Source organism: Epinephelus fuscoguttatus, linkage group LG1 (assembly GCF_011397635.1).
Source record: "Epinephelus fuscoguttatus linkage group LG1, E.fuscoguttatus.final_Chr_v1".
Classification (NCBI taxonomy): Eukaryota; Metazoa; Chordata; class Actinopteri; order Perciformes; family Serranidae; genus Epinephelus; species Epinephelus fuscoguttatus.
In genome coordinates this window covers 12,915,125-13,158,917 of record NC_064752.1, presented here as the reverse complement: position 1 = coordinate 13,158,917, position 243,793 = coordinate 12,915,125, and the positions used below count along the sequence as shown (strand labels likewise).

The 243,793-nt window shown below is 41.8% G+C and overlaps 2 protein-coding genes and 1 long non-coding RNA gene across 3 annotated transcripts; 1 reads left to right on the top strand and 2 right to left on the bottom strand.

The window, feature by feature from the left end:
* The first annotated feature begins 672 nt into the window (after positions 1–672).
* Positions 673–201,197, top strand: LOC125888076 (uncharacterized). The gene is made up of 4 exons (XR_007449279.1): positions 673–738; positions 2,236–2,384; positions 65,296–65,412; positions 201,106–201,197. It is a non-coding gene; the product is annotated as an uncharacterized LOC125888076 (long non-coding RNA).
* si:ch211-286o17.1 (hematopoietic progenitor cell antigen CD34) lies at positions 10,392–34,518 on the bottom strand. Its single transcript, XM_049574172.1, has 8 exons — positions 34,329–34,518; positions 21,630–21,731; positions 20,891–21,153; positions 19,660–19,752; positions 16,797–16,917; positions 15,778–15,830; positions 14,631–14,780; positions 10,392–11,372 (listed from the first exon to the last, which is right to left on the bottom strand). The coding sequence occupies exons 1-8, from the start codon at positions 34,420–34,422 to the stop codon at positions 11,184–11,186; spliced, it is 1,065 nt and encodes a 354-aa protein (XP_049430129.1). The 5' UTR covers positions 34,423–34,518; the 3' UTR covers positions 10,392–11,183.
* Positions 54,045–192,662, bottom strand: LOC125901797 (plexin-A2-like). The gene is made up of 32 exons (XM_049598119.1): positions 192,313–192,662; positions 173,496–174,840; positions 170,020–170,202; positions 143,471–143,605; positions 126,447–126,547; positions 121,703–121,826; positions 118,494–118,647; positions 117,906–118,002; positions 113,775–113,889; positions 111,166–111,366; positions 110,395–110,491; positions 106,833–107,032; positions 101,014–101,165; positions 99,782–99,899; positions 98,304–98,440; positions 97,598–97,765; positions 94,421–94,514; positions 87,604–87,843; positions 85,058–85,201; positions 84,317–84,551; positions 81,876–82,018; positions 78,982–79,250; positions 75,161–75,227; positions 74,633–74,779; positions 72,001–72,160; positions 70,013–70,116; positions 65,303–65,399; positions 64,514–64,713; positions 61,708–61,877; positions 61,070–61,282; positions 59,630–59,780; positions 54,045–56,002 (listed from the first exon to the last, which is right to left on the bottom strand). The coding sequence occupies exons 2-32, from the start codon at positions 174,717–174,719 to the stop codon at positions 55,907–55,909; spliced, it is 5,736 nt and encodes a 1,911-aa protein (XP_049454076.1). The 5' UTR covers positions 174,720–174,840; positions 192,313–192,662; the 3' UTR covers positions 54,045–55,906.
* Positions 201,198–243,793: the final 42,596 nt, after the last annotated feature.

Here is a 243,793-nt window from a genome sequence, read left to right as displayed (position 1 = left end):
ACAAAATCATAGACATACATTTTTAAGGAGAAGGAAAAGTGAGGAGTAAATAAAAAGGCAGAGTGTGATCCGTGATTAAATGAACTATATGTAGCTGTGTTGGTTCTCTCTCAAGCTGTGACATGCACTGACATATCTTGCTGCATCTGTGGCGCTGACACTGTTTTCTCCAAGTAGATGTTGCATTTTAATCTGGACAGAATGAACTGAAATCTTGAAGTTAATATTTAATTTTTGTAAAGAACTTTGTTCTGATGTCTTCATGTTTGCTGCACTGTAGCAGGAAATGTTGCACTGTCTGACCTGCCCCACCTGTCTGACCTGCCTCACCTGTCTCATCTGTCTCACGTGTCTCACCTGTCTCATCTGTCTCACATGTCTCACCTGCCCCACCTGCCCCACCTGTCTCACCTGTCTCACCTGTCTCTGTGGACAGAGCTGACACAGCATGACTTCTGTAGGCAGCCATATCTGCCTGTGTTGGCCCTGTCTCTATGGCCAGGCTGTGATCACTGAGTCTGTATATAGTGTGTATCTTTCTCAGTTTGTGATCGGTCACAACGGTCAGATAGCTTACCATTGTGTACTGTCTGTTTAGGGTTAAATTGTATTGAAGTTTGTTTTGGGTTCTTGTGGTAGATGTCTAATAGTTAATGCAGTTTTCTTTTTCTACAGCGATGATTTGGTTGGGCCGGATTGTGTGAGGGTTGTCCCGTGGACTTGTGGAGCCTTGTGGAGGTGAGCCTCCTGTTTTAGTGAAACAACAGAGTGATAATAGAGCAGTTAGAAAACAGACAATATTTTCTCTTTTATTTTACAAACCTTGCTGAATCCTGTCCCATCCCACAGACCTCATTTATGATCAGCAAGTAGCCTGTAGAATAATGAAAGGGCAGAAATCAGGGTTCCCAAGGTCATGGAAAACCTGGAAAAGCTATGGAAGTTTAATATATTCAGTGTCATACTTGCGTTTCGCCATGTTGTGGAGCTAGTTTACTGTATCTGTTAAGGAGCTGTCCACTGTTCACTCACTCTACAGCAGGAAGCGACACTTCAAAATAAAAGCTCTGTGCTGTAAATTCACTGTATTTAAAATAAAGTGTGTGTTTTTTTTTTTTTTACAATCTTGACACATTTGGGAGTCACTCCATTCAGAATGGACCTGCGATCCACTTTTGGGCCGGAAGCCACTGCGTTAGATACCCATCAACCCATGGCAGACTTTAAAAATGGCCAAATTAATCAATAAAAACATTGGAAAGTGGTATAAATTAATTATTTACACTTCAAAAGAGAGATTACAATTTCATTTCAACCTAGATGTTCTCACTTAAATTGGGGCAGTATGTATTAAAAATGACTGAATAGCAGATTTGGTGGGCTTAATATGGATGTTTACCCTACTTCTTCCGCCACTGCTTATATATCAGGCTGTGTGGCTTATTTTGGAAAGCAGAGGGGAGAGTCTCTGCAAAAAAATACACTGCTACTAGTGTTGCACGGTATACCGGTACTAAAATAGTACCGCAGTACTAGAGTATTCCAAACGGTACTATACTACATTTGGAAAATACCGGTACTTTGAAATTGATTCAATTCATTAATTTAGTTAATTTATTTTACTCATTTATGCACACAAATGCCTTTCTTGTTCCTATTGGAGCAAGTGGTGTGTATGACAACACCTGTATCAACATTCGCAGCAGGCGCATGTGAAAAAAGACAAGAGAAAGTCTGCCTTGCAAAGGGAGACAACACAAGACAACACCAACTTGGTAGAACATTTGAGTTACCAAACCGTGACGTCCGTACCGAGGTACTTACCGAACCATGATTTTTTGGTACCATTACACCCCTACTATTTATTGTTCTAAAGGTTTGTATCCAAAAGGACTTTTCCTTAGGAAAAGTACCGAAGAGTATCGAAAAGTATCAAAATTCATATTGGTATTGGTATCGAAACAAAGATTTTGGTATCGTGACAACACTAACTGCTACACACTTCTAATGGGTCATAAGTGACGATTGAGAGGGATTACTCATGTATGTGTCTATACATTGCTTTTAGAACAATGTATATCTTTAGGCAAGATATGTATGCCGAATAATTAAAAATGAATTGCACAAGTATAGTAAAGCATAGAGATAAACTGCAGCCCTGACTGTGTGATAAATAAGAGATATGTTGATGTCAAAACACTGACATCTCACACACTGTAATATTTGTTGTTGTAGGAATAATCTTCAGCGATGGAGTGATACGGCCTTGTTCAGAGTCACCGCCGAGCTGCTATCAGCAAACGCCACGCTGACCTTTGCACCCACTCAGCTTCAGCTTTACAGCAGCTGTACAGACAGTGGCAGCCTCCAACCCAGTGGGCTTGGTATGTGAACCGTTACAGCAGGCATGTATAGGCCCTCAGAGTGTAACAACAAGGGTTGAAAAAGGTCACCCTAGCTAGAATGACAGCAGTGGTTAATTTGTTGTGTCTACATCAGCTGCACACACACAAACAGGGGCAGGCTCTTCACACACACATACTCCCTCTCCAGAGTATCCACACCCACAAGGACAGGTGACCTTGTGACTGTGTGTTGTGTGACTGAATCTTCACGGCCATCAGGAGCTCACAGGTCATTGCCTTTCTGTCTCAAAACACGAGCTGTTGCCATTACTGAGAGAAATGGCAACAGCAGTGTTGTTTTGTTGTTAAGATACCGTTTTAAAACCAACTCTGTTATATTTTAATTTAACGGAGATCCAGATATTACCTGAAAATGCTGAAATGTTAAACTTGTTTGGTATAGTATACCAAAGTAAATAATTAGGTGTCATATCAGTCAGTCAGTGAAGCAGTCAGCAGATGTTTCCAATCTTTAACTTACTCATTATGTCTGAAAGTAAAAACACAAGTTGGCTTTCATGAATATTTAAATTGGTACAGTTGAGTTTGTCTTTGGAAAGATCAGGTAACGACCCAGAATTAAGCTATTTACCCTTTGAAACCTGAACAGAGTGGCTCGATTTCTTTTAAAGAAGAAGAAGGTAGTTAGCAACGAAAGATGAAATTACCCCAAAAAATTGCAAGAAATTAGTAAAAAAAAAAAAAAAAAAAAAAAAAAGACAAAATTAAAAACAAGAAAATTAGTAAAGAAAGAAAGTTAAAAACAAGAAAATGCTTACAAATCATAATAATTCTGTAACATAATTTTAATAATTAGATAGTTCCCCCCATCCCCCCTTTCAGAATAATTTTCTAAATCTCTGTTATTTTTTTTATTTTTTATTTTTTTGCATTTTTTAGAAGATTTCTTACCAAGTTGCTCATTGACTTTTTCCCCATGTTTTTGAAAGAAATCCCACCAGTTTGTCATCACACCAGTTTCAGGGCTCAAAGGTTGAAATACTTGCAAAAGGTGTCTGAAAGCATACTAGACAAGTGATGTCACTCCAGGTTTCAAAGGGATAACAGGCGGCTCCATTGTTTTGGGGTGTTTTGTTGTTGGTTTTTTTTAGGTTTTTATATCATTCTGTAGCTTTCCAGAAACGGACCTGATGTATTCAAATCTGAAAGTTCGGGTTTTCTTCGAAGTATGTATGTTTTAGCATCAACGAGGCAGGTTTCTGCACAGTGTCATTGCAACATAGCCTATAAACCCACATACTCCTATGGACACTTCATCAGTTTGGTTCTGAAAGTCACACCATAACAAAGAACCTAAATGATCGACTCGGCAGTAGACCAACAACTCTCAGTTTGCTGTGAAGTTAAATGACTGTTTCTGTCATTGGAGCCTGGTGGATTTGAAGAAAGCATAGATAACAGCTTCAGTTCCCCTTTGAAAGTGCTGTGTGATGACAAAGTAAAGTGGTGAAATAATCCTAATATAGTGTGCACTTAAACTGATGATGATTTACATGGTCTTTTTAAGAGCCTAAATACATTTTGTTGCTGCCCCCATCCACAACTGCCAGATTCCTTTGACAGAAATGGTAATTTTACTTTGCAGAACACAGAGTTACTGGTTAGTTTGTGTTATTATGCGACTTTTGTAACTGAACTAGCGTGCTGCCACAGCAGTGGGCTAACCTGCTTAGCCTCTGTGCCCCTGTGCTCCTGTCTGCTTCTCCACATTGGGAGCGTGCAGACCGCCATCCACAGTAGATAATACACTGACTGTGGATTGATTAATGTGTTTAATTAATGTGTCACAAAATACAGTGTTATATTGAATCTGAGTGCGTCCTCACCTGGTTGATAAAGGTTTAATGGCACCATGTTTTCAGCGCTGTAACCTACGTCACCCCTTTCTGATAACATTTGAGTTTCCATTTGAAAAGCAAAGAAAGAACGTACATGAACCTGCCCTTTAATTATATGTAATAAATAATTCACATATGAAACATGCATAACATGGGGTTACAGCTAAATTAAAATCACGTCACAGCAATTTCAGCTCTTTATGTGTTTCTCAGACATGAACATATGTGAAAAAGAGTTCAATCATTAATTAATGTACAAATCATTTTTCTAACACCTTAGAGAAATAATTAGTATATAATTGGTATCCTGTTTTTATCCCACATTTACATTATACAACGTTTTTCTAAACAAGAGGCAAATACTAGCACAAGAACACTCTCTATTGTCTATCATGCAAATCAAGACATACTGTAATTGTCACTGCAGACAAAGTTGAGTTTGTCTGCACAGTCCCAGCTTTCCAAGTGCTTTCCCTTCAGTGACAGGGCCCCACAGCGGTGAGTCCAGGTGGGGCATTGTGGCATCTCCCCGTGGCTCCAGGCCTGGTACACTACACTGTCCCCGTTCACCCACAACCAGTTGCCAGCCAGGTAGCGCAGGCCGGTCCACACGTGGTCTGTCTGGGCTTCCCTGCTCGTCTTAATGGTTTCAGCCAGAGCAGACTCAGAGGACAGGCTGACTAGGTCAGTGTGCTGGTCGCGACACAGCTCCATTGCCTCCTCCCACGTCTTGTTTTCCTTCACCAAAACCAGACCACTGTCATAACAGTAGAAGGGGAGTTTCTCCGTACAGTTCATTTTGCGCCAGCCATTTCTGTGTTGCATCACACATTTGCGGTCTTCAGTTCTGTTCTCTTTTGCTTTTGACCAGTTGAAGTACGATACATTTTCGCCTCCTGACCACTTCCACACATCATCGACATCTTTGTAGAGACCGATCCAGCCTCTAATATACTCGCCTTGTTCCCTCATTGTGAAAAAGAACTCATTCTCTTCTTGGTTACTAATTGAAGACAGCTCATCGTGATGCTTTCTGCAGTAGTCTCTGGCCTCTGACCACGTAGCTTTCATGCGGACATATGTAATCCACCCACAGAGGGCCACTTTGAAGAGCCATGTGAGAATAACAGACCTGAGAATGCTATTCTTCATGTTGAGTTGATGTTGAGATTCCTTCTATGGAATCATCTCATCCTGTGAGGGGTATTTACTACACTTGAAGGAGCAGCAAGCACCCAATCACAGTGCATCAAAGGATGTTATGAAAATCCCCAGGAAGGATTACACAGGTGGACTGATACAAAATGAGGACATTCAAATGTTCACAAATGAAGCGTCACAGGAAGTATTGATTGTCCTAAACTAATATGCAAACATTCAGACATTCATGCCATTCACAAACATCTGCCCGACCCATTTAGAAAAAGATAATGTTAAAGACACCACATATTATTTCTAAAATGTTGTACTTCTCTGCCAGTCTGGATTTTGTATTTGGATATACTGTATGTACTGTCAAGTAATGCACAGATCCAGTTGACTGGACTGGTGTTGATATCCACCTTATTAAGCTGGCATGGGCAGTTTTATTTTGGCGTCTTTGGGCAAAAATCCCATAATAATCTCTCAGGATATTGTAGTAGTAACTAGTCTGAAAGAACACTAGACCAGTGCATCCCAACTGGTCCACCTCGGGGTCCAGATTTCTATTTCGTCATTAGTTCAAGGTCCACCAAGTGTAATACATCCAGCGCCATACCTGGGTTTGGGATGTCGTCAAGCTAGTTTGCTGTCTGTTAGTCACTCACTCTACAGCAGGAAACAGCACTTCAAAATAAAAGCTTTGTGTCGGAAATTCACTGTACTTACTTGACACGTTTACAAGTCACTTGTGGTCCATTCAAAATGGACCCACAGCCCACTCTTTGACCGCAACCCACCAGTTGGGAACCACTGCACCAGACTACTGCATCTAACCTCTTGGGTCTGTTTTCAGGCTTTAGGAAATCTAATCCATGATGGGAGACTTTGTCTAATCACAGATAATTTCAGAGAGACAGCATTCCTATTAGGGCTGTCAACGAATATTCTAAATTCGAATTTAAATTCAAATTTGAAAAAAAAATGGACCTTCGAATGTGAAAATTGATATTCGATTGTGGAGAGGAAAAAAACACCACTGCAGCTGTCCTCTTTGCCAGCGGGCGTTGGCCTGGGCCGCTGCACTGAACGCACTGCTTGACACATTTGCTCGCGGCTCGCGCAGAAAATAGACCAGATGCCGAAACAATCGCTGCAGGGCGCGAGCAGGCCATGGTGTGGATGACACAATCGATTAACATGGGCGCCGAAAGGAAACTGGCTTCGCTTCGAGGCGCTTCGAGGCTATTCACAGCGCTTCCGCGGGCAGTGTGGCCCTGCCGTGACGGGTCAGAGAGGGGGGGCGAGCGAGAGGTCCGTAGTCGTTTATAACGTAAAGTTATAGATAATTGTTTTATGTGTTTCAATGTGTAGGTATGTAAATGTTTTCAAAGACGTTTATGTTGAAATAAAAATACCTACAAGTCGTTATGTTTCCTTGTATTAATACATATACAAGTATGTTTCCTTGTATTAGTTTGCCCTCTTGTGGACATAATGCGAAAAAAATAATAATAATTCGAATGGTTCGAACCTATGAGTTATTTTTAGAAGGAATATTCGAACATCATTTTTGAGCAGTTTTGACAGCCCTAGTTCCTATTGGCTACAAATGCAGATGTGCATGCACGCCCCTTCAGGTGGCGAAAGCCTGATTTAATGGTGGAGAGTCCTGCAGAGAAAGTTGCTCGTCCAGCATTTGCTACACTGCAAAGCAACCCCACAAAGACAGATAGACTTAAATGAAGGCCTTGAGCTAACCGTAGCTAGCGGTGGGGAGTGAGGCAGAGGACATACTATGATCCAAACTTATTCAAGTTCATGTTTATGTAGCTACCTAGAAGCTCGAATCATAGTATGTCCTCCACCTCACCCCCCTCCGCAAGAGACTACCTCACTGGGAGAAGAGCAGGCAGCATCCCTGGAGACGACTAGTGGAAACTTGAACTCAGCTAGTGCTGGAGGGCTGGACAGCTCCGACTTTGTACACAGGTTAGACCCGCCGCTGCCACTGGCCTTTAGCCGCCTGTGACTGCTGAATTCAAGCTGCTGACTGAAAGTCCGTCCATGGAGTTGCTGCACACCCGTCCCCCAGCAAAGCAGCCCACAGTGGCGGGGAGTGAGGTGGAGGGATTGTGGGGTGTGGTAGGGTGTGTCATTTGTGGTCTGATAAACAAAGAGGCAGCTCTACAATGAAATTAGAATAAATCAATATGTGAAAAGCTGGGTTACTGTATGAAGCATGTGCATATGTTCGTGCTCGTGTGGTGGGAGGGGCTTAGGACATAGAGGGTAGATCTGCAGGTGCAGGGTATATTTTAAAATTCTGCTTTAGCCCTAGCTTTAAATGTATCTGTGTTGTTCAGACATGACCAATTAACATTAAATACTGTATTTGTTTAGATTATCTCGGACAATATAAGCAAAATTCTGCACATACTTAAAAAGAAATTCGTACGAACATTGAGCTTTTAAAATTGTGTTTTGCCAAGAGTGTCACCTCTAATGTTACTCGCATGCAACTCAGGAATCATCATTCAAAGTTCATTGCTAATGGTTTGTTTTGAATGTCAAATTTGCTTTTTCATGATGAACATGCAAACTACATGCTTTAGTTTTGCCAGCTATTATCTGCTCTGTCTTTGGCAAAGTTTGCATTTCATTCGAAACTTCGACTGAAAACCTTGAATAACCTGATCTTGAAGTCATAGAAGAGTTTTTCCTTCTACAGGTGTTAAATTCTTTTAGTCCTTTTAAAGTATCTAAGCTGTTAACATCATAAAACAGTCATTCATACTCTTAATAATTTTGAGAGTAAGTTCAAGTGTGTGTTTTAAAACAAGCTCATATTTAATTAGTTTTTGTCTTTGGTCGAGATTAAATCAAGAATAGTTGCTCGCAATAAATTCTTATTTAGTTGATTAGATTTTCAAGGATCAAGAGCCTCCTGCTTTGCATGATAGTTGTGTGAAGTGATCGGGTTAAAGCAGCCGGAGGCTTTTACTCTTTCACTGGTCATTTAGGCTAATGACTACACATCTATGTAGGTGGGTTACCTTGAAGAGACCACAGATCTTGGATATTCAGTACGACTGTATACTCTGTGCTGTATATTCCTGAGTGCATCTCTGTATTTTATAATGTGAAAGAAGTATCTCACTGGATTTTTGATGTGTGTGTGTGTTTAAATTTTCCTGTTCATAAATCAAGTAAGCACCACAGAAGTAAGCCGAAGACAACCCACAAAGATATTGTCAACAATCACAGTTTATGAATCAGGCACAGGTACTACTAACAGAGAAAGCAGGCTTATTTACACATGCAGTACATCGTGAAAGCAGCCAGTTGTTCAAAAGACAAGCTTAAAAGTGTGTACCACTGATGTTAAAAAAAAAAGTTTCATATCAACAAGGAGATGAAGGCGTTCTTGGGAATGCTGAACCTGCTTTATGTTGTGAAGGATTTTCACGGCAGTGATTTTTGTTTACAAGCTCAGCAACTTGAAAACTCCCGGTCTGTTTGGTGTTTTTTGTCTTTTTTTCTGTTTCTCTGAATCTAAAAAACTCTGCTGCTCTTCACCACTCCAAAAGACAGTGGTGAGAGTAGTAAAAGTTTGCATCTGTCAAAAAAAAAATACAAAAATTGTACACTAACATCATCATGAAAATCACCACTAATACAGAAAGAGAAATGTACCTTGCAACCTATCCCAATTAATCTTTGACTAAAGGTCAGTGGTTGTCAAGGTTTAGGTGTTCATTATGCTTATCAGTATAAAGCATTGAGACAAATACCAACAGTTTTCAGCGGACATTTCCATGTTATGAACACCTTATAGGGCTCGGTATCAGTACTCAACACATTGAAGGTATCGACTGAAATAACCCAGTACCAAGTAGTATCAAAACTTCTCCAGTCAAACCTGCATTTGCTCCTTTTTGTACCCAGATGTAGAAATAAAGACTGTGGTTTTACTTGCAGCCAGTCACTACAAGCACTTTAATGCGACATGTGACTGGCCCACTGCCACAGCAAGTACAACCCATACAGTCTGTGGTGTGGTGAAAGGGACCACGTTGTATTTGACAGAGTTGGCAGTTCAGCGTGCCGAGATGCCACCAAAACATTCAAAAGTATGGTTGTACCACATGCCTTTGGGTATCTGGTGGTATTTTATTCAATTGAATGTCTCCATTCATATGATGGGTATCAAATCAAGTACACTCTAAAAAATAATCCACTGGTTCAACTTTTATTAACTATTTGCATGCATCTTTTTAAGGAGTTCCAACTGTGGCTGTATACAGTGAATCCTATGAGTCTTTTGTAATCTGAAAAAACTTTAGTAAAACCAATGTGATTTGCTTTGACCATTAAGTTGAACCAACTTAATATTATCCAAAAGTTAGGGTGATATTTAGTGGTCAAATTACTCTATTTAGGATATTCTAACTTGTTTATTTTTATTCCATCCTACATAAAAAAATGTTTTTACTTATGACCAACTTCTTAAAATAAGTTGTCAACTGACTTTATTCATGCTGGAAAACTTCTTTGTTTTTAAGCTTTATCCACTGACCCCATGAATAATTTTTTAGAGTGTAGGAAGAAGGTATCAAATTAGGTCCTACATTGGTATCGGCATCACTTTAAGAGTCCTGGTGTTGGTAGTGGTGGTACAGCCCTAATAGCTTGCCTGGTAGCATTATTTCATTCCTCAGTGAAACCAAAGATTTGCTGCTTGCCATCTTATCTATTAATTTGGTTTTTGTTGCTAACACTATGTCAACTGGTCTTTGGTTTCTATGAAGAATGGTAACAATGGTAACAAGCAATAATTAAGCAAAATGGCAGTTTTTTAATTACTGTTTGACCATCTGTGAGGAAAATATAGCCAACTTTCAGTAAATACAAAACAAAAATAAAAACTTTCATTCATTTCTTTCTTTCCCATCTAACACTTCATAGGTCTTAACAAGGTTACGGCAAAAAAAAAAAAAAAAAACAACTATGAAAACAAACATTTCCTGATGAATATCGAAAATCATCAGGAAAATCAAAACATGGCAGTTTTTTAATTACTGTTTGACCATCTGTGAGGAAAATATAGCCAACTTTCAGTAAATTCAAAACCAATGGATCTCTTTCATTCACGTCTTTCTTTCCCATGTTACACTTTATAGGTCTTAACAAGGTTAAGGCAAAAAAAAAAAAATGCTACGAAAACAAACATTTCCTGAATCAAATAGAAAAAACAAGCAGTGAGCATCAGTCCTTTTTAAAACAGTATAAAAGCTGGTCTCCTTTCAACTGCCTGGCTTCATTGGTTTCATTGCACCACAATGGTGGATTGAAATGATAGAGCATTCGCTGCGTCTTTGTCGTGAATCAACAGCGCATATTTGGCATTATTTGGGGGTTCTACAATGATTGTTACAACTAGACCCAAGTCAGGGCGGCTAACAAATCCCAGCCGGTGCCCTGCTGAGCAGTCTCAGTCCCAAACACAGCATATGTAGGCTCCTCTTGACACCAGCGAAGGCCAGTGATCCCAAACTTTTCACATTACAGGCATTGTCATTTCATCATCATAATCATGAGCTTCATCATCGTCGTCATCATCACGAGAGGTGCAGCAGAGGAAGAAGAGGGGGGGTATTTGGTGGATTCATGTAGAATTTGTCTCAGTGTGTGGACAGTCTCTGAGGCAGCAGAGGGGCTTGTGGGTAGTGTGTCCCAGTGGGTGATGGGCAGAACAGGAGGTCAGGGGTGTCAGGATTCACATCTCCGTGTCAGCCACTGGGGTCTGGGTGGCAGAGTGTCCGTTAGTGGTGGGGGCAGGGTTGGTCCCGTTTTCTGGTGGAGACTCACCGTTGACCGTCGGCTTGTCGAGGGGCTCCTGGGGTAGAGGGGCCACAGACACCAGGGTGTTGGCCTGGTTCTCCTCATCCACCTGGAAAGATTCAGCCTGAGAAAGACACACCAACATCAGAACTCATACAGGTTTAAGACACACATCTAACACCAACAAGTTTCATTCTGCCGTTGGAATATGACATGCAAACAAGCAAGAGAGTGCGCGGTTGAAAACTGATTTGTTTTTGTGGGCGTTGTTCAAAAATAAATTCTTTTTTAATGAGGTTTATGGGTTTCAGCTGTGTGTGCACTCAGAAGGGTTTCGGTAATTGTTTTCCTGTTGGGAGGTTGACAGTATGCATGCATGCTTGTTGTTTTACTTTGCCTCCAGCTGAAAATATGAACCCTTTGTAGGTGCCTTTGTTTGAGTTTGGTGAGGTGCTTTGGCTGTCGGCAAGAACCTTGAGGATAATATTTGATGAATGTGACAAACACTTATTCGGTAAATAAGACACCAAACAAAAGACAATTCAGCAATCTGTTCCATCCAAACCATCATATGGGTGTGTCCCCATGTGTAAACGTTTTAAGAAGTGATGTCATAAGCTTGAGAAAGAAAACCCCCCCAACTAAAACCATCTGTAGCCCCCTGGCAGGGGATTGACGTAGAAAAAGCAGAAAGCCCTCAATACTGCTTTGAGTTAAGAGACATGTGAATCAAGCATGTCCTCCCCAGAGTGTTGAGTTAACCGGAGGATAACCATACATTTGACCTCAAATCCATATGTTCTTCTTTTCAAATAAACAGTCACCTTGTACAATTTCCTCAGCGAACTGGATCTTGTGGGGCCAAATTCTCTCAGCTTAGTTCAGTAAAGGTGGTTGCTTCATTGTCAGCCCATGATGCTTTTCTTTTGTTGCACTGTAAGCACTGATGTGGGGCAATACAGGGTAGACGGATAATGTTGGTCGAGGTGGAATCTTCTTTTAAAGCTAGCCAGAGACTTTGTGTAATAGCTGATCTCATGATTGCATTTAAATGTGACTTAAGCAAGATGATAATTATACCTCTGGTGTGAAATACAGCTTTAATGATTACCGATGTGCAAACAGCTGCAGACTTTTGGCTCAGTGGGCATTAACAGCAGTGATGTGGAGAGGAGGACCACATTAAGAGGTAATCCTAAATGCTAATATCGTAGGCAACTGGACTTGTTTGCGTTTCTTGAAGACGTTTCGCGTCTCATCCAAGAAGTTTCTTCAGTTCTAAATGACTGGTACGAAGTTGCAGGCTATAAACCCTGTGTGGGTGGGAACCCTTGCAGAGTCGTAGGGGTCACATGAGCTCTTAGTTTCAGAGTCGTCTTCAAAAAACACAAGCAAGTACAGTTGCCTACGATATTAGCACTTCCGATTACCATGACCTGGGTGATTGAGAATCTTCACCGACACATTAAGAGGTAGTTTAACTAGATTTTGCAGAAGCTTGCGAGTAGTTCAGTTTCATTCATATTTGCATAAAGATTTAAATTGTTGAATTACTTTTATTTGACATTTTTGTGTGGTTTACTACTGAAACTTCAATTTTGGGTTCTAAAAGGAAAGGTTTTTTTTATTGTTTCACCATTGCTTCTCTTCTATAACAGAGCCCTCTTTGACCACAATTGCTTTTAATTAACAAATGCTCTGAGAAGTTGTTGCATGCTATTTTAGAAATTACCTCACAAAACGATTCATTCTGGTTGGTGCAAGACCCCCATCTGAACTCTAGTTTCCGAGGGCAGGTGTCTGAGTCAGTACATTTACATGAATAGTTAAGTCGAGGCACCGTTTTAGCTTGACTAGTGCATTTAATTTGGCTACTGTCCTTGTCTCAGTGTACAAGCACGGGAGGGGAATTGGTTTACTGACCGAAGTATGTCCAACTCTGCTACAACAGGTGCCGATATGCCCCCTTTCAGCTTGTTAGTATCGGACCTTTTCTGGTTGACCTATCATGTCACAGACCAAACAATCTACAAACAAGTTAGCTACGGTTAGCTAGCAGCAAACTGGTACCGTGGTGCACAACTTTACAGCTCTGTACATTTCATCTGTCCAAAAATGCACAGCTCTGGATGTAGATTTAGCCATGTTGTTACTGGCTTCTTCTTCTGTTAGGCATTTAATGCTTTTGTCTTCCGGGTCAAAGCCCGGGGCGGAAACTATGGAGCATGCTCAGAGCACCTCGGCCAGTTTGGGTCCGAATGACTCTATACATGCAGGAGTAATTCAACTCCCAATTGCATTATCTGGGTGTGTTAGTCCGATTTTGAGAAATTCAATTTAATACGATTTCAGTTGGACTAATAGTTTTAGTTGTACAAACACAATAAATCGATTTTCTCTGATGTCATGAAAACATACCGACTGATAATCATTGTCCACAAAACCAAAGCTGACATTCCTGCACTTTCCCATGAATAGAGGCTTTTTTTTAATTTCTTGTTTGTGTATGACCTGTGAACAAGTGGGCAGTCTTTGCAGTAAACTCGACTGAGAGGCCTTTTTTGTTGACATGTGACTTTTTTTTTTTTTAACTCTCTCTTGCTTTAACTACAGAATAGGTCGATTTCCAATGAGTTCCAAAACGACATATATTACAGTCCTAACAGTTACCATTTTAAACATGTTCTTAACGTTAGAAAACGATTACAGTTATGCTATAAAATGTCTTGTTGGTTATAGGTTTAGGAAAAAACATCATGGTTTGGCATTACACAAGTACTTTTGTTGCCAGCATTATGTGTCGTATGTCATATGACAGACATCACATACTTCAACTGCTAGTAGGCTACACTTACGAGCATACTTCGCCATGAAGTTATTAAAAGAAGTCAGTGTTGACTTCGGGCTATGAACACTGGCCTCCTGAGTGAAAATCCTGTGCTTGTTTGACCCATCCACCACCCCTGCCACCCATCCTAAAGGGACTTTTGTTCACTTTATGCAACATTACGCTGACTTTGTCACTTTGTATATTAGGTCACTTCACATCCTGCTCTGCTCCATAATAATTACTACAGCCAGTAGAGGGCTACGCCTTACAATAAATGTGAATATGGATTGTAATAAGCTGCTTGCACAGTTGACCTATATTGCTATTTTGTATTATATTTTGTTATAATTTTGTTATGTGTCCAATGTCAATTTGACACGTTTTTACAAAGTAGTTTGAACTTATTTTTCTAAGTAGCTTAAGTTGACCAAACTAGAAACTTCTCCTGAGAGTAGCTTTGCTGTAGTTCAACGTCTTCTAGTGTGAAGTAATTGGTAGCTTGCAAATCTATGCTTTTAAAGCAGCTTAACACACCTCCTCTAATCTACTCACCAGTCTGACTCCTTTGGAGTTCTTGCGGTGGGTCTTGAGGTAATAACCAGCTACCAGCAGTGCAGCCAGCAACAGGCCAGTCAGCAGCAAGGAAACCAGTACCAACTTAGAGTTCTTCCCCCAGCGAGGAACAGCCTCCTTCACATCAGTCTGATAAAAGAGAACAAAATAATGTGAGTCAAGTGTTCATATTGTGTGTCTATACCAAGTCAGAATTATATTGCCTCCAGCAAATCAAACAAATCATCAAACAGTACAGACTGAACCTGACGTGCATGAAAACAGGAGATAAAGCGCACATGTTAAATAGAGTACATTGTGTGTAATTGTTATCCTGGTGGATGGAGATCTTCATTATTGTCGTCTTGTCTGTTGTGACTGAAATTTAGAAAAGACACAACCCCTCCCAAAGCCTTTGTTTATGGAGATGTACCTACAGAATTTGTAGTATTTCCTCTGGCTTCAAGGCAGTGTCAAAACAAAAAGATGCCAGTGAGCAGACAGCATAATGAAGAGTGACTGTTTGGCTGAAACACTGTTAAATTACTAAGACGATTATTCGGTATATGATGGAGTAGAGAGGGCAATGTAGTGTATGTTGAATGCAAAGAGACAGAGGGGTGTGACAGGCACACCCATAACCCCAGATTGCTCCCTGGGTAGTAGAAAAAATCTTTTGCAGCTGACAAGCAGATTGTTTGTGGGCTTTTTGTTTGTCACACAAACTGACAGCCTGGCAGCTTGAAGCCTTTGGAAAAGTCTACACACTCAGGCAGTGTTTTTCTTCTCCCCAGTGTATTCTGCCGTCTAGTTTCATTATGAGTCAACCACACAATTTATGGTGGCTGAGTCTAGTGGATGTAACTTTATGCTGTCGGTTGTGTATTTCACAGGCTCTTAATGGTGAATGGTGTGATGTTGGCTGGACATGTGACATTGAGTGTCCATGCCTGGGTAAGGCTATTGAACAGATAAAAACATAATGCATTTGAAGGAGAAACACTGTCACACACTAAATCATGACTCTGCAGTTCCCGACTAAACTGAATAATTTATGATCTATATAATGATATAGCACTGCCTCTACCATTAGAGGGAATATATGTTTGTAGAGTAGTTCTATAATTCAGTATATGTGGCACTGTACCTTATCTTTGATGTTGTCGTTGTTGAACTTGTTGGCCATGCCTGCAACATCATCTGCAAATTAGGAAAAAAAAGAAGTTACAGTCAGTGTTTTTCCTGTTACATTTTTTAATACATTTTTTGTTGCCTAGGGGGTTGCTGGTTCGAACCCTTGGTGGGGGTTCTGTGCGGGGTTTGCATGTTATTCCTGTGTCAGCGTGGGTTTTCTCCAGGGACTCCGGCTTCCTCCCACAATCCAAAGACATGCAGGTTAATTGGTGACTCTAAATTGTCTGTAGGTGTGAATGGTTGTCTGTCTCTATGTGATAGTCTGGTGACCTGTCCAGGGTGTACCCTGCCTCTCGCCCAGTGTCAGCTGGGATAGACTCCAGCCTCTTAGCGACCCCTAACAGGATAAGCAGTTATGGAAATGAACAGATGTTTTTATTCACAGAGAAGTGCTACTTAATAAATAGTACCCTATATCATTGGTTCCCAACCTGAGGGTCCTGGCCCCCACTAGGGATGGGCAAAGCTTAATGGGGGTTGCGAGGCCTTCTTGGTTTTAAGGGTTATAAGAAAACTTTTTTTAAATTATATACATTAGGCCTATATCTCAGCATGTCATTCATTACTTTTGTGAAAACCAAATGAAATTATTATTTTTAAAGTTCGGATTGTTATTCAAGATGTAGCTTAAAGTGCTTCATGTGCTTCAATGTTGAGTCTCATTCCCAGGTCATCAAATACAGACACTAGAAGTTGTCAGTTGGAGCAAATGACCAACTCAGAGCGTTGATATTTGACAACCTGGGAATGAGACTCAACAGTCAGCTGTCTTTCTCCAGAGTAAAGGTCATAAGACGCGCCACCTCCATGTCAGCTAATGGGAAATGGGTGGACTCAACGCACAGGATATTTTGCCCTCATCTTTGTTAAGTGGGAAGAATAAGTGACCTGACGTCTGTGTAGTCGATGTAGACAGCAATGTGCTTCGGCCGTGTTTTTTATCATGTTGATTACCACAAGAACATTACTGACCTTCAACATATTTTCCAGATACGACAATTTCATCCGAGTTGTCCTCCTGATAGATATCCAGCTTACAGTCTTCACCACACAGCTCCTGCAGAACACTTTCAATCTTCACTTTGGTGTCTTTCTGCAAGGAGACCAAAATGAAAGCTAATTAGAATTGAAACGTTTTTCGTTTTAACGTGAACAGTTTAATTGAACAAATTCCAAACTGCACAATGTGACATTCAACACTAATCCGAAATGATTAGCTCTCTACAAAATCACAACGCCTTCCTTAAGTATTGCCTTGAATCTTCCACCCCACCTCTAATCCCTTCACCCTCTCTCTCTTCATCTTTCTTTTTCTTTAATCCAATAAGGACCATCACAGCCCGGTGCACAACCTTTTCCCTGATGTCATCTGATCCAAACATCAGAACCTGCCACACTGTAGGAGCCCTTGATCCCACTTTAGGAGTGCACAGATGGATAGATGTGTAGCTATGAGCAGGACAAAGTGACCTCTATCTGGAAATATTTGTCTTAAGAAGCTCTTTATTTGATCTCTGTGTTTTTTTATGCATTATGAAATTTAGTCTCAACATTTTCTCTGCTGTGGCACCAAAATTGCAGACATTGCAACACTAGATGAGCTTCTTGATTACAGGGCTGGATGTGAGATATCACCAGACCTGCCTTGTTTGCAACTCCTTTATCCTTTCACACAGTCTCTCAGACCAGGAATACCTTTGCTGAACTAAATCCAGTTCTTACACAATAATGTATTTAAGAAATATTTAAATTGTTCACAAGCAAAATAGGATCACAGGTTGCATCAGCTGAGATTAAACAATTTTAAAATGGCAATGCAATGAATGTGAATGGAAGAGAGTTCACTTGAGACCTCAGTTTAGTCCTAAAGTTGAAATACTGGATTGAGCCAAAATAAGCAAGGCCAGCGTCAACTTTATTTATACAGCACCTTTCATACAATTATGCAGCACAAAGTGCTTCACAGAGCAAAAATAAAACAGCATAGACACCAAAAATGACAACACTAAACCAAAAAAAAGTTTAACCAAATAGAAACAGAAGAATAGAAAAGACCAAAGATACGCCTTAAAAATTAATGCAACAAATGATGAGACACCTTAAGTGAAAGCAAAACTAAAGAGATATGTCTTTTAACCTCCAGAGACTCTGTGTCCTCATATGAGGACATTGCAATTTGGGTTTACTTGGCCTTATACTTCATCTTCTTGACTTAGACCTGTTGTCCTCGTTCATGGACACTTTTTGTGCCATCTAGTGGTAGTAAGAGCACAATACATTAATCCATGTAAAAACAAGATGGCAGCCATCTCTGCCAAGTCGGTCTGAAGGTCTGAAGTCACATTTGCAACAGTAACAGACACTGTTAACTAGTAAGTACTTGTTTGAAGATGTTTGGACTTTATTGCTGTCTCATTTGAGGACACTGGGACTTAATTATCATTCCACAGTGTTTGTTTTTTTATATATATCAGGTCCTGCTGATCCCAAATAGCTAGGAGAAATTAACAATGCATACCAAAAAAAGTTTGGGTATCAAGAGGTGAAAATGTCCACAGAGATGGAGTCTCTCAGACAGCTATAATATGGCAAAACAAACCCAGAATTACTAGAAAATATTGCTGGATTTTCAGAGTGGTTGATGTCTTTGTCTGAGCACACAGGGAGCCCTCTGTTGTATGTTTTGCTGCCAACAGCAGTTTATACATTGTTTAAATGTTAAATAATACATTTGTTGCTGAGGCTATATGAGAGCCATAGCTAGGTGAAATCACATCTTGTGGGTTCAGACCTCCACACGGGCGCTGCCGCACTGTGATTCCTGTAGACCTCAAAGCTGTTATCCTGAGACCCTGAAGAATTTGTGTTTCTAAACACAAACACACCCACGCTGCTGCTTCAGGCCTCTATACATTACACATTCTACAGCAGCGGGGGGCCCACACATCGTGCTACCCTCCCTCTGCCCTCACAGCATGCCCTGGCTTACAGGCAACAGAAATCTCATGGACTTTCCATGAGATGAAGACTTTAAAAAGGATGGGCACAGTTTTTCTCTACCATCGCTGATTTATGGGCATCGCACATGTAACAGTCACTGCCTCTTAAATCAGGAAGAATTCCCTGCTGAGCTGATGTTTAGCAAGCTGATAGCCAACTGGGAACAGCATCAAAAACCAAGCCAGAGACTATTTGGTTTTCTGGTGCAGTTTGCTGATTTGTGTGTGAATATGCACGTGCATGAATACTTTGCATCCCTTCAACTTCATGTGACCCATTCTAGGATTGTTTGCTGCTCTGCTGTATCATCAATACCACTGAAATGTTATCTTTAAAGGGGAACTGCACCACTTTCCAAAAAAAAGTCCTAAGGTTGTCCAATATTATTGGTGAACATGAGCAACACTCTCCTGAATCCAAAAGCTAGAGGGCTAAAACTAAAATTTGTGATGTCATAGGGTATAAAGTCTTACAGATGACACTGAGAGCACCCAGAAGAATGTTGGGTATTAAATAAAACCCAAACATTCTGTGGGTCCACAAAATCAGTCTCCCATCTATTGTTTACGGAGCAGCCCCAGACTTTACACTTTAAGATATCACAAGTTTGAGACGGTCTTCTCTGTTTTAGCTTTGACAGAGGAGCTCATGTTCACAATTATCGATCCAACTTTCCTTGGCCATGGAAACAGCATACTAGAATTCATAGTTGGTGTTTTGCCTTAAGCAAAAAGTTTATTTTTCTTTCTGTTTCGCCACACAAACAGAATATTTATTTTACAGCACATATAAGTAGATACATAAACAGACAGACGGAGGTGTTTTCTGAACTTACACAGCTGGAGGAGGCCTTGAGTTTCAGACTGACTGCGTTTTTGTCCTGGACCGCCTCTTTGCTGACACACACAACATCATCCTGAGGCACGGGCTGCAGAGAGAAACCAAAACTCCTTAATTATCCCATGACTCACCGATCTGCTTATGACATGCCGAGTTGTAAAGAATTATTCGGCTTGTGGCCTTTAACATGTTGCAGTACACAACAGGTGGGTGGACACACAACTAAAAGCCCCTGATTTGCTCCCTCTGTTATAAGTCTATTTGTTTATTTTATCTTTTGATTCCAATCAAAGAGAAATCCGAATGTGTACCTACTAGAGTTGTTCCAAAACCGGTATCTAAAATGTCTCTGATGCTACCTAAAATGCTGGTCAGCAAGTAGTCTAAGCACCGGTGCCCACCCTACCTACTGAATGTAGGTATCAGCCAAAAAGCATATCAGGAGGGGGAAAACATGAAACTGGTACATCTCTAGTACCTACAGCACAGCATGTAACAAACTTGTTTGACCATTGCAGAAAAACTAAAGAAAATTTAAGAGTCACTCTGGCTATGTGACTGAGATTGGTCTCTCATATCATATACTACAAATGTGTATCCAATGAGCTGGAAGCACAACATCTGTAAACAAGACTAAACAGATGTGACCCACTGAAATGAAAATACGTCCTTATTTTCTTATACAAAAACTACTACACCACTCTTCCTTCTCAGCTTAGAGAAGAACCATTTGCAAATAATGTGATGCCTCATTGTCATTTAAACCATTTGCAAATTTGATCCATGGGAAAAAAAAGGTGTCCCCAACATGACGAAATAAGACTAGTCCATCCATTCACTTTCATAACCACTTATCCTGTTGGGGGTCACGGGGGCTGGAGCCTATCCCAGCTGACATTGGGTGAGAGGCAGGGTACACCCTGGACAGGTCACCAGACTATCACAGGGCTGACACATAGAGACAGACAATCATTCACACTCACATTCACACCTACGGACAATTTAGAGTCACCAATTAACCTGCATGTCTTTGGACTGTGAGAGGAAGCTGGAGTACACATAGAAAACCCATGGAATCTGCATGTAAAATAACTGACTGTAAAGAGGATGGTTGACTTTCTGTTATCAGTTACTGTCAGATATCAGTGTGACCCCACAGATACGACCAGACAGCATATTCAACTTTATGATGGACTGAGGGATCTGAGAGAACTTCTTTATCTTACCTGCGGTTTGTTGACGGGGCCGTCACCTCTGGCAGGCATAGGCGCTTGGGTCTCTGGTTCCACAACTTTGGGTGCGTCAGTATGGACCTCAACTGTGAACTCAGTGTTCTCATCTGCGGTGTCCTCTGGAGCTGCGGGGTTGCTGTCGTTGTTGTCTACTGCCTGTTCTGTAGCTGTTGCTGTTGTCGGTGCTGCTGTCGTCTGTTCGGTCATTACTACAGGGCCCATGGTGGGGAAAACCAGGATTTGAGGATCCTCTGACTCTGCAGAAACAATTCAACTTAAACTGTTAATTTGTTGGATATAACAGGACACATGGGCTTTCACTCACATTGTAGGTCAGAGGTTGTTATGCGGTTGAATCTGAAAAGTGATGCAACCCAGGGCTCTAATCACACTTTAAATGCTGATATATTCTGGACCAAATGTTAATGAGATCGAATCAATCAGGCTTATGCAGTTCATTAGTGCTGCTTATTTAAGATGTGAAGAATTTCTTCCTCATCTTCCTCTCTGTAATCAATGTACTGTTGCTCTGGCTTTCTTTTTGCTTTTGTCCCCACAGTATAATTCAATCTTTCAAATGTTGATTTATTTAAATTTTTGGTGTTGTTGTTTTGGGTGCTTGTTTTTCCCCATCAGTGAGCCCTTTATTTGCCCTGATACATCTGTATATCTGTAGAGTAAACCTACAAAACGTTTCTTTAAATGAATGGCAGTGCCAGTCAGTGTTTCTTACCAGGAGCTTCAGTCGCCCTTGGAGACATGTCTCCTCGTACGCCTGTTTCCACAAATGGCACCGTCACTGCGACAATTTCCTCTTCCTGTGCCATGACTCCTGCTGTGAAATCAGAACAGTTGGCCTTAACGTCACTTTGTTTTAAAAACACAATGAATGTTCTCATTGTCTCATTGTAGATGCAGTTGCATATCGTTAAATCAGTGACAAACACAATGAAGTTCATACTACATAATTAACATGAACTGTCAGACGAAGAGTTCTGTTAATTTAATTCACTTCTGTGATTGTCACAAAATTAAACCGTTTTTATCTCATACTTTTGGAGATATATCGAAAATCTAAATTTAACTCCATTAAACCCCATTGAGCTCAAGCATTCGAAATGTAGGGACAACAGATGTAAATTAGCTGTTAGCTAACTCTGGTGCAATTACTTTTAATTGTGCGCTGTCCCTGTAAAAAAATAAACAATAAATAAAATTTAAAAAAGAATCTCCTCTTACAACGTGTTACCGAGACACTCCAAGCTCAAACAGATAATGTTACCACTTTTAAAAATTTAAACGTCCGGTGTTTGAGACTGTTCAGGAGGTTTGTACCAGGAGCCGAATAACCTGCAGAGGTCTTCTCTTCTCTTCTCAGAACAAAACAAACATACCCAGTGATTTAAGGCCCTGTTTAGACGACAACCATTTCTCTAAAAACAGAAAAGTCTGTCCTTTGCATTTTAAAAAACTTCCACGTTTATATGATGACGTTATTGAAACGATCCCCGTTCACACGGAGCAGCAAAATCTACTGGAAACGCTGTAGTATGCACGCCAGGCCAATGGGTGGCAGTGTAAATTTGCAAAGCAACACCACGGCATGACGCCATGCTTCTGCACTGAAGCGCCTTTCTCTACAACGCGGTGATTACAAACCAAAACAAAGAAGACGCAATGGCGAAAGCAGGCACAGATAACTTTGTCTGGATGGACGACAAAGTCCATCCAGACGATAGCGATCGGCCAAAATGCAACTAAAGTTTACTGTTTTCAGTTGAAATCGTTGTCGTATAAACGGGGGCTAAACCAGTAAAACCACTCAATGAAGCAGTTTCACATGGAAAAATTCTGCGTTTTTTTTTTACACTTCCGTCACAGAGGGCCTGTGAATTATGGTGGCTGACGCGGACATCTTAATCACCCCATCTGGAGCCAGTGTTGTCCATTCTGGGCTACTGCAGAAACGTGGTGGTGCAACATGGCGATCTCTGTGGACAAGGACCTGCTCCCTATGTAGAATTCAGTTCTTATTATCAGGTGATTATACACTAAAGAAAACATACGGATGATATGATATTCCATTTCTGGCAATATATCCTGCTAAATCCTACACACTGAACCTTTTTAATATGAGTGAGTGTGCAGTTTCTCCTGCTTTAATATAACATCAGTTTTCGGACTGTAAAAGTGAAGGGGTCCAATGATGCCTTCTGAAATTATGCCCTGGGTGTGAGTAATTTGCACACAGCAAGCTCACATGAACCAAAGTGGACAATCTGTGATCAAATTATCACAGGTGCATACCAGTCTCAGCCTCAAAATTAAGTCTAATGGTGAGCTCTACTTTCTCCGGATGGAGCGTTCACTTAAGCTACTTAAGTCCAGCTACTCAGAAGAATCTGAGCTATTATCCCACATCAGTTCATTATAGTTCGGCCGTCATGATGTGATTAAGTTGTAATGTGAGGTATAGCTCATGGCTCAGATGGTCTATAGTTCTCACCAGTGTGCCCGAACATCAAGTATCATCTGAGTGCATGAGCTCATGCAGTGTGTGAGAGCTCACAGTGAGAGTTCTTTGTGTCCCCAGAGGCCTCTACAGTGATGGAAGATTAGGTAAAAGATCTCTCTGCAGCAGATAACTGATGTGCTCAGATCCATGGATCACGTCATGAAGTCATTTACTTTGAAATGCAATCTTCTTCTCTCTGAGGTTTCTCTACAGATCGTGTGGTCACAGTGACTCACTTCAGGTTCGGCTCGAATGGGACATACAAAATACGTTGCTGAAGTGTATTAATGTGAGCCGGATGATTTTCCATCTACCCTGTTAAACAGTTGAATGCCCTGATTAAATGTGCTGCTGGAAGGTGCCAGGTAATGATGCCACTGAAAACATCACTTTTTCCAAATGTTTGAATTATGTAACAGGCCATTATACCATTTTCCAGATTCAGGGATCTGTATGACTTTGGGGCGAGAGCTCTTGATAAATTGCAACCCTGAATCAGAGTCTTGATAGGATATTTCTACTCAGGTTCTTTCAGGTGTAAATGACTTCACCTGCAAAGTTGTAATAACCTGGATAACTTTCAGGGAACATTTTTATTCTCTGGGCAAATTAGTAAAGTATGCTGCCACACCCTGCAGACACAGAGCTAATGAGCTGAGGCCGTTACTGCGCAGGTCAGATTGCAAGGGTAGGATCCAAGAGTCAAACCAGAATACTCAGCATGCATTCCTCTTCCCCAGATTTCCCTCCCGCTGTCTAACAACAACAGCATTACCTCATTTCTAAAAACATTCTCATAATGCCTTACCTCTGCTGCAGATCTCATTACTTCTCACTCTCTCACTGTATCATTCCTTGCTTGTCGCCACATTGACTTTGTGATTGATTTCAGATTTGTTGTTCAGGTGTGCTGCCCCCTGTTGAGCTAAATGTCACTAACATACGTGCCTCTGTTTACACTGAAATTCAATTTAATTGATTAGTTTGTTTACACTTTGCGTTCATATACGTGACTGTAAAACATTAGCTTAAATTATGTTGTTTTACCATACACTGTAAATTACAGGTTTACTCAATAATTTTTTGATATGTGGATAGTTTGAAATGTAGAAAAGAATAACATGTGTTTCAAGGTTCAGTGTGATTTAGGGGGATATATTGGCAGAAATAGAATATAATATAAATATGTTTTCTTTAGTTTATAATCGGCTGAAAATAAGATTCGTGTATACCTTAGAATGAGCCATTAATATCTACCAGGGGAGCAGGTCCTCATTTAAGGAGATTGCCATGTTGCAATGCCATGTTTCTACAGTAGCCTGGAATGGACAAACCAAACACTGGCTCTAGATAGGGTGATTTACATTTTTGCTTCAGCCACTTAAGTTCAGAGCCCCTCCATGATGAGAGTGTTGGAAAAGAACTGATGTTTCTTAATGTAAAACTGCTTTATTCAGGCTTTTTATCCGTTTAAATCACCTGGTCACATTCTCACTCCGACCTCCGCACATATCAATATTTTGGTCATGGACTTTCCATGTCCACATACGATGTGCAAGGTACCCTGGGTGTGTTGGTTGTGGATGTTCTGGGATGTTCAGTATTCACTTCCATTTTCACAGGAAATTTACCATTTACATACAGTCTCTTTCAAAATATCATTACGTCGGTACAACGCTGCAAATTGACGTTTTTTTTTTTCCTTCAACAACAAACACATGGTTGGGTTTAGGAAAATAGAACAGGGTTTGGCTTTAGAATCTTACGAGATGCAAACACCACTCTCTCGGGTGAAAGTCGTGTTTGTTGGACCCATCCACCACCCCTCGCGCCCACCCTACACAGAGTTTCGCTGCCTTAACTTTCGTCCTTGCCCCGCCTTATTTCCCCCTGACAATGCCGAGTGCTGTTAAATTATAACGGCAACTGGCGACGTATCATGCCGACGTTAAAGGACGCCTTTTTTGTTGGTTTCTGATGCTGCAAGTCACTGCCCAAGCCCTGGATTTCGACACTCCCTGAACATCTGTATTTTACATTTGCAGAGAAAAAAGGTTAGCACACGGTTAGCAGGTGCTGGGCTAGCTAGGAGAAACACCTTCGTGCACCACCTCAAAATACCATTCGTCTCCGTCCAAGCAGTGCTGTAACATTGCTCCATATTAGTCTGCACCGAGTTTGAAAGACAGACTGAATAAGTAACAGATATAAAGAAGTACCAACGTAACATTTTCACGAGCCTCTATGCACTTCATACTGTTTACTAACCTTGTTTTCTGGTGCATAGTGACATCGAATGTGACACAGCAGGGAAAAGAACGAACTGAGAGGCACACTTGTCGACTGCAGAGCACTGTACACAGCTCTGTTTTTTTGGCAATGGGAAAGGAGTCTGTTGTCTATTTTTAGCTGGTATTTCCACATTGAAAAAATGTGTATACACAACTTTTGGTGGAAAAGGGTATTATTCTGTTTTTTCACATTCTTTTGCTGTCCTAGTACAACATGAGTTGTTTTTCCACCTCTATCACACCCTATTGTTTCCTCATGGTTGTCTCTGGTCAATACTTGAGATTTTCACACATAGGATTCACACAGTGGTGGCACTGTGACAAATGTCTGCTGACTTCCTCAGATAAATCACTGTGACAGACAGGTGCCACGAGTACAGAGTAAACACTGTGTGTGCCGGCCTGAGCTAGCAGGTGGGGCAATCATCTCCAAGGAGGTCTTTAATTTTGGCATGCTTAGTGCCAGCAACTGTCCACTGCAGCTGTCCGTCATACTGTGCCTAAACGTCTACACTTTGTAACTGGTTCAGATGAATTAGAAAACACATCAGTCGCTGACCTCCAGGCAGTTTTGTACTTTCTTTAGCTGTGTCAACCCTAAAATAAAGGGCTCAAGTTTCACAATGGAGCCAGGATGTTGCCTCTCACTATCCCCCCCCCCCCGTCTCTAGTTTACCATTAGGAGCATTAGCATGGGTGTGGAGCAGCGACAGGTCAAGGACTCCCTAACCTTGTTAAGTCTGTCTGTTAGGCTCCTGCTCTTCAGCCTGTGGCCTACAGCTGCCATCCCTCAGCCGCCTCTGTGTGGTCCGTCTGTTTATTTTACCGGAAAGGATGAGGTTCAAAATGGGTGAGATGTTTGGTCATAAATCAGGTTTTCTCATACAAACGTGACACACAGAAGTGTGAGTGCGCGGAGGCTGAAATGTGTTGTTTCAGCTCTGTGATGACTTTCTGTCAGCAGGTGATTTGTAGCGGACCGGAGGGTAAAACTGTGTCAGTGTTGTTGTAAAATGAAAAAGTCTAAAGAATGATGGTGTGGCTGATGGGTATGTTTAGTTTTCTGTTACAGTTTGGGGTTTGGGGCGTTCTCCGAAGGGATATTGGGGAGATATTGTGGTGAGTGACTGGGAATTAATTCACATTTCTCTTTTTAAAATGGAGAAAACCACACTGGCTTTATTTTAACACAATCCCCCTGCTCATAGCCTGCAGCATATGTTTGAGTTTTGAGGGATTAGGGAGGATTTTACATCCATACGGTAAAAAGCAAATGTGTTTTACTAGGCTTGTGCTAATGATGTCATGGCACCTAAAGCACACTTGTAAAACTTGGCTGCTACATTCTCATAGGGCAAAACATAAGCTTCAGACACAATAACACTCGGCCTGTTTTTTTTTTTTTATCTGAAGCTGCCAATAAACTGAATCCAGCTCTGACCAGTCATCACTTGTTACACGCAAACAAACATCCCTGACAGACCAGATGGAATGAAACCTCCGTGTATAATTGCTACTCATGACCAACATTTACAGAAACAGTATAGCGTGATCTGGGTCACTGCCTTTTATTGTTTTGTTTTTATTGTGGATCTAAAAGCTTCAAGTCTGGTTATTATTCATTTCAAGCAAACTGTTACGCAACATTCATGATCATTTGCTGCTTTTCAAATATTCTACAGTGTATAAAGAGAAGCTGCAAGTAGCTCGATGAAACTGTAGCCTTGACCTGCACCTTTGTGCTGTAATTGATACAGCCGCGTCCCGGGTGTTGGCTGCAGCTGTACTTCCTGCATGAGGTCCGCACACTTCCTGACAGTGTGACCTCTGAGCCCATCACCACCTCACCGCCCTCTGCCCTCCACTCGCACACTCAACAGGAGCCAGATAATTATTCACTGATGTAACTGAACCATCCCACTCATACATACTGTACATGAGAGACGCTTGCAGCCCCCTGAGCCTCACATCACCGCTGATACCTTCACAGACTTGTCTTTCATTACGTCTTTTTGCGTAATGCTAGAAAGCGGGCCAAGATATCAGTCATCAGTCGTGTGTCTCGCTATCATTGCACAAACACGACAAACCTAATCAGCCCTGACTCCATATGTTCTACAGCCCAGGCCTTGACTTCATTCCTCCCTTGAAGATTTTCCCACCAGATTGCTCTGAGTGACAGCTGCGGTCTTGAAACGCTTCCCCCCCATCTCTTGGGACTGCAGATGGAGGAATGTAGCAAGCTCTGGAAGAAGACAAGGCTGCAGCTCAACGCCCCCCCCCCCCCACCAATCCTCCCTGTCTGCTCGCCCTCTCCCAGTCACGCACGCTAATCCCAGGCATCCAATCCATTGAGGTGAGATGTTCACCTCAGCCCTCACACCTCCTACAACATATAGTGTAATGTAAAGCAGCATGCCAAGAGCCATATGGTAACAGCTCTTTACAGTGGCCCTAGAAAGCTATGCCTGCTCTGGGTCTCTTAAGCCTGCTTCATGGTGTATGTAATGGCTAAACATGCACAAGTTCCACATGAATGCAAATGTCTTCTCCACACAACCTTACATTTATGCCTCTTGTGCCTCCCTGATGACTCCGAGCATGAAAACTCCCATATAGTACTTGACCAGATTTGTTCTAGTTCCACTAATGGACAGATTGAGTTGAGTTTCACTGTTTGAAATTTAAGATTTTGTTCAACTTTGCACGCCTACTTCTGAAAGCAGCCAATACACCCATTCATCTGCATCTACTGTGCAGTACTTCTTTCACTGTACACCCTCTATTGTGTGTCCTGTGTATGAAACATGAACCAGCTGTTGGGTGTTTTAATGGGTAGACACTGCCATGACTTTGGCTTCCAGTCCCAGTCTGGCTTCCAGAGAAGTCCTGAGCTACATGTTCATGAGGGACAGACCCCAAACACATGGCCTTACACCCCTGGGCCCCTGGGCTCTCCCTGCTTCTGTTGGGGAAAATCCTGTGCAGGGTAATGGGGCATGGTGAGGTGATAATGGTCCGCACATGCTGATGGACCACCGTGTCAAAAGCCTCGTTTTCACCAAGCAGTCTGGTTCAGTTCAATTTGGTAAACATGAGAATGGTTATCTTTGAGTTTGCTTTGTACGAGTTTTGAATTGTACCAATAGAACAGCTCCATTACATCCCGTTTTTGTTACCCATTTGTCGAGTTATCCAGCACATTGATCAGATACTAAAAGGTGGAGCTAGAAACAATCAGCACTCTTGCTCAACAAGGACTCGGTGCACAAACCTGCTATTTTTAAGTATTCCATTGACTGCGACAGAGACTCGAAACACTCCACTCTGTTCTTTTTTGATTGGAAAATTTTGTCGTGAAACCCCTGTTCTGTGGACGATCAGCGAGGTGCAGGTGTTCTCTGCATCTCTGGTGAAAAGGAAATACAGAAAGTGCTGAACGAAGCAGTGACGCAGCAGTTAACATCCGGTAACAACCCCACCTACATTTAAGAGTACTGTCTAGTTTAGGTACATATCCATATTGGTTACGGCTCTGAGGGGCTGTGTCCCTGAGGCCAGTGTATTTTTTTAAATTCTTTGCAACGGAAGCACAACACTACAAATGAGTAGTTTAAAAATGTTCAGCTTTGGGTAAAATGCTTCTCTCATCACTGTCATCCAATCACAGTGGAGGAGGGGCATGACAAAAACCACAAAGACCAACTGTTACATCCTACATGCACAGGTTACGGACGAGACATATGTTAATATATACTTATGTTTCCTAGATCGGCAGGTCCGTCTTCTCTACATGCGTCAGTCTTTGCTTCATCCAGAGCAGGTAGTCTAGCTCGTGCTGACATTTTACCTCTACGCATATTCCTTATCATAGCAACTAGACACAACCATAGTGTCGCTGCTGAAAAAACGCCGCACCTCCAAAGTGCTCTCAAGCTCTCCCAGCCGAGCATTTCCTGGGGAGCACCTGGCATTTCAGCTGTAAGAGAACCGCTTTGGTGGACACAGGGCCTAAGGGTACGATACTAAAGGTGTTTGGAAACACAGTTATTGTCCCATTAATGGAGGCTCTACTTGCACTCTTGCCGCCACATGCAGCATACAATAGTTACCACAGGATATAATCTTTAAAAATATAGACAATCCAGCTCTAAATGAAGCCATATAATTTATCTCAAATCTTTCTATCCTCAAGTGAAGCTTGCATCAACCTGTGCCAAGAGCCGTTTTCTGCTTTTGAAGCTGAATGTAACTGTTGTGACTGAGTGTGTGAGAGTCTGTCAAGCCCAGACAGCTTCTATAAACACTGTGAAGACATTATGCCTCCTCCTTTCTCCCACAGTTATATGTCCTGGAGATATTCCTTATGCATCTGTCTACAGGATACTGTTTGTTTAAATTGCTGTACGTCTTGTGTAGTGTAGATGAGTGGGGTCTGTGGGAAAGGTCTACATGTACAACCCACTATATGAGGCTCTAACATCCATACTCTGCTTCTATACAGCGTAACACACGACGAATTATGTCAGTGTTTCTGAGCAATGTAATACTGAAGAAAAATTGCAAAAACACTTAATTGAGCTATCATCAAATGTAATTTTCCTTCCTCTGCTGCCTCCGGACGTGCCTCAAATTTGTCAGAGTACCTCTTTAGAGTTTCTCTGACATCACTCTGGCATCTATTGGATAGAAATTTGATCCAAGAGCGCACACCCCCTCCACACCAGCCCTCCCACACTCACCCCAAGATGGATTTTCAAAGAAGTGTAGGTGGAGACAAAACACTGACTGTAATTGCTCTGTAATACCTTTTCATTAGAAGACTGTCAGCCTGTTCTCCCATAATTATGCCTTTTTTTGTGTGATCAAATAAGAAGGGGCAGACAAAATACTAAAGTTGGGTTCGGCTTCTTTCAGTTGTATCTCCAAAAGATAATTGGAAGTTTATATTGTGAAATTATGCAAAAATAAACATGCTATGATATCTTTTCCTCATCTCGTTTAGCCCCATAAGTCGTTCCCTGTTTTTGGGTTTTTCTAGTTAATGAAAGCATCATTCAGTCAGAGTGTTTTCATAATTTCATATCGTAAGTCATATCTTAAACAGTCTGAATTTGAGAGTTAAGAGCGTGCTGAGGAATGTGACATTGGAGCCTCGTCCTTCAGGGTTAAACATGCTCTGCAACTCTACCCTCTTTGAAACAACAGACTGCTGACCCCACTATCTTGCCCCCCCCCCCCCCCACACACACACACACACACACACGCACTGCGCTCCCCTCCCCTGTCATTCCTGTCACAGCGATTAATAGCAGAACCCGGCTCATTCTCCTCCGTTGGCAGAAACGCAACTGGATCTCATGGTTTCAATCAGGCCCGTGGAAGCAGCACTTACTTCACCCGACGCTGCCCAGCTGCAGCGCTCGCCCAGCCCAACCCCGAGGCCACTGCAGCCCCTTATCAAGACCACGACGCCTGTTTCAGAGGAACCACAATCAGGAAACATGACATCTGCTTTCAATTGAGTGCATTATATCACCCCCCCTCTGAACACACGCACACACGCACACTCAATCGCCCACTCAATCGCCCACTACAGTTTCACTGCCTGGTGCATTACCTTGAATGAGCCTGTCTGGTTTGAGTGTACGCAGGTAGACTGTTAGGAGATCCTGTTGCAGAGGGAGGCAGATCTGGGCGTCACTAGCTCAGAGGCTCAACATTGATTTTGTCCAGAAAGAATTTGAGGCACACTATATCTTTCAAAGAAATCTACCCGTGTAATTACTTGCACACACATCCAGGGATGGTAGTGAAAAACAACCATAATAGGCCATTAAGATGCCGAGCTAGACTTGATGTGCAAACACACTGCTCTCTGCTTTTGAACATCAGTTGCTTTCACTTTGAGTTGTTACAGTACGTGTTGCCATCTGATCTTCAGGCTTTGACTTCCCTTCCATGTATCAGATTTATAGATCAGGGCACATGCCGTTTGACAAAGCAGCTTGTTTGGCTATACCATGTCAACGCTTATTGTGTTTGAATCGAGTAAACAGAGCCTAAAAGTACAGAGGCTGGAACAAGTTCAAAGACAGAGCCGTCGAGAGCTGAGTGGAAAAGCAGCCTTTCTCCTATTAAGAGCGGATGAAAAACCCTATCCCATGTGAATGAGGATCTTGTGTACCAGCGTGTGTGTGTGTGTGCCCAGATGTCTACTTGCCACCGCTGGCTCACTTGACACTGCGATTTGACTTGGCTCACTCTGTGCCACTCTCTTCATGAGAGGAATGAACACTCTGTTGTTGACATTCTTTGGTGCATCCGTTACTTCAATGGGCACTGCGCAAACAATGATTTACATAATTACATGCTCTGAGGTTGGCAGCGAGAGGGTTTAGCTGGAGAACCTCCCCAAAACCACTTCACAGCGCAGGCACAGCTTAAGCTATGTCACGAAAATTGTTCATAAGTGTAGTTTTCATGTATTTGAACTGCAGTCTTCCACGCACGAGACATTCCAGTCATATCACTGCCAGTTAAGTCAATCAAAGCATCATTCAGTCCCTCTGCGTTGCTGCGTCTGACCATCTCCCTGCTTTACCAGAAGACGTCTGCTAAACATCCTCACCAGGGGTTTTCCCTCGGTGTTTCTGATCATCTCCTGTTCAGCCTCTGCTACCACGACCCCCCTCCATGTTGTCTGGGCAACCGTTACATTCACTAACATCTGTGAATCCGCTCTGACCTCATCACAGTAAAGTTGTACAGTAAGCCCATCTTTCGTCTGCTTACATAACTGCCCTGCTCCCATCTCTCAGGTTGACAAGACAATTCTGCAAGAGGGATCTTTTTCCAAGTCATGAGACAGGTGCTTCATCCTGCAGCTGAAATATTGTTAAACTGCAGTGGTCTTCTTTGTCTTTGTTTCCCATGTGTGTTACATCTGATATCTGCTCCATCGCCATTTATCTGTTTTGACAGAAACATTTGGCCCAACTGCGGTTTATCACATGTTTTGAGTTGCTTTGTTTTAGCAACTTGTGATTTTGGGGAAGATAAACGTCACAGTGCACGTCAAGAGATGATTATTTTTTCTTCTCAAAAGCAGAGTAAAAAAGTTTCACTGCGTCTGGTTCTGAATCTATAGGTTGAAATCATGTCAAGGCAGTTTAATTTTCCAAAGCAGATGCAGCGGCCTCTCGTTGCTGATGATCTCATTCCCATAAGCTTTATCCCATGAACAAGACAGAAGGTTTGAATTAAGCAATTCAGCGCGGGGTTCATTTCCAGCCACAACAGAGAGCGCTGCAGATGATAGTATGGCTATGGTTCATTCTCAGCCCCATTTCTTGGTGACATCTCAGTCTTGCTCAGTGTTTGTTTTGATTTAAACTTGGCTCGGCCGCTATTGAAGAATGAAGCTAGTCATGTATCTGAAAGGTTTCACAGATAGTTCTCCTCTCCACATGATCTATCTCAATTATCTGCTTGCCACTGCAGACAATTAATGGGGTAAAACTGGAGTCATACGCAGTCACACATCCGGATTGATCTGCATCTTAATAGTTAAGCAAGCATGCAAGCAGAATTTTTACACTTGGAAAACAGACTTTCATTGTCTTGTTTGCTCTTTGTCTTGTGTGGGTCTCGATTTCCTCTCATCAGTTTTGAATTGTGCATGAACTAAATTGGAATTTGAAATAAGCTTGCATTGGGGGAACAGTGGTTTGAAAAGTTAATCATACGGGATTGTGATCAAAACACAACCTGAATTTGTTTTGGCCGCACCCCATCAATTGACTAAGAATGTTTTTTTGAATCCAGACAATAGATTAAGCTCTTAATCTTAATTCTTAAAATGTTTCACACTGTGTCTAGAGCTCTGCCATGTGAGCCACATGTCGTCTCACGTTTAACAGCATCGGTCCTGCCTGATGCCTCAATAAAGCCCCTACTATATCAGCCACACAGCCACATTTGAAATGCACATTAACAACCAAACTCCACACCCTCCTCTCTTGCACGCACGCTTCAACTGGCCTCACATTACGAAGCTAAATATAAATACACACATTTCTCGAAGTCCTTGAAGATCGTGGGAATCGGGTCAGTGAAATAGCAAACATACCACCAGAGGAAGGTTTACAAATATTTAGAACTGCATAGTAAAAGGCAAGAAAGAAAGTAATGAGATGATGTTGGAAGTTCTATTTTAGCAGCAAATTCATAAATTCAGATTAAACATCTTAACGTCACATCATCATTTTAACCTTTGCTGTGCCTCCACGTAGTTAAAACCCTTCTCTCTAAAATGATCCCTTTGTTTGCCAAGGTATTCTCCAAACAATATTTTTCTGTCTGCATCCTGGAGGAGAAAACATCTTCATCAAACCCTCTTTAAAACACAGGAAGTCTCAAAGATTTCAGTGCAGAGATAGTGTGTTAGCATTCCAGAGAATAAAAAGGTTGTAGGGTTAAAACCTGGATTCAACTCAAAGACCATTCAAACAAACACTCCCTCCACCCCAACCCCACCCCTCCTGGCCCTCCCTCCCTGTGCATGGCCATACGATCTCTGAGAAGTTGACCCTCTTTGCATTAAGCATTTCTTTGTACTACTCACCATTTAAGACTGAGGCGACGAGGAGCAAAGCCAACATTCTGCAGGGCCCGTTAGTTCTCTGCGCAGATGATGCTGCCATTCTCGTCCTGAGCATGCACACGTTTGACGGGCGTGAGTGAAAATCCAGGGAGAGAAACGGAGAAAAAGGGTGAAGCTGGTTGAGCCAGAGCAGTTAAGGGTTTCCTCTTACCCAGAGCGGGACAGGGTGGATAAAGCACCACTTGTGTTCTGTCAGTTTTTATACAGCCCCCCCTCCTCCCTTACTGAGGCCCAGCCCTACACCCTGTCTTCCACTGGCTACTTTAACCCTTCCTCTGTGCCCCCACCCCTCTAAACGGGGCAAGGCAGATGGAGGGAAGGAGGAGAATGGGGTCTTGTTGGGATGTTGTGTATTTAAAAAAAAAAAATGTGTGTGTAGCATTCTTCAAATGCCAATCACTATTTACATCTACATTATATAGGCACCTTCAGTGGTTGAATCCACTACTAGTAGGCTGCAGTGTGTGTGATGTGTGTTGTTGCACTGCAGAATAAGTTTTGGTGGTCAATGCTCATTATTTCGTCCTCTGCTTGCTTGAGCTGTGAACCCTGTCTGGACGGCAGCGGTAATCCACTCCACAATGAAAGGTGAGAGCTGACAATAGGGTGACACTCCGGTCCTTAATAGGCTTATGGAGATAGACCGTGGAGCAGAACATCATACTCGAAACAAAAAGTGCGATCCACTGTTATGCAAATGGTATTAATCCATTTCAGTGGCACCGAGCCCCCACCACTCAGCAAGGCCATCAATCAACGACGGCCGTCCCACTGGTGAAGACACCACAGGATCCGTTTAAGTATTTCACACTTCCACAGAGTCCTGAAAGCACCCAGCCCCCCGCCCCTGCAATTTGGAGATCTTTGCTTTACTTTTGTTAGCTCTGCTGCTAGCTGTTCTCATGCTCTCTGTAAATCACACATCTGGAACCACTGGCGAAGGTATGCTAAGTGACTTGTTGAAAAAAAAAAAAAAAAGCCCCACCCTCCAAGACAAAGAAAAAAGTCGCAACAACACAGAGTCGAGAGAAGTAAACTGGGCCACCACAGCTACATCTTACACACTTAAGAAACGCTCTTGTAATTTGATACCAGTCCCAGTGCCCAGGGTCCCCCCTTGTCCCTGTTTTGGCCCCATCCTCCCCCCACCATCACCCCATTTCCTCCCTGTTATCCCCCCTCCTTCCCTCTTGCCAGACCCCTATCAAACATTCAGCTCAAACAGCAGGGCGTTGAGGTGGGCAATTGGCCCCTCACTGTGACTCAAGATGAGCTTTGCTGAAAACCCGAAGAGAATAATCAGTGGTGTGCCCATTACAGCAGCCACAGCTGGACAGCAGCAGTCATGTCACCCCAGTAAAACATTCATTAGACTGTTAGTTTGTTAAGTATTTCTGCTACTGGAGTCCTCGTGAATCACTGTTTCCTGTCAGATGGCAGTAAGGCAGAATAGAGCGGCAATTTTTTTTCCTTTGTATATTCTTCCACGTACTCCGCTCTTGCAAGGAGCTCAGTACCCTGATTTTTACCTGTAATTTGTGACTGAAAGGAATACTTCACATCTGAAAATGACCATTTGTATATCAATGACTGACCCTGTGATAAACTGAATTTGTAAAGGAAAACTTGTGGGGGTTTTTTTGGCATGCCTCCAGGTGAATGACGAATCCAAATGCTGAGAAAATTCTGGATACACTGAAGTAAAAGGGGTCTGCATTTAACAACAGCAAAACTATATCAAAACATCTGTTTACAAACTCTCCCACAACTCATGCTGTATAATCCAAGTCTCATTTATTCAGTCACATGCTCAGTGTTTCTCAAACATGCAATTTCGCTGAAACTATTTGAAACAGGACAAAAAGTGAAACACATCTATGGTCTCTTCACAGCCAAACTCCATTGACAAAAACCGTACTTTTACCCGACTGAACATAGGAGCTGCTGGTCTTCCGCTGTTACCTTCGGTTAGTTATTTTGTGTTATTGTGTGACTTTGGTGTTTTAAAGGATTAGTTTGGATTTACCAAAGTTACACAATAACACAAATAAACTAACCTATCGAGGAGGCGGTAGACCAGCAGCTCTTGTGTTCAGTGAGGTAAAAATCAGTGTTTTTGTCAATGGAGTTTGGCTTTGAAGAGACCATAGTTACGTTTCACTTTCAGTTCAGTTTTAGGGTGCTTTCACACCTGCCCTGTTTGGTTTGGTTCAATCAAACTCAAGTTCATTTGCCCCCTAATTGCAGTTCGTTTGGGCAGGTGTGAACACAGCAATCACACTCGGGTGTGCACCAAAACAACCAGACCAAGACCTTCTTGAAGAGGTGGTCTCGGTCCGGTTACAAAGAACTCTGGTGCAGTTCGTTTGTGGTGAGAACATGTTCTGACCTCGATCCGAACCAGCTGCAGTCACATGACACATTGTTTGGGTTAAACATGAGCATGTTACAGTCCTGGAGGATTATTAATGTGCACCTCCTCCTGTACTGCCTTAATATGCACATTCAGCACATCCAATGCATCAGAACATTGTTTTCTAGTTGGAGCCGCGCCTCGTTTTCAAACTGTATGGTTTGACTAAAATGAACAATGACAGTAATATAGTCCACGATGAGCAGTGCTAAAATCAACCTGCGTAGTTGTCCCTCCATTGTGACATTAGAAAGTGTCACATTTATCTTGCAAGTGTACTCTTCTTCAACGTTTTGTTTACTTCCTGGATTTTTCCCGCAAATATTTTATCTGGTCCGCTTGTAAATGCTGCCGTGAGAACACGAACCAACTCTAGGCAATTATGCAGCTTTGTAACAAAACGAGTCCCTGATTCGGACCAAAGCAAGACAACTCTAGGTCTGAAAGCACCCTAAATATTAAGGTTAGGTGAACATGCATGTGTTTGGGAAGCATTTGACTGGATAAATGAGATGCATGAGTTGTGTGAGAGTTTGTAAATGGACGTTTTGATATAGTTTTGTTATTGTTAAAAACGGACCCCTATGACTTCAATTCAATCAAGAATTTCATTTTAGTGACAGCTCAAGAACACCATGAGAGACTTTCTCCAAATTCAGCACAAACATCCACTTGGACTCAACGATGATGACGTAATTTTGGTGGTCCAAGGCCAAGGTCGCTGTGACCTTGCGTCTGTCTTATTCTTATAAAAGCAAGAAGGCCTTGAGGGAATTTCCTCAAATTTGGCACAAACGTCCACTTATGCTCAAGAATAAACTGATTACAATTTGGTGGTCGATGGTTAAGGTCAGTGTGACTCCACAAAAGATGTCTTTGGCCATAACTCAATAACTCATAACTTCAATTCAATCAAGAATTTCTCAGAGTTTAGATTTTTCTTTGACCGGTGTCATGTGAGAAAATCAGTTTTCTTCTCAAATTCAGTGTAACACATGGTGAGTAATTGATGTACAAATGGTCATTTTTAGATGTGAAGTATTCCTGTGTATATATAGGAAATGGGTGTTTTCATTCTTGCCTTTTGTGTCATTGTGAATTAAAGATAATAATATCTCTGTGTGAAAGTACAGTCAGAGATCTTTTACCATTCACCATCAGATACCCAACAGAAGACAATGGAGGTGAGGAAATCTGTCTTCCGTTGTGACAGTGTTTGGTTTAAAGTGTCACAGAGAAGCTTGTCATGGTCACAGAGCAGGAAACAAACACAGACAGCAAGTGCGCTCCTCCTACAACCTTACAGAAAGCAAATCTGGTAAACATTTCTACCGCTGGCGTCCTGTGATTTAAAGCCTATAGGCCTGGCTTCATATGGCTTTATTTGTTTATAGTATATTGTCTGTTCTGCACATCTGTTGCAGCTTATAGAGTTTAAAAACACAGCCTCCATTTTCCTTTTAACTGCCGCACTGTTTCTTCAGTAACAGTACGTTGCAATCATCGTATATCTGCTGGTGTTGTAGATTATTCCTGACAGCAGTGTGTATTTTGGTTTAGCTTACAAGTGTGTCTTAACCAGATTTGAGGGTTTGCGCTCTTCGGTCCCATGCGTTGTGTGTATACACCTCGGAGGAGTGTGTGTGTAATGTCTTGTGAAATGTATGATGGAGTGTCTCAGGAGAATATAGGCAACCGGATTCAATATCAAAAGAGAAGCATTGTGCTTTTGTGCTGGTACTTTCTCACGAGGAGTCCCCTTTAGATTTACCCTATACTTTAAAGACCGCAAAAATGCTGAGCCATTGCCAAACATTTTGTGAACATGTATTTTTTTTTTTTTTACTCGCATGCATGCTTTCTTTTTATTTTCTCTTTTCTTTTTTTTTTTTTTGTTACAGTCAAAGCATGTGAATTTACACATGCACATCTGTTTCTGATCTATAACAGAAAACAAAGCATATTGTCCGTCATTAGTTTTGGAGGCAAACTGCTGAAAGAGACATTGATGTTACAACCTGTTTTCTGAAAACATGGGACATGAAAGCCGTAGTTGTTAACTTTTACCAAAAACACCTTTTTATGCCACGGTGCAGGCGACAGCCATGGTGGATGGCATTATGTTTTCAAGTTGTCTGTCTGTCCAATTCTCATGAACGCGATATCTCAAGAACCCTGAGAGAAATTCTCTAAATTTTGCAAAAATGTCTCCTTTGACTCAGCGCCGAACTGATTCAATTTTGGTGGTCTAAGGCCATGGTCACTGTTACCTTGCATCCATCTCATTCTCATGAAAGCGATATCTCAAGAAGGCCTTAAGGGAATTTCCTCAAATTTGGCACAAACATCTACTTATACTCACGATTAAACTGATTAGATGTTGGTGGTCATAGGTCGAAGGTCAAGGTTGTTTTGACCTCATCTTTTTCATTTTAGTGAACGTGATAGCTCAAGAACACCATGAGAGACTTTCTCCGAATTTGGCACAAACATCCACTTGGACACAACAACGTAATTTTGGTGGTCCAAGGCCAAGGTCGCTGTGACTTTACGTCTGTCTTATTCTTATAAAAGCAAGAAGGCCTTGAGGGAATTTCCTCAAATTTGGCACAAGCATCCACTTATGCTCAAGAATAAACTGTTTACAATTTGGTGGTCAACGGTTAAGGTCAGTATGACCCCACAAAACATGTCTTTGTCCATAACTCAAGAATTGATGTGCTATTTATGACAGAATTTCACACAAATGTCTAATAGGATAAAATTATGACATTTTACATCCAAAACGTAAAAGGTCAACTTCATTGTGACAGCATTGTGTTCTGAAAAAGTACTTTTCTGGCCATTACTCAACGTCATATCTCAGGAACAGAAGGGGAGACATTTGGTTAGATACTGAATTGGTGACACTAATCTTGGGTGCCCACCTTGAAACTGTGGTGATTGTGTGGATCTTCTGTGCTGCTGGGGTGAAGCTGTGCGTGAGGCATCTATGAAGTCACAGACATAGATGTAAACTGTAACTGCAACTTGACTGGTTCAGGGAGACATTCCTCTAAGAGGAGGTCATTCTAGTATTCATAGTTAATGAAACTGTCAGTATATCCTGACAAGAGAAAATGAGACAGATAATGTGAAAAAATCATGCTCCTCTGCCTCCTCATAGTGCTTCTGTTGGCATTTGCAAGAAGCCACCATGTCAATCGCTGCTTGTGAACTGTGGTTAAACTGTCAACCAAGGCAGCGCTGATCAATATAAAAAAAGATTTTGATACTGCATTGCCTATTTCTTGACTTAAAGGCTTTCAGAATCATATTTCAGTGTACTGTTTAGCTGTAAAATGAGAAAGTTTGTGACCCTGCTCGCAAGTTGAAAACAGCCGAGCTGAAACGAAGCGCTGCCACCAGCCGAAGTTAAGGTTCTCATTCAAGGTGGATTTATACTTGTGCATCAGCTCTATGGAAAACCTACCTCATAGCCTACACATGTGGCCAAGATTAGTTGATTCAAAACACACATTAAACACACATTAAACATGGCTTAATACAGACAGTTTCAAACACAAGTACACAAACCAGCTTCACTATAACTCACAACATTCATAGGCAAACACTTGGCTTTATCTGGACACATTTTCCCCACAAATACAACATGCTAATGTTATTAGCAAAAGCCTATGGCATTTTAAATTGTATGAATTAGCTTAGTGGCTACCGGACATTTCCTCTACTCATATGAAGCCAGGGACAACAGCAACATTTAAAGGGCCAGTGTGTAATATTTGGCATGTTTTTTTGTCAAATCTGAATCTGAATCTGAATATTCTACCCATTAAGATGTTTATATAAGTGTATAATCGCTATAAAATAAAATTCATTTGGTTTTCGTAGCCTTATAATTATGCTTTTATATATATATATGTATGTATAGCAAGGGCCTTGCTTTAGAGAGGTCGCCATCTTGCGCCGCCATGTATGTAAGGCAGCTCGAACGGACAATCCAGCCAGCCAGAGAACGCATTTTGCGTGTATAAATGAACCAACGAAGACAGTGGAAGGAAGGAAGAAGGAGGAGGAAACAGCAGAGAGTGTTAGTAGTTCATTGATAGAGAGTAGTGAAAAGTTTTTTAGTTATAAAGTTTGCGAATGGACCACACTTAACATGCAACAGGAGAGAATGAACCTGAATCGTCATCTGCGAGGAAAAGAAGACGCAGCTTCACTCCTTGTGATGCACTCTCTGCGGCGCTTTTCCTCCTGATGATATATCTCCCCAGCGATGGTAGCAGTAGCACCGAATCCCATTCTGTGCAGCAAAATGGGAGCGGAGGATTCAGCCTCTCTTCTCGCCCGCTCAGCATCCAAGTTCCTCATCTGTATGCTCCGGCTCAAACAGGTATGGTTCTGGGTCTGTGTCCGCTACAAGAAACTCTTCAAAATCGCGTTCAAAGTCGTCCATTGCAGCTACTATAGTCCAGAGATATTGCTAGGCTAAATAAACAGCTGAGCTCTGCTTACAGGCTACGCTGTCAGTCAGTGTGAGGGCTGGAGATTGGTGGAGCAGAGAGGGGAGGGGGTCCCCGCTAGGTATTGTAAACGAGTATGTGTGTATGAAGTGTGTGTGTTACGCTAGAAGAGTCAGAGTTTGGGATGGAGTCTTTTACCCCCTGGAGTGTTACTGGAGTTTTTGGAGTGCTTAAACAAACTGGCCTTTTTCCCGAACGCTCCTCTGGTCTCCTGCTCATGAGTGATTCATTACAATATCGTAACATGGTTTAGATTTCTAAATAAACATTTGCCTCGTCGCTAGATAGACCTACTCCTGAAAAACTCGTGCGCAAGGCTTTTTGTCCCTACGAGGCCACCATCATTTACCCGACGGGAGGGGTGAGCGAGTGAGCCCTGCAATCTAGAATTTGACCACTGATGTCACTGTTTTCAATGGTTTTCAACCCATTTTACACACTGGCCCTTTAACAAAGGTACATAATGTGGCTCCATTACAACTCACAAGGTTCACTGACTAAACAACTGTCTTATACTAAACATTTTCCAAACAAATACAACATGCTAACTTTATTAGCACAAGCCTATGGCATTTTACATTGTATAAATTAGTCTAGCGAGTAGTGGAGATTCCCTCTACTCATATGAAGCCAGGATAAATCACACACACGACTTAAAATACTATTTTAGTGGAGGCTTTACTGTCTTCACAATTTATTGTTTCTTATCTGTGAAATTAAAGTAAATAAAAGCTTTGTTTCCGCTGAGGGAAATGGTTTCAGCTTACAGAAACAGACAGGACGTCTGCGTCACCACGATGTGTACCATTCTGGGGAAGTGCACTTGAAGCTACGGCGTAAGCTCTATGTCGACACAGAGCCTATGCTGTAGGTACGGTAATGTCAAATAGACAGTGGATTCTTGCAAATGCCATTAGGAGCGCAAGGAGGAGACACAGGAATATGATTTTTTCCCCACAGATTATCTGTCACGTGTACTTCTTTCAGGTTGTACTGACAGTTTCAGAAAACTTCTCCAGGGCATCAGTTAGACTCTATCTTATTTGCTGGTAAATTAGTTTGGTTTCTTAAAAACACAAATTTTAAAAACCTTAATATTTCACTTCTATGATGTGTTTTAGGCAGAAGGTCACAGATGTTTTATCCAAGAAGTCTTATTTTTTGGTAATGGAAGTTTAAGCTGCTAATTGGACACCCCTAGGATCACTGAGGCTTGGCTGACAAATCAGTAGGCTACTTTAAATGGCAGATCCACCTTACTAACTAGAGAGCTAATTAACAGAATATGTCATGGATTATATCCTCAGAAGACTTCTGTTCTTAGTTTCTAGAATTTACAAGATTTTAAAGCTTAAAAATTTAAAGCCTTAGTGATAAGTTCAGTATCTCATGGGAGACAGACTTTAGTTTACGGCTTTGTTTAAAACCTAAATCTTCCAAATGTTTTGCAGTACCAACAGTGTGTGTATTTATTCTGTCTGAGAGGAAGAGTTTACCAGCAATGGATTATTTGTGCGCCCAAGGCAGAGCGTTGAACAGGAAGTTGTAAAACAGCAACTCTCCTAATGTGACGATCTTTTGTGTGGAGAGAATTTCTTTGCCACACGTTCATAATTACCAGTGTAACTTCAGAGATTCATGGTTTTGTTTTGACTCAAGAAAAAGCAGTTGGCATGCCCTGCTAAATTAAGGGTGAGGACTTTTTTTTGAAGTCTTTATTGAAAGGGTGTTCCTAATTCAATTTTGGTTAATATGTTTGTGCACATGCAGACACACAATTGCAGAAACACACATACACACTGTTTTATGGCGCTTTGAAAATGGGTGCCATAAATCCCACAAAGCACACCGATTGGCTACATAGGAGGGGAGCCTGTCTTGAAGTGATTTCATGAGAGAGGAGCTGAGAAGGAGGGAAAGTGAGGGGAGGTTTGGGAGGAGGAGGAGGAGTAGTGGGAGGGGATTTAATTTCAAACTGCAGCAAATGTTGACCGTTACCTCTCGGGGCTGAGCAGCGCAGGTCTCTGCCCTCGAGTGAGCGGGAAGGAGACAAAAGAAATTCGGAGGAAAGGAAGTGCTGTGTTGATGAAGTCACTTCTTCCCAAAACAAAGTGTGCGTCAAGGGCGTCCCCTGTGTGGGATCCCCTCACAGTCTCAGGGTACAGTCTGGGTTCGGGGTATGTCTGTGTCATGACCTGCAGGACCACCACGACGCTCTGCAGATGTTCCATACTCACCACATTCACACACACACCCTCGGGCGGCAGAGCTGAAACAGACACTCTCTGTCCCTAGCACATGCTTACCCTTTGCCCTCTTCCTGCATCACATTTTCACAGCCTCTCACATGATCTTTCTCTCTTCGTCCAAGTTTGTGCTGGAAACAGTGAATGAAAGAAAGCTCATTCTGTCTCAGTCGGCCTGTTTCCAAGTCCAGCGTGCGATAATAACTTTGGCCAGAAGATGGCACCACTAGACTGGTGTGCTGTCCAGATCAACCCACTGGACATTAGCGTCATCAGTGCATCGGTAAACCCCTCAGTTATTGCTTCATACTGTCGATTTCTGTGGAACTGAAAGCCCTCCCACCTGCATGTATTAAAAGAATCCAGCTGTTGCTGTTAGTCGGTGAGCAATGAAGGCAGTTATGACCAAAAGTCTGCAAGTGACTGTGTCATTTCTAGTGGACAAAAGAGAAATTACCACAGCAAATTGGGGAAATAAAATGCCGTCATGGATTACCTCATCCCATAAATCCTCATACAAGTTGTTGCTGATAGAGGCTGAGCTGTGGTCATTTGAGATTTATCTCTATACAGTCATCAGGGGATTTTTTTGTGTCCTGGTTTGGACAGCTGTCTCTTGTCCTTGGCAAGAACAAACATATCAGTGCCTGTTTGATTGTGTGCACTCTGATAATGCACTGTGCATTTAATTAAAGCAGCAGGAGACTGATGCTCGCAGACCTCAGTAGCTTGGAGGCTGAGTTCCAGGGATCCTTCAGGGAATTTGAGGCTTGTAGTGGGTGTGTACATTATAGAGGGGGGAAACAAAAGTATGACACATTGGTATCTGTATCCACTGATGGTGGCTGCTTGTGTTCTCCCCAGCTGAAAGGAACGACAATCCCTAAAGAAAAGCAACTGTATAATGTGTATAAAAAGATGTGCCGTTATCTCGCAGTCCTGCACAATAATACACTCTGCAGCCTCAAACATTACCACTGATCACTATGTACTGTATATATCAGGACCTCCAGGATTGTGCTGCCTTTTATGGGGGATTGTTGTGGCCAAAAATGCCTGATCTCACAGCAGCTTGTCAAAAAAAGTGATGCATATGCAGTGTTTATAGGCACTTTTTTTGCAATGAAAATTGAAAAAAATAGTTGCATTTCTTTGTATTAAAATTCATTAACAATCAAAGTCTTCTCATTCCAGTTAGAGTAAGACCACACTGTCCTGAGTTTGTGATTTATACAACACTTGCGTCACCCCAGACCATACATATTTAATCTAACTCACCTTGATTCTCTAAGCACGTGCAGCAGATCTGGATGCAACATCCTCTGTCATGGTGATTTATCATGTCTGTTGTCAGCACATTTCAGCCATTCTCCGAGTGTGTTTTTGTGGTAGAAAAGTGTTTCTCAATCAGTGTCATTTGCGTTCTACCACAACGCTGCACACAGTGGAAAACAGCTTACCACTGTGTGGATGGAGAAGGAATTGCCTTGCAGTCATTAGCAGTTATTTTTGCCGGTAAATGTGAGACATTTGTGTTGTATGGTTTGGTGCTGTTGTGCGGGGCACTGCTATGATTGGTGAAACTCGGGGAAACTAAAATAATTGGTCAAATTTGCGAGAAAGTTGCGGTAATTGGACAAAATCTTAACCTTAAATGCTATATCCTAGGCAACTGGGCTTGCTTGAGTTTCTTGAAGACGTTTCGCCTCAAGGCTTTCTCAGTTCTAGAGCCTCTTGGATGAGAGGTGAAACGTCCTCAAGAAACTCAAGCAAGTCCAGTTGCCTACGATATGGCACTTAAGATTACCATGACCTGGATGACTGAGAACCTTCACTGACATTGGACAAAGTTCGCACAGAAGTCACAGGGATTGGTTTAATATAAGCTTTAATCAGGTTATATTTAATGTGGGATTATTTCACTGCCTTTAAGGGCTGCAATGAATGATTATTTTTATCATCCATGAATCTGATGATTATTTTTTCAATGAATCATTACAGTCAGATTGCTTCTTTCATTTAACCAGCAGTCTAAAACCCACAGACATTCAATAGACGAGCATAAATACACAAAAGGAGCTATGAAATCCCAACATCTGAGAGGATGAAACCAGTGAATACTTGGCATTTTTGCTTAAAAAATAACAAATAATAATGTCTTTGATTAATTGTTGTAACATATTCCACTGACAATATTACGTTGTAGCTAAAAGTGGTGAATTTTGGAAATGTAAGACAACAATAGTTGACTGTTGTTTTTCTATCAACAGCTTGATTAAGCACCTGTTACAGCAAGAGTGTATTGTACCAGTTGTCCTGTTAATGTGTCCACTAGAGGCTGACATTTTTTTGGGAATCCTGTGAAATTCCGACGGGATTCCCACGCGATGGGACTATTCATCACATGACTGGGACAGGACAGGACAAAAGTCAACGGGGACTGGTGGGACAGGAATCATAATAATAATAGGTCCATTTTTTTATTTAAATACGCAGGTTTAAATAATCAGGATCAGAATCAGAAATATTTTATTGATCCCTGAGGGGAAATTGTGATTCGTTACAGTCGCTCTGATGTGAAGAATAGAGAATTATAAGAAGTAAGAATAAAGTATGAAATGGAAGTATATAGATATAAAGCAATAAAATAAAATAGAAAAATGAAATAGAATAGAACTAAAAATGTAGATTAAATAAAAAATAAAAAATAGAATGTGCATTATGCTACAGTGTTTGACACTAGTATTTATGATATGAAAATATTAAAAATAAAATAATTTTTTTTTTTTTTTTATGGGAATGGGTTCCCATCATGTAGTTTTCTGACTTTTTTTTTTTACTTGGTCATGGGATTGGGAGGAGACGGGACTTTTCCGTAGGATGGGACAGCAGTGTAAACCCACTCCTTTGTCACCCTCTAGTGTCCACCGCTGTGTCTGTATACATAGTTGTATTATTACCTCCGCCATGGAGGTTATGTTTTGGTTCAGGTTTTTGGTTTGTTTGTCTGATTGTCAGCAGGATTATGGAAAAACAATTGGCCCAATTTTAGAAGAGTGTAGCATGGGCCAAGGGAGAACCCATTAAATTCTGGAGTGGATCCAACTGAGAGGACGGATACACGAATTATTTTTCACTTTGGCTAACATTGTGAGATGGGGTATTTGGCGCTAGCAGAAGTGTGTGCTCTCTGAGTGACCTTCTTGTTTGATGCATGTAATGATATGATAACACAGCTAGTGCCACTCACCACTCTGGACTAAAGGACGTTGAAGCAGCCTTGTCCATTGACTATTAACAAAACTCTGCAGGATTGTTCAAGGTGCATAGAAAAGCCAAGGCCTTTTTTCCATTCAGCATTCATTCCACAGTTAGAGCCACAGTGTGAATTATTCTTCAAGATCTGCAGTCTGTGCAGAATGTCCATTTTCCCCCGAATCAAATATTCCGGGCAGCAGGAGAAGCCGAGGATCTGTTCTACCAGTGATTGCACAGAAATTGAGTGTTGCACTGTTATTTCACTGTACGTCACAATATGGTGTCATCAATCACAGGCCAAAACATGATTGAGATATTATGACAACTGTCAGGGGTTGATAGAAGAATAATGGCTTTCTAATGGCTGTAGTCGCTCCATAAACCTGTTTGCTTCCATCCAACCACACAGTCTATCAAGAAGATATCCTGCGGCTCTCTCAGCTGTCAGTAGAAGAGGTTTGAGTCCTAATGATCCTCCTCCTTGTGTGTGTGTGTGTGTGTGTGTGTGTGTGTGTGTGTGTGTGTGTGTGTGTGTGTGTGTGTGTGAGGAGTAAGTGAGTGGGAATCGCTGGCTGCTGAGTGTAGGCATTCTGACAAGCAAAGAGAGAGGAGAGGAAAGACGAGGGGTTAGAGCCTGGCAGGTGTACAGAGGACCCTTCGATATGCTGATGACACCCCCACCTGGATCTGACAGGTATAGGTTGGGAGGCCTGGATGTTCATGCAGCCGTCTTCCTCCTCCCTCTTCTGCCTCTGTTTGCCCAGAGCCCCGAGGGTTAAACATGAATAATAAATTCTGGCTCCTTATGGCAAGTGCTCAGGAGCCCCTATATGCTGCTCACATGCCATACCAAATACTGTCACAGTAAGACAGCAGTGCAAACTATTCTTCATTCCGAGAGGCTGTTCATCACATGGTGTTTTGTTTTGTTTTTTCTCTTATAGAATTCAAAGAGAAGCTAATTTTCTCCAGGATATTTCTTTGTTGTTCTGCAAGCTCAACTCCCTTTTTGATATCAAAAGTGCTTCTCTCGTCAGACAAGGTGTGTTTAAATGGTGCCGTGTGCTGCATTTGTAAACATCAGATTTCCTTTCTATGGTTGCAATAAAAACCCTGTCTCCAGAAATTACGTTTGTATAATAACATATATCACTGGATTGCTTTCATGATTACGTTATGGTGACAACACAATTACTGACTGGATTCTGTTCAGAGACAACATTACTTTGAGTTAATGAAACACTACATTCATGTGGATTTGCAGGGACGTGGTCAGTGGGAGGTGGAGATACAAAGTGCAGGACTGCGACACCAGAACCTCAGGTTCATGTCCAGACTTCTGGCTTAATTTTAGGCAACAAAAGCACTTTGGTAAAGGTCAGGGAAAGATGATGATTTCAGTTACATGTTAATAATAATGCTGTAGCCACTTGAATGGATAGTGTAGGGCAAGATTGCCTGTTTCGGCAAAAACAAAGGAAATGCATTCTCACTGAACTTTTTGCTGATTCGTTCAGTATCACCATTTTTGTGACTTGCGAGGTACCTTAATAGCAATACTTCGAGTGAGTACACTCCTATCTCTATCTGTTTAACCAACCTAATTTCTGTATCTGTATCTGTACTTGGAATCAGCAGAGTGTAAGCTGTAAGTGGGTGAGAACCAACCAGAAATTGTTACTTTAAGCCTGAAATTGATATGGGTTGGTCAGTTGCTGTACTTATTAATTATGAGAAGACATATTAACAGACTGATTTTCTGCTAATGTTGGGCCGTTTTGCTTGCAAGCTGTGAGCGTTGATACACACAGAGCCAGATTGGCGAGTTGATCCGAGGTGCCCAATTTTCCGCCTGGTAGGGTAGTCATATTGGCAGAATCCTTTTAGTTTAGAAAGACCGAGGTGCCCTTCCGCAACGGGCGGGGCTGGCAGGAAACAGCTGATAGCAGGAATTATCGAGCAGCTAGTAGCAAGAGGGAAACGCAAACCTGACAGACACTGTAAAGATGAGCAACTGGGGAGACAAGGAACTGTGCGCCCTTCTTGTCCTCGCAAACGAAGAGGCCATTAACCGTCAGATGACGGGGACGGTGAAGAACGGGCCGAGTTATGAGAGAATCGCCAAAGGACTGACCAGCCACGGCTTCCCTCCCACGTCACTGTTTACATCACACACTGAGCTACACGTTTTGTTACTTGCTCATGCCCCCCATGGCGCATTCTGTATAAACAAAAGTAGGTAGGCGGCATTTTGCCGCACTCCCCGGTTTTATTTTTATACTGCCAATGCTGAAAGAAGACTGATTGGGCTTTCCCAAATTTGCACAATTCCTATCTAGAAAGGGCTAGAAATTGAGCAAAGCAAACCCAATGAGGATTTGCCTTCGTCACGAGTGGAGACATTAGCACATTTTACTCGGCTGATGCTTGTATTTGTAAAACGTACATTATATGTGCCAGATGCTCGTTTCAGCTGAGTGCTCAGCTCAACCCTAGTTCATTCAGAAGTACCCTCGTCATAGATTTAACCATACATTGCAACAAATGGAAATGCAGTTATACTTGGTACTGATGGCTCCACTCTGAAGATGGATCACGCAAGCAATACAGGGAGTGCAATGCAGAAAACCCCCAGGGTGTACAAGAGTGGGCCCAATGCAAGATATGAAATACCCTTTTAACCCTTTTAACCTTTAAGACATGTTAGGACTCTGAATTAGGAAGGTGGAGGCTGGGGTGGAGGAGGCAAAGCTTTGCTGGCAGCAGCAGTGTGTGGCAGCAGTAGTGCAGCAGGTATCAGTGAGTAGGAGGCCATATTTAAATGAACTGCTTTATTGTGAGAACGGCTGTGATTGGTGTGTGACTGATTAGAAGCAATGATCCAATCAGCTGTCTGTCAGCTGGTTACAGCTGAGGTGTATGACCTCCATGTCCTGCAGGAACTAACGCAAAGCTTCCTTTTTATAGAGAACCTAGTTCGTTGAGGACTGCGTTTCCCACAAAATCTTATTGGCTGTTTCAAATTGAGGAGACAGGGCTGTGCAAAAAATAGTCGATGTCACTGTCAAAATTGTCTTTGACAAGATAAAAAGCCACATTTCCCGCAAACCCTGTTATTTCTGACATATGGTCAAGAAACACATTTTCTTTTTCTGTGCCACTATTTATAGATTTTTAATTTTTAAATTTTTATTATTATTTTCTCATTTTTTAGGAAGATAAATAACCTGTAAGTAATGGTTCCATTGGTGCTTCTTTTGCTGCCTCACACTATGAAAAGCTTTAGCTGTTTATTTTGGAAATACAACGGCCTCTTCCCTGTGCAGCACTAAAACAATCCAATACACGTAAACCCAACCTGGCAGCATACTACTGAATTTCTGCCTAATGCAAACTGTGTGTAATTTTCTCAGAAAATTGCTGATTAATTTATTATTTACAGCAATAAAACTTATATACTGTTGTGTGGTTAATTCATGTTAAGATATTACATTTTAGCACCTTTTCAACAACATAAGGATCAAATGTAATGCACTTTTGTCAAACTCCAGATAAAATGTTGTAATTCTAGCTTCTGTATTGTGATATATTTCTGAGCAAAACAAGACAGGCAGGTGGGACTTATCACTGGGAGGAATCCAATTTGATTGTGGGAAAGTGGGCATGTCATAACAGTCATAACAGTGAGGCTGTGACAGTGCAACACCAGCGAGGTAATAGCATCCATCAGGGAGCAAGAGACAAAGCACACTGTAGGCTGTGCTCCATGTAAGGTTAGTTGCTGAAACAGTCTACTGTTAAGATCCAGGCTCACCAAACTGACCTCACAGAAGTAGCGGTGACGAAGGCTCCATGCTGCATTGCCTGACATCATCATGTCCCTCAGACTGTCCTGATGCTAGTTAGCCAGTTAGCTGATTAACAACACAATCCAATGTGGAAAGAACAGAGAGCCAGTGAACAATAACACAAACCATTAGGAAACATTTCTGCTAATGAGCTCAATGGCTGAAGAAAAATAATCTGACCTTATATAACAAGTTTGTTTTGGTCTCACTCCCTCTTGACTTCAGCTCTTTGTTTACTTTCCTCACTTCTGTTTCTTTTGTCGTGCACTGAGCTGAACTGCCAATCAGTGATTTCATTCACCAGTGGGCTCTGGTGTTGCCGTTGCCGATTCAGAATGCTGAATTGGGCTAATAAAACTGACAAGGGGGCAACGACTGGGGCGTCAGATGCTCACCGAAGGCCCAACATTGACTGACGGCTGACCAGTGGTTTGTTGTTAAAATGCCTCGTGCACAATCCTGAGCTGTCAGAAACCACTTTCCTCAAAGTGAATCAGTTCTTGCCAGTGTTCCTGTACCCACGGTATTTTGGGTAAACAAAGACACACTGATGTAGCATGCTGTTGCTCGTTAGCTAAAAGCGCTAAAAGTTGCAGATTGATTGATGGGTGGATGATATTGTTAGTTGAAATTGGTTGGTACTAGCTTACATAAGCAGAGATTGTATTTTATTTTACAGTTACGCCAGGGCCACACTGCCAACGAAGTGCTGCGAAGCGCAGCGCAGCGAAATTCTCGCGCGAGCCCGTTCACATCAGACGCGCATTTCTCCACGCCAGTTAACAAGCGCTTCTGCTCCCAGCTGTTGTCTCAGTCACATTTGGGGCTGTTTTTCCATTATGGGTATCTCTCTCTGTTTGCGTGCGTGTGCCCCAACCCCCACCCCCTATAGCCGTCTCTCTCTCTCTCTCTCTCTCTCTCTCTCTCTCTCTCTGTCTGTGTGTTAGTGGTTGTGTGTGTGTGTGTGTGTGTTCATCTCTCTCGCGCTCTGTTTAGATACCACTGACTAATATGTATAGCCTATATTCCTGCCTGGCTTGACACATTCGCTCGCGGCTCGCGCAGAAAATAGACCAGACGCCGAAACAACCGCTGCAGCTCTGTGGCCGGTGTGGATGACACAATCGGTTAACATGGGCGCCGAAAGGAAACTGGTTTCGCTTCGAGGCTATTTGCAGCGCTTCGGCGTCCGGTGTGGCCCTGGCGTTAGAAAACATGATTTGATTTTGATATAAGAATACATAGAAATTGTTTTGTTTTTTTCTGATTTAAAAGGGTCAAACAAGCATTTTTCATTTCATCTTGCCTTAAAGGGCTTACTAAAATGTTTCATAATATAGGCTACTAATGTAGTATTAAATTTGCTCTTAGTGTATGGGGATACTGTTATGTTAAATAATTAAGTCACACAAAGCAGGAGCACAGCTTGTGTGTGGATGGATAATGTCATTTGTGAATGTGTCCAACAATTATGTTAATTTCTAAGTACAAAGCTGAATGATAGACGTACCCCTGGGACTCTCTGATCTCTGACATCACCGTCTTGCCTTTAGAGCCCTTTCATGAAAACCCAATAATAGTTTGACTGCTGAATTATTCTCGTGCTCCACTAACACAATCAGAATCGATTATCCAGTTATGTGTGGCTGAGTCCAGATTGGCTTGGAAGTGATGTAATCTTTAACAGCAGCAGACATTTAATCTGAAAAACACAAACGTAGAAGCTCAGTGTTCATGAACTGTGGCTCATATATGTGTCTTTGGACAATCAGCTGTCTTGTTTTATGTATTGCAGTATTATCAGTCAAAGTGTGTGCTTCATTTTAGGATTTAACACCTATAAATATGGAGAAATTATGTTTTAAGCATAATTTTTCAAAATTTAGCATCACCACAAAAGAAACCAGGCGAAAATCATTTTCATCAGCTGCGCATTTAATGTATAACAACAGTACAAAGTGAATCTTTTGCTTGCAAAATAGGAGTGTTTCTTTATATACAGTATTTATACAATAATATATAGTTTAAAAAACATTACAGTTCAAACGTCTGACAGTTTATTGCACAACACATTTATAAATTATCGTCATCAAACCACACATGAAACAGATGAGTTCTCTGTCATATTTCAACACTTAACAGGAAATGTATTTATTATTTATATTATCTTATCTTGCTCTTCTAGCTTAGCATGAATAAAGGTCCTGTGGGGAGTACATTAACCCCACTGATACTGACATGGCAAAATGAGTAGCGCTCCAGAATGACACTGATAGACAGTGGCGGCGGAGCGAGGAAACAGCCTCAAGCACAGAAAGAATCTCATCTTTCAGCATTGCAATGGGTGAGATGCAAACAAAACAAAAACCCTGAATCGACGCGATGCCTCAGACTGAATTTTTCATCATGATAATTGTTTGAAAGTTTAGATATGGCACTCTATAAATACAGCAGCAAGGAGACAACAAGCAGTCAGGATAAATGTACACATGGACGCAAAATTAAAATTTGTGAATCGTACGCTGCAAGATGAGAACAGTCAGGATGTAAAGCAAAGATAGCGCTTTGTAGTAACAGACAGACATTTAACTATGGAAGCAAAAATGAGGGAAAAATAAAATGAATTTTAACAGCCACTTTATACTTAAAAATGATTAAAAGTAAAAGTATTAAAATCTGAAAACCACTGAATTCATAGCAGTAAAATATTTTACTTTAAAAACCATTTATTTGTTCCGAATTCACCTTTTTGAAATTAAAATTTCTTGATTTGCAATTTCAAAAACTAAATTTGAATTTTTTTTTGTTCATTTAATCATTAATTTTCCATAACCGCTTATCCTGTTGGGTGTCACAGGGGGGCTGAACTCCATATAGAAGGGCTCCCCCACCCTGGGTTCGAACCAGGAACCCTCTTGCTGTGAGGCGACAATGCACCACCATGCCACCAACATTTTTGTTCACAAATTTCAATCCAAATGAGGTAAATGGTAAATAATAGGTACAGTCTACTGAAGTCTTCATTCATTGTCATTCTTAAAAAAGAAATCATTATTTTTGCAAGTTAGACAGTGGGCGGGAGCCTTTTCTACAAATTCAGATCTTGAAATTCAAGTTGAAAAAATTCAAATAGCAACATCCGGGCTACTCAGGACAAGACAGTCAATCAAGCCTGAATGTTTTGACCAATCAAATTTGACTGATAGGCTATTTGAATTTTTTCCGACTTGAATTTGTAGATGTGAATTTGACCAAAAAATCTGAGCAACCTGAATGAATTATTCTTTAATTCTTGGATCTGAATTTGTGAACAAAAATAACAAAAATAGCTTTTGAAACTACAAATTAAGGAACTTCATATTTTAATTTTACAGAGTTGCATTTAGAACAAATAAATTCAGATAGCTGCATGGTTTTCAAAGTAAAACATTTTAATGCTGTGAATTTATTTTAATGTAGTGGTGTTTAAATGTTAATATTCAGTATTCAGTGGCTGTTAAAATACAAACACGTATGTCTCTTATTTGCTTCCATATTTAATGAATGAACTTTACAAGGACCAACTGCTGGTCCCAAACACATGTATCATTAATCATATATCCACTCTGTGGACAAAATATTAGGAACACTGACTTTCTACTTGAGCCACAGATTCTCTCACAGCACCCACAGCTCAGACGTCTCCAGGGTGAGAAATCCTTCCAGCTCGTTTCCTGCGTTTAATTTCCAGGTTACGTTGAAAGTGGATTTATCGGGAAAATCAATGAGGCATCAGAGCCTTCATCTAACTTAATCCAAGCAGATTACTTCACAGGAGCAGCAGGTGTTCTTAATATCTCGTACACTCGGTGCATTTCAAGTATCACGCTGAATGTAAACAATGACTGATGAGACGGGGGTGAGGGTGGGGGAGGCGGCGGCGTTGGCCGGGGGTTTGGCTAATCTGATCCTCGATCAGACTTATAGCATCATTAATCATGCTTTCTGTTACAGTTCAATTTGGTCTCCACTTATCTTTGAATGGCTGAATTGGTGGTCTATAGATCATCACTGTACAAAATTCCCTATCTCAAATGGGATCTTTTCCGTACAATGGCATGTATGATTAATAGCTTCTACAGGAGCATTTAACATGAATGAAACATGAGACTAATTATATTTGGCACAAAAAGCCAGGGATTGTTTCTGGAAATATTTCCACATATATTTCAATCTTGAAGGTGATGCCTTCGCAGTGTTTTATTATTCAAGAGCCGGACCTGCACCTTGCCGATTCCAAATTCTGTGTCTGCTGTTCAATCCCCGGCAGAATTGTAATTCATTAAACAAAAAATACTTCAAGATAGGAAGCTTCAAGTGGGGGGATGAAAAGTAATGATGCCAGAGTCTTTAGTGTTCTCTTTTTTAAGCCTTTAAAAGGCAATAGGAAAAAGGCTTAACACCACAAAAGTACACGTCTCCGCTCCGAATGGCGATGTCACTCCAAGCCCGTGATATGTAGTGCGAATAAGCGTCCTTCATCTTTGACATATAAAAAGTACTTTGAGTCTTGTCTCACCACATGTGCCGTCCCATTAAATTGTCTCCTGTCTTTGTTGAGCAACTCCAGTGACTTTTCAAGTTGAGTCATTCTTAATAAGTGCTGTTCTCTTCAGAGCTCCAGCCATGCCACACACACACACACACACACACACACTTACATACATGCACGCACACTCACACACACACACACACACACACACACACACACACACACATTTAGTATAAGCACCCACTACAAAGACAAACCATTACCCAGCGGAGAAGAATTGGCTGCAAATTCAGCAACCGTGATGGCCCAAATCCTCTCTGTGTCTCTCTCGCTATAGGAGCGTTTTAGAAGTTGGGTGTTTGCCTGTTGGAGTTTCTTCTGAAAAAAACGATGACATTGGATTCAAAAGTCGTTGCTTTGGGACGATCTGTGTGCTGCGCTGTGTGTATGTACATTTGGATGTGTGTATTTATGCATGTGTGTGAATCTCTTTGTGTATGTATTATCAGTTTGTTTATACAGTAGGTCCATTAAGTCTGCAGCGTCTCTGTGTACATCTGTGTGTGTGTGTGATTGTATATGTGCATACATAATGTGTGTGTTCACGTGCACATCTGAGTGCCACACGTGTTGCAGATGGGTTTTTAAGTCCTCTGATGTAGCATGTTTCAGTGTGTGTGGTGTATGTTTGTATATGTATGTAGGGGTGTGTGTGTCTCAGCTCTCCATAGACATGGCTGAGATGATCTGCTCCACTTTATAAGCCAACTTCTGCTTCTGGGCCTGTTCATCCTGCTCCAGCGCCTCGATGATCTGAAACACACAGAAACACACACACAGGGGCACAAACTGTGAGGCCGAGGGCTTAAGGCTGGTCAGCTATAGGGAATCATACATACTGTATAAGCACATACATGTTATGAATTAAATACACCAGCAGTTTTTACTAGTTATTCGACTTTGATTATGTAATATATTGTATTTGTTTGCTACAGTTATTTTCACAATTCAATTTTCGATCATCACTGATTTGATTAATAAGAATTCAATTTATATGTATAAACATGAGAAAAAACATCTGTTATGTAACTCAGTTATAAATAAAACTTATCAAGCAAAACATTTGCAGATTCCAGCCTCGCAGATGCAACAATTTGCTGCTTTTCTCAGGTTTCTATCTTTGTAAATAAGATATCTACACGTGTTGATGCGATCTCGGGCTCTGGGAAATCAGGATTTTCAGACCAAAATCATAAATTGATTCACTGAAAATCAAACACGTAAGTCACTGATGAAAATTAGAATTGAAGGTCATTTAAAGGTATGCTATGCAGGATTGCAGCATGCAGCACTACTGAGAATAAAAGTAAAAGTCAACCCCAGATTCACTCTCCTTTGTCATTTCAGCGTGCTACATTTTTATTTTTTGGCACTTTGTCTCTTGGATGCCTGCTGCTTGCAGTCTGGCACCTGGTCACTACCTTTTTATAAAGCCCCAACCTCACTTGAGCACTGCGGGGGTGCACATCCAGAAACGTCCCAAACACAGAAAATAAGAAAATGAAGGCAGTGGGCAGAGTCTGCAGAAAAATATCTCGCCACTAACTTCGAGCAGGTCATAAGTGATGATTCAGAGGGATTACTTATGTATGAATCTATCCATTCTCAGTCACTCAGGTCATGGTAATTCTAAGTGCTATGTCGTAGGTAACGGGGCACAACTCAAGCAAGCCCAGTTGCTTACGATACAGAACTTAGAAAAATCCTGCATTGTATATAGAGCAGTTTAACACTCTGTAAAACCTGTTTGTACTGATGTCCAGACATTTAATTTGTGATGGACAGGTGTACTCTAAGACCCACTGATATCACTGATGTGTTTGATTACAGGTGCAACAGAGCACACATCTGACCACACCCAGTGTCCAAAACAGTTAAAACAGACCTGAATATTTCAACCAGAGAGGGCAGCAAAACACTGCTTTTTGGCCTGGTATAAAGTTAAACTTGATTTAATTGGAGGTAGCAGTGGTAGCAGCACGAAGCCATAAACACAATGTTTACACATGATAACCTTATGAAGAGGTTATGACAGACTCATCAGCAAATAGTTTCCTATCTACACACACAGTGAATGCAGAGTAACATTGCCCTTAATTAAAGGTACTGATACTTGTGCTCGAATTGACGCTGCACCTATGGGCCTACGCCGTAGCCTGACGTGCACCTCCCCAGAAATGTAACTACATGTTGTGGCACCGCAGACCTTCTGTCTGTTTTTGTAAGCTGAAACCATTTCCCTCAGTGGAAACAAAGCTTTTATTTACTTTAATATCACAGATAAGAAACAATAAATCGAAGCCGCCACAAAAATAGCATTTTAAGTCTTGTGTGTGATTTATCCTGGCTTCATATGAGCAGAGGAAATATCCGCTAGTTGCTAGGCTAATTTATACCATGTAAAATGCCATAGGCTTGTGCTAAAAATGTTAGCATGTTGTATTTGTGGGGAAAATGTGTCCAGCAAAAGCCAAGTGTTTGTCTGTGAATGCTGCGAGTTATAGTGAAGTTGATTTGTGTACTTTGAAATAGTCTCTATTAAGTCATGTTTAATGCGTGTTTTGAATCAACTGAACTTTACAGCACTTCACAGAAACCCTGCCGTGGATTAGTGTTTTGGAGGTGTAACTGCAGAGTGACACAGACACACTGCTGCACAAGTATAAATGTTCACAATGACAGGCTACAGCGCAGAGCTGACGCATGAGTATAGATCCTGCTGTAGAACATTAATACAGTCACAAACCACTATTTACTATGTAAAGATATAGTGGATTAATGACGTCCTGAGCAGAGAATGAAGTTATGCCAAGTCAGTGTGTGTTGCAATCTGAGCTTATGTGTTCTTTGTTGCAGTGGACAGTCCAGGTGTGCATGCATGTTAGTGCATGTGCGCCCCTGTGTGTGTTTCCCACTAGCTAGCTAATTCTGCACTGCACTCATACAACGGTTACTGATGTAAGCTGTAACGACGTCATTACAAAAGTGTAACGTCTAGCCCCCCGATGTTATCACTGTTAACTCTGTTGCCATTGTTAACGCTGTTCATGCTGTTAGCACTGTTAGCTGCTAGCTGCCGGCTCAGCCACCTCGATATTGAGAACAGCTCCTTTAAGAATTTCGGATTTAAGTCCAACATTCGCTCTCCTTTTAAGCCAGTCTCTGCCAGCTCCTGAGAGATTTATCAGGTTCTTTAGTGGCTAAATACTTAGGCTGACCAAATGTCCTCTTTTGCCCGGACATGTCCACTTTTCACGTCCGGGTTTTTTTTTTATAAATTGATGATAATGTCCGGTTTTCAGTGTGTGTGTGTGTTAGAGTGCAGCACGGGCCGCATATTTCTGTCAAAACCCGACCCGAGCCCGACATTATTTAATTACTAAAGCACTGAGTTTGTGTCACACAGTTGTTACGGTTACAGGCTATTTAACAGGCCGGGCGTGCTCAGCTGCGGAGAGGGAGACCTCCGTGTTTGAGACGGGAGCGGGAGGCGGGAGGTCCGACGCTTCTAGCGAGGGGAGAGGGAGAAATAAAACAAAATGAGATAAAATAGGAAAAACCTGTCTCCCTCTTTTATTTTATTTTCAGCGTTTAATCAAGGCGGAGGCGGGCGGCTGGAGGTCCGAGACTTCCATTGAGGGGAGAGGTAGAAACAAACAGCCGATGTGTGTCTGTGTGTGTTATGTTCAGGTGTTGTCACATAAATAACAGTGCCCAAGCAATAAACAGGACAGACAATAGGATTTTATTTATTTTTACGCTACATTTTCACTGAAAGCTGACCGAATCCGACCCGAGCCCGAATACAGTGTATACATTTTTGACCAAACCTGGCCCGACCCGTCGGGTACTGTCGGGCTCGGATCGCCACACTCTAGTGTGTGTATGTGTCCTCTATTGGGGCCGATCTGAATTTCTGTCTTTGAGAGATATTATTTTGTAATATAACTGAATTTTCTATCCATATGTATAAACTTTAAATAGGCTATAGGCCTATTAAAATTATAAGGCATCTTTGAGTAAACTTCGAGTATCATTTAAGTAAGCTATGTCGTAGCTGGGCCAAGTGTCCTCTTTTTTTGGAAATCACCCTATAAATACTCCACTATGATCACCAGCTATTCCCTAACTTTCTGTCTGCTGTTTGGTGCTTGACATGTAGCACAGACGGTTTATCATCAGAGCCACAGTTGGGTGACAAGTCTTTGTGGATTCACCACAATGAGCGAAACCTCTCACAGGACACACAGTTATTTTATCCTTTGTTAATATATAAATGGCTGCTTTGATATTAAAAAAAAACTAACTTCAGTCAGCTAACCGGACCAGCAGGACCTCTACAGCACATTTCTGTGTCACAGTGTGTCGACTGGGCCTCACCTCTTGGCTGTACTTGCTGACGTAAGCGTAGATCTCATGGAGGGCGCTGAGCATGTTGAACTCACTGGAGTGAAGGCGGGCCTGTTCAGCCAGATAGGCATTCATATCCTGATCACTGATGGCAGGCAGGCGGTTGATGTCAGCGTAGTACCTGAGAGGAGACACACACACACACACACACACACACACACACACTGTCAGAGTCAAGGGCACGGTCATGCATACCAGAGTTTTTCCCCTCAGCTGCAGTCAGACTGTTATGAAAAGTCAAAGAATGTCCAGTGTTAAAGCCGTCAGTAAATCAGAGGTGTTTGGGCAGGAAAATAAGGACACGTCACTCAAAGGATCAGTCGTTTAGACACTTCAAACTACAGCAGCACACAAGTACTCAGCTTTATATTGCTATACTATACACATTCATTTTATCACTCCCAACCCTATCAGATCTGCAAGATTAATTGTGTCACAATTAGCATTCATAACTCCATGCAATCCTATTTGTACATGAGGATTCTGCCATAATTGCAAAGCAGGGAGATCCATTGCACCAAACCAAGTCTCAACCAGGATGAGACTCCATTGCACCATAAGAAAAATTGTGTGATAGATAAAGTAATGTTGTAAAAGATTAAACTTGAGATGAATAAAAGTAAGGGTGCTTTCTCACCTGCGCTGTTTGGTTCGGTTCAGTAGAACTCAAGTTCGTTTGCGCCCTACGTGCGGTTTGTTTGGGCAGGTGTGAACACAGCAATCGCACTCGGGTACTCATCAAAACAACCGGACTGAGACCTTCTAGAAGAGGTGGTCTTGGCCCGATTACAAACGAACTCTGGTGTGGTTCGTTTGTGGTGTTCTGACGATCCAAACCTACGCATTGTCCTGGAGGATTATTAATGTGCACCTCCTCCTGTACTGTCTTAATATGCATATTTGGCGCATCAAATGCATCAAAACATTGTTTTCTAGTTGGAGCCGCGCCTCGTTTTCAAACTGTATGGTTTGACTAAAATGAACAATGACAGCAATATAGTCCACGATGAGCAGCGCTAAAATCAACCTGCGTAGTTGTCCCTCCATTGTGACATTAGAAAGTGTCACATTTATCTTGCAAGTGTACTTTTCTGGCCCAAAAAGGTACATAAATAGCAACCGGTTACTGTAAAGTAAGACCTAAGATACTGTAAGTACTTCCACAATACACAATATGAGGAGGCTATCAAGGCAATATCACACTATACACAGGGCATCATAACACCTGACAATCTCTCACAGTGACAAGATGATGACAGAGGCAAGTCTGAGTAAGAAGACCATTTTATCCATAATCACTTCAACCAACCCTGTGAAGGTATGACGACCAAAGAGTCCCCAGTCGGGAATTTCAATCATCTTTCTATCCTTGTGAATGACATTTGTCTTTGCCTGTGTACACATACACACCTTTCTACCCAGCTTTTGTAGTGTGGTATGTCCTTGGCATAGAGTAGTTTGGTGGATGGTGAGTCTTTGCCCAGGCGGTGTTCGGAAGTTGAGCAGGAGTCCATAAAGGTTTGGGCCACCACAGACAGACAGGCGTCTGTGATGCTGCTTTTATGGATGTCGAACACAAACTGGGGGTTCTTGATCACATTTACCCAGAAACGCAGGGGCAGGCTGCAGAAAATAAGAAAGAGAGATGGAAATATTTACACATTTTTAGACTAAAATAACATGATTAATTCATATGTACAAAATGTTCCTTTTTCTTCCGACCACTGAAAACAAGATGAAGATGGAGTCAAGGAGACTATAAGATGTCACTTTGAGCTTAAACACTGAAGTAACAGGTTGTGCAAGAGAAGGTTTTTCGAAGAGTAGCATAAAACTGTACAAAACACAAGAGAATAAGATGTATTATATAAGGATGCACCCCGGCATTAAGGGTGTCATAATTCAGAAGTGTTCACTGAGGCTTGAGCTTTGACTGTAAGTAATGAGTAAAAGCTCTGTAAGAAGCACTGCAGACAAGCTTGTTAAAGGAAGTGAGATGTCTCTGCAGTCACAGTAAAGGTAACAAGTCAGGCCCCCCTCTGTCTCACCAGTTGCTCTTCCAGGTGTGACGAACATCCGTGTCATGGATACCGTGCCTGTCGGCCTGCTCGTCCAGGAAGTCAAACATGTATTTGATTGCGAGAGGCAGGGCGGTGCCCCGACACACAGTGCTGAACAGGGTCTCAAACAGGTCGTCCACAAACTTCTGCAGTGTGCCCTACAGGAAACAAATGCATAGACTGGTTAAGATGCTGTCTTCTGTTATAGGAATCAGCGAAGTTGTTAAAAGTAAACATTGAATCTAACTGAAATGGAAGGAGACTTTGTCTGTGCTTCAATTTTCTCAACAACCATTCATCCAAACAACTTCACACTTGACAGATGTATTGCTGAGGACCCAAGAAAGTGCAGTGCCAAGCGCGAGCTCCTAAGATCTATGGGACATATTTATTAGTAGCGTGTTGCAGTATGTATACACTGTGTGTTTATTTTTAAAATTCCCATGGTACATCTGTGTCACCATTTTCATCCAAGCACACCTCCTTTCTACACATTCAAACAATGCTGGCAGCTTAGCACCAGGTAAGCAACGGTAAGCACCTCATATTGATTACAGGCCACTAAATTCAGTTTATTAGGGCCCGAGCACTGACCACAGGCGGTTGCGAGAGCCCTCTTGAAACTGAAGGAATTATTATTATTTTTCTCCAAAAAGAATCACATTTTTGAGAGGCTTAAGGTGCTCAAAAACTTGTGAAACATTGCACTCATTTCAGAACTGTCTGATATGGGTCTGGTTTACGGATGTCACAAACAAACATCCCCTATTGAATTTCTTCAAATCCAAAGCTGGTTTCACCTGTATGTATGAAACCTTGGTAGGCACAAGATGTACAAAAAGGCACTTAGAGCCATACTCTAAACCTAACAGGAAGTCTGCCATTTTGAATTTTATGTGGAATTTTTGGTCATTTCCAGGGGTCGTACTTTAACAAACTCCTCCTACAGATTTGATCCAATTGACTTCAAATTTTGTCTGTACCATCTCAAGATGTTCAACATCAAAAGTTGCTCAAAGCTTGAGTTTTTGTCGAATTGTGTGACCGTGGCAAGGTGTCAAATGTCAGTGTTTCGCCACCAAACAGGAAGTGGTTTGTAACTTGTTCATACATGGTCCAATCTGCACCACACTTCACATGTTTTATAAAGCTCCAGGTTTACAGATGTCACAAAATCGCTTAGTAGGGCCGCCACTGAATTACTACAAAGCAGCCCCCAAAGCTTGTTTCACCGACATGCACGAAACTTGCTAGGCACATGTAACATCCCAAGACGTACAAAAAAGTCTCTTGGAGCCATACTCTAAACGAGTTATTGTCAATTTTTTGGTCATTTCCAGGGGTTGTACTTTAACAAACTCCTCCCACAGATTTGATCTGATTGACTTCAAATTTTGTCAGTACCATCTCAAGACTTTTGACATCAAGAGTTGCTCAAAGCTTGATTTGTGGTCGAACCGTGTGACCGTGGCAAGGTGTCATATATCAATGTTTCGCCACCAAACAGGAAGTGGTTTGTAACTCCGGCATAGATGGTCCAATCTGCCCCAAACTTTACATGTTTTATAAGGCTCCAGGCCTGAAGCCAACTACATGCACATTAGGTGTCATAGTAATTGCACCACTTACTTGCAACAGGAAGTAAGACTTGTCAAACAATTATCTTTTGATTTACCTGAAATTTGCACGATGGGGTCTACAATTGGTTCACAGCAACATGATGTATGATTGATGTGTTGATGTGATTTTTTTTGGTGCTAAATGTAGTCTTTGTTGTTGGTGAATGTAGGTTGTCAATAAAAATCAAAACTTTTACATTGCATTGTTAAAAATGTGAAAATATAGTATCGCCTACCAACTGAGCTTGTGCGCACGGCAGGCTTGAGCGCATCTGTCTGAGGCTGTGGATCAATGCCAAGTTTTACCACTTTATCACTATTCCCTCTAACTTGTAGCTGTTTTTTCGTTATCTTTTGAATTTAATATGAATTATGGAACCGTTTTTGTCAACGTTTGTTTCCCCCGTTTTGTACAATAAATTATTGTTGAAAGTTTCAACAAGTTTCTTTTGGAGCGCGTGACACAAGTGTGTTTTGAAAACGACTGCGGACTGTCACCTGCTCAATGCATCAGTATGTTCGGATGCTATGACAGTAATAGATTATAGATTAATAGATGATAATAATAATGTCAAAATATCATTTACAGACCGATTTAACAGACGATCACTGCTGCCCGACCTGCAGGTCCATTTGCGGGTCCCGTGGGTTACGGGTCGACCTGCGCATCACTACTCAGCTCAGTCTATAAATGCTGTACACAACAGTAAGGCTATAGACATTATATTCTATTCAGGCCGGCAGAACCAGCAGCGCATCGGCTCCACAGTGCACGGCACTGCTGATTAACCATTTTATTGCAGCACAGAGTGTCTGCCAGCAACCAATTACTTGCAGAGGCTTCCTACAACTTGTTTCAACGGTTCCGATTTAATCAGAAGACAAATTAAACAGGATGACTAGCCAATGTGAAAATCAAAAGAAAGCATAGAATAATGTACGGAAGGAGACTGTTGTGCCATCACATTTTTTTGTGGTTTGAGATCCAGTCGCCGCTGTGCAAAACTCCGCAATACAATTAGGTCCGAAAAAACCCTGGAGGCTGCAAGCAGCAATACCGGAGGCCAAGCAATCAGACCGTTCCCAACAGGCATGTTTTGAGCCGACGCTGCGCTAGTCAATAAATAAATCTCAGTCCAACATATTGTCAGTACAATAGCTCTGATATATTTCACCTTTGTTGCTAGTAGCCTCGTCAGGTAGATCTCAGACACCATCTTGCTGCCACGCTCGCCCTCTTTCTGGTCCCCATGGTCGTGGTTCTTGACTAAGTGCCAAACTTTGACGCCGCTCTCCAGGTCAGGGGTCAGCATGGGCACACGGGAGTGGGGGCTGTCTGGGCTGGTGGGCGTGGAACGGAAGGGAACGTCCACACCTAGACGGTCAAAAGTCAGATATTAAGAAAATATATATTCCAGAAGATGCAGTTTGTGAGTCTCATGTGATGACTACTTTATCAGACAACAGAGGGGAGGTCACATCTGTTTCTCAGATCTGAATCTGAGGCAGACTGTCCTCTTTGTAATTGTGAATGTGTGTGTTTAGACTGTATAAGCATTTGCTGCCATTATTTCACTGGTTGTCATAGTAATGATACAGACGTGCAGTCATTCACTAAAGACGTGTTTGTGTCCTCACTGTCTGTCACTCAGTGTTTTCTGCTCTTCTTGTCATCCTGTCTGATGCATTGTGTTTAGAAAAATCACTTGAAACCTAATATAACAGACCAGTGTGTGCTGTCATTACATAGATGTGATTTAAATCACCTTTTAGATCAGCAGTTTATTCAAAGTGAGAAGACAGGATGCATATTTTTCAGACTGCATCTCGTTGTTTAATGTGCTGTTTAACAGTATCTGCTTAATGTGCTCTACAACAGACTGATGAGTGACAGCAACAGATGGTGCAACACTGCTGTGACTTGGATGAATATTAAGTGTTTGTATTTCTTAAACAGCACTGACCGTATCTGCTGATACTGCGTGGGAAGCTGGCCGAGGATGGAATATTGAAAGAGGACATCTGTTTGGGCACCAAGGCCACCACGCAGCGCTCAGACACCTGGAAGACAAAGGTAAAGCCTGTCTGTTATTTTTATGAATTGGTGGCTTGCAGCTGCAGGTCAAAAATAATCATGGCTGGAATTCAAAAAGTTGTACATGAGTACAAACCAAGGACCAAGGATTTGTGTTTTCAATAGTCTCCCATGGGCAGCTGAGTCACACCACATACAATAAATGCATAAAGCACTGGCCTTCAGTTCAAATAAAACGCTCCGTAAAAATCAGCAGTTGTAAACGTCTTTCATCATCATCAGCTTGGTAGAAATTTACAGAAACATTACAAACATTTGTAATGTTGAGTACTGAGTACCATACCCCTACATTCACCATTGGGGGTACCCCACCTATAAAGGGGTGTCTTCCGCCTTGCCTCTCCCCTTTTGCTGTTGTGCTCCAAGGGAGAGGTAAGCGACTTTGCTCTTATGGTAATTTCCGTGTTTTAGCGCTGTTAAGCTATGTTTATAAGCTTGTGTCACTTAACTTGTGTAGGGGTAGAGTTTATATGGTTGTGTATGACAAAGGATTTTGTTGTGGCCACTTGCTGTCAGGAATAAACAGAGATCTCCTTCAAAGATATCCATGGTGTGGGCCTCTTAGTATCTACACAGCGCAGACATCACTAGAGTCCACTGGTTACACGAGAACCAATAGCACCAAACAGGAAGCAGCAAAGCAGGTAGACATTAAACACGGAGGGGACTCTAGGGAGGCACAAGAACATGAGCAAGTCTTAGTTCTCTTGTACTGTGGAGAAGAAGGAGAAACTGACGGAGTTGTGGAGTGAACAAGAGTGTTTAAATCGGCATGTACCTGATCCAGCAAATGGCACTTAAGCAGCATCTTACTGTTTGATGTTGTTCGCCTCTCGTTACCACTGTCTCCTCCCACTAAAACAGTGCAGCTAACAAACGAAGGCTGGTAGAGAGTTGAGGCAACAAAATCCAAAATGCAAAGTTTGTATGCAGATACATTTAATCTGTATAGATTATTTTGATGCCAAGTTGACAAGAATACTGTTGACTCGTAACGCCTTTTACACTGTCGGAACCCACTGGTTGTATTCGCTGTCTGACTTCCAGCAGATGGTGATACAGCCGTCGGCAGACCCCCGATTTTTTGGCATTCTGGTTTGATTTGGACGGAGGAGGCGAATTTCCGTTTCAGACTTCCGTTTATATAAAAGTAAATATGCTGAACCATTGTGATGGATTCAGAGTTTGCAGTGACGGCAATTATGTTCCACCTCGTTAGTTCACTGCACGGACCATTTAACCTAGCAACAACTGCAGTCAGCTCAAACGTGATTGGTCAATATCACGCAGACTACAAACAGCCTACAACCGGAAACCAGGGCTCTTCCGCTCTTCTTCCGGAGGCAAGATCTCCGGGGTTTGCCTACAGACTACATTCACTGAATGTAGAGTCTGTACATAGAGACTACGCCTTTTATGTCTTGTTTCTAGAACTCTTTGATTTTGTGCAAGGAACTGTTGTGTCATATTTGTTAAAGTGAGTTTGGCTTAATATTTTCCACCAGGAGCAGGATGGGAAATTATTTTTTTAAAAGTAGGTGTGGTCATGCAAATAGTGACCCTGCAAGATCCTCGGCCATTTAAAATCTCGTAGTCGGTGACCTAAAACTCACATCGTCCTCAAAGGTGTGAGGGTGTCAGATTTTAGTCTTTTAAAGCCTTTTCAAAGTCTTGTAGTGTGTGGTAGGCACAGGAAGATTTCATTGATGAGAAAAGAAGAAATCTTCCTCATAGCAGTATAATTCTCGTGGGTGAAAAGGTGAAGGAATCAAAACTGGGTTTACAACACACTGGAAGTCAGCTCAGAATTATTTACATTTATTCATACAGGTGTGTGGGAACCCATATATATTTCATTTAAAAAACCGAGGCTGCAGGTGTCAGACTTTGAAAGCCCCTGGTCTGATGTATGAAGTATTTTTGCAACTTAAAACCACTCTACTTGCATTCACAAGTAGTTAAAAAGCTGAATATGTGTGTGCTTGTTTGATTAGAGTGGACTGCTGCTGGATGTTTTGAAGTTAGAATGGCTAAGCAGAGGCTCATTGTAAGGGTTGGTCCTACATTTCGTCCTTGAAGTAGTTTTAGGTAAATTCAGTATACTGTAGCTGTGCTTGGCAGACGTGGCGAGGTCGTCTGCAGCGTGAGCAAAATTCACGCTGCTGTTCTGCATAAGCTACAAATGTGGCTAATACAAATCCAGCTTAGCAACAGAACAAACATTTCCACACCTGGCTGAGAGATTTAGAATGAAAGAGCAAAAATTGTTTATCTCCTTGACAGATGAGAGGGAGTATGTGCGTCCTTTGTCAAAACACACTTTTATTGCGGAAAAAAAAGATTTCTTTTGTCTTTATTTCCTCCCTTTGTTTAAACCACAATATGCTGCAGTGAAATACTGGCTGGGTGTGAGTGGTACAGTTTGGCCCAAAGCTGGTAGTCAAGACAAACGTTTGACTGACAAAGGAACAGGATGACTCATCTGAGGTTGGTGACCTGTGTAGTTGTATTTATGAGCTGAAAAAAAGAGGATGTTGTAAAAGACACAGGCACACAAGTGCATGTTCGGTTGACTAAGCGTGCTTGTGACCGGCAGGGTTGAGAAAATGTTGGCAGGGGTGAGGTGAGTGATATGAATATGAATGAGTAATGCTCTGTCCTTCATCAACAATATCTGCTGCACGCCCTTGAGCAACTGGATAATCGCTGTTTTTAAAAATGTTGAAAAAGATTCATTGGGGTTTTTTTTTTTTTTTCAAACTAACACGTCAAACATTTGGTAGTACAATCCGTCTTAACTCTAATGTTATATAACTGTGAATTCAGTAGCTTTAGATTGTGGACCATTGTTTGGACAAAACAAGCAGTTTGGCACTTAAAAACTTTGATGGGCATTAATCATTATTTCCTAACATTTTATAGACAAAACAACTGATCTGTTATCAAGAAGAAACTCAGATGATTTTATAACAAATTGAGCATAGTGTTAGTTCAGGCAGGACAGGATGTCAAGCTCAGCTCACATCCCAGCTACATCAGCTGATCTCAGAAAGCTCCATCAACTGATGGAGCAGCTGATTGATGGAGGGCAGTCAGCTGATAGATCACATGATTCCTTTCTATGCAACCAACTGGCAAATCTCATTCAGGACTGCTCTTTCCTACCTACTGTTGCTGCTTCCTCTGTAAGCTGCCTTGCAACCCGCCTCCATCCCAGCTCCTCCTTTTCATGCTGTGTCTGACTTATCAGTGTCATTTCTGTTTGTCATTAATGCTGCTGTCTTTGTTGCTGCTCTCCCTGCCTTAGGCTCTCTATGTAGGTGCATGGAAGGCCAGGGAGGTTTGCTCTGTCTGCCTCTGGCTTTCCGCGTTTGCACGTGGAAGGGTAGAGAGGTGTACTCTCTCTACCTCAGGCTTTCCTTGTTTGCACGTGGCAGGGTGGAGAGGTGTACTCTCTCTGCCTTAGGCTTTCCTTGTTTGCACGTGGAAGGGTGGAGAGGTGTGCTCTCTCTGCCTTAGGCTTTCCTTGTTTGCACGTGGAAGGGTGGAGAGGTGTGCTCTCTCTACCTCAGGCTTTCCTTGTTTGCACGTGGAAGGGTGGAGAGGTGTGCTCTCTCCGCTTTAGGCTTTCCACATATGGGCGAGGAAGAGGCTTTCTGTGTAGGGCAAGGAAAGGCAAAGAGGCCCCAGAGCCATGCTGCCAAATATAGGCCTAATACTGCAAATGGAAATAAAGTTTTCTTTGACTAAAGTGTTCCTGACTGAAATAGGGTAATAGTTAGTTTCAGCTAGACTTTAGAGGGTATCACGGTATTACGGTGTACCAGGGTGTTTAAAAATCCCACCGGTATGATTTTTATTACCGTCAAAAATACTGAAGCTACGCTTTCTATTAAACTCATACGGAGAGGCTGTATTGAGGATGTATTTTATGTAGTGCACAGCACATGCCACCAAAGGTCAGTCTCTACTTGTGAAACAGGCAGCTGAGCTGGCTAACATAGTGACTGTGAGTGGTGGGGATCATGTTACAGGACTGTAAACAACTGGCTAGCAACAGCAGAGAGCCCTCAATGGAAAACAGCATATCATCACATCTGACTCATTGAATTAAGGGTTTATTTTGTCCAAATTAGAGCTGGTGATTGTTGGGACAGTGGACTAAGCAATTAAATGACTAACAAGACTAACTAAGATGGTTTTGGTGAAGTTTATTTTGTTGCTTTCAAGTTTGAATGAAGTCTGTTTGACATTAAGATAACATGGCAATAAAGCTCAAAATGAGCCTGAGTCAGTGAAAGAGAGAATCTTAAATTCAGAAGGTGTGCAGTTGTATTTCTCTGAATATGACCTTTCTGGACACGTCGTGTTTAGTTTATTGTCTTTTTAATATACTGAAAAAGCTAAGAGAGTCTGTGGAATGTAACGAACTTGCTGGTCGCGTGGGGGCCGAAGGGTAAGTATCGCAGCACGTAAAATCCATCATATACTGTTTACCCTAGTGAAATTTCCTTCATTTCAAATAGATACAGCCCAAGCCCAGTTACAGCCCCAGTATTAATATTATTGATTAACAGACCTGGTAGTGCATGAGCGTGTTGAGCCTCTTCCAGTCGCTCTCTATCTTGGTGGTGATGTCCTCATCCTGCAGGACCACACGAGCTGTTCTGCCCTGCCGCCACTCTGAGGGAAAATACAATCAACAGTGAATGTGTGACATATAGCATTTTGGGGAATGTTTGTATCCCCAAGTGTCTGACAGTTACATATTGTCTAATGTCCATCGTTTGTCTTGTGTTGTGCCTTTGCGCTGCAGGTGAGGTCATGTTGCCCTTGTGCACTGTGATAGTTTGTTCCTTGAAACTCTGTAAGCTGTCAAGTGTGGCAGCCAAAATGTCTCCAAGACAACTCTGGTGTCTACAGGTATCAGACCCTTAAATTTAATGCTTTTAAAGACCTTTTTAAGATCATTTTTGACCAAATTTAATACTGCTTTTTAGGCAAGTCATATTTATGTCAGTCAAGCATTTCAGTTGAGTATAAAGGCAAGTAATAGTGCCCTGTATTTAATCTACATTTTGCCAACAGGATAAAGTAAAATGACAGTGTTAGGTTCAGTGGTGCATAATGTCAGAAATGTGGACTTCCACACAGAGGAGCTTGCCTAATTTTCACAAAAATACATTAAAAGGTGCATAAATGAAATTAGATAAAGTGTTTGTGGCAATTGAGTGCTCACATATTCAAATTTAAGACTATTGAAGGATTTTCAAGGCCTAATATTTACACAACCCCTCTTCCAAAAAAGTTTAGGATGCTGTGTAAATAAAAACGGTGCAGTGATTTGCAAAATAAGTATTCAACAAGTCCTTTTTTTTTCCCATTTCACTTATTTTTTCAATACAGCTATTCACATAAAATTAGACCAGACTTTGATATTAACTAAGTAAGACTACACTGATAAAGAAATAGTAACATTTCAATCAGTAAAAATGATGTGCAATACAGTGGAAGGACACAGGAAAAAAGTACTGAAAAGGCTAAATGAAATTTATCAAATACTTGGAGAAGCTTTTGTTTGCAATTCCAGCTTGCTGTATCAAGAAACTAATCACAGTGTTCAGATGGGATTTTGGACCATTCTTCCTAACAGACAGTCTTTAAATCTGGGCCCGTTTGCAAATTTTAAGAAGGAAATTTTACTTTCAAAACTCAGGTCCTCAGTTTCCAAACACTTACTGGGTGTGGCTAATGGAAACAGTTTGGTTTGGAATGTGTTTGGATATTAATATCTTGTCTTGTTTTCAATTGCGTATCAGTTTAACAGGATTTGCAAATCATTGTATTTTGTTTTTATTTACATTTCATACAGCATCCCAACTTTCCTGGAATCGGGGTTTTAACACTGAGTTTAATGCATTTTAAGACTTTGTAAGGACCTGCAGACACCCCAAACAACTTCCTGCACATTTCCTCTTGACAATTAAAGTGATTGTGATTCTGCAAACAAAACACACACGACAGAGTGTCTTCACAGGGATTTAAGATGCCCAAAGCAACAAGGAGAAACTGATCCTCTCCAAATCCCCAACCTGTAAAAGCCCCTTAAGGTGTAAAACTACAAACCGAAAACATTATCAGCCACTACCTACAAGGTATCTTATTTACTCCCTTTGAAGGTGCGTGTCAGCTGGATTTGTGCCAAGTCATTCAGTTTTGGATGACATGTTGTGGGCGTAAGCCGGAGTGTAGGTGAGCTGTCAGTAAGGTTTAACGTCAGTGTTGGTGAGTGTTGCTCTGGTTAGGGCAGTAAACAGTTTTGGGGAGGAGGTTGTCTTCCAGAAACTGATTTTGAGCCCTTTGTTGGTGTCATATGTCTTTAGTGAAACATCTGTGATAACTCCCCTGACATGCCCACTCTAAGCTGTATTCTCCCCTCCTGTCATTACTCGCACATATCATGTGCCATGGCAAATTTTCTGTCTATGTTTTATCTCTGAATATATATGGCAATTAGCATCATGAAATGAGTCTTTCACAGCGGGATAACACTCAAAGCAGACTCACCGAGATCCATGTCTGCAGCCCGTGGTCGCTGTGAGTAGGGCATGTTCTTGTACACCGCATCCAGGATCTTCTCCTTTACCTGGGTAATGGTGTCACAGTTGAGCACCTTGACAGGGATTTCTGGACTGTTCTCATTGTCTGGGTTCACACAGCTCAGCGTCTGGGGATCGAGGATAGAGAGAGGATAGGAGGGGGTGGGGGGTGGGGAGTAAGAGAAAGAGGCAGAAAGAGAGGTGTTGCTTGCTAGGAAAGTCCTTTCATCACATACTCCTCACCAAACTGTCCTGGTGGAGAGGATCTTGGCCAGAAATGTAATTTCACACCTCCAGGATGTGGCTGTGCAGCTCCAGCAGGGGCATTAAACAAGTAATGAGACACAGCCTCTCAGACTCACCGCCACGGATATCAGAGAGGTGTCATCCTGTCGCTGGCTGGCTCTGCTTTGGAGCTAAAGCCGGTGGGGGAACTTATTTTGACGGGCTGGCGGAGGAATCCTGCCGGCTTGATTTTAATGGAAAGCTAAAAGAAGGATGCTTGTTGTGTATACAGGTGGCCCTACCACATGACTCCCTACTAATTACTACACACCAGTCAGAACTTTGTAGACTCAGTTCGGCATGGGATGATATGAAAATTTCTTGTAACGATTTTCCCGGCCAAAATATCTGTGAGTCACAGTATAATTACGCCGAAAATCATCAAAATGTGCTTTAAACTCCTAATGTGGCTCTAAAATATACTGGAATCACTTTACCTTACATTTTGTTAAAAAACATCACAGACAGGACAAACGTCTTCTTTAGTGAACAACAATCAAACAGTCTTAAAAAGCCAGACTTTTCAACCATTTGAAATGACATTATACTGTATAGATGCCAATGCTGTGTGTGTGTGTGTGTGTGTGTGTCTGTGTGTGTGAGTGTGTGTGTGTTTTACGTTAGTGTGAATGCTGGCTGTTTTTGCGGAGTCTTTTTTATTATTGGTTGCCCAGCAGTCTCTTTAGGTGCTGCTGGACACAAACGTGCTGTTTTTAGTGATGATCCCGCAATGAAAAGTTCCTGGACTTAGTCTTCCTGAATATATTTATAAGTTAATACCTATGTATCTTTGTCTATTTCATTAATTTTTTCACTAATTGTGTGAGCCAGACTTGTAAATATTTAGCACAAAAGTTTGTTAAAAAGGGCCAAGATCGAGCTGTTAAACTAAAATTACATTACAGTATTGGTCGTAGGGGGTAGGAAGCTTGACTACCGCAGGAACTCCAGTTCAGAAGCTGCTCAGGTAGTAGAGCGGGCCATTAGTGGTAAGGTCAGTGGTTTGATCTCTGGCTCCTCATGTCCCCATGCAGAGGTGTCCTTTAGCAAGACACTGAACTCCGCAGTTGCTATCATATGTGTGTACGGGAAAATATTTGTACCTTTGGACAATCATCTGCCAAATGAATGTGAAGTATTATGATGGGAAGCCAGTGAGGGATCAAATCTTCAGATTGGTGAAGATGTTTGTATGTAAGGTGACGGGATCTCGAGGCAATAGCATGAACATCTTTGCATATTACACCCTCTCAGTTAAGCTAGGAGAAGAAATGTAGGCGTCTACTCCCTCTACAAAAAATTAGCTGGGAATTAGCTGTGAGGACTAGGGCTGGGTATTTTTTGGAAAATTATGATACCAGTACCCTTAAAGTGACACAGATACCAAAAGAGTACTTCATTTTGTACCTTTTGATTCTACTTCATTTGAAACCCATCATGTGAATAGAGTGGCAGGTGGTGTAGTCATACTTTTGAACGCCCGGTGGCATCTCGGCATGCTTGAACCGCTAACTCTGTCAAATACACCGCACTCACCTTCACCACACCACAGACTTAATGGGTCATAGTCATGGATGTATTAAGATTTACCTAATTCTAATTTATGTGTATTAAATAACCTGGATGATCCTTGGATTATTGGCCCACAGAGCATGCAGACTAGAGACTTACGATTGACGAAAGCGGCCAGGTGAGCCAGCTACTTCCAGTTTAGTGCTCCGCTAACTTTAATGGGGATAGAATGATTTAATCTTGCAGTTCCTCAAGACTTTTCAAATGTTATTGGACCGAATGGATGAAATCATGATAGTGATCGTTTGACTGGAGGAGTTTTTATTCTATGTAGTTCTGGGTTATTTCGGTCAACACCTTAAAGATATTAAGTACCAATACCCAGCCGTCATGAGGACTGCAATAAACAGGGGCTTCAGTATTTTGAATACTTCAGACAGCCAAAGCGATGTCAATGCAAATAATAAAATGAAGTTGAGATTGAACTCACAGCTAACTGAATGGGTTGTCAATGTTCTGAGGTCTTACTTTCCCAATTTGATTTGAAGAAACTTTGTCTAGATCTCCTTAAGCTTGACGAGATGGACATCTGGCTGTGCAAGATTATTCTTCCTCCGCCGCCATGTTATTGAAACTATCCAAATATTCAAAGCATTCATAAAATTACTACCGCAGCACATGCCACATTTCTATGGATCTGTCAAGGCTCTTTGCCAAGAGATGTACAAAAGTGAATGCAGACAAAATTTTGGACTTTTTTTCCCCCCCTCTTTTTTTTTTTTATTAATGTCTTTATGACTCACCAGCGTCTTGTATTCAATCTGCTGTCGGATGAGCTTGTCCTCACTGAGGGAATAGCGTGCCTCTCCAGTGATGGAGTCTATGGGTCCCTTCTCCATTTGCTGTTTGATGGCACAGAACAGCATGAAGAGAGGCTCGCCAGCACACTCCTTTGTTTTGGAAGGGAACCCAGGGATTAGAGTGAAAGGTGGGAGAAAGGAAAATAAGATGTAGGAAAGAAGTGAAGGGAAGGAAAGAGATCTGTATTCATCAGCACAGATGATGAGATTCAGTAACTAGAGCATGACACATCAAACATAATAAAATGGAGCTTTCTCTCCTTTTGAATAGCAAAGTGGGAGATAGGTTTGACCCCACGGGTAACCATTACCCCTTCATATGTCCACTCATCAATATCAAACTGTTAAAATGACAGACAAAAGCACACAGCAGCCTGTTTCAAAATCAATTCCAATCATTTCAAGAAGCATTGTCATAGTGTATCACACTGACACCTGTAGCGATAAGGTGTGAGAGAGATTTCATTTTACCTTGAGAAACTTGTGTAGCAAGAAGGCAAACCAATTTGTCAGCATCTTCTCCGCCACCGACTCTGTTCTGCGAGACGAGAAGAAAGCACACTCATTTGTTAGCAAGCGACGTCCCACAGAGAGCCGGAGTGCTCTGATTATTCTTTTATAATTTAAGACGCAGAAGAGCCCGACATTGTTGGAACCAAAAAACATGACATGGAGAGTTTACAGAGAAATACCATCCTTGCTCAGCCGCTCAGTCTCAAAGGACATGTACTCCAATATACTGTAACTTAAGTGCTGTTAGAGCAGAACATATTTGGGTCATGACATAATTGTGCAGACACAAGTAATGTGTCCACTTCAAGACCTTTCACTCTGTCTCTTCCTTGCTGTGTCTGCACTTTACACGAGTCCAGATGGGAAAGATTTTACGGTTTACTGTAGTAAATCCTTTAAATCATGTAACAGTACCCTTAAAATGGCTTATAAGCTCCTTCTAATCTGAATCTGATCCAAAGCCAGACGTTTTATAGCCACCTGTCTCTTTCCCTTCCGAACCTGCTGTCTCTCTGTCACTCTTTTTCAGTCCTTACCTGCCTTTCAACCCTAACCTGTATTGACTCGGCTGTTGACGGCATCCCATTAAATTGTAGAGTGCTTCCGCAAGAGCAGCATGTTTGGGCTAACAAGTTCTTGTTGTACCAGCTCCCATGTGAACCCATCCTTATATTTAATGAGTGTGCTTCAGATTGAGAGGTCCCTCTTTCTCAAAAAAAAAAAAAAAAAAAAACCCTCATGAAACATTCAGTAGGCCAGTCTCAGCGCTGGGAAAACAATCGGCTGATAACCAGAGGTGGAGGAAAGAGGGAGAGAGGCGAGAGAAGGGAGGATGGGAGAGGTGACGGAGGAAAGAAACGTGAGCTACAGCTGAATGTTTCATGAGTGGCACACAGAAGATAAGTCAGACTGACAACGACTCTGCTGCCGCCGCCGATGCACTCGCTCTTCCCCATTAGGTTCTCTTCCTCTGCCGGTCCCTCCCACTCTCTATCACTTTTACCTCTCCTGTCTTTCACCTGTCTGCTCAGGCGCCCTGTTTCTCAGACTCGTAACGGCTGTTTCACGCCGCTGCACAAAACAAAGCTGAACAGAGGTGGGCTTTCCGTTGCTGGCCTAGTTACTCATCCATCAGAAGTGCCGTAACTGGGCTGGAAAGAACAATGCACAAAGGAAATTACTAAGCCAAAAGATAAGCAGCGCTGATCAGAATTGGTCAGGTTTGTGACAGAGGGCCTCAAGTTTAAATCGTCTGACCACAGTGGAAAACAGAGAAAGTTGGGAAGAAATTGTCAGATTGTTTTCCAAGTCCAATTTTGGGTCCTGAAAGGAATTTTGTATGACACACAAAACTTGTCAAACTTCATACCAATAATGGGTCTCCTAAGGTTGGCCTAAGAAAAGCTGACATAAGATTGATAACATGCTCTTAATCTGCAGGATTGTTTACATCTTAAAATAATGAATCCCCTCCAAATTAACGTAGGTAAAAGCCCCACCAATCATTATAAAAGGGCATGAAACAACATGGCCGTCCGTACAGAAATTAAGCCAAGAATGCCCATATGAAAGTCTAAAGAGGGTGTTGCACCTTACTCCAAACGTAAAACAAACTTAAGTAGTTCTGAACTATAGGTACTTCTGCAGCAAGTGAACTAAACACAAGCTGTCATATTTTATGACTTTACCGGTGGATATGAAATAACACAAATTAGAATTACTGCCTTGTAGTTGCATGTCTCCGTGAACCTGTCAAGTTGCAGTTACAGTTTTGGATGCTTCACACATATCTTCCCCCTTAATAGCACAGAAGATCTATACAATCAGCACATTTTCAAATTGGGCACCCAAGATCAGGGTCACCGATTCAGTATCCGCCCAAATGTCTCCCCTTCTGTTTCTGAGAAATCACGTTGAGCAAGTGTTTTTTCAGAACATTATGATATCACAGTTAAGTCATTCTCGGAACCCATCAGCTATATCGGCGTTTGACTTCTGGCAGACGGCAATACAGCCTCTGGGGGCAGACCCCCAATTTTTTGGCATTCCAGTTTGAGGAGGCAAATTTCCGTTTCCGACTTCCGTTCATATATAAGTAAATATGCTGAACCATTGCGATGGATTCAGAGTTTGCAGTGACGCCAATTATGTTCCGCCTCGTTAGTTCACCGCACGGAGCGTTTAACCTGGCAACAACTGCAGCCGGCTCAAACGTGATTGGTCAATATCACGCAGACTACAAACAGCCTAGCACCGGAAACCAGGGCTCTTCCGCTCTTCTTCCGGAGGCAAGATCTCCGGGGTTTGCCTACGGACTCTACATTCACTGAATGTAGAGTCTGTATATAGAGACTACAGTTAAGTTGACGTTTGACTAAATGTCACTAGTTCATCAATTTATCCTTTATGTGTGTGAAATTTTTTCATAAGTAGTGTCTGAACTCCTGAGTTATAGCCACAAAACATGTTTTGTGAAGACACTTTGACCTTGACCTTTGAACTTTGACTATCAAATTCTAATCAGTTGTTTCTTGAGTCTAATGCTGAAGAAATTCCCTCCCTCTAGGTCTTCTTGAGATATCACCTTTACGAAATGAGATGGACACAAGGTCACAGTGACCTTAACCTTTGACAACCAAATTATAATCATTTCATTTTTGAGTCCAGTAGATGTTTGTGCCAAATTTGATGAAAAATTCCCTGAAGGCGTTCTTGAGATACTGCATTCTCGAGAATGTGATGGACAAGGTCACAGTGACCTTGACCTTTGACCACCAACTACTAATCAGTTCATTGGTAAGTCCAAGTGGACATCTGTGCTAAATTTGAAGAAATTCACTTCAAGTCAGGTGTTGTAAGGAATTGCATCCACAAGAATGTGACTGACTGACGGACAACCCGAAAACATAATGTGTGCAGGCATAAAAACAATGAAGAGACTGCTATTACTAGTTCAGGGAACATTGTATCTAGAGAAATGCGTACAACTGATTAAGTAAAAAAAATAAAAGGTTCGATGTCAAAAACATTGCCAAACACAGAAGAGAGACGCTGACCACCAGAAGGTGACGGGCTTGCCCTCGTCATTCTCTGCAAATAGATCTACATGCTCCTGAAGATGCATTTCTTCCTCAGGACAGGATCTGCAACATCATGCAGCAGCAGTAAATATGACATTGTGCAAATTGAGGTGCAAAAATAGGCCAACTTTGGGCAGATAAGTAGTGTGAGTAACCACTAATTATTGGTTCCAATTTAACATATTTGATGTGGATTGAAGTGTTTGTTCATTTAAAAGACAATAATGCTTTGTAAAATAATGAAAACAATTATTCAAAAAATACTTTAAATGATTAAATACCTTGTTGATTTTAAATGCTATAATATTATACAACTGCAGAATTGAAGAAAACAATTCATTTGCACAAACACATCCGCACTTAAATGTGCACAAGTGTACAGAGACTCTGTTTTTTATCAAATCTCATATAAGAAAACACTGGTCAGTTCAGAATCTTAGGGAAAACTGCGTAAGAGAAATTCCTTCTTAAAAATTGTTGGTGAACGAGGCCCATTGTGGTTAAACATCAAGTGAGTATCACTATAAAAACGCAATATCTGCAACTGAGATGCCTAAATGCCCAAACCTGAGCTGCCTGAGTGACACAACCTAAATCCTTTGTTGATGAATACAACACAAAGACATTTGCCCAAACTGTACTATAGAAGCTGCTTTTTGTAAAATAGCTTTAAGCAACAGTGTGATCTTTCTTGTTTACCTGCGTAGGAGGAGTTTGGGGTGGTTCTTGCTCTCCAGGTTGCGTTCTATAAGATCTGAAAGCAGGTGTTTGAGGATGTCTGTGGCGTACTCCAGCCGCCCCTGCAGAGCGGTCATGATGAGCGAGGCAACGTAGCCGCGGTCACGCATGGAGAAGGAGCGCTGCAGCTCCAGTGTGCGGATGAATGTCAGCAGGAAAACCTTGTTATTCACCAGCTGAGCAAACTGCTTCAAGGCTTTCTCCACATTCGCCTGTCCGCTCCCCAGCACCTACACGCATCATGCACACACAAAGATGCACACGCTCATTAGATAATACTCACTCAGGGATGAGAAAAGTCATAACATAGATGGAGGAACATGAAGACAGGATGAAAAATATACACAGAAATTCTCGAGGCTTAAGTGCAAAACAGCACAACTGGTGTGTCTACAGGTTTATCCCTGACACCTCTGTCCCTGCAGAGAAACTTTTGATACATAGCTTCATCAAGAAGTTTATCAAGAATTACATAAACTAAGTTTCATTTTTCTCCTTCAAATAAAGAGCCTGCTATTTTGATGAAAAAGTCAGGATGTTTAAAGTGCAATCAGAGAGGCTCCTCAGAGAACAGGTCTTTTGTAATCATTGTGCCCATAATAACGGCTTGATTAAACCAACTCTAATTTGAAACACCAGCCCAATCTTGACCTTGAGTACCTGAGAAGTTGTTCTACAAATAATGGAAAGGTAAATGGTCCGTCATCAGGGTTTCTTTGAAATTAGTTACAGAGTAAACCCTTGAGAGTGGGACAATAATGAAATCAATCTCAGCCGTGTCAAAGAACATTTTAAAACTCAGGTCCTCTTGAGTCTGAGACAAGATGAGATTCACTGGGATTTAGAGAGTCAGTGTTGTGTGTCTGATGCGTGTTCTCATTGCTTCGCATTGGGTCGTCTCATCACTCTTTGGATAAGCTGGCAAAACCGTAACCTAAAAAGTTGTTTATTAACCTAACCTTGACTGTTACCTCAAGATTTAAACTACAGGAGACCTCATGCCTGACTGTAAGTTCAAAGAGAGATGATTTTTTAAATTTTTTTGTGATCACTGATTTATGAAGATACACTTGCGCTGAAAACACACCAATGTCACGAGCAATGTCATGTGATGTGCCTCAAGTGCCGCCCCTAGCACACACTGGACAGGTCATGCTGCCATTTGTCAGCGGACAACCACACAAAGTTATTACTACTTTTACTGAAAGATCTGCACTTCCTCCACCTTTGCATTAGCTAAAAATCATGTGTGAAGAGCCCCTAATCAAACTTGAACCTGAAGAGCCGATCTCCAGAGCTATGACTCACCAACTGGCAATTGTCTTTATAATGACGGGATTGTGGGTCGTTTAGCTTCAGATATTTCTTGACCTCAACAACGAGTCTCTCCTCATCCAGTCTTTGTCACACATGAGACTCAGCAGCAGCTTCAGAGTTCTCTTTACACATCAATAGTGAGGAGAGGAGTCGAGCTGCCATAGGAGCAGAGAAAAAGAGCTGCTACGGGAGCTAGTATGTACAAGCAGAGAGCAAGTGGGGGGAAACATTTAATTCTGGGGGCGGCGAGGTTGGAAATGGGACGTGAAGTGCCCTGAGGCAGCATGTCCAGAAGTGCCGACACACTTCTAGCCGCCACCGGTGTAGGGTTGTACATTGAAAATAAAAGGAGCGTATTTTTTTATGCCTGGTGCTCGCTGCCAGTGTGTTTTAGCCTTTAGATTTTCACTTATTGTAACATTACTGCTGGCACGCCTGCAACTATGTCTAGACTTACCAGCAGATTTTGATTCTGAGATCATAACGTTATACTGGAAAATATGTACAACTAAATAGTGCCAATATATACTGACATTTAGATTTCCAACAACAAAAATCTACTCAGATGGGTCTGTTTTCGGATGTCAAGGTAATATCTTGCATCAGTAGATGCCCAGCCCAAACGGGCTTACGAGGCAGACTATCAAAGGTGTGAGACCAAATACACAAATGAAAGAAAAACATACATATATTTTGTATGTCTTCATACACATGCATCAAATAAACTGCAAGTGTGTATTATTTAGTCTACTTTGCCTAATTTTTCAAGGTTTAGAAATTAACCTAGCTTATACTTTGGCATTCAGACCAACGTCTCATTTTCATCAGACCAATAAATTCAGAATTTTTGTTCTGCATTCTTACAATGGTGCACATGGGTCATCATATTAAGTATGAACATGCACTGACAGTCCTGCAAAACCATGTCCATCCAAGTGAAATACCAAATTTTTAGGGAGTCTCACCCAAGACCAGCGCACAATAGACAATGAACACTACAGCATGAAAGTAAAAATGTTTAGGGTATTTTTTTTGTTCAACTGAAATGTAGATATATTTGCATCCTTAAACATCCAGCTTATTGATGCTAAGGAATACATAAACATTTGACAACACCTTTATACCATCGGGTAGTAAAGTCTCTGATAAAAAAAAGAAAATAAACTGTGTACGATCAGGTGTAGGAAAACAATTTGTTAGGCATTTTTCAATGTAAAAAGTTGAGATTTAGATAAGAAGAAATGTTGAACTCCAAATCGGTGCATGACTGCGACTAAGCAGGGCAACAAAGTCCAAACACAATCTGCCCACAAGCTCTTCCAGCTGGTGTGGACACCATTAAACAAACAGACCTCAAACGGCAGTGAGTAGGCTGACATTTGCTCTCACACTGCTCTGTTCGACAGCAGTTTGACAGCACTTGCCAACAAGCCAAAATCAATCTTGTTTGGAGTATACTGGAGCCTTAAGGTCAAGATGTCAGAAAAATGGTTGAAACTGGATTCAAGTATCGCAGCCCCGCTTCAGAGGTTTCTTACCTCCAGCTCTCTGAGTACAGGATGATCATCGATGCCGGGGAAGAGAACCCTCATGGCGTAAGTGCGATAATCCAGGTAGGGGATGCCAGCTCTGTCCAGATCACTCGTTAACTCGTTGATGTCTGTCTGGAGCTCTGCAAAGGCTGCGGATGAGAGAGGAGCGTGTTCAACATTGTGCCAGACATTTTGTAACATCGATCTTTTCAGTTGTTTATCACAGTAAACCAAGAGAGAATTTTCTGTCTCAACTGTTTCTGATTGAGGTGGTCTAACAGTTGTAAAACCATAAAGTTTGGGCTCTACTAATTCAAAGCATCTTTTGAGGGTTTGAGATGAGGCTTCGAATGTTGTGATGATGATGTCATTACACTGGGAAAAAAACCCTCAATGTCCTCACTTTGAATGAAGTGATTAATAAGTTTAAATCAGTTTGTCTTTTATTAAAAATCCACTTTTTTAATAAATAAAAGTAATTAATTTTGTTGGATTAAATTTGAATTTTGGAACTGATTGCATCTAAGTCTTTTAAGTAAAATAATGTTATTGGAAATGTTGGAAATACTTGGATCAAATAAGCTGGAGACAATCCTACGCAGCTCCAACACTGGAATTAAATTCTTCAAATAATTTAATACTTTAATATTAGTGTAACCTCATTGTTCCCTACAACTGCGCAGGAATACTGGGTTGAAACAAAATTAATAGACATGAAAGAAATATGTGCATTATCCAAATGTTGATTTGGTATTCGAATGTCAATGTTATGAATAAAGCTTTAAAGCTTTGGACTGTTGAGTACAGCCCTACCTAAAATGACGTTTGGTAAACAATGTGGTTAATCCTCAAGAAACTGAAGCAAGTCCAGTTGCCTACGATATAGCACTTAAGAATACCCTCACCTGAATGACTGAGAATCTACACCAGCATGTATTTTGGTAAATTAATTGCCAGAATAAACGTTTGCATTGCATGTCTCTGCAAACCACAGAAATGTAACATTTGTACGTTACAAATGGCGGATACGTTGAATGGTGGATCAGGTAGGTTTTTTTGATATACAATAGAAGTGCAAATGCAACCAAGAAAATTCAAGATGGATTAAAATCTAATCACTTCTAATCGTTCTAGCCAGATGCTTAAGTGCAACTATGTAAGTGCTCTGTGAAAACAACCATTCAGACGGTTGAATGCAGCTGATTTCAACATATGAACCCTACTACTTTTATTTATTTTAATTGTGATTTTAATTGTGTTTTTAATGCTCTGTAAGTGTCCTTGAGTGTTGAGAAAGGCGCTTTTTAAATAAAATGTATTATCATTATTATTATTATTATTATTATTATTATTATTATTATTATTATTATTACTGCCTGAATACATACTGGCTTTGTACATTTCTGCAAACCACAGATATGTTACATTTGTACATTAATATACAGCAGCTACAGTAAAACTTTACTCTCTACAGTGCTGTGGTTAATGTGTGGTTAAGTTTTGGGCACAAAAACCACTTAGTTATAGTTAGGAAAAGCTCATAAAATGCCAAGTTTTGGTGGCACAATCACTGCTGGAAATACAGTAGTGTTTTTGTTTATTGGTTTCAAGCAGGAGTCGGGTGTGTCACACCATCCACCATTCCCTCAACCTCTAAATGACAAAGTAAGCAGATATACATGTAATTAGAACTATATCACTTTAGAAATGTTGATATGATACGTATGAAACGTACAAATGTAACATATTGGTGGTTTGAAGAAATGTACAATGACAACATTGTATTCTGGCAGCTGATCTGAATGTAGAGTTTCACAAAATGAAAAAAATATACGTTGAAGGAGTGTTCAGACATTTTTGAATCCATGTCTTTGTAGTAATTTTACAGTTCATAATGAACCTTACAGCCATGGTTCCTAAATGGTCTAGCCACAGGGTCATTAGTTCAAGGTCCACACAGTTCAATACATTTGGCATCATACTTGAGTTTGGCCATGTCATTGAGCTAGTTTGCTGCATGTATTTAGTAGCTGTCTGTTATTCACTCACTCTACAGCAGAAAACGGCACCTCAAAATAAAAGCTCTGTGCTGCAAATTCACTGTACTTCAAAATAAAGTGTTTTTTTTTTTTACAAACTTGACACATTGGCGAGTCTCTTTTGGTGCATTCGGAACAGATGTCACCAACTTTTAGACCGCGACCTATCAATTAGGAACCACTGCCTTACCGTATATATATTTCATTTTTGGTTTGTTAATTTTGTTACCTCGTCACATCAGTCAAAACTTGAAATCTCAATAATGCAACTACAAAAGATCGGAATCAGAAATCTGGAATACTTCACCGATCCCCGGGTGAAACAATGCATCAGACATACTTTTGGGGGTGTGACTTTTAATGAACAGAATTTATGATAGTTTAATCTCTGAGGTCAGTCTCACTCACCCTCCTTGCACTCCAGAGCCACTCTGGACTCCAGATTGTCCATCTGCATCTGTAGGCGTTTCAGAGTGAGGTCGTTCTCATGCGACTTCCGTCTGTAGGCCAGCAAGACTATAATGACTATGATGAGTAGCAGCCCTCCTCCAGCTGTGATGCTGAAGATAGCAGGAAGGGTGAGCAGGCTGTCGGACCGGATGTGAACTTCTCCTGGAGAGATGTGGAGTCCTCCTACTTGGACCTGAATAATGATAATAATAATAATAAAAATACAGGTGTAAGCACAGTATTTCAAAATAGTGTTGAAAACACTTGAATAACAAAGAAAGAAGAATCCCTAATGAAAAGGCTGGCCATGAATTCAAAACATTGTCGCTAAAGCATTAAATTGGCAAACACAATGGAGAAATGGTCCATTTTCTTGAACAATCACCTCTGAAGAAAACATTTTTTTAAAGTTCCAGGCACACCGGCTCCCTTTTTACAGCTTTTTTCTCATTATTTGCAAGAGTGCCTGTCAATATTTCTGGAGGGCAATGTGCTGTAATTGGGAACTTAACAGACCATGAGCGACAGACAATGACAGAAAGCCAGCGACTAACTGAAAGCCTGTCCGTGACCCACAAACACAGTGACGTACAGACAAGCACTGACCTACAGACAGTGACCCACATCCACACAGACAAGCAATCAGATGCACAGATGGACAGAAAACCGCCACACAGGCAGAAACACTCTTAGACTGACCAGGACTTTGTGCTGCCCGGTGAGGTTCGGCGGCTCACAGAGTAACTGAGTGTCGGACACAGTGAGGGAGCAGGGCGTATCTCCAATCAGCACCGTGTAATTCAGCCGGGCTCCACCAGACGCTGATGGCACCAGGTTACGTCCCTGCAGCACAGTTAGAGAGGCAATGTACATAACTGCACGAAATAACAATATAGCAGATCTTACACAACAAAAATGGTAATTGACATGACTCACAGTAAGAGTCTCGTCCAAGACATCAGATTACTGTGCAGTAACTATGCAGTGTATTTGCGTGTGATGGCTACTGATGATAAAATGCAATGCCAAATTGTGGGATTTTAACCTATCAGTATTTCCTCTGTTGTTCCCACAAAGTTTCTGTTTTGTAGCGTAATTTCTTGCTGATCATATGTATGGAATTTTAATCTCAATAAATTGTTACCTTGCAATTTGGGGGCATTAGTGTAATTACTGTAATCAACCATCTTGGAGAAGACTGGCAGACAGTTTCTACACTGGGAGCCGCTGAGTCATATTTTGCAGGAAATCAGCTAAATTATTTCACCTAACAAAGGCAGATTGCTTCAAGATGCAAAGCAATCCGCCATGCTGTTCCTCCACGGCAAATGGAGCTGAAGTTGTGCAGTTGCATATGCTGTAAAAGTGAAAGGCAGATGGAAAAAAATCCATTTCCAGAAACTACAACAAGTAGCCACGTCGTCTTTGTGAGTGGAAGTACGGGAGTTCACAAGGAGTGTCATTGGAAATGCAGTTTTTAAGAAAAATAGAGAAACATGAGATAAAATCCACTTTTGTTTTAGTTATTTATAGTGTTTGTAGTAAAGCATTGTAATTATTTTCATGAATTAATATTTAGAAATATGTGTAGGAGATTATGGGATCAGATTTATTTAGGATGAAAGGGACAGTGAGGGCTGGGTACAGATGGCATTAGATCAGTTAGTTGTATTTAAAAGGATAGCTCAGATTTGTTTGAAGGTGGGTTGTATGAGGTGCTTATCCATATTCAGTATATTACATTGAAGACATGTCACTTGGCACCTCCCTAGTTTGAAGAAGCAGGCTAGGATCCAACATAGAAGCTAAGCAATGTACTGCTGTGGAGGGGTCAGCAACAAAACATGTTTAAGGGTGCTTTCACACCTGCCTAAGACCTTCTTGAAGAGGTGGTCTCGGTCCGGTTGTTTTGGTGCGCACCTGAAATGAACTCTGGTGCAGTTCATTTGTGGTGAGAACGTGTTCCGACCTTAATCTGAACCAACTGCAGTCACATGACACATTGTTTGGGTTGAACATGAGCATGTTACAGTCCTGGAGGATTATTAATGTGCACCTCCTCCTGTACTGCCTTAATATGCACATTCAGCACATCCAATGCATCAAAACATTGTTTTCTAGTTGGAGCCGCGCCTCGTTTTCAAACTGTATGGTTTGACTAAAATGAACAATGACAGCAATGTAGTCCACAGTCACCAGCACTAAAATCAACCTGCGTAGTTGTCCCTCCATTGTGACATTAGAAAGTGTCACATTTATCTTCCAAGTGTACTCTTCTTCAACGTTTGCTTTACTTCCTGGATTTTTCCCACATGGAAATTGTGACCAATCAAGAGCAGCTTTCTCACACAAGGCATTTGATCTGGTCCACTTGTAAATGCTGCCGTGAGAACACGAACCAACTCTCGGTAATTATACAACTTTGTGACAAAATGAGTCCCTGATTCAGACCAAAGCAAGACAACTCTAGGTCTGAAAGCACCCTAAGTCACTGAACAAAGACCTACTTTAAGTGTATGCTATATTTAGAATCTTTTCACTACTTCACCTAACCATGAGACAGCAATTTCCAGTGGGGAACTGAAGCCATTATATCACTCTACTAAAAGCCAGACTTAGTTGAGAAAAACAGTGATTAAGCATCACTGAGCACAGGAGCTGCTGGTCTACCTCTGCCTCAACCACTCGGTTAGTTTGTGATATTGTGTGAATTTTGTGTTTAAAAGAGTTAGTTCTGATTTACTTAAGTCACACAATAACACAAACTAATTGATTGAGGCAGCGGTAGACCAGCAGCTCCTGTGTTCAGTGAGCCAAAATTACTGTTTTTGTCAATGACGTCTGGTGGCTTTGGCGAGAGCATAGATGGGGAACTGTCAGATTGGGTTGCTTGCGGCAAGGTAAAGCAGTGAAAATACTCTTTAGTGTAGCATGCACTAATACTGTTAAGTGTGCCTTTTTTTAGTAGCTAAAACAAGTTTTGTTGCCACCCATGTCCACAGCAGTACATTGCTTAGCTTCCATGTCGGCATTCCCACTGCTTCTCCAAACAGGTGGCACACCAAGAGACTGATCTACTGTAGGTAAAACATTGACTATGGATAAGTGCCCTTTACAACCCCTACTTCTTTAACATTCTTACATGTCACAGTCAATGCCAGATAGTAATAGTCTTCAAATAGTCCTCTGTCTCTTGTAGGGAAATCGAAAAAGAAACCATAGTAGCGGCAGCAGGTCTGACGTACTTTGAGTATGATTGGAGCTCCAGGTTTCTGCTCCAGAACACCTGACAGACTGAGGGGTTCCAGGTAAGGGTTGGGGTAGTACACAAAGCTTGTGTTGTTGTAAGTGAGCAGAGCTTGGACGTTGTTGAAGACGAAACCGAACTCGTCCACGTGTTTGATCGTCTCCTGGTCTGCAGTGTACTCCGCCTTCAGAGAGGGGGCGAAGCAGCTGATGGTGGTTGTGTTCAGCACTTTGCACACCTGGACAGGACATAACGGTACTCACAATCAGACATATCAGGGAAACCAGACTACAGATAGCATCATGCACATATTTACTGGTGTAATGGCTCACAGTGTTGTCTGCTGCATGATTAATAATTGCATACATTATTCAAAGACATAAATAATAAATCTGCTGCAGGTTAATCATAAGAAATGTCTATTTTGAAGCCGGCAGCAGAAATTCATGAATCAATATTTTACCCTCAGACAGCTATGAAAAGTTTAAATCTTCTAATAATTGTTAATTTCACCTTAAGCGAATACATTAGTTTTATAATACGGCAACAAACTAAGAGTCTCTTGCACGTTTTTTATTTTTTGAAGTCTAAAAACAACTTTTTCTGAACAGATCTGAGCAGATGTCTCATTTCATGCTCACATCTTGTAGAATAACTTTTCTCCGTCAGTTCTAACATCCAGATGTCGTGAATCTTACGGAGCCTTTTAATCATATTCAGCGTATACTGATGGTCTCCATGGTGTTAACCTATATAACCTGAGATTATGGATTTCTATATGTCTTCCTGTTATTCATTAGCTGTTACAGCACTGTCTGCATATTTACCTCCTCCCGTCCATATGTTCACCTGCCTGCATTGAGTTTTTGACCTTCTGCCTGTAAATATATAACAGCTGCTTTGCCATGACAATTGCTACAGTACTGACACTAAAGGCATCCCAGAGAGCTGGGTCATATGTTAATAGACCTTTCTCATTGCTGTTCTGTTGCTAGGGAAACAGCTTTGGCCCCTCTTTACTTCCTGTCAGCTGCTGCATTTGCAAACATTTCGACAGGTAAGACAAATGCTGTGTCCGAAACCGCATACTATGCACTACATAGGCGATACGTGTACTATCAATCAACATACGTTTGTATCCATAAACAGTAGTATGCATCTTTTCGGATGTACTGAGCTGTAATTATCACGACACATCCTGAAAGCCTCCTTGCCAGTTGGAGACACATAACCATGAAAACCTGAGCCACCCTCAGCTCTACCAGCATCTGCTAGCATGATGACACTCTGGAGTTTCCGTTTTATTATCACATCTGTTGGAGTAACGTTACTTTGGCTTTTAGAAAAAACGAACCACAGGCAAACTCGTTGTGTAACGCTATGTTATCTTGGTCACCAGATAATGCTAAAACTAGCTAAATTCTAACCATGCTAATAAGGTTAGCAGGTATAATGTCTATATGTGTACCAAATTTAACGGCACATCATCCAAATAGTTCATTAGATATTTCAGTCTGTATGAAAGTGGTGAAGTGACCACAGATAGTATAAAATAATGGAAGTAGCTACCTTGATTGCACACATAGGTTCGTGCACTCCTGTTTTAAAGCCTCAAGTTCGGCATTTCTTCTGTCGCCATCTTGTTTTTTTGGAATCAGAAGTGACCATATTTGGTTGAAATGACTCATTTCTCTATCAGGATTTGACCTATTTGGTCAGATAACATTTGGAAAAGTCTAGAGGAGCCGCTTGATTAAATCATTTTACCCTCATTGAAGTTAGTGGAGCACTAAACCAGAAGCAGCCAGCTTGGTTGGCAGAAGTTTCTATTGTGCTCGCTCTATGGGCCAAATGATACAGAGGCAGCACCGATCATCTGGGTCAATTCATACCGCAGAAATAGACCTTTTTTGGCTTCATGTGCCACTGAGAAACTTTCATAGGAGTGAACGCAATCCTGCCTCCAACACGGTATCCTGGTCTCTGAAATACATCTGTGCTTGGGAGTGACCAACTGACATCCCTGGAGCACGGCTAACAAAAAGCTCAAATTATGTTCCCATAACAAAGCTCAAAAATCATGTACATCATCTATCTGTATAGCACAATACTTCATATAGTGTTTCTTAACTTACACATCAAACAACAGACTCATGACCAAAGTTATTCAAGTTATTAAGAATTTCCCCTCGGGGATTAATAAAGTATATAAAATTAAAAAAATTAAATTAAATTAAATTAAAATAAATTAAAAAAATTAAATTAAATTAAAATAAATTAAATTACATTAAATTTACATATAAATTAAATTAAATTTACATATTGACATTATAGAGCTCTATTGTTCACTGTCCGCTGTTATGAATGTTCGCGTTGCTACCGCGGGTGTAGCCTTCAGTGTGTATACTGTAATATTTCACTAAAATAGTATAAAATTCACGTACTTTTGGTTCCATACTAAGGTTTTTGTGTATATACACAAAACAAAACACAAAACAGTACAGTATTTTAAAAAAAAAACATTAAGAGTTGAGGAAAATAGTGTTTGAAGAGGCAAATATAGAACAAAAAGAAATAAAACATAAAAGTTCCAAATCACAAAAGTACAAAAAAGGCATTGAAAAGGAAAGTTTTCTTATAAAAACATGTTTGAAGCAAGGATTTAAAAACGGAAAATGTGCCAGCCAGACTAATGTCCTCAAGCAGAGAATTCCAGAGCCTCGGGGCATCTGTGGCAAAACCTCGGTCACCTTTTGTTACCAGCCTTGATCTAGGGACGACTAGTGAGGGTAGGCTTGAGGATCTCAGATCACGACTCGGAGCATAGGTAGTCAGAAGCTTGAGCCTTGAAAGTCATTTCTTCCAAAGGCAATCACTGGTTCCTTTGATGAGGCTCATAACAAAGTTCTAAAACAGCTCTTTGTCACTACTATAATTAGTTGTTGATACTTTATCAGTGACAAACAGCTCTTTGGAAATAGTGCGTCTTTTGTTTTCTTTCTTTCTTCTGCAGTTCTTGAAAATCCTTCTCAAAATCAAGCAGATCCGGTGAATTCCCCCGCGCTTCAGGCCAATTTCTAAGCTTCAGTTTTTATCTAAGGTTTCACAGAAAGTTCTTTCAAGTCAATTAACTGCTTTTCTGGTTCAAAACATTTTTTTAAGCAATTCCAGTGATGTTTTCGAGATATGTGCGATAAAGAGACTGCCCTCATTAAATTTACCAATGACCCTCTTTGAGCAGCTGATGCGGGTTAAAGTTCAGCTTTAATCCCTTTAGATCTCAGTGCTGCCAGTGACACTGTAAAACATGCAGTTTTAATTGACTGGCTCAAATTCGGCGCTGGCATCATTAACGAACCATTTAATTAGCTTAGGGCATACCTCTCTCTCACACACACACACGCAACATTGTCTACATTAAAAACATTCTTCTTCAAACACATTACATGAGAAGTTTCTTTTTTTTCAGTGGCCTTATTTTGGTTTTCTGTCACATACTTCCACCTGAGCTTTATTATCTTTAGATATAATGTTTCTTTCCACTGCGGTGCTACTTTATTAGTCTGGAAAAGCATTATTGCTTTCATGTCTTGTTTACCCTGTCCTTTATCTTTATTTTGGCATCAATAAAATGTGTCTTTAAATATCTATCTAATGCTGGTACAAGCAAGCATTTCATTTCTGGCATCTCTTCACTTGTTACACGTTTAGAATTGATTTTTAAGAATATATTGATCTATTTCAAGGTCGAGCCGAAAGTTCTGTCCAGAAGTTTTGACCCTCCTCCAGCCAGTGTGCAGCCTCAGATCCTGAGGCAATTCCCTGACTGGTCCAAAGTGGAAAAATCGAGGCTAAAGGTAACTGCACTTCTGCCACCGGGGCCTTAACACTTTGGAACAATCAATCACTTTGAGGTGACCTGCCTGAGGAGCTCTGGCAAACAGAATCAGCACCATAAATCACCTCCCGAAACTGAGTTGTACTTTCGTGTCATTTTTTTTTTAAATCTCATTTTGGAATTAACCTTTCTATAGTCAACCTCTTTCTGATGCCTTTGTGTATGTATGGTTTAATTTTTACATCCACAGCAATGCTGACATTTTACAAACTACATCCTGTTAGACCGCGCTGCAGTATTCCACGCTCTGGTCTGTTAATTTGCTCCCTACCCTGCCGGCTGTTTGGTACAGAGACCGGCTGTTTTTCTGACTCTGACTCACACTTTGGTAGTTCTCTGTGTGGAAAATATTTTGTACTCCAAACTAAACCAGCTCTGAACATCCTGTCATCCTGTCATGGGTAAAGACGAAAAAGGTTTTGGACTAAAACTGCATAAGTGCTTTACAAAGATGTCACAACTACAGTGGCCTGCAGGGCAGAGATGTTACAATGGCTCAAAACATTTTGATTAGGAGAAGAGCTTCAGAAGTGATGCCAATTCAAAATCATACCATAATCCTAATCAAATAAAAGAATGGAAATGTTCTATAACTGACAAAACATGCTGCAGAAAGCCAAAGCAAATGCATTAACAGCAAACAAGTTGCAAATACAGAAATGATGCAAAGTTAAAAACACACAAACAACAGAAAAACACTGCATATCCACTCAACACAACTGAGGTTCTCCAGACCTCTAGGGGGAGTGCTAAGTGGAACAGTTTGATTTAAGTAGCTACACAAATCTGTCGCTCTTTTATAATAGTGTAAAGGCAAAATGTAAAAAATATAATACACACTTTTTAGTGTAGCCTTGTTAGTCCGCTTTTTTTCCCCTGTTAAAGCAACGCTTACCTTTGTGGAAATTTTACACTTTTCTTTGTTTAGGTTAAAATGCTTTTAGTCTGAGTGGGCGGAAGTTCGCTGCATAGATCAGCCTCTCACTGGGCGGAACGAGCCACCCGCTGCAGTCCCGCCCTACCACCTCCGGTTGTGTAGCAGTTTTCAACACGTCCTTTACGAACTTTTGCGGTGTTTGATCTTGCGGGGATGTAGCCATTTTTCTGCCATGGTTCGCGTCCTGTAGGCGATATTTTTGTGGGCGTGTTGAAAGACATAAAAAAAAGCCGGGGCGTTTTTTTTCCTCTAATCTGAAAGTGAGAGTCGGCCCAGCCAGACCTTTCTTTTCTTGAGAAATGTCTAGTGAGCGAGACTAAAATGTTATTAATAAGCTGATGGCACACTAAAATGTAAGTGAATTCCACCAGAGGTAAAAAAAACCCTCATAATTATACCATTCTCATATGGTTCTAAGAAAACTCCAACCAATCATAGCATTCGAACCAAATGCAATGATTGGTCAAGCGTCCTGTCTGTCTTCCCCAAGTGGAGGCCTCCGACTGACGTAACCGCTTGTGTAATATTGGAGTTGAAGGAGGAGGGGGAATTGTATTTCTTTGGATCTTTGGATTCTCATGTTCATTTTTCAATAGACTGAATCACAATATTTGTTTACAGTAACTTCCCGGTACAATAACCCCACGTCACGTATATGCAGTGAAGTGGCGCTGGGCAAACCCTGCCTTAACTGGATATTGTTTAGCCTTCTATATACTGTAGTCCCATCTAAAAAAAATCTGTATCAGTTTAAAGGTACGCTATACTGTGTGGTATTAAGTGTATGGTTATGTGGAGAAAATATTCCGTATATGACATACACTTAAACTGGTATAGATTTTTATTTTTTCGGTTGGACTTTTTAGGAGGCTAAAATACATCCACAGCAGGACGCTGCTTTGCTTCTGTGCCGGTAGTTTTAGATTATTAAGACACTAGCAAAGCAACACAGCACATAAATACAGGGTGTCTACAGGTCCTTAGAAAGTCTTAAAATGTCTTAAATTAAGTTTTCTTAGTGCAAGGCCTTAAAAAGTCTTAAATTGTCTTAAATTGAGATTTAATGGGCCTTAAATACTTTCGGACACATTACCATGAAAATGAAAATGAATTTTTTTCCTTTGGTATTTCTGTGAATATTGCAATAACAAATGGCATTTATGGCAGGATGCTGAGTTTGGAACTGCCAGGCGAGAAGCCTAGAGGAAGACCAAAGAGGAGTGAAAGAGGACATGAAGTCAGTTGGTGTGAGAGAAGAGGAAGCAGAGGACAGGGTTAGATGGAGGCAGATGATTCGCTGTGGGGAACAGCCCAAAGAAGAAGAAGATTTATAACAGCGATGAGATTTTGTTTTCACTTTACATTAAACACATTAAACTTAAACTCACCAAATTGTTGTCATTTTTCCTTACTGTTCATTTTATACTTACATCAGTGCATTTAATTGGAAAGAGTACTTACACGTGTCACACACACACACACAAATATAAATATAATGTGTATTTCTGTTGCAGGCTTGGTCTTAAATATCCTATAAAGTGGTATTAAAAAGGTCTTAAATTTAAGTTAGTTATATCTGTAGACACCCTGAAATACAGCAGAAACATCAGATAGGTCGGACCACTGTGTGTAACTATATATCCTTAAACGTTACAGTTATGGCTGAAAATGATAACAGAAATAAAAAAGCGATCGTTGTGATTAGCAGGGCGTCATGGCGATTCGGTCTACAGGCATAATTTCTGAAGCTGCAGCATGTTTCTCCTAATGGGAATGTTTTGGGCTGTTGTAGCACGTTTGTTCCTGTCGCCCACTGTACAGTACACTCCGTATGTCAAAGCAGAACGTTGCAAAATGAGCACAACCCTAAATCTCCCTTTTTACAACTGTAGCAGACTGTCTATAAAGAACATTTCCATCAGCTTGAGTAAACACCATCAATGAATTTGAGCACATTATATCAGCAGTCGTCACACTCACATTGACAGATTCATGGCCAGCATATTTGACTCTGACGCGCGGCTCCTGAACTACGTCCAGGTTGGTTCCAGTCACTGTCAGGGTGGTGTGTCCACTGTTTGTGAGAAAGGAACAAGAATTATTAGACGTAAATATGCACATACAAGCTCTTTAGCCCCAGGTAGCCTATATACGCAAACCACGATCCACCCTGATTTAATGGCTGCACAGAGAGACATCTTTTTAACTTACAAACCCCACATTTTGCAGAGGAGCTGCATTAATGTGAGTTTGAGGAGGTATACTGTAGCTGGCATGGTAGCCCGCTCTTTGTTATTGGGCAGAAGAGCCAGATCAAACGGCAAACCAGCTGGCTGCTATTTTATATTCATCCATGACTGTGAAGCTGGCATAGCATGAATACAGGTGCTGCTTGTTTACATATCTGTGCTAGATGTGATTAAAATAAACAACACTCTCTAATCTTTGTCTAACCTGTGCTGCTGCAGTGTGATCTTAGAAAACTGCAGTATGGAAAGTAGAGAAAAGGAGACAAAGAGGGGGGAAATACACGAGAAAAAAGTGGCTTTAAAAAAAAACTGGCCAGTCTAGTCAGCCTGACAGAGTGCCAATCCTTCTCTTCTCACACTTCAAAGGGTACCTAAGCTTGTAGGGCCACATAGTGGGACTGCACATTCATGATGAGGGCTCTTGATTGCAGCTCCACAAAGCTCCTCCTGTCACTAGGCTGAGGGCCAGGGTGTCTCTCTGAAGTCTAATCTGCGGGGACGTAGTGCTGGGTAATCCCACCCGAAACCAAATTAAGTGCCATCTTTTATTTAGTGGAATACAGGTAACTTTCAGCTGCCACGGAAATTCTCACAGGAAATTTACTTCTGTCGTAATATTAGCAGCATCACTCACACTTTTAACATCTGTATTCATTTTTCAATTAAATATGGCATAAATGAAAAGTACTGTTTTATCAGATTTTCATTTGTTAACATCAGTCATCTTCTCTTATTTGATATTGTAGAACAGCCTCAGTATAACAGAACCACAGCACCTCACTTCTTTGCATCACTCTCCCTGTTAACCTGAATCAATGCCTAACTCACAGATTGCCTGGCACCGTGATAATCTGTACTGGGCAGGCTACCATATGTAAGCAGCACAGGTTTTTCATATTTATTTTTACTGGAAAACTACTCTATAAAAAGTCCACACAATAAATGTAATGTCAGAAAAAAAGGTAAGATAGACAGATAGTGTCCTTGTCCTTGTGTTTTGCTCAACACACATTTACTTATGCTTACGTGCACCATACCGTCTTTGTTTGCCACACAGACCCGCTGACGTTAGACTGCCCAGAAATAGATTTGCAACTTGTGCGCAGTGTTTGTTTTACAACCCTGGATGGGTTGGGATTTGATGGCATTAAGAGTGTACCAATTAGGGAAACAGAAAACAGTGCAACATTGCGAGCAGCTCAAATTCCCATTCACACCTACTCCAATCAGCCAGAGGCCTGGTTCATCAAATGTGCAACATGCACGCTGCAATTTGCAAAATGAGATCACTTTGTCTTGCATTAATTATTACACATTTCTCCAATCAAGACTAACACCATACTAGCGACACATGAGCATGTGAGAGCCCTGTCGGACTGCCAGGTGTATTCACAATCTGCAAGCAACGATTATTTGTTGATTGTGACGCTGCAGCCGTTTGTGAGTACAGTAAGCTGTGCTCACCAGAGGTGGGACCAAGTCGTTGTTTTGCAGGTCACAGGTGAGTCTCAAATCTTTGCACCCAAGTCACAAGTCCTAAACTTTTAGTGTCGAGGCCTAAACAAGTCATGATGCGCTTTATATCAAATGTAATGCCATTTTAACAACAGAGTTAGAATATAGTACATGTACAAAAATTATTATTTTAAGTTTGTTAAAACAATAGCTGACATTACACTTTTAAAGCATATTGCTCTATTAACCGGTTCCACAACAGAATGAATTTTGATTTTTGTTTCTGGCCTGTCTTGTACTTAACTCATCTCATTCTGGGATTGATGTCTACAACTTTCATACTTGTATTCTGGATTTCTACTAGAACATATTTCCGTGCTTTAATGATCAAAAAACTCTTAATTTGCCTCATGATGTCTGTGCTGTAACAGCTGCATTGATGCTCTGTGTGAAAAGGCTCTGTGTAGCGCCTTTAGCCTCCAAAAAGGTCAATGTTTTCGGTACCTCTGCATCTCAGCATCTCTGGGCCGTTATTGCAGCCGGGGAATGGCTGTAACAAAGTATAGCGGCACTTTCTACTGTGAAAAAGCACCAATAAAAGCTTCTAAGCACGACTGGACATGTTACAGCAGGACTATGATCCAAAAACAGAGAAATTAAAAACATGGGCCACCAAGCTTACATGTTTTCGAGACGTTAGCATGTAGCTACATGTAGCATTGTCTGCGACATATTGTAAACACCTGCAGGTAGCGTGCCTGGAGTAGATGAGCATATAGAGAGATCCCATGCACTATGACGTCATACTACAGCCAGAGTAGAATAAAACGTTGCAAAGAGAGGTTTTTGCTCCTACTGTATGCTTACCTGACTATTTGAAAGTTTGGCCACATTTAAAATGAACATCTGACATTGTGGCTCAATATATGAGATTCAAAATATGGAGCATAGTGCGTCCCCTTTAAAGTAATATTAAGTTGTTGCTCGTGTTTTATATTTCACGCCTAAATGAAATAAAAACATCCACATTAAAAAAAAAAAAAAAACAAAGTCAGTGAATGAATTGATTCATGGTACTTTTAAATCTTTGGACTTTGGGGAAGCTATCAAGTATTTTCACATCAAAAGGCTCAGGTACAGGTGAAGTCACAAGTCATTGGTGTAAAAGTCCATCTGAAGTTGCAAGTCTTATTTGGCTTTGTCAACTAGATTTTAATATCATTATATTTGAGTCTGACTTGAGTCCAAGTCATGCGACTCGCGTCCGCACCTCTGGTACTCATAAATGGCTTTTGTAAGACAGGCCCACAGTTTGCTGTGGTCTGTGTGCCATAACAAGATTACAGAAACCTACATGAACACAGAAAGGTCCAGGGATTGAGCCATCTTTCTCATGAGGTATCAGTGCACACTTGTGGCCGTGTATACACAGTGCTGTATTCTTTAGTGTTACCTTGTGATGCTCCACAGGGGCTCAATGCGCTGGACTGTGGGGTCTTCTATGTACTCAAAGGCCAGACTCCCAGGAACCCTGGCCCGGTCGACACTCAGACTGACTTGCACTGGTCCAGCTTTCGTCACAGACGGCGCAGAGAAGCACACAATCTCTGACATGGTCCTCCTGGTGGGAGCACCAAAAGAGCGATTTATTCATGCCTTTGATTGTGACTCTGCCCACTCGTTACAGCAGTAGCAAATCCCTGACTCCACGCAGCTATGAGCCTTGCACATTACCATGAGGGGAGAGGATTCATTATAGTCTGTCCCATCTCTTCCTCGTTACAGACACATTAGGGATGGAACACTGTAATTAGTGGGTGCTCTAGCTAATGGCTTCCTCGCCTCACCCTCCTGACTCCTACCATGTGAGGCATTTTGAACTTTAAATAGATATCTATAAATACGCAGAGAACAATACCTACCGCTGTGGATCATCACCTCCTCACAAATCATTATAAAGACTTCATGTAACGCACGAACACTTAATTGTATCTAAAGTGTGCTTCTTTAAATAGAGTGATCTCTTACTGTGTTTCATGGAGATAAAAGGAGCTAAATCTTTGATATTGTGTGGAGGCAGTTTCACTTAAGTGTCTGTGAATCTTAAGTCTTTGGGAATGTGAGGCGTAGTGTTAACATCATATTATCATCAGACTCACCTGTACAGCTCGCAGGTCTGATTACCAAAGTACACATTAACAGTGCTGCCAGCGCCAAGGTTCTCCCCGACAATGGTGACCTTGGTGCCCCCAGATTCAGGTCCTCTGCCTGGGGTCAGCGCCAGCATCGAAGGAGTCTGCGGAGAGCCAAAATTCATTAATGTTTCATCCAACACAGATCAAACACAGAATACAGGGCGTGTTATTAATCATCTGCCGGCCTTGGCTGTATAAATCACTGTAGAACTAATAAGTTAAAAAAAAAAAACTTTGAAAAAGGTCGACAAAAGAGCTTCTTTAGAAAAAAATGACTAGTTTAAGGACATTCGCCCCCATAAAAAAGAAAAAACACTAATAATACAGTGCACCTTCAAAAGCAAAAATCTTCTTGGCTTGAGAGCACGATTCTTTTCATCAGCCATAAAATGAAAAATAATGCGCGCAGTGAACAAACCATCAAAAACACCTTCATAATGATGATTAATTCTCTTATGTATAATCTCCTGAGGCTGTACTTAGAAAAAAAATCAAGTGTCCTCCTCTCCAGTTAATGATTGCAGTGGCTTGAATAGATCAGATTGGTTTTTGGCTTTTACCTGCAGTCACATGTTCAGCATAATTTGTTGCAAACTCTTGATGTTTTTCAGAACGAATGGACAAAGTCAGTGTGTTTCAGTGTCAGAATTCAGCCCAGTCACCAGAAAAAAAAAAGTTGGCATTGTATGTTTCTGCAAACCATAAAAACGTAACATTAGCACATTTTATACATATAAGTGGCATCGTATACGTTGGATGGTGTGTCACCTAGGTGAGATAACTGCCAAGCTGCAGACCACTGTTTGAGACCATTGACTATAAAATGATGGACGTAGCTACCGTGACGTCAGCCCAAGTTCAGCATTTTTTTGCCGTCGCCATCTTGGTTTTTTGGAGCCGGAAGTGACCATATTTGGATGAGATGTAGATAGATGGATAGATAGATAGATAGATAGATCTACAGAGACCAAAATATTTTTTGTACAAGGCTGCATGCTTCTGGAGCCAGCCTCAAGTGGTCATTTGAGGAACTGCAGTGTTTGGCACTTGAGCAATGGCTTTATTTTTCAGCCCTGGAGGTTGCTGCTAGTTTGAGGCCAACAACCGACAAACAGGTTGTGAGTCACTGCTATGTTTTTAGCAACCTTTTAGCCATCAAATGTGGGTGTTTCCAGCGAGGACAGCGGCACAAGTTTTTGACTGAGACATAGCTGTTTTTCCAGTGGGGATTGTGCCCCCAGCACCAGGTATTTTAAGATCCAGATCTTTTACTAACCATAACCAAGTGGTGTTAGTGTCTAAACCTAACTACATGTTAACCACAGTGTTGTCAAGACATTAGGTTTCAACATTTCCGCCAGGTAATAATGTGCAGATGTATCCGTGGTTTGCAGAAACGTACAATGCCAGCATTTTTTCTGGCGATTAGTTTGCAGAATTACCACAAAGGAGTAGAGCTGGGAGGACTGTGCGCGCAGTTCTGGTCTGCATTCGCCAACACACAGCTTAACTGGACCTGGAGCACTTCCTTTAGGAGCCGCAGCCATCTCACACACAATCCTGTCAAAACAAAAGACGCAAATACACAAATGTGGGTGCAAACACAAACAACGGGCATTCAACAGATTATAATGCATACAAATAATAAGACAAGTCAGACGCGCGCGCACACACACACACACACACACACACACACACACACAGCAGAATCACTGCAGTGTATCACATTTGTTATGAGTTGCACAGGGGGAAGATGGCCTCTGCTGGCCGCTGTGATTGAGGCAGACTTTCATAGAAGTTGTGGGTCAATACAGAGGGCCATCTTTCTTCCTAATGGGAAACCTATAACAGCAATATAACTCAAATGATAAACTACACCCCTCCCCATCTTCAGCACGATTGCCACCCACCATTACCTCCGGTTGCCATGACAACATAGGGGTTTCTTCAATAAATCAGTATTGCCTGTCAGGTCAATAAGATAAAGTGTGCCATGAATAAGTCATTATAGCAACTGACCCCATGCTGAAATTAATGGTTGTAACAGTTGTAATGCCATGTTTTAAAGCACTGAGTGTGCCAAATGAATAGCCCTGCCGAATGCACTGCTCTGCGCAACACACTCCGCGTTCCCCTTTACAATAAGAGCACCCAATGAATCGTCCCTGCCCATCCCTGCTATTCATACATCACGAGACTTTTTCCAATTTTCTGCTGGCATGTTCTTTTCTTTTCCTTTTTTTCGTTTTTACAAGGATATAAATAAAGTCCCTGCAGCCTGAGCCCAATCGCATTACATGGCTGTGAGAGAAACACATGGCTAACAGATTGTCCCTCCAGTCAGCGACATGCAGCGCATTTCAATTACAGCTGTGCCGACAGCCTCATAACGACAACGACACAAAGACTGTCTCTTCCTTTGGCTCTGACTGCACCAGAGCAATGCAAAGCCCCCCACACAATCCTACAACCTGATGAGGCATCACTGGGCTCCAGCTTATTCACAGATTCGGCTGGTGACTGTGAGAAAAATGGTGTGAGAGAGGGAAAAAGAGATTGCATGTGTGTATTTTCCCCTGTGTGTGTGTGTGTTTGCATCTGTACAGTATGTCTATGTACAGTACAGTATGAATCCATGCATGTCTGGGCAGGGGAGGGGAGGAGTCTCTCTTACTGTTCTGCAGTGATGTATCCCTCCTCCTGTGGGGTGCACTGCACACCCGCCACTTCCACATTGCCCTCCAGCTCAGAGAAGGACAGACCCAGGTTCAGGCCCTGGATGGTGACCAGTGTGCCCCCTTCTATAGGTCCAGCCACTGGACTCACCTACATACGAAGGAGAGGAAAGTTAAAGAAGGGATATGACATACAGTGATAGGTTCTCAGCTATCAGCTCGTCATACAACTGGGCACAGCTGTAGTACAAATTCTGTACAACAAAAAAGAATCTTCAGTTAAAAGCAAAAGTATAAACATACCAGAGATTCCCATATTTGGTAAATGGAGTTGCACTTGTATAGTGCTTTCTAGTCTTCAAACCACTTAAAGCACTTTAGCACTACATGTCTCTTTCACCCATTCACACACCGGTGGCTGAGGCTACCATACAAGGTGCCACCTGCTACTCAGTTTAAACATTTACACACACTCACACAGCCATCTGGAGCAATTTGAGGTTCAGTATCTTGTCCAAGGATACTTGCATGCAGGCTGGAGGAGCTGGGGGTCGAACCACAGATTTCTGGATTAGTGGACAGCCCGCTTTCCACCCTGAGCCACAGCCACCTCTCGGTGATTTGCAATAAAGCAAATTCAACCAATCCCCCTTAATTCTGCACAACCTTGTAATTTTGTCCAATCAATTGCCGCAACTTTTCTGCAAATTCAACCAATCATCATTATTTCCCATGAGTTTCACCAATCTTAGCAATCCCCACACAGCGTCACCAGACTCACTCTCTTGTTTCTGGTTGTGAAGATGCAGACATGTGCAACACGAATTTCTTACATTTGCTAACCAAAATAACTACTAAAGATTGTGCAAGGTTATTCCCTATTGTTCTGCACGAAAGCAGGAGCAAACTGTTGTGGAAGGAAACTAACCACATTGAGTGGCAAACAATTTTATGACCATAAGACATGCCCAGAGAATGGCTGGAACGCTCGGTCAACAAGACACATCACCATGACAGAGGCTCCAGATCTATTAGACGAGCTGAAATTAACAAAGTGAGTTAGATTATATTAAATTTAATTCAGTTCAGTTCAATTCAATAGAACTTAATTCATCCCGAAGGTTACAACCAGTACCAACCAGATGACCAGTGGATTCCTCGGGTCAGGGTCACTCACTGAGCCCAGTTTTAGAACAGTAGAGTATTAAAGGAGAAGTCCGGTATTTTGCACTTTGAGCCCCATTTCTGGGTTGCTTATGATGAAATAGAGTGGTTAAGACCAAAATAGTGACAATTGCTCATTTTCAGAGAATTTGGCTTTTCCCTGCCTGGCTTAACACTGCTGCCTATGGCCATGTGTGAACCTGTCCTAAAACCACCCTAAACATTTGTTTTCAAAGCCATGAAACTCACCAAGTGGTCAGTGGTGTTCGTTGATGTTCTGACATAAAAATCGTAGCAAGCTGTGGCTTCCATCCGTGTTTTCCTGTTCATCTCTATTGTTGAACTATTTTTTCAGCTGCCTCACACCCGTGTGTAAACTTCTGCTTGATCGTTCGTTTGACCCTGAAGCGTTACACACTCCAGCCCACTTGATGGCGATAATGCTCCTTTATGTGGGTGTCGCCAACCGGCAGGAAACCATTCCAATGTAATAGAACACAGAAAAGAAGCAGAAGAAGAAGGTTGGCGTTGTGTTCAAAGGCATCGTACTGCGAAGGTTGTTTACAAGCGAATAATCCATTGTGCAGTTGTTTAAACTTATTACAAAATATTTTCGTTTGCTCTCGTTCTTCCGCCAGGAGCACACACAGCACTGTCGAGCCGGCACTTTCGCTGAGCTAAAAGACTACAGTGACTACAACCTTGTCTTAAACAACCCCCTTTCCGTTTCCGGTGGTGGATTACTACCAACGGACAATTAGGCTTCTATAGAAAACCAATGGATTACACAAAATGTCAAATAAATCATCACGGAAACCACACTTTGCTACGATTGTTATGTCAGAACATCAAAGAACACCACTGACCACTCGGTGAGTTCCATGGCTTTGAAAACAAACGTTTAGGGTGGTTTTAGGACAGGTTCACACATGGCCATAGGCAGCAGTGTTAAGCCAGGCAGGGGAAAGCCAGATTCTCTGAAAATGAGCAATTGTCACTATTTTGGTCTTAGCCACTCTATTTCATCATAAACAACCCAGAAATGGGGCTCAAAGTGCAAAAAAGTGCAGCAGAAGCAAAAAGAACAGCGCCTAATAGAGTAACAATAGGAGAACGATAAGTACAAGCGTTTCTAAAAATGAACTAAAATGATGGAAAAAAAACAGACTCTCCTGATAATCAGTGTTATATTGAATATGGCTTAACAATGAGAAGTAATATTGCACTGCATTGACAAGTAAACATGATATGGTTAGTGCTAACATTAGTGTAGTGCAACTCACAAACTTAGAACAGCGTGGTTTTATTCTCACTGGAACAAGTTGCCCACGATTTTTTAAGAAATTATACACAAAAATACAAATGCAACTACTTTCGCAATTTTCATTTCCTCGTGCAATTTCAATACAAAAAAAAAAGTCTATAACATTGCAACATGCATCTCAATTTTTTTTTAGAAAATCTGCTATGAAATCAGGTATTTTAGGCCATAACAATCCCAAAAAAGCCCACGAAATGCTAGAGGGTCTGCATTTAAATTGCTGCACAATCTAACAGGAATACCATTGTAGTGTAGAATTATGGCTATATGAGCCCTGGTCAGAAATATGACTGAAGATTTTAAGTACTTTCGTAAAATATAAACTGTTTGCTGTTTTAGTACAAAAAATACTGGCCCTCAAAATGTAAATTATTCAAAGGACACCTAAAGGACACCTAGCATAAACCGTAAATGCTAAGCGAAAGGTAACTGGGTTTCTTTAGATTCTTCCAGGAATCTGAGTCCAGTTTTCTTTTGATTTCTACATGCCCTGAATGACTGAGAATCTCCGCAGAAACACTTCCCACAGTCTCTGTGTAATCTCTATGTAAACATTAAGTTGATTTACCTGGAGCCCCATTCTGACAGGGTTTATTCAAAAAGCCTTGAAATCCAATATAATTCAAAACAAACTTTAATGAATAATGCAGTGAGTAACAAACCTCGGGAAACCTATTCACAGTCCCTTCCAGTGTAAAGTTAACCATCCCAGCAGGAAACCTTGGACCTGCAGAGCAGAACAGGAGCAACGGCAGAGCAACACTCCCTCCACTCCCGAGCAGCACTCGGTAGTTGATTCATTCTGCTGCAGCTCCTTCAGAAACACTAATAATGTGACGGGGACATCAAAGGCTCGCGGCTCTTTGAAGTGGAAGAGCCTTGCATCTCTGTGCCTGACCCACTGTTCCTCATTCAAGAGAATGAACAGGAGTTTGTGACATAAAAGATCCATCACTACTCTCTAAACAGACTGAATTCGTTTAGCTGTCAAGCACTCGAGTTATTCAGCTGGCGTGGGATAAAATGTGAGATAGTCTCAGGTAAACAGGCACTCAGATGGAAAATTGGAAGGTAGCCACAGATAGAATTATGGTGTTTGTTGTTGATATTTACAGGCTACCAGGAATATCCAACAAGATGTTTTGGCATATAGTTTTCTGATCCAAAGAGGTACAGGTAGACACATGGTTGGAAAAGTAGGCGTTTGACTGGACATTTATGGGCAGCGGGCTTTTGTCCAAGGCCATAAGGCTGATTTATAGCTGTGTGTTGGCTGCACACAGAGCCCACGCTGTAGAATACGTCATTGTGAGCATATACTTGTGTGGTGGTGTGTCTTTGTGGCTCTGCAGTGACGCCTCCAAAACACTAGTTGGCGATGGACTTTCTATGGAAGTGTGACTAAAACCTAAAGCACACATAAAACATGGCTTAACAGTGACAACATTAAACAAAAGCACAAAATGTGGCTCCATTATAACTCAGGGCTGCAACCAAAGGGGTGGCCAAATGTGATGTTAAAATGGGACTCAGACCACAGACTAAAAAAATAATGGACAAAGCCACCGTGAAGTTACCCATTGGTTTGTGGACTCTCGTTTGTTTGGAGCCTCGAGTTTGGCATTGTGGCCATTGCCGTCTTGGTATTTTGGAGCCAGAAGTGACCGTATTTGGACGAGAGGGTAAAGCTGTGTAGAAGTGAGGGGTGAATCTCACTGAGAAGGGTTCTATCGGCAAACAGCATGTCACTCAAAGCAGCTTGCTCTTAATGATTTGGAACTTTAAGCCTTGATAAATGTAAATAGCGGAGTTGTATAAAGAAATCGGCCCCCATACAGTTGTCATAAACGGGGGAAATTAGCCATAGATACCAAAACTGTTCTTTGTACCAGGCTGTAAACATGTTTATTTCAACTGTGAAGTGGGCATTTTAACATGATGGTCTATGAGAAATTGACTTGCTCTTGGAGCAGCCTCAAGTGGCCATTCAGAGAACTGCAGCTTTTAGCACTTCCATGTTGGCGTCAACATGATGACGTAACTATGTTAACAAGTGTTTGAGCAACACAGCGATTGGGTGATAATGCACCAGGTCACGCTGCTGAACACATCATTATGCACACAGTTTAAAGACAAAACAAATGTGTTTCCCACGTATACAACATGCTAACGTTATGTTGTTAGCATTAGCCTATGTTTATTTCCTGTTGCATAGATTAGCCTAGCATCTCACAGACCAAATTACACTTAAGACCTAAATGCTCTTTTGTTGGGGTTTTATTGTCCTCACAATTTTTTGTTTGTAGAATAAATAAAATATGTAAATCACAGCTTAGTTTTGGGGCACCCACTAAGCTCAATTCCACCCACAGCTCTTTGCTGCATGTCATTCCCCTTATGTCTCCCCCTTCACACTATATCTGTCCTATCAAATAAAGGGAAAAAGCCCCCGAAAAAATCTACCAAAAAAAGCTTTGTTTACACTGAAGGAAATGTTTTTCAGCCTAATCCATAGAAATAATGTCGATTCAACTCACAAGTATAAACCCTGCTTTAAGCCACCATAAAGACCAACAGAACTCAAATGGCTGCTTCCGACTGGTTGTGCTTATACCAGGAGACAAAGAAACATAGGAACAAAGCTATGGTATATGATCCTGTAAAAGTCAACTTCATTTTTAAGAAATTACGTTTGTTCGCACAGTTCTGTTGAAGCACAACACTATCTAACAACCTAATCAGATGTCTACTATCAGATATCACATCTCAACACTGATGATGCCATGGTAACGCTTATCTACTCAGCTGGCAGACAGAGCAAAGTGAAATAAAGTAGTTTCAGCTGTAACAACCTGTTTCACCCCTCTCCTTCAAACACACCTCGCACCTCGGTCAGTTATTACTGCTAACAAGAACCCACGAAACAAGACTTTGCCTTCCACCTTTAACTTCAGAGTTTCTGAACAAATCACTACAATGTCAAGATAGTTTTCAGCTGATTTGCCAAGTTCAAGACTTAAAATTTTTATCACACAGAATTTCTGAGATCTTGTTGAAGAAAGACAATCGCACACGGAGTTTAAAAAATCCAAGCTTCTAAAGGGAAAAACCAGATAGCAGCTCTGTTGTTTTAATTGGCATGACCACTGAGACTGAGGAGTGTGTTTAACACTCTCTAACCCAGAAACTGCTCATACTAAATAAAGCCACATTCTCAATGAATTACTGGGCTTAAGAAAATTACATCTCACAATTCAAATACACTATACACTGCACTGTATTTGACTGACTGACTGACTGACTGGGCAACAGGCCAAACAAACAACGACTGACCTCAGTGATGCGTGGGTTGGTGCACTTGACATTCCTGGCAGAAAGGTCCAGCCAGCGGCTGGCATAGGGGGAGATGGGAGGACAGTGCTGCTTCATGGTGCATCGGCCCTCGCCGCTACACCAGCCACACTGGAACTTCCTCTCCGCCCGCAGACACATGCCACAGCTGTCCCGCTGGGCACTGCACTTGTAGAGGTGCACTGTGGAAACACACAGAGGATATCTGGTCACTTAGATATCAATTAATGTAATGTATCCATATTAATGGTTTTGAAGAATATCAGGTTACAAAAGCTGAGGTCAACCACAGAGTATTCTGTAAAAACACCAGCAGGGAGTACGGTTCCTGCAGAGTCTTAAAATGTCTTAACATTCATTAATCAAAAACTTCTGTCTAGAAATAAGATCTAAGATCTAATAAGATCTGCCTAAAGGTTAAATAAATCTTTCATAAGTCTTAAAAATGCTTAGACTTGGTAAGCAGGATTTTATGAATTGCTTTTTTTATCTGTTGAGTTGTAAAATTTCAGAATAATCGGTAACGTCTGTTTTTCTTGAATAATTTATCGAGTGCCTTTTGCAGATCAGGACAGTGGAACCAACAGCACTCATATTTTGTGTCTGGCCAGGATGCTCTGAGCAGAGGATCCACTGTCTGTTAGCTAGCTGCCGCTTTACTGGATGACATAGGGAAGTGCTAATTCAACATACCTCGGCTATTTAACCAAGACTTTGCTGCATGGCTTTAGCCGGCAGTGCATACGAGGCTCAGTTAACTTTGTGCAAAAACTTTTTCAAACTCACGTTGGAAATCAAGGCAGTGGAATCCACACAACATTGCCAAGAAAACTCACAAACAAGCGGCAGATATTTCCCAGTTCTGCTCTACCTTTGTCTCCACCACAGGACAAAAAGTCATGTTTTCTGTTACAATAAAAATTTGGATAAATTCTTTCCTAACCCAAAGTAGCTGATGTTGGTTCATATCTTCTTTTTTGGTCAAGTTAGTCTTAAAATTTCAGTCAGGATGGCATTAAAAAGGTCTAAGAAAGTCTTAACTCCAACTTGCCTTTCGCTGTAGGAGCCCTGAATTACAGTTTGGTTTAGTCACACTGATCAACCAATCAGAACTGTAAGCACATATTAACATTTGATAAGAATATCTGTGCTGATATGTACATCATACAGGTTATGATGGTGTTTAGGTTTGTACAGCCACTTCTGTATATTTGAATAGTGTATGGTAGTTGACTGATGAGATTGTTTTTTATTTACGTTATTTATGTGTTGGAATACAAGTTATTTAGGCCAGCTGTGGTGTCGTAAGGCAGTTTAGTGCTCATGTGGACGTCGTCGTGCCTAAAAGACAACATGAAGTTTGTGTTGATTTGGATTGTAATAAGTTTTTGATTGTGTTATGCAGTGTTGAAGTATAACAACGGGTAATACGTGAGAATACAGTATATAGAAACAGGAAATTGAGCTGTAGTGGACCGTACGAGGTGTAAGTTTGGTCTGTTGTTTCCTTTTTGGATTCTCAATAAACCTTGTTAAATATTTTCCCTGCCTCACATGAGAACTGTGGATCTCCAGAAAAGAAGGAGAAACAAGAGTCAGAACCGAGACACCTCATAAACTAAGTAGCCTAGGAACTTCGGTATGTTGAAACGGCCACTACAAGAACACATTCTTAAACAGCAAGGGCCAGATGCATTAATGACATGCACGCACAAAAAGCATGCGCATGCCTTTTCCCACATTCAACCTGGTATTTATAAAAGAATATGAGGTGAGAATGTGTGCACCTCACGCATACAAGAGAACTCAAAGGCGCTTTTATAAAGTTAATTTCAAATTGATTAAGAGTGATGAATTTCATCATTCTTTTTATTTACACTTGAGCCATCATCTCGCTGTTAATGATTATGATTGTTTAATTTGGACCTGAACTTTGAAGCACTTTTCAAAATCAGTTTCAACATGAGCACCTCAAATGAATCATCATGACGTTTAATAATAATGATGATGATTTGAACTACAACGATGGTTCACAGAAACATGATGAATTAGTGGTGCAGGCGCTGCAAATATCCACAGGCATGCATGATGACAGCTGCTCTGTTGGAGAACTTCACTGACGCGACATGATTGGTGAAACTCCACTTCTTCTTTGTTGCTGTTCTCATTGACGGGTCTAGTGAATGTTTAAGGCCATTTCTGCATCCAATTAAGGTAGGGATGCACGGTATATATCAGGCAGGTAAATGGGGCATTTTTCTAATTATGCATTTTTCTGATAATTGAAATTATAGCCAATAAATAGTGCCGATAATATGAAGCCACACTGCTTTCATTGACTTAAAAAGGGCAGCATCTACACACCCTGACACATTGGCTGGTGGTACATGTACCTTTAAAACTTGGTTTGCGAACCACCAATAAACACAGAGAAGAAGAACAAAAACAAATGTAGCACGCTGTCTAGAGGGTAAAACATGTTGCGGTGTGGGCGTCTTTCACAGTTCCAGGGGAAGACAACAGGATTGCACCGAGGGTCTGATCTTCGACCACCCGACACAGATTAGATACACCGTCTCCAGAGTGTTAACACAAGCTTATTAGTGGCAGTGGCTAACATTCAACACCAAGCTTTTACAAGGCTTGACTCTGTTGTTAAACTTATTAATAACCGCTAGCCATGTGATGCTACAGTTAGCAATTATCTGCAGGTTATACACTTCTTAAAATACAAAAATGTGAAATTATCGGTTATCATATCGGTTATTAGCCATGACAAGCGGGTAGTTATTGGTTATTGGTATCGCTTGAAAAAAATCCATATCGGTGCTTCCCTAATTTATGGTGAACTGTGGGTATGGAAATGAGGCTTGTGTATGTGCACCCTGCTCTTTGTAAATCTAACAGAAATAATGCACATGCATACTTCTGTCACTGTGCATACACACAGTTTTTTGCATCTGGCCCCTGGTAGTTACAGTCAACTCCAAAATTAACTGGCTACGACCATGGGCATTCAACATGGTAATTCAATAAAATTAATAAAAAGCATGTTTGTTTAATTTCCTGCTCCCATGAATTAAGAAAAAATGCCACAGTAATCCAATAAAGCTTCTTCTTTGAAGTCTGCCTCTTACATCCTCTCTCTTGCAAGTAGCCTATATTTATGCCCATATAAAGTAAGTTACCTACGTAATGACAGGGCCTGTTAAACTTCATGGCCATCAGTGTGTATATCCTTGACTACAGGGAAGTATTTAACGTACAACCCACAATGACAACTGACAAACAACTTTTCTCGCACGATGATGGAGAGGAAACGGAGAGCAGCCGTGAGAGCCAAACTGAGCAAATATGAAGATTCACCCTTCACCCCCGCAGGGCACACAAGTGATTGGAGGCTTTTTGATAACACTCCCTGCTATTGTGAACTTTCTCTCAAGGCCCATCGGGAGCCTTGAAGCAGTCTCTGTGACCCATCTATCCCCTGTGGATTGAGTGCTTTACACTTCTCTGGCCTGGCAGTGATGGATGGCAGAGGCACCTTTAATCTTCTCGGGATTGTCGATGATGAAATTGCCGTTCCATACGATGGAGAGGTCCACTGCCAGGTCACTGATCTTCACACCCTCGTACATGTACTGAAAAGCAGAAACAGAAAGTGAGGGAATGTTGCAGTAAGTGGATCCTGGGAGAGAGAAAGTCAAAGTGAGGCAGAGGGTAGAGTAAAAAAAAAAAGAAAAAAAAAAGATATAGAGAAAGACAGAGTGGAGGAAAATGAGAGGATGAAAGGGCAGCAGAGAGACGAGGCTTTTAACCATCTGTCATTTCTGCCATGGTTGTCTGCTCCTCTCCTCTTTGACACGTGGGGACACAAACTCTGGCTGGGGTGGCCGATCATCCACATCTGAAGAAAATGGCCTTTTCATTCATTGTCACAGAGTAGCAAGGTATGCTTCGCATTGAAATTTAGCCTGCGATTTGCATTGTGCAGCAAAAATCACCTATATTTATGGCAAACCTGTGTCTTCCTGCCGGGAACATCATATTTACGCTCTTGTGAACACCTAGATGTTAGTCTGACAACATGCAGCTTTTCCTTCGCTCCTTCCCTGTCATTCTCCTCCTCTCTCATATGCTCTGCACCTTACCTCATCACTCACACTTTCCCTTTTCCTCTACTTTCTCCTCAGTATGCTCAACACCTCGGGCGGTATTCACTGATGTACCCTATGTACCTTGCCTACACAGCATCCAAGCTGTCTGCCTCACTTGACAGCTGTGAGACTCCCACTGGGAGTGTTTGAGGTCATACCGAGCTGTTCTGGCACTGCACGCTGGTGCTGTTGAAGCGCAGCGCCGTGACACGGTGGCTGACACCCTGCACGTGCACCACGCACTCGTAGCCTCGCTGGCCCGACTGCGGCTGGGGAAGGTTTCGGGCCCTCAGCGTGATGGGTCGGACCTCGCCGGCCGGAAGGAGGATTTCCCCAGAGTGTAGGAGCTGAGGGCAGTCCTGTGAAAATGGCATACAAACACACATCAGTGTACAAGTCAGCAAACATGTATTTTTTCATGTTGTCTCTGCTGCTAATCCTCAATATTACCCATGCATTATACATAAGTAGGATTTAAGTAACAAGTTTCCCCTATCCATAGTATCTATGTATCTCTTAGTGTGTGTCACTTTGTTTGTCCATCTATGTGTGTAATCTGTATTAATATATATGAATATGTTCTATAAACATGAAGGATTTATGTAGCACAGGGATTAATGGGGCAAACAAATCGCTAATCCAAATGTAATTTGCATTCATATACAACATGTTACACTTTCCACTACACTTAACTGTGTAAATAATTATTTATATACAGTAATAGTAATACTATTTACTCTTTGCAGCATTTTGTAAGCAGTCAGCTATTTTTAGCCAGTCTAGCAATGTAGCTCAAGGGATGCTAATGGCAGTTGGTCTCTCCACCACTTTGGTCCAGACTTAAATCTCTCAACAACTGCTGTCTGGATGGATTGGCATGAAATTTGGTTTAATATCCATGGTACCCACAGAATGATTCCTAATGACTAATGACACCACCATGAGATCAAAAGTTGTGTATTTCACTAAAATGTCTCAACAACTATTAATTAGATTGCAATGAAATTTGATGCAGGCATTCAAGATCCCCAGAAGGGATTCCTTAATTTTTCAGATCAATATTTCAATTGACCTTTCGCTAAGCCCCGCCCCTTTGTGATGTTCTGAAAGGTTGTCGGAGTTGTCTGAAGAAATATCATGTTTTTGGAAAAATGAAAGAATGATTCCAGAGAGAAGCAGACAGAGGGGTCTACAGTCTGTGTTTGAAGGATATATCCAGGATGTCAAACTGACTCAGCAGCAACAACAGGTTAAAAAGACAAAGATAGTTAGAAGCTAAAGCTGAACTATAGGCTACAGATCACAGTGTAAAAGTGAACCACCACATCACTGCTGATCGCCACACAAGACAATGAATATAAAGGGAAACTTTGCTGATATTGAACCAGCTGTGTGGCATCGCAGTGTATGCAGATGAACACTGTTTAGCTTCGCCTCCATGCTGCTGCCAGCACCTGGACCTCCACATCTCCGGGATTTTCCCGGGGGAAGTCAAACGTTCATCTGCACACACTGTGATGACACACAGCTGGTTGAATATCAGCAAAATTTCCCCGCTTCCCTTCACTGGTTCCTGTACAGCAGGGTCGGTCTTTGTTTCACTGTTATAATCATTAAAAAGCAAAAGCAGCATATGTATACATTCAGTAGGCTATATCTTCAGTAGCTAGCTAGCTAACCCTACACTTTTCAGGGTTTGATTTGGGTTTTGGAACAGGGAAGAAACGTCTGTCTTTTTCCAACCTCTCCAGGTAATGAGTATCATTAATACACGACGTGCCCCAGGCACAACATTTAGCTCCAAATCCACAAAACCAGCCTGGAAATGAAGGAAATCTGAAACGACTTCATTAGAGTCAATGGAGCACAGCTGTGTTGTTGTCGGACCCTCGTATGACCCAGAACAAAATATGAAAGTCTCTTAAGCTTCTGTTAATAATAGACCTTATTTAAGACATCTAACCAAAAACCTTTTCAAAAACCCACTAACTTTAAAACGAGGCAACAGGGAGGACTCATTCCTGCACCACTTTATTGCAGCTGCCCTTACAAAGTACGTACTATTGCATGAAGTATTCATGCAATTGGGGCATACTACTACGTCATACCATTGTGCCTTGAACTTTTAACCCTCTGGCTCATATATATATCTGTCTCTGTCCGTTGCACAAAATTTGAAGTAAAAAGAAAAAGTATGTGATTTGAAACACAGCAGATCTTACAAGTTATCACTAAACGTTACCTTGGAGATACAACAAAACACCATTCGCCGAGCTCGCCAGACACTGAGGTCAGCCCACTGAGCTCTGCTTTTGTTTCTTTGTAATGTATGCAGTTTTAACTTTTGGGTTATATTTGCATTCATTGTGTTTGTGATTGATTGACAAAAGTCATTGCGGCTTCTGTCAGCTGTCAATGAGCTGTCATCTGTCTGCAATCCAGTTGGTGTGTGGTATGTTCCGCTGTGCAGAGGATTGTTTGCTGGCTTGCATACTGCAAAATGTGACCAGATGCAGCAGGACATCCTGTTTTTTTGACACATTGCATTTGACGTACAATGTTTAAGAACATACTAAATCTTCTTCTGGCACGCTAAACTAGTCAGCTTGATTGTTAGGTGGAGCCCTATTCTGACATTTAAATCATGGATTGTTGCCTTTAAGGTAAAAATGTCACACGGGAACAGATAAATGGTGCTCCTGAAAGCTGCACTTTAATCAGCTAATGAAACTCTAACTCTCTTTACGTTAATGGGAATGTAAAGTACCTCTGAGGCGTTGACTCTGCCCTCCTGGAAGGAACAGCTGCTGGGGTCGTGGGTGCACAGGTTGCGGTATTTACACCAGTGGCAGCGAAAAGTGCTGTTTACACAGGACAGACACCTGCAAGACAAAATGAACACATTACTACACGGCCTGCGAAATTTTTAATAATGCGTCCCTGCATATTGAGTTGCTCTGCATTTAGAAAGTATGTTAAAAAAAAGGGATTAATCCCTCTTTATTTCTAACCCATCATCTACATCTTCCTCTCCTGGGTGAAGAAGATTAAAAAGGGGAGACTGATGAAGGATTATGGCTTTCTGCTGAATTTATCATGTCAGTGTGTTTCACTGAAAGATCAGATGTCCCCATTTTCTATGCAGACAGCAATGAATGGTAGTCCTTTTGTCATAGATGACAATAAATGACCTTAGGCATGAAGTGTTGGCAGGAGAGTTACTATCCAAGTGTCCCTGTCACTTAAAACACTCTTACTCCGTTAAGTAGTGTTATATAAAAGATGCACAGAGCATATACTGTACTGTCATTGTTAGATATACAGAAATCAGAGCTTTTTATTTCATTATTCAAGGCCTTTGCTTTATGTTTCTGATTTCTGACAGCAATCAAAACAGTACATTTCACCCCTCCATCTCTGGATTATATACAACATCTGGAATGAAAGAGACAACTGAATATTTGATGGGTAGAATTGCACAACATCTTTGGCTCCGATTCAGTGAACCGCAGCCAGTGGTCAGTGGATTAAAGTTGTGCTGAAACAACCCCGTTGGACCGGATTTAATCACATTTCGTTCGGCAAACAGGGAGCTGACTGTGATACAACTTTGGGTGGAGAACTGAGAGGTGAAGAGATGAGAGAACAGACATGGGTGATGCACAGCTGTTGATATACCAAACAGAGCAATTGGAGAGCTGAAAATTGAACATGTCCTATTTTCCTGTGGGGGGCCAATGCAGGCTTTGCTGTGTGTAATAGAGGTGTACCACTGTACAGAAAAGAGATCTGTGCACCGTCAGAGTCTGTTCTCCTGGATTTGGCCGTGCAATAAGATGAAACCATGAGGAAACTATAAAACCCACTAGCAGCACTCCAATACTGCGGCTCATAGCAAAGTACAAATGCCAATAAATGTAGTGCAGCACCATTAAATTTTGATATTAATTAGCTGCCCAGGGCCAGTGTGGACATAAAAGTGTGTGTGTGTGTGTGTGTGTGTGTGTGTGTGTGTGTGTGTGTGTGTGTGTGTGTGTGTGAGAAAGAAATTTGGGGGGTTGGGTATTAATAGAACCGGACTGGCAGGGAGCTGCAAACACTGGATAATTAATTATGGAGGGTGATGTGATGCTGAGGTGATGGTGGTGGTGGGGGTGGGGGAAGAGGTGCTGGGTTAGGAGGGTGTTTGGTTTGAAATATTAATCACAGAGGTTCACAGGGTCACTCTGCAGCTAATGGAGGCCGTATTGGTGTGGGGTGCATGTGATGAGCTTCCGACTGTTTCTCTCTAATGGCTTAATATGGTTATATTAGGGCATTCATGTCGCAGTCAAAGAGCATTTGGAATAGGTGGCATGTGTATCCACTGTGGGCTAATTTCCAGGGTTCAGCAGTGAATACACCATCAATCAAATGTTCCCTCCCAGAGTGAACTTATTGTATATCCCTGAATCCAGCTTTTATATGCTCATGGTTGAGTATAATTAATGGTACAGTTAAAGGTTAGTGAAGTGTGCGTGAGAGTTCAAATCTTTCTAAAACCTCAAAAAAAAAAGAAAGGAAATATTACTTTTTCTCTCTCAACCAGGGGCGGCTTGTGAGAAAACAGGACCCTAAGCACAGATATGCAAAAGGCCTCACCACTTCTCCTACATATGAGCAGGACACACAGAATTTATATTTGTTTAGCCTTTTTTGTTGTTGTTTTCAATCACTTTTTAGTCATTATGGGTCTTTTTGTGGTCCTTTTTTGTCTCCATGTGGTTGTTTTGTGTCTCTATAGCCCCTTTTACGCTGCCTCTTCAAGGCAGCAAAGTCATGGCGTTATGCCTCCTTACGGTCCTGTATAAACGGTACAATCACAGAATGGGACGACAGAGTAATCACGCCTTTCAGCCGGCGTCAGAGCTAGTAACAGTGCTGAAACGAGATCTGTATAAAAGGGACAGCTGGCAAGACGGGATCATGGGCAGCACTGTTGTGACATTTTGATGACAGGATATGTGTGACCCACTGTGGGAGATTTAAAAAGTAGCTAGTGGCAGTTAGCAGCTAACTCGAAGAAGATCAGTGGCCAAAAATATCCGCAAATTGGGTGAGCAATGAGATCTGGTAGCTCTTTACCCTCTGAGCAGAGGACACATCCACTGCCATATAAAATTGATGGTAAATGATTATGCAAAATGCAAAAGCTGGCATAAAGAAGTGACTTTGAAGCAGCCCTATAGCACGACTTCTGTGTAAAAACAAGGCTTTTGTCAGGGGCGTCGTAGCAGAGGGAAATGTGGGCAGAGGTTCCTCGAAAAACCTGGAATAAAAAGTTTGGTTTTGTTAGCAATTTAATGTCTAAATAACTACAGCCATCCATATTAAAAATTGGCCGAATAAATCAGTTAAAGCACTGAATTTTGTATAAAAAATAGTGGAAGCTCTTTGAGGACCCGCTCACTCCTCAAAGGTGCGAAATGGTTTAGACCGCCTCTGCACTTGGATTGCCCCTAAATGTAGCTAGAGCCGAGTGACTGCTAACGCTGCTCGAGCAACGTACACTGTCATGTTTTTTTCCCAATAAAGGTAAATTGGAATTTCAAAAAGGAAAGAAGCCAAAAAAATTCTCAAGAAGTGTACGACAAAGACGTGGATAAAGAGAGGAAGGCTGGGGGCCCAGAGAGATCGCTTATGCATAGGGCCCAGAATCTGTTGTTATGCCCTTGCTCTTTGTGATCATTTTGTATCTCATTCAGGTAGTTTTGTGTCCTTTTTGGTTGTTTTGAATCTTTTTCTAGCTATTTAATTTCTCTTTGCAGTTCCTTTTCATCTCCTCGTAATACTGAGCCCCATCCTGGTCTATACCTATTAATCTGAATGACACTGTGTAGGTGATGGCCTTGGTGGGGCCTGACAATCTGGACCCCTTAACCTGTGCCTGAAAGGCCCGTTCATCCAAAAATTCATTTTGAAGGCCTTTGAAGTAACTATTTCAACACTGTACTATTTGGCCTTGTTGAAGTTTTGTTAACTGTCTGAAAACTCACAGAGTTGCTGATTTGCACACATCTTTTAAAGCTGACAAACGCTGCTAATTGGCCTTCATCCTAATAAGATCCACCTTTAGCAGAGTTTGTAATTGCTATTCAGATAGAAACGCTCCTGTCATGGTTTACCGTTACGATAAATACAGTTGACATTAGCATAATGGCTCAAAGTCAAAGCAGCTGCCCAGCCCATTCAGGAGGCTTATGCTGGCAACACAAAACAGATGAGCATTTAAATAAAGTCCTCTTTAATTTACATTATTTTATCTGCCCTGGAGGCACCAGAGCAAGGCTAAAAATCTAAAATGTATCATATTACAATACAAACAATTCTCTGATGGGGCCGTCGGGACAAAGTCAAGTCAAAAAGGGTGCGTGAGTCTACTGCTTATCTATTCAGGGTCCTCTGGGACTGCTGGCCTACGGTGAAGAACACTCAGTTCTACCAGTAAAGATGCTTAGTTATTAACACAGTTTCTATGTATGAATATGCATATGGTGTTGCCTAAAAGGAGCATATATGCTGTGGGAATGAAGATTATTGGGCTTTTTTCAGAGTAACTGACAGAAAAAACTGTAGTTACGTGTATTTAAAGCCGTAGGCAATGAGCCCACAAACTGCCAGTTTAAGCAAAGTCGAAACAAACAGGCCATGGCAAATGCATCATGTTGATTTAAATGAAACCTGACAGATAAATTGAACTCAGAGGTTATCTAACAGCCCGATCTTAAGTGGAGTTGTAAGCATCAGTACATCATTGCCCTAAATTAAGTCGTGCTCTTCCATCTATTGAACAAATCAAAGTGTGTGTGGGTGGGGAGAGGGAGGGGGAGGGTGGGCCGTTGGCAGCAGCTGGACTCACGTTTGATGGGTGCTGCAGTTGTAGAACTTCACCTCGGTGCTGGCGACCATTTGACCCGTCTCCTTTGAGTTCAGACGAAGCTCGACGCCGGCCCAGTCTGAGAGAGAGAGAGCATAATGAGTGAAAGGACGGAGAGGGGGAATTAAATATGTAAGGGAGTGTCGAGGAGAGAGGGAGAGGCGAAAAGGATGGGTGCGAGAAAACAATGAGCAAAAAGAGGAGGTCAAAATGAGGAAAAAAAAAAAACGTTAATACTTTTATCACGCTTCTGTAAAAAGCCACCTGGCGTCTGCGTCTCTGCAAGGGCATATTGCTGTTGTCGCAAGGAAACCTCAGTCGGAAACTTCAATTGAGGGATTACTGTATATGCTCTGAGAAAATTCTACTGCTCCTTGGTACTTATCAAACTCTTGGGATAAACAAAAAATGCCAGGTGGTCCATCTGAAAAGAAAGCAGTTTTTTTGTGTTTGGAATATTGATATTTTCCCCCTGACATTGGCATCATCATCAATCGGTACACTCAGGCTGCATTCATTTACCGCAGTGTTTGTTTTTTATTTGTTTTGACACATGGTGTCGGAGCTCACCTTGTCCTTCTGGTATCTGAGGGACCTCCTTCCCAGCTGGGGACAGACACATGACCCTGTTCCCGTTGACGTGACCCTCCACCTCGGCCTGCTGGCCAAATGAACAGGTGATACCAGCAGAAAGGTCTGGAACGTTATGCACCTCCAGTAGAAGCTAGAAACAAAAGCAGATGGAAAAGATTTAATGTGCTGAACTTAAGACTGGCCTCATACTTTGGCGTACGTGCTCTGGTGAATACTGTGATATTGCTTTGACAATAAAATATAATTAAAGGTGTTGTATGTAACTCTGGAGAAAGATTGTTGAGTCTCATTCCTAGGTCGTCAAATAGAGTATGCCAAGAATGAGTCCTACAACCTGGAAATGAGTTAGCATTTTAACACTCACGGTTCCCTTGTCCCAGAGTCAGTGGGTTTTTGGTTTGATGCTTGAAATAAGGTCTGTGGTAAACAAAAGCTTAAGAGATTCTACGACATAAAATATGTTAGTAAACACCTGTGTCCTTAAATAGGTGGTTGCTAATAAGTGGCTAAATGAGACTACAGAACGTCATCACACCAAGCCTAGTCTGAGTGGGCGGAAGTTCGCTGCATAGATCAGCCTCTCATTGGGCGGAACGAGCCACCCGCTGAAGTCCCACCCTACCACCTCCGGTTGTCATAGTCGACAAACGTCCTTTACTAACTTTTGCGGTGTTTGGTCTTGCGGGGATGTAGCCATTTTTCTGCCATGGTTCGCGTCCTGTAGGCGATATTTTTGTGGGCGTGTTACACCAAAACCTGTTTCCCCCCCGGCAATATTTTTGCAAGCGCACTGTTGCTGTGGCACCGCCAAGAACGATTGTGATTGGTTGAAAGAAATAAAAAAAGCTGCGGCGTTTTTTTCTCCAATCTTAAAGCGAGAGTCGGCCCAGCCAGACCTTTCTTTTCTTGAGAAAGATCTGGTGAGTGAGACTACACCAAGCCGCACCGAACACGGCGTTACAGTCTTGTTATGGCGGAGACGTTAAGTCACGTGATCGTTTTGTAGTGCGCTTGTAGCCTAACGTTTGCGTTTTACTTCTGGCAATTGCATTTACGCTTTAGTTATCATGAAAATGGCGTTCATCTTTGAAGATTATGATTATGATTATGAACATGTAAGTATCATAAATGTTTGCTTGCCGCAGAGCCTATTTTTGGCAATAATCCAAAATCCATTGAAACAATCCCATAGGCTTTTTGATGACTTCCATGTCGGCCTACAGAAAAACGTCATCCCTGGCGCACTCTATACCGACACTTTATGTGGGTGGTTTGATCCAACTACTAGCAACAGTATTTTATGACCCAGAAATGAAACTCAACAATTAACCATCTTTCTCCAGAGTTACACACACCTTTAATCACAGAGTTTAAGAAATACAGAAATATTCTTATTTGTTTTCTTGCCATTCTGTTGTCTGTCTGTTAAATAAGAAGCTGGAGCCAGGAGATGGTTAGCTTAGCTTAGCAGGTTGATAGTGAGTAATTATATGCACATCATGTAGGTGTAAGGCTATCAGAAAATAACCATTTAATTTCCCCAGGGATTGCCCATAGCTCTGACGGCCCAAAATTCCAAAGCCCCATTAGTCCAAAAAAAGGACTGAAAGCCCATTTCACAAACAGCACGTTATCCCAGAAACAAACACCCATTGCTCCGAAGTCCTGTGTTTTATTTTAAATACACACCTCCTGCAGTTAGACAACTTAATGCGCAGTAAAATGCTTGCATATGTTTCTGTAAACCACGGATACATTTCATTTGTCAACAACACTGTGGTGAATGTGTGACTAGGTTTAGGCACAAAAAGCACTTAGTTATGATCAGGAAAAGATCATGTTTTGGCATAAAGCACCCATGTTCGGTGCTTCATACGCCGCTGGGAAGCTGAGAATGATAAATAATAAGTGTATATTTTCAGAGAAACAGGGTTTATGAGCAGTGGGCGTTTGTTTTTGGGATAACAGGCTGTTGGTGAAATGGGCTTTCAGTCCAATGGGACATTTTTCAGACTAATGGGGCTTTGGAATTTTTGGCCGTCGGAACAATGGCATGGTACTGGATTAAATGGTTAAGCACAGCTGTCATGATAGAGCTGGTCAGCCTGCTGGTGTGCATTATTATCACCACACATTTGTCCTAATTGATATTTATCCATAGACATCTCCCAGAAGTGGATGCCATAGACTAAAGGATCATTTTAGCCAAAAAAGAAGATCAAAGTAGGATTGAAATGTCTTTCTTAAACTTTGGTGAAGTAAATATGCAGGCATTACTTCTTCTTAGTTCTGCGCTCCTTGTTTCTAAACTAGATACAGTGTTATGTCGCCTTTGGCTCTGTCCGAAGGTAATCTGCCTATCAGCACCTCTTAAACTCACTAATTAACATGTTAAATAATCCATACAAAGGCTGAACTGTAAAAACCGCAAGATACTCCAGGAAGTTACTGCTCCTGGCCAAGAAATAGTCCGGCACACACCTGCCCTTTCAATCCATAATCTGTTGTTTTTACACTTCTGGTTTTATACAGATTAAACAAACGAGATATAAGATGTTAATTAATGATTTTAAGAGGTGCTGGTAGGCAGGGTTTGTTATGTTTAGACAGAGCTAGGCTAGCTGCTGCCTCTGTTTCTCTGTGCAGAGCAAAGCTAACCAGCTGCTGGCTCCAGCAGCATATTTAAGAAACCGATATGAGAGTGGTATTAATCATCTAACTTGCGGCAAGAAAGCGCGTAAGTGTATTTTCCAAAATGTTGAACTATTCCCTTTAGATAATCCCCAGCTCCTACTGTACTCCCATCCTCTGTGCTCTTGGCTACTGTGCAAAAACAGTTGAATTAAGCTTTTAGGAAATGTAATCAACCTTTTGGCAGATGCATCAGAGATGCAGACTCAGTATCTCACTGACTCAAAAACAACTCCCACCTAATTTTTTGCACATTTGTCTCCCATCCCACTTAGCATGTGTTTAAACCAAAATAAATAGAGTGGGTGTCCTACAGGGAGAATCACCCTTCTCTCTCTCTGTCTCTCTCCCTTCACCTCGCACAAAACTAATCTTCTCTGCCAGGCTTATACGTACTGTACACATGGCCGTACAAGGCTACTCTCAGTGATTGCTCATAAACATTGTGAGTGGAGTGACAGAGCCGTGATTGGTGGAATGATAAGCAGACTCACAGGGACACTATGTGCTGATACAGCAATGCTGTCCGGGTGAGCGATAACCTTCACACAGCGCTCAATGTCAGTGGCGAAACGGAAGGTCTCCTCCGCCCTCAGACACCGGTCCCTCCTCGAGCACCTGTGGAGCAAGAAGGACTCATAGTTTAAAATGTATAAAACAGTGCGTTAAGTTTAGTGATGGTAAAATGGAGGCTCAGAAAACAGCAAGCACATCCAAAAAAACCCAATAAATACAAGGTGCTGGACAGATGAACAAATACAAAAATACTAAAAGCAGGTCCGCACACCAGGAACTGCTCCTTTTGGAAATGTTTAATTGTATCACCACATGTGATGTTCTCAAATTGACCATTAAGGTTACACAAGAAAATACAAACAACTAAATAGTACTAAAATACATTGACATTTAAACTGACTTAATTATGTAAAACAACAGAAATATCCTCAGGTGTACACAGGTGTGAGACCAAATAAAGGAATAAAGGATTACATGGATAGTATATTCTGTATGCCTCTCTACTTGTAGTGAGCATAATTCAGTCTAGTTTGCCTCATTTTTCAAGCTTTAGAAATAAAACTAACCCATATTTTGCCACTCATTCCAACTTCTTATTTTCATTGAGCCAAAATACTTCAGGATTTTTTTCTGCCCAAGCAGCAACCTCTAGGGTTGAAAAAGGAAGCCAACACAGAAGTGCCAAAAACTGCAGTTCTCAAACGGCCACTTGAGGCTTGCTCCAGAAGCCAGACGAACTCCATAAACCCTCATGTCGAAATGCCAAACTTTGCAGCAGAAATACTCATGTTTACAGCCTGGTACAAAAACTGGCTTAGGTCTCTACAGCTAATTTCCCTCTTCAAGACAACTATATATGGGTGAATTTTAAGATGTTATGGCTTAAAGTTATGCATAATTAAGGGCGTGGCCATGTTGACAGGCTGTCTGCGAGGCGTCACTACAGTCTATGAGTCAGCTCCACCTTCTCACCCAAGTACGGTCACTTGTGGCTCTAAAAATCCAAGATGGTGACAACCCAAATGCCACACTCAAGGTTTCAAAAGCAGGAGTCCTCAGACCAATGGGTGACGTCACGGTGGCTACAAACATTATTTTAAACAGTCTGTCTTTGTGCCTTCTTACAAATGTGCACGGAGGTTATCATCAGGCAGGTTATCACAGGCAGAAGGCTCGCTGAAGCATGCACTGCTTTCTTCTGCAAAACCATGCCAATTCAGGTGAAATGCCAAATTTTTAGGGACTCCCATCAGTAACTATTGGATAGATTGTCATGAAATTAGGTGCAGCCTCAAGATGAATTTTGATCATTGGTGATTTTTCATCCAGCACCATCATCAAGTCAAAATTTCAGTTTGTCCAAAACTTTGGTTTATGTATAGATACCTGCAAAACTGTCATTCCCATCAGTCTCAGCAGCACTTAGTGCTAATTAGCAAATGTTAGCAAGCTAATGCTAAACCAAGATAGTGGACATTATACCTGCTTAACATCATGGCTGTAGACACTCACTGTTAAACGTGTAAATTAACTGCATAGAAATAAAGCCAATTGTGAATGTCACAGCTAAATCTAAGCTGAGCTGACATCTGTAGTCATTTAAAACTGCTTCCTGAGTCCAACACACTCACTCTGACCTCATCCCATAATGACATTTTGGTCATGGACTCTCCACGTTCACATATGTGCCCTAGGTGCCCTGGGAGCGTTGGTTGTTGACGTTCTGGGGCACCGTGTTAGGTTCTCTCCTTTCAGGATACACTTTCATTTTCACAGGAAATTTAACATTTACATATAAGTCTCTTTCAAAACAAACACACTACGTCGGTACCACACCGCAAATAGTCATTTTTCTTCCTTCAACAACAAACAAACAAACAAACTGGTTAAATTTAGGAAAAAAGAACAGGGTTTGGCTTTAGAATCTTACGGGACATGAACATCCCTCTCTCGGGTCAAAGTCGGTGTTTGTTGGACCCATCCACCACCACTTCCACCCCTCCCCAATCAGGCTTTTGCTGCCTTAACTTTCATCCTTGTCCTGTCGTGTTTACCCCTGACACCACTGGGCTCCATTAAACTGTAACAGCAACCAGCCGCATATCATGCCGTCCTTAAAGGACGCCTTTTTTGTTGATTTCTGATGCTGCAAGTCACTGCCCAAGTGCCGGATTTTGATGAGACCATGCTCCTGAGTCATATTAAAAAATATGGACATATCTCAGATGTCAAATTAAAATAATTTATAAAGCTGTTTAATCATTTTTTTACTATAACAATATAAGATTCTTTTACAGATATTTTTAGGACTTTTTGCCTTCAATTAATAGGACAGTTGTTGGTGTGGGGGGATATGCCACAAAAGGGGCCATAGGCTGGCAAAAACAGGGTCTTTGTACATGGGCCTGCGCCTGCTCTACCAGGTGAGCAAATGGGCACCACAACAATATGTGATTCTTGAATATTAGACATTATATTAGGGCTGGGCAGTAAGGAGAAAATCAAATATCACAATATTTTTGACCAAATACAGCCATATTGATATTGTGATGGCATTGTAGGTTGACTATTTGTGATTTCACAGAATATTTACACAATGATATTTCATACATAATCATCAGTAATGTTGATAAAGGACTAAGTGGGTAGAAAGGGAAATACTGGAACACCTAGAAAAGTCTGGTTAGTTCAGAAAATCCCATCACTTTATTTTAACGCAGCCTTTAAAACCTGAAAAAGGAAACACTTATGATATTACACTATCCAACATCTAAGACGATATTTAGTCTCATTTCACATAATCAGTGTAATATTGGTAGGTTTCCCAGCCCTACATGATAAGATTTAGTTTTTAAACATGGTCATCTCTTGCACAAGGCTTTCAGTCAGACGCTTCTCTTTACATTTTAACTGTGCTTCTCTGCAGAGCATTTTACACTGAGCTCAACAGTAGCTTAAGCTTCAGCTCCCAGATCCCAACAGGCAATTAAAAGTAAGAAGTGAAAGGGTCGGCACCGTAGTGTGACCTCAGAATTATCTTGTAAGAGAGAAGCACCAAGTAAAAGTACATTTAAAGTTCTGGCAAGGGGAGAGGATGTTTAAAACGGAGCAATTTGTCTAGTTTTAGAGATGGGGATTTGTTATTGAGATAGTTTTCAATGCGGTTGTATTGATACAGACTTCTTTGAAAGCGGCTTTATAGGAGTTCGGTCTCTGCAGGCTTGGATAGCAACAGGCATTAAAAAGAACAAGAGTCTCTCAGCTGCAGAGTTAAATCGCAGTGGCAAACTCAGAGAGTATTTTGGCTGAACACCATCATCTCTTTCTTTTAAATGAGTAATGCGCACAGCGAGGGGAGATAGTGCTTAATACACTCTCAGATGCTGCTGAGGGGGTGGCACCTCCTGAGAGAGCTCAAAGAGCACCAAGGCCTCTGCTGTAATTACAACACAATATAAAGGCGGAATGGAAACGCGGTGACAGCTGTTGCTGGCTCGGTTCCTTGAGGCGGACCGTTGCCACAGGAGTATAGACAGTCACCTTGTGACCGCTCATCAACTGAAGTGCCTCCGAAAAAAAGGACACCTTTCATCTCCGACTGTCTTTCATTGCCTTTTATTTTGCCTCTTTTATTCACCACGTTTTGTCTGATGGAGCCATTTGTTCGCTTTTCCGTCAGGCTTTGTGCATGTTCAGCTACGCCCCCCCACACACTCTGTCCGAAAGGTGCTTTGGTGCACAGTGCCAGGGGTGGGAAAGTGAGATCCTGAAAGAGGTCTACATGACACTCTGTGAGAGTCATTCAGAGGCCAGACAAAAAAGACCCCAATCAGGATTTAATAGACAGAAAAATAAAGTAGCCTCATTCTGCAATGTGAGGGATCATGATTCACTTTGGGTTACTTGAGGGAACAGCAGCGTATCTATTCACAGATAAGTGTAAGGCATTAATTTAAATAAACAGAGTAATGGGACTTGCAGACAAAGTCAGCACTCGGGGGAAAAAAAGGAAAAACAACAGTTTAATGAGGTAATTTGGATTAAGACAAAACATTTTCCTCTCACTTCAGCGCCAATTTGATAACACTGAGAGCGCCAGTTTAAATAACGCTGATCATCAAGAAGATAGTGGCTGCTGAAATGCAGACGTCACACGATGAGACGGGGTAAATCCCCGGCTGAGGTCAGCGTCAAACACAGCGGCTGATTCAGAAACACAGCATTTTTAATCTCCCGAATCCCCTTTGCTCCATATCGAGGTATTATGCAAGCTAACCTGGGGGTCAGATAATTAAGATGGAGGAGATAAGCTTGCTCCGTCAGGTCTAAAATGTTCCCCGGATATGTAGAGGTGGAGTTTGTACACCCGCTGCGACTGACAGGCTAATCCCTCTCTCCACCATTAACACCAGTCATCCTCCCGCTTGACAGACAATAAAAATCTGGTGGGCATGCAGTTTCTGCTGTCCTCAATAGCGCTAGTTAAGAGGGATCACACTGTCCAACAACTACTTCCTGGGTTTCCGTGTTGGCCCGCCAGCTGTTGATAATGGTAAACTCCAGGGAGCACAATATCTCTGTTATATTAAAACTGCACAGACCACATGACCACGTGCTCGGCCTTATTTATAGCTTTCCACGAGCTGTTTGGTAAACAACGTTGGGGTTATAATCCCTCGGCTGAGATGTGTGTGTGTCAGAAGATGAGGCGAACAGACTCACATGTTGTAGAGGACACACCAGCCACAGTGGGGGTCACCGGAGCTCAGACACTCGGCACATGTACCGTACTGCTCGCAGGCCTCCACCGGGACCTGAGCCACCTAAAGCAGAGGAATGACAGGGAGGGTTAACATGTAGAGCAGCGCGCGGTGAGGAAAGATACACAGAACATTATTAAAAACAGACAGTTGAAAAGGTTTTCAAAAAGAGAATAAAAACCCTATTTGGAACATGTGCATTTGCCTTCCCTAAAAAAAACATGAAAGGAGCAGAGGATGACAAAACTAAAGACATTTACACCATAAACTGATGCAGAAAATGCACAAATCGGTGCATAAAAAACACCAGGATGCAGAACATTAAGTGTTTGGAGCCTCAAACCCCATGTTTCGTTTCATATTTGTTCCCTCCACTGTTGAAATGAAACCCGTGCCCTTTACATTGTGTCTGTTTGGCATCTATAAACGTATGGACATGATTCCAGCGGCAGACAAATTGAGTTTACTGCTCACTCAGGGAGGGAAACCGACGGAGAAAATGAAGCCCAATTTGGCCCTTTTGTTGTATACTTTGATTCATATCATACGGCATTTATTTTCAAGGTAATGTTTTTGCATTTTCACCCTCACTGTGAAGATGCAAACAGGAGGCACAGGAAGAGAGAGATGGTGTATGATATGCAACAGAGGTCTCTGGTCGCAATTGAATCAGGGACGATGCAGCTATATGTTTAGTGTCCCAAACCACAACGACAACGGGATGTGCAAACATTTGGCACACATAATAAATATATCAGAGGAGTGTACTATAGAACAAGATCAGAGGGTTAGCGAGGTATGTTGGGTCTAAAGTCAGAGTTTTCTGTGTTTCAAAGGTGGCTCCTTTTTACCCTGGCTGTATCACCATGGTAACTTATGCGTCAGACCTCACCTGTTTCGGATCAGTTCAGAGATTCTGATTGAAATTCAGATTCTCAGCTGTTCTCAGTTATAAATGCAAACTTGTTGAGCTGTAACGTTACATTAGTAACGCCACTGAACAAAGCCTTGCAATTACAGATGATGCACTAACTGTGTGCATTGTGTCGCAGTTTTTCTTTTTTTTCTTCTACAGTAAACCAGTGATGCAGAAAATCAGAACAAGAATTTATTTGTACTTTATATGCAAGGTTGTTCTTGCTCCTGCTGAAGCACTGAATGTGAATTTTCGTCTAGTCAGTTTACACACGCTGGCTCTAAAAGAATCCTTCTATAAAACCACAGGGTGCATACATCTATAGTTCATTCTATTATCGATCAGCATGACGTCTACTTCCTGTTTAATTCCTTCAAAGCATAATGTTAGAACTTTGAATTATGTTTTTATGCTTAGCCCTGATTTGCTTCAGTCTGTTTTACACTGCTGGTTTATCACAGCTGATAGAAATCTGATTAGACTGTTGATATTTATCACAGATAATATTCAATCAGTTACATTCATTTCACTTGGACTTGGCCTACAACTGTCAGACCTGCAGTTCTCGACTGTGATATTTAGCCTAAATGCTGCAACAAGCTGAGTGCAGTCGTCACACTGGAAATAAACAGAAAGCATTGAGTGGTAAAATAAGTATATAGGCATCGTATTAGTCATTTTCTGTCCTTTATTTGCAGCAACAGTTTTGCTTTTCACTGTTATGACGTTGTCATATTTTCCACAGGTGGAAGAAGTAGACAACACCTGATCGGTCCGTTTTGTGCGGTAGAAGAGTGACGCGCCAAACACCCCTGTTTATGGGACTGCGCATAGAGCCCAAGGCCGTAAGCCTGGGTAAGCAAACTAAGTTGATAACCACCTTCATGGCACCTGGTTCTTCAGACTTCGTTGAGCCAGCTAACACAAAGAAAGTCTGGCTCTGTCAAACCTGCTTCGTAGTACCTCCCTCTGGTTAATGGATCTGAATCCAGATTTAGGGTTATTGTAGCTACCTGACAGCTATTTAAATCAGAACTGTACAACTAACTAAAAATGTTCTGCCACATTCAAGCTGTCGTATTGACTTTTCCCAGAAACTATAGCTCCTTTAATAAATATACATGAAGTGGGATTGAACACACTCCAGCCCCTTTTACACTGCCAGATTTTCCGCGAATGTTGGGCCGTTTTGCCGGCAAGCTGCAAGTGTTTAGACACACAGAGCCGGATTGGCGAGTTCATCCGAGGTGCCCAATTTTCCGCCTGGTAGGGTAGTCATATTGGCGGAACCTTTTTAGTTTAAACAGACCGAGGTGGTCTTCCGCAACGGGAGGAGCTATTGATGACTTGTGGGAGGAGCTGTTGATGACGCCGCACGTGTGAGCCACTGGCGGTGGATAAACAGGAAACAGCTGATAGCAGGAAGGAGCAGCTAGTAGCAAGAGGGAAACACAAACCTGACAGACACTGTAAAGATGAGCAACTGGGGAGACAAGGAATTGCGCGCCCTCCTTGTCCTCGCAAACGAAGAGGCCATTAACCGTCAGATGACGGGGACGGTGAAGAACGGGCCGACTTATGAGAGAATCACCTAAGGACTGACTAGCCGCGGCTTCCCTCCCACGTCACTGTTTACGTCACACTGAGCTACATGTTTTGTTACTTGCTCACGCCCCCCATTGCCCCAAAAAAGGCGCACTCTGTATAAACAAAAGTAGGAAGGTGGCATTTTGCTGCACTCCCTGATTTTGTTTTTATACTGCCAATGCTGAAAGAAGACTGATTGGGCTTTCCTGCAAATTTGCACAATTCCTGTTTAAAATGGGCTTTTGTTTCTAAACTAACTCCAGTTTTAGGAATAAAAAAAGAGGCTCATCTCTGGACCAACTGAAAGCTTAATAATTGGCAAGTATTTGATATTTTTCACCCAAAACTATCAAATATTTTCTGATTGCATCTGTTGCAATGTGAGGTTTTATTACAACTTGTTTGCATCATTGTAACCTGAATATATTTGGGTTTTAAACTGTTGTTCAGATTTTTAAAAAAGGAGTTATGAGAGCAAATCTCAGGTGAGATATCTCACCTCTGAGCTCCACACATGTGATTATGTAGAGCAGGTGTCTTCAGTTTTTTTCAGGCCAAGGACCCCTTAGCTGAAAGAGACAGAGCAGGAACTCCCTACTAAATATACTGTATACATTTAGTTGAATAATAAACTGGGCCACAATAATGTGTCGGTTGACCTAAAGTGCCATGGATAAATATATCTTGTTATGCTGCGTACAAAACTACACTAAGCCATTAAAATAATATTTATTGGTGGATTCATGTACATCTTGTCTTAATGTTAAATTATAAATGTTGTGTAACGTAAACAGATATTTTCTTTTATGAGTAGGCTGATTTAGCATGTTAGCTTATAGCATGTCAGGTTCATGCTACTGTGTATATTCATACTTTGTATAATTCATATGTTCACTTATTCAAATATAAAAAAGATAGCAGGACAAGTTGATTTTGTAAGCTAAACAGAATTGGTGTTTTATTTATCATATATTTGGACTGATTTATTCTTGTAAGTCATGGATTATGGTCATTTATATAATATACTAAGATAGGTTTTGGTAAGATAGATATTTGGTACTTACTATTGTGTATATATATATATATATATATATATATATATATATATATACATGAGTTATTTTTGTGTAACAGAGGTATTAATAATGGTATATTTAGAAAAGTCTTAGGTAAAGGTTTATCTATATAAGGAAGCTGTCTGTTTTCACTTGATGACTTACAGAGAAGGAGTGGGATTTAATAAGTTTATTCTTCCTCCTACTCCTTTTCCAATGTGTAAATTAAACTAACTATACACTGACAATTGCTTTTCATTTTATTGTAATTACTACTTTCTGTTTATGTCTTTCTGTTTTGCACGTTCAAAATAAATATCAATATCTTACTATATCTGTTCATTATCTTACTATATAATGACAAAAACTCTGTGTGTGTGTGTGTCTGTTCCACGTTTTTCTCCTCACTGACTTGGTCAATCCATGTGAAATTTGGCACAGTGGCAGAGGGTCATGGGAGGATGCGAATGAAGCAATATTACATCAATTGGCCAAAGGGGGGCGCTATAGCAACTGATTGAAATTGCAAACCTTGAATGGGCGTATCTCATGCCCCGTATGTTGTAGGTACATGAAACTTTGCACAGAAATGCATCTCCTCATGAGGAACACATTTGCCTCAAGAACCCATAACTTCCGGTTATATAGATTTTCCGCCATTTTGAATTTTTTGAAAAACACTACAAATCGATCTCTCCCTAGGAAGTTTGACCGATCTGCATGAAACTCTGTGAACATAATCTAGGGACCAATATCTAAAGTTCCCTCTTGGCAAAAGTTGGAAAACTTACTAAAACTGAGCTTCTATAAGGCAATGAATATTGCGGAGGGCGTGGCTCATCACATAAAGGTGTATAACATCTCAAGGGTTTCACCCATCACCACGCAACTTTGTAGGCATATGACCACACATAATCTGAGGGGACCCCTCCATTATTGACCCCATCAAACAAAATGGGGGCGCTAGAGAGCTAATTTCTTATCTAAGTCTAACCGCCATATCGATTTTTTCAAAACTTGGTAGATATGTAGAACAGGACGCCTCAAGATGACTGGAGAAATTTAACTCTAATTGGCAACTGGGTGGCGCTATAACAACAGAAAAATGCTTAAAATGACTAAAATGTGACCGATCGCTGTGGCTCCCCCTGTGGACCAATGTTGTTGGGGGTTTTTTTTTCTAATTGTTGGTATGACTAAATCATGGTATGATATGCTGTACATAATCACAGAAACTGTCAGTGTGTCATTCTGTCTGTCCCACGTTTGACAAATGATACCATTCTACCACTATTGGCAATGGTACTACTTTCAATAAAGCAGTCATACTATCAAATTCACAAAAACTCTATTTAATCTGCAATTTCCTATGACCTGTATCCCAAACACACACCATGTGAAACTGTACGTGGGCAACTGTGCACTCAATGGGTATGGACTAGTTAATGTCAATTTTCAGACATATTTAATTTTTGGAAACAAAACACCCCAAATTAAAACCAAATTAAACAAAATAATTATTTAGCAGCCCCCGTGCAGTAACTCTGAGAACCTCCTGTTGAAGATCCAGGGTGTAGAGAAACAGAATTTTCACATTCTGCACTCAGTCTGCCATCTTAGAAGTTTAAATAAATGTAAAGGCTACCATATTCTATATGAGTATATGCAATTTAATTCAAAATCTACCCAATAACACATGAAATCCAAACAGAACTAGATGAAGTAAAACTCACTTTTACTTTGTTTGACTCACACATGTTCAAATTATACTGTGCGGAGGACTTCTGATTTTAAACACTGGTTTTATGTAAATGTCATTCCTCTGATTAAAATTTCCAACTCTTAGTGTGACAACTGAAAAAAAAAAAATGCTGCCACGGACTGGAAATAAGGTCAACGAAGGCGTGCAACCAAAACAGTCTGATGAAATAATAAGCAGTTCTGATGAGGAGAGACCAAAGCCCATTTCATCATGTTGTCTATTTTGCAATATATGGAAGCCTCATCACGGCTCACACTGTTGATTCTCCCAGAGGACAGCAACTCCTTTTTTTTTCTTCTTCTCACTGCTGACACAAATGTGCAACATGCAGCATTGTGGTTCTGCCCACATGAGGAATTTTAAGATTTTTTTGTTGTCAAATATCAGAAATGACACCACAAGTATCTGAGAGGCATTTTTTGCAGCTCTATTCTTATTTAACTTTTCTTTTAAACATTTGAGAGAGGATGTTCTTGCACGACTAAAGCGTGACAACTTGTAGACACCTGCAGTAGTTATTACACTGTGAGCAAACATTGTAGGTTTATGCTGCTATTTCTCACACACACACACACACACACACACACACACACACACACACGCAAAAAGACATAGCTGAAGTGACAGACAGCCATACACTCTGCTCCTGCTGCCCCTTCCATGCGTGAATGTCTGGCAAAGCATAAGCTCTCCATTAGCTGCTGTGAGAGCCGCTGCTGTCGCACGGCCAGCACCACCCCTGCATACAAAACCAGGTTGGAGCTGCAGCCTGAGCCCGGTTATTTTATACTTTGTTATTATTCAAGGTCTGGACGTATGATGCAAGCAATTTCCTGATGTAAGCAATCACAAATGAAGAGTGGATTATGGATTAGAGTGTCTCCGGTGCTCCTGATAGCATAAGTGGGTGCTCTCTCAGGTCTGTGTTGGCAAAATGGATTATCTGCTGCTCCCTATGAAATAACTTTCTCTCTTTTTTCCAGCAGTTCAGAACCCATTCGGTGCATTCCATTAGCAAAATGATTTTGTAGTGCGGGTGGGGCTGAGGTTCTAAGTCCATATCTGACGCAGTGGGAATAATCCATGAATTATTGTGGACCGGAGCTGGTCTAAACTAACAAAGTTGGTCTGTGGCCGTTAGGCAGCGTGACCTTTACAAGGGGAGAGCTATGGATCTTCTGCTTTCTGCTGCCCGGCAAAGAATTAAATGTGAAGCTCTCGCAGCACATCAGAGTTGATTTGTTTAGTGGAACTGACCTGAGCAGGAATGCACTGTGTTGAATCCAAATCAGATCAAAAGACATGACCTTAGGACTAAGAAGCATCGCAGCTCAGCATGTGAATTACAATCAGTCATTCAGTTACATTGTGTATTAATCTTGTTGTCTTGTTAAGCAAATGACAGAAAGAAATCCAGTCTTTGTATGTAACTGTACTCAAAGACACTGGAACAGATCCACGAGGCCTTAAAGTTCAAGACTAATGTTGACTGAACTGTTGCTGTCCTCCCAGACTAAGTTTCTCCAGCCCAGTCGCCAGAATAAAATGTTAACATTGTACATTTCTGCAAACCATGACTGTGTCACATTAAATTCCATATGACGTTGTTCAGATTACACAAAGGCCTGCATGAGCTGAGTTTCTCATCAGGAGGAGGGGGAGGGGATGGTGGAATAGGGTGGCATTTAGGTGAGATGGCTGCCAAGTAGCAGACAACAACTTACCACTGTACGTCGTGGCCAAAACTGAAATGTAACTTATCTGTGGTTTGCAGAAATGTACACTGCCAACATTTATTCTGGTGATTGCGTTGGTTTCCCTCTAGAGGTGAGGTCAGCAAATCTCATTTAAAGACCCATTTATACTTGTGCGTTAAGTCTATTCAGATCCTATGCTGTAGCCTATACTTGTGAGGTGGTGTGTCTGTGTCGCTCTGCAGTTACACCTCCAAAACACTGATTAGGGTGGAGCATCTGTGAAGTGCTGTAAAGTTTAGTTGTTTCAAAACACACATTAAACATGCATTAAACATGGCTTAATAGAGACGTTTTCAAACACAAGTACTCATATCCGCTTAATTGCAACTTGCACGATTCGCTTGTCTTTATCCGGACACATTTTCCCCACAGATAGAACATGCTAACGTTATTAGCACAAGCCTATGGCATTTTACATTGTATAAATTAGCCCAACAGCTAGCAGAGGCTTTCTCTACTCATATGAAACCAGGGACAACAGCAACATTTAACAAAGGCAATGTTACAAAATTCAGCTCCATTACAGCTCACAAGGTTCACCGACACAACAAGTGTCTTATACTAAACACGTTTTCCAAACAAATACAACATGCTAACGTTATTAGCACAAGCCTATGGCATTTTATATTGTATAAATTAGCCTAGCGACGGGCTGATATTTCCTCTGCTCATATGAAGCCAGGATAAATCACACACAAGACTTAAAATGCTATTTTTGTGGAGGCTTTATTGTCTTCGCAATTTATTGTTTCCTATCTGTGAAATTAAAGTAAATAAAAGCTTTGTTTCCACTGAGGGAAATGGTTTCAGCTTACAGAAATAGACAGGAGGTCTGCGTTACCGCAATGTGTAGTTACATTCCTGGGGAGGTGCACATCAGGCTACGGTGTATAATTTCTACAATCAGGCTTCCACCTCACCATTTACATTGCCAATTTCCTGTCTCCAAAGCCTTCATAAGCATGAGTCAAAGTGTTGCCAATCAAGTCTGTTTTCATAGATCACAACTTTTCCGTGGGAAGTGCCATACCCCTCTTTCAGGCCTCGTTTTGTGTGTGCGCAATGTTTATTAATGAGACCCCAGATATCTCTCCTCATGGACATACACAGAGTCAGGTCTGTGTTATCTAAAATAGGTAAATGATACTCAAGAGTTTATTTAGATATATTTATGTGGACTTTTATGGTTGAACCAACGATACAATAAAGGACCTTGTTTTTCATTAAAAGTTCATATTGTGAAGATGAGCTTAACTTCACAGTATAATGAAGACACTGTGCTTTTCTATCATCTTTCTACCATCATGAATCTCTGAATTAAGCCTTCATCCTCGGTTTATGTTCAATGTACTGTAGTTTCCTCATGAATCATTCATGATCAGTCATATTTCTCATCAAGCTTTTGTTTGTCTTGTCTTCTCTGAGATAATTTCTTTCAGGAGAAACTGATCATTTAAAGCAAACACAGAAAACCAATGAAAACGCTCTTGTCCCATGAGGCGAAATCTCAGTCTGGCTGCTTTTTAATGTTTTCCAGCGTTGTACTGCGGCACAGTCGGATGATCACGTCCACTTTTCCAGCTTTGGGAATTACAAAATCCTTATCTTTTCACAACATCTGGGATGCCCTCACACTAATGCTCGATCTTATCATCTTATCAGTTCACTATCACTCTAACACTTTCATCCGGATTTACTGGAACTTTACGAATGCTGTCAGATGCACATGCAGGCTTTTAGACCCCTGCACTACTGTCATCCTATATCCTCAGTCTGGCTCTGGAAAATCCACTACCATCACATAACACCAACGGTGACGGGGTTATCTGGTCATATCCAGGAGTGCGTTGTGAGGACTCAGCAAGAATAGAAATAAAACAGTTTATTCCACGTTGTTAAAACCAGATCTCACTGTACAGCTTTAGAAAAACTAACAAGTAGTTTCCCTAAAATTAGAAAAAAAAATCATTGTTTGAAATAGAAATTCATGAATAAAAGAAAATCAGACCTGAGGCTAATTGTGATACTCACAATAACAAATTACATTTTAACAGACTGGATCAGATTTAACACAGATTGATGTTTAATTTAAGTTCCTCATCGTGTGCACTTTTGTTCTGCTTTGATTTCCTGCAAAGCAGAGGTCATAAAAACCACATCACTGACTCTATCATTGTGCACTTACTGTTTATAGACAGCAGTTACACTACATTACATTTCCTCTTTCCCTTCCTCAGAGCCTTGTAAGCGCACATGCTGCACAGCAGTGATTCCCAACCAGGGACCTCTTCTGGTGTTGCCAAGGGGTGTTTGGACATTTTTTAGAGTAGCTAATTGCCAAGAATTAATTAAAAAATAATGATTTTGTATTTAAAAAACTGGGCATGGTTTAAGAGAACATCCTACAGCTTAATAAATGAGGCAGACAAATAATAAATGGGGGGTGTTCCTGTGATTTCACTCACTACAGGGGAACCAGTGAACACACCTTTCTGAGAATTAGGTTGAGTGATTTTGTTAAGTATGGGGCTCATAAAATACATGAGAGGTGCTTCTATTAATAACTGTTTGGTACACCATGTTATTGCATGATACGGAGTCACTTTGACTGTAGTGTATACAGCTCTGTAGACTAGGGGAGTGCCATATCATCCCGCCTACGATAATTCTGGTATACTTTTTAATATATGAAAAATTCATATCATGATACTTGCGATATTTCGGGCTTGCTGACATATTGACGTCACACTGTTACCCATGGCAACAGTAAGCACAGCTGAAAGCGAAATTATCACAGACTCTGAGGTGGTTCCAAAAAGAGGAGCAGCTTCAGTAGTGTGGAATAAACTGTGGCGTCCTGAGTGCTTTATGAACAGCCCCGCACTTCTCAGGCTCTTGTAGTGACTCACCGCTCAGAGGGAACTCAGTCAGCGGCTCCTCTGGCAGCAGCACAGCGTCTCTCCCTCTCCTCTCTCACCGTGCACACACAGGAGTCAGTGTCATGGAGTGATTTTGTCATAAACCTTTGGAAATGTAATGCTCGCAGCTCGACAAAAAACTACATATATGTGAATATGTGCAGTAGTTGTGATATCATAACAGCCTGTCACAGGTTACAGCGTGATGATTAGAGGAGAAATGGCAGAGCATAAAGGTCCAGGTGGAAAAAACACAACTCAATCATTTAGGATTTTACTGAAAGAAGGAAATCACTTGTTGATTTATATATATATAGATCCCAGGGGACATTTTTTATATTTGGGAGAAGTTTAAATGTGTCATTTGTGGTGGATTTTATTTTGTTGAACTATTAATATTGTATACAGAATCTGAATCTCACTCTGAGTTACTGTTGTTGTTCCCAAACTAAATAAATGAGATCATTTTAGTTTCGTTTTTACTGTATTTTTATTTATTTCTTTACTAATTTGTCATATCGTCAAGAATATCATTATCGCAAAAATACCTTGAAATATCGTGATATTATTTTAGGGCCGTATCGCTCACCCCAACTGTAGACTGTCATACAGGCAGGAGGGTAGATGTGGTGATGACACAGCTGAAGGAAACATTGTATGGACACTGTTTAAACACTCATCTTTTAAGGACTATAAGTTGACAGTTAACAGCAGTACAGTTGACATCTGACAAAGTTACTTAACATGTTTATTGTAGTTTAGTTTTACATGTAGTTTATTGTTTATTTAGCTATTGTCTGTTGATTCTACTTAATTTTTAGTATCAGTCAATCCTACAAGCCTTTTTTGTTTTGTAATCATTTTTCTCTCTTCTGTCTCTGGTTGTTCTGAGATTGTGTTGTTGCTTTTCTATTATGTATTTTTTTATTGTTGAAATTATAAAATTCAGTAAACTTTAAGTTGTAAAAAATCTGGATATTTAACAAACAGGATTGCAGATTAATGCGAGGCTGATCTTTAGTATATTTACTGTCTCAATAACCAGTAAACTCCCAGCTACAGAGGGCCAACAGCACAGGGTGCACCTCCCACCGACCCAGGTCAAATAACGCCTGAACACCATCTGCTGGGATTCAGAGTTCATCAAAACTAGTCAGCAGGTGAGCAGAGAAGTTGAAGTTGTTAATTAAATGTGCTGAAAATGGTTGTAATGTCCGTTGTTTGTAGTGCAATGTAAGCCTGGCTGAACCTAATTAACAGTGTTGAATAAGAGCCTGTTTACACCATGAATTACCATGTGTCATGGGTGATTCGATCACAGGAGGACAGCTCTAAGCCTGTGTGTTCACACCTGGCACTAGAATGCATCTCCACATGCATCTCGAGTGACCACTCATGATCAAATCTTTCTTCCCTGCCCTATATGCATAAAAAACCTGCATCAGTTCCATCTGCAAAGTCCAGATTTTTCATGCTTTGAGCACCTTAGTGTACACACTGCTGAAAAGCTAATGGCATAGGTTTAGTTCAACATTGTGGTACGACGCATATGAAATGGGAGATTTCAGGTCGGCCACCAGAAGATTTGTGCATTAAACACTTGATTTCCTGCATTCTGGTTAGGGTTGGGTCGGTGTGAGAAAAAAAAAAACGGTCCGGTTTTTGCAAAAAAACCACATCAAGTCGGTAATACCAGATTTTCGCCACTTGGGGGCGCAATTGATTCATTTAAAATAAAAAAACGACATTAGGACAACGGAGTGACAGTAACAAGTTGTTTCTTTTATTCCTTACAAATAAATTTTGCAGCTTACTCAATCAGTGCAAACAAGGGTTGCCTCCTTCGTCTGGCTCAAAGCCAAAGTGTTGCCATAGTGGCGCATTCCTTGATTTCGTCGAGACTAAATTGTCCGCCATTATCGACTCCCCGTCACTATTAAACAAACTCCAGGCTACAGTAGAGACGCATGCGCACTCGCACCTCCTAGCTCAGTCCCTGCCCCACCCCCCTCTCTCTCCTGCTTGCTGTGCGCTTGGTGAAGAGGCAGACACAAGTGCTCACAGACTCGGGCTTATTATAAATGGAGCGGACTATGTTTAAAAAATGTCCGTGAAAAATCCCCGCGATGTGAATACATGCCGAACAGACTGTTGTGTGACACTGGTGCGCGGAGCAAAGTCCGCGCGGTCGTTCTTTGCGTGCACAGGGCTTGCGGACATCCACTTTTACTGGGTGGACCTTCACATATGTTCAGCCCGAGTATGTGGTCCGGTCGGTCTCAAAAAATAAAACCCGGTCCAAGACGGAGTACCGGACCAAATTGGTATTACCGAGAACTGACCCAACCCTAATTCTGGTGAGTTTTACACACCAGTGGAGCCTCTCCTGCATCAATTTACAGAGTAAATCTCTTTAATTTAGTTAAGTCCTCTGCTACTGTCATGTTTTCTTTGTGGGGGACAAATGCACTAGTCTGGTAAGACCATCCTGATCAACATTCTGTGTCGCTCTTTCTATCTGTCTGGACGTGGTGCAGCCCCAAACACTTTCAATGGGCGGAATTACTCGCCTTGGCAGACAAAGCCCTTCAGCTAATCAGCGTAACAAAACACCAGGAAACATCTTCATCACCGACGGACCCACTTGATAAGTCAAGCTTTTGCTAAATCCAGTTGGAGGACTTATAACTCTATTAATGTTAGAGTTAGCGCTTGTTGCTTTGGGAGCCGCCACAACTGTTCTGCAAGCTGCGGCCTGCATTTTATGTCATCCGCTACAGTGCATTCCCTGACTGGCTGCTTACATTGTCCACTATGGTGCGGGTCCCTGACTGGTCGCGACTGGATTTTAATTCTGGAAAGTGTTTGGGGCGACCGGTCAGGTCCAGAGTGATACAGAGAGTGACACAGAAAGTTGAGCTCACATCATCAGGATGGTCTTACCAGGCGATAAATGCTCATGTTCTCAATATTTAGGAGGATGTGTCCTTTGTGTCCCTCCAAAATTTACACCTATAAGGCTAAAAGAATTTGGCCATATGTGTCCCATACCACCTTTGATTGTAGCCGGAGGGATCAGATCTCAAGACGTACTGAGAATGCATCAGGTGCATTCACACCTGTACTTAGAGCTGTCCATAAGTGATTCAGTCACCTGGGGACACATGTTCACACCAGGTTTAAACAGGAACTAACATCCAGTTTAAAATCCATTTAAATTAGCGAAGGGGCGCATGAGCTCATCTGAAACAAAGGCTGTAGACCACTGCTGTACTGTACACAGCCATACAGGTGAGAGAGGGCAGACAGACAGACAGACAGACAGAGGTGGAGAGAAACAAAGAAGTGGGTGGGTGGGATTTCATGCAAAGATTTTACATTTTACAGAGTGGCACTTTGAGAGATTGCCCTGGAAAAACCCTGCAGCAGTTTCCCCCCTTCTCCAAGGTTTAAAGCCTCCACCATCATTTCACAGACAGACGAGTGACATTCAGTGAGGTGATTGTGTGTTTGGATACTGAGCATTTCTATTCTTAGACATGATCAAACTAAAGGCACACAGTGAGGAGGAAAAAAAGATTAACTGCTGTGAAGATTTTTTTTTTCTCTTCATATCAATAATGGTTCCCAAATGATGTTTTGGTGCGGACACAGACACAAGCACACACACACACACACACACACACACACACACACTGATTCCCTCTTTTCTCTCCTCACTCTTCATCATCATGCTAACCCTGCGTGTTTCACTCGGCAGGAGACAGAGAAGCTCATTGTTATTCCACAAGGGTCGGCTGATCTCAGCCAAATCTGTCTGTGCCTCGCTCCTCATTCCACATCATTCCTGTATTGTTTGGCTCCCAGGAATCAGAAAATCTCTCATCTCTGGGATCTACCAGAAATGTGGGAAATCTGCGAGTGAAGCCCTCTCCCCGGGGGATTCCTTACCCGAGCTGCAGGAAAAGTCTGAAGGGAGAGCTGAGCAAAGATGGGGAGGGAGACAGAAAGAGGAAGGCTTTACTCTTTCTGTCTCCGAGCTCCTGAGGGCTACAAAGCCAAAGCTGTTCTAATATTGAGAGAAAATGCCCCGGCCGAGCCGCGTTTGGTTTATGCTCGGTTATTATGTGTCACTGGAGGCGGAGTGAAGAGAGTAGCCGGCTATCTCCTTGAAGGAAGCATGTGTCTCTCCTTGAACGACCAGAGCTCATCAATAAGTGATGTTCTGTCTCTTCCAGTCTATCACACAGAAGGAAGAGCTGCCTTGATTTGTTTCAGAAGACAGTACTCAACACAATACTGTCTCTATTCTCCCTCGCTCTTCACATGACATCTCTTGTTTTGTTAAGCTTGACACTTATATAGGTTTTTCGGACTGTTTTTCAAGCTCCCAGAAAAGAGTTTTGGAGCTGTGCGGAAATAACTGACACGAGTGAAATTGTCCCGATGCCCTTTGCCTGTCTGTCCTGTGACTCCGGCTCAATACATTCCAGCAGTCAGAAGACAACTGAGAGCAGTGATAGGGGCTTTTTTTTTTTTGGCCGCACTGACACCTAATCCCATTTCACAGTGCCACGCAGCTGCGCCAAAATAATCACTTGATGGGAGTTGAAAGTGATTACCACTGTTCACTCTTATCTCCAATGAGTGCAGAGAATATCGTCCAACAACAACAACAACTGCTCGCCTCTGTGATGCCGGGCCAAGTGAGGAGCAGACGAGGGGGTGGGGGTGGGGGGCACAGCCACACAGAAAAAGAAAGCCACTAATGGTTTTCTATGGGATATATATATGTGTGTGTGTGTGTGTGTGTGTGTGTGTCATGTACAAAAGATGCATGCACTGTAAGTCGATTCGCATGGATAAGTAATTAGAACAGTGGTCCATCCCCTTACACACAGCCTGCATATTTAACAATCCCTACTGTAGACATGCAGCGCGTGAGTGTTCGGGAGTTGCCACATTGGATTTTGGGGATAAGTCGTAATCATCTGGTAGGATTCCAAATAAATAGCATTAATTTAACATTCAACATAAATTAATGTTTTTGATTTAAAACTGCTTTACTACTAATTTCCAAACTTTGCATGATAATAAGGGAACTGAAATGCTGATTTCGGGGGGAAAAAAGGCAAATATTTCTTTTTGCAATATCCTGATAATCTGGAGCCAATCAAATCCTCTGAAAATTGGGATTACTTACAGGGTTCGTACGGTCAAACCTGAAAAAGTAATGGAATTTGAAAATAGCAGGCCTGAAAATAAACCCAGAACATTTTCTAAAAGTCATAAAATTTGCTTCACAAATTACTGTATAATAGCGTATATGTACTGTATATATGGTGTTAATTTTGGGGCACATCAGTCACGCCACTTGACGTTATGTTGTTCTCTGTGTGAGTTACGTCAGAGTCCAAACTGGGTTGCAGCTTCTACTTAGTCGAGATGTTAATTCGTGCAATGCCAGGAATTTTTTTTGTTTTTATGTCAGCGTCATTTGGACAAGTATAAGACATGGCTTGAAAAAGATGAGGCCCTGGGATGTGCACAAAGCTGACTGTGTGGTTAAACTTTCAATATTACGAACACAGAGGACACAGAACCAGTTAGCCACGCTAAAAGAGCTAAGGTTAAGCACCAGGCTACTGATGCTGGGAATATCAACCCCCTTGACCAATGTGACACCCGCTGCCAGCTAGGGCTGCCCCTGACTAAGAATTTTCCTAGTCGACCAATAGTCCTCATTCAGGGCCATTAGTCGTCTAGTCGCCCGCATGTTTACGATATTAATTTAATTATTAAATGATATATTTTGGGCGGGGCAACACAATGGTTTGAGTTGAAGGTGTGAGAAAGAATAGTATCAGTAGCATTGTTAACACTGTGCTACATTACAGAGAAATACAAAACCGTACTAATGAACCTTCATTAATATAGGCCTATATTTTATCTACAAGTGCACGTCACACACTGAGCGAGCCGCCTGTTAATGACACTGTGGGCTAATGGGCATGTAGCTACTTCCATGTTTCAGATGATACGTCATGTTTGTAGTCGACCAATGAAGATGAGTTTACATATCACCTTGGGTTCGTCCTTCACCTTCTCAAAATGATCCCACACTTTGGATTTCCTTTTTCATGCCAGCTTTCAAGAACGCGGTGGCAGGTTTCTTCCTGAATCTGTCTTTTCAAATTAAATTCTCACATGGTCCAGTCATAAAGGTTTTGATTTATTTTTTCTTCTGCGACTAAGCAACCAATGAAATCTTGCCGACTAATGACCTTTACGGTCGACTAATGTTTGGTCGACTGTAAGGGGGCAGCCCTACTGCCAGCTGCAGAGCTTTCCTCTCATCAGCCATCAAACAAAGGACCATTTCGGGTGCTGTGTCCAGAGACAAAGCCCCACCCGCAGAGGTACTATGGGCGCACCAGTTATTCCTAAAAGTCATGAAGCCAGGTATTTTAGGTAATGGTTTTCCCAGCTGCTACATAACTCCCACATTTACATGTGTTAAACCCAAGTACCCATATACAGTGTATGTGCATTTGGACTGGCCCCTTAATTCAAGAAACTGCTGGTAAATTTTGACATTCTTATTTTTCGTGTTAGATGATGCACAGATGTTTCAGAGTATGTATAGTCATGAAAATTTCCCTTAAAGGCATTGAAGATTTATGGAAATTTATTGGTAAAAATGTGTGTGAACCCTGTTCTTGTGAGTTTTGTACCTAAACACACGCGCATATTTCATTGACCCGTTGGCAAAAATATTCCCATGCTGTCCCTTTTTCATGTCAAGTAAAACCACTAAACCCACATATACTGTATCTCGCTCAAGGACGTGTCAGCATGGCGAGCGCTCCCTGTCACAGGGGCAGGAACTTGCGAGCCTCCAGCTGAAGGATGGTCTCGCTCCTCGCTACATCAACCCCCCCTGCTTAGTGTTTCTCCTGACAGCAGCAGCAACACGAGGGCGTTTCCTCACCTGATTGTCAGACATGACATAGAGAGAGTTCCTGTCCAGGGAGAAGGCCATGTCCCGGAGGATGGGGCTGCTATCCTTCATCACGGTCACTGTCTCGTACAGCACTCCTCCCTCCAGAGGACCGTCCACTCTGATCTGCAGAGACACAGACAAACACAGAGGCAGGGAGACAGTGAATGCCTCGCTGCAGGACACAGTGACTAAATGGTTACTCCACTTCTGTAGAGTGGCATCCGTCGTCTGCTGTATATCAATTTGTATTCTCCGCGCGTTTCCTTTTGCATCAGTATGCTCCCAGTGTCGCTCCAAAAATTTTCTTTAAATGTCAGCTTTATAAGAAAAGAGATAAACAGTGGTGTTCTCAGTTGGATGACCACCTAATTTAACTTTTTATCTCACAGAGTTTGGTACATTTTCTTGCTTCAAATGGTTATAAAACTCATAAGGAACCGTGAGTTTCTTCATTTTGGGGGATTGCTGCAATACCAAACATTTCAGATAATTTCAGTACAATGTGATAGTGATGGGCAAAAATGAATGAACAAATCGTTCAAGACAGGGTCAGAAAATCTGAATCTGAATGCTCTCCCGACTTTTCCCTCCCTCCCATTGGCTTCACATAGGGTACTGCTTACACTGCCTGCAACAGTGAGTGAACGAGAGCCGATAGAATCAGACTCGTGTCGAGACCTCTACCAGCCAAGGCTAAAGGTGCCTTCATGTACTCCTTGGACGAGCATTCTTTCATTCTGTGTGTTCGTGAGCTTTAAGGCCCTGACGCAAGCCGATTGTTGGTAGTTGGTACATGTTGGGCCATCGGTGAGCATCTGTCACCCTAGTCACTGCGGTGTGTCCTGCAACCTTGCCCCTCATCGGCCCTCGTCAAATTTTTTCTTGGCATCAGCGATGGCAGAGTCTAATGAAATCACTCTTATTGGCAATTCAGCTCAGTTTAGAGAAACGGAAGTGAGGAAAGTAAACAACGAGCTAAAGTCAAGAGGGAGTGAGACCAAAACAAACTTGTTACAGAAGGTTTATAATAGATTATTTGTCTTTTGCCATTGAGCTCTTTAGCAGAAATGAGTCATGATGGTTTGTATTGTTCACTGGCGCAAAATAAGTATCCTTTGTTCTCTGAACACTGGATTGTGTTGTTATGTGCTAACTAGCATCAAGATGGTCTTCCAGGTTCCCCAGACTACCGCCGTCTGCTGGTGTGGAGAGTTATTTTCTCTCACACAGGCACAGAACATACATGCTGGTTGGGCATCGGTTGAAGTCTTTCCGGTGTGTTCATGTGCAACTTTTTGGTTGAGACACAGGCAATGTAAGGCAACGCAAAGTCAGCTTTCATTGCCGCTAGCTCTCTGAAGTCGGTTTGGTGTGTCTGGGCCTTTGTGTTGTCATGTGGAAACAACATGGACCCTACAAGGAAGATGTTTTGTATTTTATTGTTCAGGGCGTTTAAACAACTCACTGATAATGAAGTGCAACAAAATAGGTAAGATGAGGAATGAAATACGATTAGAGACTCATTTTTCAGATTATTCCAACACCACTTGAATGCAGCACAAGTCTGCTGAGATAACAGCGCTCGACAGTGCGAGTGTTTCACTCGCATTTGCGACTAAAATAGGTGCTCCTTGGGAAAAAAGTTAGCGTCAAGCCCTGGGTAACCAGTTCAGTTTAGTTTAGGACTAGATGTTACAAACCCTGATGCACATACTTGAGGCTATGAGTGGGAGTCATAGTGCCGTCTTGGGACGGAGTGGGAGCCAAAGGGTTAAAGTTCGATGGATAGAAAAGTAGCAAGGAACACAGGGAAGAGAATGATAGCTGATCAGTGACCTTTCTGTGAAACTGTATTGAGCTTACATAGCCTCCTTACATACAAGCGGGAGGCTGAATCTATGCACTAAAATTAATATATTAGCTTTTTTACTTGATGACTGGTAATGTATGAAGAGAGGGTTTGTGGGGCGGTATCGCAGAAAAACACCATATTTTGCAAAACATATAAAAACTTGAAACATTTGACATATTGAATGCTTTTACATGTGTCAACTAGAAGGAACTGATACTGTGAAAAGTATCAGTCCGCCCATCACTACATTGTGTTGCACACAAACGTCTGTTTACATTCATCAAACCATTTCTGCTAAGTCACCAACTGCAGGAAACGTCCTCTTGTAGAAGCCATTTACATTTTGTATTATGATGACAAACAGACTTATCTGATAATCAGTTGTAAATAAATTCTCCTCAAGTGTAGCAATCAATTAGAACATTAGCTCATTAACAGAGGAGCTGCTTATGTGAGATGACACACAAAACAGCTGGTTCATATGTATAGGGGGAGTAGGAAGTAAATCACTGACAATATACAAATAAATTCTTACTGAACGCAAAACCCTACAGGCTATGTTTACATCCACAATAATATCCCATTATTATTTAATTTGATACGGGTTATGTAAACAGCATATTCTATTTAGATATTCCAAATTAGGCTGATTAAGACATGGGATGTGCCGCTATTAGCCTGGTTTTAGGAGCATTCTTTGGACATGAATACAGCCAATTTGGAATATGCATTTCAACTGTGGTTTTTTTTTTGCAACACATGACCTCCTACCTGTTAACAATCAGCTCTGTGCATTGTCATGGATACATTGTACACAAACCAACAAACAGTTTGCAAGGCTGTGGGGTAGAGATACATGCCCAAAAGAAAAGCCCTCATTTGTGGTTGGAAGGAGAAACACACCTACTTTTAAACATTATGAAGACTTGGATATTAACAGGTTCAAATATCACAACACTGAGATTTTCAATGAGGTGGTTAAAGGAAGGAAAGAGGGAGGCTGTGTTCACACTAGTCTCGCTCACCAGACCTTTCTCAAGAAAAGAAAGGTCTCGCTGGGCCGACTCTCACTTTAAGATTGGAGAAAAAACCGCCTCGGCTTTTTTATTTCTTTCAACCAATCACAATCGTTCTTGGCAGTGCCAGCAACGGTATGCTTGCAAAAATACTGCCGGGGGGAAACAGGTTTTGATGTAACATGGCCACAAAAATATCGCCTACAGGATGCGAACCATGGCAGAAAAATGGCTACATCCCTGCAAGATCAAACACCGCAAAAGTTAGTAAAGGACGTGTTGAAAACTGCAACTGGAGGTGGTAGGGCGGGACTTCAGCGGGTGGCTCGTTCCGCCCAATGAGAGGCTGATCTCTGCAGCAAACTTCTGCCCACTCAGACTATGTTCACACAGTCGAACAAGTCTGCCTCTGGTGGGAAACTCTGAAAAAAGCCAAGGACAAGCAACAGCTGCACCACTTTTCCAGATTTTTGACATGATAAACGACATAATAGGGCATGTTAATCTGAGTATGCACTGCTGCATGTAAAGCCCAATTCAGACCAAAGATTTGTGATAAGATAAAACCGTTTCAGAACATTGGAGAGAAAAGTTGCAGCAGTGTGAACAGGCTGTCTGAGCTCAACTCAAGGTGGCTGATGGCGTCACTTGCAACTCAGCTGGTCAAATCGCCAGCTGCTGGTTTTATAACGTAAGGCACCTGTTTGTACAGCCAGTTGGCTATAGTGAAGTCTGCTGGTCGGACAGCATGTCTGTCCCTGCTGAGCCCTCCGTCTCCATCCTCACAGTGTGCCGGTGTCGGACAGCGGGTAGCTGCTGCTGCTTGCTGTGTGTGCTTATGCACCCTCACACACACATTCTCATTGTCTAATTATTGGCGCTGCTTACTTATATTATTGTGGTGTATTTATTATGAATACAGTCCATCTGATGCTCGTTTTGTTTCTGTTTTTCACTGTTTCATCACTACAAATGCAGCTGTAGCCAGTATCTCACTATCACTATCCTCATTCATATTTTAAGACGCTACAAATTATATTCAGCCACAAAATAAACCTGAAAAGCTGGAAATCAGAACAGAGAGGTATTGCATAGAGATGATACACCATCTCATGTAGTTGCATTGGTGTGAACCTGCAGGTTTTTAGAACATTGCAGAACGGCTCATTGCAAGTAGCTGCCTGTTTCATCTTGTCTCTTTGCAAATCTTTGGTCTTAACTGGGCTTAAAGGGGAGTATTGGCGGATTATTCGGTTTCATCAACCATGTGAGCAGCTTAGTAGAAATATTGTGGTTTTCAGTATAAACATATATATAAACACAGTCACAGACTGAGCAGCAGTAGTTAAACCTCTTCATTATTCGTTCATGTCACCAAGAAAAGGTTCATTGCAAAGTTGAGACTTAAAGAAGGACACAGAAAACATCTGCAGCTACTCATTCAGTTGTCCGACGCGACTCTGACCTAAATCCACCCCTGAGGTTTCAGCCGTGACGCAGTTGTGAGTTCTGAAACTTGTTCGGCGAGCTCGGCCTCAATTTGACTTTGCAACGACTTTCAGGCAGCAATCTTTTGGGGGCTTATTAAATGCAAGCATGGAGAACAGATGCCCACTGGTGAAGGGTTTTCGATTTCTCTTCTCCCACCTCTGCCTACAAACAAGATGTGCTGTTGCAGTGAAGCAAACAAATAAGCAGGGCTGTCTTTGTAATAAGTGGCTTACTGATGTTGGAGCTGTCGAGAGGCAGCCTTGTGAGGATGTGAAACTGTTTGTAAAGATGGTGAGTAAGCTGAAAAACCCTTTATTATTGCTGGTATAAACTACCTGTTAGTAGTAGTCCCTACATAATGAAAGTGTTTAAAGTTTTTTCGTCTGCTGACCACAAAGACAGACCTCCTTGTCTCCCTGTTTTATGTTGCATAACTATTGCCCAACGTGTTTTGAACCACAAAAAGACGAGGCAGTGCTTCTTAAATTTTTTATTTCACAAAAATACCTTCATTTGCACTCATAAATCCCATCTTTCACCATTGGTGCAGGAATGATGTGCATTGCATCACACAGTAATGATAACTTGACACTTGAAATATAAGTCAGAAATGTGAAATGAGGAAGAAAAGTCTGAGTGAAGCAGGGTAGCTAGGGGGAAAAAAATCCCTCATTAGCTATGCAAACCCAGGTTGAAGACCTATTTAAATTCCAGGGAGATTGGATCATTAACCATGTGATGCAATTACAGTAAAGCTGAATTAATTTCTCAATCATAATAATTGAAATAAATGCAAGATAATGAGGAATTGAAGCAAAGGATTGTGGGAGTGTTGCGAAACGTCTGCAGTGCGATTATGCCAGTCTTCCCCGCATGCATCCTGACGCATGGACTTAAGCGACCTCGCCGCCCAAATCAAATCTGACTGCAGAAGATTTTGAACGCGTGCCAGGTCTGGCTCACACATATGGTGGCAGAACCTCAGCAGTCTCTCAATGGGGACAGTCAATCAATACAAACTGATTACATGATTGGATCCCCTGGGCACCAAAACTTCATCAATCAATCACGCCTCCACCTTCCAGGCAGCTGTGCCTCTCCAGACTCCAACCGTCAGCTCCGCCAGCCAAGACTGAAGAAGGGAGGGAGAAAATATGTGCAAACATGTGTGTGTGTGTGTGTGTGTGTGTTTATGTGGGTGGGTGGGTACATATTGGGGGGTACAGGGAGGGTGGGACGTCGTATTCCACGTACAAAAACACCAAAGTAATGAGCACAATGGTGACACGATACCGTCTGTTGATTCTAGATCATCAGAGGACGCTGTGCCTCTCACTGCTTATTACCTCGACACCATGCACAATCCTTTCCTTTAAATAGTTATTTCATAGACAGATTTATCTCGGAGCTAAGCTTCTTTCTCTTGCGCTCATTGTCTGGTTTCTTTCTCTTGCCCTGTCTTTTCTTCCTCCTCCTCCTCCTCCTTCTTTTCCTCCTCTGCTGTACTACTATCCCACGCAGTAATGGAAGCAGCTGACATTATTGTTTCCCACAGTCTTCATTTCATAAATAGCATAGATTGAAACCAGAGCATGTAAATATTTTTGTGGTGAAACCATGTAAAAAAAATACAAAGAAAAACAATCGCCTAAGGACAGATGTGTATTTAGTCTGGGATGATGAGGTAGACTGAAGGCCAGGGTGCAGGGATGAGCTCAGACAAATTCTGACCCGTCGTGACCGAGCCGCGGTGTTTGATTTCAGCGGATTTAAAAGTGTTTTTTATCATTTAAAACAGGGCTGACCAGGCGGAGGCCCTCTGGGAGTACAACAGGTCCTCAATCTCTCCTTAAGCCTCACAGCTCAATAATGAGAGTAAGGCGGGTTTAATTGGTTTTATAATGAGCCTGCTTGTAAGAAATGACACACAAAGTTACACACACACACACACACACACACACACACACACACACACACACACACACGCTCACCTACACACACAGGCACACAAACAAAGACACGCATACACTTGCATACAAACATACTTACGCACTTGCTCTTTGTGGGTTGCTCTCATTAAATCTGGAGTTGTAAATTCTGTGCATGATCACTTGTTTGATCAATGCGCTGTTATAGATTGTGGCACATCAGGGATACAAACCCAATATGCAACAGTTCTTACGGTGCAAGATTAGGCCCCATTTTCACTTGTCATTTGAAGTATTAATAAAAGCCATCAATAATAACACATGGATGAATCCTATTTCAAATCCACAGTGAGACAAAAATGTCATCGTCTTTACAGTCACAGCAATCACACAGATCCTCTAGTGATTGGTCTGATCAGAGATCAGATACATGCTACAAAAGCTCAGTGCACCTTCTGTATGATGTTATAAACAGTCAAGTCACCAGAAGCAAATGTTGGAATTGTTTCTGTAAACCATGTTCATACGTATCATATCAACATTTCTAAAGTGACGCAGTATATAGGTTGGATTTGTCATCTGGAGGTTAAGGAGATGACGTCACACCCAGGCGAGACATCTACCAAGCTGCAAACCACTGTTTGAGATCAGCAAACAACAAAACTGGTTGTTTTTTAGGAAGTTATCGCTGCCTCTTTCAGCGGCTTTTTAGCCACCAAACATGGCTGTGTTTCCACCGGGGGCAGTGCCACAAAAATGGTTGTTTTTTACCAAGAAACTGCTGCATTTCTTAACAGGAAGGTGCCACCATAAGCCGTTGTTTTTTTACTGAAACATGGCTGCGTTTCTAGCCAGGATAGTGCCACACAGAAGCAGTCATTTTTTACCCAGACATCGCTTAGTTCCTGCCAAGATAGTGCCATGAAAAGCAGATACTTTTAACCAAGATGTCACTCAAGCCCCTTTTACACTGCCAGATTTTCTGCGAATGTTGGGCCGTTTTGCCGGCCAACTGCAAGCATTTAGACACACAGAGCCGGATTGGCGAGTTGATCCGAGGTGCCCAATTTTCCGCCTCATAGGGTAGACATATTGGTGGAACCCTTTTAGTTTAAACAGACCGATGCGGCCTTTCACAATGGGAGGAGCTGTTGAAGACGCCGCTCGTGCAACCCACTGGCGGTGGATAAACAGGAAACAGCTGATAGCAGGAATTAGCGAGTAGCTAGTAGCAAGAGGGAAACGCAAACCTGACAGACACTGTAAAGACGAGCAACTGGGGAGACAAGGAATTGCGCGTCCTCCTTGCCCTCGCAAATGAAGAGGCCATTAACTGTCAGATGACGGGGACGGTGAAGGACGGGCCGACTTATGAGAGAAACACCGCCTGACTAGCCGCGGCTTCCCTCCCACGTCACTGTTTACGTCACACGCTGAGCTACACGTTTTGTTACTTGCTCACGCCCCCCATTGCCCCGAAAAAGGCGCATTCTGTATAAACAAAAGTAGGTAGGCAGCATTTTGCTGCACTCCCCGATTTTGTTTTTATACTGCCAATGCTGAAAAAAGACTGATTGGGCTTTCCTGCAAATTTGCACAATTCTTGTTTAAAAAGGGCTTCAGTTCCAGCTGGGATAGTGCCACAAAAACACCAAAACTTTGATTTCTACAGAGACGTTGCTCAGTTCCAGCCGGGATAGTGCCACAAAAAGCGGTCATTTTTTTAATAAGACATCACTGTAGTTGTTTTTATGAAGACATTGCTACGTTTCTATGCGGTATATTGCCATGAAAGGTGCATGTTATTTAGAGGGACACTGCTCAGTTCCAGCTAAATTTGGTACTATGAAAAGCAGTTGTCATTAACCGAGACGTTGCTGTGTTACCAGCCCGAATAGTGCGACAAAAAGCATTTATTTTTCACTGGACCACTGCTTCATTTACAGCCGATAGTGCCACAAATAACAGCTGTTTTTTACTAAGACATCACTGTGGGTTTTTTTTTTTATGAAGCTGCATTTCTAGCTGATGTAGAAAAAAGTTGTACTCTTTGTCAATCTTCATTTTGATAAATAATAAATAAGCTCAGTGAGCCACAGCTGATCTTACTTGATTATATGTTTAATATGTATTTTTGCAGAGAAATTGCTGTTTCCTGAAGAGAAAGTGCCACAAAAAGTGGAAACATCACTCCGTTCCTGCCAAGATAGTGTCACAAAAAGCGTTTGTCTGTTGCTGAGACATCACTGCCTTCCCAGCTGGGAAAAGTGCCATGAAAAGCAGTCCACTTTTACTAAGACATCACTGTGGATGATTTTTACAAAGACAGCTTTGCATTTCCAGCTGATGTAGAAAAAACTTGCACTCTTGGTCAGTCTTCATTTATCGACTAGTTGAATAAAGTCTTACTTGAATATGTGTTTAATACAAATCCGATCAGAGAAGCTTTGGCACAACATATGTGCATGGACAAAGACATCCCAAAAACTTAAAGCAACAGTGACTCAGCCTTATATAGTGTATTCCACACGTCACACGGACGTGTCTAACTTTGGAGTCTAAACACCTACAAGGTCCTCATCTGACAGTGTCTTAACCTTCAGAAACTCTGCAGCCTCCTCACACGCCTGCCTGCAGACAGTGAAGGACTCTGAGGCTTAAACCATGACCCTGGATGCATTATACATTCAAACAGTTGCTATTATTATACATGATGACATTCAAGCACTTTCATATTGTAGAATTCTTCCACGACACTACCTGGGATAGTGCTATAAAAAACTGTTGTTTTTCACTAATACATTGCTGCAGTTACAGCCGGGATAGTGCCACGAGAAGCAAGTATTTTGGGACAAAATAATAATAATAATAATAATAATAATAATAATAACCAAATGATTTTTGTGGCTAAATTTAACCACGTGTTAAGCACAGTGTATCTGCAACGTGATAACTTCTAAATGTAAATTACTGATGGTTTGCAGACACATACAAAGCCAACATTTGTCCGCTTTGACAATATTGTTCTTTGTGTTCATTGAGCCCAAGAAAAATGTCCACCCACGGGGGACAATAAAGATGTATTCTAGTGTATTCTATTGTGGCAATTGGGTCAGTGTGTATTTAAATCATCTGCTGTTGACCCTGTGAGTGTGGTTCCATAGTGTGCTTTCATATTTATTCAACTGGATTTCAATCCACCTTGAATGTTTCAAGGAGGCTGTTGGTTGCATTTGCACTCAGCTATTGTGCATCAAAAGAGTCTTCAGTTCCACCTGAGATGCATTAAATGACTCACTGTAAATGGGGTCTTATCGAAGTACTTAGGACATTACTTTAAGGTCAGTATCAAGGATTACCTATTTTTCCAAACACTCAGTAAACCTTTTAAAACCCAAGCAGATCCCCGTTGTGAGGTCCATGACATCTAACAGAAGAACTGATTTGCCTTTAACGCCACATGTTCATATGAACCCGTGAGCTCCTGATTTCATTCTGTCTTCCCAGCGTCTCACAGCTGACGAGGATGTATATTTAACCCATGAATAATATTTAAGCCAATAACAGCAATATCCTTCCTGCTGCTGAAATTCCCTCGTAGAACCTGCGATGGATATAAACAACCTGGCTTAGCATGGCTTCCACAAACAGATATGCAACCTGAGCCCATGTGCTCTTAACGAAAACAGCCTCCCTTTCTCGTGGATGGGTTTGCATCTTAAATGCTCGGCTGCACTCTCATCCTGTGAGAGCCAAAGAAAACAAAAAAAAGCCCCGACTTCTTAGATGTCACTTGGCTTGAGTCGGGCTGGCTCCGTTGTAAAGCTGCCAGACCTTGCATGAGCAATCCACTCGCCCAAATGTCTCTCCCGTGAGTATTTACATATGGGGCTGATTGTGAGATTCATTTCAGGCGATGATTTTATTCATGCTGAGAGGAAGTATACATGTAAATGTCCCTGAACCCATGCTTTTCCGCTGCAGATTGGGAAACCTTGTAAAGCAGATGATTGCTGTGTTTATGTGGTAACGGCTGTCCAATCTTAAAAAAGTGTGTCCATATGTGGCCAGCCGGTCGGTGCCCTTCCACATTCACCCAGCTAACCTAAACATATGGATGATGACCCAGGAGGCACGGAGCACTCTGTTAAACCAATCATTCCCAATCTGCCGCTCTGACAAGGTTTCATCTGTCCTTGAAGAGCGGCCTGTCGGACCTAACCCAAACACAAAGAGGTTGGTTCATTTATTCTACAACAAACTTGTCTTCTTCTTGACATTTTGCTGGAAATCAGTGAGTCATCCAGCATGCAAGCGTCTTACAGTACAGTATTGTTTTTCATATGCAACCACAAAAAGTAAATAAGTCACAAACTGGCAGGAAACCACATATAAATCTTCCATTACACCGGGAAAGGGGCACAGAATGAAAATACACGCAAGACTAGATCTAAAGTAGATGTACACAGACTGTGAGCAAGACAGATTCTGGCACCGGCTTGACTCAATATTGTGACACGGGGCATGCAGCGACATAAGGGCCAGACAACTGGCCACCTTTTAAGGTTGAGTGGCCGTGCATATGGTCCGATCGAGGATGACAGCCGAGGAGAGCGGGCATTGATTAGCCCATATAACCATCACGGCTCTGTGAATGCTAATGAGACGAAGCTCGGGGTAGAATGAGCGACAGCGGCTAATGAAAACGAAGAGCGTTCAGGAGGGAGGAGGGGTCACCGAGGCGGAGATGTGTATTACAGGACGGGACTAATCATTCAGCCATCACATTAACTACAGTCACAAAGAGAGGCGTATTGATCGCAGCCACTAGATACGCTGTATGTTGGCAAGTGCCCATACCTAAACGCGATTACCAACTGGGTCGGAAGAGAGGTCATGGCGTGTGAGTGTATGTGAGTGTGTTTTTGAGGGCTATTGTTAAAAGCCTTCCACTTGCAGCAGCCAAAATTCTCAGTTCCCTCTAACCTTCAGCTGCATGGCCAGCTTCCAAGTCTTCATACCACAATTTCTACAACTTAACCACAGTCTCCTCGCAGTCTCTGCATGTTCACTTCTTTTCTCTTCTCCTTGAGGACATGGTTTCCTGTTCTCTGTTTCCTGTCCTCCTCCGTACACTGCCCCCCTCCCTTCATCCCTCCAATCACTCCCATTGTTTGTCGGGTTCCCATGGCCCATCAACAAAAGCAGTGGGAGGGGGACAGTGGAACAATTCATGGCACCCGTATGGTCTTCATTTTGCTGACCGCAATGCAGTCACTCTTGTGTGTTTTCCCATTTGTGTGACTGAGCAGGAGGAAGAAAAAAAAAGAGAGGACAAAGAGAGTTGGAGCGAGGAGAGAGAGATGGAGCTGTGAAATCAAACTGCAGTCAGGAAAAGCAGGGAGATGGACACCTTTCCGTGTTATCACAAAATTGCCTCTCTTAATACCATTTACTATTTCAGCAGACATCTAATGGTGATCCGCTCTGGCGACTTTCACCCCCAGGTCCCTCTCCCTTCATGCAGTTATGAAAATCCTTTCAATTTAGCCTCAAACACACCTATTCAGCTTGTGCACCCCTCCCTTTCTCTGAAACTCCATTCTAATGATTTCAATCACTAAATCTCCACTTCCTGCCCCCCTCCCCCACCCTTTTAGAAAACGTGACTTTGAAAAGTCCAAGTCATTTAGCCATGCACTGGAGAATTTCCCCACCCGGTCAACTCTCAATAAGCCATAATGAATCCACTATTTGCACATGAGAGTATTTGACTAAAGCGTTATTTGCCGTGAGCTTAACATTTTCAACCATTTCTAGGGAAATACTGCTACTGAGTAGCTGAAGCCACTGAGGTAATGCGCTGGTCGGTTTTTATTTCGCACCCCCCCTTGATATTGCAGCGTGTGCATCCCTCAAATTGCACTGAGCTAATTCTCATACAATGATTGAACAGTGAAGGCATCAGTGGCTCGCTCAAGAGCAGTGTTGCAGCTGCAGGGATCACATTTGTGATGCATCAGTTAAAGGACAGTTTCTCCACCAGACCCCCCGTGCCTCCCTCCCCAGCCTGAGGTAAAATCTTTAAACATTAAAGGGTTTGCTCACATATTAAAATATTACTGCAGCTCCTCTCTGGCAGGTATGACATCATTGATTTCCCTCTGAAATGGTATACACACCAAATATTAGTGGAACTAGCAACAGCTTGATATTGAGTTGCACAATCCACGTCTTAATACGCTCAATATGTCAGGGAGGCATCCGGTTGCACTCTGTATGCCATTGTAGTCCTTCTGAGTATTACTGTGCTGTGCAGAAACATTTCCTCAGAAAATCAATTCCACTCAACACCTGTTATGTGTTTGAGGCTGCCACAGGGTAAGCAAAGGTATAATGTCATTCTACAGTGTGTTTGCTGCCTACTTACTGGCTGGGATACAGTAGCAAGGAGACTAAAATCTGCTGTCATTGCTATAAAAAGTGGAATAGAGTATCAGACCTGAGGAAATGTGTTTGTAGCCTTGTAGGTTTTGGAGCTGAGTAATTCTAATCATTGATTTACAAATCCAAGCCGTATATAAAACTAATACTTTTGTCTGAGGCTGCATTATCAGAGCCTCACAGTAGCTGGGGCAAGAATGGGAACTGTTTTGGCATATGCTATTAGAACTAAGGTGTCCCCAGACAAAGATGCTATTTACACCTGGGTGTAAATATTGCTGGGCATCTCAGTAATGTTGAAATATGACATTAACACAAACAAGTCTATTCAGCTGTTCTGCTTAAGTTAATGTACACAGTGTGTTTTCAGCAGCTTTATGCATCCATCCATTTTCATCCACTTATTCGGGGCCGGGTTGCAGGGGCAGCAGGCCGAGCAAAGCACCCCAGACATCTCTCTCCCCAGCAACTCTTTCCAGCTCCTCTTGGGGGACCCCAAGGTGTTCCCAGGCCAGATAAGATATGTAATCCCTCCAGCATGTTCTGGGTCTGCCCAACGGGAGGCACCCAGGAGGCATCCCGATAAGATGCCCAAACTACCTCAACTGAACCCTTTTGACGTGAAGGAGCAAAGGCTTTACTCTGAGCTCCTTCCAGATGTCCGAGCTCCTTACCCTTTCTCTACGGCTGGGCCCAGCCACCCTTCTGAGGAAATTCTTTTCAGCCTCTTGTATCCGCAACCTCATTCTTTCGGTCACTACCCAGAGCTCATAACCATAGGTGAGGGTTGGGACGTCGATGAAACCGTAAATCAAAAGCTTCGCCTTCCAGCTCAGCTCCCTATTTACCACAACGGACCGGCACAGCGCCTACATCACTGCAGACGCCACATCACTCGCCAATCCATCTCACACTCCATTCAGCTCATATTCAGAAGCTTTATACCTCCTGAAAACTTAAAATAATGAGTACGCTTTGTCGAAAAATTATAAGCTATTGTTGAATTACACAGGACTTGAATCCTAGTCTCCTGTGTAATAGTCCTCTACCACATCCTACTCCATCTATGAACTATGTCGCTCTTTATACAACGTTTTAACTTCCTGGCAGCACATTTGTGAGTTTTTCACATAAATTTATTCTCAGAGAATATCGAAGATTGGAAAGTACTCGTCCTGATCATTACCTTTCTGCACTTATACTAACCGTCTCCGACGTCGATGCATCAACATGACAAGTCGCCAATCAGTCGTAGGGATGGGTTTGAACGGCTGAATAGCTACAATATGACTATTCTCACCCAGGTGTAAATAGAGACTCACAGGAGTGTCAAACTCATTTTAGTTCATGGGCTACATACAGCCCAGTTTGAACTCAAGTGGGCCAGACCAGTAAAACCATTGCATACTAACCTGTGAATAACAAAGTCTTCAAATGTTTCCCTCGCTTTTAGTATAAAGAAGTGAGATTACAGGTAGCAAACATTCTGAAAACATTCACAATTAATGGACAATCCGTTTCCAAAACAAATTATGAAAAGCCTAAGATGAAGGCTGAAGGATGAAAGAAAACTAAGCGCAATTTCAACAACATGTCTGTTTTTCAGCAAACTCACCCTCAGAGTGTGGCTTTGATGCTGATGCTATTTCATTAGCAATAAGGTAGCTAGCTTTCACAGCTGCAATGCTGATCTCTTGGGTAAAACCAACATCAGACTTGCGTTTCCTCAAACCTGCCAACAATTAATTTATCTCCTCTGTTCTTAGTTGTCCTAGCAAGTTGTATTTTTCACCATAATGAGTTTGATAGCTGAGCAATGAAAGGTGCTGTGAGCATACCAAGCACAATGACTTCCCGTTTACCTCTGTGAAGAAATCAGAGCTGGTTCATTTGGACAAAGCGCATTAAATTGAAAAAGTAGAATCAATGACTTCTGTGCAATTTTTACAGTTTGCAAATTCACTGAGTGGGCCAGATTGGTTGCTTTGGCAGGCCGGCTCTGGCCCACAGGCCGTGTGTTTGGCACCTCTGGGTTACAGTGTAGCAACGTACCCTGCACATATGACGACCTCAGCTAGCACGCGCCTCCTCAGAAATGTGAACACACATAAGGGCTACTTGGCTGTAGAAATACACTTTAGAGACTCCAAGTACTGTGACTGATCAACATGGGCTGCTTGTGTTGTCTCCTTCAATTTTGTGATGCTGGTAGAGAATTTTTGAGAGTGCAGACAACATGAGGCAAGTTGAAGTAATTCTCAGTAGTCTGCTGCTTTTCAGTCAGCCACATCTAGCAAAACCTTTCCCGCAGCAAACCATCTGCTTACTGTGATCACTGCTCCCTCTGTCACAGTCGATGAAAGAATTTAAACACGGTGATTGAATGGCACTAGTCTCCTATTCAGTAATTAGACAAGGTGAACCTTCCTATAGTTGCTCTAATGCATAAATTGGATGAAAGACACGGAACAGTTACTTTTGGGACAATAATCAAAGCATTATACAGCTTGAGCAAGTACATCTGTGTTGTATTAATGATATCAAACCCTTCAGTAGGTATCTCCAGCAGGCCTGTAGTTGAACCCCATCAGGTATAAATCCAGTTGCCTACGTCCAGACCTTGAAATCCACCCACTTACAAAGTTTGAGTTGAATGATTTATCTGAGATCATGACAGGAAACAGCGTTTTCTAAATTAAAATGAAAAACAACCAATGAGCGCCACAGGTGGGACTATGGCTGCTGTCAAGGTGTTGCCAAGCAGTGCGTCAGAACTGTGCTACTAGGTAGATGGGTAAGAAACTGAGGAGGAAGTGGGTACACGCTCTTATATATTACAATTACTTTTTGGCTGGTAGGTGGGTAAACTGTGGGTATACTGCCAGAAAAAGAGGCAGGTATACCCTCTATACCTTAATATACCCTCCACTACACCTCTGGCCAGAACCAATGAGGAGTACTAACAACAGTGTTTAGCACCACGCAACACAGACATAATAGACGCCACTACTGAGGCCGTTCTAAATTGACATGTCATTTAAATATTGTCTGACGCCGTACTTTGTTAAACTGGCAAAACATGCATGTTGGAATGGCTACACATCAGTGTGGACTTAAAATGACAGTAGATTCAGGCGGATACATTAGTCTAGGTGTCGCAGTTGGTTAAAGAAAAATAAATCCCCTTACCCATGGATATCGGTTAGAGTGACACAATGTCAGACTGAGGATGGAAACGGAGTGTAACAAGCTGACAATTCTGTCTGATGTCGGGGAATAAATCCAGCATAACACTAAGCACTGCTACTCAAACAAAGTTATGAATATCTTTCCTGATTTGTTTTGTTCAGTTCACTTCAGTCAGTAGTCAATACTGTGATTCACTGATCTTTTCCCAAAGACAACTGATCACTTCATCATTTGAATGTGTATCAGTTCACACATCAGTAAGCCATTGTGTCACTCTTCATAATGCTACAACCTTATGGCACCTCTTTTGACTGTCTGCAGTTCAGTAGTAATGTCAGTCTCTTTCTGCTTCAAGGTTCTTTCACATTAGTGATTTACTTGCATACACTTGCCGCATCATCTACTCAACGTTTGTTGCTAGAGTTTAGAAAAGAGCAGAAGACGCAAGGACCTAAGCCCATACAATGGAGTCCAGCGTCGCACATTGCCTGCTATTGTTTATAATAGGCAATAACTTACAATATGATGAATGATCCTTTTGACTGCAGTCCTGCTTTATCACCCAGGGCCATGCAGTTCATCGGATAAGATCTGCTCTTGCTGCACGCATATGCAGATTTCAGAAATGTCATTGTTATGACATCACATTCTAAATAGCAGTCCACTTCTGTGTTTGTTACAGTTAGTTTTCATGCCTGATGCAAACCGTTCCCAGGTACACACGAACTGTGCTCGAGACCACCTTTTCAAGGCATGGATTGCTGAACTGTGCCCGGCTACAGTACACAGTGTTCACACTAATCAAGCAAACTGAACTTTGGGATGATTGATTGATTGATTTTTTTTTTATTTGTGTTATGCACACTAACATGTGCCCAAGACACCATTACAATGACGTTGCAGAAACAATCAAAATACATGTTATGAAACTACCCAGTCCAGGAACAGAATACTCTGCCTTCTATCCCAGGCCTGGCAAAGAAATTCAGCCACAGAAAAAGGTTCCCTTTCTGAAACAAAACTCAAAATTTTCATGATTATCCAGCCAAAAGAAATCAACAGAGATAGAAGTAATTTAAGTACATTCCTTATGTCTTCATATACAGGACAGTAAAAGAAGAAGTGAACCTCATTCTCAGCTTCACCTAACCTCACCTATCTCTGAGGCTAATGGTAACGTTCCTGAGTGCAACTGTGCACATAGGGATCTTTGTCTTTTGTTTAGATTATACTTCATGTAAGATTCCACACTGTAGCTATTCTTCATGAGATAGTAAGTTGATAGTTTTGGTTTATACCATATGTCAACAGACCATTTTTCACTTAACATGCAAAACATTTCACTCCTAATCTCCTGAATATCACAGGTTAACCTGTTCTGGGAAATGTTTAAATAAAATAATGATTTTAACTCATTAGCCCAGGGATGACAGTGGGAGATGTCCCAATTAAAAATCTTTGAGTCTCTGGTCCAACATCTTCACAAGTCTATTCCAAAGCCGAAGCATTTGACATTTATGCCTGATGTTTGGAGGTTCCCATCCCATATCTCCACTAATGCCCAAAACTTAAGTAAGTTTATGGACATACATACAACTTGGATGTTGTTGGTGAGGATTCTCAGTCATCCAGGTCATGGTAACTAAGAAACTAAGAGCTCACATGTAACGCCTACGACTCTGCAAAGGTTCCCACCCCCGCAGGGTTTAAAGCATGCAAATTTGTACCAGTCATTTAGAACTAAAGAAGCTTCTTGGATGAGAGGCAAAACATATTCAAGAAACACAAACAAGTCCAGTTGCCTACGATATTAGCACCTACGAAACTTGTGTGTTCTTGGAAACCACAAACACCAGAGGCATAGTCAGATACAGGGCACACACATGAATTACAATGAAACATGAATTAGTTATGTATAAGTACCAGATCCTAGATTGCCACGTTGTTCAACTTTTCCCTGTGCAGATCCCAGTGCTCTGCCTGCTGACTGAGCTACAACACTGACAGTACTTCTTTCCACTAATTTTCTTCTGAAATGCACATTTGCATTTAGTCTTGATGAAGTGCACTTGTATCTGGGCCCTAATGTGAAAGCCTCCTTAGTGAACCAGAGGGCAACATTAGCTGAGCTGTTACATACATGACAGTGGCTAAGCTGACAACAGTGATGTCAGGTACCAAATAGGGGAGCTCCGCTAACAGCTACTGGTTTGGTCAGTGACAATAAAGATTCATTAAATGGACTTCAGCTGGTGGATTTGAGGTTAAAGATTCACATGTACCAGTTTCACCTCTACTCCCTCCACCTATCCGAGCTTCTTTCAACATGTTGATTTGAACGTTGTGTACCTCTGGTTTGTGAGCTCAGGCGCAGTCTTTGTCACACTTGCTCAGATTTGTTTCGGATCATCACCCATCACCCAGAGCCACACCACCAAACTCATTACTGTTGGAACGAGCGGTTAAAACCTGGATGTGAGTGTGCTGACTGAAATACTAATCCTGCACTCACTGGGTCCCACCAGCATTTTGTTAACGAGTGGAAACTGTGCCATCAGTGCCACTGAAAGTTGCATCAACCCAACGCCTCCTGCCTTGAGACTGGAATAGATTTAAATTAGGATCAGTGAGAGATAATGGCTTTTACCTGGATTCACCTCATTAGTGTACGTCACGCAAAGTGTGAAAGCCCCTTCTGTATTCAGCCCAGAGCTACCCACAGGGTCATATTACTCAGCTAAAATCAATCACCTGAGGCAACAAAACGGTGGCAGGTGATGATAGAAATGTCCTGTTATATATCTGGGCTGGGAGTAGCCTAATCGAGAGACGCTGATGGACTCATCCATATGCTGCGTGGAGCCTGGATGGTGAGACTGCTGGTTATCCCTGTGACCTTTCACCCTGGCTACACCCTTCCTGTGGCAGGGTTGACCTTTGCAATGGCCCTACTGCTGGAGTGATCCGCTGATGGCATTTATTGTCATGCCCCATTTCCACTCAGCCTGTCCATTTGGGGGTGATGGAAGAGGATTCGAGAGGCGACCCTGTGCTCCACGGAGGCTCCTGGGAGTCTGAATCCAGGCTGCTCGTTCTGTCAGTGTAATGACACACTCTGGCCTTTAGACACTCTGCACTTAAAGCAGTAATGATGGATTTCTCCCACTCCTAACCCAAACTTACTGCTCACTTCCTGAACACATGCAAAGCATACTTTTTTCTTCCTATATTGGTCCCTCTCTTTTTTTCTCACTTGATATCTCAGTCTTTTTGCCTCTGTCTTTGTTGTTTCTCTCTTTCTTCCCTTTGCCGTTCATCTCTCTGTCTCACACTGTCTCACTTTCTCTTTTTCTCTCTTTCTGTCAGGCTATCTTGTCTTTTTCCCCGATGGCTCATCCAATGAAAGAGCTGCAGTGATGCTATCTTCGCTCCCAGTCTGGACCCATGTGTGTGTGTGTGTGTGTGTGTGTGTGTGTGTGTTGTGTGTGTCAGACAGATTGCTCCTCATAAGACTGAGGCCCCCAGGCTAATGTCACAACAGTCCTCTCACACATTTCCTCAGTCAGCTGCATGCCTGCACGACTGTGCAGTAAGCAGAGCCCGCGGTGCTACCAAGTCAATCCAGTTAGATCAAAGGGTGAGCCTTATAGGAACTTGGTTATAATATATCATTACGGTATGCATTTGAATGAAACATGATGGACAATGAGCTAAATCAACTTCATGAACCTCTCGGAAAGAGGTCATCTGATGTCTGTGCGCCTGGTGAAAGGGATCCTACAGTAGTCAAGAAACACTATGCTGGAGGATGCATTCCTATGAATGCCTGTTTTCTGTACATCAGTGCAGTAAGGGTCAACCAGTTACCTGCCACAGTATGTAGAATTTTTTCTTTTATTTCTTCTTTTCTTTGTTTTGTTTTTCAATCCAGTAGTGGGTAGAGTAAATTATTTGAAACTGGAATTACTTCCTTGTGGTTGTATGCCTCTGTAAATCAGTCAAGTTGCAGTTACATGTAACATTTATGTCTGTCCAGACTCATTCGTAGCCATGATTGCTGACAATGCTTCAAATATTGATGTTGCTACAAAGAAACTACAAATTCTAAAATACTGATGCTTCACAAATACTTTCAGATCCATACAATCAACACAGTTTCAGGGTGGACACCCAAGATTAGTGTCACCAATTCAGTATCTGACCAAATGTCTCCCGTTCTGTTCCAGAGTTATGGTGTTAAATAATGGCCAGAAAACATGATGATGTCACAGTGAAGTTGACCTTTGAACTTTGGGATATAAAATGTCATCATTTTATCTTTTTATTCTATGAAACATAAGAGTATAAATTCTTGATTTATAGCCAAAAACATGTCTTGTGAGGTCACTTTGACCTTGATTCATTCATTTTCTGTAACCGCTTATCGTGTTAGGGGTTGCGGAAGGGCTGGAGCCTATCCCAGCTGACACTGGGCGAGAGGCAGGGTACACCCTGGACAAGTCGCCAGACTATCACAGGGCTAACCACTTCCTATTCAGTTCATCGTTGAGTCCAAGTGGATGTTTGCGCCAAATTTGAAAAAAATTCCCTTCCTATTTTTTTGAGATACTGCATTCAGGAGGATGAGATGGAGGTGAGGTCACAATGACCTTGACCTTAGACCACCAAAATCTAATCAGTTCATCCTTGAGTCCAAGTAGACATTTGTGCCAAGATATGATGTTCAAGAGAATGAGACAGATGGACTTCCTGAAAACACAATGGTTCCGGCTACAGCTATCACCTGTGGAGAGACGTAAAAATGCGCTGGTTTAGCTCTGATGCAGCCGCATTAATGTCCAGCCCACATTATCTAATTTGGCACAAACGTTCACTTGGATTCACACTGAACTCATTAGATTTTGGTGGTCAAAGGTCAAAGTCACTGTGACCTCATCAGTATCATTCTCATGAACGCAATATCTCATAAAGGCCTGAGGAAATTTTGTCAAATTGGGCACAAACGTCCACTCAGACTCAAGAATGAACTAATTAGAATTTTGTGGTCAAAGGTCTCTGTAACCTTACAAAACATGTTTTTGGCCATAACAAAATTTCACAGGTCAAAGGTCAGCTTCACTGTGGCATCATAATCGTCTGCAAAATCTCTTTTCTGGCCATTAATGAGCAACAGAAGGGGAGACATTTGGTTAGATGCTGAATTGATGACACTAATCTTGGTTGTCCACATTGAAACTGTGCTGATTATAAAGATCTTCTGTGCTGTTGGGCTGAAAATGTGCGTGAAGCATCCGTGTTTTAGAATTTGTAGCTTCTTTGCAGCAACATCCACGTTGGAAGCAGTCTACTGTCATGGCCACATTGTTATTCTAAATTTTGTCACTAAGATTTTTTAATTTCTGTACTACTGTTCGGACAGTTGGTTAGTTAATCAGATAAAACAAGCATTTAGTGGTAAATTTTTCTCAATTTTTTGACATTTCATTGCCAAAACAATTAACCGAGAAAATTAGAGGTAGATTGATCAGTCATGAAAATAATCCTTCAGGTGCAGACCTAAAATGCTCGGGGTTTGAGCTCCTCTCCCAACCTCTCTTTTCATTCTTCACTCAACTACTTTGTTCAACACTTTGAATGCATTTAATGTGAGACTGCCTGCGCATCATTACCCACATCTGAATGTTTATCGCTCCTCTATGACTGCTCAGATCATTCAGACCAGCTATAAACACTTTTGCCTTCAGACGCAGTCAAATGACACGTTTGAAGTACTTCCCTTCAATCATACACTTGTCAGTACTCTGTATTAATCCTCAATCCCATCACCTGATGATGCAAGCACGACGGAGCAGCAGAAACCTCATGCTAAAGGAATACTTAAGTTAGACTTTAAAGGATAAGGCTGGCGATACACTTTTCAATGAAAAGACCAAAACCAACAATGCTATTGTCAATCTCTTAACGCTTCCAGAATAACCCAGCCTGTCTGTGGCACTCAGCCTCTTTGTTCCTGCTGACTAAAAAACCAGGACTCCAGTGTATGTTTTCATTTTTTTTTTTTAACGGCTAAAGCAAAGCAATTTCCCAAAACAGCTGGACACTGTCGTTTTTAGGAAACACGACTTCAACAGGAGTAGATGGTGCATTTGTTGCAGTCTATTTTAAGCCGCAGATTTGGTGTGTTAGTGAGTATTTACGGCAGCAGAACGGTGCATGTGGGTGACTTAACAAAAAATGACAGTGCCCATCTTCATCATAATGAAGAAATATGTCACCCAGTGCAACAGTGTGGCTCACTAATGCCTTTTTAATAGTGTTTGGGCAACAATGAAGGTCTGTGGCACAGAGGGATCTGCTATATCAGAGTTTGGCTACACGCACAGTGTTAACAGTATAAATTCATCGCTGGTTTTAGTCTTTTTAATGGATTTGTTGAGGATTAAAAATGTAGAATATCACCAGACTTATCTCTTAACCAAAGGAAAACTTAAGTTTGAAACCTTGAAACCACGAAAAAGAAACTCGCAAAACAGCACAGCATTTAAAAATAACTACAACGAAAACTATTCAACAAGGAATACACAAATTAGACTTGCTGTATATTTCCATGTGCTTCATCAGGTGAATGATTTAGGGGAGGGATTTGACCCTGCCGACAAGATACAGAGAACACTTACAGACCTAATGGTGTTTCATTAAAATGTAAAACACCATGTCAAGTACACAGAGATAATGTTCGAAATCAGTAAAGTGGTTCTTTAAGTACTTTGTAATGCTAAATGCTTTTCAAACCAGAATCCACCAGGACAGTGTTAAACAAGAGGCACTAGAGCTGCATAATTTCCTGATACCAATCCAACTTTACAAAGGGGACTGAAGGAACAGGCATGTGCTTCAGTCGTGGCTCAAGTTGTCACAGGAGGACGATTTGTCCTCGTCTGAGAGCACCTGTCCACAGGCTGAAGCACAAGATGTAGTGCCGCGTGATTACTGCACCTTTGTTCAGCTGCATAATGTCCCACATAATCACCATGAAATATTAAACATAACCAGTTATTCTAATTAGGCCATTAATTGATCATATAATTGCATTAATTAGTGTTAATGGATTAAATATCATTATTACATTTACATAAATGTGCCACGGCGGCAAGACGGGAAAACAGCTGTGGGTGATGAATCTCATCTGTGTGTTCCTCATGGACGGAATGATGTAATATGGAGTTTGGTGGCAGAAACAAAGTGATGTAATGCAGTAATGGGACATGCCACCGATTTTACTCATCAGTTAATTTGTACCAGTGAGTGCAACACAGACTGTAAAAACAGCTGTCTTGTGTGGCTCTGGAGGAGCTTTGTTAAAGGGGCAGTTCACCCCAAAATCAAAACACATGTTTTCTTCTTACCTGTAGTGCTGTTTATCAGTCTAGATTGTTTTGGTGTGAGTTGCAGAGTGTTGGACAAATCAGATGTAGAGATGTCTGCCGTCTCTCTAGTTTAACGTAACTAGATGGCACTCGGCAATGTCTCTTTCCAGTAATCATGACGTGGTTACTCAAGATAATCCACAGACCTTGTTGTGAGCAGTTTAATGTTGGAACTATTTTCTTTCAACCAAACTACACCCACCAACTGTATCACTGCACAGAAGGAAGTGTGCATCTACTCATGGACGAGAGGCTCGTGCTTGAGACAGCACAAAATGTAAACATTTATGGCGTCCTCCTCGGCTGAGCTGTAACGTTAGCTTGCTCAGTGGTGCTAGCTGAGCTAGCCAGAGATGCTTCCTTCTCCATGGTGACAAAATTTGAGGGCGTAATTCAGTAGAAAGAAAATAGTACCTATATTAAAATTGCCCACAACAAGGTCTGTGGATTATCTTGAGTATCCATGTCATGATTTCTGGAAAGAGACATAGCTTTTAAGTTTTTCAAATGTATGTTTTCTGTGCACCAGAAGCCAGGTGCCATTTAGTTCCATTATATTCAAGAGAAGGCAGACATCTCCACAGCCGATATCTCCAACAATCTGCAACTCACACCAAAAAAATCTAGACTGATAAATGGCACTACAGGTGAGAGGAAAAATATGTACTTTTGATTTTTCGAAGTGAACTGTCCCTTTAAGTCTAAGACAAAAACCTCTGGTGATGTCACAGTGATCTATCACCAGATTTGTCTCAGCTTTGGCATGGGCCCTTTAAATTCTTAACAGAAAGCCTGCGTTACAGACTGTGGACTTTAATCCACTTTGACATTTACAAGACAAGAAGGGTCTAATTGCATTATAGGAAATGTAGGTTTCAGCATTTTTGGACTCTCCGTACAAGGAACTAAAAGTTTGGCCTGCAGTCAAAACTTAGCAAAACATTGATTTAAACAGAAACGATGGTGCATTAAACACCCTGTTATATTACAGTGGGGTAAAATTCAGTTCCATTTGAAGGGACTTTATTGGCAGGGGAAATATTTTCATTGCCAAAGCAAGTGAGAAATAAAAACAAAAATTGTATGTACGATAACTTATGATCTGCCTGGTTTATATACAGGTTGCTGCTGATTGCGTAACACCTTCCACATACCCACCAAATGAAAGAAAACATAGCTGAAAGCCTGTTGGATACCGTTTCACGCTGTTTCGAGGTAACATGTCATTCAACCTGTAACCCGTAGCAAAATGGTGTAAAACATTTTGTGATTGAACATGTCCCAAAATATCTCTGCCTCTGCTGCATCGATTTTGACTGTTCTTTTTGGAGTCTGTCTCTTGCATGTTCCCAAACTTTCTGTAGTCCAATACTAAACTGCTGGAGTACAACTTTGATTTTAAGCTTTTGTTGCCAATCACCATTTTGCATTTAAATCATTGTATTTGCTCATGCCTCGTCAGGTCAGAGATTTAAAGCTACTCTTACCTTTCTTGCATTTCACACAGCACTTAGAAGAAATTTGAACATCCACAACTCCCGCCTCCCTTCAAAGTCCCATCCCCCTCCTGCTGCAACTCCACCTCCCTCCAAAGGCCTTCTCTCCTCCTCCTCCTCCTCCTCCATTACGTCCTCGTTACGTCTATAATAGACGTAGGCGTTGGCAAGGTAAGGTTAGATACAACGAAGAGGAGAGCGAGTGTAACGTTAACAACACAGACAGTCAAACGCAACCCCGGAGTTTTAAAACTTAACCGGAGTCAGTGATGAGTGAGGGGGCACACGACTCGCGGCAGTATTTTGAATTTGAGTGCAGTAACCGTTTTGGCCACATTCTTACATACAGCGCCTTTAACTGTATTTATGTATGTTAAGATAAAGCACTGACAGTATGAATGCGACTGCTGTTATAATTGTGCCCAGTGTTCCGCGATTCAAGCAGTCCATTACAGCGGTCCGCTCTAGCGCTTCTATCAATCTACCAGCATGTAGAGGCATGTCTCAAAACAACATCGTGTGCCAGTAGTAGGAGGAGCAGCCTGACAGCTGAGCATGCCGAAATGCTCATCTTCTTAAAAAAAGAATCTCCACATCATGATTTTTCCAAGATGAGCAAGGTAAGGAGACGGGACACTGAGGTAGACCGGCAATATTAAGCTTATCAATAACCCGTTGCCTCTCTGGTAGGCATTGCGTGCTAAAATAATCCTTTGCCATCTTATTATTAGCTAATTATTAGCTAGCTGTAGCTAATAATTTTAGCTAGCTAGCTAGCTAGCAATTCAGTCGTGGAGACTTGAAGGTGCAGCTGCGGAGGCAGAATGACAGCGAATGAGCGAAGAAGCAGAGGGGAAAGAAGGCCTCGTTACCCCTTTGGGGGCGTGACTTTCAGGTTATGACACGTTGTGCTCTGTATATAGCCTATGTTACATTAGACCTCCATGTGGGGAAGACAAACAGGACGCTCAGCCAATTGCATTCAGTCCAGTAGTGCAATGATTGGCATGTAAAACTCATGCATACAAAAGATCTCATCATTTTGCATAATCTGAAAATCAGACAGAGAGGCTACTTTGCTATTTATTTCATTCATTCAGCCTGACATTGTGTTAACAGGAGCGTTGTTTGTTTGATTTTGCCTGAATCAGCCAGTAGTGAGTTACACATCTGTCCCATTGGTGTCACTGTTTGTTGGCACGGAACATTTTTCACATTCATCAAAGATATTTGTCAGTGTTGTTATTTCTGTGCTTGAACTTGATGTTCGATATTGATAAAGCTTGTACAGCTACGTCAATCTCATCTACACATTTTAGCCATTTTTCAGTTGTTCCCTTCTTATTTGGCCAGTTGGTGGACATAGCTGTAAACAGGCACACTACCTGAGATGTAGGCAGTGATTGTGAGCTCTGGGATCAGACTACATTTTGCATTTGTGTTTCAAAACTGAAACAGGAAGATGTCGGTCAGAGGAGACAGAGATAATGGGCCATCAATAGCAGCCTCGAGAAATCATTGCTGTGTTTTGAGTAGATAAGTGGTGTTGTTGCCATCAAGAGGATGTGGTTGGTCCTTGAGAATTAGCAGTTCATTGTAAACAACCACACAATCGCTGAGTATCTGAGTTAGGTGTGTAAAAAAAGGCAGATTAAGCCTGTCTTACTCGTCAGTGTCTGCTTTACTGCTCTCACCTTTTTCAGCCGTCCACTCCTGGTACCCAAGAAGATCACACTGTGTCCATTGTAGACGTAGGAGGTGACAGAGGTCAGCCTGTCCCTGCTCTCAGTGTACAGCGTCCGACCTGACACCAGCTGGGAACCCCCCAGGGGCTGGTTTATATCCAGGCCACAGAAGTGATCATCAATAGGAACAGGCTGCATAGAGAAAGGAAGGGATGGAGAGTTGGGTGTTGGGTGTAAAGATTAAGAAGGCATTGAGAGTACAGAGGTGTTTTTTTGTTTTTGTGACGGTGAGGTGAAGAAAATAAAAGAGGTGAAAATAGGGAGGGATTAAAAGAAAGGGAAGAGAGTGAGATGAAGGAGGAGTGAGGATGACAGATGTATGGAGAGGAGGTGGAGGTAACGAGAAAGAGGGAAGAGCATAAGTGGGAGCCAGAGAAATGACTGATATCAGTGTAGACACGTGAATACAAGAGTAGAACTCAAACTGACCCGTGGCAAGCCTAACATGCATTAAGTGCTCAATTTTCAGGGTTAAAAATGGTTACTTCAAAAGGGTTTGGGCTGCCGCGTTTATCAACAAGCCTCGGAGCAGGCAAATTTTGCGGAGCAGACTAATTGCTGATGGCAAACACGAGAAGCGCTGTGTATTTTTGCGCCTGTTTCTGTGATTTTTAGATCACTTCATCTGACATCACACAAACACATAGCACAAGAGATGTCAGGTTTTGATTAAGCATCAAAGGGAGGCACATGCTTTGCAGTCCTGTTACATCTACTAACAGGCACCTCAAACATTTGCTAATTGCCTGTCACTCAGACTATAAATCTACCTTTTTAGGGCAGCTAATTTCTTATTTCACATCCTCCACTTCTTATGTATATTAGTCCTTACTGTGGGTTTTCTTTCATCAAGCAATGTGCCTCAGCTTTACTGAATGTGATCAGTGAAGTGAAATGGGTGTAAACAAACTTCATATTTCACCCCAAATAAGCAATTTTCTTTTTGACTAGAGCACTCAACTTTTTTCTTTTGAAAATATTGTATGCGTACGTGAATATTTATCATTTCAGTATTTGTTTTAATGGTTGCATTTCTTACAAATTGCTGCTAAATCTCTAGTCTGATAGTTAGAATTTCTGTTGTATACTATAGTATGTCTATTATAACCCCTTGGAAATGAGCAGCAGAAATGTAAGGGATTCATCTTATGGACAGATATTCAAGGTCTCCAGAGGATGAATTCTACTGACTTATGTGATAGAGCTAAAGCTAGGTATTGGCTTGTAATTCCTCAAGATATTAACTGAAATAACGCAGTACCAGGCACCAAAATTTCAAGTGATACCTGCATTCGATCCTGCGTCAGGGGTCTGATGGTGAACCATCCTGACTGCCCACGAGATCAGCAAACTTTCTGTTGCTGCCATCACTACAGCCGCTATTCTCCAAGCAAACAGTCAGTTTAACGTCTGCCCTGTTAGCGTGAGCTAACGCAGCAGCAACGACTAGCATCCATCACCGAGCTGTTAAATGGTTCCAACAAACTCACTCTAAAACTGCTACATGTAGCTATATGCTAATGTCATGGAAATTTCTGTCATCTTTTTTTCAAATTTTGGATCATATCAGATCATGTACAGTTGTGTTAAGAATCATTTACTTGTCATTCTTAACTTAAGAAAGTGCTGCTAAGAAATTAACAACATCAGTGACCAAGTTTACATGCTAATGTCAGGGAGACATGTGAACTTGGTCACTGATGTTGTTAATTTCTTCCCGTTGTCAGCTCATATTCCTGTTGGAACATGTCCACTTGTGTTAAGAAGCATTTATTTGTTATTTTTAACTTTAGAAAGTGCTGCTAATTCCCTGGCTACAGGTACACTGCGACATGTAGCTACATGTAGCTACATGCTAACATCAGGGAAACATCTAAACTTGGTCAGTGATGTTGTTAATTTCTCCCCGTTGTCGGCTCATATTCCTGTTGGAACATGTCCACTTGTGTTAAAAAGCATTTATTTGTTATTTTTAACTTTAGAAAGTGCTGCTATATACAGTAATTCCCTGGCTACAGGTACACTGCTACATGTAGCTACATGCTAACATCAGGGAAACATCTAAACTCGGTCACTAATGTTGTTGATTTCTTCTTGTTTTCGGATCGTATTCCTGCTAGAACATGTCCACTTGTGTTAAGAAGCATTTATTTGTTATTCTTTTAACTTTAGAAAGTACTGCTACATAGTAATTCCCTGGCTACAGGTACACTGCTACATGTAGCTATATGCTAATGTAAGATAAACATGTAAACTTGGTTGGTTACAAACAATATGAGGAAAATAAAGAAATAAAGCGGTTTTGTTTTGGGGTTTTTTACCATTAAAGCCTGTGAACATGTCCTAGTAGTATGTTTGTGTCATACAGGTCATGGTAACCTTAACCTTAAGCGCCATATCGTAGGTAACTGGGCCAGCTGAATGAACTGAAGAAGCCTCTTGGATGAGAGATGAAACGTCTTTAAGAAACTCAAGTAAGTCCAGTTGCCTAAACCTATAATACAATATTTACTTGACAATGAGCATAACAGATCCCCTTTACAATAGACATGTATAACAATCTTCACACAGGAAGGAAAATAATTGTTATCAGTGTCGGCCTCAAAAAGCTGTATCAGTGCCTCTCTAGATTCACTTAGCTGTTGATCTTTCACTGAGTAATTAATGATGTAACCAAGCACAGTATCTAATGAAATCTTAACAAAGCTGAACCATTGCATTTAATTTACAGTCCATTTTAGATATAAAGTCATTTGGTTAACTGCACAGTGAGTTAATTATTGCATTATTATGTGTCTCTGTCCACCCTCAGTTGTTTTATGAATAGCATTACATCTTACTTGTTTGATGGCATGGTGGAATCAAAGCACGTGTTGTGAACCACCAGAGCAATGGATGCGATGAATATCATTGTTTTCATGGTTCGCTTTCAACTTGTTTCCATGAAAGCCGCTCATTATGTAGAATTATAGCTTTCTCAAAGGAACAGACTTGGACATTTACAAGAAAGCCCTTTTCTCAAGATCAAGAACAGGTCTCAGAGGGTTCAGATACTGCTGACAGCGACAAGAGGAGAAGGAAGGGGATGGGGGGGAGAGTGGGGGGGAGAGGAGGGGGAGAAGGCGGGAGTCAGTGCCCACACCCATGAATGAAATCAAAGCTCCATACAAAACTCCTCTGATTAGCATTGTGGAATTAATCTCCTCCAGCTCTTCTGCTCTCGCAGGACCCTGAAAACCTGAATTATGTCTTCAGCCCAGCTCTGGCTGCCTATTAGCTATTTAGGCTTCAGTCATGGCCGTGGATAATCAAAGACCCAACTTTCAGCCAATCTATATTAATGCTGCTCACCACCATGCAGGTTTCATATTTGGTCTAAATGTGAGTGTGTCAAAGAAGGCTAAATCTCTGTGTAGTCCACCTACCGCCTTGGTGCACTGCACGTCCTTTCCCAGGAGCCAGTGCAGCTCTAGGTTTCCCTCTCCCTGGTAGCAGGACTGCAGCCGCTCCTTGATGCGTGTGTTGATGTCTTGGATGGTGAAGACGCAGAGAGCGGAGTGATCTGGAGGGTCGTGGCACTGCTTCTGTCCCTTGGAGAACACGGCAAAGAGCACATCCTCCTGAGCGCTGATGTTAAGCGACTTTGCCAGAACCCTGCCGGCCTTGGACAGGTAAGCTGCCTGCAGCAGGCGGTACTCCTCGCCTTTGTGTACGCACCCCACAGGAAGCGACACATACGAGTGGAACTTCTTGTCACCTTTGCAGAGGCGGATGATGCGAGAGGTGTAAAACAGGTCGCCAGGGGAGCCGCCAGCAGGCATCCCGTTTTCTGGCGTCTCCGGCTGCACGGTCATGAAGTAGACGAAGCTGCCGCTGGCAAAGCCGTAGATGTAGTAGATGTCAAAGTGTGGGACAAGAGCCAGCGTGTCTGAGGGGATTTTAATGAGAGAGGAGACAAAGTCAGTGTGGAGCTCGTAGTCCAGCATGGCAGAGGATTCTGGGTCGCGAGGCAGCTTGCGGCTGGAGATAGTTGGGAAGTAGTCCTGTTTGCCGCCGACAGCAGTGCCGATGTACAGAGTGGCATCCTGACCCTGCGAGGGCACAACGACCCCATACATCGTCCCTGTCTGGTTGTCACTGGACAGGTAGTGTTCTTTCTTGTGTGTGGGCTCCACGAGGATGAACAAGTCATCCAGCCTCATCAGCTTGCAGACGCCCTGGTAGAGACTGCCGCAGGCCAGCAGCCGGTTGTGAGAGTAGTCGATGAGCAACAGTTTGTTAACGTTGTCAGTAGAGGCAAGCGGCTCAGAGCAGGGCTGGACAATCAGCGGAGGGTAACAAGCTTTGTTGTCATACTCTGGCCCCGTATCATGGGACACCAGGAGGGTGAGATTAGCCGACAACTTGTAGATTCGGTTGATGGCTCCGATGTACAGAGCCCCAGTGGACTGATGCACAGTCAGGTGGTTCAGAGACCATTCCCTCCTCTCTGATTGGAAGATGTTCACAGTCTGTCCGACAATCATCTTTTGATTCACAGAGATTAGAGTCAATAGCCACAGTGCCAGAGGCCATGACATGACCTTTAGACGGCGGTGACCTTTAGTGAGGCCGCAGTAAGTCCATCCTTTATCCAAGCACGTTCCCATCCCAGCGGGGCTCCTAAAAAATACTCAGACGAAACACCTGGGATCACCAAGGAGCAGGATCACACTGAAAGAGATGAGCTGAAGAGCGGTCTTGTCCTTCTTAAGTGATCTTCACATCATTCTGAAAGAGAAAACAAACACAATTGTTTAAACACAAAAGTTCCTTGATTCCTTTGAAAGCAAAAAAATGCTTTGAGGGTATCATTAGACACTTCATCTGAAAACCTAGAAATACATGAGCTTGTTTTCCCCTCTGTCTCTGCTTAGTCAGACACATGAGACATCAAAGAAACAAGTAATCATTTGTTCAAACTGTCTCCCCATATTTACTAGCCCGAGAGATGGTCCAATATTCCCCCTATCAACAGGGGGGCTCATTATATTCGCCTCTCTGTAAGAGAGAACTAACTGTGGCCTATTACTTGAACAAAGCAGTGACACACTGTAGCTGAGCCTTCCCTCTGTTTGGGCGGCTAATTAAATGATCCAAATGTATTAATTATGCGTCCATATTTTGGGCTCCCTGTTTTCCTTTCTCCCCTCTGCCTTGTTCGCTTAAATGGTTGAATCCAGGAGGAATTAATCACTCTCCACTGCGGCCGACATTCCTAAATTAATCAGGCTTTTTCTAGGGATGGCAGGGAGTCATTAGAGATTCAGAGCCAGGCAGCATCAACCCTCACACTTCCCTGTTTAATTTCATTAGCATATTTTATGTAGATATTTCCAGGGGACAAACAATGTCCCTCAAACACATGACGGGCTGAAGGATGGATGAGTTAGACACATGGCAAAGGATGCTTGGTGTATTTATGGTTTTTCTCCCGCTGTCACAACTCTTGTGTGATGTATGTTTTGTTTGATGCGAGGCGTTTCTCATATAGATGAGCTCATTGGGAACAAAAAGGAGGGTTTTTATCCCAAAATAAAGACAGATGTTTAGTGAAGGCAACACAAGCATTGTAGATAAAGTGGCTTCACATACACCGTTACTTCATCGTAGTCCATTAATGGAGTCATAAAACTGCCTGCATAGGAGGACGGACCATAAATTAGGACACCTACATCACCCTAAATCCTGCCTGTGTGGCACCAGAAGCTTCTCCAATCTGGCTCCTAAAGGCTCTTTCTATCTTCCTGTCTGTCCTCCCCAGCAGCTCCTCTAATAATTAATCTAATACTTTTTTTTTTTTTTTTTTTTTAAATCATTGAAGCATTGGAGTCCCCAACGGAGAGGTCATGGCCCCACTGATACAATTCCCGACCCCCGACTGGCTCCTGTGGGGGAAATAATTGGAGGGCAATATAATACTGACCCTTAAAGACAGTAATATTATATCACTGTCTGTAAGGGTCTGGGGTGCACTAATTTTTTTAACCAGCGCAGAGGTATCTTGTTACACGAGACCAGTGGTTCTCGACATTTATTTGAGGAACCCTTTTTCTATCATTAAGTAAACTGACGACCCCTGACCCCATAAACATATTTAATGGATTTTTCACGTTACATTCAATGGATATAAATAGCAGTACAGAGCAACTGTCCCATTAAACCAAATAGTAAACACAATAACTGCAGGAAGTTTGTGTAAAACAAGCAATTAGGATGAATTTTGATCAGTTTACTTCCTGTAAATATTTTCTCAGATGTCAGCTGGGATAGGCTCCAGCCCCCCCGCGACCCTCAAGAGGATGAAGCAGTTAGAAATGAATGAATGAATGCATTTTCTCAGATATGAGTTTTCCTGATATTTTGAGATTTTTTTTTTTTAATACAATCCTCTGTTTGTATATTGTATTTCCTATTTTATCAATCTTATACTTAATGGGACTTTTTCCCCACAAATTCTGTCTTTCCTCTTTAGCTCTTTGGTTGTTTTTCCTGTGTACATTTCTAATGCAGGACAAGGCTTGTGTTCAGGTCTTCACTTTGCCCTTATCTATAATCTAAACTTTAAAAATGATCATTTCATTTAGTTTATTTCACAGAAATGAATGAAATGCTGAGATATAGGCCTACTGTATATATTTTTTAAAAGTTTTCTCACACGCTTTAAAATCATGAAGGCATCGTGACGCCCTGTGAAGCTTAGATGACCCCCAATGGGGGTCGCGACCCACCACGTTGGAAACCAGTGAACTAGACAACCTAAGGCAGGGATAGGAGGCAATCTGAGGCTCAGGAGCCACATGCTGCTCTATGGCTAAGTGGCTCCCTGTGGGTTTGACAAAAATATAAATCAATGACATTCATTTTTTAACATTTTAATGGTCATTTATCACTGTTGTAGCCTTAAAAAGCCTTAAAAATGTTTTTACATCTCGTCAACTACATACATCCTGCACGCCTTTTCCTAAAATCTCAACAGCAATGGATAGTCTTATAGTGCCCTTCGTAGGGCTAGCTATTGATTCCAAAGCCAAAAAAGAAAACATCTCGGAGGAAAATAGAGTATTTTGTAATGAGTGGACAGATATGTTTGCTTTTACCACCAACGCTGCAAAGTTTAAGTATCAAATAATCATAAATAGCTGACTGCAGAGTAGCTACTTTGTTGTAAAACATATTCATGAATGCTCATTTAGGCCTATTAGGAATGTCTATAGGCTAATTTAGACTGAATAGGCTGTGTTGTCGTCACTATAAGGCACAAATATGTACTGCGGCTCCGGGCAGATTTTTTAAAATGTTTTTTTGGGCGTGAAATGGCTCGCTGATAGCAAAGGTTGCTGCCCCCTGAACTAAGGCGATGATTGGTATCAGTCATGTTGACATAACTTCTCCAGAAGGGTTTAGATAACTTTGTTACTGGCATTAGTCTGAGCAGGTCAAATAATTAGTAGCATTGACAGTAAAATAAGAAACCAAGTTTGCAGTTCCTTCACTGTCACATTGACAGTTTTCCACTAGCAACTTCCTAAAATTCGATTATGGCTTTTGGTTTGGTGTTCCACCCCAAAATTTTCAGTGGCCCCATCCGGCCACCCCTCTGACAAATTTCAGGGGGCACCACTGCTTTCAAACCTTTTCACTGAAATGCCTCTTAATTTCCTCTAGAGATACCCTGCCAAAAACTAGAAGCCTTTCAACTGTCCTTTTTTTTGGCTGGAGCTAAAGTAAACACAGCGTTTTCTCAGTGAGACTTCCTGGTATAAGTAAAGGTTAAATGAAGACAGCCGTGTCAGATCCTAATACGGGGGTCATGATGCGGTGGGTACTCTCCATTGGCTGACCAACAGGACGTCCGGCTGAGTTGAGTGGGAGCCAGGGATGGAGCGGATGGACTGACACAGAGCCGGCTGGGCCGACTCCAGCTCCACTCCAGCATCTCCTGTCCATCTGTCCCCGCCACGCTCACATCGGGGGAGAAGTCACTCGAGTGTCTCGACCTACTCTGCTCAATTTGGCAGGCTCAGTGTGAGCAACTCTACCCATAATTGGCCACCAAAGAGTAACATCTGACGTGCGCTGAATTGCTGAATTTGAAGTACAATATTTACTTTTCTTCAAATATAACATGGCATTTACTCAGACCTGTGTGAATCATCTTAGTCACACTCTGCGTATCTGTGTCTTTATCTGTCTCTGCTTTAAATGTTAGATGACAGAAGCTTCTTTTCTTTTCTTGACCGCCTTTTTTCCCAACTGTACACAAAAATTGTGCCTGCTTTTATTAGTTCTCAGAAAGCTGAGAGTTGGCAGGACATGTTGGCTCTAATATTTTACAGCTTCTTTATTTTGTGCTAAACGGTGTCCAGCAAATTCCTCCTTGAAAATCCCTCAAATCGTCTGCTTTGCAAGCTGATGAGTCGCTGAACCAGTTTCTGCGTTGATGTAACCATGATTTTCTATCATTTGTCCTTTTCATGCGAGAGCCCCATATGAAAAGGGTATTGAGGCATTTTGAAATATTTCAGAGGAAGCAGCGGCAGTCCTTTATTTTCTACGGCTACTGGGTAAACTGAAATATAAACTCCTAGAAGCATTCATGCGTTTGTTTTTTGGTAAACCAAACTGCTTAAACCGGTGGTCACTGGAAACCTTTACTCCCTGGAGTGCAAACCTTTCTCTCAATCTTTCTTCTTCTTTTTGATGCAAGCTTTTAGTGTGAAAGGGGAAGCTGGAACGGGATGTAATGCATTAAAGAGCTGTCTGAAAGTGGGCGGCTTATATCACAAAAATCTGACTCAATCTTTTGTGCGTATTCTTGAGCTGCCACAAAAAGGCGCATAAAGGTGATTTTGAGTTTACCAATGCAACTAAGGTTGTCTCTACGTTGCGCTGTCCAACAGAATCCCATTACTTTAATTCTTTTTTTTAACTCACACTGCAAACTTCCCAGTGAAAACCTTCAGTGTACTCTGCATAGACGTCTTATCAGAGCCTGAAGTGCTGTCCTTTTCTCAAATAGAAATAATTAAGAAGACAGCCGCTTGATGTCCGACAGCAAATATCAGACCATATGATATTTGCAAAGCCAGGTTTGAATCTGGCATGACCTTAAACAACAGACACCAGCAGTGCCACCCAGAGGTTAATTCGGTGTTGAGAATCCCCACTCAAACCCCCGAGAGGAATTACAAAACGTGGAGGAAAAACAAGACGAGAAAATAGGAAGCCCTGGTGGCAAACGAAGCCAGGCAGGCAAGCAGGCGAGCAGCAGCCTCATCGTTTCATCCATTTCTGTTCTCCCGGCTTTGGTCACGTCTAAGGCGTGCAGTCATGCTGCTCAGTGTTTACCCTGGATTATAGAGACAACTCTTTGCCCTGCGCAGTCCTCCCTGCTGAATTCTCCGCCTCGCCACTCAGACACGCTCCAGCCCAGACGTGACTCATTCACACTCACACACAGGAGCGTGCTTTTTTTTTTTTTTTTTTTTTTTTTTGTGCAGAGGCCTCTGGGGACGCGAGCTCTCAGCGGGCACCAATCGCAGCACAGATGAGGGAGAAGACAGCCTCTTGTGCTCCACAAACACGACCCTGTGACCTGGATGGAGATCAGTGAAACCAAATCCATCCTTTGGGTTCAGCTTTTATTGGGGTGAAATGCTGTCATAGCTTCTGTAGCGCCGTGTTCGGCATAATTCATGGGACAGAAGGGATGGTTAGCTTTTTTTATCTCTTGTTTGTTTGACCCATCTGCCATCAGAGATGAACTAAAATGTTCATGGGAGATATTTCTTTGTATGGCTGTCCATGTGCATCGTTTTCACATTTTCCTCGGGGTAAATACACAAACTGTGGTAAGTTTTGTTAAAATTCAAACTAGCTGACTGTTTTTTGACTTTTTTTTTTTCTTTGCAGTGAAGATTACACCTTTGTGGGCAGAGACATAATGCGCTTAAAGAAGTATTACACTGCTAGAAACATAGTCTTTTCATAAAACTGGGCTGTCTGTGCAGCAGAAAGATGCAAGTACTTTCGAAGTTGGTGCTACATGACAGAGAAAAAAGGCTGTGGCATTTGCTTTTGCTCAAGAGCACTGGACTAATAAACGCCTCTGCTGGTGGGTGACATAGTATGAGCTTGGGTGTTTTTCCACAGGAAACAATATGGCAGCTAACTGGTAACAAACAATCATGAATTGACCCTTCCCTAAGCCCCGCCCCTTTGTGATGGTCCAACAAGCTGTCACAGTAAGCATGGAGCCCACACTGTAACTAACTGCACTCCTTAAGGAAATATTATCATATTTTAGGAAAAATGAAAGAATGATTCCAGAGAGAAGCAGACAGAGGGGTCTACAGTCTGTGTTTGAAGGATATATCCAGGATGTCAAACTGACTCAGCAGCAACAACAGGTTCAAAAGACAAAGATAGTTAGAAGCTAAAGCCGAACTATAGGCTACAGATCACAGTGTAAAAGTGAACCACCACATCACTGCTGATCGACACACAAGACAATGAATATAAAGGGAAACTTTGCTGATATTGAACCAGCTGTGTGGCATCACAGTGTGTAAATGAACAGTGTTTGGCTTCCTAAGTGCTATATGGTAGGCAACTGGACTTGCTTGAGTTACACTGATGTAGCAGTTAGGATTACCATGACCTGGATGACTGACTTCCCCCCTGTGCTGCCGCCAGCGCTGGACCTCTGCCTGCAGATGGGTGGGGAGCTCCAGGGGAAGCCAAACAATGTTCATCTGCACACACTGTGATGACACACAGCTGGTTCAGTATCAGCAAAGTTTCCTTGCTTCCCTTCACTGGTTCCTGTACAGCAGGGTCGCTCTTTGTTTCACTGTTATAATCATTAGAAAGCAAAATGTGTATAAATTCAGTAGGCTATATCTTCAGTAGCTAGCTAGCTAACCCTACACTTTTCAGGGTTTGATTTTGGTTTTGGAACAGGGAAGAAACGTATATCTTTTTCCAACCTCTCCAGGTAACAAGTATCATTAATACATGACGTGCCCCAGGCACAACATTTAGCTCCAAATCCACAAAACCAGCCTGAAAATGAAGGAAATCTGAAACGACTGCATCAGAGTCAATAGAGCACAGCTGTGTTGATGTCGGACCCTGGTCTTAGCCGGCCTGATGCTATAGTATGATTGGCCAGTCTGCGTCTGGGGGTGGGACTAAGTACTAAGTACAGCTAAACCGAGCACTAAAATATGTTTCTGAAAACATTTTAGGTGAGACATAGACAATACAGCGAGAGAATCTTGGTTTATATTTGATCAGCACTGCCTAGTTTTACAGTTTGATCTGAGTTTGAGTGTGAGAGGGGTGGCTCTGTCTCTTGGTCTGCGTCTATACTCTTTGTGTCCATGTTAGGGGGCACATGAAAATCCAGAAGTATAATCTGTAGTTGGAGCAACACCCCTAGAGCCAGCAAAAATCCTCCAGATGACGTGAAACGCTTCATCTGGAGGATTTGAGCTGGGTGATGAGCTGTGAGATCTGGGTGCTGGTCAGATGGAGGAAAGTTTACCACAGTTCATTTACACATAGTACCCACATACTTATGTCACAAAGGTGGTTGAAAATCAGCAAAGTGTCCCTTTAAAAAACTGATAGACCCCAGTGGAAATGTCAAAAAAGCATAACTATCTGTACTCTTGAAGCGTTCACATTTTGAAGATAAGATGCAATAAGATGGCACAGCACGATCCTTTCACTTAAAAGACTTTAGCAACAACAGCACAACAGTTCAATCTTATGTTGTTTACATTTTGGATTATAGATTTGTGTGAGATCGGGAAAGCTGTCGACAGACTGTGCCATGATCCGTCTAAAGGTCAGGAGAAACATCTCTGTTCTCACACTTAGTCAACAAAGGGAGTCATTGTCACTGACATCAGAGGTGATAAAAGATATTTTTTTGTTGCTGTTGTTTTTTGTGGCCTAGATTTATACGGCTGCACAAAGCAATAACAGTGTAAGACCACGGGGGCGGAAAAGTGTCTGAGCTACAATAGTCATAACAGCTTCTGTCCTCATGATTTCAAGCCGGCTGAGCAGAGACGCACAGGGCTTTTTTGTGTCAGTAGGTTTTCCAGGATGGGGCGGCTGATGGAAGCTGAAAGTCAGTTTATAAAGTTCATTCTTGGAGATCATTTCAGATTTGGGAGAAAAAGTCTTGGCTGCAGCTCTTCTTGGTAATGTACTGTACAATATTTGCACTTACAGTGTGTGACCTCACATGCCCTGATGGGATACTTTTGTCCGGGGTTTTCCTGCAAACACACACGGACGAGTCATCGCGGGGGGAGGGACAGCGTTGTACACATTACACATGAATGAGCTGGGAGGGCGCCAGCCGCAACAGAACTTGACTTCCAAATGAATAAATGAAGGCAATTAGTAGATCTGTTTACAATGTTGTGGAGACAGAAGTAGGTCAAACGTGGCGGAGACAGGAGGGAGGAGGGAGCCAGCAAGCAAGCCAGAGCCAGGGGCTGTCGCTGGTACCTACAGTGATGAGTCGGGGAATTAGGACATGAAAATGCCGTCTTTATTAAGGATGACTTATAAATGAATGTCATACTGAATCACAAGGGACCGGTGGGGTTTATGAGGAAAAAGCAATGTTTTGTGATCAGTCCACCGTGTTATCTGAGGCTGCGTTGTGCGGGGGCAGCCCAGGGCGGTTGGCCCCTCCTCGCAAGGCCCCTCCTCAGAAAGGCAGACTCGGGCCTCGGAGGGCATTATGTGTAGCGTGGATGCTCACACTGCAGATACCCACAGGATATCTCCGCTTTGATGCCGCACAGTGAAATTTTGTGACAGTTGGCCTGTGGTTAATTTTCATCATTATGTTCTGCAATGTAAATTCAAACAGCAGTGTTTCCCCCAGACATTTCTCTCAATCAGGGGGGTGAAAAAAAAATCTTACAACCAGTATTTAGATGAATGATAAAAACACTTTGTGATGCTCTCTGGAAATGTATAAATTCTAGTTTTGTTGGCAGCTTTTCTGGCAAGTCCGTGCGTCCCGGCATGAGTTTATATGAACACAAACGAATGGTAATTGCCTTTTTTCCATACTTGTTGTTTAGTTTATTGGTCAGCGCAGATATTGCACACTTTAGGACTCTCCAGCCGGCCACTAATCTTGATGGTAGCGGAGGGTGTCTGCGGGGAACTGTAAAACAGCACTATGTCATTGCAACACGCTCTGCTCCTAATAACTGCAGGATGCTGGCGAGGGACCTGTGCAGAGGCAAATGTGACATAGGGGACCAATTCCAACACATCACCACAACACAGTCAGCAGCCTCCTCTGCAATGCATGCCATTATCTTAGGGCGCATGCATTATACATGCAGATACAGTACTATATCTGAAATTGCTGTTAAGAGCAGGGACCAGATGAAGGGCGCTGCTGCCACAGTCAGATTTACCCATGCATGCCTTTCTCCTCCCTTCCCTCTTCTCAGTTCTGTCTCCCCTTCCATAAATCTCATTGTCGGTCTTCCCTGGTTAATGGTGACCTCAAGCAGGCTCCTCTCAACTGCTGAAGCCCTCGCGTTGCATGTATGATGAGCATAGAGGGGAAAGTCAAAGTGACCTCCAGCACTGTGATGAAAACCCATGCAGCTCGAGTGCAATAGAGGGGTCTTCTATAATTCAGCGACCGCATGAAGAAGACAGAGCGAGCAGCGTTGTCTTTGGAACTGCACAGCATGTGCGCGTGAACCGTGCTGCAGCGGCTGCCCAGCACCCCTCATCCTTAACGTCGCTTAAGTGCAAGAAGAAGAACAAGGGGTAAACAGAGGAGTCCGACCGGGGCTCTGAGTGATCTGTGGACGGTGCAGCTGAGGGGAATAGAGAATGAGGGTGGTGAAATGTGAGCTGTACTCTCTAGCCCAGAGACAAGTACAGAACAGTTCTCCAGTTGTGTTTTTTTTTTGTTCTGTAAGAGCACTCTAGCCATTTTTCTTCGGCTCAAGCCTGGTATTCAACCTCTAGCATGGCTGTAATTTTACTGTCTGCTCCCATCTTCAGAGTTTCTGTCTTTTTTGTCTGAGTTGACATTGTTCTCTTTCTCGAGAACAAAGCTATATTTCAGCTCAGACTGATACAGATGTGCAGGGCTATATTGCTTTTACATGCATAAATCATGGAGGCCTGACAGGGAACATGCATTACATTTGGCAGAGGCTAGACCCCGGCAAGTGTATGAATGAGAGAGAAATAATCAAACACAGTGATGCAGAGCATTCATGTGAAGCTGCGAAGCACATATGTCCATAATTCCCACACCACTGCACACAGAAATCAAAGAACTTATTCCAAAGAAGCCTGTATGTTTCCTCGGCTTCCTCCCTCTTTGCCCATATGGCTTTGTGGGGCGGAGGATGCCAAGGTTGGAGGTAGCTGGCACGAATAATTACGATCAAAGAAATTACAATGCAAAAGGAACAGCTGCTACCTCCACTGCTGACAAATCACTGCGAGCAAGAGGAGACGGCAATAGACAGCGAGTGGGGGAGAGAGAAACAGCAAAGAGGAGGAGAGACGGCGCATGTTCTACTATTCGACAACTTTCCCTCTAAGTATCTGCTGCTCCAAAACCCATTTAACATTTAATCCGCAGTGCAAATAAGGCCTTTGGTGGCCATTCACCCAAAAGCTGTACAAATACAAGCATCTGCCCAGATTATCTCAGCCTGTCTCCATGGTCAGCCCGGCCCGGCTTGTCCCTAATTCCAACCAACTCTGAAACTCTATCCAGTCTCCAAAGTCTCTGAATGTGATTTTGGGCAAATCCGTAGAAATTTGCTCAATGTTCAGAAATAGACATCGCCTGGTTAAAAGTACAGCACCCTAGTGGGCCAGAGGTCTACCAGGACTACAAACACAGGTGAATTTGACTTAAATAGAAATTCACTGGAAGGCAAAAGGGACGCAGGTTAAAAATCTTTTTAACAAATGCTCCTAAAGCGATAACGCATACTGGGGAAACCAGCGAAGAATTTACTCCGCTAAAAACATTTCCCATTGCTACAACCTGTCCTCCTTGATAAGACTTGATCCTCAAGTTAATATTGAATTCTCCAAGTCTATTAAGTTCGTCCAGTCCCACCTGGTTTGTGGCTGCCAAAGGCTGAACATGGCTCGTCTCAGATGTAGTCCAGGTGCTCTGGGCTTTTGGGACATGTTGTAGGTAACTGATTACTTACACTCTTTCTAAGATCAGCCCTCGAACTCATCCAGTGTTGTGACTCTAATATTCCCAACCCAGTTCAAATGTTATCACCCAGTGAAGTGAGCATTATTAGAGGTTATCAGTGTTGTAGATATGGGTTAGAAGCATGGATAGATTACTGAACGGGCCTACTGGCTACAGGCCAAGGCGCCCAAAGTGTCAGGGGCCCCCTCTGGCCTCAACCTGCAAAACATCACTAAAAATTAAAACATACTGAACAGGAAGCGATACAAAAAGAGACAAAACCACAAGAAAGTCTGTGTGTCCTGGTCCTGTGTAGGAAAGGTTGTGGGGCCTTTTGCATATCTGTGCCTAAGGACCCATTGTCTTATAATCCGTCCATTGTTAGAAGGGTCCTGTTACACCGAATAGTGTGTTCAGAATGTTGTTATCACTGTATAAAATTGCCGTGTTTATTGTTATGTGGCGACAGAGGACTTAAAATGATGGAGTGTTGGTATGAAGGCTGAAAAAGTCCACATAGAGAGGTTGGTTGGAGGGGCATTTGGGTCAGCACAGGACTTTCACACAGGAAACCACTGTTTGTGTCCCATGTGAAACCAAAAGGCAACATTAACTTATTTAAGTATGTGACGTACTTACAGTATTTTAAGTCAAACCATGATGTTTTTTTTCTAAGCCTTTGATGTATAAAACGAAAGTGGGATTAATACTTGTGTTGTGAGCATTTATACTTGTGTGGTGGTGGGTCTGTGTCACTCTGCAGTTACACCTCCAAAACACTAGCTGGTGGTGTTGTTTCTGTGAAGTGCTGTAGTTAATTCAAAACACACATTAAACACACATTAAACACGGCTAAACAGAGACAATTTCAAACACAAGCACACAAATCAGCTTCACAGACAAAGCACTTGACTTTATCTGGACACATTTTCCCCACAAATACAACATGCTAATGTTATTAGCACAAGCCTGTGGTGTTTCACATTGTATAAATTAGCCCAGCAGTTAGCGGACATTTCCTCTACTCACACGATGCCAGCGACAACAGCAACATTTAACAAAATTCATCTCTGTTACAACTCACAAGGTTCACTGACAAAACAACTGTCTTACACTAAACACGTTTTCCGAATAAGTATAACATGCTAACGTATTAGCACAAGCCAGTGGCCTTTATATTGGTTAGATGAGCCTAGTGACGAGCTGAGATTTCCTCTGTTCATATGAAGCCAGGATAAATCACACACAAGACGTAAAATGCTATTTTTGTGGAGGCTTTATGGTCTGTCACAATTTATTGTTTCTTATCTGTGAAACGGAGTAGGCTCTACGTCAACGCTGTTCAACGCCATAGTATAAATCCTGCTAAACTTGGAGAGAAGTGCTGATCACTGGCAGTAGACCTGAAGGTAGCAAACAAGTGTGTCTGTGATCACATGTATCTCTCTTTTATTAAGGTGACGTTTCGGCTCTCAGGCCTTCTTCAAGATCCAGATCCAAAGATTACCTTTGTTTTCTCAGCCTAACTACGTAGTCTTTGCACCTGAACCTAACAAAAGTTGAAACCTACTAACACTGCTCCCAATGCTGCCTTCTTGGCCAGGTCCCTCTTGAAAAAGAGATTCTTAATCTCAATGAGGCAAACCTGGATAAAGGTTAAAAAAAAAAAAAAAAAAAAGGCAACAGGTATTAATGCATTGATAAGACGTTCTGAACATACTAGCAGGTCGGTGTAGCAGGACCCTTCTAACCCATATCTATGTGGCTGATATCCAATAATAATGCCCACTTAATTGAGTTATAACTTTTGAAATGGGTGCACCGCATTCCCCCAAAGACTCTGTCAGCAAACGTCACAAGGGAGAAGCAATTTAGTAGCGTCCTCCTTCTGTAATTGAATTCAGTTGGTTTGCAACAAAGAGTTTTTTATCTTTAACCTTGAAGTTTTGCAAATTCTACATTCTTTAAAACCATTAATTCCCAGCAACTCCAAATAGGCAGACCGTGTTCCAGAAAATCATTTTAATGGGAGCATATACGAAACTGCACGTCATCGTCTTTGGAACTTGGAAGTTACAGGTTTTCTTTGAAAGGACTGGTGAATGTGCAGATTGTTCTAAAGTCGCTGATGATATTATTTATAGGGAATATTACTTAGCTCTACTGACTGCTGTGAGGAAAGTACAAGAAAAGCTCTCTCTTTGTTCGAAATGGAAAATTATTTGAATTGTAGCCATTTGCTGGAACAGCGGAAAGTAAAAGGTTATAAGCCACATTAAGACCAATTTCCATACATTGTCCATGTCACATAACACATTTTTCATGACAAGTCTTTGCATTTCTATTTCTATATTAAATTCTCACATTTTAATTTAAGCTTATTTGAATTTCCCAAGATTATTTTTTAGTTCTAACCATGAAATATATGAAATTATGTTTTAAAGGTTGGGCTAACGCAAAGGACTGGTTAATAGATGCTTCAGTCTTAAAGCATTGGGCTTCCATAAAGTTTGGGGTCTTGCAAGAGACAATATCGTGCAGATATTCAGACTTAATCTCCCTAATATGAGTCAACACTGGATCCCGCGTTTCTCATAATGCAACTTGATAGCATCTCCTGTGAGACGCTCCCCGCCAGCCAAACATGCATGTCTTTCAAACTCCACAACCTGAGTTTGTAACTGCTAAAATTAGAAAACCATGATGATATCACCCATTCTCTCAGACTTTACAAAGCCTCTGCGGAGCCACGAAAAACATTATACACCTGTTTAAATAAGCTGAGTAGTACTTCTCATGTTGAGTAAACTGATCCTCGTGTGTAAAATCACTGCAGTGCCCCTTTAAGAAAAAAGGAGCTACCAAACTCTTCAAACTAAGAAGTCATGTGTCAGTTCTTTCCCAAGGATAAAACACATGTGACTTCCCTCAACTTTGTCAGTTGTTTTTTTTTATAACCATATGCTGTCTGCTTACACCAGTGCCAGAGAAAATCATGCAAAACACACACATCAGCAAAGTTATTGCACTGTTTGTATCAACAACGGTGTGACAATCTGGAGGCGGTGCACCATATTGCAAGACCGCCATCACTGCATGCTGAGCGCTGCCAAAGCTGCCATCTGGCAGGTGAGCTGCACGCTTTCCACTTGTACCTCTCCTCCCTTTCACTCCTCTCCTCCACTGTTTGCTACCACCTCCCTCTTCCTCTCATCCTCTGTCTCTCTCTGTCTTTAGTAGTCTTTCTCACTCCCGCTACCTATCATTTTCCACCTCTTCCTCTCTTCTCTACCCTTGTTTCATCCCTATTCTCCACCTTTATCTACCTGTATATCCACCTCCCTCCAGGCCTGGATCACACACTGAAACAAGAGGAAGCGTGAAGATTGAAAGGGGGATGAAGGAGAGAAAAGAGTAAGGACAACAGCGTATCGGTCGTGCTTGATGATCTGCAGTATTTTGTTCTTTCTCCCGTCACTGTCGGTTTCATATTCGCGTCTCCTCTCTTCTCCCTTTCGTCGCTTTCTCTCCTGCTCTCTAATGTTCACCCTGCTATGCAGAGTCACAACGCACATGTGTACAGACGCGCGCACGTACAGTACGCACACACACATGCAATCACTAACACACACACAGCACACACACTCTAGGGGCTCTCCTTCTTCTTCTTCCTCGGGGTGTAGCATCTGAACAGTCGTGTTTAATCAGTGTCTCCGTTGGCAACGGGGGTAGCAGTGGGGGGAGGGGGGTGGAGGTTTGGAGGTGGGGGGTCTCCAGCTATGGGTAGTAGTAGTGCTGAGCTGCTGTGCACTCACACACCGTGTAATTGTGTGTACATACACTAATTCTCCTGATGTACTATTGCAGCGACTGTGCGTCGCCTTTGCCCCTGACCCACATCGTGCTCCCTGATGTTCAAATTACTCTAAAATCAATGTCACGCTTTGAACTGGTGGTCATTTAAATCAAAAGCTGTTTTTTTCGCAGCAGTAGCAGAGGTGTGTTCCTTATTTCTTCCCCCTTTTTTTTGCTGTCTTCTCAAACATGGGCTACACTACAGCTCATTAATCTCTGTAGAAGCCTGAGATAACACTTAACTCCTGGCTAGTGGGTGAATTTGACAGAGACAGATGTTCTAAATTACTTCACCTACACTGGTCCGGCGTTGTCTCCAGGGTCAAAAGACTCCAAAATAATGCAGTTTCACCTCCGCGTTCAATACTACCATTGCAAAAACTGATCAAAAAAAATACAACAGTCAGCAAATAATTGACAATCCATGCTTCATTTTGTTGGACGTGTCCACTTACAGTCGATCTGTCTGACTCTACGTTGTGGAAAACAGAATATTGTCACGACTACTGTCAATGAAAAAAGACACTAAGAGGTTGAGTAGGCTCTTAACTGTGACTCGTTCAAAGAAATCCATGCCAAAGTCCAAAGATGCATTTTGTGATGATTAATTAAACAAACAACTGAGATAAGCAAAATGAAACAAACTGTTACGTCATGTGATTACGGCCACAAGAAAATATCGGAGCCAAACATTCAGCTTCTTTGTCTAAAAGCCGCCACGCCAGGGAACGAACACGTGAAATAATGTGAAACCACACCCCTGTGCTAATTACGACCAGAAGTGAAAGTGACCAGAAGAACATGTGTGGCCGAAACAAACAATAAACGGATGCTAAATACACATTCTGGCTCGTACAAATATAAGATCTTAAAGGGTGACTTCACCCAACTCTTAAACCCAGTGTCTAGCCATTAGAGCTGCAACGATGAATCAGCTATTGAGTAAACTGCCAGCTAATTTGATAGTTGATAAATCAGTTTGAGTCGTTTTTTTAAGAGGAAGAAAAGTCAAATTTCTCGGATTCCAGCCTCTTAAAATGTGAATATTTTCTGGTTTCGTTACTCCTCTGTGACAGTTAACTAAACATCTTTGGGTTGTGGACGCTACAAGACATTCAAGGATGTCATTTTGGACTTTATGAAACACTGATTGACATTTTTTTGGCATTTTAGAGACCAAACAACAAGATTATTTGAGTAAATGACTGACAGATTAATTGATTAGTTGTCAACTATTGATTAAATTGCCAACTAATTTGAAAACATTAACGGCTTTTAGTAGTTTTTTGGATTCCAGCTTCTTAAAATGTGAATATTTTCCAGCTTCTATTCTCCTCTGTGACAGTAGACTAAATATCTTTGGGTTGTGGACAAAATGAGACATTTGAGGACGTCATTGTGGACTTTATGAAGCACTGATCAACATTTTGCCCCATTTTTTGACATTTTATAGACCAAACAACAAAAAGTTAATTGCGAAAATGATTGACAGATAATCGACTATGAAAATAATCCTTAGTTGCAGCTCTATCTGCCTCTTCATTTGCAGTCGCTGCCCAAAAACAATGAGTGAAATTTGTTTGTGTCCCTCAAAGCACTGAAAAATGACTTTTGAAAACCTCAAAACTCACTCGTCTTTTCGAAACTATATATCCAGGTTACACTGGATGATCCACAGACCTCAGATTTCGTAAAAATTAGAAATCTGATCACAGTGAGTTCTATTGACATGATATGATATCTTTTTTGTTACTTAAAATACATATTTTTTAATTTTTTTAAATGTTATTTAAACAAAAATTGCCATTAAAACATACTCCGAGACAGATATCTTAAAACCACAGCATGTAAGACCAGAAATAACTGCACGGCTAGAAACCAGCAGGAGTAATGAAGGAAAATCTGTCTTTTTGTTTTCTGGGTAAACTGACCCTTTAAAAAACAAGTCAGCCTATGAGTTTAGATTGGTCAGCCCTCAGCTGTACCAGATGAACACCAATCACCACAGTCCAAACCTCAGTTTCTCATATTGCTGTCAAACAGCAGCAAACGAGTGAGAGACAGAACTAATGTGGAGATTCATTTAAATTCTAAAATTAGCAGGCAACTGATAAAGTGAAGGAGTGCATGACTGGCATGAGCACACCAAGGGAGCAGCCAATCTCTCTCTCTCTCTCTCTCTCTCTCTCTGTCCATGAGCGGCTTTACCCACTCTGGAGGGGCCAGGAGAATAAAAGCTAGTCCAACTGGCTGTCCAGATAAGCCGGACCAGAAAGCGCATACAGAGGGAAGAGGGCTTCATCTGGTTTGTATGAGGCGTGAGAGTCAAAGAGCCGTGAATCCAACAACCACCCCTCCTCTACTAGCCCCCAAACACACACACACACATACACAGAGAGACGGGGGGCTCGAACAAAGATGCACTTGGTCAACAGCATTGTTGAGGTTGGCACCGCTACAGCCGTGTGTGCATTAGTTCTTTCAGGCTCGGGCTCCATCTCAGCTCCTGCCCAGCCTTATCAGCAGCCCAGTGGCTTCTGCTCTGCCCAGGCTGCCAAGGCTGCACGAGCTCTGGCTGCAGGAGGCAGGAGGCAGGAGGCAGGGCAGCACTGGAGCACCGACTATCTCCAGACTGAATACTTCACTCTATTCCTCCTGAAACTGATCTGATGCGCTGCCCGGAATAATCCACAAGTGTAAAGAGTTCTGGGAGAAAAAAAAAATCTGCACAAGCAAGCTGCCACGGCAGGCTTTGTCTGAAGTATAGTCTGAAATATATCCCTCTGATAATAATGCAATCATTTGCGCCAAACCTACACAGTGCTGCTCTGCCTCCTGTCTGTGATGGGTGCTGAAGCTGAGGCATGTACAGTCGCTCTGTCTGCAGAGCATCACACATCTGTTGGTTGCTCCAGGTGGCCAGGAGAAATCATTTCAGCATTTGCAACATGCGTCTTTTTATAAAACACCCTCCATTCAGGGTGCACACTGCTAGGTGTCTTTCAATGCGTCCGAGGGCGCGTAAAGTCTTCCCAACTTTACCCTCCTGCACACTGCCGGGCTGCACTACAGGCTGCTGCTCAGCTACTAACACAGAAGGAGCGACTACTCACCTTGAAATAAGAGGAGACTCATTCATGGATAGCGCCGATCCGGTTATTTCGCTGGGATTTTGCTGAGGGAAACGTCCCGCGGCTCCGCCAGTCAGTCAGTGGATGTGTGCGGACATGAAATACAGCCAGATAAACTGCCGGTTAATTTATTCTACGCGCTGCACGCGACGCACAGCCTGTGAAGTCATCGGGACAGCGGCGAGCATCTCTCCGTCCGTCAGGCGCTGAGAAGGAGACGGTATCAAGTGACCCTCCTGCTGCCTAGTTCAGGGACTGATCATTTCCTCTAACAGTCTCTCTCCTCTCTCCCTCCCTCTCTCGGTGTGGATGCCGGTGCTACATGAAGTCACCCATCAGTTCACTTGCACCTCACGTACAGTGTGCGCTTTTAGACCCAGCCTCCGTCGCGTCATCCTTTTGGCACAACTTGTGCGCACTGCAATACATTTTATGTCTTTGGGGGCATTAAGTGGACTCCTGGAAGTGTTTGCACATTTATACATCAAGGTACACGAAAATTATCCTTTTTATTATGGATAAATTACCAATAAATAATAAATGTAATACATGTAATAGAGATTCAACAGAAATATGTTCAAACAAATTGGACCGTGCCTTCCTGTTATCGGTAGCACACAGGATGATGATAATGTCAGGGTCTAAAATAGACCAATCTGTCAACTGATTGATATCTTCATGCATTTGTGAAATGACTGCTTCCCACATGTACAGATGGGCTGTATTTGTGGTTTATTGTATATTCTGAGACATGCACATCATCAGAGGTCAATCTAAAATGTGGATTGGATGAATATGAAAGGAAATTATGTTACAGCAGCTCAAATGCTGGTTAGGTCCGCTCACCCAGCCAGACTGAGATAGAGACAGACAGTCAGGACTGTTTTTTTTATAAAGAAAGCAACATAACCTTTCACAGTGACTTCAGATGTGTTTTATTTGATGTCCAGATAAATGTATAGATGGATTACTGAACAGGGCCCGAAGTGTCAGTGGGTCCCTGGTCTTCACCTGCAAAATGTCACTCAAATTACCATGTACTGACAGACAAAAATCATCTCAAATATACCCAGTCAACTACAAAAAGACAGAAAAGGACTTCAAAGAGACACAAAACAACCAAAAGAGAAACAGAATCACATCTAAGACACACAAAATTGCCGCAATAAGACACAAAGTAACCTCAAATAGATCCAGATTATCACAAATAGACACAAAACAACCAAAAGAAGACACAAAACTACATCAGAGAGACACACAATTACTGAAAAATGAAACACATTCAACCTCAAATAGACCCAGACAGTTTCAAAGAGACACAAACAATTATAAGTAGACACAAAACAATGAAAACAAACAAACAAAGCAGCACAAAATGACAAAAAAGACACCAAATAACATCAAAAAGACACAAAATTGCCTCAATAATAACCAAAATAACCTCAAACAGACCCAGATTATTACAGAAAGACACAAACCAACCAAAAGGAGACACAAAAAGACTGCAAAGTGACACAAAATAACCAAAAAGACACAAAACTACATCAAGGAGACACAAAATTACTGAAATATGAAACACATTTAACCTCAGATAGACCCAGACAGTTTCAAAGAGACACAAACAATTACAAGTAGACACAAAACAATGAAAAGAAGACACAAAAGTACTACAAAGCGACACAAAACGACCAAAAGAGAGACCAAATTACGTCAAGAAGACACAAAATTAATGGAATAGGAAGCAAATTTAACCTCAAATAGATCTAGATGACTACAAAAACACGCAAACAATTACAAGGAGACACAAAACAACCAAAAGGAGACACAAAATGACTGAAATGTGAAACACATTTAACCTCAAGTAGATCCAGATGACTACAAAAAGACACAAACAATTATAAGGAGACACAAAACAATGAAAAGAAGACACAAAATGACCAAAAAATACACCAAAGTACAATAAGGAGATACAAAATTACCACAGGACACACACAATCAATCAATCAATTTTATTTATAAAGCCCAATATCACAAATCACAATTTGCCTCACAGCAAATTGTGATTTGTGTAAATAGACCCAAAGGACTACAAAAAGACACAAAACAACTACAATGAGACACAAACTGACTACAAAGCAACACAAAGCGACCAAAAATGATTCAAAATGTCCTTTGACAGACACAGAAATGCACACGTCAGAATACACTGAGTTTCCTTTGAAACACTGTCATCTGTAGGCTGAGTGATGCAACTACACCCCTCTCTACACAGGACCTTTGTTTTACAAAGAAAAAAGCCTCATTATAAAGTTGTGTTGTGCTTCAGGTAAAAGATCACAGTGACTGTGACTGTTGGGTAGGAGGGTGTTTTTGTATGAGTCATGGATGTCCCTGACTTTGAAGCAAAACTGTGCACACACACACACACACACACACACACACACACACACACACACACACACACATACACACACACAGGCAGGCAGCAGCGTGTCCAGATGAAACTATCACAGAACTGCTTACTCTGCTGAAAAGCTCAGTCGGCAGTTTTCCTGGTGTTGATGGGAGAAGGAGGGGGGCGTGTGGGATCCATCGGCCAGCTGTCTGCCCCCTCATTATCTGCCGTTTGGCGTGTTGGAGATGAGTTGGAGATGTCAGACGGGCTACCTGTTAGGGGCGAGCAGCTCTGGGTGGCCGGCGGACTCCCTCAGGGCTGAGCAGATGGCAGCTCTGCTCCTCACTGGCCCCGCGTCAGGTGCTGCGGTTCATGGAGGCCATGTTGCACACAAACACACATACTGTAACCCCAAAACACACAAGCCTGCAGACATACAAACACATATGCAAACATAGACCTGAGGCAGGCTTGTGCACGTTCACGGCGCTGGAAATAGGTATGCAGATGCACACATGGCTGGAGGGAATTACAGTTTCAGGTGAGAGGAACAATAGAAAAGCTCAGAGTAAAAAGCTTTTTCATTCGTATGTGTTGAACGGGCTTTTAGAAACGTGTGATGATGTGAGTTTGCTCGTAACAGGTCAAATATAATTGTTAGAATACCTCTGTATGGGTTTAAATACTACCTTTCTACAAATTGTGGTCTTTTTTTTATCAGTGTAGGAGCGATCAGCTGTGCTGGAAAGTACATTACATGAGCTGTCCTGGAGCTCAGCATGATTCATGCCTGTACAAGTGGCGCACATTAGTTTGTGCTATCTTTCAGTGTTGGTCAAGGCAGCGATGAAGACTCTGAGTGGAAGTGAGCTGTGGAAGATTGTTATTTTGAATTACTCACCACCGTCTAATTCAAGGGCAATCGCAGTTGTTAATTAGTTTTCAAGTTGCTCTGCAAACTGGTGTTATCGTTCCTTCAAGAGCAGCGTGCGCACAGTGTGTTCAAGACTCTGGAGAAAACTCAGCGAGCGGAGAAGCCACAGGTTAGCTGCTCACATGAAGAGCATCTGAATGAGACTGCTGCAGATGCAGGAAACAGGATTCTCTTTGAAAATACCTCATTATATCATGGAAACTGAAAAGCGCTGTTTGGATTCACCATAAAATCAGTTACTTTGAGCAAAGAAGATTGGAGCTACTTGTCTTTTTTTCTTCTAAATTAATGGCGGAACAATCTTTTACGTCAAATGTAGATGTTTCAAACCATCTCTGAATGGCAACTTCATTATGATTAAGGTTCGGGAAAGGTTGGGATTATGGAAAATAATTCATGGTTGAGGTATGGTCAGGGTTAGGAAACAAAAACACATGGATATGGTTCATAAACGAGCCGACAGTTATTACAGGTCTGTGACTGAACACGGACTCTGGTCTCATACGCCCTTGACACTCTTAATTTCCGCCTCACTGTAAAGAACACACCATTTCCTGTCTTGGCACTGAACATTGGCACCGCACCAAAATCAGGAGGTGAAGAAATGTTCTTCTCAGTACAAATGTTGGTTACAGTTGGTAAAAAAGAAAAATGTGTTTCTGCAATAAAGAAAGAATGTGGCTGATCAGCTTATCTGATTATTTATACTCTAATATTGTTATCAGTGTCACCCTCAGTGATGAAGTACCCGTAAGTAATTTTGTTATGTGAGTACTTCTACAAGAAGTCAACTGTTTTCGGTTTTGTGGTGTAACACATTTTTTCTTTGTGCACAGAAACCCAGCAGATCCACAACTGATCCTTTGCTAAGTCTCGCCCTCAGACGCAGACTGGCCAATCATAACGTAGCATCAGGCTGGCTAGCTACTGAAGATATAGCCTACTGAATGTATACACATGCTACCTTTGCTTTTTAGTGATTATAACAGTGAAACAAAGACCGACCCTGCTATACAGGAACTAGTGAAGGGAAGCAGGGAAATTTTACTGATATTCAACCAGCTGTGTGTCATCACAGTGTGTGCAGATGAACGTTGTTTGGCTTCCCTTGGAGATCCTTGCCTGTCCGGTGGCAGAGGTGCTGGCATCGTTCATCTGCACACACTGCAATGCCACACAGCTGGTTCAATATCAGCAAAGTTTCCCTTTATATTCATTGTCTTGTGTGGCGATCAGCAGTGATGTGGTGGTTCACTTTTACACTGTGATCTGTAGCCTATAGTTCGGCTTTAGCTTCTAACTATCTTTGTCTTTTGAACCTGTTGTTGCTGCTGAGTCAGTTTGACATCCTGGATATATCCTTCAAACACAGACTGTAGACCCCTCTGTCTGCTTCTCTCTGGAATCACTGTTTCATTTTTCCAAAACTATGATAAAATTTCTTGAGGGAGTGCAGTTAGTTACAGTGTGGGCTCCATGCTTACTCTGACAGCTTGTCGGATCATCACATAGGGGCAGGGCTTAGTGGAAGGTCAATTGAGTGATGTGTGGGGTCTGTTAGTGGTGTTTATTAGCAATAATTGTGCTTATGTCAAAAAATAATACAACATTTAGGCCTTGTCCACAAATGCACATGCATTTTTGAAAACAGGGTTTTTTCCTCCTTTGTTCCCATCCACACAAAACCTGTTTTTAAAAAAATCAGTCCAGGTTCGATTCAAACCCACAGCCTTTTGCTGCATGTCATCCCCTCTCTGTTCCCCTTTCATGCTATATCTGTTCTACAAAGCCCTAAAAATATGCTAACCCTAACCCAAATTGAAGTGCACAAACACAACGGCTGTCAAGAGCATGTTAAACCAACAGGCAGCGTTAAACCCAAACCTTAAAGGCATTCATAAAAGATAAAGATGTTTGCCATTTAGAAGCCTGAAAAAAAAACTACTACCGAAAGGCTAACTAGCTGCAGTGACATCCGCAGCGCATCCTGAAGCCTCTGTTCCTGATTTGGTGGGAGAGTAACTGTACATTTATGTGTAATAATGTAAAAAGTCCTGTTAGCGAGATTTGATCCAGCACTTGTCTGGCCACGTCCACCATTACACAAAATGTCGCCTCATTTGTGACGCCTCACACTGCATCATCACAAGCCAGAAACTAAGATTTCCCTGTCTACACGACAACACTAAAAATTTCTGAAAATCTTTGCCCTGGAAGTTTTACAAAATGTCCATTTTCAGTTATCCAAAATGCAGTTTGCAAGTGGATGAAAGGTCAAAACATAGAAAAAGAGACATTTTGAAATACACTGGTGTACATATGGCCCGGTGAGCATTTTGAGTCATTTTCGTGTTCTAGTGTGGACGAAGATATTTTGTAAAATAAAGGCTGTGTGGACAGATTTTTTTAAAACATTAGAAGAACATCTATTGTTAAAAATATCTTTATATGTGTAGACAGGACCTTAAAGGTAAACTGCGCAGGATTTTCCAAATAATAGCAACATACAGACTCACACAAATGTAATCCCTCTCAGTCGTCACTTATGACCCACGAGCAGTGTGTGTGGTGTCTGTATCTGCAGTGTTTCTGGGTGTCAACCTTTGAGTAGGTTGTTGTGTAGCCCCAGTCAGTGGCAGCATGAGGTCGGGGGACTCAATAAAACGTTGTGACCAGCTGTCTCTCATCTCTGCTCTGTGGAGGTGAGCTGCAGGTATGTGTGTCTCTTTAAAAAAAAAAAAAACCCTTTACAGGAGAAGCAGAAAAAAAGAGAGAGGATCGGATCCCTCTTCCAGGACAGACAGAGACACAGTAGATGTCAAGTGCACAAAGTAGAGAGAAGTAATAATCATGAACTTAGGTTATGGATAGTAAAATCACACTAAGCATTAAAACTGCACACTTTATTCTTGCCTTAATGTCGCACCAGGGGTGCACTTCGTTGCCTGATTGGCTGAAATGCCTCGGCTGTTAACTTGAGTGCTGCTCTGAAATGAACTCTAACACTAAATGAAACCCTAACTGTAACCTTGCACAGGGTAGAGATGTGTTCATTATGATTATTATGCTGTTGCTCCGGGCTTCTCCCACAGACAGGACCCAAGTGGAGCAGCCAGCTAGATGTAATCTACTTCATGGAAATTACCATAACAACACAAAGCTGTGGAAGGCGGCAAAGGGAGGTGCATGCAAATGGAACAGCAATGAAATAAGACCGCAGGCCCAATCAAGCTGTCATAACACACAGAATAATAACAACTGAATGCCATTAAAACCTTTCACTCCGAACCGTTACACCTCACTGTGCAAAGAATAGGACTGAGAGGCCCTCATATCCCTCATTTTGCCTTAATAGTCACACATATGCACCAGGCTTTATCCAACTCACATCCATCATCTCCAGATTATAATGAGACATTCATCAAAAGGAGTCCTGTGCTGCAAAACAATTATCTATCCCCTTGTCACTTGTTCCTGTTTAGGGTTTTCATTTAGATTCCTGTACTGTGTTGTCCATACAAACATTGTCAGACATGTTTTCCAGCAGGGGCGATTCTAGGATCAGAGGTTTAGGGGTGCTCAGCACTCAGAGAGCTGCCCAGCCAGGCAAGATAAATTTCACTGTTTTGTACATTTTAACTCAATTTCATTCCCACATTTGTGAAAGAAAAGCACAACACTTTTTGGGAAAGTCTGTGACTAAACCATCAAATCTGATAAAGGTTATTTAAATGCTGAGCCACAGCAAAAGAGGAATGGATTGGAATCATATAAGAAACATATCGTAACCCTAATTTCTGGGGGAAGACAACTCCTTTTGATACAGCAGCTCCTCAACATACACATAAACAGTATGTGTGTTTCTGGAGTAAACCAGCCCCCTATAGTGAGTACCAAAAATACCAAAAATACTAATAAGAATACTAATAAATAAAGTCCTCTCTCTGCTCCTCTCTCTCTCTTTGTACTGTCAACCAAAAGGCAAATAACCAAACAATGCGTTTTATATCTAATAAGAGATATAAACTGATACACTGATCTAACTTACAACACCATTCTAGATAGACCATTTGATCTTACACTCTTACCTGAACCTGGCTCTTTTTTTCGAAAAAAAAAAACCCAATCTTATATCCATGATGAGGCTGTCTGTCTGTACACGCACGCACACACACACACACACACACACACACACACACACACACACACACACACACACACACACAAACACACAATGGGAGTTATAATGTTAATGGGCATCCAGCCAGTTAGCTAGTCAGTAGCACCTTGGCTTTAATATTAATACATGCACATGACACAACAGCCAGCTTCTCTCATTCCAATTCAAACAGAGGACAGTGGTACTGACCACCTGTAACGTTTCCTAGCTAGAAAAAACGTTAGCTAACTCCTACCTAACAACATAAACCGTGACCTACGATTAAATGCAGCAAAAATGAGGACTGGTAATGATAATAATGTGTTGGTATTGAGTGGTAGAAGTTAAGAAATGTGCCACATATCCTGGTTTCAGCCAGGTACTAACACCACTACTGCATATCACCCACTCTGGAAGGCAGCGCATTGCTCTGTGCAGATAGAGCGCTCAGAGCCCGAGTCGGGGAAAGGTGGGGTGGATCAAACCATTTTTGAGACAAGGGGGGGTGCTGCTGTATTTTTGTTGTTAAAATATTACGTTTCAACCAAGTACTGTATGGTTTTGACACGTTTCTAGCTTGTTAAAAAAGGACATACAGTAAAAAAAAATCTCTCAAATTTTAGGGGTGCTGGAATTCAATTTAGGGGTGCTTCAGCACCCCCCAAAATGGGCTAGAAACGCCTATGTTTTCCAGCCAAAAGAAAAGTTGTACCAGGTGCATTTTTCAGGTTAGACTGGTAGTTTGTGTTTGTGTGATGGTTTTAAACCACTGGTCCCTGATACAGTTTATTCCTCTGTGCCATAGACCTCCACTGGTTACCAAAAACTAATAAAGGAATACTTCACCCACAAAATGACCATTTGTATATTAGCTTGCGATTTAACACACTTCCACATAAACTATTTCAGTCCACAGATGTGTAGCGAGCTTGGGAAACTCAATAAAATTCACGAACAAAGTTCAAAATCACGCACTTGCCCATGCACACTTCTTGTATAAGGAAGTACTTTAAATAGTAGGCTAAGGCTAAAGCAGAAATTGAAAAATTCCATTTAAAAAACTTACTCAGGTAAAAGTAAAAAGTTCCTGGTTAATAAATTACAAAACAAAAACAAAACAGCACTTGTTGTTGAAACTAAAACTGTCTCTAAGTGTCATTGTCCAGGGCTGTCAGTTGAGTCATTAGCTGTTTTCCAGCTGTTTCGCAATCAACCAATAGTACAGCGACACGCCCTCTCTGTCGGCCTATCATCATATGGTTCTTTCTCTGTTCTGTCTTGCTGCAGTTGTGCGCTCCCTCCACCTCCCCATCACCACCCAGTCTTTATGGATTCATCAGCCTCATACGCCTCATCAGTCAGCAGCCTCAGAGTCATCAGCCACCACCACCACCAGTGTCTGGACTCCATGGGGGGATTTATCTTGCTGCCGCTCAGATGTCAGAATATCTCAATGTGGTGTCGAAGTGCCAAAGACTTCTGGTAAATCTTAATCAGCACAAATCATCTGTTAATCTGTACACTCATATTCCGTTTTAAATAATATCTTTACTTCATTCAACTGTCTCTAATGATTGTGATAAAGGACAGCCAATAAAACTGAGAAATGAACAATCTTCTACTCCATCTCCATCTTTTTCTCTGTACCCCTCTATTCCATATTATAACATCAAAGGTTTACCTTACACATAAAAATGGGCTTGGCTCACTTTAGCTAGCTTACTACTTTTTCGCCAACACTATGTGCAATTTATTTCAAGGTGCTTGCAAAGGTTAGAAGAGGAGTTTTTAAAAGCAGAGATCTCAGTGTTTTTCATGAGGCACAGCAGGTACCTCGTCATGTTGCTGTTGTCTTTCTTGAATTTTGGTATAAAAAGTGTGTCCAGATGTGGTCGGGGAATGTCACTGCAAGCTGCCTCTTGCAACAAAGGTATAAATGGCAAATGGAGTGAAGTAAAAAGTAGATTACTGACTAAAAAATATACTGGAGTAAAGAGCAGAAGTATAGTTTTAAAAAAGGAACACGAAAAGTACTTGTTCCTTTAAGAAACTACGTTTTTTAAACTCGTATGTTACTACCCCTTAGCCCTGTGATAGTCTGGCGACCTGTCCAGGGTGTACCCCGCCTCTCACCCAATGTCAGTTGGGGTAGGCTCCAGCCCTCCAGCGACCCCTAACAGGATGAGCAGTTACAGAAAATGAATGAATGAATATGTTACCACCCACCCATGATAACAGCATAAATGAGACTTGGATCATACTGCAGGAAATTATCTCAGATTTTGTAAATGCATGTTTTGATATAGTTTTGCTGATGGTAAATGTGGACCCCAATGACTTCAATTCATCAAGAATATTCCCCATTTTTGGTTTCTTCCTTCCCCGTTGAAAAATGCGAGAAATACAACATTTTCCACACAAATTCAACATAACACACGGTGAGCAACTGATTTACAAATGGTCATTTTGTGGGTGAAGTATTCCTTTAAAAACACATCACTGAACCAAAAGAAAGCTCTGCTCTGGGTAACATTTCCCTTCATTACCATAAACATGGGCACTGTAGTTTATTTAGAGCTGATCCCCCCTACGCCGCCCTGCTGCCATAAATACTTCCCAGAGCATCAAACGAGTATTAATCCACAGCTGAAAATAGTCCCCAACAAAAGCACTATGTACTCCTGTTTCAATAACAGTTGCTAAAAAAGAGCAGCTAGAAGTCTGAGGAAGTTATTTGGTCTTTTGAATCTGTGTTTCATTAACTTTGTGATCTGTTTTTAAAGACTTCTGTCTTCAGTAACAAATGGGCTCAGGGCTGAGTGTCACAGACGGGCTGGGGAAGTCAAGGTATTAAGAAACAGGAACACGTTGTTGGTTTTGGTCTTTTCGAGGGATTTGTTGACGATAACAAAAATATAAAATTTTTCCAGCCTTATCCTTTAAGCACAAAAACATTGTCTGGATTAGATAAACGTTTAAGAGACGTCTGGGGAGAAGCATCAGTCTGTGGTCAGTTTACTGTTGAAGCAAAACAGAATAACAGATAAAGCTTTTTTACTTCTGACTCCACATACATAAATTCAAAATGTGTTTTACAATCTGGGATCACAGACAGAGCAACAGTGTGTTGAAGTAAAACAGAAAATGGTCCACATGGTTTAGATCCTATTTAAAATGCAGTGTTTAAAATATGCAAACATGAATAATAACAGCAACACCATTGACTGCATTATGCGACTGGATACAATTAACACTCAGATGAGTCGCTTCCTCTATACTGCAAGTATTCAAATCACTATGAGACATCTAGCATGATAAATATAGCTGTTACCCTGAGCTGTGGATGTATCAACCACAAAACCTGCTGTGTGGTGTGATGCAACATGGGAAACTGTCATGATATCTGCCAGACACGCTGTGTTTCCAGCAGTTAAAATCCAACCACAGCCACAGAAAGACTCAAATATCTGCTAAAGACCCAAAAGGTACATCCTCAAACCCTCACACTTCTATTTAACACTCCATTACAGAGTTTCATCAGAAAATGCTTCACAAAGCTGCTGTCGTAGCACAGGTGGTAAATGGTATAAAGGGAACATAAAGGAAACTGTGAGCAATTAACCGTTTATTAATAAACCGCTTCCCTTGAACAGGAATTGACCTATCATAGCTTAGCAATCAGAACTAGGCATGACATGTCTGAAAAGCTTTAGACTCTCCACATGCTGGAACCACTGATGTGTTAATAGAGCCGAAAATGCTGCTCCCATTCAGCCTTGTTGCGATGAAGTCCTGGTGGCTGCTCACAGTACTGCAGCGAAGCAGCCCAAAAGACATTTTTTCAATAGAACACCATTATAAAAGAGAAACCTGCAAAATAGCTCGAACACCAAGGTCAGCAACTCTTTGTAATATGAATTATTCAAACCATGAAGGTTTTTTATTCGTAAAACTTTCTCAGAGCCTTGAGAAGTGATTGTAAAGTGTGTGAGGTCATCCCAGTGTGAAGTCTGTGGGCTGAGCTGAAAGATGTGCATGGGGCCTTTTTTTAAAAGACTTTACAAAACCAAAACACAAGAGCAGAAGTGTAATGAATGGATGATATGGAAATGAAGTAGGGTCAAAAGTAGTGTAGCTATGTTCCCATATCTGAATGAGTGAAAACATTTTGTATGAATACATTCAAAGGTGTGAGTGTGTAAAAACCAAGCAGCTACTCCCACAGCTGAAAAATGAAGCCCACACAAAAGTGCCAAAAACTGCAGTTCCTTGAATGGCCACTTGAGGCTGGCTCCAGATTCCAGTCATTCCCTATAGACTGCACATAAAGATGGACGGCGCGTCTCCATTTACCTCAACTTTACAGGAGTGAAGCTGCCATCTTGCTCTGGTGGTATCATTTGGAGCCAGAGTCTGCGCAGCTGTGATCTTTGCAGAATCAAGTTTCCCGCCTATACACTCGTCCAACCAATTGCGAGCAGCGCCACTGAATGCAAGCCCACCGATTGGCTCACACAGTCATGTTGTAAAATCCCTGTTTTATAATATTAAATAACTAATTAAAATCAAACTTATCAGAAAAAATGAACATTTGTTTTTGACGCATGCGTAAAGTTTCTAGTTTGGTCCATGTCCCAGCCACTAACATGGAGAGGGCAGGCAGCCAGCCACCAGGGGGCGATTGAGATGTTCTGGCTTCACTTTTGGGGAGCTGTCATGTCGTCCATCTTTATATACAGTCTACAATATACCCCCATGTTAAAATGCTCAACTTCACAGCAGAAATAAACTGTTTGCAGCCTGGTACAAAAAATATATAGCTAATTTCCACGTTCATGACAACTGTACAGGGGTGAACTTCCATATAACTCACCTGTTTATATTTTATTGAGGCTTCAAGTTATGCATAATTAAGAGCAGGCTGCTTTGAGTGATAGTCTGTCTGCTGATACTGTCCCCGGCTTCTCAGTCAGATCCACCCCTCGCTCCTCCACGGCACCGGCCTTTAGCATAAATATGGTCACTTCTGGCTCTAGAAAATCAAGATGGCAATAGCTGACATGTCAGACTCGAGGCTTCAAAATGTCAGTCCACAAACTAATGCATGTAGCTACCATGACGTCACGGTAGCTACGTCCATTATTTTTACAGTCTATGGTGGAAACATTCTGATCAAATTAATTCAAATGTTTGAATGAGTAAAAAATATCTGAGCAGATATAATGAATTTTTTGAATCCATAAGGAGTCTGTAGCTATGCATGACATGTAGTGAACAAATGAAAAGTAAGTTTCAATGAGTGAGTGCATAAAGAAGATTTGCACAACGGTTTACAACTAAAGAAAAGGTTGATTTTTTTTTTTTAGATTCATGACTGTGTCAACGCACAAAGGCAGAAATATGCATACACATTCTTTTTGTCAGATTTATAAAGCCATATGTACACGTGATTCTGCTGTGTAAATCTTCATCATTGTGGCGCAGGGTGCACATGCACGAGCCTCATTTACACACCTATAGTTTGCCTTTAAACATATGTTTGCGTATTGATACTTGTGCCCCTCCACCACTCATTAGACTAGTCAATAAGAAATATGGTAAAGAAAGTGTAGTTCCACCAACTGTGTCACATCTGCCAGATTTTTCAACAGTGCCAGGGCAGCTGTAATTACCGTACGTACGGCTGTGGCTATTTAATTCTTCACATTTCTGCAAACCATCTTCACGGTAAAATCTCAATCATTATGATCATTAAGCATGAGAAGGGATGGTCAATGATTCACTCATAGCACTCATATTCAAACAGAGTGCTCTACAAGACAACATTAAACGATCACTGATAATGATGAAATGTATCACTCAAAAATTATTTAAAATTAAATTAAAATGTGGCTTTAATTGAAATTTTACAGAACGCTGTGCAGCTAAAACCGTGTGTATGCTTGGTCTGAAGAATGCGTGAGGTAGGCTACGTACATTCTTTCTTCATAAATACCAGTTGACATGTGGGAAAATGCGAATACGAACACGTATCATTTATGCATCTGGCCCCAGGTTTGCAGTTACACATCGATCTGTTTTCGGACAAATAAAAATCACACAGGACTCCATTGTATGTTTGAATCAACCCCCGGAACAGTGCTGGGGTTTGAAGCCTATTTTAAATAGTGACCAAAGGGGAATTACACCATCTGGCCTCGTCTTATGACGCCATTGGGTCCAAAAACATTCATTCATTCATTCATTCATCTTCTAACCGCTTCATCCTCTTGAGGGTCGCGGGGGGGCTGGAGCCTATCCCAGCTGACATCGGGCGAGAGGCGGGGTACACCCTGGACAGGTCGCCAGACTATCACAGGGCTGACACATAGAGACAGACAACCATTCACACTCACATTCACACCTATGGACAATTTAGAGTTATCAATTAACCTAGTCCCCAATCTGCATGTCTTTGGACTGTGGGAGGAAGCCGGAGTGCCCGGAGAGAACCCACGCTGACACAGGGAGAACATGCAAACTCCACACAGAAGGGCTCCCACGCCCGGGATCGAACCGGCAACCCTCTTGCTGTGAGGCGAGAGTGCTAACCACCACACCACCGTGCCGCCCGGGTCCAAAAACAGTTTTTTCAATAGACTTTCAATGTGAAAGAGACGTCTTCAAATCGGTCCACACATTGTGTTTTTTATGCGTCACAACTGCTGCAAAATGACTCCTTTCTCTATCGGGATTTGGTCCATTTGGTCCGATAACATTTCGAGAGTTTAGAAGAGCCTTACATTTAAAGCCTTTTATCCCCATTTAAAGGGAAATTTCGGTTTATTTCAACCTGTCTCCTATTGTCCTAAATTTGGTTCAAGTGACTAGTGACATACAGATAATAGTTAGCATGTTAGCCGTTAGCCTAGATACAGCCGTAGCGTCAGACCTGTTAAAACGTAAGTGAACGGGCATACCTTCAAGTGTAAAGTTAGTCCACTAAACAAGCTTTTTTCCACAAAGACCGCCTCATATCGTTAGGATAAATGTCAGAGAACATATAGAAAACAACATGTAAACGTGTTGTCTTACCTTACCGGTGTGCTGCCATGTTTGTTTATCCCTCTAGCTCTGCTTTCCAAAGCACCAGCCGAAATATATCTCGCGAGCTCTAGATAAAGCCCAGCTGGATACTACTCCAGGTGGAGGAGTCTCGTCCTTGGTCACATCCAGACCTTGAAAATAAGGCTGCAACTGGTCCCATTCCTTGCAACAGAGGCATTCCTCTTCTGTGGGCACTGGGGCACAGCATTCACAGGTACACCACCAATCTCCAGAGCTAAAGCCTTGTGGCAGCCAGTCCTCCTCTCTTGTCCTATAACGTTACCTGTTGCACCTCTCTCTCCTCCTCCTCCTCCGTTCAGGTGACTGTCCGGTTCTGCCTTCCAGCTGTTGCCGCTTGTTCAGGCACGCTATGAGATCGCTACTTGTTCTCGCGATATTTCGGCCGCGCTTTGGAAAGCAGAGCTAAATGGTAAACAAACATGGCAGCACACCGGTAAGGTAAGACAACATGTTTACATGTCGTTTTCTATATGTTCTCTGACATTTACCCTAATGATATGAGGCTGTCTTTGTGGAAAAAAAGCTTGTTTAGTGGACTAACTTTGCACTTGAAGGGATGCTCGTTCACTTACGTTTTAACAGGTCTGACGCCCCGGCTGTATCTAGGCTAATGGCTAACATGCTAACTATTATCTGTATGTCACTAGTCACTTAAACCAAATTTAGGACGATAGGAGACGGGTTGAAATAAACCGAAATTTCCCTTTAAGTTAGTGGAGGGCTAAACTGAAAGGTAACCACTAGGCCACCGTAAGTCTCCAATGTGCTTGCTCTGTGGGCCTCACAGTGCAGAAGATCTGGGTCATTTTATAACTGTGAAGTTGAACTTTTTTGGCTTTGGGTGCCACTAAGCGATGCATGAATGGGGCCCCGCCTTCAATGCTGTATTCAGTTCTCTTTATACATCCATACTTTACACCTACAGTACAGGGAAGAAACAGTAACTAAGGGGAGAAGGGGAAGGTTTCTTAGCAAATGGTCAGCTGGACAAAGTAAAATGGATGCTGAATTTTTCTCAACTAGTTTTATATTTCGAGAAGGCCAAGAGACACAGAGTCTATGTAACACTTAAAACGTTGGATCTGTGGTGAGCCTGGCAGCCATGTGGTGGAGGTCAGCGGGCCAGATGATCGTGTTGTAGCAGTTAATAAAGATGAAAACATTTTGCAGGACCAGATGCACCCAGAGCTGCCAACAGGGTTCTCTCATGATGTTCCCATGTACCAAGATCATAAAGGCCTGATTTACATAAACCGGTAAAAGAGAGGTTAGAGGAAAACCAAGGAAGGTCTTTGTTATTTTATCCACCACCTGCATGTCGCAGTCATTATCTGGGAAACTGAAACTAACACACACTAGAAGTGACCTTTTTGACTTTCACTCACTGCTGACGGCCAACTCATGAAAAACGTGACACATACTCAACATGCAGGAGTAATGTAGCGATTAATTTAAATTATATGATGTGTAATAATAAGATGTATTTCAGATATAATCATCTGTAATGTAAACCTATTGCTTCTGTTTTTTCAAGTTCAGATCTTTATTTTGATTCCTAACTCAGTCTACCTTTTATGATGTCCTGTGGGAAATTTGTCTACAAGAATACAAGCACTGATGCGTCCACTCAAACTCATTAAATCAATCAGTTTCCTTGTTCAACAACACTGGTTTGATACATTTAGATGAACAACTAATTATTTTATTCATAAACAATCCTCTAAATTCACACTCCAGCAATATGCAAACACACAAGCATCAACTCATTTACACACAAAGAAGGTTTTTACACGTACATCACAGTATCACATGTATCTTTTTGCTTGTCTCAGTGGTCTTTATTAAACCTTTAAAAAATCACTGGGTTATCGAACAACTGATGCTTTATCATCTTCTCATTAAGTTTTAATATCTGGAGATGACACACCTTTCTGTCTTTGGGACTCATCATTACACTGTACTTTTAGCCCATTGTCATTCCCAGGTCGTCAAATAGCGATGCTTTAGCCTTGTTTCCGCTGAGCAGTATGGTACGGTTCAGGTCATTTCAGTTTGGTATGCATCTTTTCCATTTCCACTGTGAAAAGTTATGGATGGTACCAATGGAACCGTTCCATACTGTCCCCATTTTTGGTCCCCTCCTCTGTTGGGGTACCTAGCACACAGATCTGGTACTAAAAGGTTGATTGGTCAATAGAGGATGGTCACTCTGCTCAGGGCTGAGTTGTGGCTGGTTTTGAGGCTCATGTAACCACTGTTCATACCGTGGAGAGTTTTACATATATTACTAAACTAAAATTCTAAAATGAAAGGATGTTTTGCTGCCTCTCACGGCAGCTGGAGTCTCAGAAAAAAATACCTAAATTCATTGGGCTGCCGGCGACTTTTAAGGTTGTTTACTCAGTTACTGAGCTGATGACGTGAATCCATCAACACACCTTAAATTTCAATGTGACAACTTTGACCATTACTCTAGTTTTTATTGTCTCTAACTACATATGTATGCTTTTAGTAATGAGTGGATCTTCAGAAATACTCATTCTGAATGTCAGAGCACACTCTGGCACAAACTGGACCTATGTAAATTGGAGCACTGTCGGAATGTACCGTTCGGTTATCCAGAGCACCGCACTTTCAGAGTGGCAAAGCTCACTGGAGAGACGGAGCAGCAGAGCAAGGAGGAGAGTAAATGTGTCAATAACTTAACTGTTTGTTAATTCATATAGAAATACAATGTTCTGTTTCTTCGACCAGCAGGGCTCTCATTTTACTGTAGAGCGTCAGACTGAATTTACAAACGTATCATGTCAGGTCACTCACTCTCTGTGCTTGATTACTATGCCAGTCTTACAAAGGAGGATGACACTTGAATGGTTTCCTCCAATTTGTTTTGCTATCAAAGCTAAAGTTAGCTAACACGCTAAAAAGTTAGCATTAAGGAGAAATCCAATATTCCACTTAATACCTCCCCAATGTCTGATAAGGTGGGCATGATAACCCTTAATACACATAATGTTATTCATCCCTACAACAGTAATACTTTTTCCCTAACCTGATATGAAGTGTGAGCTGCACATGTGAGCATTTTTGATGATCGCCATTAACCATAGTTGCCTCTGTTTGTTGCAGTGGAGGCTGATATGTGATCAAATTAAAGTTTTGAGTCATGACTCCTTGTATTCTGGTTCCCAATAACACAACAAGACGACATTTTAAGACTCCTATGTAGCCTACAGCCCTGTGGTGGAGAGTCGTGTTTTGCCTCCAGCTAACAAACTTGCGTCATTGTGTTATCGGCCCAGAAAGTGTCTATACGCTGCATTAATCTATCACATAATAAAATTAGAAAATACACCATGATAATGATATCAGAATATAATAATAATAAAATAAAGTATTAACCTTCCAGATCATATCCTTATGATCAATAGGTACAGTTGTGGATGTTGTTTATAAAAAGGGCTTTATAGTATTGCTGTTAGATAAGGGAACCTTTCACCGTGTGTGTAGATTTTTCTCTTTGAAAGACATGCCAAGGTCTTTATAGCCGTCAGTGTTAAAGCTCTGGTACAGTGAATAGGAACTGAGTCATTGAAGGTGTAACAAAGTAGTAAAATTAAGAGCCATTGCGAGTGCGGATGTGTCGAGCTTTAGTCCAAACAGAGCTCCGTTTCATACACCCACAGCTTTGTTTTCTGTTCACATTCAGCTCACTAACTTCACAAATTAGACGAAACTGCACATAATAAACTGACGCCAGACACTTCATTCACAAGTTCTTGACAGACAAGAAGAAATAGGGCAAAAGATTTATGAACTTCATAAACAATCCACCTCCTCCGCTGATTGAATTCAGAGTAAATTGACCCTTTCCTCAGCTACAACAGTGTGTCAATGAAGTTCTCTGATCTGTTTATGTGAGCACGGTGTTTATTGTCAGTTTATTACCCTCATTGACTCTCAAGGTATTTTGCAGGATGCCGCATTCCGTAACTAAGGAGCTGGGAGGCAGACAGCGAGAGCCAGTTGTGTGTGAATGTGAAATGAACACACACAGTCCGCCCATCAGTCATGCATTTTCATCAGCTGACATTTGCTGACATTTTGTGGCTCCCTATTTATTCGAGCGCTTATAATGAGATAAATCAATACTGTAAATATTGAGAAAACTATGCCGAAGTGGAAGACCGGAATAATTTTGTGATGATGTTGAGTAGAAACTAAACTTTTAGGTCATTAATGTGGAATATAAATGCCTCCAGCCTCATTCAGTCATTTTAAGTAAGCGCTCATGTTTTCTGACCCCTTGTACATGTGAACCGTTTTAGTCCTGCTTCGATTTGTCTTCCTCTCAGAGGCTCTTATTAGCCTGAGATATGGATTTATTCCACTTTTTCTTTTTTGTAAATAACCAGGGCTGTTTGATATATTCAACAAATCTAATTAAATATCATTTTTGAGTTACACTTTATTATGCATGATTTAGTTTTGTCCAGAACACCAGATGGCACCTCATATTTCAGCCCAGTCACCAGAGGAAAATGTTTGCGTTATATGTTTCTGCAAACGACAAATACATTACATTTGCACATTTTATACATGTCAGTGACAAAATGAATGAGCTGACTTCTGTCACTGAGAGGTGGAGGGGCTGGTGGATGGCGTGTCACCAAGGCAAGATGCTTGCCAAGCTGCGACATTTCCCTCGGTGTTTGTGGCACCAGACCTTGGTGGGTTTTTTCTGAACCAGGGTGTTTTCTGTGGCACATCGCAGCTTTTCCCAGCAGCATTTGAGCCACCAAACCTGGGTGTTTCTCATCAAACCTGGGTGTATTTACTGAACCTGGGTGTTTTTAGGACATCAGAGTGTATTTCAGTGGCGTTTGTACCAATGAACCTGAATGTTCTTTACCAAACCTCTGTGATTGTAGCAGCACATCGCGGCAATTTCAAGCAGCATTCCAGGCACCAAACCTTGATGCTTTTTTATTGAACCAGGGTGTTTATTATTATTTATTTACACGTCCATGTGTTTCTCAGTGGCGTTTGTGGCATTGAAACTGGATGTTTGTACCAAACCTGGTGTATTATTCACGGACACATCACTGTGTTTCCTGGTGGCATTTATGGCACTGAAACTGGATGTTTTTAGCAGCACATCCCTGCATTTTCAAGCAGTGTTCCTTAGTACCAGACCAGTGGTGTTTTTCACCGATCTGTCACTGCTTTTCCAGCAGCTTTTGTGCCACCAATTTTGTGTGATTTAAGCCAAAATATGATTAAAACATGATCTTTTCCTAACCATAACCAAGTGATTTTTCTGCTTCAAAGTAATATACAATTGTAGCACATCCATAGTTTGCAGAGATGTACAATACAAACATCTTGTCTGTGATCGGGTTGTGTATTGTCAAGCTTTGGGGTATTTTCTATCCATCTTACTTTCTGACACGTCTTTGCCACTTTTTTAGATTTTGGGTTTTGAGTGTAGCTTCTCTTCTCCACACTGAGTCCATGGCTTCATCACTCGGCTGTGCATGCCTGGCTTGAGCATGAACTTCCCCTGCTGGGATGTCTACCTGTTCCTGGAGGTCATTCCCTCTGCGAACAGGTGGAAAGAACTTGATCAGCCCACTCAGCATTTCCCCCAGATCCTGTGGAGCAGGATGCACTCTTCAAGCCAAATTGCTCTGGTAACCTGCCCACTGAGTCCTGTGTATGCATGAGTTCTTCAGAAAAATGTCAAGCCCGCAGATGAATTAGATCTTTATCAATGTAAAGTGAATCTAGGAGATACCATATTTTGTTATCAAGCAGGCAAATCTAAGTCTATTAGGAACGAGCCAGCACGCAGGGCAGTGTGCATCGTATTTTAATAGCGCTTCCATATTTAGACCAACATCAGACCCTTTTTATTAAAGAGGGCTGAGAAAAATCTTGAATATGTTTGACCTTCTTTACTGGAATTAATTTGCATCTGGCTTATTGGATGAAAGCAATTTTGTGTGCCACGTAAATTGGCATTTTCTTGTCAGACGAAGATACTGCAAGTGTAAATATTCAGCAGGAACAGACTGAAGCCTTCCCTGGGGCTGCAAATTAATGTGGTGAAATATAAAATTGGGTTCTTAAGTGTAGGATGGAGTCAGTCGGTGTGGTCAAAAAGGGGCAGAGGGCTGCACTATGACGGAGTTGAAAGAAGAAACGAGGAATTGAAGAAAACGTCTATCACTGCCATTTAACCACCAGCTCAGCGAGATTCCATAACTGCCCCTCTGCAGATGTTCTGGGGGTCGCCTTTTGAAACCTCAGCACATATGTCAGAGGAGAGATTTCGGTTTAATTTCCACTATAAGAAATGTACGACAGACCTTGAGTGATAATAATTCTTAAATTGGCTTCTGAAAATGGCTGCTGATGAGCCCAGCTCGGGCATACATCGGACACTGGCTCAGTACAATGCGTGGCTCTGATTAGATCTCTACAGGGTTTCTCTCACTTTCAGCCTTATTATTGGATTCTTTCACAATACACAGGGAGGATGAAGCCTGTGCTCAGAATAGAGTTTAATGTGTGGTGCCTCTACCTTGGCACAGGAAATCATTGCACACAGTGGTTGAGCAAATAAAAGGAAGCGAGGCAGAGGAAGAGAGTGTGCCTCAGCATCCATCCCTGGTTTTTGTAAAGGGTTTGAGGAGGCATGTTAGTTTCATCGTTAGATTTATTATCATAATAAAGCAGAGCAAAGGTTTCAGCTTCAAAGTACCTGGTGGGTTTTTTTCCCACAGAGCTCCACTGCAGATTTTTATATTGTTTTTCATGGTCAACTTGCTTTGAGCTTGGAGTCGGCTTCTGTGTCTGTATTTATCAGAGCATAACCTTTTCTTTAACATCTGTTCTTACATGAAGAGGTGATCATTGTGCGCTTTTCATTAGAAAAAAACTGACACTCTAGACTGCTGGTATTTATACAGGAAATACTGTCATTGTAAATAAACAAGACTAATGGCATTTCTAAAGCGTTTTAGCCACGTTTTTCGATGAGATCTATTGCTGTGAAATTCTGTGCAGGTATTGCACCCATTTTGAATGTTATCACTCTAATTAAAAGGGGTCAGGAGTGGTTATCAGCGCTATAGGAATAGGTTACAAGGCTCCAGCTACACTGACTAATGTGCTCAGAATGCGGTTATCAGCTATCAATCGGCCGACAGAAAAACTTTACATGTGTTTCAACAGCACTCTGGTTAATGTGTGGTTATGTTTAGGCTCAAAAACCACTTGGTCATTATGAGAAAACGATCATGTTTTGGCTTAAGATAGTCACTTTTGGTGGCACAATCCCAGCTGGAAATGCAGTTACAGGTCGCAGAAACGCTGCTGGAAACGCCTCAATGTCTCGCCAGTGAACAACCAGTGTTGTTGTTTGTTGGTTGTTGTTGTTGGTGTCTTCAAATCTCTTATCAAATCCTCAGCTCCAAGATGCTCACCTCCCCCATGTTTGTAACCTCTGTGTCATCTTTGATCAAACCCCTCCTTTGACCAACATATCAAACACATCACTAAAACAGCATTCTTCCATCTCACAAACATCACCCACCTCCGCCCATCCCTCTCCTTTTCAGCTGCTGAGACTCTCATTCGTGCATTCATCACTTCCAGACTAGACTACTGCGATAGTCTCCTCTACGGTTCATCATCCAAAGCTCTCAAGAAACAATATTTCCAGAATTCAGCTGCTCGTCTTCCCACACACTCCCACATTACCCCCATCCTTCATAACCTCCACTGGCTCCCCATCCCCCAGCGTATCCACTTCAGATCCCAGAAAAGCAGAGGTGAAATTGATAACATTAACGATGGCTCAGTCCATCCAGTGTGCCAGTAAGCTGTTCCAGTGAGCCAGCATGCACAACACCATGCCTCCCAGAATGGGATGTAGCTATCTTTAATGCTATTAAACACACCTGTGCTTTTCCTACCGTGACATGTCAAAATGTCTACTGCGAACAAGGTCTATCTTGCCACGATCCACCACGCGCTGACAAAGTCATGACATTTACATGTTACATAACAACAAACGCGGCCTTTTAATAGCCTTTAACACCAATCCAGATGTGCTAGTCTGTGTAGCAGGAGTCTTCTAACCTACATCAATCACATTGATAACCACTACTAACACTTATTAAATAGAGTGATAACGTTAGAACTGGGTGGATATATTCATGGTTCCCAGATGATGTATCCTACTAACTGATTTTTAATGACAAGATGAACAAAAACAACATAAACAAAATTGGCAAACACATGAACACAAAGACCCTACAAGCACAGAAACTCAATCAATCAATATTCACATCACAAACACAGACAATGGAGAAGTAACGGTTACATTGGAATGTGTTTCTGTCAACCCAGTCTCACTCTGAAGTTGTCGAAACCTACAGATGGGCAGTGACTTGCAGCGTCATACACCAAAGAAAAAAGCAGTCCTTTAACGTCAATGATACAGGCAGTCGCCGTATAGTTTAACAGCGCCAAGTGGCGGCAGGGGGACACATAGCGGGATAACAAAAGTTCAGGCAGCGAAAGTCCAAGTAGGGCGGGCAGAAGGGGTGGTGGATGGGTCCAACAAACACTGGCTTTGACCCAGGAGAGTGGTGCTGGCGTCCCCTGAGACTGTAAAGCCAAACCCTGTTCATTTTTCCTAAATCCAACCACGTGCGTTTTATTTTGAAGGGAAAAAAATCAATTTGCGGTGTTGTACCGAGGTAGTGCATTAATTTTGAAAGAGACATATGTGAGTAAATTTCCTGTGAAAACAGAAGTATATTTTGAAAGAGGACAATCCATGTAACAGGCAGAACTTGACGGGTCCATGTCATTGGTTCGACATCCCATTAGTCCGACTGTCCGCAGTGCTGAATGGCTCGCGGCGGGCGTATGGTGCGCCGCGACCGGCTTGAGGCGGAGCAGGCTCACAGCTTATGTGTTTGTCACTTTCTTTTTCATTTTAACCCACACCATGATCTTTTCCTGACCCTAACCAAGTGGTTTTTGTGCCTAAACCTAACCAGACCTTAACCACAGGGCATCATGATGATTTCGGAACGGACTTAGGAACAATGAGTTTAATATGGTCGGAACAATGGGATGTCGAACCAATGGGCAGTTCCCGAACTTGACACAGCGTCCCAGAACATCAACAACCAAAGCACGGTACCTTTCACGTCATATCTGGACATGGAAAGTCTATGACCAAACATCAATATGTGATGAGGTCGTAGTGAGAATGTGTTGTTTCTGTTGCCGAATTACACAAAGATTGAGACATACACTATCTATTTTTTCCACTTCTCAATGAATGTATCCATCTGGGCTCTCAAAATGAAAGTCATTCTCTCCATTACCTACATTTATATTATGTAACAAGTCAATCCATTCTTAAACACTAGGGTTTTTATCAGCCATTTCTTGATGGGGGATTTCTTAAACAACAGTTTTCTCAACAAATTTTTGTCCTTCTTTATCCAATAGATTCCTTCGGTCTAATCAGGTGACATTTGTGGTTTTAAATGAAATCCCTCAACAACTGTTGGAAATAAATTGCCATTAAATTTAGATAAACATTCATGTTCCCCTCAGGCTGGACTGTATTACCTCTGGTGATCCTTAAATTTTAATCTGGCACCATCATCAGCTGAAAACATGTCATTCAGATTGTTTATACTGTCATTTTAGTGTGTTGGTTATTCTGTACACGAGGCATGTATTGCATGTCTGTCCGTCCAGAGATATAGATCCCTCCTCAGCTGCTTCTCCTGAGGTTTCTGCCATTTTTCCCCTGTCTGAGGGTTTTTTTCAGCGGGAGTTATTCCTTATCCAAAGTGAGGATCAAAGGACAGATTGTAAAGCCCCCTGAGGCAATTTTGTGATTTGTGATACTGAGCTATATAAATAAAATTGACTTTACTTGAACATCAATTTGTCCAATGCTTAAAGGGACAATTCACTCCAAAATCAAAAACACATATTTGTCCTCTCACCTGTAGTGCTATTTATTAATCTTGATTGTTTTGGTGTGAATTACAGAGTGTTGGAGATATCAGCCAAAGAGATGTCTGCATTCTCTCCAGTATGATGGAACTAGTTGGCACTCAGCTTGTGGTGCTCAAAGAGCCAAAAAAATACATTTAAGTAACTCAACAGCAATGTGTCTTTCCAGAAATCATGACCTGGTTACTCAAGATTCAAGTTTCATGTAGGAACTATTTTCTGTCTGCCAAACTACACTTGCTAACTGGATCACTGCGCAGAAGGAAGCGTGCATCTACTCATGGAGGAGAGGCTTGTGCTCGTGACAGCGTGAGATATAAACATTAACGGCGTCCTCCACGGCTGAGCTGTAACATCAGCTAACTCAGTGGTGCTAGATGAGCTAGTAGTAGTAGTACTGCCAAGATGCCCTTGAGCAAGGCACCGAATCCCCAACTGCTTGGGCATCTCTTGACATCTCTCCATTTAATGCGTGTATAGGACCTGTTTGTGCATGTGTGTGTATTTCGGGCCTGTGTGTATGTGACAACAAATTTTAATTTCCCCATGGAGATTAGTAAAGTATATATTCTTCTTCTTCTTCTTCTTCTTCTACTTCTTCTTCTCCTTCCTGAGCATGTTGCCCTGCTAGCATTAGCCTTTAGCTCAAATCATATCTGTGCCTATAGTTACTAGTTACTTTGCAGATTAAGATCAAACACATTGTTAAACTACCCCAACCATGAATTAAATTACCCAGCTAATGTTTGTATGTGGGGCCCATGTGGGTTGTAAATGGGCTAAAACTTTAGCCCTATATGGGATTGTCAATGGGTTCCATAATGGCCCCATGCCAATTGCCCACATGGGTGGGTTTACCCATAGGCCCCAGATTAGATGCCCATTTTGGGTTCATACCCACCCAGGTAGCCGTAGCATAACCCATGTGATAACCCCACCCATGTGGGCATGCAACACGGAGCTATTATGGAACTCTTGGAAAATCCCATATAGGGCCCATTTTTTCAGCCCATTTACTACCCACATGGGCCCCACATACAAATGTTGGCTGGGTAGTAGTAGTTAAACAAGCTGCTTACATATTAATGCATCAGTGATAATAATCCAATAATATAATATGTAATAATGTACCGCTATGAAAGGGGCCGGTCTGTCTGAATAATGAGTATGTTTACATTTTGCAGAATATACTTTCATACTTAGTTCAGTAACATTTTAGATGAAGGACTTTCATTTGTATTTTCACAGTGTGGTGTTTCCAATTTTAAGCCTGTAAACACCGTACATATTCTGTCCCAAATTAAAAACAGTTTTGACTCACGAGCCTGAGATTAAATGTGGTCTGATGACTCGCCTGATCATAGTAACAATACAAAGCTCTGATGTTACGAAGGCATCAAGTTAGAAAAATAGTATTTTAATTAGCATAGAAAGTGCATCACATGATGTGAGCAAACGCACCCAAATAACCTTTAATCTTATCCTGTCTGCTGCAGGTGGAGCAGGAATTAGAGAAAACAGTGGGTGGAGAAATGTCTCATCCTGTGTCACCGTCACATCCAGAGGTATCTCTGGGTTCTGATGAATCTCAAATTACAAATGGTGTTATAATAAAAGTAGTAAAAATACATCAAAAACATGATCGCAGGTTGTTGGGTTTTTTTTTTTCCATCTGCTTTCAGCTATGCTTTTAAAAAAGCATCTCACTAATCTGTTTATTGGGCACTGTGCCATGAATGCACTTCAAGATAAAACCCATCTGATGAACACTGTGTTGATCAGTATGTTAATATTCAAAAGCACTCCGCAGTAATTATTTTATTTAATGTAATGTAATGTATGTCAAACATATAGATATGGAAAGCAAACACACACCAGTCTTTGTATGTCAATTTCAGCACCACGGACAGCTGCACTCAGTCATCTTCCTCCGCGCAGCATCTAGAAATTGCCAGTCCAAAGCAATCACAAAAGTTTTGATGAGTATATATCTGCCTCCGCAAAGTTGTGATGTGACACATTTACCCACAGAATGCCCTCAGAAACAAGAAAACACACACCTGAGGCCAAATCCATATCTCCTCTTGGTGTAAAATAATTACCGCTCTGACAGGCCTGTCCGGCCCTCATATCACGCTATCATCCCCACAGTTCCTTATCTGGTTTGACGTTTGAATTAGGTGGTGTGATGTGCACACACACTCAGAGGTGAGGCTAGCTTGTGTTCGCTGTCACACAGAGTCACTACGGGAGAGATGATGACCCGCGCACCATGCTTCGCTGAAAGCTCTAATAAGCGTAGCCCGACACTCGCCCCGAGGAAGCTCTGCAATATCAGCAGGTCAGCTGGGATTTGGATCCTGGGCCTCGTCTGATGAATGAATCATTTCCTCTCATCTGTCTCTCAAAACACACTGTGTCCAAAGGCTGGATTGTGGAGGACATCAAATACAGACAGGGATGTGAAGAGAGGAGAAAACATAAACGCAGCGCTGTCATGAATATATGAAAACCCTCCTCAGGGAGAAACATGTTGAGGGAGAGAAGAAGTGATTTATGTTGGATGTCTTCAGAGATATTTTTCCTCAGGATTGATGCACGTCTGCAGATATTATTTCAAGAAAAATGACAATTTAACTTTCGTAACAGCGTTCCCTCTTTGTCTCTTCCCCTGTGTCTCTATCTCTGTCTCACTTTGCGCTTAATTTATTTTAATTAGGACCTTGAAGTAATTGCACCTCGTTCCTTGCAAGCTGAGTGGTTTTATTTTTGCCTGTGACGGTGGCTTCCTGTGAACACATTGGCTGCAGTTCAAGCTGTTTTTTTGACGCTCAGTGGGACATATTATTAGACGAGCCCTTCTCCTCTTCTCTGCTTCATCCTGGTTCTCCACTGCTTCAAAATACTCATTGGTCCAAATGTGTTGATGTTGTGAGTATGAGAAAATAAAAATACTTTATTTGCTGTACTTTTTAACAAAAGCATTACTGCAAGATTTTGGAAACCACTCTTATTCATCTTCTTGCAAAGGAAAGATTGTACCCTCAGTCCTTTTCTCTAACTTTCTCTTCCTCTAACAGCAAAAAAGCAAAGCAAATAGTCTGGGGGAAGTAGCGGAAATAAACAAGTCATCATTACCGTGGTTGTATCTGCCTACAACATGATTGACATTTTGATCTAAGTTGTACTAACAATTTTCTACTCTTACCTTTACTTACTGTGTAATGTTACTTTTGACAACATTGGGAAGACCCTGTGCAGCTCTCAGCTCCTCCAACAGTTGTGGCAAACTTTACATTTGGAAAGAACTGATTGTGAAACAAGTAATGTCAGCTAAGTTAAGACTGCTTAGCTTACATAGCTAATGTTTGTGGCCTAAATCAACTAGTAAATGGACTGCATTTGTATAGCACTTTTCTAGTCTGCTGACCACTCCAGTCATCATACCACTCCTGTGTGTGATTTTAGACGACGTCCCGGCATCACAGAATCAAAAGAGGCGTGACAGACATGACATGTAACACAATGGCGTCGGCCTTTAGAGTGACATTTATGCGTGGCAGCATTTCATAAACAATAAAAATGGCATTAACCTGCCAATTGACTTATGGCTAAGTCCCGCCCTCAAACGCGATGAGCCAATCACAGTGCGTATAGCCATTCCCGTACACTCGGACTGCCTGGACGTCCATTGAAATACATTACAGAAAGTCAGTTTTGTTCGGTTTTATGAGCTTTTTCTGAGATTTGAAGTTTAAAAATGGTCAAACGGTGTGCATGGGGTACATGCAACTCCGACACAAGGTATCCTGAGAGGCTGGGCGACGAGGTGTATTTTTTACACTTTAAACCACATCTCAACCGAGAAAAGTGTCTCCTTTGGATAAAGCTGTGTAGTAACGTTAGACCACAACATCAACTCAACGTGAATAAGATTAACAATGATGTCTACATCTGTTCTAAGGTAAGTCAACATTGTGTTTGAGGCAACATATTGTCACTTTGCTGGAAAGAAATATAAAGTTATCTTTAACATCTCTAGCTAACGTTAGCTAAAGTTAGCCTAACGTTAGCTCCTAGCTGCGTTGTTCATCATGTCACCTTGTTTGCTGGGAGTTCATTAGCCTATTTTGTTCTACTTTTGTACTTTGGTGATGGTACATCATTGTTAGCTGTTGTCCAAAGGGCTCTAGTTAAGCTAACGTTAACTTCTGGAGCTTAGCTTCATTAACTTATCTGTAATGGCAGAGATAACAAAGGTTGGCAAACGTTATGCTGAATGATTCAGTGTAAATACTGTAGCACCAAAAACCTTAACTTCAGTGGCACTTTAACTTGTTGTCTTTGATGGTGACGGCAACGAGATGCGGTTCACAAGCGTACACTGTGACCTGTAAATTTTGGCAGGTAATTTAAGCTTTTCATCGACCTTCTTAACAATAAAATGATGAATATATATCCCTCCAGTGCGTAGTTTAGGCCCTTTTGATTACTTCTCAATGACGTCTGATCGTTATGCCATAGCGCCGGTCACTGAATGTTGATAGTTTGTCCAGTGGAGGGGGCGTGGCTTAGTCATAAGGAGGTAAGGAGCTTCTGTACCAGTAAAATCTCCCGGCCTGCTGCCATATTGTTTTTCTAACAAACAAGTTGCATTACGTCACCCACCAGCAGGAGCATTTATTGGTCTGGTGCTGCGCAGTGCACCATGGTAGTTAAGTTTTCTACCTCTTGAGCAAAAGCGAGTCTTTTTCCTCTGTTTTCTCTGGTCATGTAGCAGCAATTTTAATAAGTACTACATCTGCATCTTTCCACTGCACAGACAGGCCAGTTTTATGGAAAGACAGTCCTTCCAGCAGTGAAATACTTCTCTAAAAGCACATCACTGAGCCACACTGTTGCACAAGGTGACATTTTGCTTTACTGCAATAATTGTAGGCACTGTTTATTTTGTCCTGCTGCTGTAAATACTCACTACAGCACTAACTGAGTATTAATCCACAGCTGAAAATCATCCACCATTTACTTACATTTAAGTAGCATTTGTAATGCCCTATACTGTTTAAGGACACAGAAACCTGCCTGTACCACAGGAGGGACGTTGGGAAATATTAAAAGATGGACACATTGCTGGTTTTGGTCTTTTCAGGGGATTTTTTGACAAAAATAAAAATACAGAATATTACCAGACTTATCCTTTGAAGCAGACTTGATATGCCTGGTTTGAAATATTACGTGTGTTCTGGTGAGAGATCATCATATACACATGTATGCTGCAATCCTACAATTAACATAGGATTACATGCCTTAATCACAGGATTTTAAGCTTCGACTGCCTGTATCTTGGGCGGATCCACATTCATATTCCCCCACCTAAACGACGATCAACTTCTGATGCTGCTTTTCTCCCACAATAGCTTCCACGAGTCGACTAATCCCGGGTTTTTCTGCTAAGACGTGCCGACATATTATCAAAGGTTAAGCTACCTCGTAGACACGGAGGGGAGCCCGTGGAATTCAAATTTCTGTTCAAGTTGTGTGAGGGAGCTAATGAGAACGGAGGGATTATCGGAGTTATTGGCCGTGATCAGGTCAATTGGAAGGTAGTCGGGCATCAGGAGGCTGAGTTGGGCCATGTCGTCTGCCAGAGGAAGGATGTGGGGGCAAACAGCAGCAGAAGCCCCAGACTGTCTCAGTGACAAGCAGACATGCTCTGGGTCATGCACAGTGGTAATTCCCAGAAAGGTCACACAAAATGACACCTACCAGCATTAAGCCTGGCCCCGCTCTCTGTCCTCTCCCTCTTCTGAGCTATAATCTGTCTGATTCGTCTTCCTAGCACTGCTTGTGTCATCTCTCACACTGCTTTCAGCCCCCACTAATGCCACCTCTGAGAACGAGAGGGCAAGAAGGGCAATCTCTGTCACATTCCTCAGATGTAATGTTTCTCCAGCTGCATCGTATCCGACTTAAAGGCACAATCTCTCGCTGTGTGTAACGCCAGGAAAATCAATAAAAATGGATTACTCTGTGAAGGTGTATAAATTTCTATTATTTTTTTTTTTTACTACCTGAGAAGGAGCAGTATGTCAAGGATTTATTATGGTGTTAGCATCACAATGCTAAAGCAATTTGGTCAACTCCAGCAGTAAATTGGCTTGTCACATGAGATAGCACTGCCGAGATGAACGGAAAATGCCAGGGAGCACATTAAATTATGAATGATGGGAATTATATTAACATTTAAATGAGACAGTCATGGTCCAGTGGGATTACAAGTTTCCAGTGTTTATAGTGTGGAATGATGTATTGAGAGGAAATCGCAAATGAATTTTAGCGTGTTATTACATACCCGTAGTTGTTCTTTACACAACAGCGGTTTACTTCTAAATAGCATTCTAATGAAACTGATGTGATCACTAATCATCATGTTAGGCTCATTAACAACCGGCCTATCGCTGGTGTGGTGAATAAACAAGAGGAGAAAGTGGAGCATCAGCAGCAGAGAACCTCCATAACTTTACATTTCTGTTTACTCCATATATCTGCTTCTGCGATGAGGAATGTTGTCATCTTGCGAGTATTTCTCTGAAATCACAGCTCCTGATTCCCCCTGCTGCAGCTCCGGCAATCACAGAAAAACATGTCCAGGGGGTAAGGGGAAGGAAAATGAAAGCAGCAAGTACAGGCAATGACCTTTGCAGACTCCTAGCATGATAAATGTCAAAGGTTTTCTGTTTTTAATTTGTCAGAGTTTCCAGGGAAGCCTGACCTATGCCTACTTTCAGCCACAGCGTTCCCATCACAGCAGTCGCTGAAGCGGCACCTCAAAACCTATTACTACCCGCCTTTGCTGAGGCTGGTGCTGTCAAAGCTGCAAATTAGCCCATTTGCAACCTTTCATAATGCACTGTAGCAAGGAACAGCATGTTTTTCTCAGGGAGGGCTGACGCTGAACTATGTAATGTATTGCAAATGTGACATATTGCAGACAAACCAGAGAATATACATTCAAATTTGGCAGGTGTCACTTTTGTGCTGTTCTGCAATCCATTATGCTTTCTTATCAGAATTTGACCTTTTTGTGTTGTAGTGTGAGATGTCGGTACAGATAAGCAGCAGTGTTAGGACATTTTGGTGAAGGGACAAACATCTTTAAATTCCTTCACACTGTTTCATCGCTATGATTTTAATGTCATCATACCTCAAATCTCCTCAAACCTGTGTAAATAGCAGTAAGAATGCAGCATTGTCTGTTTCCACTAAAATGTGTTTCTCCTGGTGTGTGATTACCTTCATCATATTGGAAGATAAATAACTGAATTATTTCAATTTAGCAGGATATTTTCCTCTGCAACATTATTTTAAGATTTGAAAAAGAGCCCATTGGAAGCTTTACAACATGCTGTGCACACAACACCGACACATTATCATTATGATTTTATATCATGTAGGTTGATCAGGAGAATGTGTTTGCAAGAAGCTGCTTATTTTTCTTCCAGCAGACCCAGAGCAGCATTATCATTAATTTGGAGTTTCTCTCCAACTGATAAATGTGAGTCCAGTATTCATACTTTTAGCTCTGTTGTTGGTCTCCACCACCTCCTGAGGGGAATATCCCTATATATATCTCTTGAGCTTTAGCTGTAGATGCTGTCTTTGTCTGACCGTCGTTTGGTGCTAAACAGGGGGCACAAAGTCCATTTTTGAACTGCTCCAGCAGCTGGAAACAAGGCTGATGAGATCTGTAACATTAAATTTGCAGGCTTTAAAACCAGAACAATAGGCTGAACGATCCGAAATAAAGAGGAACTGCGTAGTTTGCTGATAATTCTATGTGGTTCTGTCATCAGGAATGTCACCTTTCTCATTAAACAGTCTATTTACTGTGGATACCTTTTGATTAGAGTAGAGAGACATAAATTCTGCAGTCAGATGATTCAAATGTTAAAACATTTACATTTTTTTTCATTTTATTTTAAAATATTTATCATTCAACAGCCCAATCCGACCTGCATGTTCTTTGTTCAACCTAGAACAGGACCCTGAAATATAATCAAGACATATACCACTCGCTAAGGGACTGTGTGTAATTATCAGAGGAGGGGATGACTTCGTTCGTCCTTCTTCTAAAAGTTTGTCTCAATTTCTGTTCATTTCTGTTTTTACTGTTTCTGGCTGATAAATGGTGATGAATGAATTTTTGCAATTTTAGCCCTCTTCCATTCTTAGCACATGGCCGAACCATCTCAAACATCTGTGTGTGATTTCTTTGGTGATGCTCTGGCTGCCTGTGTTCTTGTACAGTTTAAGGTTGGAGATTCTGTTTGGCCAGAAGATCTGGCACATTGTCTGGGGCATCGTCAGGTCTACCATAATAAAAATAAATGCTAACTACAGGGCAGGGGTGTTTGCTCTGAGAAAACAAGGGAGGCTGAACTTGGTCAAATATGCACTATTGAATTTACATCAAAATAAGAATTTACATTGCATTAAACGTGCACTAGGATGCGTTTAACATAATGACTATGATGTTCAAACGTCAGCTGTTTATTAACAGTTTTCAAACGCGACCTCCCTGTCATACATTCTCGTGTCAGCACAGTGGATGCAGAGCCTTAAGCATTCCTATGAGACAGCGCTGAGCAGGTTTTTTTCATGCAGCAAAGCGAGACGGTCACTGGATAAATGCGAAAAAATTGTCACTTCCAGGGAGGCTCAACTTCCCTGGGACCTAATGGAGCAGTAGGTGGGAGAGGACGCTCGGTGTATGCATGATGATTGGAGGAATTGTCTAAAAGGCTGAACCCCTTTGTGATTGACAGCGCTTTGGAAATACACACCAGCATTGTCGCATTTCGAGCTCAGTCCCATGCGGATATTTGTAAGTGGAGTCTTCTGACAGTGCCGTCCGGAGTTCCTTATTTCCATAAGCGATATAACTCATTTTCACCATTTGTACAGTACAGTTCAGGTGTTTAAACCAATCTGAAAATCTTTGAGGTGTGTTTTGCTGTGGTTCTATAGCATGAGTGTGGTCGGCTTTAATTAAATGTTTCTTTTATAAGTTACTGCCTCGCTACAATATGACCAATTTTATGATGCAAACTTAAAGTGAGCTTCCACTGTTTGAAAGACCAGCAGCCGCCACTGCTACAGGGAGTCCACTGGTCCTGCCGAGCAACTGAGCACAACCAGTTCCTCCTCCATTGTTTACCAACTGTAAACTTGCTGTCGTGACCACCACAGAAGGCCCGCCTCTCAAATCATCTGACTGGACAATGGGTAAAGACGTGGAGATGACGTGGGGCGCTTTTCCACTCTGAGTCGAAGTTTTTTCGAGAGCCCTTGACCAATCCGGCAAAAACGTCAGACACTCGGAGCGCAGAAATGCAAGGCGTATAGCAACTCAAAAACAATGAGCAAAAAGCTTCACTGTCATTACAAACAATTGCAAAAAGCGGCCTCCAGCTGCTAAAATGCTTTCTGTATGTTCAGGGCCTTTGAATACTAACATTTGCAAATTATCATTAAACACAAGCACAGTTGGGATGGTGATTACATCTGCAGGTATTTGGTCATGAACTAAATTATTGGACAAATTGAAATTTTGGCCTGATGATGGGGAACAGCAAAGCTAGTAGGAGTCATCCTCTGAGGACCATGACTGTAGGTACCAAATTTGATGACAATCTATCCAATAATAAGTGAGATATTTCAGTCTGGACCAAAGAAGGGCGACCGCAATTGCAGTCCTTAGACTCTTGAACATCCCTCACACTGCTAGCATTGCTGAAAACAGTTAAAATAGAATAAATAAAACAACAGTGCAATATATAAATAATGAAAAGCTTAAATGTGATTATGTATACAATATTTACTGGGGGATTATCTTATTTAAAATTGAGTTTCACAATGGAAATTATATTATCGGCCAAAGATCCATATAGCAGCACTGATGAGATCTTGATTTTTTTTCTCTTTAAACTAAGAACAGATATCGGAGTCAGAGGCTTGATTACTGATACTGAAGTAGAAGCAGAAGCAGAGGGTTCGTCCCCCTCAAAGCATTCTCTGTTCCTGTGTTGGAGCGCTTGATCAATGAACGGCTAGTAATCATTAAAAGACCCTCTGGTCGATTTTACATTCGACTCCATCTTCCCTGTTAATGGACTTTTCTTTTTCTGCTATCGTCTACTCTGTGTTATAAGAAGGCAGTGTTGATGTACTTGCTTTAAGATGTAAATCTGGGAGGGAGAGGTTTGCTTTAGCTGCCGGACAGAGTTTCTTACTGTAGGTACAGTCAGCTACAAGTGTTTTCATGTTTCAGAGAGTCTCCAAGGAAACACAACGGCACTTAATGTCACATTACATTCATGATGATATCTCATAAACAGGCCATTAATTATGAACTTGGGCTGAAACCCACGCACGAAGATTTGAATACAAATGTGTGACTTGTAAGTGTCAGAGGGATGGATCCTCAGAGGTCAGAGATTTAAAGAGAAAGGGAAAAAAAAACCTACTCCTGTCTCAAAAGCAGCAGAGCTCTTCAGCATTCAGTGAGGCTGCAGCACGCTGACCTTCATCCTGTAACCTGAACCTCTCTCCCCTCCTGAGGCCCGATGTGCTGCTGGTTTGGACGTTTGCCAAGGTCAGGTGGAGGGCCTCGGTCCTGTGGGGAGGTGATGAGGTGATGTGTCCAATGCCCTCTACTGTTAATGAGTGTATCGTGGAGGACCATGGGGGGGGGGGTAGAACGTGAAGCTTGAGGTGAAATGGTCTCACACCATCCAGCTAAGTGGGCCAGATGTGTGTGCTTGTGTTGAAGGCTGAGGAGAGGCTGGTGGAGGAGGGGACATACAGTAGAAGAGCGGTAATATTTTGAGCTTGCTGCAGCTGCTAGAAACGTCAGCATAAAGGAGCAGTGTGTAAGAGTAAGGGGAATTTAGTGGCATCTTGTGGTGAGGTTTGCAAATTGCAACCAGCTGAAACTTTCCCTGGTTAGAATTCCTTCAGTGTTCATTGTTTAAGAGGTTTTTAGCGGACGCCAAATCAACATATTCTTACTCTGACCTCATCAAATATTGACATTTGGTCATGGACCTTCCACGCCCAGATACGACGTAAAAGGTACCCTGGGTGCGTTAGTTGTTGATGTTCTGGGACGCCGTGTCAAGTTCTGCCTGTTACATGCATTGTCTTGTGGGCTGTACGGGGTCCACAGATCAAAAGAGTCAGGAGTGATTTTTCATAAAAGTTAATCCAAGTTACGAGTATTGTTTTAACAGGATAAAGAGGTGTTGAGTTAATATGCCAGGTGCCGTAACCTTTGAGTGCCTTGAAATGAGTGTCATATCTGAAGCCTAATTTTTATATTATATATATTTATGCTAGTTCAAATAAACAATTTGATCATATTTCCAGCACATTCTCACTCCAACCTCGTCACATGTTGACATTTTGATCATGGACTTTCCATGTCCAGATACGACGTGCAAGGTACCCTGGGTGTGTTGTGTGGGTGGTTGTTGACGTTCTGGGACACTGTGTCAAGTTCTCTTCTTTCAAGATACACTTTCGTTTTCACAGGAAATGTACGGTTTACATACAGTCTCACACACCTGGTTGGGTTTAGGCAACAAAAGCATGTGGTTGGGTTTAGGAAAAAAGAACAGGGTTTGGCTTTATGATCTTACGGGATACCGTCTCTTGGGTGAAAGTCGGTGTTTGTTGGACCCATCCGCCACCCCTCCTGCCCGCTCTAGTCGGACTTTCGCCACCTTAACTTTTGTCCTTGTCCCGCCTGCGCTTCCCCCTGATCCCGCCGGGTGCCATTAAACTGTAATGGCAACCGGCGGTGTATCGTGTCAATGTTAGGATGGCTTTTTATGTTGGTTTCCAACGGCCCAAGTGCCGGATATCAACGATTTCGGAGTGAGACCATGCTCGTATTTTCCATCTTTGCTGAGTTTCATGTAAATGGAATTAAAGGCCTGTTCCAAATGTAAGCCTGTTGAGTTGAGTGATTTAAGCAAATTATAGCCTGGGCTATTAACTGAAGTTTTACGGTAAACTGGTAAAAACACTGAATAAAGCAGTTTCACTTTAACAAAATCAGTGTTTTTCCTGATGCTGCTTGTTGCAGAGGGGCTGCTAACCACAGGTGCTGGTACAAAAAGTGAATGATCCTATAGTAGCTAAAGCCAGTGTTTGGTTTGTCAATTCTGGGCTACTTTAGAAACATGTTGGTGCAGCATGACAGACTGTGTGGACATGAACCTGCTCCTTATGTAGATATAAAATCGCTCATTCTATGGTAACAAAAACGCAATTCTTATTTTCAGGCGATTATACACTAAAGAAAACATACTTATTATATTCCATGCCATTATATCCCCCTAAACCCTACACACTGGACCTTTAATGGAAGATTAGAAACAAAGATCACTGCTGTGTAATTATCTGTGACAGGCAGCAAACCTATAAGCAATTATTTCTAGGTTTATTGATTCAAATGAAATGAGATGGAGAGGTTCTTTTCTTTTCTCTTTCTTTGATGCCAGGCAACTTTGATTGATGCTCGTGTGTTTCAAGTAGATAAAATTCAACTTCAGTTTGGAGTTTAGTTTAGTTCTGAGGAGTTGGTGACAGAATCTCAAGCATGTTACTGTCATTCTGTTAGACATAAGACATCATTTCTAACCAGCGCCTGCCCATCCATCAACTACCGGGACATGAATTCAGAAATTATCATCAGAATAATGCGACGACAGATGAGCTGCCCCCCCCCCCCCCCCCAAAAAAAAGAAAAAACAACCTGGCAGTTCTATAAAAGCTAATCTGGCACTACTGCTGTGCCATTGATCGCCTGGCTCACTGTGGCGCTCCCCCACACAAATGAGTCAATACATTATTCAGTGCATTGAGACTTCTACAAAACCTGTGACACCACAGAGAACTAGTGGCCTCCTCTGCCTGCTTACCTAAAAATATCTTTATTACCATGAATGGAAGCACAGATTTGCCCTTCAGCTATTTATTTTCTTATTTTCTTAAATGGCTCTGGCTTTAGAGATGTGTTAGGGGTGCGGACAGGTCTTTAAACATCTCTTTACTGTGAACAGGTGCATGTGCTGTGCAGTGCTGGTTCAGAAAGAGGCACTTTATGGTGACAACAACACATATAATGATGTAAACATGTGACAATCATTAGCCAACCCGTTCATCACTTGTTCAGCTTTGTGGTGAAAATGCTCGCACAGCTCCTCCAGTCTTATTAATATAAGCTTCTTATGTGGTCGCTGGGATCATGTTTTTTGCCTTGACAACGTTGTTACTCAATCGTTACTGAAGTGTGGCGGGGACGAGCCAGAAAAAATGCTTGATTGGAAGTATTTCAGCATTCGTTTGGTGAGGGAGACCAATTAGGACCAACGGTAAGTCCAGTCGTGACCAGAATTAGTCTGAAACTGCCTGTTGAAGTGTGTGGATTTCTGACAGTGCAACAACTCGGATTCTCACAAATGCTTAAACAGCTTTGAAGATATACTTCTGTAAATATAAAGGAGGGGAAAAGTTCTGTAAGTAGGACTGACTTAAACCAGCCTGTCAAACTTTGGTAACAGTTTCAGGCTTTTCAGAATGACACAAATGAATCTATTACATGGATTTAAAGCCGCTTCGTGCTGCTAACCATCATTATGCCTTTTGTGTCGGTGAAAGTTTGCCTGGGTCCAGAACTTTGAATCCACCCACTCCACTCCCACTCCTACAAATTGACTGACTCTAGTCCGGCATCATGACGTGACACCAAACTGTGGTTTCTCAGTTGAAATAAAAAACAACCAGCGGGCCCTGATGGGGGACTAACGCCATTGTCAAGCTGTTTTTTAAGTATTGTCAAGCAGTGCACTGCACTGCAACCAGCAGGCTAATTAACACACGGCTAAAGGTTCACCATTATTATGCAGTAAGTGTTTTTCCATCTCTCAGCAGGGCAGGTAAAAGAAGTCTACCTGCTGGAGGTGAGCTGTTTGCAGAGGTGCCGTAAGAGCCTGTTGTCTGCAGCTCTCTGTCTAACATCTCACTGTGGCTGTTCCTGCTTCTACTTTCTTCCCTGCAATACTAGTAGATACACGAAATGTGGGTTTCAAATGCTTGGTTAGGGAAAATCGAACCCCCTGCCCCATGGAAATCAGTTAGAGTGGACACAATATCAGACTGAAGGTGGAAACGGAGTGTAACATGTTGACAGTTCTGTCTGATATCAGGCAAAGTGCAAGTACAAACATCGATTTCCAAAATCAACCTAAACTCAGTGCTTAAATGTGCCGTGTTTAAGATGAGGCCAGAATTTTAGTTTAAAACGTTCAAAAAGTTGTGATCAAGAGACTGTGAAGGAGTAACAATTCTGACATTATGTCATAGACATCTATTGTGTTATACAAATATCCACTGAAATGAGCACACTAACCAGCCAGCCCATCCTCTCTTATAATGCCACTTACTTTTACCTCCAGAGGTGATAGTGAGTCACTGTAGTGTCCAATCTGTCCTCAGGCTAATGTGGGATATATATAACTACACGTCGTGGTGACGCAGACCTCCTGTCTATTTTTGTAAGATGAAACCATTTCCCTCAGTGGAAACAAAGCTTTTATTTACTTTAATTTCACAGATTAGAAACAATAAATTGTGAAGACAATAAAGCCTCCACAAAAATAGCGTTTTAATTCTTGTGTGTGATTTATCCCGGCTCCATATAAGCTTTTAAAGGTCCAGCATGTAGGACTTAATCAAACCTATTGGCAGAAATAGTATGTAATAATATAGCTCATGTTGTCATTAGTTTATAATAACCTGAAACTAAGAATAGTGTTACCTTGGAGTGAGCTGTTTATATCTCTATACAGAGAGGATTCTCTCCTACAGAGTTTGTCATGTTATTTCTACAGTAGCCCAGAACAGACAAACCAAACATTAGCTCTAGGTAGAGCCATTAGCATTTTTGCGTTTTCGCAGCGGCCACTGTAGTTCTCCAATGCCTTTAACACACAGGAGTTTCATTTGATTCAATTCAATCAATCAATTTTATTTATAAAGCCCAATATCACAAATCACAATTTGCCTCACAGGGCTTTACAGCATACGACATCCCTCTGTCCTTTGGACCCTCACAGCAGATAAGGAAAAACTCCCCCCAAAAAAACCCTTTAACGGGGAAAAAAAACAGTAGAAACCTCAGGAAGAGCAACTGAGGATCCCTCTTCCAGGACGGACAGACGTGCAATAGATGTCGTACAGAACAGATCAACATAATAAATTAACAATAAAACAGTAATCCGTATGACACAATGAGACAGAAAGAGAGACAGAGAGAGAGAGAGAGAGAGAGAGAGAGATGCAGGACAGAAGGTAATGACAGTAGCTTACAACAACATTAATGAAAGTAATAATGTTATCGTAGTTCTGGCTACTGCGGTACAATATGTTGAAAGTTTGTATTAATATCTGGCAGTATACAAGTGTGAAAATAATCATATGTGTCTAATAACAGTAGAAGTATGACTAATGACTAATGATGGCAGCAGCAGCAGCAGGAGGCATCTGGCAGGACCACGGCAGCAGCACAACCACACACGTCATGCTGTCCAGGCACCGCTGCGATATGAGTTAATCTGAGAGACAGTGGAGCACAAAGGCTCCGGAGAAGAAGCCGAGTTAGTGACATCCAGAATGGTCGAGTTAGCAAGATGCAGTAATAGGATACGAGAGAGAGAGAGAGAGAGAGAGAGAGAAGGAGAGAAGGTGCCCGGTGTATTATAGGGGGGTCCTCCAGCAGACTAGGCCTAAGTCAGCCTAACTAGGGGCTGGTACAGGGCAAGCCTGAGCCAGCCCTAACTATAAGCTTTATCAAAGAGGAAAGTCTTAAGTCTAGTCTTAAATGTGAAGACGGTGTCTGCCTCCCGGACCGTAACAGGAAGATGATTCCACAGGAGAGGAGCCTGATAGCTAAAGGCTCTGGCTCCTGATCTACTTTTGGAGACTTTAGGGACCACGAGTAACCCTGCGTTCTCAGAGCGCAGTGTTCTGGTGGGATAATATGACACTATGAGCTCTCTAAGATATGACAGAGCTTGACCATTTAGAGCTTTATAAGTTAACAGTAGGATTTTAAATTCAATTCTGGATTTTACAGGGAGCCAGTGCAGAGAAGCTAAAACAGGAGAAATATGATCACGTTTCTTAGTTCCTGTTAGTACATGTGCTGCTGCATTCTGAATTAGCTGGAGAGTTTTTAAGGACTTACTAGAGCTACCTGATAATAGAGAGTTACAGTAATCCAGCCTTGAGGTAACAAAAGCATGGACCAATTTCTCTGCATCTTTTCGGGTCAGGATAGGCCTAATTTTCGCAATATTACGCAGATGAAAAAATGCAGTCTGTGAGGTTTGTTTTAAATGAGAATTAAAAGACAAATCTTGATCAAATGTTACTCCAAGGTTGCAACCTCACCACTAGATGTCACTTAGTCCTACACACTAGACTTCTAAGGTTTCAGGAATGACGCTAAGCAGTAATAATTTAATATGATTGAAATAGACAATTATAGAGGAAGTCAAGTCATTTTGTGTTGCTGTTGACATATAGTGTTATCTTTTATTCATCATTTATTTGAATTCTACTGTTAAAATTGCTACAAAGCTCACCACAAAGTCTTATAGACGGATCGTACTCTGCCCGCTGTCAGTCACTTTCACTCACTACCTTAATTTGTAAAGCTGAATTGATTAATAGCACCGGTAGCATACATACAGTATATATGTATACATACATGTATATATATAAAACACAAGTCACTGGGTACCAGCAGCATCTCCCTGGCATTCATCCAAATAAAGATCACAATGTGAGTATCTAATTCTATAAATATGGTACCAGTGCTGTCGTCTATATGATTTATATTCTGTAGTAAAGTGAATAAAAAAATCTCTCTTTTGAATTAGTGTTTCCATGCAACATTTAGGTTTTCCTTTATTCTTTTTATAGATATTTATTAAGCTTTGTGAGAGAGTGCCTGAGGCCAAACAGTGTCATTGAATCCTTCACTGTAATTTCCATGTCACATGATAAGAATAAAGAATATTATTTTGCTGTAATTACAAACTTGTGACATGTTATATTGGTAGTTTTGTGATACAGTTGAATGCATCGGCCATCTGGTTAACTGCATACATTTATTATATTGCTGAATATATTCATATTAGATTAGAAAAAATAAAATAAAATAATAATACTAGTTTCAGCCATATTGCCTAGAGATGGGGACTCGAGTCATTGTGACTTGGACACTCGAGTCATTGTGACTTGTGACGCTGTTTTGATGACTTGTGACTTGACTTGACAAAAATGGTTTGGTGGAACTTGTTTTTTAATTTATTTGCTAACATTAACCCCAGAAAATGTGAGCGAACATTCCGACCGGTTCATCACAACACCGGCTGTACGTTTTATGAACGAGCAACACTGGGTTAAATGAGCTAAATGGGTGATTTTGGCCGCTGCCTTAATTAATGTGTGTGTGTGTGTGTGTGTGTGCGTGCGCACACGCATGGGGGTCGTCCCTGCAAAGTAAACATTGCAGCGATGAAGTCAGTGTTTACTGACAGTTACTTATATCTTGTCTTTTCACTTTATTAAGATCAGATTCTGCAGGTAAAATTACAATAATAAGGTGACTTGACTTGGACTTGACTTGACATAACCTGTGACTTGACTTGACTTGACTTGCCCAAGAAAAAATGACTTGGGACTTACTTGAGACTTGAAGGTTAAGACTTGAGACTTACTTGAGACTTGCACATGTGTGACTTGGTCCCATCTCTGATATTGCCTTTCAGCACTGCACTTGCATAATTCAAGTTGCCCCTTTATTGCAGTGCCATAAAGAACCAACAGGTGGCACTCTCTCCTGCCCCATTGCCAAATACTCTAAGGTGCACTCCCTGACCTTGTCATACAGCAGCCCAAACTCTTACAGTGTCCTCCTTGCTCACAGATAATGTTTTCAGAAGTCCAGAGTGAGCTGACTAAAATCTCAGCCTCCAACTCTGGTGTGATACTGCGATACACTCAACTGGTATAAACTCTGTGTGAGTGCTCCACTCATGCTTTTTTGTAATTACTCTGACAGCAGCTGTACAACGCACAGAGGATCCATCAGATCTATTATTCAGCTTTAAGTGGGTGGAGTGACACCACTTATTCTGAAAAAGCACAAGGAGACTCAATTTTTCAAAGAATATTGGAGTAACGCTCTTCATCATTACATGCCAACAACACCCCACTCTGGGCAATTTGTCATCTTATATACATCCCATTAATAGTGTAGGACTGCGTGATGCATTTAAGTGCTCTGTAAATTTATACAGTATGTGCTCCAGGACTGTGCACTGTCACAGACGGCAACTTTGGCTCTGAGGAGCACAATGTTCTTGGCATTTTCTCCGCACATTATTCTGCACTTCCTTCACCTGTGTGAAGGGTGGTACTAGCGAGATGAGATATATGTGGCTGTTATGTCAGCACATGCCCACGTTGTATAACTTTACAAGGTCTGTTGCTCCGAGGCGCAGATAGCAATCTACGTCTGTTTAATAGAGCAGTCGTAAATGTCTCCAACAGCTTTGAATTTAGAGTTGTGTTAAAACATCCTGCTGCGTTTAGGACTCTCTGTGAGTTTGTTAGATAAAACAAACATATTGAGCGACGCGCTGAAATTACTTAATGCGTCAAACTGCTTAAGCAAAATAAATGATAACACTCAGACCACACGATTTGGTTACTGGACAAGATCAGAGACGGCTGGGATCCTAAACAGGCCATCTGCAGGATTTTTGTGACAATCAACAGCAACAGTGGCAACTAGCAACACTACAGGGCAGAGCTCCACTCTGAGTAATAGCTTAACAAACCCCCTGAAGGGAGAACTAAGGAGGTGGACATGATGTGCACAAGCTGAGCGCCTCAGCATACTGTTACTGCTGAGATGCCGCACTCTGCAGGCTTGCTCCATCTTGTCTGCATTCCACAGCGAACTCAGGGAAGTGGCTCGTGGAAAATTCCACCTTTGTGGCATTTAGGGGGGATGATGGGAAAGATAAAGGGCGGGATCCTTGTTACTGCTACAGTGAGAATTTGACATAAAGAAGGTTATGTTACCTTTGGAGTAAAGGTCTTTATTGGATCTGCTCTTAACATAATGAAAATAGGTGTGAATATTCAGCATGTTGGAAATGAACACTTCAGATACTTAACGTTAAAGTAATAGTTCAGCAATTTGGGAAATGTGCTTATTAGCTTTCTTACAGAGACATACATATATCAAGGCACAGATCTAAGATATTCAGTCTGCTCTCTTCACCTGCAGAACTAATAACCTTGGGGGGATAATAAGACAATGGGCCCCTGGGCACAGATATGCAAAAGGCTCCACCACCTTTCCTACATAGGAGCGCGACACACAGAGACTTTGTGGGGATTTTGCATCTCTTTGTAGTCATTTAATGTCTCTTTATGAATGTTTTGTGTCTCTTTGTAGTCTCTTTATGGATGTTTTGTATCTCTTTGTAGTCATTTAATGTCTCTTTCTGGATGTTTTGTGTCTCTTTGTAGTCATTTAATGTCTCTTTGTAGTCATTTAATGTCTCTTCGTGGATGTTTTGTGTCTCTTTGTAGTCATTTAATGTCTCTTTCTGGATGTTTTGTGTCTCTTTGTAGTCATTTAATGTCTCCTTCCGGATGTTTTGTGTCTCTTTGTAGTCATTTAATGTCTCTTTATGGGTGTTTTGTGTCTCTTTGTAGTCATTTAATTTCTCTTTGTGGATGTTTTGTGTCTTTTTGTAGTCATTTAATGTCTCTTCATGGATGTTTTGTGTCTCTTCGTAGTCATTTAATGTCTCCTTGTGGATGTTTTGCATCTTTTCGTAGTCCTGTAGGTCTCTTTGAGGCAATGTTGTGTCTCTTTTGGTCATTTTGTGTCTCTTTGTAGTCATTTAATGTCTCTTTATGGATGTTTCGTGTCTCTTTGTAGTCATGCAGGTCTCTCTGAGGTAATTTAGGTAATTTTTGAGTTATTTTGTGCCTCTCAGTTCCTTTACATCTCTTTGTGATCATTTTGAGTCTGTTCCCAGTCGGTACATTTTTCAAGTGAAAGCCAGGGTGGCCCCTGACACTTTGGGCCCCTGGGCATGTACCCAGTAGGCCCATTCAGTAATCCTTCTATGCCAGTCACACATACAGTATTCAACTAACAGCCTCCACAAATTTCAAATACAAAAGTCTCATATATTCATACAGATTAAGTTAAAACCAACATTGTGCATTTATTCATACAGAGGATGTAAATTTCCTGTATCTGAGCTTCTTGGGGGTAACTACTGAATGAGATGACCTGGGTTGATGTCAGTGTTGCATGATATTCAAGAAAGTCACTGGAGTTTTAGTGAAGTAGGAGTGCTGAACTTTGCATTTGGTTCGGTTTTCAGGCATTTTATTCAAAATAAAGAAATAATGCACTGAGCCGGCAGTTGCAGCGACAGCTTCACTATTATTCCTGGAGTTTAATTCAACTTTAAAAAACCCCAGTTCAAGCCCCGCTGTGTCAGCTGCCTTTTAACCACAATAATTTAAAGAGATTAAAATCTGGGCGCTGGGTTTATGCATTCTCACATCATTCAGCATGAATCAGTGTCCCTGAGGGACACTGGATTGGCTCATCAAAGGATGAATCTCTGCATACTGACACGTCAGTGAAGCCCTGATATACATTTATTTCTCTCTTTAAAATCTGTCTTTCTCTTTAAACAGAGATCTTGATCTCAGTGAAACTACCTGCATAGGGATAAAACAAAAACTAATTCACCCCTGAGGAATAAATTATAAGCCACATATTGAGAGAATACTGACGTAGCACATGCTGATACTTGGTTCACGTCAGGGCAGGTTTCAGCTTTCAGTTCAGCCAATTCAAACAGTAACTCCTGCCGTTCTAGTGAAAGATTATTAATATTCAGTTATTTCTCTGAAGTTCATATGACAACATTTCAATGCCTGTTTATGGAGTTTTTTTCTCCACCTCAGCAACCCAACCCTTTCTTTCCCACTCCCTCTCTTTTTCTTTTCCTTATATTGTGATACACTGCTGGATAGGGTGCAGTGCATCTTGAATGTCTTTCAAGTCTCAGCACAGCAGTGCATAGCTTACCTGAGAGTGGTGGAGTTGCAGCAAGCAGCTGCCCCGAGGCCTCAGAGCCTTCCATCCCAACCCCCACACTCATTCAGTGTGGTCTGTGTCCTCACTAGTGCACTGGAAATGGGCGTAATCTGCTATGCAGCCTCCCTGTCAGGGATTATGCTGACATTGTAAAGGTAGAGTATGTATATGGACAGCCAAATTTGTCTGTCATGCAAAACTTTTGCTCTTTTCACCACCTGCATTGAATATTTTCTATTCTTAGTGCAATTGACTGAATTAAAAGAGGCTTTCCCTTGTAACATTTCTGTAAACTACACAGTTTGTAGATTACATTTATTTGAACACTTTAACGTTTTGGGGAAAAGTTTTGTTTGCTCTCTTGCCAAGAGTTAAATGAGAAGATCAATACGACTCCTGTGTCTATACAGCAAATATGAAGCTACAGTCGGAAACAGCATGTCTCGTGCCTTTTTCCCACTTTAGTTTCTGTATCGATCAAACTAAAAAGATATCAAGTTTTAATTCATGAGCTTTAGACATTTTGTTAGCATTTCCCATCTGGCACTAGAACATGAAGAATGATGGTGGTATCATATTCTTATCTAACTCCTACAAATAAGAAATACTTACCAACAATGTCAAACTTTTCCTTTACAACCAAATTGCCTGTAAAAATGGTGGTACTGTTTGTTTCTGCACATCAAAGCTATGTTACATTTACACGTTATTATGTAGTGATTACATTGAAACTTTACATTTTTAGGATGCTGTGGTTAACTTACAGTTAGGTTTAGGCACAAAAATCACTGCCAGGAAAACACAGGCGGGTCACTACAAAACACCCACGTTGGAGACTTTAAAGCTGTCTGAAAAACCTTAAAAGAGTTGCTACAAAATGCCAACATACAAAACATCAATGTTCGGAGTGTAAAAAGCCACTGAAAACTCACTGATGGGTCGCTACAAAACATCAACATTTGGAGCCTAAAAAGCCACTGGAAAATCACAGATGGGTCACTACAAAACCCCAATGTTTGGAGCCTTCAAAGCTGTCTGAAAAACCTTAAAAGTCTAAAAAGACGCTGGAAATACACCATCGAGTTACTACAAAATGCCAACATTTAAAGCCTAAAAAGCCAATACAAAAACGGCGACAGGTTGCTACAAACAGCAACATTTAGAGTGTAAAACATCACTGGAAACTCACTGATGGCTCACTATAAAACGTCTGTAAAACAGCAACTGGTCGCTACAAAACACCTTCATTTGATGCCTAAAAAGATGCTGGAAATACACAGACGTTTTGCTATAAAACACCATCGTTTGGACCCTAAGAAGACACTGGAAGCACACTGATGGGTCGCCACAAAGCACCACCCTTTGCAGCCTAAAGACACCAATGGTTTGCCACACAACACCAGCATTTAGAGCCTAAAAAGACACTGGAAACACACTGACACAACACTACAAAACACCAATGTTTGGAGCCTAAAAGACGCTGGAAACACACCAACAGGTCACTACAAAACACCAATGTTTAGAGCATTAAAAGCAGCTGGAAATACACTGTCAGGTCGCTACAAAACACCACCCTTGGCACCCTAAAGATGCCAGTGGGTCGCTACATAACACCAGTGTTTGGAGCCTAAATAGACGCTGGAAATACACAAACAGGTCACCACATAACACCAATGTTAGGAGTCTAAAACACTGATAGAAAAACACTGACAGGTCACTACAAAACACCAGCAACTGGAAATACACTGACAGGTTGCTACAAAACACCAACATCCAGAACATTAAAAGCAGCTGGAAATACACTGGCAGGTCGCTACAAAACACCACCCTTGGCACCCTAAAGATGTCAGTGGGTCGCTACATAACACTGGTGTTATGGAAACACATCAACAGGTCGTTATGAAACAACGATGTTTGGAGCCTAAAAAGTTGTTGGAAACACACTGATGCATCACAACAAAACACCAGTGTTTGGAGCCTTAAAAAAAGACACTGGAAACACACCAACAGGTCACCACATAACACCAATGTTAGGAGTCTAAAACACTGATAGAAAAACACTGACAGGTCACTACAAAACACCAACGTCCAGAGCATTAAAAGCAGCTGGAAATACACTGACAGGTCGCTACAAAATACCACCCTAGGCACCCTAAAGATGCCGGTGGGTCGCTACATAACACCAATGTTTGGAGCCTACAAAATTGCTTGAAACACATTGAGTAGTTGCTACAAAACACCAGTGTTTGGAGCCTACAAAATTGCTTGAAACACATTGAGTAGTTGCTACAAAACACCAGTGTTTGGAGCTTAAAGACATCAGTTAGTTGCTACACAACACCAGTGTTTGGAGCCTAAAAAGTCACTGGAAACACACTGACAGGTTGCTACAAAATGACTTTGGAGCCTAAAAAGATCTGGGGAAACACCAGTGGGTCACTACAAAAAACCACCCTTGGCACCCTAAAGATGCCAGTGGGTCGCTACATAACACCAGTGTTTGGAGCCTAAATAGACGTTGGAAACACTCAAACAGGTCTCTACAAAACACCAATGTTTGGAGCCTACAAAATTGTTTGAAACACAGAGTAGTCGCTACAAAACACCAGTGGGTTGCTACACAACACCAGTTTTTAGAGCCTAAAAAGGCACAGGAAACACACTAAACGATGGCTATGAAACACCAGCACTTGGAGCCTAAAATGTCACTGGAAACACACTGACAGGTTGATACAAAACAGCTTTGGAGCCTAAAAAGATCTGGGGAAACACCAGTGGGTCACTACAAAACACCCAAGTTTGGAGCCTACAAAGCTGCTGGAATAACAGCAGTGACTTGCTAAATCACAACCAGATTTGTTGTATGTTGGTCTCGAACAGTGGTCTACAATCGTCTGCAGCTTGTCAGGCATCTTGTTGAGGTGACAGTCAGCTCATGCAGAGCACTAGTCACTTTAAAAATGTTGACATGATATGATGTGTTGATGCATATGAAACATGCTAACATAACATTTTCGTGGTTTGCCAACATTTTCTCCTCGTGACTGGGCTGTGCTTTAAAATGTTGCCACTAGATTGTCTCGTAAAATCAGGCTGTCAGAACTATAAATTCAACCAATAAACCCCAGAGTCTGGAACAGTTAAATGGATATTAAACCGGCATTTCAGCCTTTTCTACAAAATAGATGTTAATCAGGATAAATCAAGAAATACTGCTGTGTTCATCATGACAGAACAGGCCAAAACTTTCACATTAACTTTGTAAGACTTCTTCTCACCATCTTGAATACAGAGCTCCTTCCTTACGTGCAGTGCAACATTCCAGGCAAGCTGAGACACGACCGAGTGTGTTCCCTGTCTGAGGGAATCAGTTAAACTGGGCGGATGCGAGGAAATGGGTCACACACAGACAACTCTGTAACTTTGGAGTGCAAAAAATAAAATAAAAATTGAGTTAAACTCATGTCACCTCCTGGCAGGTAGAGTTTTGAACATGTTGCTTTCACATAATTAGGATTTTATTTTTTTTTTTGTGCCTAGAAAAATACCAAAATGGGCACTGCACTGAATTAAAACCACTTCTCTGATGTGATTTTTTTTCCATCAGTCCTGCACTTAAAAAAAACTAAATGAATTGATTTACATAAAAGTGCAGTATTTTTTATGGCATTCTCCATCAGTAGCTTCACTCAAACAGGCAATAAATCCTCCAAACAACACGCCTAAAGAAACATCCCTTTGAAGGAAAGGCAAAGACGGTATCAGCAAACGTAAAAAGGGCTTATTACGTCTGTCATTTCCATAAAATGTGGGTTTTGAAAGTACCCCAGGATGTGTTTATTACTGATACATTTTCACCACAGTAATAAGCCCCAAAGTTTCCAGTTGCTGTAGTCAGCCAGAACTTTTCTTAACTGGAAAAAAAAAACATCAGAGGGAAGGTTTTAATGGGATTAATAACGAGAATAACTTTCAAGGTTACTGGATTCAATTGATAATTTAAATGTAAACAGGTTGATGCTGCTTTCAAAATGCTTTCATGTCATTATCAGATGTTTTAGAGTTGATTTCAGGAGGTTAAGGTGTTGTTGAATACTGCTTGTTTGCATGCATTACCATATTAGTCGTCATTTTACTTCATGTGTCAAAATAACCAGCACAAATTTCCGCATGTTGCACACAGTGATTGTGGTGATTCAGATCGTGATGTTTGTGTAATTTGAAAAGGTTTTTTTTGTGGGGGAGGGGAGGGTTTGGTACAGAGGGCTATATTAGGGTGTGGAATGGCTTCAAGGCTGGAAAGGGGGCGAGGTTTAACCCTGCTGCTGCATCGCTATTGGTGGACACGGGGGACAAAAATGCCCGTACCTGGCGCAGGTAAACAGACTGACATCAGACACAGCAGGAGTGGATCGGCTGGCGGGATTTACTGCAACACTTCAACTTCATTTAGCCGAGCATACTGGACAACCTGACAGCTTTTTGTGTGTGTGTGGCTGTTGCACAGGTTTGTGTTGCGTACTAACTAGACTTAAAACAGGAAAGTTAGAATTTGTGAGTATATTTTTTTGGTTAAAGTTGTTTTGTTGTGTTGTTTTTACATGTGCATCTCACAAGTCTTGCCTCGTCAAGCAGGTGAGTTGCAGTTAAGAGGTTGGACAGATGATGACAATGTATTTATCTGCTGTTGCATGTTCTGTTTTAGCTGCAGAATTAAGTGTTGGAAGGGAAACGTTAGAGCTGAGGGTGATTTGAGAGTGAGGCAGTAATAGAGGGTTCCATTTGTGTGGGTTTGGTTTGTACATGTTTAACAGCACCCTGCATTTATTGAAGCTCAAAAGACTCCAGAAGGATGGAAAACACTGGAAACAGGTCCAGTCATGTGCAGGGAGAGGCCGGCCTGGCACACCCTTCACACACCCTTCACACATACACACACACACACTCACACACGTACGCATAAAGAAAGACATGAACATACACGCAACCTGTTTTTCACGTGTTCGTTTCTTTTAACTAATCTGCCGCTTCTTTCCCAGCAGGAAAAAGAAAGAGTGACATCACTGAAAGTGTTGTGTCAGCTGTGACACTCCCAGCGATTCCTCGGCGGAGATGCCTGCACGCTCATTGCTCTAATGAAACCATCCATGTATTCTATCCTTCATTCCACCGGAGTCTGTGTAAAGTGCCAATCAGATTTCAGTGGTTTGAAGAGTAAAAGACATGGAATTTGTCGTCTGGAGGGAGCTGTCCCGGAGAATAAAGACGGTTTTAATGGTTGCAACTCTGACAATAAAGGTGACTGTTACACTGTGACAAAAGATCAGCCTCATTGCATGGCTTTGAATGTCTTTTCATGTCAACTTGGTGTTGAATGCAACAGTTTTGCACAAGCACAGAAAGAGGACTTCTCCTCTTCCTTCTCCTCCTCCTCCTCCTCCTCCTCCTCCTCCTCCTCACCTGCATTGCGACAGCAGCAGTTGAATAGCGCCGCACTGATTGCACTTTAGAGTTATTGCAGGATCACAGAGTGCT

Excerpts from the sequence above, each read along its gene's own strand:
- si:ch211-286o17.1 (XM_049574172.1), bottom strand. The coding sequence starts at position 34,422 with ATGCTCAGGACGAGAATGGCAGCATCATCTGCGCAGAGAACTAACGGG. Across the intron at positions 16,918-19,659 it reads TCAAGGCCTCCTCCAGCTGT|AAAGACACCAAAGTGAAGAT; the intron begins GTAAGTTCAGAA and ends GTCTCCTTGCAG. Across the intron at positions 15,831-16,796 it reads ATCTGGAAAATATGTTGAAG|ATGATGTTGCAGGCATGGCC; the intron begins GTCAGTAATGTT and ends CCTAATTTGCAG.
- LOC125901797 (XM_049598119.1), bottom strand. The coding sequence starts at position 174,719 with ATGGGAACGTGCTTGGATAAAGGATGGACTTACTGCGGCCTCACTAAA. Across the intron at positions 121,827-126,446 it reads TGGTGTGTCCTCTACAACAT|GTGCTCGAGGAGGGACCGGT; the intron begins GTGAGTCTGTTC and ends CTTGCTCCACAG. Across the intron at positions 84,552-85,057 it reads CCGGGCAGCACAAAGTCCTG|GTCCAAGTAGGAGGACTCCA; the intron begins GTCAGTCTAAGA and ends ATCATTATTCAG.